The sequence below is a fragment of the Theropithecus gelada genome, chromosome 2 (assembly GCF_003255815.1).
Source record: "Theropithecus gelada isolate Dixy chromosome 2, Tgel_1.0, whole genome shotgun sequence".
NCBI lineage: Eukaryota > Metazoa > Chordata > Mammalia > Primates > Cercopithecidae > Theropithecus > Theropithecus gelada.
Window position 1 is genome coordinate 28,309,210 of NC_037669.1, and position 260,179 is coordinate 28,569,388.

The following is a 260,179-nucleotide window of genomic DNA, read 5'->3' on the forward strand; positions in this document are numbered from 1 at the left end:
AGAATTGTGAGGAAATCAGTTTCCATTGTGTAAGCCACCCGGCTTGTGGTACTTCGTCATGGCAGCGCTAGCAAACTAATACACTAGTTATAATATCGTACTATCGTTTTGCAAGACGTTATCTTCCAGGGAAACTGAGTAAAGCACACACGGTATCTCTTTATATTAGTTCTTAAAACTGAACGTAAATCTACAATTATTTCAAAATAAGAAGTATTTTTGTGAAGTTATTCTGAGGTTCAAATGCAGGCCTGTCTGTTGCTAAAGTTTATGATCAAACTGGCCCAAACTTTTGACTCGGTCCTGTGTCAGAGCATCTAATTGTGAGGCTATCAGTAATCCAAACTATGAATTCAAACTCAGGAGTTTGACATAGAGTCTTAGTAGTGATGGGTCAAAATGTAACATTCTATGGGGTTTTCTGATTTTCTTTCTTGTGGTTGATTACTTCTGGACTGCCTTCTTCCACAGAGAAATGACCCTGTCTCACAGACCCAGAGCTTTGCGTAAGAAGTGACCTCAGTGCTGTTGCTTTCATCTGTAAGTGAAAAGGCCTCAGCAATCTTAAAGGTAATTGATGCCACATGGTGTTCTATGACTTTCCAAAAGTCATACTACATAATTTGGAGCGCAACCATTTTGTAGTCATTAGGAACACATTGCCTTTTTAAAGATGTCATTGGCACCAAATTTCCCTTAAATGTAAGCCACCTACATTGGGTCTGCAATTGAAAAAGTAGTAATCAGAACTAAAGAAATAATAATTGTTTCTATGCTTTAAAAATAAAATAAAAATCTCCTGTCAGACTCAAGAAGCTTCTCTCTGTTCCTTATGTGGTAAGGGATTTTCATAAGGCATTTTCAGGGATAATTTTGACTTTGTGAATGTTTTGTTTCATATGCTGACTTTAGAAATTAACCTCCTCATAAAATTCAATCCCACTTTGCTATTTTGACATTTCCTTTGTTTGAAAGTATTCATTAACATTTCACATAATTGCCCTGTTTCCAGAGCAAGTATGTAATTTCCTACAAAATGAAGACCTCATAATGCATGTCCAATAAAGTCCACCCTGTCTGCCACTAGTTGATACCTTAGCCTTATCATGGGATTGAAAGAATGTTTCTGCTGTTGGTCCTGTTGGATCTTGTTGAATCCTGTTGGTTGTCTCCACCACTAAAATGTGACCACCAGCCACGGCCATTTATAGCACCTACTATTTTCAGTCATTGTTGTTCTCTTTGTTATGAACTCCTGGCTCTTTTCTTTTTCTTTTTCTTTTCCTTTTATTTATTTATTTATTTATTTTTATTTATTTATTTTTTTGAGATGGAGTCTCGCTCTGTCACCCAAGCTGGAGTGCAGTGGCACAATCTTGGCTCACTGCAACCTTCGCCTCCTAGGTTCAAGTGATTATCCTGCCTCAGCCTCCCAAGTAGCTGGGACTACAGGTGCACGCCACCATGCCCAGCTACTTTTTGTATTTTTAGTAGAAATGGCGTTTCACCATGCTGGCCAGGCTGATCTCAAACTCCTGACCTCATGATCCCCCCTCTTTGGCCTTCCAAAGTGCTGGGATTACAGGCGTGAGCCACCATGCCCAGCACTCTTGGCTCTTTTCTGAATATGTATACTGCTAGTGATTATTGCCAAGTCAGCATATAGAATGTCAAGCAAATTGATTAGAGCACTTTCATAACATTAACTTTACTGAGATGGCCATGTAAACAGCAATCAAATTTTCATACAGTTGGATACTAGGAAAAGCCATGATAATATACCTATGAGAACTTACATTCTAGTAAAATGTGAAGTCAGGGGATGGGCTTATAGAAACCAAGGTGTTTCACTTTCTAACCAGAGTAAATTGCACAGAGCTTCAAGAGGAATTTTTAAAAATGAAATGTGTGTGTGCATGTGTGTGTATGATTAAATATATTTAGTCAAGGGATGGGCTTATAGAAACAAACATAAATATATTTAAATATATTTTAAAAAATATTTTAAAAATGTATTTATACATAATTATATATATATTTATTTATATATGCTTATTTAAATAAAAACATATTTTCCTAAAGGATTAAAAGCAATTATGTAAACAGCTTTCACTTTATAATTTTTTCAACTGAAGTAATCTGTTCCAACAAACTATAATTAAAATGTTATTTAATAATTTTATCAAGTTATTAATCATGTGGATAATTCTGGTGTTCAGATTATAGAATAGTAACTGACATAGATATATCTACGCTTTCAGGGAAATGGATTACTTGACTAATTTATGTTAATGTGTTCTTCAGGCAAGTCATGGAATAAACTCAATCAGTTGCTCCAGTGTTAAATATTTTAGTTACTAAATCTAAGATCCAGAAACTGGGTCTTAGTTTCCTTTCTTCATATTTATAACTTAACATATTGCCTTTCAATCTTTAGTGACAAGCAAGCACAGCAATGTTTACCCAGGCTGCTGATTCCTGGTATCTGTCAAATATTATAAAGTGATACTTCTTGGCTCTTGTATTAGAAGCAGTGTTGCCAACTGATCTGATAGTCTGCATACACTGAATAGAATTGCTCCCTTTGGACTACTATTTAGGTCTAGATCTATCCTTTCCAAATCAAGAATTGTTTGATATTCAGCAGTTGATTTTTCTTGATCTCGTGCTCGTATGCTGGTAGCTCCTAGTACTTCATCTAAGAGTCTTCATTTATTTTTTACTCAATATCCTTATTGTACCAGAAATAAATATAAATGGCCATGTTTCATTCTTATAAAATTATTGAAGGACAAACCTCCCTTAATACATATATGCATATACAATTACACCTGACAAACACTGATATTATTGCTATTTTAGAACTCAAAGCTATAAAGACATCATTCTGTTTTTTCTTCCTCAGTGAGGCTGTTCGAAATAAGCCATCAATATATCTAAAATAAGCCATGAGAATAAAATCTTACATCTTATTAGAAAACATAGTATGAAAAGAAGCCAGGCAGAAAGCTTTATAGACCGACCCTAGAAATGTCATTGAGTTAAGATAGTTATTTCCAGCTCTCTCAAACCATCTGTTGAATAGCAACTTACGTGTTTTTCTTTATATGTACACATGCATCCTTCTGCTTAAACAATTGCTACCTTAAAGATCATCACAATTCTTGTAATTAAACACCTAATGTGTGCAAGTGAAACAGAGCATAAAGAGATGATTATACTTGGTTTTCAAATATTAAATCTTATAGCCTTTGTCTGTGATTGGAAATGAAAAAAAAATGAGTATTGAATTTTAGGTCTGGTGATTAACAGAGTAATGAGAAGAAGGAACCAGAAAAATCGAAAGAATGTGTATGCAGCCTGTTTTAACTGAGTTTTCCCAAGCAGAGCCTGAAATAAGTCTTTCATGCAAGTACTTTTTCTTAATTCAGAGAAAATGTCCTTTAATATAACCCTTTCAAATTGTTTCCTTCATTTTTAACTTTTATTTTAGATTCAGGAGTACATGTGCAGGATTGTTTTATTGGTAAACTCGTGTCATGGGGGTTTGTTGTACAGATTATCTCATCACCCAGGTATTAAGCCTAGTACCCCATAGTTGTTTTTTCTGTTCCTCTCCCTCCTCCACCCTCCACTCTCAAGTAGACCCCAGTGTCTGTTGTTCCCTTCTTTGTGTTCATGAGTTCTCATCATTTAGCTCTCACTTGTAAGTGAGAACATGTGGTATTTGGTTTTCTGTTCCTAAGTTAATTTGCTAAGGATAATAGCCTCCAACTCCATCCATGTTCCTATAAAAGACATTATCTCATTCCTTTTCAATAGCTGCATAGTATTCCATGATGTATATGTAGCATGTTTTCTTTATCTAAGCTGTCATTGATAGGCATTTGGGTTGATTCCAAGTCTTTGCTATTATGAATAGTACTGCAATGTATATTTGTGTGCCTGTGTCTTTATGGTAGAATGAGTTATATTCCTCTGTATGTATCCAGTAATGGGATTGCTGGGTCAAATGGTAGTTCTGTTTGTGGCTCTTTGAGGACTCCTCCCCAACTCATTCTATGAGGCCAGCATTATCCTAATACTAAAACCAGGCAGAGACACAACAACAACAAAAAGGAAACTTCAGGCGAATATCCTTGATGAACATTGATGCAAAAATCCTCCACAAAATACTTACAAACCAAATCCAGCAGCACATCAAAAAGTTAATCCACCATGATCAAGGAGGTTTCATCCCCAGGATGCAAGGTTGGCTCAACATACAAAAATCAATTAATGTGATTTATCACATAAACAGAACTAAAGAAAAAAAAACACATGATTATCTCAACAGATGTATAAAAGGCTTTCCTTAAAATTAAACATCCCACATCCCTTCATGTTAAAAACTCACAATAAACTAGGTGTTGAAGGAAAATATCTCAAAATAATAAGAGCCATTTATGACAAACCCACAGCCACATTATACTGCATGGGCAAAGGCTGGAAGCATTCGTCTTAAAAACTGGCCCCAGACAAGTATGCCCTCTCTCACCGCTCCTGTTCAACATAGTATTGGAAGTCCTAGCCAGAGCAATTAGGCAAGAGAGAGAAACAAAGGGCATCCAAATAGGAGAAGAGGAAGTCAAACTATCTGTTTGCAGATGACATTATTCTATATCTAGAAAGCCCCATTGTCTCAGTCCAAAACCTCCTTCAGCTGATAAAAAACTTCAGCAAAGTTTCAAGATACAAAATCAATGTACAAAAGTCACTAGCATTCCTATACACCAACAACAGCCAAGCTGAGAGCCAAATCAGGAAGGCAATCCCATTCGCAATTGCCACAAAAAGAATAAAATATCCAAGAATACAGCCAATCAGGGAAGTGAAAGATCTCTACAATGAGACTTACAAAACACTGCTCAAAGACATCAAAGACACAAACGGAAAAACATCTCATGCTCATGGATAGAAAGAATCAGTATCATTAAAATGGTCATATTCCCAAAACAATTTACAGATTCAGTGCTACTTCTATCAAACTACCAGCGACATTCTTCAGAGAACTAGAAAAAACTATTTTAAAATTCATATGGAACCACAAAAGAGCCTGTATACCCAAGGCAATCCTATGCGTAAAGAACAAAGCTGGAGGCATCACATTAGCTGACTTCAAACTATACTACAAGGCTACAGTAACCAAAACAACATGGTACTGGTACAAAAACATAGACAGGTGGAGCAGAATAGAAAGCCCAGAAATAAGGCCACACATCTATGATCTTCAAAAAGCTGACAAAAAGAAGCAATGGGGAAAACACTCCCCATTCAATAAATTGTGCTAGGATAACTGGCTAGTCATATGCAGAAGCTTGAAACTGGGCCCCTTCCTTACACTATATACAAAAATCAACTCAAGATGGATTAAAGACTTAACTGTAAAACCCAAAACTATAAAAACCTTGGAAGACAACCTAGGCAATGCCATCCTGCCATAGGAGTGGGCAAGGTTTCATGACAAACACACCAGAAACAATTGCAACAAAAGCAAAAATTGACAAGCAGGATCTAATTAAACTTAAGAGCTTCTGTACAGCAAAAGAGATTATCAACAGAGTAAACAACCTGCAGAATAGGAGAAAACATTTTCTAACTATGAACCTCACAAAGGTGTAATATCCACCATCTATAATGAACTTAAATTTGCAAGAGAAAAGCAGGTACTTTTTTTTGGGAAGTGAATCCAGGGAACAGGGGAGGGGCACTTGAGAAGAGTAAAACAGGAAGGAGGGAGAGCTAATACAAGAGTGTGCTGTTCAGTTAGCTATGCCTATGGGTAACTGGAGCTTAGTCTTGGTGGGAATGCTTTAAGGAACCACATAGAAGACCCTTCAGGATTGTCAGCCAGAGAAAAACAGGGGAGCAGCCTGACCTCCACAGGCTAAAATTAACACTGGAGGGTTTGTATTTTCTCTGTTTTAGGAGTCTCACTAGAAAGCAGAGAATCCCTGGGATAACAAGCAAGACAGATGCATAGTACAGCTGGGATGAAGTGCTGGTAAAGGCACCTGTGTAGAGCCTGTTGCCTCAACAATGTCCAGGACAACAAGGTGAGCTGAGGGATGTGAGAGGGGTATGGCAGGTGTTTAATGTAATGCCCAACTTTGACACTTATTCATTAGGTGTATCATTTGTTCACTCTTAGTACCTGTTTCCTCATCCTAAATGAGGCAGGAGGATCACTTACCCTGGCTGTTTCCCAGAATGATCATTAAGAGAGTTGTAAAAGCACTTTGAAGCAATTTAAAAGCTAACTCACTGCAAAACTGAAAGTGGTTGATGCTATTGTAGACCTGGGACATGAAGCAATACCAGGAAAACAGAGAACTAAGAATAGGTCACAGAGAGCATCTAGAAGGCCTCAGGAAGCCCCTGCACTGATACGGCAATTCTGTAGTTATATTAACTAGGAAAAAAAATCAACACAGATGCCAAAGAAAGTAGAGTTTATTTGAGAAAAAAAGAATTGCAATTCAGGTACACTGAATTAGGGCAACACTAAATAGTGTCCTTTAAGGTAAGCTCAGGTTTTTAATAGGAGATTTCTTCAAAAAGTTGTTTTGGGGGGCTATTTATTGGCTAGACAGAAATCCTACATTGCAGAGCTGTTCTGAATTGGTAGTTAATTAGGGTACTCCCAGCTGAGGGATGTTGAAGGCTAGTGGATTCTGACTTAAGGTCAGTTGGTACCTTCTGTGGCTTAACATTTAGCAGGTATGAGTGCAGTCCTCTCTTGATCTTCCAATTCCACTTTAATGCCTAGGCCTAAATTACTTTATTTCCTTTCACAACAACAATGAACCAGGAAGGCATGACATGCACAAATGATGACAGGCACCACACTTAGCATCTTGGAAAATGAATATGTGAGTTTAACGCCTGAAGTTTTTTAACAGCTGAAATATTAGACTTTTTTGCTGGAAATAAATATTGATTGAACTGATTCAGTAAATGCCTAATATATGAGGACCGTAATTCCTAATCTCCCTGTCAGACTAACTTAAGATCTACATTTCAGCCATGTCTGTCCACCTCTCAGCTTTAAAGTTTAAATTCACTTTCTTCCGCAGTATTTAGACAGTTGAAAGACTCCAGTTGGATTACTAATTTCAGCCCTATTTGATCTGAGGATGCAACCGGTAGCTACTCTCACATCCTCAAGTTACAAGACAGTTATACTTTTTATTTCCTCAGAACATTTGCCAATTTAATAAATGTTCAATCCCAATATTAAATTCTCCCCTGAGCCTTAGTGCAGGTACATGTGCATAGATATAATCAGCGTTCACAATATTCCATATGCCATTTCTTCTCCCAGTCACTTGAAGACATCGTGGAAGCACTTTGCAGAGGAGAACCAAAAGTGGTCTTGAAATGGTAACACATCTCAAAGCCTAACAGCTGAGCTGAGAGCCCTGGGGCTTTCAACCCAGTTTCCAGTGGGCAGCAGAAGGCTCACTATGGATGACTCTGAGTAAAGAAGGAAGGCAAGGAAGAGATGGGGAAGAGGAGGGGAAGAGTTCCCCAAATGTACCTTGCCCTCTCCCCTGAGTGTCCATGTGTGGCAGGAGGTTAACGTTGATGTGGTGAGTAATGCAAGCAGTGGCCCTACAGGTTCCCCTAATATAGGGTCCTAATGGTGAATCCTACTTCCTTTCAGGTACTCCTTCCTGAAATGACGAATATGTTGCAAGGGAAAGGCTTTGTAACCTAAAACTGTTGATCTAGTCTTCAACAATGGCATACACATTATAGTCACTTTCTCTGTGACATAAATTGCAGAGAAGTTGTTCTTTCCTTTCTCAGCCATTGATATTATTTAAAACCATGATTCTATTTTTGCCTTCAATTTGAACAATCTCTGCATAACAAGCATCTTTGCAGGCACACGGCATTTCTTCCTAAAACTTCAAAAATCTTCAAAAAATATGTAATTCTTCTATTTTCAAATTCCAGGAGAGTCTGCTCTCCCTATGTGTACGCTTTAGGAGCTCTGCTATTTCCCTAAACTAATATTACAGTGGTGTGATGTACCATTAACTACATGACCGTGGAGATTCAGAGGTGAAAGCAGGGATTGCCTGCATCTTTTAAGTCCCAGTTTGATTTTGATTTCATTTCATAAGAGATCTTATTAATGATAAAAGTTGGCATGGGTGACTTTGGGAATTCTAGGAAGAGCCCTGGGGCTTTCAACCCAGTTTCCAGTGGGCAGCTGAAGGCTCACTATGGATGACTCTGAGTGGAGAAGGAGGAAGTCAAGGAAGAGATGGGGAAGATGAAGGAAACAGGAGGGAAAGAGTTCCCCAAATGTACCTTGCCCTCTCCCCTGAGTGTCCATGTGTGGCAGGAGGTTAACGTTGATGTGGTGAGTAATGCCCAAAGGCTCTAAAGCTAGACAGGGCTCTATGATTATATGATCAGGGGATTTGTGTGCTATGCCAAGGCTTGGATGGCATCCTTTGTTCCAGACAGAAGGGTCCTGTTCATTGTGCTCCTAAGGTACTTTTTTGTTCACTTTGTAACTTTTGCTGCCATGCACTCAACAGATACTGACCAGCTACTATGTGCTAGTAAGTAAGTGGTAGTTGTTTGGGATACAACAGTGAGTAAAACATGACTCCTAGCATCTGTTGTATGTGCATGCATGCCATGTGACATGCATGTGACACTGAGGGAGAGCAAGATTAAGTGATATGACAGCATAGAGGCTGGGCACCGCCTAAGCTTCCATGTGGAATTCAGAGAGGTCTTTATTTCTCTGAAGCTGAGTTTAAGCTTGGGTGTTCCAGCGACCAGAACTGTAATGAGAATTGTAGGTGCAGATGAACTTTGTGTAGGGTTGTGGTTCTTTCTCACAGAACTATCGGCACCCACTGCAACCAGTTACACAACTTTCTTTACAACTCTGCAGCAAGCTAGACAGGTCACAGGCAGTCCCAACTCAGGCGGTTGCCTGCATCATGTTGATGGTGAAGCTGACACCATAGCATGGAAACTGGAGTCCACTGCTCCTACAGCTCAATGCTTAGCTGTTTCAATATAGTATCTGAAACTGCATCTTTTAATTCCTGGACTTTTCACATCTGTACTGACTCAGATCTGGGTGGGGCTTAGTTTGAAGGAGGGAGTCCTTGGTGATGACGTGATTTCCTTGGTCTGTCATAGGTAACTAATCAAACGTACCTTAGACTTTACTCTCTGAGAAATTCATAGCTGAATTCAATGTTTGTTCTTATGGACTACTTAGCATTTGACTAGATGGTGTGAATTTCTAAGTAAGGTAAGGATTTCTTTCTAAGTTGTTTTTACCTAGAACTTAAAAGTGGGCATGAATAAATCAAATATGGGTGGTTTTTATTTTCCTGTTAGGAAAAAATTAGTGACTGATCTTTTAAATTGACTTATTGCATATACTATGTATTGTGCATATGAACAAACAAATACTTAGTAAAAGGTTGTCTTGAAGGGACATATTGATATATTTCAAATAAAAGAACTTAACAAAAATGAGGAAAATGCCTAACATTCTGGTAAGACAGTGAAGGAGGCATGAGCAATGTTTGTTTAGAAAATTATCTGAGAACTTTAAACAAATCTCTGAGGGTATATTCTTACTTGTAATTGTTCATCTAATTACACTACAGAGGCTTATTAGCTGCTCCAAGATGCACTGCTTTCCATTCTGTGGTGGAAACAAAAGGACCGTAGTAGTGGTTATCTAGCAGAAGAATTGTGATCTTTGAATTCTAATACAAGAAACTTAGAAGTCTCTTAGTTATTTCCACTGTCTCAAGGGAGAATCATTAAGTTTATGTCATTTTCAATGCCTAAAGCAAGAGTCAAAAAGTTAAGATTCAATTCTCACTGGGTTGCTATTGTTTGGGACTTTGGACAATAGAAAAAGTATGAACAGGTAATTTAGGGTTTTTTGCGTTACTGGTACCTGACAAAACAAACTTGAACTTCCCTATTTCCTAGAAACTTGGAGGAAATAATTTCTGTCCAGAATGGTAAAGTGGTGTCGTATCCCATTTATAAGCATATTTTAATCAAAAGATGTAATAACGTGTAGTGGTCAAGATCATAGTCTCTAGAGTCAAGTAATCCTTGGTGCGTTTACCTGCTTCATCATTTTAACCAGTTGTATATTTTTCTCAGAGCCAGTTTCCTAATCTGTAAAATGGGGGTAGACTAGGATTGCTGTGAAGATTAAATGAAATTTATCAAAGTCTTTGGCAAAGTGCCTGGTATGTAGAAAGTGTTTAATAAATATTATTTCAGAATATAGATGTAAAAGTCAAATAATTTCCTATATAATCATATTGAGTAGCCTGAAAGTTTGGTGGCTCTTAAATAAATCTGTGAATGAAGGCTTTGCCTACTTTTGGTGTGTGGCCCACCAGCATGTTCTATCAGTTGGCCTGAGCTGAGAAAGAAATCAATTCCTGTGTTGAGTTTTCCTCCAGGTGCTTAAGATAGACCATACCTGAATATTTTGATCATTAACCAGTGATCCTGGGTGGCTCCTTCTTGCTCTGGTCAGTAACCGGTGTAGGTCACGTAGTAAGGCACTAAACAAGGTGTTTTTCCTCCTGAGGTTATCATGTCAACTCTAAATTCCCAGAGGCTTGCCTAGGAGTAGAGAGTTTGTTCTGAGTTACATAACCAGCATCCTCTTTGAGGCTTTGAATGTCTAACTGACTTCTGACTGCAGGCACGCAAACTTTTTCCCTGCCTAGTAGGAATGAATACCCCTTTTCCAAGCGTCTACATAGCAGCCACCCAGGGACTCTCTGAGAGCCAGTTGCTTCCTGACTTAATTTCTGGGAAGAGCAATTGCCTACTCAAGACAAATTCCTTCCTCCTTATTCTTCTGTCAGATGAGACTAGCTACTAGGTATTCCCTCCCTAGGACTCTGACCTGACTCTCATAGAAAAGAAAATGAGGATCCAAGTTCATTCCATTTAATTGGGGCTATAAACATATGCCACCAGAAAAATCCTGCTATTCTGGCTTGCTATAACTTTAGGTTCTCCTTTCTAACACAATACTATCTTTATAAAATGTACACACCTTTCCTTGATATTCAGTTGTGGTGTTTATGTGTTCAAGATCCTTCTAATTTATCCCCAACTAAAGTTCCCAGTATGTATTTGCAGGCCTCTTTTACTGCATCATCTTCAGTAAAATGCATATTTCTCTTTCTTCAGCATAGGCTTCACCCTTAGAAGCTCGCTTTTCTCTGGATATTCATTTCCAGCAGGTCTCGGAGATAATGTACTGTATTGCATCTTTTTCTGTTGGAGACTAAAATGCAGTTAGCAGGTGCAGCTTCTTATAACTGCAGATTCAGAATTTTTTTCTCTCTGTAAAAACTGTTAAATGTCCCCTTAGAGGCTCATTTTAAAATTGAGTAAGGAATGGGGGCTTGTTTTTCCTTAGTCCTTGATCTTGGAATATTACACTCTGACATTGCACATTGCTCCTTACCATTTAGAGTTCAAACCACTAATTCCCAAGTGATAAGAGATTAAGATACAAATCAGAGACAGGCAAATGTACATTTGTAGCTTCCTTGCTTTAATACTTCTGTTTCAGGTGGGATGTCTTCTCCAGGGCTATCCAGGTCTGTCCTAGACACCACCTTTGAAAAATGAGATCCTTTCTATCTAATTTAACCTAGATTAGAGGCATCACCGAGAACACCTTCTGAAGGTAAAAAGCTTTTGCCTTTTCTTTCTGTCCCATACTCTATATTCCTTAACTGCAATCACTAGAATGTCCTGTCAGTTACACAAAATTAATGTTACTATGACTGACTTTGATAATATATCTATTTACAAATTGATAAATTATATTCCTAATCTAATTACATTCATGCAAAGCTAGTAGCTCTGTAGCTATATCAACTTGGCAACGAGGAAAATAAACTTAATTTTTAAAAAAAGGCTCAAAAAGTTAAGTCACTTTTGTAAAAGACCCAGAAAAAAATATATATATATAAAAAATCATATAACTATTATAATGCATAAATATATAAATATACTACATATTTACTATAGATAATAAGTGAAAAGGGTGAAATTGGTGGAGTCAGAGCTTAGAAATCTTGTTAGTGTGGTGGGAGGAGAGAAAGGAGAGGAGTAGTCAGATTATGAAGAATTCCATCGGGATAGTATGTTCTGAGTTTGCAAGTTCAGCGGTGGAACAGAAAGTTCTGGGTAATAAGTGCAGGAATCCATGGAAATGCTAGACTGAGTGGAGTAGAAGTAACTAGTTTTGGAGTTCTTGACTTTTTCTTCCTAGAGTTTTAGATTTGCTGGTAAGAATTTAGTAGATAAGAGAGGAGGAAGGGGCATAGAAAAGCTCAGATGACCCAAGTGATAAGCATTTCTTAAATATTTCAGACCCATAAAGGTACAAATAATACTCTAACCCAACCATATATGCCCCATCCAGCTTAAATACCATTGACACTCCCTAGGTACCCTTTCGTGTAGGAGCAAGGGTCACTTTAGAATAAACTTCGATTCTCACAGTGAGATACAGAATCCCTAAAGATACAGAAGCAATGGCTTGGAAAGAGCACAGTTGGATGAAAAGATTGCCAGCTTTATTTTCAGATTCCAGTGTGGCGAGAAGATGGTAAAATGAGCAACTCTTCTTAAGAAAAAGGAGATGGGGAAATGGTTCTTTGAGGGAATTGAATTCCCACTGCGGCGGGAAAGCAGCAGGAATCTGAGCAGGCTGTGGGTAACGGGCAGTTTATTGGGTAATGACATTTTCAGAGTCCACAGGGAAGAGGTTTGAAAGGACCAATAGAAGGGGAAGGCTGGGTGGGTCGAGGGGAAGCATCACAGAACCTGGGAGAGACAGTGTGTGAGAAGATGAGTAAGCAAGCGTGAGAAGATGTGTAAGCAAGCGTCCTGTTCACAGCATGAAGTACCAGCTTTTGCAGAGACAGGAGGCAGGGTGGGAAGAAACAGCCCAGGGAATTCAAGGACAACCTGCCACGGTGTTTCACTGCATGCCTTTGTTTCATAGAAAGGATTTCACCACAAAGAGTTGATGAGTCAAAGACTCAGGTGTAAGTGATTTATTAAAATAGTGCTCTTAGAAGAAACCAATTAGTGGTAGGGAAAGCCAGAGTGATAGGTAGGTTAGGAATATAAACCAGGTGAGTCAATAATAGGAAAAACATGGTTTGCTGGGGCTTCCAGGAAATAAGCTTCTCTCCTTAACAAGAAGTGCTGGTGAAGCTCCAGTTCTTTTCATCTGAGTTTAGTGGTGTGTGATGTCAGGCCTGAAACATCTACAGCCACTTCGTTACCACGAGGGAAGCGAGGTTGTGTATAAGGTAAACCCGCAGGAGGCAAAGCAGAGACGTGAGGCTTGGTGATGTATGTCCTGGGTAGACCTGGCCAGAGGCTCCCAGAAGCCTCAGTTATGTTTCTCAGAAGATCTCCTTTGTTCCAGGATATTGCTCTTATTGCTTGTAACAGAAATCTAAATTCCCAAACACTTTATTTTAATAATGCTGTCATATTTATCTAAATGTGCTTTAATCTTGGAATTGAGAGTAATCAAAAATGACTAATGACATCAAATATTTACGTTTAGCTTCTAACACAGCTGAAATATTTCATAGCAGTACAATGAAATGAGAGAATTTCCTTTCACACTGGAAAGGAAGGAATTATACATGCACAAATATCTCTTCTAATTTATGTCTTCTGATCTTGGAGTTAGTCTCCTTAAAATTTGAGTGTGAGGAGACCGAGGCCCTCCAAACCAATTTTCCCCATTGAATTTAGCTTTTTATTTTATATGCAAAACAACATTATATCCTAAGTGTGCTTTGTAGATTACATTTCTAATTCTTGTTCATTCTTGTGCTTTTAGTGTTGCATGCTCTGACATAGTTCTGCAAGCTGTCTTTGAAAAGCTTTTTACCTCTTCTTTTTACTGTTCTTTTGTCTTCCCTGTGAATTTCAGAGACATGACTGCAGAAACAGATGACTGAATACTAAGTATGTATAGGTTCTATTTTCCCGCTTTTATTTACTTTTCTGAGGATTCCAAACACATTTGTTGTTTTTGAGGCATTTGCTTTCTTCTAGAATTATCTTCTTGCAGTCTTTTTTGTTAAGGTAACTCCTATTCAATTCTTACCCCTTATTTTTTTCACCGCCACAATTTTCCTCCCCTGCCCCCAATTATTTCAATTGTCCTTGTCTCTTATATTCCTGTTTTCTTCCCTAGGCTAATTTGAGAGACTACCTTGTTTCTCTTTCCCTTTTGGAATTTGAGGGTGGCCCACGGTAGTTTCAATCTGTTTGGCATATTCTTGTAATCTTTTCTCATAAGGATTCTACTCCTTTCTCCCTCAACTCAAGCAGCCTCAAGGTTATCTTGCCTCCTCCTTTCTTCTCGGAACCAAGCAGCACATTTTAGTTTTCACTTCTTCCTGCTCGCTACCTTGACTCTTCTATTGTTTCTCGCCTGCTTCTAAGTTGGTTTCATCTGAGTGACTCGCATTTACCAACTATTGCCTATGAGCTCAGTGGTTTGTGTGCTGCCTGTACAATATAAAAGGTAATCCACATAACTGAGCTGAGGTATTGGGTTGGTATTCTCATTTTATAAGAAAGTTGAGATGTGCTATAGTTTAGGAAATAAGACAAGTAACAATCTAGATTTGGTTTCTGTGTTGCTATTTATATTCACCATCTAATTCATACAAGAAGTTACACTTGTGAGTTACATAGATCTGATTTTTGTAGTAGGGAAATAAATATTAACATGAAGATTAAACAGTCTGACTTTAACATGGTATATAAATGAGTTTGAAAGAGAAAATATCTGATTTCATTTTCTGTTTTGTTGTAGTAGGAGGGTTAGTCATTCGATAACAGGTCTGAAATAGCATAATACCTGGAAACCATAATTACTGGAACCTGTGAATATTTTACCATCCAGGGTTCAACCTCCTACCCCTTATTCTCCTGACAGTATGCTGAGACAGATATTTTATTGACTAACATCTCTCTCAACATTTTCCCCTGCTAATTGCACTTTGATTGGTTCAAATTCCATGTGGGGATTCCTTGATTCTGACAATCCAAGACATTCAGCTGTCTTCAAGTCAAGTAATTGACTTTTTTGAATTAGTTTTCAGTTTCATTTTGTTTTCCCCAATTCAAGTTGGAAACACTTCCTTAGTATTTCCTTGCTACATGGGCTTTAGCAAATGCTACTTTACTCTCCTTCCAGCTACTCAGGAGGCTGAGGCAGGGGAATTGCTTGAACCCGGGAGGTGGAGGTTGCAGTGAGCCTTTTCCTAGTTTTATTGTTGGAGGCCTAACTCACGGGAGAGATTATGCAATACAGTTCTGAAGTCAAGGGGGAAGAGGTAGGAAGGGAGAGGAGAAAAGAAGTCCCTTGAGGGCATTTACTAGAAATGCCTCGTGGTGCTGCCTTTTCTGTTCTGGGCTGGCTCTCTCCTTGAAAACAGCACACACTAACAGCAAATAAAAAAAATCCTGGAATCAGTATGCTCTGTTGTCTTTTGTGGGGAAGTCAAAGCATCTTCTTTTTCTTCTCCACCCATGTCCCACCTCTTTGTTGCTTGTTTAGGCAAAAAAGTAAAATATTTCTTCCCCTTATTTGGCATTCAACTGCTTAATTCAGTTATGTCTTGGTTCTGAGTTTTCTGTATCAACTTTTCCTAGACTATGGAAACTTTAGATCAACAGATTCAATTCTGTCTTCATTTTAGAAAAGTTTTCTTATATTTTATTTGTGTATCAACTCCTTGATTTGATAAGTTCTTGACTTCAGGGACCAATATCAATTATCCTAATACTGTGTCATTGATGTGCTATAATGTAACCTCATCTAATTGCATTCAATTTATGTTCTATAGCTCAACTTCATCTAGTGCATTCATCTCTTTAAGCTGAATTCATCAAGATATCACAAATCTACCTCTACTTTGGCTTTCAGTGATATCACTTCTGTACTTTGCTAGCTCTACGTTCTTATTATCTCTAGAAATTTTAGTACGCATTTTGTTTCCTCATGTCTACAATCCTCTTCTCATCCTATTATTTTGTTTAGCTTGTTTTTGAGTACTTGTTTTGTTGTGTACATATCCTGGGCATTAATTTCTAATATAAAACATATAATTATTGTGGATATGTTTTCTAGAGGGTATAGACCTAATATAAGTGAAGGTTTTCTTTCTGCTCTTTGAACTGTTTTATTCCAGGTTGGGCTTTATTTTATTTTTTGGTCATTTGCATGCCATTCCTGTACCCCACCTCTTTTGGACTATAGTGTATATTATGTAGCACGTCGTTCTTTTATTTTGCTCAGTCAGTAGCTAGGTAATCAAACCAGTTCTGACACAGTAGGTGTGCGATGGGCTCTTGATTTTTTTTTCTCATTTTGTCTGAGACCTATAATCCATTATTGCAACCACCATTGCCACCACCTCACAGCAGGTGACTCTGATGGCTGGGTATGTTTTGTTCTCTCATTTGCTTAGGCTGAGTTATTGGCAGAGGTGGAAATAAACTTTTTGTTAGATAATCGAACTGACTTTCATTTTTGGATCTACTGAATATCACATTCCAGTGTTTACAGCATTTAGTTGGGGGTGTGTATACACGTGCGTAGTGTTCTAAAGGGGAATGCACTGGGGTTTTGAGTGACTTCTCCCTGTTCAATGTATCATTGTATAAGCTATGCCACCATTGTCATGATCAATGCCATTGTCGATGTTCCCATTTGTTTCCTACTACTCCCCAATCAAGAAAGAAAGAAGAAAGATTTCTCTCCAAATTTAGGCATTGTATTAGTTTCCTCAGGCTCCTTTAACAAACTACCACAAATATGGTGGCTTAAATTAAGAAAAACATATCCTCCCATAGTTCTGAAGGCTAGAAGTCCAAAATCAAGGTGTTGGCAGACCCACACTTCTGAAGATTCTAGGGGAGAATCCTTCCTTGCCTCTGCCGGCTTCTGGCGACTCCTGGTGTTCCTTGCCTTGTGTCAATATAATTTCAGTCTCTGCCGCCATCTATGTGTCTTTTCCTACCTCTCATAAGACTTAGAACACAGCCTAACCCAGTATGATTTCATCTCAGTCTTTACCTTAATTACATCTACAAAGAGCCTATTTTCAAATAATCTCCCATTCTGAGGTTCTAGGTGGATATGAAATTTTGAAGAACAACTAGTCAATCTGTTACAAATATATTAGAGCTTTCAGGGCTTCAGCAACACACCACAGATTTACTGTGTCTGAGAGTGGGCCTCACCTCCCTACTAACGGCCTGTTCTGCAGATCCCTAATCTCTCTAGATTTGGTAAATTGTTCCTTCAGCCCAGGATGATAGGGTACTTGTCCATGTTGCTAGTCTTGAGGGTACAGCATCATTCTTGTTAGTTTCACTTAACCCTGCCTACAGCTGTATAAATAGTCACATTAGTAAACTATTCATGATTGCTACAATATGTTGTCATATTTGCTGCCTGAGTAGGATTACTGGTTGATTTTGCATCCTTGCCTTATAATTGATTTTAAAGGGACTATTTCTAATGTTTCCCCAGTGAAGATTCTGTTTTTATAGCGTTTTCAGACATATTCTTTGTCACATTAAAGCCTTTTACTCATCAATGATGATGAGTAAATTTACAAAATGAGGAATTTGCAATAACTTTGTATATTATCTATTTTTTTCTGCATGTATTCAGATGATTGGTTTTTCAACTCTAATCTGCTTTATATGCTTTTAGCGTGGGTTTTCTAGAAAACAGAGCCTGAAGCAAGGATTAAAATGCTTATGCTTTATTTGAGAGGTAAAAACTCAGGGCTGTGAGAGAGAAGGAAAACGGAAGCAAGGCAAGGGAAGATGCGCAGCTTTGTAAAGGGACAGATTACCATGCTGGCTACTGCTTCACGAGTAGTCAGACGGACACCCAGCAATTCTCTTGGTCATAGCTAGCATTCGTCAGTGTGAAGGACTTTTCTGAATGAGAATATAGAAAACTGTGCCTCAAAGTCCTCCACGGGAGGAAAGAAGATGGGGGATTCATCTGCCCAGATCTAGTCCCTCCTGCTGGTTAAAACTTACCTCACAGGAAATAAACAGCTCCATATATCCCAATGTCATCATCTAGTCCCTTTAATAGCAGCTCAGGGTGCCAAGTCCCATGCCCTGCTGTATAGAGTTCCATTCCATTCCAGAAGTATCAGGAGGGACCAGACACTCCAGGTACGTGCCTGGTTGGCTCAGCTCTGGGTGGTGGCCAAGGAGGAAGGCTTGGTACTCTCAGGGCAAATGACCCAAAAGAGCCTCACAGTGACAGTTAAGGTCAGTGACACATTTGAGCCAAGGGAATCTGAGACACACAAGACTTCGGTCTGATACATGTTTGATAAATCACATTTATAAATCTTCTAATGCTAAATATTCTTTGGATTCCTGGAGAAAACCCAACTTGGTCACTGTGGCAGCCATGAAAATGTGGGCTCACATCTCCTGCTTCGGGCAGTGTGGGTCATTGCAGCTCTAGGTATTGCTCTCTGGTCATCGCCACCTTTGTGTCATGGCCATGACTGTCTCAGCCGATGCTCCACCGATTATTCCGTCAGCGGTTGAGCACAGTGGCAAGGCTAACAAGGGACTTCTCTAACGGATGGCTTTGGTGCCAGGGCTCGCCAGTCATCTGACAAAACTTTCTTAGAACTGCGGCAAGCCTGATGTTCCTTTCACTCCATTTCCGCCCTTCCTCTCTCCTTTAACATCTCAGTTGGAAAGTTCTGCTTTCCCCCTTTATCCTTCACAGGAATTTTCCTCACTACTATCCCTTGAACATCGTGTCCCATCTTGGTGTCTGCTTCTTGGAGGACATGATTAGCAGTCATAATACATTATCTGTTTTAATATGGTTAGATGTGGTTTATGACATTTTGTCCAGATTTTCATATCTCTTTTCCTGAGTGAAATAGATTATCTTCTGTCCTCATAGAGTCTTTGTCTGGGTTTAAATAATACTGTCCTTGAAGTTTGGTAGAATGTGTCTGGAAAACCATCTGGACCTGCTCGAGCTCTCTCTCTCTCCCGCTCTGTGTGTGTGTGTGAGGGTTTTAAACCGCTGTCCAATTTCTTTAATAATTATAGGACTCTTTAAGATTTCTATTTTGTGTTTATCTCAGTTAAGGAAAGATTCTTAGAAAACTGTTTTTAAATCCACTGGCAGAATGTTGCTGATAATATTATCTTTTCACATTTCTGCTTTATCTGTAGTTATGCCAACTTTTTTATCATACTACATTTTCTCACTTAATTTTACCAGAAGTTTGTCTATTGTCAATTTGTAGTCTTGTTAATCAATTTTTGACTTTAACGTTTTCCATTGTATATACATATATTTTTTCTATTTTATTTCCACTATTATATTTTCCTGCTACTTTTTTTAATTTTTCTTTTTTTTTTTTTTGACAGAGTCTTGCTCTGTCACCCCGGCGAGAGTGCAATGGCATGATCTCGGCTCACTATAACCTCCACCTCCCAGGTTCAAGCAATTCTCCTGCCTCAGCCTCCCAAGTATCTGGGATTATAGGCACCTACCACCACGCCCTGCTAACTTTTGTGTTTTTAGTAAAGACAGGGTTTCACCACATTGGCCAGGCTGGTCTTGAACTCCTGACCTCGGGTGATCTGCCCGACCCTTTTTAAAAAAATTTTTCTAACTTAGATTTTATACTTATTTAATATATGCTTACCTTTATTCCTTTTTAATACAAATGCTTGACTAAATTCTCCTTAAGACTGCTTTTATTGTATTCTACCTCTTTGCATACATTGTGCTTTTTCATTTGGTTCTGAGTAATAAACCATTTTTATTTTAGAATAATTTTAGAGTTACAGAAAAGTTGTGAAGGTATTATAAGAGTTCTTGTTGGCTGCGCGTGGTGGCTCCCACCTGTAATCCTAGTACTTTGGGAGGCCGAGGCAGGTGGATCATGAGGTCAGGAGTTCAAGACCAGCCTGACCAACATGGTGAAACCCCATCTCTACTAAAAATACAAAAATTAGCCAGGCATGGTGGCAGGCACCTGTAATCCCAGCTACTCAGGAGGCTAAGGCAGGAGAGTGACTTGAAACCAGAAGGCGGAGGTTGCAGTCAGCCAAGATCGTGGCACTGCACTTCAGCCTGGGCAATATGAGCAAAACTGTCTCAAAAACAAAAAAAGAGTTCTTGTTAACTTTTGCCCAGCTTCCCCTATGTTAACATCTTATATATATGGTTCATTTGTCAAAACTTAAGAAATTAGCATGGTACAATACTACTAGCTAAACTACAGATTCTATTTGAAGGTCACCAGTTTTTCCAGTAACTTCCTTTTTCTATTTCAGGATCCAATCCAGAATACCACAATGCATTTAGTAGTTAGGTCTTCTATTTTTTTATTTTCAATTTTAATTTTTGTGGGTGCATAACAGGTATATATATATGTATGAGATACATGAAATGTTTTAATACATGCATGCAGTGTAAAATAAGCACATCACGGAGAATGGGGTATCCATCCTATTAAGCATTTGTCCTTTGAATTACAAATAATTCAATTACACTCTCTAAATAATTTTAAAATTTACAATTATGTTATTGACTATAGTCACTCTGTTGTGCTATCACATAATAGGTCTTATTCATTCTTTCTAACTATTTTTTGTACCCATTAACCATCCCCACCTTCCCCACAACCACCACTACCCTTCCCAGCCTCTGATAACAACTCTTCTACTCTCTAGACCCATGAGTTTAATGGTTTTGATTTTTAGATCCCACAAATGAGTGAGAACATATGATGTTTGTCTTTCTGTGCCTGCCTTATTTCACTTAACATAAGAATCTCCAGCTCCAACCATGTCGTTGCAACTAATTGGATCTCATTCTTTTTTATGGCTGAATAGTACTCCACTGTGTATATGTACCACATTTTCTTTCATCCATTTATCTGTTGATGGACACTTACGTTGCTTCCAAATCTTAGCTATTATAAACAGTACTGTAACAAACATAGGAGTGCAAATATCTCTTTGATATACTGATTTCCTTTCTCTTGGGTATATACCCAGCAGTGGGATTGCTGGGTCATACAGTAGTTCAATTTTTATTTTTTTTAGGAACCTCCAAACTTTTCTTCATAGTGGTATACTAATTTAGATGCCCACCAACAAGGTATGAGAGTTCCCTTTTCTTCACAACCTTGCCAGCATTTGTTATTGCCTGTCTTTTGGATAGAAGCCATTTTAATGGGGGTGAGATGATATCTCATTATAGTTTTGATTTGCATTTCTCTGATCAGTGATGTTGAGCGCCTTTTCATATGCCTGTTTGCCATTTGTACATCTTCTGAGATAGGTCTATTCAAATCTTTTGCCCATTTTTAAAAATTGGATTATTAGATTTTTTTCCTATAGAGTTGTTTGAGCTCCTTATATAGTCTGGTGATGAATCCCTTGTCAGAGTGGTAGTTTGTAAATATTTTCTCCCATTCTGTGGGTTGTCTCTTCACTTTGTTGATTGTTTCCTTTGCTATGCAGAAGCTTTTTAACTTGATGTGATCCCATTTGTCCATTTTTGCTTTGGTTGCCTGTGCTTGTGGGGTATTACTCAAGAAATTTTTCCCCAGACCAATGTCCTGGAGATTTTCCCCAGTGTTTCTTGTAGTCATTTCATGGTTTGAGGTCTTAGATTTAAGTCTTTAATCCACTTTTATTTGATTTTTGTATATGGCAAGAGATAGGGTTCTACTTTCAGTTTTCTGCATATGGATATCCAGTTTTGCAAGCCCCATATATTGAAGAGACTATCTTTTCCCCAGTGACTGTTCTCGGTACCTTTGTTGAAAATGAATTTATTGTACATGTGTAGATTTGTTTCTGGGTTATCTATTGTGTTACACTGGTCTATGTGTCTGTTTTTATGCAAGTACCACACTGTTTTGACTATTATAGCTCTGTAACATAATTTCAAATCAGGTAATGTGATTCCTCCAGTTTTGTTCTTTTTCCTTAGGATAGCTTTGGTACCAGTTGGGTCTTCTTAGTCTTCTCCAAACTGCAAGTTTCTCCTTTTTTGTTTTTTTTTTTGTGACCTTAACAGTTTTGAGGTATAATGGTCAGGTAATTTGCAGACTGTCTTCAGTTTGGCTTTGTCTTATCTTTTTCTCATTATTAGACTGCGGTTGTGGGTTTTGTGGCAGAGTACTACACAGGTGTAGTGCCATTATCATGTGTAGGGATACATAATAACAACATGACTTACTGATAATGTTAATCTCGATCACATGGTTAAAGTAATGTCTGTCAGGGTTTTCCATTATAAAATTACTATTTTTTCCCCCATTCTCTGGTTGTTAGAACTAAATGACTAAATCCAGCCCACACTCAAGGGGAGGGGAATTAAGCTGCCCCACCTCTTGGAGGCAGGTAGTATGTGTATATATATTATTTGAAATTATTTGGTATAGAAAAAAAGGTATGCATTCAACCATTTATGCACATTAGTGGATTATTTATATTACATAGATTTTTTTATTCTTTGGGTTATAATCCAATATTATAATTTATTTTGCTGCTTAAAATTTCTAGCTTTGGTCATTACGGGCTCTTTGAAGTTGATGCCTGTGTCCTTTTGACATATCCCTACTTTTTAAAAATTAGCACTTTCTTTCTTTCTCCTCCTCATGACTCCTTAAATTTGTATTCTTATACTGCTTATATTTATCTAGATCAGAGAAAAAATATTTTTCCAGAGAGAAATTTTAGGCTAAATTAATAAAAGATGTTATGTTAGTCCCAGTTTTGATATTTATAGGAAAAACAAGTCTTATATGAATAAGAAGCAATTATACATTTTACATATTACCTTCAGGGGAAAAATACCCAAAGAATTCAAAATTCATCAAAAATATCTGTTAATATGTTTGTGTTATTTTCATCCATCATATTCTGTAGAGGTTAATGACATATTGTTCCCCTCTTATTGGAAAAAGTCAGCTGGTTTAATTGTTAATTTTTTTGAAATTTCTTGGCAAGTCAGAGTAATTCATTTGGATTATCAAGAGAAATGTTCATAGTATAATGATCTGAATTCTGATTCTCACAAGTCATTAATCACTGAAACTGAACTGCATGCCACATCCACATTGGCAGTGAGAATAAATTTGCTTGTTTGTTGTGATTATGGATTTGATTTCTCATCTCAGCACTTATAGAACTGGATGCCCTTCTGGTGCATCTCAAGGCTGATTTGAAAGCTTGAGAGACCATTGAGAATTGGATTTGGGGAAGATGTGAATACTTGCTATACTATATTTTACTCTATGTGTATAAATTCCTTGAACAGAAAATTTTTAATACAACATTTAAAAGACATATTCAGTCATCATCTTTAGCACAAATGAAGTTTTGGCAAATGTATGCAGATACTAAAATACTATTTTTTGCATAAGCTTTTACCCTTCACCAAAATGCACTATAAATCTAGTAGAGGGTTATAACTTATAGACCCTCCATGTTGTTTTAAAGAAATACAGAATTAAGAACATTTACAGAAATCTGTTGTTTCTCACTTTACCAAGTATAAATAGGGGTATGTGTCTGTATGTAGCATAGGTACTTAGGTATTAGAAATTGTTCTACTCATAACAAACTTATGGTCTTTTTTCAGCAGTGTGATTTGCAAGTTGTAGAGAACAACGCCTGGGAAGCTTGTCTTTCTGTGTTTTCTAATAAGCCTGTAATCATTTTGTTAAGCCCCTTGGGATGGCCTTTGTCTAAGCTGCCTCTTGAGTAATCCCAAGTACTGGCACAACTTGACAAATAATAATTAAAGACACATGTAAATATGCCAACTAAATTTGGACCTATGTTTAATGCTTACTTATTTAGTGCACAGTGAAATATTTAAAGTGATGGCTAACATTTTGAAAACATCGTGTAATATCAAGCATTAGGTATTATATACCCAGATATAAGAAGGAGAACATAGAGATTCAAGTGAGAAGAGCATCCTGGTAAATCAGCCTGTGCCAAAATTACAGATGAAATGAGCTGGATTCTTGATACTACCTTCAAAAATCCTCCAACTTTTCTAGAGCGAAGCTCTAGAAAAAGCTTATCCCTTTTCCTAGATTTAAGGTTGGGTATTGGGCACGAGAAAGAGTGTAGCCTTCAAGATTGGTCTTTTCCATAGTTGAGAACTAGAAACTGAGCTGGAGAAACCACACATGGTATATACACATTTGATTGCAGTAACTAGGGCCTGACATAGATTTGATTACTTCTATTTTAATCTAAAGAGATGTCTATGTCCCCAAACTAGTCTACTCTACATAATAGCAGAGAAAATGGACAAAACGCAGCTGTTTTGGTAAGCATATCACTCACTTGGTATGAACGGAAGTGTGCAGATGTACTGTAGCGGTGTGTTAGTGCCCGCTTAACAGTTCTTGTTCTCTTTTCTGCCACATTGCAAGAAACCACATTTCCCAGACTGCCTTTCTCTCTGGCTTCTGTGTATGTTCAGCCAATGGCAGGCACAGGCAGAAAACGGGAGGGCTGGAGGAGAGGGGAGGGAAGAAGCCACGTTCCCCCTACTCACCATTCTCACTTCCTGAGGTGTCCTGGCAGAGGCTGCCTCTCTTCTGCATCCTCTTAGTAGCTCTAAATCCCCCCAGACAATCCTGACTGCCAACAGTACCTTCTTCTGTTGTCCCTCCAGCCTTGTGGGTTGTAGCAGCTTCTTTGTTACTGCTAATTTCTGGATTGCTTCACTCACCGCTATTGCTTCCCAGCCATCACCCACATGGCCAAGTTTCTGTAAGATAATAAATTTCTTCTTTATCAAAAACCTGTGGTGTTTCTGCTCCCTGGCTGGACCTTATAGACTACTAGCTATGTCAAGGGACGGGGATCAGTATGAACAGTAGGGCCTGTTGATGTCCTGCCCAGATCCCCTTTTCTAGGCAGGTGCACCCAAACTCCAGCTGCTGTGAGTGCTGGCTGCTAATGACTTTTGTATGCACTCTTTTCCAGAGACTTACCTTTGCCCAGAGATGCCTGGGAAGCTATGATGTTTCCCCGGGGGCAGCCCATGCCCAACGACAGACTGATTTGAGGACAAGCTGGCCCCTTGCGGCAAGGGTGAGCAAGTCTGTGAGCAAGCAAGTGGTGTCACTCAGGTTCCAGTGCTCCTCATGCTATGAGATAGAGACCAGATCTCAGCCAAGCTCATTTTTTGCTTGGCATCTTCCCTTTCTCTGTCCTACTTCCTTGATTCCTTACAGTTTTCTCCTGAAAGCTCACCCTCAGTAATTCCACTGCATGATATTCACCATTTCTGGCTCTGCCTCAAGGGAACCTGAACTAAGCGTATATTTTACAGAGGGAAAGGAGAAAATCTGTTTAATCTGGTAAGATGGGGAAATGGAGGTTGTGAACACAGCTTCAATATAGTGATGACGAAACTAAAAAAACGTAACAGCTGAACATTCTTGAGGAACGAACAGTTGTGGGAGGACTCAACGTTTTGAAATTAAGGCGAAAAGTGGTGCCTTACCCAAATTAAGGTCTGGAGAGGCTAGTTTTCATGGCAAAAGGACAATGCTGTACTTCTGACCAGTGTAATGTGGCATTCCGAGAGTTTTCAAGAGTATCAATACCTGTGGGGTAGTTAGAAATGCAAGTCTGTTCTAAGACTAGAAATATACATTCTGTGAGATAATTATATAAAGACAGTTTTTCTCAGGCTTGAGTCATGCACAATTCTTTATTTTGGAAAAAGGCTGGTGTGGGCAGTCTTGTGATACCCATGGGCAGGACTACTGTGATTCAGGGGGAGTGAAACCAGCAATGAGGGAAGGTCAACACAGATGTGTTATTGATTGGATCCTGACCATTGGGAACTATGCTCAATCCTGGGGGGTTTTCTGGAGAACATTAGGAAATATGTTTCAGAACCATTCAACAAGGGCAAGGAGTGGAAGCATTTATTCACCCTCTCCAGGGCCCCCACGGATGTTACCTCCTCTGTTTCTGGGTTGTGTGTGCATGTGTTGTGGGGGTGCTGAGAGGATTCCTGTGGTGCTCTCAATCTCCACTTCAGAGCTCTTTGGGCAGTGGTGCAGCATCAAGGCAAAGTGCCACTGACTGCCCATGTAGCTGCCTGGTTAAAACCTTCACAGAACTGACTGCTACCGTGTGGCTGGAGTAAGAGGTGGACCTAGTAGGTTGAAGTCCTACTTCACAACGGGTGTCCCGTATGGACCCTACCTGTAGTTATACCCATGGGGTAGTGAAAAGTCTGGATCTGGAGTAAGGTCTGACTCTTTGCCACATAGACATTAACCTGTGTGACCTTGGGCAAGTCAGTCCTAACTTCCTAGTGTGGAAATCGAAGCCAAGAGTGTTCAGGAATTGAACTCTGAGCCATATGTCTTTCAGGGTTATGATGACTTCATCAGAGCCCCTCCTTTTTATCTCCAGACCCCAACTAAATCCTTCTTAATTTAAAATGCACAATTTAATTATCTTTGGGGACTACAGTCAATTCAGAGAGGAGGTATGACTTTCTCTTCTGAGTTCCATCATTCCTAGCATTAACTCTAGTACACACCGTGATGCTGCATAATTGTATATACCTTTACTTCTGCTATGTGGAGTTCAGATTGATTTTTTTTTATCTTTGTGCACACGAACACTAGCAAACTGGTAATTTGCTGTACTAAGAGTTGTGCCTATGAATACTTGATACAGAGAAAGAGGTCAAAGGAGAAAGAGATGGAGGAGATTGGGGGAACAACTGTAGCACTGCATTCCATATTCTTGTGAGCACCTACTCTTGTCAGGAGGAGCAAGGCAAATCCATGATCCTATACTGTCTCTTAAAAAAAAAAAAAAAAAAAAAAACTTTTCCTACTCCTACATCTGTAGGCTGACCTTTTTTTTCCATTTTGTGGATTCCTTCCCCTTTTGAATCTGTTCTTGAAGTTATCGAAATTAATTGCTTCCCAATTTTTAAATAGGATAAGAATATTGTTGGGCAGTGAGGAAGGTTGGCAGGGATGGGGAGGGGTTTTCCTGACCCCAGATGCCTCAGGGATGGGCCTGGCCACACCACGGCTCTTCTCTCCATGTCACCTGCAACCTCCCCAGTCAAAAGGACAGCTGAAAAGACAGGGGAGGGTGGTAAGATGTGAACAAATATTTGTGTACCTATTATAGAGCCAGACATTTTACTTCATCGGTTGATGTGAGGATGAAATACATTATTTTTGTCCACTGCCACCTTGAACCTCCATTTCACCAGGGAGGAAACAGTTGAAAGATGATCGTATTATGAGTCATCTCATTTGTAAATTTTGGAGCCGTAAGTCAAAGCCAAGCCTGGCTCCAGAGCCCACGCTCTTGCTGCTTCCTGCTAAAACACCCACTGAGTTGACCCCGAGGCTCAGGTGTCACCACTGTGGAAGAAGCCTGCCACTCTGAATTGGGATTTTTTCCGCTACTTATCTGACTAGAAAGTTTGCTGTGCCTACTAAGCAAGATATCAAGCTCTGGGCCAAAACTTCTTTTCAGCTCTTCGGAAGAACAAACACCCTTATTTTCCCAGATGGGTGGCAAATGGTGCTTTTGTACCCACGTTAAACATTTTATCAGAGGTTCTCACCCTGTGAAATTAAATTCAAGGGGGCTCAGCAAGTGTGTGCCGGGGGTGCATCCTCTTGCCTCTCTGCCCTTAGAAGAGCCTTGAGTTCAGAGCTGAGCCCTGGGTGCTCCATAAAAGTGCTGTACCTGCTGATTGAGCCCTGCAGCTTTGCAGACAAGAACTTCAGCTATTGGAGAATCCTCAGATATGACCAAGATGGTTCCCATTCCATAGAATGGGGAATACAGTCTCTTATAGCCTAATGTGTGTCCAGGGTCCATGTCAGTGTACTTTCTCAGAGCAATTACCCTATCATTGCAGGTGATATATGTCTTAAAGGAGTCATTAAGCCAATTAGGATATATTGCCTTCTGTATATTTTGTGCTAAGTCCTCTTTATTAGAAAATAATCAGAATTTGAAGCTTGATTCATGCTTGGCCCAGTTTTAAGTATTATTTACCAAACTAGAGATAGCTACTCTAATCCATTTAGGATGTTAAGAGCAGACCTATAGGAGCCTCATGGGAGAATAGAGTCATGATGCTTGTTCAAAATCTTTGGAAAGCACCCCAGCTAGCAGCTGGCTTTTCTTGGTATTTTAAAAGGGCATATAATAAGCATAAATAGAAGTATATGTGGTGGTTTTCTTATGGTTGTTTGTTTTTAAGCTAGAATGCTATACCTTGCGTTTTCTTTTATCTTGATTTTTCAAACGTCTACCTCCTTCCCAAGCCTGATCTATTTGTGTGGTTTATATGTGTTGGATGTTTATTTGGGTAATCTAAGGTAGCAGAAGAGGAATATATTTAGTCATCTAACCTTTACAATAAGGAACATTTGAAATGTCAGCATTTTATTTCAGGAACAGGTGAGCTATTGCATTATAAGGCTTTTATTTATTTATTTACACCCTACATCTTTCTGAAATTTGAAACAGCTTATGACAAACAGTAAAAAAAAAAAATGAAAAAAAAAAGATGAAAGAGGAAAGAGTAAATAGTCCAGCCAGAAAAGTCAACATAGTTGCTGTGATGAAGTATAATCCTGTGTCTAAGATTCTTGGAAACAGGGCAAGATGAGAAACAAATTATAAAATCTTTAATATTCAGAAAGAAGGGAAAAAGTTCCTCTGGTTAAAAACAAGTACTAAGGTGGCCAGATACTGGGTCAGGTGCCAGAGGCAAAACTACATAGGCATGAATGCTGTTCCCATGAAGCTCACAGTCTAGTAGGCAAGATAAATATTAAATCTATTGATGTATAACTAATTATGCTTTGCTTTTGTATCATTTATGGAAAAGTAACAGTTCCTAAATTTGCTTAAATGTCTCTGACTTAGAATCATTCCTTGACTCCCCAGTCAGAGACCTGAAAGATTAAAAGGCATCACCCAGGTTCAGAGACTAAGAGAAGTGATGGCGTAGGCTGGAGAACCTGCAGACAACTGGTGTACCTAGGAAGAGTGTGGCCCAGAGGATGCTAGAAAGGCAGAAAGTGACAGCTAGGTCAACCACATCCCAATGCACTGATTAAGCTTTACTTTATGAAAGGAAAAATATGGATTTAGGTAAACAGCTTTTATTTCTCCAGAAATATTGGCTTTTATTTTGATATTACTATGCTTATTAAACTGCACACTTTAGGCCCTATTTTTTTTTTTTTCCAAATAAAACTTGGCAACCCTATGTCAGTTCCCGAAAATCATTTTCTTTAGGAATTTAACTGGTCCATGAAATCCAAAAAGCTGTGAACATTGGTCCACTAAGACCCTCAACAAATATGGCTGGAGAGATAGGAGGACAGAAAAAGTTTAGAGGTGAAGCATGACTTAGTGACAGGATTTCTTCAGGGGACTAAGTTAATGTCTTCTAAGCACAAAAATCATGGCTGTCATGGACAGTTATCAAGATTGAACAGTCTACTAGGCTCATGGGGTAAATAGAAATTGCAATCCAGTCCTGGTTCTTCTCACCAAATCATGTACCATGGTAGGAGGCAGGGTCTACATGGAAGAAGGGGAGCCTTTTGTCTTTATAGGAAGACACTGTGGCCAGTGACAGCACATATTCTTCCTGTGATCCAGCTTAATCCAAGGATAGAGCTTAACGAGTCTGTGGAAGTGGATATACGGTGTGCAACTAGGGTCTCTGTGACATTTCCAACCAGGATTTTTTAAAGTATACACATATTCTTCATCATCCTCTAGCAGTGCGGTCTAAAGTCCCAGCTGTTGCTGATTAATGATGGATATACAGGCTTTATAAATTAGGCAGGCAAATGGAGGAGTGAACAGCAGTGAGGGAAGAAGGGAACATCTAGATGTCCCAGCCCTCGAGGTTGGTGCTTTATTATTTTACATAGGCAGGATGTAAGTTTACTAATAGAATCCTGATTAATCAAATCTGTAAGAGGGTGAGGTGGCCTAGGATAGTAGGGAGATTACTGCTTTTTTTTTTTTTTTTTTTCTTTTTGAAATGAAGTCTCACTATGTCACCCAGGTTGGAGTGCAGTGGTGCAGTCTCAGCTCACCGAAACCTCCGCCTCCTAGGTTCAAGTGATTCTCCTGCCTTAGTCCCCCGAGTAGCTGGGATTACAGGTGCACGCCACCATGGCTGGCTAATTTTTGTATTTTTAGTAGTGACAAGGTTTCACCATGTTGGTCAGGCTGACCTCGAACTCCTGACCTTGTGATCTGCCCACCTCAGCCTCCCAAAGTGCTGGAATTACAGGCGTGAGCCACTGTGCCTGGCCCGGGAGATTACTTATTAAAGAAAATACTGTCGGGCGTGGTGGCTCACACCTGTAATCCCAACACCTTGGGAGACTGAGGCGGGTGGATCACCTGAGGTCGGGAATTCGAGACCAGCCTGACCAACATGGAGAAACCCCATCTGTACTAAAAATACACAGTTAGTCGGGTGTGGTGGCATATGCCTGTAATCCCAGCTACTCGGGAGGCTGAGGCAGAGAATCACTTGAACCAAGGAGGCCGAGTTTGCGGTGAGCTGAGATCATGCCACTGCACTCCAGCCTGGGGGAAAGAGGGAGACTCTGTTTAAAAAAAAAAAAAAAAAAAAAAAGAAAAGAAAAGAAAAAAAAATCAGTATTAGCTTTGACTATAGCCGATTTTGAATTTGGTCCTTATGGAACAATATTTTTCTTCAGACCTCATTACAAAGCAGAGTAGAATGGTTCTAGACGATAGCTTTTCATGGAGGGTATAGCCAGTCATCATCAATGGCCATGGATAAAATCCTAACTAAAAATTCTACTTTGACAAACATGGTCTCCTAAATATGTCTACCAGGACGCGTTAGCTGCAAAGTGCATCCATCCATCCATGGGTTACAGGGTAAACTGACCTTCTCCATGGAGTCCTCTTATAATTCACCAATTATGTTGGAAACTGTGCTGAAAACAATGCCTGCACTTAGCTAATGCTCAGTCTAATTCCTGGAAATACGCAGTCACCCAAATTATTTTCCTTTTCCCCCAACATCTTTTTCTTCATATTATACTAATTCATGTTCATTGAGGAAAAATTAGAAAATAGAGAAGAAAAAAAATCATCCACAACTCTATCGTGTAAAGAAACAACACTAACATCTTATTCATGCTGTCAAATATTTTCCTACCCACATGTATTTTGTCTGTGTCTGTCTTTAACTAAGATATAAGTTGTGTTGATCTTGCTTCTTACAACCTACTTTAGATCAGCTTTACTTCCATCCTACACCATATGGAAGTTCATTCTCCAAGATTCCTGGAATTCCTCAGAGATATATATTTATCTTTGTCTCTTTGTCAGCATTGGTTATGACATCTCATTTCTTTCATTTTGTAGCTATTTCCTTATCTCCACTTTGCAAATAGCTCCATTCTCCCAAACACATACAACATCACTCACAAGGCGGCCCTAAGTTCTTTGACCACTGACTACCTGGTTCCTATGCTCTTTCTCTGTTCCTTCTCTCTTCTCTTCTTACCTTCCCACATCCGAAATTCCTGTTTATTTCTTATTTATGGTACCTCAGGAACATGCCTTGATGAGGTAGTTCAGAATATGAGGGCCTAGATGGGAAAGAGGCAAAGACCCTAAAAGAAATTGTAGTGATAGCTAGTAAAACACTTTTTTTTTCTCACACCACATTATGTACTTGACAAAGACGGATAATAGTCATGCCATATTCACACTGAAACCCTCACCTACCTTAGCTATATTGTTGAAAATAGATTTAAGCTAATTTGGCCATTTTACAGTCATCAGGTTCTTTTTGTTAGTTATGTTGTTTCCATCGATTAGATTATCTGTAAGGGCACTCATAGTCTCTACTAAGTGCTTCGGCTCAGTCTGAGTTCTGCCAGTCACTATAGCAATTGTGAAAATACTCAGCCTCCTGCTCTGGGAGCATAATTGACGGGCAGTGCAAGCTGTTGAACCTCTGAATCTACTGCTTCATTTACACTCAGGTCATGCTTCCCATGGCTGCTCCCAGCTCCCAGCCAATCACTGAGCACACTTGGGGTTATTAATGCAGGTCCCTTATGGTAAGTATTGACTCCTCTCTTTTATGACCTTGGCATACAACTTCTCCACTGGTCAGGCTGAAGCTTTCTTGGAACCCCACTTTAATCTGAGACTCTTCCCACTTGCTGTTCCTTCCTCGACTCTTTTACAAGTGTTAGAACTTTATTATGGTCTTAAGCTTCTTCTTGCCTTCTTCAGCTCCCTCTCCTTGTCCTTCTTGGATATTCTACCAATAAATTTTCTGCAATAATTCTGTCTTGGCATCTGCTTCTCTGAAGAACCCAAAATAATACACACACATTTAGCAAGTGACCATAAAGAGTCATAAAATCCGTTCTTGCAAAACTTGGTGATGTACCAAGCTCGTTTCTTTTAGGTACTTGAAGGTCCTTTCATGACAAGTTTACTAGAGGCAGACACTAAAATATTCTTGCTAACTGCTCTTGTGATTTCTATCATACTCCTATTAATGCAAGAGCAGATGTGTCTGTACATTTTACCAACAATAAAATATTTTGAGTATCTCTTTTGCTAGTTAGCAAACCCGATACTAATGGAATTAGTTCTCATTGAAGTACTTGTAGTAGCTGCTTCTAAAGCACAGATTTGTGGAGTGCTTGCTCTGAACAAGATTCTTCAAATATCAACTAACCATCCCTGGGGAGCAGATTCAACCCGTGCATGCATGTACATATCACATGGCCTATGCATATTTGAAGTAAATTTCAGTATAATGTCGACTTTACCCATGTCAGTAAACAGCAGCATGTCATGACTGCATAATGGTCAATTGCATGAATATCCCACTTATTTTAATAAATTCTGCAAGATAGGGTATTTTGGGCTCCTAAGTTTTCACTGTTTCTGATTTAGCAAATCTGTATACTTTGCACAGTGTCCAACTTTTCACAGACTATTTCCTAGAAGAATTATTGGCTTAAAAAGCATGGCCAATTTTAAGGTTTTTGATATTTGTTGCCAAGAAGTCAGCCAGGAATTTTGTTCCAATTTACACTTCAACCATTTCTATATGAGTAGGCTTATTTCTTTTCCTTTTATTTTCTGCATGTGAAATTATCTGTAAAATGTAGAGTCCAAAGAACAACAGAAAAAAAACCTAACCCTTGAATCCTCCACCAAGGTTATGAAATAGAATTTACTAAGTTGGTGCAAAAGCAATTGCAGTTTTTTTCATGACTTTTAGTGGCAAAGACCATGATTACTTTTGCACCAACCTAATAGAATCCTCCTGCGTTTGCTGATTCTTGTCATACTTCTTCGTGGCTCCCCTCTTCACAGGTAAATCATCTAGAATTTAGGGTTATGCATTCCCTTGGTTTTCTTCAGAGTTTTGATAGTTTAATGATAGAGTGTGTGTGTATATATAACTATATGTAGCCCTAAATATTATATAGATTTTTAAAATGTGGGCGGCAAATACAAAGCTAGTTGTGTGAGGAGAGTGTGATCACCACTGTTAGGTAAAGGTGTCTAGGACAAGATGAATCTGACAGTCTTCTGCATCCTGGGACTTTATAAGGGGGCTTTCTGGTGTATTCAGAAGGAGAGACCATGAGGCTCACCACAGTCCATACATTTGCAAGGACTGTAATGCAAAGCAGGTACTAACCACGTGATCAGTGGGAGTGGCATGAATTACCCTGGGTTTCTTGCTGCTAAGCTTGTTCCAGCTCACAGAAGTTAGTGAAAACAGAACACTTTGGTAGAATGAATAAATGTCCACAGCTGATTTAGGCAGCAGGACCTGGAAGAAAGAATAAGGAATTTATTAGCAAATTGTTAAGATCACTAGATTTGTATCTGGACCAGTCTCTCCAGAACATTTCTCCAGGTGTTTAAAAAAAAAAAAAAAAAAGACTGTGCCAAAGCAGTGAGGATCATGGTCCTAACAGGGAGAGGCATGTCCTTTTAGATTCACTCTTCTCCAGTCTGGTCCAGATTCCAGCTAGCATTTTGGAATGTCTGTTCACCATCCTCCTAGGAATCCCTTTACTCCTCTTCTCTTTTGAACTAATTTCCTGTATCACGTCATCATCTTTCTTGATTTGTACTTTTATTTTGGTGGAGCACATTTTTCCATAGCTTCTTGAAAAGAGAGGATGGGTAATACATTTATTTTGTTTTTGAGATAGTGCATGTCTGAAAATGTCATTCTGTCCTCCCAAGTTTGGGAGTTTGACCATACTTGCAGGTTACAAGTAATTTTTCTTTAGAATTCTGGATGTGGTTGCATTTTCTTTTTGCTTGCAAGTCATGCTGTTGCAAAGTCTGAAGCCAGTATGATTCCTGGCCCTTTCTATTAGCTTTTGTCTCCTGGAAGTTAATGGACTCTTCTTTTTCCCTAGTTTTCTGAAATTTCAAAATGGAGTATCTTTGTGGGAATGCTTTCATCCACCACTTTTATTCAGTAAGCTTTTTTTCAGTAATAGCAATTCATTTATTGTTCTGGAAAATTTTCTTAAATACTTTTGTTTTCTACCCTGTTTCCTGTTTTCTCTTTTTTTAATAGATTTTTTAGAGTTGTCATCTGATTTTAAAAATATTTTCTGTTTATTTTCTGCCTCTGTGTCTATTTACTGCCTAGAAGACATTCTCTACTTTATTTTCTAACCCTGTTAATGACTTCTGCTCTTATGTTCTCAATTCCAAGATGTCTTTTCTGTTAATTTCTTATGCCATTCTGTTGCCTTTTTATGAATGTAACATTTTCTTATCTCTCTGAAGATGTTAGTTATAGTTTTATTTCATTTGGTTTTATTGATTTTCACCCTCGCTTGCTTACATATTTTTATTTACTCCAGGATGTCTTTTTGTAAGGGAGGTTGGTTTTGTTTATTTCTGTCTTCTGTGCAGCTTTCCTCAGGGTACCTGGTAATCCCTCAATGTCTGCTTAACATTAAGAATGAAGGAAGCTTGTTGGAGGCTCTCAGAGCTTGGACTGTGGGCCATGCCTCTCAGGTGGAAGTCACTGTAGGGTGATGTAGGCTGGGGGATGGGCTGGGTCTCTGGATTCAGCATTAGATATCTGTTTGATAAACTAGTCTTAACCTCTACCTTAACTCTAATCTGTGCCTGGACCATCAATTCACACATTATTATGCTTTGTTTCTCCATGGAACAAGCCTCCAGATTTCTCCAAAGAAAGGGACAATGTTCAGTAAAGTGGAGTGCAGGACAGAATCTCGGGGGTTTAACTTCTTAAATAGTTTAATAGAGTCTGACTCCTTTTTTTATCTTTGACTGCTGAGAGCTTTCATGCCCACCTCTTCCTTCCTCTTCTGCCCCATATTTCAGCAAGCTGGTAAGAAAGCTGGTGCTGCACCCTGGACACAGCAGAAAGTACAACCTATGTGGGAGAGTGGATTTTCCCTCATCCCACCCCCTACCTATGATAAAAACCAAGCTGCTTATTCTCATTTTCACTTTCAAGACATTCTCAAGCCCATTCCAGACGAGCCTGGGTGTTGTCCTACTATGTTTAGAAAGTTCCATGATGTAATACAATGTGTTCTCACCTCTTGGTGTGTGCATGGCGTCATCAGCCAGGACATCTCACCTATTAATTGGGAGGGGGCCATCCCACCTGTGTTAGATGGCTATAAGAAATAGCTTTCCTATGAGGTTTTCTTATCTTGGTCTTTTTTTCTTTTTCACTACCAGTTCCAAAGCAGTTCCTATGTCTTTTGAGTACTACCTGGTATGAGTTGGTGGACTTTCACATTTTCCCATGAACTAGAGACTTGTTTTCTTGGGTCTACTAAGTCAGTTACCACTTGCCCATTTTTCTCTAGTTTCGAAAGTTTTGCTGATTTTTTTTTTTTTTTTTTTTTTTGGCCTCTCTTCTTTTTCTGCTTTATCCATTTCTTAAAATTTAAAAAAAAAAAAAATCCTTCCCATAGTGGGGGGTCTGTGGTTGGGGGACAGTGAGGTGGGGATGGTTAATGGAATAGAAAGAATGAATAAGACCCACTATTTGATAACCCAACAGGGTGGCTATAGTCAATAACTTAATTGTACGATTTTAAGTAACTAAAAGAGTATAATTGGATTGTTTGTAACTCAAAGGATAAATGCTCGAGGGGATGGATATACCATTCTTCATGATGTGATTATTTCACATTGCAGCCCTGTATCCAAACATCTTATGTACCCCATAAATATATACACCTACTGTGTACCCACAAAAATTTTTAAAAATTGAAAACAAAAATCCCTTCCCTAAATTTTTATTGAGTTAAGGAGATAAGAAACAAAATTAGAGGCATGTATTTAAGCTGCTGTCTTAACCCAGAAATCCTGAGTGGGCTCATTTCTTCACACCTTGTCAACAATGGGTGCTTTTCCCATTTATTTAGTAAATGGATTTCCCTGAAATCCGTACTATGTTCTAATCGCTTTGACAACTCAGATTATCCATATTATTCGATTCTGGTCTAAACTACTTGTTCATATAACTAAAAGTCTAAAGGACAATTTCATGATTTGTGGCAGATTCTTAAATTTAGCCATTTGGTTTACCCCTAAATTTGCTTCCATTTTTTAGTAGTGCTCTATTGTAATGCAGATGGAAAACATCACAGTGTTCTAAAAGGGAGCTGAAATGAAAATGAATTATCTATACCTATCTCCACTCCACTTATGTGAGGGAAATTGAAAGATAATCACTTCATGGGTATCCATTTAAAATAAAAGCCACTTTTCTTTTCTTATTGGTTGTGAAAATTCAACCCATCTTTGGAACAAATTTAGCAGTGATTTACAATTTTTGGTTAAAAATGCCAGACTTAAGATTTCCAAATGCAATCCTTTGTTAGAAAACAATGATTTCATCAAATGGTGACTCTGCTTTGTCTTACTAGTTAATTCACAGGTTGGTGAATCTTTATATTATTAAATGTAATTCAAAGGTTATTTTCACAGTAAAAGCATACAGAGAAAAATTAGCCCCTGCCTCTCATAAATACCAGAGTCCTAGTCTCCCCTCTCAGAGGCAGTGGGCTAGATTAAATTTATTATTACATATGTTTTGAGAAATGATTTATGTGAGTACAAGCATGTATATGAGTATGTGAGCTTTTTTCATATAACAAGAGCATACCATTTTTTCTGTTCCATGCCTTGTTTTATTAACTATACATTTCTGAAGGTTTTACTATATCAGCACATTTAGATCTTCCTTATACTTTTAATATTTTTGTGAAAATAGAATAAATACAGAGAAGTGCACAAAATATAGCTAAATGAATCAACACAAAACAAAAGCCCATGAGATAACCACCTGGTTTGCCAGGCAATCAAGCACGCCTAGGCTTTCACGAGGCTCCTTCATTTCCCCTCCAAGCCACTACCTTCTCTCTCTCTGTCAAAGGAAAACACTTTCTAGCTTCTATGGTAATCCTGTCCTTGCTTTTTTTTAGTATTATACCTAAGTATGCATCCTTAAACAGTACAGTTAAGTTTTGCCTGTTTTCAGAATGTCAAGTAATTCAAATCATACAGTATGAGTTATTTTGTGTCTGACTTACTCAGTGCTTTCTATTCATCTCATCTATTCTAGGGCTTTTATATGCTCCAAAATTTTCCTTCCTTCTGGGCCTTGCTGCAAATTTGTAATTCTGTTTTTCCCCCTACCTCTTTAGAAATTATACATTCTATAATTCTTTTACTTATGAACCACAAAATTATGATATACCTCATTGGTTCTTAAAATCTTACGTTAATTGGTACTTTATACTTTTCATGGGCAATGAAAAGATTCTATATTCCTTTTAGATAGCTCACTATTTTTTAGCCCCTTCTAAAGCCTTAAGCCATTATTGGGTACTTTACTTCTGTCTTTAAAATATGAATGTCAGTGTGTTTTATTTATGTTTAAAATTCTTATATTTAAAACCTTATTATTGTCATTAATCTCATTTATTTTTTTACAAAGACATTTATTCAGTGTCGTGCTCAGACTATTAGATTTAGAAATATACAGCATGGGTGCAAAAAACAAAAAACTACATAAACCCTATGTTGGAATGCTTTCAACTTTCCACAAACAGAAACTAAAATAACCTCTTATGCAATTAGTCACAAATACAGTTCTTCAGTTTTTTGCTGATACACGTGAGTATTGTCTTAAATGTGTCTTCTTTGCAGCAGCTAGGCCCTGTCACCACTGTGCTTGGCTGAATTCACAAATCTATTGTAACCTGTACCTCACCTGTCACTTCTCTGGCTCTCCTCTCCTGTTAAGCTTTGCTTCCTGGCAATAATTAAAACCTTCTGCTACGATTGCTACTGGGACCATCATAGCCATCTTGGTTTTGTAGTTTGGCAAAGTATTGGCCTCCCCCACCATAGGAACCAGAGTTTCTGCCTGGTTCCCTACCTTCATAGGCCCAAAATTTGAAGATTGATTATTACAATTGCCAAAAACCATTATAGCTTTCTCTACCTTCAAAACTGTTTCTATCTACCGAATCTACAATAGCCATGCCCACAGCCGCCATATCTACCACCACCGTGGCTGCCACCAAAACCACCACAACCACTGAAGTTTCTGCTACTACCAAAGTTGGCATTCCTACCAAAACTACCTCCACGACCACCACTTATATCTCTAGAACTACTTTGACCTCTTTGGCCGGATGAAGCACTAGCCATATCTTGCTTCAATAAGGCTTTCCTTGTTTCACAATTATGGCCATTCACAGGATGGTATTTCTGAATGACAATATTATTCAGGGAGTCACAGTCATCAAAAGTTATGAAAGCAAAGCCTCTCACCGCTGCCTCAGTCAGTCATGAGTTCAATCACTTTAATTTCCCATAGTGCTCAAAATAATTTCTTAGGTGATGGTCTTCAGTGTCTTTTTTTAATGCCACTACAATCTCTTTCACAGTTAAGTGGTTACTGGGTCTCTGAAGATCTTCATTTGAGACAGCCCTGTTTGGTTCCACAACTCTTCCATCCACCTTGTATGGTGTATTCATCCATTTTCATGCTGCTGATAAAGACATACTCAAGACTGGGTAATTTATAAAGAAAAAGAGGTTTAATGAACTTACAGTTCAACATGGCTGGGAAGGCCTCACAATCATGGCAGAAGATGAAAGGCACATCTTACATGGCAGCAAGCAAAGAACAAATGAGAACCAAGCAAAAGGAGTTTCCCTTTACAAACCATGAGATCTCGTGAGACTTACGCACTACCACGAGAACAGTATGGGGAAAACTGCCCCCATGAATCAGTTATCTCCCACTGAGTCCCTTCCATAACATGTGGGAATTATGGGAGCTACAATTCAAGATAAGATTTGGGTGGGGGTACAGCCAAATCATGTAAGATGACTTTGCATTCATGGCTATATCCAACTCCATGGTGACATATGGGACAACCCAAAACCCCTGGAGTGCTTGGTGTTTGAGTCTCTCATTGCTACACAGTCCGTGAGAGTTCCCATTGCTCAGAATGGCTCTAGAAATGCTCATCAGTTATTTCGAAGATCAACCGTGTGAGGAAAAGTTTCTGCAGCTGTTCAGGCTTTTTAGGAGACTCTGACTTAGACATGGCTGCTATGGAAAGAGAGACTTCAGTGACGCTTCTGCAGCAACATCCCTGGGGAGAAAGCTAGTCTACTTATTTAAATTTGCCCTATATTCATAGCTCTTTATCCCTTCCTGAATTTGAGCTTCCCCTGCCCTATATTCATAGCTCTTCATCCCTTCCTGAATTTGAGCTTCCCCCGGTATCATTTTCCTTCTACCTGAAAAACACGCCTGTAGCATTTCACTTAGTGCAGTTCTGCTGGTTTCAAATTATGTTTTGTGTGTCTAAGAATTATTTCACTTTATTCTTGAAATCTTTTTGCTACAATTTTGGGTTGGAAGTTATAATTTGGGGGTTGCAATTTTGGGTTGGAAGTCATTTTCTTTCATCACTTTGAAGAAATTTTTCTCTCATCTTTGGCTTCTATTCCCTCTGTTTAAAAGGCAGGTATTTGCCTAATTGTTGCTCTTTTGAAGGCAACCTGCCTTTTTTGTTGTGCCTTCTGACTGCTTTAAAAGTTTCTTTCTCTTTGGTTTTTAACATTTTCAGTGAGGTACCTGGTTGTTTATCTTGTTTGAGGTTTATAGGGCTTCTTGAATCTGTGAATAAATGTCTTTCAGTTTTGGAAAATTGTCCTTCATTATTTCTTCAAATAATTCCTACACATTCTCTTTTCTTTTTCTTAGGATTTCACTTATGCCTTCTCACTGTGTCCTCTGTTTCTCATCTTTCTTTCTAATGTTTCCATCCTTTTGTTTCTCTTTGCTTCATTCTGAATACTTTCTTACAGATCAATATCCAGGGTACTTGTTCTCTTTAACTGTCTAGTAGGCTGTTAAATCAATCTTCTGTTGCTAATTTCAGTTATTTCCCAGTTCTTGTAGTTTCTGTTTGGTTCTTTATCATGGTTTTCAGCTCTCTGCCAAAATTGTCTATCTTGTCTTGTCTCTTTGAACAAAAAAAGTATGGTTAAAGTCTATATCTAAAAACTAACATCTGAAGTGCATGTGAGTTTTATTTTCAGTTATCTGTTTGATTGTTTTCTTGTCTCCAAGTGCCTGGCTATTTTTTACTGTGTGTCAGACATTGTATTTGCAAAAATGTTGTAGAGGCTGGCACGGTGGCTCATGCTGTAATCTCAGCACTTTGGGAGGCTGAGGTAGGTGGATCACCTGAAGTCAGGGGTTCGAGACCAGCCTGGCCAACATGGTGAAAACCTGTCTCTACTAAAAATACAAAAATTAGCAGGACATGGTGGCAGGTGCCTGTAGTCCCAGCTGCCTGGGAGACTGAGGTGGGAGAATCACTTGAACCCGAGAGGCAGAGGCTGCAGTGAGCTGAGATCATGCCACTACACTCTAGCCTGGGCAACAGAATGAGACCCTGTCTCAAAGAAAAAAAAAAAAAGTTGTAGAAGTAATTTTCAGCTTGGTATAATATTTTCTTCCAAAGGGAATTTGTTTTTATTTTGCTAGTCATCTGGGGCATTGATACTCTGGGATTACCTTAATCTAATTTTATCCACACAGCATGTAGAATACTAACCCTGCACAGATTGTGATGGTGATGTAGAATATACTAAAGCCTAGAAAGCACCTCTTCTGGTAAGTAGGGAGATACACAATGAGGTTTCAGTATTTTCTGTGCAGCTATTTATTTGAAAATTACTACATGACCAGGAAACATTTCAATTGCTTTGCAAATATTATTAACGTAATTCTTATAACAGTGATTTGGAGGTGAATATTATTATCCCTGTTACTAGATGTGAAACTGAGGCAAAAAGGAGTTAGGTAACTTGGACAACAGTACACAGCTTTAAATAGACCTGGGCTTTGAATCCAAGTAGTAAGACATGATGCTGTTGAGGTGAATTTAGACTTTGCACACTATATTATTCTGAGAAATGGTAAATTTTGGAATTATGGGGGAGGGCAGTTAGGAGTGGCATTTTTTATTTTGATAATTATAAATTTCAAACTGCATTATCTATGTGCCACTTTGATAGTGGTACTGGGGTGTTTAGGAGAAAATTGCAATAGTAGTTGTTATATAGGGAAGGGGACACGCCAGGAAAGATCTCAATTTGTGTTCAGTCATTGCTGCAGTTCAGAATTGGGAGGAGGCGGAATTGTGGATTAAGTGTGGGGTCTCTAAAGACTCTTTTGCACTGAGAGCAGCAGTATGAAGAAATTACATCTTAGAATCAGAGTTTGTGCTGGATTCATGCGTGGGATTTGTTGATTGTGTTTCTCTCTACAATGACTGCTCAGGCTGCTTCAGCATGAACAGTTGGCTCAGTACCCAGAGAGTGTTTGATTAGCTAAGTTAGGATGCAAAAAGCCACACACTATAGAGGAAATTTACCCTGGAATAAATGTAGATCATTTAGTCAAATTGCTATATTCTCAGCATGTTAAGACATCCCTGGGAGAAAATGCCACAGGAGCTTTCGTAGAAGTACAAGTAAACAGAACTTACTTTCCAGGAAACCTGAAAAGCATGACCTAACATGTGATTCAGGATCAGCCAACATGACCTTGGAGGAAAAGAGGTCCTAAAAAAGGAAACATCCTGAGTGAGTCCTGAAACTGATCCTATAGAGGGTTTTATGAGTCAAAACCCTTGGTTGCAAGTGAACAGAAATCAGATTCAAGCCTAATCAGGGGCATAAAAGTGGGGGAGGGGTGGCCAGCACAAATTACTGTCTTTGGCTTGACTACGTTGCATGTCGGTATAAATTTGTGCTTGCTGGAGTTGGAAAGAGAGACCCAAAATGTTTTCAGCAGGTCTACATATACTTTAAAGATTCTGAACTTAAAGGGGAGTGGAGGAATGTATTGGCTCATGATACTGGGAACAACAGGCATGGCACTAATTCACACCTGACTGGGTCCGGTCCAGAGGCTGAAAAATTACCACTGCTGCGCTTGCCTCATCACCCACTTTTGGTGTCTGCCCCTCTCTTTGTGGGTGTGTTAACTTCCGCTGCACCTGTGCTTCTCCCATATTGCTATGGAAGAGGGACACAGGCATCTTTCACTCTTCCTAGATTAGTCAGCCTGGATCAGGTGTTGATGAACAATCTACTACTGCGTAACATATTACTCTAAAAATTAGTAGCTTAAGACAAACATTTATCATCTCAGTTTCTGAGGGACAGGAATATGGGAGCAGCTTAGCTGGCTCATTCTGGCTCAGGGTTTTTAATGGGGTTGCAGTTAAGCTATTGGCCAGGGCTTCCATCATCTGAAGGAGCTGGAGAAAATGCTTCCAAACTCATTCATGTGGCTGTTGGTGGGGAGGATTCAGTTCCTTGCCATTGGGGCTCTCTGTGGGGCTATTCATACAGCATAGCAGCTGACCTCTTCAACAGTGAGTGATCAGAGAGTGAAAGAAACCGAAATGGAAGACCAAAAAGTGTCTCTTATAACCTCATATCGGAAGTGACATATCATAAGTTTTGCGGTATTCTATTAGTTATATGGACCAGCCCTGGTACAGGATGGGAAAGGACTGTATAAGAGTCTGGACCAGGAAGTGATCATCAGGGGCTGTGGTAGGACCACTGCAGGTGCTGTGAAGGCAGAACTCTAAGGTGGCCCCCAAGATTCTCGCCCTCGGTGTACACACTGCGTAATTCTCTCCCTTTTAATGTGGGCTGCACCTGTGAATATGATTGAATAGTTACTGCTTTGATACGGTTACCTTTCATAACAAAGGTAAAGGAATTTTGCAGATATAATTAGCAATAGCAATAGATTTTTGAGTTAACCACACAAGAGATTATTTGGGTAGCCCTGACCAATTCCAATGAGTCCTTTCGCAGAGACTCAAAGACTTAAAGCAGTGGCCCCCTGATGGCCTTGAAAAGAAAACTGCGATGCTGTGAAATGGTGGGTATCTCTAGGGTCTGAGGGCCTCAGTGCTACCTCTGCAAGGAACAGAATTCTGCCAACAGCAAGTGAGCTTGGAAGGGGATCCCAAGCCTCAGATGAGATTGGAATCCTGGCTGACAGTTCGACGGCAGCCTGGTAAAAACCCTGAGTGGAGGACCAAGCTGAGCTGTGCCAAGATGCCTGACCCACAGAGATGGTAAGATAATAAGTGTATGTCATTTACCTGCTAAACTTAGGGCATTTTGTTATTCAGCACAGAAACATGTACAATGCCTGCTTGTGAAAGATAAGGGTTTAAGTGAAGGTCTTCTCTGTCCATCTTTCCTCAAATTGTGAATTGAGGTGAGGTCCCTAAGGAAAGAAAGTGCTGTTAGAGGGACAAGGGGGATGCAAAGGCTGCTAGGCAAACAGTCTACAGCTGCCACAGTTTATTAGGGTGTTTCAAACCTGGGCACTTCAGCCGGTTCGAGACTATGTCATCAAGCCAACAGTGCTCTCCACTGCTGTCTAGAATATTGTTCTCAAAATATGGTCTGTGTACAACCGGTGATGGAACTCTCTGGAGTGTTTGTTAAAATGTAGGCTCCTAGGTCTCACTCCAGATGTATTGACTCAGTCTCTATGGGGATTTGTATTTTATTTATCCTTTCATAGTTTTTATATTTTGAAGATTTTTCAAAATCAAAAAAAGTTGAAGGAAACAGAAGTGTGAGCATTTGTTTGCCTTTCACTGAGGTTCATCCATTGCTAATATTTTATCCCATTTTCTCCTCATATACATATTTATGTATATAATTTTGTTGCAGAACCATTTGAAAGTAAGTTACAGTAATCATGACATTTCACCCCTAAACACTTTAGTAATATAGCCTACAAATAAAAACTACCTCATATAATCACATGCCCTTCTCACACTGTAGAAATGAAACATTGATGTATTAGATAAAATACAGTGAAATTTTTCCCATAGGCCTCAAAATGCCCTTTGGAGTATTGTTTCTCAAATTTTGATCCTTGGACTAGTAGCGTTGCACCACCATATTTTAATAAGAACCCAGTGAGTGACAAGCGCACCCATTTGAGAAGCCCCGTAGCAAGTTTTTGATTGAATATCTAATCAAGGATTGTATTACATCTGGCTATCAAAGTTTTCTTTACTCTTTAGCATCTCTGAGCTAGAATCGTCCATTTTTTCCCTATTCTTTCTTCCTCTGCTGCCTGCCTCCCCCTCCCCATTCTACCTTGATGAAAACAATTGTGAAATTTTAAAACACTCCCATGCTTTTGAAACTAACCACATAAAGTTGTGTAAGTGCTTAATGACTGGTACAAGCAAGATGGAGAGGAATCTTGTGGCAAGCGAGATCACTAAAAGTTGACTGAGGTTTCATGAAAAACGTGGCATTTCTGTAGATCTTAAAATTGTAGACCAAGTTAGTTTCTCTTAACTAACTAGGAAACAAAGGACATTCACTTTAAAAGGTAAGCTGGAGTCAACTGAGGAATTTGGTTCAAAAACAATCAAAATTTTAATTTTTAAAAATAATTTCTGGACTCAGAAAAAATGTTAAAAATAATTTCTGGACTCAGAAAAATGGAGGCTACTTAACTGAGCACAGTTACCTCCAGGCGGTGGGACTAGTGATTTCCAATATTTTAGTGTATTTTATGTAACTCTTTTGTAAAAAGACATTTTTGTAAAATTCTGACTTGCATTATAAATTTCATGTGAGACTTTTCCATAACAGTAAAAATCCAGCATTAAAAATCATTTCATTAATGTACATTTGCATATCATAGTTTTCTTTCTCCCCTGTCATTGGACATGTAAGTTGCTTCCAAATCTTCACTGCAATAAGAAGCCTTGTTCATACAATTATTACATCTCTGATTATTATAACAGAGTCCTAACAGTAGAGTTGCTGAGACAAAGCTTACAATAGACTCAAATTGGGATGTGTGCCCAACTCATGCAGATTCACTTGCAGGCTCTGATAGTGCCATCATTCTCAGTCTTAACCCTAACCATTCTGAGCCAGTAATAGAACATCTGGATTGAAGTTGGGTGAAAAGAAACCTGGAAACCTGACATACAAACAGGGTACTCTCAGGTGAGGACCTGGTGCAAAGATGTCAGGCTTCTAAGCTGGGTTTTGATGTTGCTTCTGCTGTTCCTGTCCTTCCTGAAGCTGGTTTCTGCAGCCCTTCCTTAGGTTGTGTGAGCAACCTTAGACTCCTTCCCTTAAAAATCCATGGTTTCCTTGTTATTGTGGGTTCCTTCCTGTTGCCAACAAAAAAAGAAACCCCAAATAATATTGACGGCAGATTTTATATGATAGACACCTATAGAAAAGTAATATTTGGAGTTAGCCATTGGACTTTATTGGGGCAAAAGGCAGTAAGGCTCCATTCTGTGTTCTAGTGCAGAAATTTAAGAGCTCATGGTAAGTGGTGGCCAAATAGCTAGTCCATTTATCACCCTGAGGCAACTGGGCATCTCTTTGGAAGTGAAACTTTGGGTGTCTGGATAGCTGATGCCAAAATGAAGAGAATGGAGGCTGATGAAGCACCCCAACTTCATAAATTATGTGGCTAATTCTGGTCCAGAGTCACATAGTCATTAAGTAGAGGTGACATGATTCAAACCCACACAATCTCATGTCATAACCTTAGTTTTCAACCACTTATTTTTATTCTCTTGCAAAAAGCAGCAAAGTCTCCTTTATATGAAAAGAAGTGAATGCCAATGGCTCCTACCCATAGAATTGTCAGATGTAGCAATTAAAAATACAAGATTCCCAGTTAAATTTGAATTTCAGTATAAGTATGTCTGAGGTATTGCCTGGGATATACTTGTACTAAAAAAATTATTAGTTTATCTGAATTCAAATTCAACTGGACATTCTGGACTTTATCTTGCAATCCTATGTGGTCCAACCCTATATGTCTTTTCAGTGCTGCTCTCTCAGTAACCAAAAAAAAAAAAATTAATTTAAATTCAGCACATACATGCCTCAGAGGATAGAGAGGAAAAAAAATTTTAAGAGGAAATTTCAGAAATTCAGATCTCGCTGAAATCATTGCTATAGTACTCACCAGGTAGTCTGGATTCAATGAGCTAGCCTAGGCAGCCAGCTTTAATTTCAAGTTTGATGGCCTGGTGATAATTTCAAGTTTGATGGCCTGGTGAATGCAAACCATTGTTGAATGCTGTCTTACGCCAGATGACATTGAATTCCTTCCCCTTCATTATGCCAGGGTCTTTTTGACTCAAAAGACTGTAAGAACTAGTATTGGTTTGGATACATGTATGTGTGTGTCTCTGACCCACCTATCTCTCATTCTGTTCTGCTTCAGGGCCCAGAAGAATCTTTTCTTCCCATGGGAAGTAAATTGTGAAGGCAGGCCACAGAATCCTTTAAAATGCACATTACGGTTCTTCATAGGCCAAGACTGCAGCTGGGAGGGTGCAATGAAAATGGGATTTCTAAACGAGCAGAGTTAGGAGGAGTCATGCTGAAAACAGGCAACTGAAGACTCCAAGGGGGTATAGTCACAGATTCAAAGGCAATGCAATAATCAGGGCCCAGGAAATGGTCAGAGAAGCAGAAGTCTCTGGCTTACATTAAACATGAAATCTTTGGGAACCAAACTGATGAGCCAGCCTTTAAGGTCTGTGTTTTATTTTTACTTTTTGATATAAAACAAAACCCAAAACTTTCATCCCCCAAGTGTCATCAGTGTTGTATCAATGCTGAGAAACTAGATGGGAATAAGGTACAAGTATCTGCATATATATCGTTCAGTCTTTTGAAAATAGCCTAGGATGTGGTGTTGCTTCTGATCAACTATTTTAAATGTATGAGGCAAACAAATTACAGCCACTTGGCTCTCCTACTGAAATAGCCTTTTTAAAAAAGGATGGGGAGCTAATTTGTGGATTCAGGAAGTTGCCAAGGATAGACATCCCTATTATGGACTCAGAGACAAACGTTTTAATTATATTCCACAGGGCCTATTATGAGTAACTTTAACTGACCCACAGGTAGAGTCTATCCAGGAAAATAGCATCCACCAAGTATTTACAACAGAGGGGATTTAATTCAGGGAACTGGGAAATGAAATCAAATATGGTGAGGAGTGCAGGTAACAGTAGGGTGTCACTTTCATGCTGGAAGGATGCTATGGGATCCCAGGGGTGAGCTCACTTTATGGAAGCTGGAATGGCAGATCTGCCCATCAGGAGCTTCAGTCATGGAAAAGGTGGCGCTGGTGCCAGAAAAGCTGTCCAGCATGTCATTACTTAATCAGGTGGTGATTCTCACTGCAACTGCTGTTCCACATGTTGTCTCCGCATTGGAGCAAATTAATGCAGTGACTAAGGCAGATCTGAATACTGAATGATTCCTGTGGCAAATCCTAATATAATTGCAATAAAAGTTTCTAGATCTTGGAGAAAGGATTTGTTCCCTTTAGCAAGTAATTATTCTTTTCAGAAAATGTATCTGAGTGAATCAGATAGTACACAGTACATGAAGATGTTTGAGTTTTAGATTCTATGATCGGGGATCCAGGATCCACAACAAAGCCAGGGACAAAGTTGAATGTGCCTGGCCATATTCCATCAAACCCCTAAAGAACAAATGAGTTGCATGAGCGGATTGTTTACATGCCCACTGAGCCCACCATACCACTGTTTCATCTGCAACCTGTGCTTGTGGTCTCATGGGGAGTCCCTTTAACAAGCTATTGAGTACAAAGGATGACTTTTCAGGATAACAACTACCACTGACTATAAGTAGATTTTGCAGCTTTAGAGCCTTTGACAGGGCTAATCCTAAAAGACAATGGAGAAGGGAAAGCCTCCCATTAGGTAGAATATTGGGTAATACATCTCATTGTAACTTTATCTGAATGAAGATGAGGCCTAAAGTCAGGCTCTATAACAAGTTCTTGGGCATGTTGGTCAAGAACATAGAGGAAGACTGACTATAGGATTCAGAAAAAGGATGTGATCATGGAACATTCGAATGGATCCAGAACATGAGACAGTTAAGGAGTACGTTGAGCAAGCATGAAAAGGAGGCTGAACTGACCTGATGGTATGAATGCCTATTCATGCCATTGAGAGCTGCTGCTTCGGTCTTTCTGATGAGCATCCAGATAGAACATGACTGAGGCAGCCACAAAAGTAGCGATAGGGCCTTTGTACAGACTCCACAACACAGCCTTTCCCTCATCAAAGCAGACCATGCTGATACGATAGCTGAGTGATCCATTGTCAACCTTAGAGACCAGCCCACATCTCTGATATGGCATCATAACTAGTAAACACAGTGAACTCCTTGTTGTATTATATCTAGTTGCTCTCATTATGGAAGGGAACAGCATTTCTTTTCCTACTTCCTCCCTGTTGTGCCCTTGCCAGTACTACCAACTGCAAACTTTCCAAATGCTTCATACACTATCTTGTTATCCCATGCAAATTGGCTATGAAAGGAGTTATTTGATCAAAAACAAAGAATGAAGGCAATGGACTAATTAAAATGTAATTCACTGTTTTATGTTCCCTATTTATGAAGTAGTTAGCCTTATGAGATGGTGCAATGGTCACTACAGACAGTGCTGCAATCTCACAGGGGATCTTCTTCCATCTGATGACATAGCTACTTTGTAGAACACTGGTTAGGCTCTGAACTAGTGTTTGAAATAAGAAACACTTTCCCCACAATTAAAAGACATGGATCTAGGAACCAAGGAGAGAGGAGGGACTGATGTATCTAACAATGATAACTAATTAATCTATTCCCAAAATTTTTACTTGCTGTCCCTCTTAGGGTGACCCTTCTCTTGTTAGTACTTAAGGAATGCTTTCATCATGTAATATATACTGTGATTGCTCTAAATTGGAAGCTAAAACTGGTAATTTGGGCTCTTCCTGCTAGGGGACAACAAATGACAGAAAGTGGGATACTGTGTTAGCTAAGGTGACTGACGTTGCCTAGTAAGGGAAGATGAAATACTGCTGTACAAATAGATCTAGGAGGAATGTGAAAGGAACTCTGTGGATCCTTACTTTTCCTCATGTGCTCAGTGGGAAAGATGAATCAAAGATGATTGCCCTTCTATGCACAAGACCACTAGGAACTGGAACAACTCAAGAACCAAGGTTCAGGTTATTCCATTAAAAAAAAAAGCTGAGGGGCTGGCCAAAGGTAAGGAGATTACATTATGGATAATAGCAAAGAGAATACCTAATACTGGTTCTGGCTTGGGGGTAAATGGCAGAAAGAAAGATCTGTTTCCTTGCTTGATGTGTCATGACTTAGTGCAAAATGTTTTCTCTCCATATTTTACAGTGTGCTGGTGACGGTAAAGTATGCCTTTTGGACCAGAGGTTGAAGCAGATTTGAGGGGAAATGGCATTACCAAGAGTAGTACTATTCAAAGTGAGGGGTCTGCAGACTGATGCTGGTGTGTGAACTGTTTATTACTGGTTCATGATAAGAGAAGTGCAGAACTAGAGTATTTAAAATTATGCTGTCAAGGTGGCATTAAAATTTCTATGCCTATTGTATGTAAATTGAGGCTTGCATTTGAAGTTCTTTAATTTCATTTTTCTAGCAATTCATTTTTATTTCATTTTTCCAATGAATTTGTCCATGACAGATTAGAAACAAAAGTTTACTGCTGCTTTGCTACAGATAGTTTGAGAAACACTGATCTTAATGAGCCAGTGGCCTTGTGAAATATATTGTAACTCCCAAGATATAAGCTGCTCAGTTAACTCATTGGTATATTTCTATTCATTCAACTTTGTACAAACATGCAGATTCCACATAGACAAAGATACCTCCACCTAACACCACCTAAATACTCTATGAACAATGGCAAGCTCGCTCGTCTTCACAGTGGCAAGTGACCAAAGTTACCCACAGCTTTCTTGGAATTGTCTGGGCCTTTGCTCTTTTTGGTGCTTGATTGTTCTTCCTTGAGTTCTGGAGTTACCAGTATCCTTCTAATTTCCTTCTTGCTTATGTCCTAAACCTGTTTGTTGCTTGTCACTAAACTCACCTTAAATGATACAAAAGGTGTTGCAATTTTAAAGGCATTTGAAAAATATCACCAAGTTGCTTTCCAGGGACTTAATTATCAGTGTGTGGCCTCACCAATAATATAAGCCACTGTCTCCAGGTATGTTTCTCAGAACTGAATATAAAATGTATATAAGTGTATGTACAAACACACACATACACATATGTATATATGTAGAGATACCTGTCTATATATAGACATATATATCTCTATATCATAGATATCTAGATTTGATATCTATATATCAAATATATATACGTATATGACATTCTGCCAGTTTGGACATTGGGACTTTAAAATATTTCATATATTTGAACATTATTGAAGGTGAAATTTTAGGGATATGAGGTGTCAGTACACTTTTATGTGCAAGTTATAGAAACAAATTTCCAATGCGCTTAAGCAGAGGGATTTTATTAGCATTACATAGAAGGGGAGGTTACTGGGGTAGTTTATAGAATTGAAGTAAGAGGCATGGGAACCAAGTCATGAGGACATGCTTGTTGGGGGCACTCATGTGTGCTCCGGTGCACTTGACTGCTCACCTTCAAGCACTCACCCTCAGCCTTCCTGTTCACTTCTCATCGGTTGGTTTCTTTCTGTTGAAGTTCTCTTTGTGTGGCAGGAATTACTGCTGCCAGTAGTTCCAAATATATGCTTTCTGTCTACAAGCTTAGCAGAAAGAGCTCTTGTTTAATTTGCAGTAGTACTCTGGCCCTTCTTGGATCACATGTCCCCCTCCCACCTTGGACAGGTTGCCATGATTATTCACACCTGGATTATTTAGCCTATCCTTAGATGGAGTGGTAGAGCAGACCATTGTGATCAATGTGGTTAATAGTCCCTCCAGAATGAGATAAAACAGGGAGGGAGAGTTGTCCTGGAGGCAGGATTTCTGGGCATGCCTAAATGTCCTCTACACACTTAGCAAGAGCTCTTGCCTTTTGGGCAGATGGATCACATATTCAAATCAATGTTTTCAGGAGACTAAGATGGCAATGGTACATAAGTAGCTTGATCATATAATTTATCATTCATACGGGGACACTTTTGAAAGTAAAAGAGGCTACTATTAATAATTAATGGAATGCCTGCTTGCCACAGGAAAGCTGAGCAACTGAAAGCAGACAGACGATTTTGGAGTTGTTGCACTAACTTCTGATGTGATACAGATCTAACAGTAGTTATGACTATAAAACTATACATAGTTTTACAATCACTGTCAACCACTGACTGGGAGAAAATAACTTTTTGGAACCAGGGATAAGACTCACAAAAAGGTCAAGATTCACAAAAAGATTAAATCTACACTGAAATAAACTATCGGCTTCTCCATAGTTGGTTCTCAGCGGAATTGCCTTGGGGTGGTGAATCACTGATGTGATCTGTGAGATTTCACAGTAGAGTGGTTAATAGAAGGCCTCAAAGTCATAAGCCCAACTTAATTTAGTCTTGACTTTGCCATTTGTCAATTGTAAGCTTGAGTAAGTTCTTAACCTCTCTGAACCTCAATGTCTTCATCTATAAAATGGAAATTATAATACTTTATGTGATTGTGCCTAGAATTATGGTGTATTACTATATGCTATATTAGTATATAGTACATAATATATATGTAATGCATATATTAGTATATGTTTAGTAATACTGAAAGGTTAGCATTAATACTACCAAAAGGGTTAATAAGATGCAGGAGAAAAAAGAAAATTATTGATTTTCTTTTAGCAGGTAAAATCTCCTATTAAACACTGTTCATTGATTCTTTCTTCCATCTTTTTTTACTTACGTGATCTGCTCCTCTGATCTGACAAACTTACCACAAGTACAAAAGAACACCCCATTTGTTGGCCAGGGAGGAGTGGCCGGACCTCTCTCATTTGGGTTAAGGATGTCTTTGGTTTGTCAGTGGTGTCACTTGGTGCCCTTCAAAAATAGCTTTAGAATTGGTAAGAAAGAAAAATCTGGTTCAAAGGACTTTAAATAGTGAGCATGGAGTGAGCCGTGGCAACAGATGTGGCCCCAAATAAAACTTGGAAGGTAAAGGTAGATGGGAATTAGGATCATAACTAGAGGGGACATCAGGGTCAAGGAGTGTTACTCAGTGTGTGGGAGCCTGGGGAAAGAGCCCCTCTGTGAAGGGCCAGGCAGATTAGGAGGAGGGCTAAGGTTTAGGGAAAGATAGGAAGAGAGAAAATTGAGGCAAGGAGGAATTACCAGAGATGGGTTAAATAGGGAGGAGAGTAGATGACAGAATTTCTGTTTCTCAAAGAAGGTGGTAGCTGATCTTTGGACAGTAAGAGATTGGAAGCCAAAGGAGATTCGTTCTATAGTGACTCATGCTGGGCCTGGATCTCACTGCCTGAGCAGATGGGGGCATGGGTAAAGATGCCCCACTTAAAGAAATCTTCTTACCCTATAAATCGCTCAGCATTGGTTACACATGCCCCTCTCTTGCCTAAATTTGCCAGTCTTTACTAAACTCAGAAAACTTCCTTGGAGAATTTCTAGTTATAGAAACAAATAGAACTGAACAAAGGTTGACCTACATGGTATATCTGGGCAGCTTGATTTATATGAACAGACCAACATACCCATCTGTTCAAATGCATCAAACTCAAGTTCTCTGTATTTGAAAGTCTATATACCAAATTAAAGCTTTTATATTGTCCCTTCTTTAGTCTTACCTTTAGTGTTGAATTTATAAAGTTAAGGCATTGAAATACATATAGTTATGTCATAAGATGTCAAATTCACTTTTCCTACAAATATTGAAGTCCCAGCTATCTACTCTCAAGTTATTTTATTCCCTTATAGCCTTATTTTTAAAGGTCTCTTGAAAACAAGGATTTATTCTTTTTTTTTTTTCTTTGAAGGAAATAAAGAAACAGGGGTCCTGGAAAGTAAAATAGCTAGCCAAACTCTTTTCCAAACTCTTTTCTTTTTCCTTTCTTTCTCTCTTTCCTTCCTTTCTTTTTCTTTTTTCTTCTTTTTTTTTTTTTTTTAGATGGAATCTTGTTCTGTTGCCCAGGCTGGAGTGCAGTGGTGCAATCTTGGCTCACTGCAACCTCCGCCTCCCAGGTTCAAGCAATTCTCATGCCTCAGACTCCTGAGTAGCTGGGATCACAGGTGCTCGCCACCACACCCGGCTAATTTTTGTATTTTCAGTAGAGAAGGGGTTTCACCACATTGGCCAGGCTGGTCTCCAACTGCTGACCTCAGGTGATCCACCCGCCTCAGCCTCCCAAACTGCTGGGATTACAGGGATGAGCCACCATGCCCAGCCTCCAACTCTTTTCTTGTATAAAAGAAAATTCCCACATTTGCAAGATAATGCTTCAGTTAATAGTCAGTGTTTTCTTTTTAATGTTGACACTAAAAATAAATAGGAATTTTTAAGTTAACATGGTTTTTCTGTCAGAAAACTCCTATAAAAACCATAAGGCACATTAAACTTACTACAAACTTCCAATGGCTCACAACTAACGTTTGTTTTAGCTTCAAGATTAAAAGTGTTTTTGCTACCATTACTAAGTAAATGTGTGTCTCTTACATTTTACATTACTCTGTTAAAATATAACACATCTTCTTTCAACGTTTTGTTGTGAAAGGAGACATTTGGTGTTCATTGATGTATTTATTTAAACAAACAAAAAAACAGAGCCCAGTTCTTGTGTCAGTAGCTCTTCATCCCTTAGTTTTCTTAATTAATTATCTTCATTTTGTGTTACTTTGGAATGTCTGGAGACATTTGAAAATCCAACTCACAGTAGTTTAAATGTATTACTTAATTAACAGGAAGACTAGAGGTAGAGGCCTCAGCACAGACAGGAGCAGACTCAACAGTGTCATCACAGACCCAGCTTCTTTCCATCCATCTGCTCTGTCATCCTTATTACTGTGACTTCTTAATCCTCCTACTTGTTTCCTCACAACTGTAAGATGGCAGCTCTAGCTCCAGACATCAAATCAATGCTCTGAAAGTAGAGGGAAGGGGTTTGCCATCATGTTCTGCTCTTGCATCCAATTTAGAGGCTCTCACTTCCATCCCAAGTCAGACATGCTCATCTCATTTACATTTCTGGACACTTTGTCAGTTCTTTTCAATATAGGCAGTCGCGTCCTGAAACACAGCTTGACAGAGGAGTCGTTAGCAAGGAAGCAGAGAAATGGTACTGGTATCTGTCACAGTGTCCTTCCAAATTTAATCATCTTCTACTAAAGTCTTCTTTTAATGGTATTCTATTACATTTAGCTAGTTGATGCTTCTCGGCTGGCTCCCTTTTTTTTTTTTTTTCCATGAGATGGACCTTTACTCTTGTCACCCAGGCTGGAGTGCAATGGCATGCTCTCAGCTTACTGCAACCTCCAACTCCCAGGTTCAAGTGATTCTCCTGCCTCAGCCTCCTGAGTAGCTGGGATTACAGGCACCCACCACAATGTCTGGCTTATTTTTTTTGTATTTTCAGTAGAGACGGGGTTTCACCATGTTTGCCAGGCTGGCCTTGAGCTCCTAACCTGAGATGATCCACCCACCTCTGCCTCCCAAAGTGCTGGGATTACAGGCGTGAGCCACTGCGCCCAGCCTGGCTCCTTTTACTCAACCACTGTAATCCCACTGGTGTGATCTTTCTAAAACACAACCTGACTTCATCATTAGCTTTCTAGTGTGGCTTAAAATAATGGTCACGATCTACTCCTGGTACATCTTTCCAGCATTTTCTCTTCCATGTGGCCTGCTGGGCATTATTATCATCATATAGGATTTAGGTTCTCTCTTGCTGCTGCATCTTTGTTCTATTGTCTGTCCAGAATAACCTTCTAGTCTTCCTTATAGGCCAGTGTCTCTTTGTCCCTCAAACCTAATGCTTTGAGAGGTCTTCCTTAACATCCTGCCCCTTCCAAGCTCAAGCGTCTTTCCTGTGTCCTTCCACAGCACCTGGTGAGAGTCCTTCTTTCTGCCTGCACCTCTGTATTATGATTTGTTTGTTTATGTAATTCACCTGTCTTTTGCTGCCAGATGGAGCTTTCTGAGATAAGGGACTGACTCATCCCTGTACAGTTTGTGACCCATAGGTGATGCTGAAATCATATATTTTTAATGGCAGAAAGGATGTTAAAACTTTCCGGATGACAGTGTGAGGTACCATACAAAGAATGACCTAGCCCTGTTCCCTAGGAGGTCAAGATAAGTTAGAGGGCATTTTATTTTCTCTTGTTTCTCAGAACTTGAACCTTTCCTGGCTCTAACTTAGGTATGGATTGTGAGTAGAAGACAAGGCTGCTGAAGCAATGAAGCTTTGCAAACCAAAGTTATTTGGAAGAATTGACTCTGAGTACCAAAACTCACTGGTACAAAGCCAACATGATAACCACTGTACTTAGGAAATGACTCACTGAATTGCATACACAGAACTAGGCCAGGAGATTTTCTTTTATTGTATACCAGCTAGTCAGGGTAGCAACCACTTTAAATTCTGCAGACTGATAGCCACTAATTCAGATGTACATAGGCAGAAGTACTTGATAGAACGCAGTCTATTATAAAGTATCACTTAATAAAAGCTCTAAGTAGTCTATGCAGGTAGGAGTAAGTCTTATAAAGATTAGGTTTGCCTGTTCTCCACACCAATTCCTTGATTCCGATATTCAGTTACAGGTCGCCCGCCCCAGCACCTTCCTATGTAGATACAAGTAGGTGTTCTTTACTTCTAGATTTGAAACGATGACAAAGGGATTGAGTGGGAATGATTAATCTCATACTGGGGAATGATGATTGCTGGATGTATCACTTACCACACAGTAGATGTATTTAAATGTAACAGCTGTAACCAGCATAGGATGGAATTCTGATATCAGGCATAGGTGATAAACTTAAATCAACATTGGAAAAGTAGTTTCCAGCTTCTAATTCAGTGTAGTCCAGATGTTTTGACCCCACATACTGTTGATCCTCCTCAATGTTACAGAAATTTGGTCTCACATTATCTGTGTTGAGAGTTCACCGTATCATTGTAGAACTTTCATTATTTCACTGGAAGTCCTTACATCTGACATAATCAGATGTGTCTAATTAAAAAACTAGTTAGTCTAGCTAAGAAAAAGTTATTCAGATTATACATTTTGAAATTTTTAAACCTAAACATACAAGTCCACTCATTTTCTAGTCTTTTGGGGAAAACAGAGCCAAAGCCTTCTCCTGAGTATGGTGCCACTGTTTGATTATTTTTTTCTGTATCCATAGAACAAGCTAAATCAATAATGCATTATTCAGTATTTCCAGTTTTTGTTTCTTAAAAATGGCCAGAAACCTTTGCATTCAAATATGTACAAAAAAGTCCAGTTCTTTACTCTTACAATTGACTTTGAATCTTTTGCCATTGTCTCTCCCACACCTAATACAATTTAACTGATTTTTTTTCATCTTTTTTGTGATTTGCTTTTATTTAGCTTTTCCAAAGCATTCATCTTATTCAATTAGTCACTGAAGATATATCACGTTTGGTCTTGTCCTCCCATTTAATCAATGAACATAACATTTTGTTAAATTATTTGATGATAACCCATGGAACTGCAGGGGGTGGAGGTGCACAGAAAGAGCACACTGGCTTTCCAGAAGCACTTGGTGTGCCATGGGCATCTAGCAATATGTTTTACAGAGAAAAAGGTAACTATTTTCAAGAAGTCCTTGGCCTTACATGTGCACATGTTCAGCACCAACTTTATTTAATGGAGTTCTGTTCAATTGCTCACTACCTTGGTGTACTCGACAAAATGCCTGCTGTCTGCCATGTTAACCCTGGCAATTTCTTTTGTCTGTTTTCTTGGCTTTGCAGCATTCTTGCTAAACAACAACAACAACAACAAAACCCCACTCTGTCAAGCTATATTCTGATATAGAGAGCTATTAAGGAGGATTATATTATCTACCCTTTTGACAAGAAGAAACAATTCGTGATTGAAGGCTGAGCTGGAAAATGGTCCCTGGAAGCACGAGTAGTTCCCTGGACCCCCTTGTGTAATGTGGATTCCTGTACAAGTGCATCATCTTGGGCTCTCCTTCCAGGGAACCAACCCCTCCTGAGATGGGGATTTGAGGGCAAGTAAAGAGAGGGAGTGTTCTCATTAACTGTATGAAACCTGTAAGGAAGAGTGGGAAGCAGGATGACACAGAGAAAGACACTAAGAAAGAATGTGGCTTCAGGTGAAGGCTCAGCCTGAATCCAAGGGAGCTCTGGGCTATAGGATGTTTCTTGCCTTGAAGCCACCACTGGGGCAGGGAGTTGCAAAGCAACGTCACCTGAGAACTGCAGCTTCCATCGTCCAAGTACAATCCTCCAAAGAAGGTTGAAGTTATGTGAGCAGGTAGCAGCAGCTAAGCAACACGTGCATGAAAACTAAATTGATAAAAGCAGTAAAAGGGGATCTGTGTAGGTGATTAACTGCAAATTCACAGAATATCAGATAGTAAATGTGTGGTAGTTTTTAAATAGCTACTTTTATTGGACCCAATTTATGAGCCTCCCTAAATTTTCTGGGTTTCTCCTGTCTCTTGGGCCCTCAACTGGTTAGACAGAAAGAGACCAGGCCCAGTTTCCAAATGTCACCAGCTGACCCATCTCCTCTGGGAAAGCCAGCTTCAACATGTCTTCCATCATGCCTTCCACCATGGAAAGTACAGCAGCTGCAGAGTCCAGACATGACCCAAGGAAACACACAGACTGCGGTTTCACCTTTCCTCTGTTTCCAGACTCAAACACAAAGTGTCATACAGTTAAAATGCCATACAGTAAGGCATGGCATTTGGCTTTTGTAGTGGTTGTCCCAGGGGGCCATAGCCACAACCAGGAAGAGGATAGGAGTTAATGCCCATGGGGGAAACTTTAACCAATGCGGGCAACTTATAGATAAATTCCTTTTTGCTCTCTTCCTCTGATGGTTTGTTTTGAGCTGCTGTGCTTCTGTAGAGCATGTCTAGAGATTGTCCCTCGTGACTGAGCAAGTGGCTCTGTTTTCCATTTTGAATCTGTGGCTGGCAAAGCAAGCACCACCTAGTATGTGCTTTTCATTGTTCCTTGTTTCACTTCCCCTTTTCTCTCACTCTTCCTGCCCTGCAATTGTACCTTCTCACCTCCCCCAAAACGTGTTAGCACATAATCTTAGCCTGATTTCCAAAATCAACAACAACAACAACAAAAAGACCCCACTAAAACAGAACCATAGGCAAAGACAGCACCCCTAGAGATCAAAGTTTCAGTACATGTATAAATCCCCTAAATGGTGGGATTTCACTGTAAAACATCAGGAGAGATATTTTGAGTAAAGAGAGGGTAATCCTGAAATTGTTCTTTTGTTCTTTTTCTGTCTAAACAGTCACTCCTATTAAAATCTAAGTGGATGCTAAGGAGCATCCCCAGGATGCTACAAAGGTTTTCCTTTGTTAAGATGTCTTTTACAAACTAGCTCGGTGTCATGAGCACTGTGGTGAAGCACGGAAAGTAAAAACAAGGCAGAGGAGAATGTAGCATCCTAGAAGCTGCTTTTCCTCGAAGGAATGCAGAACATTCATGAACTGGCATAATGATGAGAGTGATGCAAAACATTCTTCTTTTTCAGAAGAGAATTGACTTGTTCTATGGTTCTGGTCAGATTGAGACCAGCAATTATGAGGCCAGGACTAGTCTTTTAAAAAAATATTGGCAGATAACATTATATATTTTTATCGTGTACAACATGATGTTGTGAAGTACATATACATTGTAAAATGGTTTTGAGCGTTACTAATGTGCAGGCTAGAGAATCTGTCCCAACCGCAAGTGATGTTTGCATCATCATTGTCACAATTAGTACTGATGGCTGTGGTCAATTTAGTCTGGAGCTATTAAGATGGGTATGGGGGAGTTGTTCTGTTTTCGCTATTTTATGCTTGTAGAAATGGCCTCAATTTTCTCTTCTGTCTGATTAGTCTTAGCATATGGATTTCTTTTTTGCCATATTCTATTGCAGAGGCTGCCTCTCTCTGCTTTTCTCCCTCACATCTGGAATCAAGCCAAAAGCACCAGAACAAGATGCTTCTCACATTTGAGCCCTTTTGTAAGGGTGCTGATTGCAACTTGGGTAACTTCAGTATAATCTAAGGTGGAAGCTTTCTGCTGCTTTTGGGGAAAAAATAAATGTCTAAAAATAAAACCTAGGCATAAAAATAGGGCCAAATACTCATTAACTGCCTCACTTAGCTGAACGCTGAAATTATTTCAACAGCACTAAATCAAGCCTTTGTGTAGAAGAGGTTGGGTATCTTTTTTATCCATAGTACTTTATCTTAGATGTTAAATGGGTTACTGTAATTTCTAACTTTATTCAAAACATGAGTTAAATAGTCCTCAGAGACTCAATTTTTGGCTTATGTTCATGCTGACCCTTGACTTGGAGCACTTGTGTTCACAGGCCTCCAGGAATGTATTTTGTGGGCTGCTGTGGGAAAGGATGGGGGGACAGACAGGACCAGGAGCAGAGTATTCAAGGCTTGGGATGCTAGGGTTAAGAATTTGGATCTTACTCTCGGTGTGGTGGGAAGCCACTAGAGGGATTTAATTAGAAGAATATTACAGAATGACTTCTTTGTTAAAAATATGACTCCTGACTGCTGTATTGACAGTGGATTGGAAGGAGACAATAGTAGGAAAAGGGTAACCAGCCAAATGCCTGTTTATAGATATCCAGGGATGAAGGGATAGTGGCTTTCGAGCAGGATTGAAATATAGTTGGAGAGAAGTAGACAAATAATGGAGTTTATCTAATTCATTAACAACAAAAAGACTGGTTAATAGACTAGATATGGGGCATGAGAGAATGGAAGAGTCAAGACTGATTTCTAAGTTTCTGGCCCAAACAACTGGAAGAATTTGGTACTAGTTGAGATGAAGACTGGAGAAAGAACAGGATAGTTTTTGATGTTTTGTTGTGTTTGGGGTGGGTCATAGAGCAATGGAAAAGGGAATGAGGTTGAAATGGTTCATGTTAACTTTGGGAATCTAAATGAATAGTTCAGAAGAATAGTTGAACGTATGACCTTGACCCAGTAGATAAGTTTGAGAATCTTTGATGTACAGATTATATTCAGAGTCATGAGACCAACTCACCTAAGGAGAGAGTAGAAAGAAAGGAGAAAACCTGGTAATATTCCATATTTCCACATAAATAGGGCAAGTAGAAGAGAACCAGTAAAGGACTAAGAAGGGACAGCAGTGAGGAAGGAAAAATAGGAGAGTATGATGTTCCAGAAACCAAGAGAAGACTCTTAACAAAGGAAGGTAACAGTCAATTACATTAAATGCTGCTGTGAGGTTGAGTTAGATGAGGACAAATAACATTACTGTTTTTGGTGTTCTTGGTAATATTGACAAGGGCAGTTTATGACATGTCATGCAGAAAAGAGCCGAGAGTTGATAGGAGACTGTAAAGTGGGAAATGAAGACAGCTACTTAGACAATTACTTCAAGAAATTAATGGAGCTGAGAAATAGATAATCAAGAGTAAGGGGAGAATTTTTGTTTTTTTCCTCATGTTTCTAAGATGGGTGATTGGAGCATTTATGCCTATAGAATTGATTCAGGAGAGAGAGAGATCGATCCTGATGATGTGGTAGAAAGGAAATATGATTGCAGGGACAAATTTCGTTTTGTTTTTTTTTTTTTTAATTATACTTTAAGTTCTGGGTTACATGTGCAGAACACACAGTTTTGTTACATAGGTATAAAGGTGCCCTGGTGGTTTGCTGCACCCATCAACCCGTCACCTACATTAGGTATTTATCCTAACATTATCCCTCCCCTAGCCCCCCACCCCCTGACAGGCCGCAGTGTATGATGTTCCCTTCCCTGTGTCCATGTATTCTCATTGTTCCACTCCCACTTATGAGTGAGAACATGCAGTGTTTGGCTTTCTGATCTTGTGATAGTTCGCTGAGAATGATGGTTTCCAGCTTCATCTGTGTCCCTGCAAAGGACATGAACTCATCCTTTTTTATGGCTGCATAGTATTCCATGTGTATATGTGCCACATTTTCTTTATCCAGTCTATGGTGGATAAATGATGGACATTTGGGTTGGTTCCAAGTCAAAATTAAAAAGAACTAGAGAAGCAACAGCAAACAAATTCAAAAGCTAGCAGAAGACATGAAATAACCAAGATCAGAGAAGAACTGAAGCACATAGAGGAACGAAAAACCCTTCAAAAAATCAATGAATCCAGGAGCTGTTTTTTTTTTTTTTTTTTTAATCAACAAAATAGACTACTAGCCAGACTAATAAAGAAGAAAAGAGAGAAGAATCAAATAGATGCAATAAGAAATGATGTAGGGGATATCACCACTGATCCCACAGAAATAAAAACTACCATCAGAGAATACTATACACACCTCTACACAAATAAACTAGAAAATCTAGAAGAAATGGATAGATTCCTGGACACATATACCCTTCCAGGTCTAAGCCAGGAAGAAGTCAAATCCCTGAATAGACCAATAATAAGTTCTGAAATTGAGGCAGTAATTAATAGCCTACCAACCAAAAAAAGTCCAGGACCAGACAGATTCACAGCCAAATTCTACCAGAGGTGGAAAGAGGAGCTGGTACCATTCCTTCTGAAACTATTCCAAACAATAGAAAAAGAGGGAATCCTCCCTAACTCATTTTATGGGACAAATTTCTTGAATGCAGAAAGGCATGAGATGCAGAGTACAGGGAAAGGTTTGGCCTTGGATAAGAGCAGAAGGAGAGACAAAAAGAGTGCACCTAGATGTTAATGGGTTGGTTGAGTTACTGATAGGAGGATGAGGGAGTAGCCATAATCAGTCACAGCAATTAATGAAGTAAGAGCATCAGCTGGAAAGGAGGTGAGAAAGCGGAATATCAGTTTCAAGAGAAGGTAGCAAATATTGGAGTCATTCTAGGCAGTGGGAAGATGAACCTCTAGTAGGACAATGGACATGGAATGTTTCAGGGTTACATTAAACAAGGTGAATTTGAGTTAATTTTTGCTTGGAAAGAGACTGTAATTAAATTTTAAGGTTTTTTTTAATGGCATATAGAGGCAAAAGGTATTATTACATGTTTACATATTTTCATAGTAGAAAAATGAGTTTAACGATTACTTGTAATCTTACTATTCAGAGATAATCATTGTGATATCCTTTTATATATTTACATACAAATACTTCCATAGGAAGAAATATAAAGGTCTTAATCTTGATACCAATACTATTTTAGAACAGTTTTGACTTTACCAACTATCTTAGTTATTGCTCTAAGAGAAATAAAAACAAATGGAGTGATACATTTGTCATATTGCAAAAGTATTTCTATATTTTGTTGCTTTTTCCATTTTTATAGAGATATATCTGTAGTAGAAAATGTGCAGTTAATGTTAAAAGGTCTTCTTCCTAAGGTTGTTTTTTCAATAACTTTCTTATGGTCTTGAAAATGTAAAAATGAAACTCTAAATTATTAACCTACCAGGTTTTATTTTGATAAGATGTGATTAAGGAATCTAATTTTACTTTTTTTTAAGAAAAAATTGTTATTTTAAATTCAGGAGATACATGTGCAGGCTTATTACATGGATATATTGCATGGTTAATTTCACTTCTTAAAATAGTTTTAAGTCATTCTTAAATCACATTATCTCACAACAAATATAGAACATATTCTTGTAATAGTAGAGCTCCTAAATGATATCTTTTTATTTATTTATTTTATTATTATTTTTTTGAGACAGAGTCTCACTGTCTTGCCCAGGCTGGAGTGTGGTGGTGTAGTCTCGGCTCACTGCAACCTGCGCCTCCGTGGTTCAAGCAATTTGCCTGTGTCAGCCTCTTGAGTAGCTGGGACTACAGGCACATGCCACCACACCCGGCTAATTTTTGTATTTTTAGTAGAGACAAGGTTTTGCCATGTTGGCCAGGCTGGTCTTGAACTCCTGACCTCGAGCGATCCTCTTGCCTTGGCCTTCCAAAGTGCTGGGATTACAGGTGTGAACCACCATGCCCAGCCACCAAATGATACCTTTAAAATTTTCTTTTAGAGATTTTTAAAACCAACTGTATGCTATTCTTTAAACAAGCTATGTAAAGTGTAAAAATTATCTTTAATCCTATCCTCTGGGAAAATCAGTTATATTGTACTTGCTTGAAACTGTAATGTGTGTACATGTTTTGCCATCTGTATTTTCTCACTTTTTTGAGTTTTTGAAACATTCTTTGTAAACCATGAATTTAATGACTTGCACTAGTATCGGATATGTAAAAATATATTTTCAGGTTTTCGTTGTTCTTTATTTGTGATTATAAAAAACATCATAGTTAATACCACTGGCACTTAATATTGAATTTAAATTGATTTTAGTATTTTCTATCATAAAAGCAATATGTCCATGTAGAAAGACTTAAAAATAGCAAACTATTATCCAGAGAACCACTGCTGCGTATATACCAAATCTTTATCCATTCAAGAGCCATGTTTCAGCACCTGTTAATAGCAGTCACTGCTTCACATATGAAACCTGCTCTTCATCGTTAATATCCTCATATATTTAGTCATATATCTTGTCAGTATCCTATGAGCAGAAATGTGTATGCTTTTATAAAAGGAACCATGCTATTTAGAAATTGTATTGTAATCTAATTTTTCTCCGATAACCCATTAAGAAATTCCTTCCATGCCATTGAACCATCCTTTATAATATCATGTTTAATGGCTACAAAAGAATTATTCGTGTGAATATACCACTCTTTTCCAATTCCCTTTTGCATTTTAAATCCATAACATGTGCACTTTACTTCTCTTTGATAGCATGACTAATATGTCCTGCACGAGACATGAAGGCACAGACGTCTTTCTTCCTCATTCTCATATCATCTCTGAGTGGATCTCAAGGTAATTTCCTTTGTAATACAAGTGTTAGTTATTTGCATTATCAGATAGAAACATGAGCACACAATGCAAGGTGGCTATTTCTTCCATAGCCATAGCATTGTGAACTTTCCTAAATCATCAGTTAATCAGAAGCAAGGAACAGGCTAGAAGTCTGCATGAAGACTAAAAATTATATATATATTTTCTGTCCACTCTGATTAAGACTCTTTCTAATCTGTTATCTGCTACCAGAAATAAGTTCACTGGAAAAACAAGTTTGATTGATTGATTTTTTTTTTTTAAGTGTAAGCTTGGTACTTACCACTTGACAGAAGGTATTATCAGCTTTGCTAGGTCCTATGACAGGCATTCTTAATTATCCAGTGAAACATTAGAGGGGTTTAGCAGAGCAATTAGGGAGATCGACAATCACTCTTTTCCTTGCCCATCTTTCCGTGTCTTTCTTTCGGCATAATGCCACATCCCCCTAGCTCTCTGAAGAGAAACTAAGTCTCTCTGAGGAAGAGAGGCAGGACATGGTAGGGTAGAAAGAGCCCCAGAGGGAAAGGCGGAGGATAAAGACTGTGACAGAGCCACTTGGGCACCCAGTTCTTCCATCTTGGGTGGCCTGGGCCATGAGCCAAAGGAGTTACTCCATTGTCCAAAAAGTAAGGACCTTTCCAGTGCTAATATCTTAGAATCCACAGACAGGGCACAAGATCTACATAAAATATTTTGTAAATCAAAGCAGTTAGATTACTGCCTTCAATGATAGGAAGTGTCTGCGTATATTTTCTTTGCAAAAATCTCTTATTCTGCTGATTTCATTTTTGAAATCAACTTGTGAAGTTGACAATGAAAAGAAAACAAAACAAAATAAGTAAATCAAGATAATTGGGGATTAGGCTTCCACATTTATCTCCAGATATTCCTTACCTACATTTTGACCAACTCAGGATATCCTGAGAGCAGTCTTAAAGTCAAAGCAAATGAATGACTCCATTTTCCTTTTGGACTTCTCCTGCTCATGTCCTGCCCTATTTAGATCTGGTCTACAGATATTCCTATCAGATTCCTGAACCCAGCATTGTCTTCTACGTGCTCCAAATATTTTCTTACCCAATCAAGCGGAGTTTATTCCATTCTTTTACGGCCCACTGGCTGTTGCTAGCTGGATAAACTAATTTATTATTGCTATAGTAGGAGTTAAATGTGAATATGTTCTGGGAATGAAATCAAAAGGAGTCTTTCAACATACATGATTTCCAGGCCAGGTTTGGGAGATGAGATTATTGATCAAGTGGGCAGCAAACCAGTGTTTCTACGCCTTGGGCTGTTACCAGTTCTCCCAGTTACATTGAATAAAATGGATATTCAATTAAAATTAAAACTCAGACACAGAGCTTCATGGTTTGTTTCTAATAATCAGAAAACAAGTGTTTTTGATGATGTGGTCTATTAATAATCAGGCTGCTAACCTAGGAAGGTTCTTCTGGGTAGTTCTGGTATAATCCTGACTAAGCACACATCATTAATTCTCTTTATAACTTCTCTGCTCTTGACCGTAGGCGTATTCCTTTCGGCTTTCTTCACTTATGTTCCTATGAATGAACAAATCATCATTGGAAGACTTGGTGAAGATGTAATTCTCCCTTCTTCATTTGAGAGGGGATCCGAAGTTGTAATACACTGGAAGTATCAAGATAGCTACAATAGCTACAATGTTCACAGTTACTACAAAGGCAGTGGCCATTTGGAAAGCCAAGATACCAGATATGCAAACAGGACATCCCTTTTCTATAATGAGATTCAAAATGGGAATGCATCTCTATTTTTCAGAAGATTAAGCCTTCTGGATGAAGGAATTTATACCTGCTATGTAGGAACAGCAATTCAAGCGATTACAAACAAAGTGGTGCTAAAGGTGGGAGGTAAGTGTGCATGTAAATTTTCATGAAACATAGCAATGACATCATTCCGTGTTATTAGTAAGCATCTTTGTCCTAATATGCCATGAGCTTCCTTCCAAGTCAATACATGGAAATCTCCTTATTTTTAATGCACAGTATCTTGTAGTATACTAATGTTATAAATGATACAACTGTTCCCCTGTTGGTGGGTATTCAGGCATTTCCAGTGTTCTACATTACCTGGTTGTGATGAACACCCTTATAGCTGTACTTAATACCAGGAAATAATCTGAAAGCAAAGTACCAGAAGTAAGATTTAAAAAGGTTACTGACACTAACAGCATAAGACTATCCACTTTCTCCTTAGTCTTATCAGTACCAAATAACTGCCAATATCATGACTGAAAAAATATTGAATTGTTGATTTAAATTGCATTTTTCTATATTATAAATGAGGTTAATTTTTATATTATATGCTTTCCTTCTCTGTATTAGCTATATATAACACTATACCTATATAAGTCATTAATATAGTTAATATATGCAGTTATGTACAGTTAATATCACTCAAACACAGCTTCATGGTGGTTATATATAACTATATATTAACTGTATTACTATATTAACTGTTGCTAATTCTCATAGTTATATTGAACCAAACAGGTATTAGATTAGATTAGAAGCTCTTTGAAGAAACTCAAAGAGCTTCATGGCTCCTTATTACTAGATTACCAAGAGTTCCTGATGATGTGCTCTGTTAATGATCAGGCTGCTGATCATTTATATGTAATATAGTTAGTATGTAGTATAATATATAGTACAATTTTACATATAGATATATACACATATATATGCAGTATTTTCTTATGGATTGTTTTTCCCAGCACTTGTTTCTTTTTCTTCTGTCCCTTTTAGCTGCTTCAGACCTTGATTCAGAAATCACAAAATTATGTGTAAACAGAGTCAAATAGGTGCTCTGAGTCAGTATTTGAGAAGTGTAGAGTGCCACATGAACTCTATTTTATAGACTTAGACACCCTCATTTTGGTTTCTCAATGAGGCCATTAGATTTCTTTTCCAGCTATGTTTCTAGAGAATTGAGATTGCTAGTTGCCACATACCCATGCCTGCTCTTTTTTTTTTATTTCTTCTAGATAACTACACTATATCTTAAGGTTCTACAGAGGTGGGTTTTTTTCCCCCTTTCAGTAACTGCCAAATTTTTTTCATAAAACTTAGCTTTTCATTTCATGGGTATTAAACAGTATTCTGCACAGATGGCCTATAAAAAAAGCCAATGATGGCAGTTTTTCATGTGCCCTTCTTTCTCCTATGTAGTTTTTCTCACACCCATGATGAAGTATGAAAAGAGGAACACAAACAGCTTCTTAATATGCAACGTGTTAAGTGTTTATCCTCGTCCAATTATCACGTGGAAAATGGACAACACACCTATCTCTGAAAACAATATGCAAGAAACAGGGTCTTTGGGTCCTTTTTCGATTAACAGCACGCTGAATATTACAGGATCAAATTCATCTTATGAATGTACAATTGAAAATTCACTGCTGAAGCAAACATGGACAGGGCGCTGGACAATGAAAGGTAGGCTCCACAGGACTTTCTGTGTATGCTATTTCGAGGTTAGGGGGTAATGGGGACTGATTTTCAAGGAAAGAAAGGAAGATGAAAGAAAAGAAAGCAAATCCATTCGCAGCAGTTAGAAGACCAAGACCGGAGCCCTAGGGCTGGTTCTTCTGACTGTATTACATTAAGCAATCATTCTTACTTTTGAGCATTAGTACCATACCTCATTGATAAAATAGAAGTAATTCTTACCTTGCTAGGTATTTATGAGTTGATTGAAAACATTTATGAAGTGGAAAGAAGCAAATCTATTCTTGAATATTAGTGTATTTCTCAGTGGCTCATCCTTCAAACAGGATTTTCTATCAGCATTGCTCTTTAAAAAATCAAAAGAGAAAGAATACGTGTCTTTCAGCAGATCACAACTTCGTCTTTCAATTAAACAAAATATTAATTAGTATAATTGCTTCTTTTTAGTTTCTTTACATAGTATTAGCCCATCGATCTTTATCCACTACCTCTATCACAACATGGTCAGTTTTTAGTACTCTTTCTTCTCATTTATTTCAACAGATCCAAACTGTGATCAATCTCTATATCCAAAACCTGTTTAATAAAAATTAATTTGCTATCTCCATATTCAATTCCAAGAAAATTTGTTTTCCTTTTGAGATGGAGTCTCGTTTTGTTGCCCAGGCTGGAGTGCAGTGGCGTGATCTCGGTTCACTGCGATCTCGGCTCACTGCCACCTCCGCCCCCCAGGTTCAAGTGATTCTCCTGCCTCAGCCTCCTGAGTAGCTGGGATTACAGGCATGTGCCACCACGTGTGGCTAATTTCTGTGTTTTTTAAGTAGAGATGGTGTTTCACCATGTTGGTCAGGCGAGTCTCGAACTCCTGACATTATGATTTGCCCACATCAGCCTCCCGAAGTGCTGGGATTACAGGCATGAGCCACCGTGCCCAGCCTGTTTTTCATTTTATTCTTAATAAAGCAAAAATTTTCTGTCAATCTCCCTTATATGGGGAAAATGGAGGGTAGCTGTTTTTTTCAGCCTTCTCTTTCCTAGCATCTCATATTCTCAAAATGCTCACCAAAAATATACTGAAATTGTGGGTGATTCACCACATTTACATGAGTCCAGTGTTAAAGGAATGAGTACTCAATGTTCATTCTCCATCAGTCAGGCAGCAATGGAAACATGGGAAAGGGTTGCAAATGTTAATATTATAAACATCGTCTTTGGAAAATCCTAATTTCTCATGTTCATTTAGAATTGAGTGTCTTGAAGCATGAACAGTTCTTTAGGCTCAGTACTGTTTGGTCTCATTGAAAAGCTATTACGTGCCAAGTTTTGTTGCTCACAGACTGTGAACTTAAGAACATGGTCTCTACTGATTTCTGGATCCACAGCATCTAGTACAGACATAAAAATTAAACTAGGAACATAGCTTACAAAGGAAGTGATTAATTCTACTCTCTGTGGTGGGGCACAAATGGGGTTGTTACAGAATATGTGCTTAAGAAAGTTGCATAAGGGCAGAATTTTAGAAGAGTAGTAGGACATTCCAGGAGGACAAGAATATTCCAGAAAAAAGCACAGAAAAGTAAAATTGCCTGGATTTGTGGAATCTACAGATCAAGAGATGAACCTGGAGAGGGAGGCAAAAAAAAAAAAAAAAAAAACAGATGAAAGACCTTTTACACGTTGCTAAGGAGCTTGTTGAGTCTTGGAGATAGGATGGATCAGAAGAGGGATTGGAAACATCAGAGAGCCCCTGGATTTGCCTTTTGGAAGGCTTGCTTTGGCATCACTCTCCTGCAGGTAGACTGGAAGCCAGCTGAGTCTAGAATCAGGGAGAACAGTCCATGGCAGTCCATAGAGGTCAGCCTACGGCACTACAGAACAGGAAGGACAAGACAGAGCTGGGTCTGGAGGGGCAAGGCAAGAAAATTCAGCAGAGTCTCTCCTAAAAGGGCTTAGTCCAGTGGGGGTTGCCTGCACTACAGCTGGAAATATTCTTACATGCAGAAAATGAGATTTTTGTCTAGATAAAGGGATTAAGAAGTAGTGAGGCCATAAAAGTTAGAGACCACTAGGGAGTAGGTAGGGTAACAAAAGGGGTGTTCTGGGGAACACCAGCATTAGAGAGGCCAAACATTGAGTTTAATAGGCTAGCAACTGGTAGCAACGTTCCTGAGTGCTTACTGTCAGGTTCTAAGAGTTAAAACAAGTACATCACCCCTCTAGCTGGCCCTGGCTTTGCCCTCCTTGAAGGTTTAAACTAACCTTGGTGGGAAACTTTAAAATAGTGGTAGTAAAACTTGTCTTGTAAGAAACCACAGCACAAATATAATTACTTTCCAAAAAGTTATTTCTAAATATATCAATATTAGTGCCTTTGTTCTCTGCTTTCTAAGTGTAACTTAGAGAATTCTTTTGAAATGTTTATCTTCATTGAGGTTTTCTTTTCTATTGTGTTGTTAGATGGCCTTCATAAAATGCAAAGTGAACATGTTTCACTCTCATGTGAACTTGTAAATGATTATTTTTCACCAAACCAAGACTTCAAAGTTACTTGGTCCAGAATGGAAAGTGGGATTTCCTCTATCCTGGCTTACTATCTGAGCTCCTCACAAAATACAACTTTCTATGAATCCCGATTCTCATGGAACAAAGAGCTGAAAAACCAGAGTGACTTCTCTATGAATTTGACGGATCTTAGTCTTTCAGACAGTGGGGAATATTTGTGCAATATTTCTTCGGATGAATATACTTTACTCACCATACACACGGTGCACGTAGGTAAGCTGCAAGTAGGTTTGGATAATGGGTTTTGGCTATAGCATTAGAGATTTGTGAATATCAGACAGAAAATTAGGTTGACTTTTCAAGAATACATTGATACCCTCTCAAAATATAATCTACAGGGGTATTTCTGGTCAGGATGTCGATTATCCTCCCTCCTTCAACCACATAAAAGTCCTGTTTTGAAAAAAAAAATTACTCCCACAGATTTCCTTTCAGGATTTTGGGGCTTCAGAAATGAGGAGGAAACATACATTTTGATGACTCCATGGGCTGAGCATCTTCCATTTCTGCTCACTGCTGTGCCTAATATATACCTTAGCCCTAATGTTTGGGGAGTCAAGGCTAGGGACACATTAGGAAGTTACAATTGGGGTCCTGAAGAATGCTGGGAAAACATGGCAGTGTCTATGAACTTGGAAATAATCACCACACAATATTTGAAGCACCAAGTATATATTCCTGGTTCAGTTCATTTTTACCTCTGTTGATAGTTCACTGCCAAAAACCATTATCTAAAATATTTCTAGTCAACTAACCATCGAGTCATGGAATATATACTCATGAAGCTGACCTTCTAGGTGAGCTAGATGGTCCCACCCTTAAACTATCAACTTCACATCATGGCAGACCATGGCAGCTCTTTCTGTCCTTCAATAAAGATATTTGAACCAGTGGAACTTATGTTTTAGAAGTGTTTCTATCATTTCAATTGTGAAAACTAGGAGGAATAACATTTGAAGTTTTGGTGATTCTGTGTGGTGAGATTTGGAGACAAGAGCAGAGGGTTGTCCTTTAGGTTATGTGATCTTCAAATACTTGGAAGCTTCTGGACATTGAGTAATAACACTCCCTTTGTAGAGCTGCCACTTTGAGAGTAGAGAATGAAAAACTGGGGCTACATTTGAAGCTCCTATTTTTCTCCAAAAATAAAAGTGTCAGTTTTATGTAAAATACAGTTAAGCCTGCAATCTATTTTTAAAAATGTTGCCTCATGTTGGATTCATTTTGGAGTGTAAAAAAAAATAGTCAAGAAGAAATGTCCTAAAGACCACATATGGCCTGTCTTCCCACCCAGAGATCTAATTTTCAGTTCACACAAAGTGAAACATCAGGACCATTCCATCTCTGACAAAAGAGTATTTTCGGAACCTCTCATTCTCAAATAAATGTTGGCAGGTGGGGCTGGGGGAGGGTGTGCTCACCCTTCCCTACCAGGAAGAGGACTTGGCAGGAGCCACCCTAGCAGGGCAGGAAACAGGGCAAACAGTCTTGGTACCTTAAATATCATCCTTTCAAGGAACTTGTTTCCTATTCTGAATTGTGACTTTTCCATTTGTTGTCTTTCCCAGGAGGTGCTACAACAAGATAGGGGTCTTATGATTCCTCTAATCTAGATCTGGTCAATTAAGGTTGCACCAAGCTGAATGGAATTAAATAACCCTTGCTAGGTTTTGCTGCTGAATCAATACGTGACCTTGGGCAAATATCTTTAGAGATGGGGGAACCTGAGGGTCACGAGTACAGTGAGAAGTAGACTTGTAGATTTCCTTGTAGGATTTCCTTTAGGAGGAAGAAAAATGCAAATGCAAATGAAAACACTGTAGAAAGTCAACCTAATGTTCCTACTTTATGTAGGTACATTAGTCCCCCCTTTCCATGGGGGATATGTTCCAAGACCCCCAGTGGATGCCTGAAACTATGGACAGTACCAAACCCTATATATGCATTCCCACATGGTACCAGGATTAATCTGTCCTTCCATGTTTATGCCCTGGTGCCTCATTCACACTTCTTACGATTACAGGTTCTACTGGGCATCTTCTTCCAGCAGAGCTTGTTTTCATTGCAATTAAAGACTTGCTTTGGATGGAAATGTGGCTGTAGCTTCATCATCAGCAGACACAGCCTCTCCAGTAATCTTTATATTTTTCAGTCCAAGCTGATTTCTAAATCTGTGTAGCCATCCTCTACTTGCAGTAAATGGCCTGTTTCAAGGGATCTCTTGCTGAAGTCTTCATAAAAGCCCAAAGCCTTCCAGTGTAACATATCATCAAGCAGAACACATTTCTGTTCATGTCTTCCACCCTCAAATTTAATGCCATTTCCATCTTAGCATATACAACACAGTGTGGCCATAACTGTTGTAAGTTGAGACAACACAAATTTTCTTCTTTCTTTTTTCACAATTTTACAGATAGAAGATTCATTTTCACCATAGATCTCAGCAACCTCAATATATGATTTTTCGTATGTCAAGAGCTTTGTTTTAGTTCAAGGAAGCACTTTATGGCTTCTTTTTGCCAGCATCACTACTCTTGTGCTTTGGGACCATTCTTAAAGAAAATAAGGGTTACTTGAACACAAGCATTGTTATACCATGACAGTCAATCTGATAACTGAGATGGCTAGTAAATGATTCATGGTGGTAGTGTGTACAACATGGATATGCTGGACAAAGGGTGCAGTCACATCCCAGGTGGGATGGAGTGGCACAACACGATATTTCATCATGCTACTCAGAATGGCACACAATTTAAAACTTAAGAATTGTTTATTCTTGGAATTTTCCATTTGGTTATGTTTGGACTACAGTTGACCATGGGTAACTAAAACCTCAGAAAGTTAAACCATGGATAAAGGGAACTCCTGTATGGAATTTCAGAATGACACAAATAGGTGAAGAGATTAATATTTTATTAGTTGTAAAACACTATAGTATGTTCATAGAAAATTACATTTGTTATGTAAACAGAGGTATTCATTCTAAAGGATAACCACAAATATTTTCCTCCTGAATTGACCTTTGTGCTCTATCGCTTGCTGCCCATGTTTTACCAGAACATAGACCATAAGGTTAGCAGGGTTCTGACTTTGGTAACCCAGGGTCTCTGGAGTCCTCACTTCCATTAATACTACTTTCAACAATTCTAGTCCTGACCAAGATGTTGGAGAATGGAGAAAGTTTAGGCTCCTCCAGTTATTTCTGAGGAGCTCTAAACACTATCAGCAGGTCCTCCTTTTCTGCAGTTTGTTACCCAAAGTCAACCGCAGTCTGAAATTTTTAAAAGGAAAATTCCAGAAATAATGTTTTAAATTGTGTGCCATTCTGAGCAGCATGATGAAATTGCATGTCATCCCGCTCCATCCTGCCTTGAAGGTGAATCCTCCCTTTGTCCAGCATGTCACACTGTGGATGCTGCCCGCCTGTTAGTCATTTAGCCCTCCGGATAATCAGATCTACTGTCATGATATTGCAGTGCTTGTGATCAAGTAAGCCTTATTTTATTTAAGAAAGGCCTCAAAGCACAAGAATAGTGATGCTGGCAATTCGGATACACCGAAGAGAAGTCGTGAAGTGCTTCCTTTAAGGGAAAGCTCTCAACTTAAGGGAGAAAAAAGCATATGTTGAGATTGCTAAGATCTACAGTAAGAATGAATCTTCTATCTATAAAACTGTGAAGATGGAAAAAGAAATTAGTGCATACTATGCATAAGGTTTGGTACTAAGGTTTCAGGCATCCACTCAGGGGTCTTGGAATGTATCCCCCAGGGATAAGGGGGGACTACTGTGCCTATTATCTCTGTGGTCACCTGCCACCTCTAACTCAAGACCATGGCTTCTACTTAGCTCCTTTTATCACCTCTGAACTTACCACTGTTCCCTTAGGACCCTGTCTTCTCTAGGCCAATGGCGGACTGCACTCTTACTTCATCCTCCAAGGTGAACACTGGGCTGAGGCTAATTTATGGACATAATTATTCCTTTATAAAAATGTGTTATTTCTTATTACAGTATAAAGCAATAGAAACTGAAAAGGCATAATAGACGTATTGCCTCTCCGGTTTTCAGACTCTTCTCCCAGCTCTCCCAACCCCCACCAATCTCTAATAATATTATGGTATCTGTAGGTTTCCCACAATAGATACACTGAGACTAGGAGATATTTATGCTGAAGACAAACTCTCCTGTCCAGTCTGGGTTCTTGGCTTTATCCTAAAGGACCTTTTTATTATGCAAAGTGTTTTCATATTAATTCAGCCTCCTACCTGTAATGCAGAAATAACTAGTTTTAAAAATAGTAAACATACTCCACCCTCACCCACCCACAAATTTCTTATTTGGTACCTTTTCTTCCAGTTCACAGACTTTGTTTCTCTGTTTTATTTAGAACCAAGCCAAGAAACAGCTTCCGATAACAAAGGCTTATGGATTTTGGTGGCCAGTCTGATTTTGGTGCTCTGTCTGATTTTGCTGATTTGGAAAGTAAAATGTTGCACAGGTAATATCTCAGGAAGAATTTGGGCTCTGCCCCACATGTTCCACATCATGTATATTAAAGATAACATGGAAATACATGCCCAAACAGCTACTGGGCATGTAAATTGATCTGAATTTTCTGGAATGTCATTCACAAAATTCACCCAAAATCTTTTAAAATGCTCCTACATTTCCACCTAACTGTTCCACTTCTAGGAATTTATCTCACATTAAATGAGCAGAGGTACACCAAACTATATACAAGCATATTCACTGTAGCACACTGCTATTGCTTTTAGATTTCCTACTATTGTCAATAAATAATTGAGAAATTAATTAAATTAATTGATGATCATACTTTTTAAAATTTTAATCTAGTATTGAAATGATAACCAGGATGACTTAATCATCCTGCATTAAAAGGTAACTGGAAAGAAAAAAGCCAAAGCTTTAAGAAGTTGCCTTTGGAGTGACGGGACCATGAGTTCTTCCTTACCCTCACACCTCAGAAGGAAGCCAGATACCCGCTTAAGTCCCTGGGCTCTGCTTGTTCTCCCTTGCTCTGAGCTTAGTCAAGGTTGGTGCTCTGATTGAAACTGCATTGTTCTTTTCTTATGGGTCATTTCATTTTAATTGTTGTTCAATTAATTTTTTTCTAAATTTTAGGTAAAAAACCTTACTAGTACTTTAAACTATCTTAAGATGCCATGATCATGGGAAGTACTTTTAGGGAGTACTTTCTTAGAGTACTTTGCTTTTAGTAATGGAATTTTGAGCTAGAGAGCATCTGGGCAAAACTTAGATCTGGTTGATCTCCACATTTTACAGATCAGGAAACAGGAATCCGGGCAGTTAGCTCAAGTGCTAAGTGGGCATGTGAAACAGATTTAGGTGGATCATTTAATAGCACCAAGCCAGCTAGTGGCAGAGGCAGGTTCAGGCCCCCAGAAGCCCTCCTTTACTCCACTATCCCCCTGAGGCGGCTCTGGGTGTCCTGGGAACTTGAGCTAGATCCTGTGTCTCTTTTATCCGTCTTTCTGGTTGATATTTGGCTATTGCCCCTCTGAAGTTAGGAGATTTGGGTTATAGCAGAAACTATTATTGAAGATATAGTTTTAGGGGCAATGGAGAGCAAGCATCTCACCAATTCTAGCCCTGTGATCAGTCGTACTAATAGGTAGGTTAGTTCCTGTCCCTTGGCTGGCCAGAAGTAGTAAGAGACCACAGGCAGTCTAGCTTGTCTACCAAGATCAACCATTGACCTAATATACTGATATCTGTGATTGGATTAGGTTCAAATTATGGGAGAGGTGGTGCTACATCCTACTCAAGAATGATAGTTTAGTTTCTTTAGTGGAAGTCTGCATAAGTCAGTTCTCAACTGTAAACACATGGCACACTCAAAACTGGATAAAGAACTTACGAGACAGTATATTCACAGCTGGGAGCACCCGATTCACTAGCAAACTTAAACTTTAAGGGACAAGGACAGAGAGCAGTTCCCAAAACTTGAAAGGAGAGAGTCACATAAGATTAGTTGCCTTGTAAGGACAGTGACTTACTTCTTTTTTTCTTTCTTTCTTTTTATTTAAGTTCTGGGATATATGTGCTGAACATGCAGGTTTGTTACATAGGTATACATGTGCCATGGTGGTTTGCTGCACCTATCAACCTATCATCTAGGTTTTAAGCATCGCATGCATTAGCTATGTGTCCTAATGCCTCCCTCTCCTTTACCCTCATCCTCTGACAGTCCCTGGTGTGTGATGTTCCCCACCCTGTGTCCAAGTGTTTTCATTGTTCAATTCCCACCTATGAGTGAGAACATGCGGCGTTTGCTTTTCTGTCCTTGTGATAGTTTGCTGAGAATGATGGTTTCCAGCTTCATCCATGTCCCTGCAAAGCACATGAACTCATTCTTTTTTATGACTGCATAGTATTCCATGGTGTATCTGTGCCACATTTTCTTTATCCAGTCTATCATGGATGGACATTTGGGTTGATTCCAGGTCTTTGCTATTGTGCATAGTGCTGCAGTAAACATATGTGTGCATGTGTCTTTATAGTAGAATGATTTATAATCCTTTGGGTATATACCCAGTAATGGGATTGCTGGGTCAAATGGCATTTCTGGTTCCAGATCCTTGAGGAATTGCCACACTGTCTTCCACAATGGTTGAACTAATTTACTCTCCCACCAAAAGTGTAAAAGTGTTCCTATTTCTCCACAGCCTCTCCAGCATCTGTTGTTTCCTGACGTTTTAATGATTGCCATTCTTACTGGTGTGAGATGGTATCTCATTGTGGTTTTGATTTGCATTTCTCTAATGACCAGTGATGAGGTGCTCTTTTTCATGTTTGTTGGCTGCATAAATGTCTTCTTTTGAGAAGTGTCTGTTCATACCCTTCACCCACTCTTGATGGGGCTGTTTGTTTTTTTCTTGTAAATTTGTTTAAGTTCCTTGTAGATTCTGGATATTAGACTTTTGTCAGATGGATAGACTGCAAAAATTCTCTCCCATTCTGTAGGTTGCCTGCTCACTCTGATGATCGTTTCTTTGGCTGAGCAGAAGCTCTTTAGTTTAATTAGATCCCAGTTTGTAAGGTGTAAGGAAGGGGCCTAGCTTCTATTTTCTGCATATGGCTAGCCAGTTTGCCCAGTACCATTTATTAAACAGGGAATCCTTTCCTCATTGCTTGTTTTTGTCAGGTTTGTCAAAGATCAAATGGTTGTAGATGTGTGGTGCTATTTCTGAGGCCCCTGTTCTATTCCATGTATCTGTTTTGGTACCAGTGCCATGCTGTTTGGTTACTGTAACCTTGTAGTATAATCTGAAGTCAGGCAGCTTGATGCCTCCAGCTATGCTCTTTTGCTTAGGATTGTCTTGGCTATATGGGCTGTTTTTTGGTTCCATATGAAATTTAAAGTAGTTTTTTCTAGTTCTGTGAAGAAAGTCAATGGTAGCTTGATGAGAAGAGCATTGAATCTATAAATTACTTTGGGCAGTATGGCCATTTTCACACTATTGATTCTTCCTATTCATAAGTATGAATTTTTTTTCCATTTGGTTGTGTTCTCTCTCATTTCCTTGAGCAGTGGTTTGTAGTTCTCCTTGAAGATGTCCTTTACATCCCTTGTAAGTTGTATTCCTAGATACTTTATTTTCTTTGTAGCAATTGTGAATGGGAGTTCATTCATGATTTGGCTCTCTATTTGTCTGTTATTGGTGTATAGGAACGCTTGTGATTTTCGCACATTGATTTTATATCCTGAGACTTTGCTGAAGTTGATTATCAGCTTAAGGAGATTTTGGGCTGAGATGATGGGGTTTTCTAAATATACAATCATGTCATCTGCAAACAGAGACAATTTGACTTCTTCTGTTCCTATTTGAATATTTTCATTTATTTCTCTTGCCTGATTGCCCTAGTCAAAACGTCCAATATGATGTTGAACTATGGTGATAAAGGTCATCCTTGTCTTGTGCTGGTTTTCAAGGGGAATGCTTCCAGCTTTTGCCCATTCAGTACGACATTGGCTAAAGGTTTGCCATAAATCGCTCTTATTATTTTGAGATATGTTCCATCAATGCCCAGTTTGTTGAGAGTTTTTAGCATGAAGGGGTGTTGAAGTTTATCGAAGGCCTTTTCTACATCTATTGAAATAATTACGTGGTTTTTGTCATTGGTTCTGTTTACATGATAGATTACATTTATTGATTTGCATATGTTGAACCAGTCTTGCATCCCAAGGATGAAGCCAACGTGATCATGGTGCATAAGCTTTTTGATGGGCTGTGGAGTCGGTTTGCCAGTATTTTATTGAGGATTTTTGCATTGATGTTCATCAGGGATATTGGCCTGAAATTTTCATTTTTTGTTGTGTCTCTGCCAGGTTTTGGAATCAGGATGATGCTGGTCTTATAAAATGGTTAGGGAGGAGTCCCTCTTTATCTATTGTTTGGAATAGTATCAGAAGGAATGGTACCAGCTCCTCTTTGTACCTCTGGTAGAATTCGGCTGTGAATCTGTCTGGTCCTGGGCTTTTTTTGGCCGGTGGGCTATTAATTACTGCTTCAATTTCAGAACTTGTTATTGGTTTATTCAGGGATTCGACTTCTTCCTGGTTTAGTCTTAGGAGGGTGTCCAGGAATTTATCTATTTCTTCTAGATTTTCTAGTTTATTTGCTTAGAGGCATTTATAGTATTCTCTAATGCTAGCTTGTATTTCTGTGGGATCAGTGGTGATATCCCCTTTATCATTTTTTATTGTATCTATTTAATTCTTCTTTCTTTTCTTCTTTATTAGTCTGGCTAGCAGCCTATCTATGTTGTTAATCTTTTCAAAATACCAGCTCCAGGGTTGACAGACACCTCATACAGGAGATCTCCAGCTGGCATCAGGCTGTTGCCCCTCTGGGACAAAGCTTCCAGAGGAAGGAGCAGTCAGCAATCTTTGCTGTTCTGCAGCCTCTGCTGGTGATACCCAGGCAAATAGGATCTGGAGTGAACCTCCAGAAAACTGCAACAGACCTGCAGAAGAGGGGCCTGACTGTTAGAAGAAAAACTACCAAATAGAAAGCAGTAACATCAACATCAACACAAAGGACCCCCATACAAAACCACATTCAAACATCATCAGACTCAAAGATCAAAGGTAGATAAATACATGAAGATGAGGAAAAAACAGCACAAAAATGCTGAAAATTTAAAAGACCAGAATGCTGCTTCTCCTCCAAATGATTGCAGCTTTTCTCCAGCAAGAGCACAAAACTGGACGGAGAAAGAGTTTGACAAATTAACAGAAGTAGGCTTCAGAAGGTGGGTAATAACAAACTCCTCTGAGCTAACAGGGCATATTCTAACCCAATGTAAGGAAAGTAAGAACCTTGATAAAAGGTTACAGGAACTACTAACTAGAATAACCAGTTCAGAGAGAATATAAATGATATGATGGAGCTGAAAAACACAGCACAAGAACTTCATGAAGCATACACAAGTATCAATAGCCGAATCAATCAAGCAGAAGAAAGGATAGCAGAGACTGAAGATCAACTTACTGAAATAAGGCGTGAAGACAAGATTAGAGAAAAAAGAGTGAAAAGGAATGAACAAAGCATCCAAGAAATATGGGACTATGTGAAAAGACTAAATCCGTGATTGGTTGGGGTCCCTGAAAGTAATGGGGAGAATGGAACCAAGTTGGAAAACACACTTCAGGATATTATCCAGGAGAACTTCTCCAACCTAGCAAGACAAGCCAATATTCAAATTCAGGACATACAGATAACACCACTAAGATACTCCTTACGAAGAGCAACTCCAAAACACATAATCATCAGATTCTCCAAGGTTGAAACAAAGGAAAAAAATGTTAAGGGCAGCCAGAGATAAAGGTCAGGTTACCTACAAAGGGAAGTCCATCAGACTAACAATGGATATCTCTGCAGAAGCCCTACAAGCCAGAAGAGAGTGGGGGCCAATATTTAACATTCTTAAAGAAAATGATTTTCAACCCAGAGTTTCATAACCAGCCAAATTAAGCTTCATAAGTGAAGAAGAAATGAAATCCTTTACAGACAAGCAAATGCTGAGGGATTCTGTCACCACTAGACCTGCCTTACAAGAGATCCTGCAGGAAGCACTAAATACAGAAAGGAAAAATCGGTACCAGCCACTGCAAAAAAACACCATAATATGAAGACCAACGACACTATGAAGAAACTGCATCAACTAATGCGCAAAATAACCAGCCAGCATCATGATGACAGGATCAAATTCACATATAACAATATTAACCTTAAACGTAAATGGGCTAAATGCCCCAGTTAAAAGATACAGACTGGCAAATTGGATAAAGAGTCAAGACCCATCAGTGTGTTGTATTCAGGAGACCCATCTCATGTGCAAAGACACACATAGGCTCAAAATAAAGGTATGGAGGAATATTTACCAAGCAAACGGAAAGCATAAAAGAAGCAGGGGTTGCAATTCTAGTCTCTGATAAAACAGACTAAACCAACGAAGATCAAAAAAGACAAAGAAGGGCATTACATAATGGTAAAGGGATCAATGCAAAGAGAACTAACTATCCTAAATATATATGCACCCAATACAAGAGCACTCAGATTCATAAAGCAAGTTCTTAGAGACCTACAAAGAGACTTAGACTCCCACACAATAATAGTGGGAGACTTTAACACCCCACCATCAATATTAGACAGATCAATGAGACAGAAAATTAACAAGGATATTCAAAACTTGAACTCGGCTCTGGACCAAGCAGACCTAATAGACATCTACAGAACTCTCCACCCCAAATCAACAGAATATACATTCTTCTCAGCACCACATAGCACTTATTCTAAAATCGACCACATAATTGGAAGTAAGACACTCCTTAGCAAATGCAAAAGAATGGAAATCATAACAGTCTCTCAGGCCATAGTGCAATCAAATTAGAACTCAGGATTAAGAAACTCACTCAGAACCACACAACTACAAGGAAACTGAACAACCTGCTCCTGAATGACTACCGGGTAAATAACGAAATTAAGGTAGAAATAAATAAGTTATTTGAAAGCAATGAGAACGAAGACACAACATACCAGAATCTCTGGGACACAGCTAAAGCAGTGTTTAGAGGGAAATTTATAGCACCAAATGCCCACATCAGAAAGCAGGAAAGACCTAAAATCGACACCCTAACATCACAATTAAAAGAACTAGAGAAGCAAGAGTGAACAAATTCAAAAGCTAGCAGAAGACAAAAAATAACTAACAGCAGAACTGAAGGAGATAGAGACACGAAAAACCCTTCAAAAAATCAGAGAGTGACTTTCAGTTGAAGGACAGAGCCAGACCAAGGTGACCATACAGGGAAAAAGCTGGGAGAGTGAATACCTAATTTCACTCTTCCCTGTCTCTGATCTCCAGCCCAAATAGAAGCCAGGAGGAGCAGACACCCTGCTGATGGAGCCCAATGAGGTCAGCCTCCCATGGCTGAGAGAAGAATGGATTCTGGTTCTGGAGGAGCAGTCAAAAGATATGGGCAAAAACTTTGTCACAGTATTGGCCACTTTAAAAAATAGATATATTCCATACTTCTGCAGTGAGATGGGCTGAAAATATATTTGAAGCTGTTATATGAAAAGCCACAAAACCTTTCCTAGCTCCAGCTCCCTGGTTGCAGTTTCATGACTGTGGTTCATATGTTTTATTTTTAAATTCCCTTTTCTATTACTGTTTTAAAATGTACTTTGTCTAAGATATGTATTAAAGGGCCATATTTTATGAAAGTCCATAAGGAGGCCTTCTTTGAGAAATGACATATCCCTTTTTCTTTAACCATCACTCTCATCCCCTCTTTGGCTATGACATTTCCATTGTTAGCAGTTGGTAGGAACCAGGCCAAGGATCACAAGAAGCCAGGAATTGCTAAGCTGACTGAACTGCCTTTACTCCCCTGCTTTGGAGCACCTGGATCAACCATACACATTTACTGCTGCTTCTGATGATGTGTTTTTACATTGAATGCATTTTTCATGTTGTTTGTTAAAGATATGAAGGGAGAGTAACTCAGATGATTCTATTAACATAATTATATTGAGATAGGACTAAGGGAGAATTTTGGTGTTTGCAAAGAAATTATTTTTAAGTTCTCTTTTTTTCCTGTAGAAAGACGTCGTGTCTCTACTGAGAGCACTCACGATGATAATGCCTCTGATAATGCCGAAGAAAACATGGTAAGGCATTATTTCCTTTATCAAACAATATACAGTATAAAAATGCTTCTTTAAAAGGGTAATCGAAGTTCTGACTGATTCACATATCATCACGCAAGACTTTTATATAGAAAAAAAACAGCAAGGAGGGGTTGCAGGATAATATAGCACGAAAAATATAATTAGACTTTTCCCAATGTCTATAATTAAACAGGCTCTACTTGCTTAAATACATGGTTGTTCTTCTTGTCTCCTATTGTTGTTTGTAGAGAAGATCTCCAATGGCATTGTGCATATGAGGGTGAGCCAATGTACTTATGATAGAAGCATGAAACATGGGATTGTATACAAGTGGAAAGAAACACAACTATAATTCACTTGCAAATTATAGTTTGATTGTATACTTCCTTTTTACTGCATTCCTTTTATTATTTACGTGTTCCATTAATCAGAATATAAATAAGGGCTAGGAGTGTGATAAACTTGTTTTTCCCACTGTTAAAAACCCTGAAACAGCTAGTAGGGAGATTAAAATTAACTGATAAGACTCAGACTTATTTTGCAATGGTCTCATGGATTTTTAATTACAGATGCAAGCAACAGACTAAAGCTTCTTACCGCCCACCCCAAAACACTACTATCATTAAATATTTAAGATATAAATGGTTATTCTGACTTGAACAACAGACATTTAGAGTCTATTTTTCTCGGTTCTAGCGTCTTTCAGGAAGAGTACAGGAAATGAGAGAAGACCTTGACAACTCATGACAAGCATCCTTAATATCCAGTGACTTCATATCCCCTTTCTGCACTGCAATTCTAGGCAATGGCCTGTCAGACCAGACAGTTCTACCACTGCAAAGACTTGTAACCATTTTCTAGTATCACATTTACTTTTCAAGACATAAGGATCATTCACTGACCCACTACCTGCATTGAGTATAAACGCCCGGATGTTAAGGATTTCAATTTAACTTTGAAAAGAACTGTCTCATTCATTTACATTCCTGTTCCAGTCAGCCCAGGAGGTTACAGTGAGCTCTCCGCTAAGAATCTGGAAGAAATGCATCACTAGGGGTTGGTTCCCAATCTGATCAACTGATAACGGGTGAGAGAGCAGATAAGAGCAGAAGTCACCTTAGTGGAAAGGTTAAAAACCAGAGCCTGGAAACCAAGATGATTGATTTGACAAGGTATTTTTGTCTAGTTTTATATGAATGGTTATATCAGGGTAACCAACTCAATTTGGGATGAATCTTAGGGAGGCCAAAGAGTAAGACTGTCGGTATCTTTAAGATTGCTAGGAAAAAGGGCCCTATCAACATAAGAATCTCTGAAGTTAGGTTACACCTGACCACACGAGGCTTGCATAGTTGGTTGACTAGCCATGAAGATAATTTGAACTCTTCTGGCTCAATTGGCATATTACTAATCAGTCTTCTAATAAATTTAGATTTTCATATAAATTTTTAAGCAAGAAGAGAAGCGAGAGCTCAGCTAATCTAATCTGTTTCCCTTAATTTTAATCATCAACTTACGTAAAAGAAAGTCTACTCTTAATGCTTGTGAACTTATCACTATAACCAGGCTTGTGTGTGACTTAGTCGATCAAGGTTTTGACTCTATCAGAGAAAGCAAATTCTGAATTGTGGTGTAACTTCCACCTGGTCCAATTTTATCATATGACCTCAGTTTCACAATCCTATACCTTGTATGTAGTTAACTCTGTTTTTGCTACAATGTTGTGATGGGTTATCACAAATAGCAAAGTATTAAGAATTCCAGTCAGAATGATGATTATTAAAAAGTCAAGAAACAACAGATGCTGGCAAGGCTGTGGAGAAATAGGAATGCCTTTACACTGTTGGTGGGAGTATAAATTAGTTCAACCATTGTGGAAGACTGTGTGGGCAATTCCTCAAGCATCTAGAACCAGAAACACCATTTGACCCAGCAATCCCATTATTGGGTATATACCCAAAGGATTATAAATCATTCTACTATAAAGACACATGCACACATATGTTTATTGCAGCACTATGCACAATAGCAAAGATCTGGAACCAACCCAAATGCCCATCAGTGATAGACTGGATAAAGAAAATGTGGTATAAACACCATGGAATATTATGTAGCCATAAAAAGGAATGAGATCGTGTCCTTTGCAAGGACATGGATGAAGCTGGAAGCCATCATCAGCAAACTAACACAGGAACAGAAAACCAAACCATGTGTTCTCATAAGTGGGAGCTGAACAGTGAGAACACATGGACACAGAGAAGGGAACATCACACACCAGGGCCTGTTGGGGTCTGGTGGGTGAGGGGAGGGAACCTAGAGGATGGGTCAATAGGTGCAGCAAACCACCATGGCACATGTATACTTATGTAACAAACCTGCACATTCTGCACATTCTTCCCAAAACTTAAATTGTTTTTTTAAAAAAGTAACTTACGTATCTTAAAAAAATTCCATTGTGAAGAAAAATTCAATTGAGATAATATTTAAGTGTCTTCCATCTCTGCTTCCCCCTAACCTTGGTTCCTTTTAAAAATTATGTCCTAGTGAAAGAATATGATACTTAAAACTGGATGTATCCCCAAACTGAAGTTTGACTTTACTATGTGCCTGGGGTGTGCAGAAACAATAGCATCCTGACTTCAGGATTGGTAATATGACAACAGCAAATTTCTAAGAAAAGGTTTAGGATATAGAGATGTTTCCTGAATATAAACACTGGCTTATTAAAGGATAATTCCAAACTTATTTTTTACTGAAGTTTTTAAAAATTACCATTTCAGGAAAAAAAAACCTAGAAAAGTTCCAAGTTAAATGTTTTGTGTTTTCTCACTGGGTTGAGACCGATGGTAAGAAGGAGCGACTGCTTTGGATACAGCCTGACACACATCCCTGCTAGTCCACTCTGTGGCTGTGCATCCCCCTCCACCAACCACAAAACTCAAATTTGGTTAGCCTTGCTCAAAATGGTACCCTAATGTTTCAAGAGGATTCACTTTGATCTGTCTGAGCCAACCCTGGCAATTGCAGTCCTCTTGCCACTAGACTGGTTCAGCATAAGAAGGTAAAGAAATCTGTTCCGTAGGATATGAGGAAAAGTATTCCAGAGGTCTGTTTCTGGGAAGGTGTTTCTCCATTTTAAAAAGAGGTTATTGTATGGGGAGAAAATGCTCAGGACTGCTGAAGTCCTCTTACAATGACAAGAGATTCAGACAAGAATGAACCTGGATCCTCTGATACCACTGAGTCTCTGAATTAATCTTCAAGCTACCCATATGAGTCAGGGTTGGATCAGGGAGGTAGAACCGGAGAATGACAGAATAAAGATTTATTATAGAGCTTCAACCTTACACAATTGTGGGTGCTGGTGGAGAAGTCTATGCCAGGCTGCTCCCTCTGCATCTGGTCCTGGGCCTGAAGTCACGGTAGGTCGGCTGTGCATGCAGCGAGGATGAAGGGAAGTCCATAAGAACAAACAGAACCCATGTCTGCCTCACGGCCTCCACTGCAATGCTGTGGATGATCTCAGGAAAAGCTGGTGCTGGTTGCCATGGAGCTGCACACACACCTGGCCAGGACTCTGCAAAGCTGGAGGAGGCGGCTGGCAGGAGCTGGAAGAGCTCTGGGTCCAGGGAGCTGTCTCTGGTCCTTTCTAGTGCCCCTTTTTGGCCAGGAGTCATATTTTCAAGCTGTCACAATGCTTGGGTCTGTACACTGACCTTATGAGCGTAAAATAGCTGATTTTTGCTTATCAGATTAATGTAAAATTCTTTATGACCTACTCCAATCCAGAACCACGAGAGACAGGAATTCCGGGACATGTTCCTCCGGCTGAGCTAAATTGGCACTGCAGAAATCCAGCACATCACCTGTCACTGAATGTCTCGTGTGGGGTTACCTCCATGTTTAAAGTGTGTACCAGCATATAGCCTACATGTGCGTTGATTAGGAGAGTTTTGCCTACATGTTCAAATTGCCTAACTATGGCTATATTTATATCACAATGCTGAGGAGATTTTATGACTTTCATTCCACCACTGCCAGCTCACAATATACATTCATAGACGTAGGGGTGAATCAAGCCAAAGTTACCTAACTTCAGTAAAAACCATTCACCAACATGCCCTAGTCCCCATGGAGCGTGATTGGTCTAAGGTCATCTATGAGTCCTACCCATTAAGAGGAAATATGGACAAAGGATTAAGTATTTATTCATTTTTTAAACATCAGAATCGAGAAAGTTCTTCCATTTATTTAATCTGTCATGTGAAACATTACAAGGTAGTTTACTTGCATTTGAGGATCAAAAAATCCCCATTAACTGTGGAAGCAATGATATTCCCTTTAATTATTTTTCTAATTGCCTTGTTTATATGGTGTGAAAAGCAATTTAAACACGTTTTTAAAAAATGTTTCCAACGCAAGCTAAATTTTTGGCCATGAAACAGCACCTTCCTTGTACTTCTCCAGCTGTTGTCCTTTCAAAGCAGGGGATACTATTCTTTTTGAACCTGAAAAACAGAATGTCAGTGTGTTCTGTGAATTTCCTGTGATTTTCACCAGTGGAACACATGCCCAGAACCAAGCTGAGTCCTTTCCAGAGGTAAGCAGGCCTTAGCCAACTCTTCATTAACTTCAAAGGGAGGCAGGGAATTGAGACAATTATCTGCATTATAGAAAGCAGACCCCGGTAATTCACCCCAAGGGCATGCTCGGTCACTCTCAATTTTCTGCCTGCCTTATCTTGCCAGTGAAGGCAGAGCCCTCTTTAGCCAACCCCATGAGGAGAAAGATTCTGCAGCCACATCACCAATTTGCTCCCCAGCCCTGACACAGAATTCTTTCAGCAAACCTTTTCCTTGTGTGTATGACAGTTGAGGGATTTTTTGGCTTTTCTTCTGTGAAGGGGAAACAATTAGTCATTGCACTGCCAAGGAAGGTTTTCCTATTCCTCTCTAGCCTCTCAAAAGCAATTTCTGCTTTACTCACTGTGTTCTTTGTTGAAAAGAACTGTGACAAAGTCGAACGCATGGCATCTGTTTTGGAGGCCCTTCGACCTCCTGCAGCTGAATGCAATTGCAGCACATGGGAAGCACCTCCCTAAACAAGTCATTACATGGGGTTGCTGGTGGGCTCTGCAGAGAAGACCCTAAATCCAGTGCCACAACACTTCTCAAATTGGGGCCAGAGTTCAAACCTCTTAATTGGCCCTCTCACATAGGACTTATCCTTGAGGCAGCTATTCAGACATCAGTAAAAAATTTCTGGAGTCTCTCAATGAGTCATATGTCTTATATTTATATCTAAGTATCTTCAATATAACCAACTCTTAGGCTGTCCTCCAAAAGAGATGCTTTTGACCTCCCTTAAGGTTGTATTTATGCATATTATTGGCAACCGTATCAACTTACCTTGCAGGGTTACTAGTAATTCAGTTTGGGCCTGGAAAAATTTGTATAAAATAATCAGGAGTCCATGGAACAAGATGATTTTAAAAAGCACAGATGGATCAGCTCAAAATTTGGAGTGCACTCTTTCCATAGTAGACACATACATGACTTTGTACCATGTCAATATGGAGTTGAAGAGGGAAGATGTTTAAGATTGAGGTAGTGAAGGAAAACAAATGAAAGAGTCTTGCTTTGTATTTCTCTGCTTTATATTCCTGATTCTGCCCAAAAACAGAGAAATTGGGCTAGTGATGCACCACGTTTAAAAAGAAAATGAAATGATGGTGCCTATGTATGCCAGAAGCTACGCTCAGTGATTTCAGGCAATCTATTAGCTAATATCGCATGATCTAATCTCCTCTGATTCCTTTCTCCTAAAGCCAGACCTCATTTAAAAACTGTGTGTTCCTGGGAAAATTTTAATAAGGAAGCCGAGACTACCTGACCCTACCAAACATTCAGTACATTGTTCTTTGTCACTCTACCAGTAAAATCAGGGCAATGGCCTCTACCATTAGATTAGAAGAATCATTTCATGGACCAAAGAGATATAAAAAGATCCTTTCTCTGTGTTTTCAGGCAGAATCAGGAATATAAAGCAGAGAACTACAAAGCAAGACTCTTGCATTTGTTTTCCTTCACTGCCTCAATCTTAAACATCTTCCCTCTTCGACTCCATGTTGACATTGTACAAAGTCACGTATGTGTCTACTACGGAAAGAGTTCACTCCGAATTTTGAGCCGATCCATCTGTGCTTTTTAAAATCCCCTTCTTTCCATGGACTCCTGACTACTTTACACAAATGAATCCAGGCCCTCAATCTCAGATCCTGCAAGTTAACATGGAAGCATTTGAAAAGTATAAATACAATGTGCATGCCACTCAAATGCTTAGCATTTCATCTACCTGGACAAGTATAATTTAGTAAACATGGGAAGACTTTATTGGAACCCTTTGTTCTTATCTTTTAAAAGCTTTTAAAGAGAAAAACAAATTTCTTGTTATACTGGTCCATGCAATGACATCAGCCCTAAACAAACATGATTGAAGAGTTAGAACAGAGCTGAATACCTGCCGTACCTTTTTCCCAAACTCTCTTGCTTTAATCTTGAGTTTATTGACTTGAGATTCTGCCACCTCTGCCCTTTCCTTCACTTCATTCAACTCATGTTGCTGCTTCTTATACTTGGAAAGGTATTGATTGGCTTGTGCTTCCTATGAAAATAATAAAAAAAGAAATCTCCATGCCTATATAGTCAGGTTTTTTTTTTTCTGCTCTGACATGAAAAAGTTGAATAATGTGAAAAGAATCTAAACTTCTGAGTATTGAATGGGATATCGTATTTTGGTATGATATATTAGGATTCAGACTTTCTAGCAGGTATAAGATCCATTTTTTTATAACTTTTGTTCCCTGGAAATTCAGAACCTAGTTGGCACTTTCATCAACTGGATGCAGTAGAGCTCTCTCAGACTGAAAATGTGCTGGAATAACCACAGTTGTCTGTTTTGTCCTGAGTTTAACATCCTATTCTACCCCTGAGTAGAGGGGGCTTGTCTTTAAAATTATATGGGTCAACAGGTAATTATTAGACCTTGAGCTAGAACAGGTAGTATTTTAGGCCAAATCATTGAAATGATCGAAACCCCTCAAGAGTTAATATTAGGGATAAATCAATATATATGGCACTTACCAATTACATTCCCTGTAGTTATAGATACTGACCCAGGGAAGGCAAGTACATTTCAATTTATGGTGGTTTTGTCCACAACCATATCCAGGATCATCAAGAACAAATACTGTGAACCATGTTTATGTTTACCCTAGGTTTGGGGATGAGGGAGGCCCCAGGGTGACTACCTTGCCCAAAACTGGCCTTCCCTACATGACACTCTGCTTTTACGTAGCTCATTTCTTGTTGTGCACCTGTTTGGGTGAAACCACAAAGGTAAAGGAGAGAGCTCTGGCTTCCTGGAGGGAAAAGCCACACACATTTTTGCCATAGGTGAGAATTCTAACTTGAGAAAAAAACTGAGAATGAGCAGACTCTAAGCTGAGCTGGCCCTCTCTGACAAGCTGCTGGCTGAGCTCAGGGCCACAGATCTCCCTTAATCAAAACAACACTGGGAAATCCAGGAGGCTGCAACTTCCCAAGGCACTCACCGCCACCTCGACTTGCTGCTTGTAATTGTGCACTTTTAGCTGAAGTTTATCCATCTGAGTTTGCATCCTGCTCAGATTCTTCTTGTCTTCCTCTGCCTGCAATACATAGGCACGTATGGGGAAGGTGATTCAGAGGATCCAGCAGTCTACAATGGGGTAGTCTCATGTGGGGAAATAAGGGTTAGGGAACTTTATTAAACATCATCTCAGAGTTGTGATTTTTAACAATGGGTTTAACTCACCCAAGTTCCAAGAAATTGATAAACAGAACTGTCAGCACTAATGGTCATTTGTCCTGATCCACCAACCTTTGCTGAAATGGGAGTTAAACCCATCAGGTTCAGTTTGGGTCTGAATGTCTTTCCAGCTCAACCAAGCTATATCTGCCTGAAGCTATATCTGTATACTTAAAATTAGTAGTGAATTATCTACTGTTATATTTTACTTTAAGGTGGTGGTGGTGGGGGTGCATTCCAGATGACGAGCTAAATAAAAAGCTATATCTTTATTTAGCAGGAATGAAGTGCATTATTATAAAAGCCACATATGCAAAAATGAAAACCAATTGCTCCCCAATCAAAACAACTATTCCTTTGAACTTTCTAATTGACTCTTGGTTTTGAGTAATAGAACTATAGAAAAGATAAATTTTCTGGAATTCTGATGCAGACATCAGCAGAGATAGCAACGAAGATTCTACAAGCTGTGGGAACCATGGTGTGCCTATTCTCATTGCCTCAATTACAATCCAGCCTCGGGCTGGAGAAAGGAAATCTGGTGGGATAATGTTTCTCAACTGTGCTCCACAGAGCCTTTGGTATTCCAGGGAGAGAGGAGGCTAGAGGCAGGCAGGTAGATAAGGCTCTGCCTGCCGCCTCTTTCCTCATGTCCCTTTAACTGAAGTATTTCCACACTGGAGCTATTGAACTTTTCAAAGGCAGAAAATACCTCAATTTGCTCAGGGTGGAGAAGCTGATTTAATCAAGAAAGATCTACTGCTGCTTAAAATTTTTTTCTGGCTCCATTTGACCTATTCCATCAAGTATGAACTTTTTTGGCAGCTTTAAATAAGTTCACCCTACTTACCTTCCATTCCCCCCACCACCACGAACCCACTCCAACCAGGTCACATTCTCCTGTTTCCGCAGAGCTCCCCTGCTTCCTTTGTCCTCCTTAGGTTTAGCCAAGCTGTTCTCATCATCTGGAATACACCCCCCCACACACACACCACCACCTTAAAGTACCATATAAAAGTAGATATTAATTACTAATTTTAAGCATCAGGACACAGGCATGAATACATATATATGAAAGAACCTAGTTGGGGAACTGAGACAAGTCTGGTTCAAATAAAATCCCTTCTTTGTTTTTATCTGCCTATCCCTCGACTTCTCAGGTTTATAAAATTCAAAAAGTTTGTAGCATTATGTGCTTACAGTAAATTATAAAATCAACACAAGTTTAATTGCTAACAATCAGTTTACTGAGAAGAGAGTAAATTGTTGGTAAAGGAGGCCACACAGAAGAAAACTGAAAAAAGCTAGAAGTGGTTGCTGATGTTCCTGATGTCCCTCCCACATGGGAAGGCAAAGCCACTGATGTTAGGCCTAGGTTCCCATCTTAAGCTGTGGGGCATTGAGTAACTGGTGGCCATGGCTATGCACGTCCTAGATTTCCCAACAGGAAAAGAACTTGCCATTCAGCTGTGAGAAGTGCCGTTACCTGATAATCTCCAACTGTAGTGCCTTTGGGACCTGCCACAGCATTAGCATTGAGGCCACACACTTCCTAGGCAGCCCCCAGGCAATGGCTGGGCACAGTGAAGTCACCAGAGTCTGGCCATTTCTGCCCAACATGGGAGTCCTTTCTGGGCTATCTTCGTGCTGGATGCTTGCCCAGAGCTGCACTACCGTCTGACACTCTTCCCATCCCCTCTTCCTCCCTCAGCCTCTCCTTTCACGTCTCTGCCCCATCCTGCTTGCTTGCATCTTCATCTTTCATAGATGTCACTTCTAATAGATCCCTTGTACATCTAACTCTATCCTGGCATTTGGTTCCTAAAGAACCCTCTCAACACAGCAACTTAACCAGATTGTATTTCCTTATCCCTAAAAATGATACTACATTCTTGACTAGATGTGTAAAGATTAAATAATATCTACACAGATTCTTGGATGTAGGAGGCAGTTGATGGTAGAACTGAGTAGGTGGGTGGAGAGTGAGGGGCAGAGGAACTATCTTGACCTTCTATAGCAACTACAAGTACCTAATCTTATGTTCTGCTTTATAGCACATTTTTCTAGGTGCTGGAGAGAGAAAATAGGACAAGTTTCCAAATGCTAGGGGGATATAAAGGAGAGGATAAATGCGGCATGGGGACCAGTCATAGAACTGCCATGGAGCGGGACCACACTTGACTCCTTTCCAGTAGCAGAATCTTCCCAGAGGACTTCTCCTAAGAAAATGATATTTGTGCCCCTTTCAAAATGACACTTTTAATTGCGCCTAGGAATGGGCTATCACCAAACACCCTGCCTCCTTGTCCTGGTGGTTATTTTGATGATCGAAATGACTCAGCATTAACCTTGAACATTTCAAAACCAAGTACCAGGAAATGTGGAGTGTCCTCTAATGTCTTTTTAAACTTACAGGGTCTAGCCTAATAGATATTAGCTGATCTGATGGCAGAAAATAGGCCTATCTAAGCATTCTGCAGACACTTGGAAGAAATTAATAAATGCACCTCATTCTAGCACATGAGAAACACTAGGATTATTACAATGAAGAAACAAGGGTAAGGCACAACAGAACAAGAATGCATTCCTTGGGACAATGAAAACCAAAAAAAAAAAATATGTAACTTTGGTTTTTTGTTTTATAATGAAGTTGTTTACAGAATAAAACAATAAGAATAATCAATAGGAAAATAAAAAGAAAAATCCAGACATTAAAGCAGCATTTCACACCATCAACACAGGTGGCTTCTCCACCCTCCTCAAAAGAAGAGTAGAATAGCAAACTTTTAAGTTCCCAAGGTGTTTACCTACTTAGCCACACACACCATGGGCCCACTTCTCAGTGGCTTTGATATACCTAGCGTGGTCTAAAGAAGTGTCAGACTAACTTATCTTACAAAAGGAACCACTTAATAATAAAAGAGCTGTGCAAGTAGCTCATTTCGTCTTAATTAGCCCAAGATGATGCTTCTGAAGTGCTGTGCTTTCTTATCTATCCTTCCTGCTGCAAGGGAAGAAGACTTTGACATCTTTAACAACTCAGCCTCAGGAACCAGAATCAGTACTAAGCAGATCTTGCATTGGCTTTGTCAAAGAAGCTGTAAAAATGGGTGCCTAAAATGAATTTGTCTTTGTATTGGAATAAGCTATCATGTGCAGTGTGAGAGAGCTGGGATAAGCTATCATGTGCAGTGTGAGAGAGCTGGGATAAGCTATCATGTGCAGTGTGAGAGAGCTAGGATAAACTATCATGTGCAGTGTGAGAGGGCTGGAAAGTGACTTATAGCATCTGTGTTCAACAATGGAAATCACACATCTACTGTGTGACAGGGGGATGCCAGACCCTAGAGGGGAGAACAATACAGTGCCTCTGCCATCAGAGAATCTATGTTGACTGCATTAGAAAGAAGAAGGAAGCAATGATTGAAAGTGAAAATGTAAATGATATTTTTACTTTAGAAATGCATTAGTTACTTGTAAGAAGTCTGCCCACCTCTTTTCAATTATTGCTTGAGACCAATGTTAGTCAACAGGTGAGATTCAGAAAGCTTCAGAGGTCTCTCTTTAGTGTTTTGTTTCCACCTGGCACTAGCAACAGTGTCCTCAGTGGCCTTGAGTGTTTGTGCAACCAGAAAATAGGAGTGGAAATGCACCCCGCTCCAATTGAGTCAGCATCCCATGTAACCTGCCAGCTGGGTAGCCACCCGAGCCTCTGCCATTAACTTCATTTACACATTGTTCTCACTCAGCCACTCACAGGAAGGCATCTTTATGAAAGCACTGCAAACACTATGTGTGAAAAAATCCAGATGGTATAAATAGCTTTTCACTTCTAATTGCAACTTGCCGCTCACATTTTGTTTCCTGAGAGCTCTGAAAAGACTGATCCAAACCACTAATAGCACAGGAGCTCTGGGAGGGTGAGTCAGTGTCTACTGCTGAAGGAGAACAAAGATGAAGAGAGAACTGCAGGAGTCCCAGAAGGCCATTTCAGGCTTGAAGGAGCACTTTTCTGCAGGGTAGCGCCCAACCAGCCAAACAGGGAATGGTTTCCCAGAGTACCTGATAGGTCAGCTCTTTGATGCATCGCTCAAGTCTGCGGGCTCCCCTCTGGGCCTCTGCGCTGCGACGGATTTCACCCTCCAGTTCACCTTCCAGTTCACGAACCTGCAACCAAAACGTGACCTCAGACCACACGCTGCCAGCAAGGCTGGTCTTCTATTTGCCAATTGGCACAATCATTGGAAAGACAGCAAAGTGTCAAGGGAACATGCACACACCATTTCTGGTAGTACTTAGACAGGACAGTGTCTCGGGAAAACTCTCTCGCCAAAAGTAAGATCTTTTATGGATTCATAAAAGAACTGTTTAGACTGAAATATGTGAAAGGCTAATTCACACAGATATGAGAAGCTTTTTTCTTGAATTACAAAATCACACCCAAAGTGTATGCATGAATGTATATGTAAGTATAGAGAGTAAGCAATGTGTAGCCCACTTGAGGATTTTGTCAACATACTACCTAATCTTCAGCTGCTTTCTCTACATCCTGCTCTGACTCTCTAAAGAAATCGGACGCTGAGTTTATGTCACATGTATGTCACGCACAACCCTACAGTCCCGCTTTGTGGGAGAGCTATCACACAGACAAACTGCCTGCAGCCTTATAGAATTACACAAACGAGCTTAACATTCATTCAACGCAGGTGCCTACTACATACCACACCCCAGTGCTAGGATACAGCAGTGAACAAAACAGACAAAAATCTCTCCCCGGAATTAGCATACATTCTAATGAGGGGAAGCAGACAGACAAAACAAAGTAAAATGTAGGCTATGTTTGATGGGGACAAGTGCCACAGAGAGAAATAAGGCAGGAGAGGGAGTAGGGAGTTGATGTTCGCTGCTCCCCCTGGCTGGGGGGCTCTTGCCCAGGTATCCTCTTTTCCTGCTTTCTCCTTGACGCCAATGCCACCTTCTCCAAGAAGCCTTCCTGAGGACGGGAAGGCCAGTGCCCTGTGCCTAGCGCATCTGACCCCACCTCTTACTCCCCACTGGAGCCATTCTTCCCTCCTGTACCTCCTCAGAGAGGTGCAGTGTGAAGGGAGGGGAGCAAATGTGCAACTTCCTTGTAGATGAAGCCCATTTAAAGCAATCTTCCGACACCTGTCATATAGGAACCTGACACACGGTTCTGTCTGTCAGGATGTGAGCTCTCACAGGCCCTTCTACTTTTTTTTAAGCACTTGTTAAGAATTTTGGGGGGAATTAAAGTGATTAAAACACCTTGGGGAAAAACTGCTCTACTAAAGCAAATCCTAGACATCATGTAATTCCACCTGTAAATACTATTGGATATCATTCTAACAGGTAATGATGGCACCATGGTTGTGTCTTTAAGAATATTAACCATCATTCCTTAGTATTATCTGATATTAAGGAGTTCATTGCTGGTCATTACTACTGAGTTATCACTGGTTCTAGGCCATAATAGTGAACAAACAGCAATTGAAAATAAAATCTGGAAATCTTAGAATTGAGTTGGAAAAAACAGTTTCGTGTATTTTTTAGGGGGAAAATGCATACTTTTAAATTTTATACCTATATGCCATTTCTCTTATACCAAAAACCTTGGTTCTTATATATGTCATTGGATAAACAACAGTCTTACTGCTAATAGCAATTAAATGTTTGTATTTTGAAGTTATAAATGCATGGTTTTAGCCATTCTCTTGTTATTTTGTCCTTATATTGAGGGATGTATGGACAAAACACTATGTTTAAAGGTCACTGAGAATAATTCTTACTTGTGTATGTTTAATGCCCCCAATTTAATATGTCATTAACTTCATTTGCTTCCACTGGTGTTAAAATTTTAGGGACTGCTGAGTTTTTTTCTTTGACTTAAACTTGTTTTTTTAATTATAAAGTATGCAAATGATTTATATGATTTTCCAATCAAAACAGTTAAACAAGATACATTATGAAGGACCGACTGTCATCTCTGTGTTATCCTCTTATAGATAGCCATTTTTATTTTTCTGATTTATCCTGTTACCATTTCATTTTGAAAATACAAGCAAATGTGTACACCCTCATCTTCCCCCACTTTCTTGAACAAAAGGATATATGCTTTCCACATTGCCCTCACTGTATGACTGTATGGAGGTCCCCGAAATGTACATTGGTATTCCATGGTATGGATATACCATAGATGTGCAAAGGTGTTACCCTATTTTTCAGAGTCCCTTTTGAACAATCGAATCCTAGTTGAATATTCTTTCCATTCTTGTAGCATTTATCATATGCCTTGTCTGTAGTCATTAAAATGGATTCAATAATTTTACAAATCTTATTTTCAAGATGAGTTACTACTTGTTTTTAAGCTCCCTGAAGGCAGATACTACATCATTTCTGTCAGTCCTTCCTGTATCTTCTCTGAGTCTTTCTTGATCATTGATTTAGTTGTTTTCCCTCTCCTTTCTCTGGCTGTCAGAAAATGGGCATTCTCTGCAGAGGAAATAACAGGAGCAAAGGCACAGAAGCAAGACTGCCAGGGGTGTGTTTGGAAATACCAGGTAGCCCTGGAGTGAGAGCCTGGAGCTGGTGAGGTGAGCAGGAAGGGCTGTGTTGTTAGTTAGCAGGAGGGAAGTCAGATTTCATCCAGGCCAAGGAAAGTCCTATGTGCTCACCCAAAGTCAAGCAAAGAATGAATGCATATATTGAGATCTGACACTCTTAAAGATCTGAAAGTGCTAAAATCAAAAGTGATAAAGGGGGTGTGTGTTGAGGGGCAGATCTGGTGTCACATTCCAGGACAAAGAGGTCTTCAATTGGGGACTGTCAAGCCCTCATGATTACCCAGACTCCTACCCTGGATTCTAGTTTCTGGATTTGTTTTCTACTCCCCATCAGGGCCGTCTGCTCAGCTTCAGCCAGCCTTTTCTGTAAGTCTGTAATTGTCTGCTCCATATTTTCTCTCGTCTTTTCCAAGTGGGCAATGGTATCTTGCTTCTTCTTCAGTTCTTCTGACAAGTTTGCTGCCTGGGGTGGGGAAGAGAGTGAAAAAGGGACTGAGCTAGTGCAGCGGTAAATTGATCTTAACATTTTTACCCATGATCTTCAGTTCCTGGTCTGACTGGCTGCCGCATCTTGCCTCTGTATATGTGATCTCTTCCCATGATAATCTCCCTAACCACTACCACCCTCGAGTTTGTTAACAGTAATGCAATAGAGACAGCAGGAGCTACAGGAGAGAACAGGGTAAGGAGTGGTGGAAACAGACCAAAGATGAAGAACCATATGAACACTAGTATACAACACCTGTATTAAAAGAAAGATGACCAACTGAAGCAATGGCTTCTAATTGAATAAAGTACTGGGATGATTGATTATTGAATAAAGTAACTTGTGTCACATTAATGAACCAGGAAAGATATGGAGAAGTGCCTACAAAAATCTATTCACATCTCACTTCTATAATTCTGTGACTCACTACACAAACAAGTTTGGCTCCAGGAATTTGGCAGTAACAGATGCTCTCACTGCCAATAATCTGGCATGAAAAAGGTTAATTGTGAAGCCTGCTCTTGGCTTTGGCTATGTGTACGAGGGCTTGGTGTCTCGATGCAATCATTAAGAACTGTTTTGAGAATCTCTAGGTGCATTTAATGTAAGAACATGGCCCTCACAGCCAAAGCTGTTCTATCAGGTTACCAACCATCTGCAGAATTTAAGTGTGAGACTTTCATGCAGATGGTGAGGGCAAAGAATGAATTACGTTCCGTGATGTGGGGTTGGGACTCAGAGTTAAACTGTAGGAGGTTTGGAGGGTGGGGTCAGAGATGAGTTCACTTTTCAACACACTGTCAAGAAAATCTTATCAAGGCAAGATTAAGCAGACAGCATCTTCATAATGTACGATTGCATAAATTTATCAAACAGGAGCACCATTTTTATTCCTTTCTACCTATGTGGATTTTCATAAATGTTACACATATTTGTTCCCTTGGCCATCAAACATCTTCAAGGTTTCACACACCTCGTTTTCATCAGAGATCAGAATACCTGCCTTGACACAAAACGGAGGAGTGATAGGCATGGTTGCCCATTCTTAGAGGGGGCTGGGTTCTACAATGATTAGGTGGTTGGGATTTGGTACAATGGTTTTGTTTAGTTCCGCAAGTGTTAAATAACTTGAGCAAATACAGACACAAGCTCTTTACCTCCTTTGAATTTTAAAATGACTAACATAAAATATAATCAAATGTCCTGTCTCCTAGTTTAGCAGGGGGGATCTGCTTCCCTTCATGTGAGAGGATCAGGGCTGTTGCATGTGGTTGTGCATTTGATGGGCTGCACAAAAGCTCTTGATGGAGAAGGGGTGAGCAGAGACAGAAACCAAGCCGGAGCCCCACTCTGCAATGGGACCTTCAAAGCTGAATCTGCCACACACAAACCTCCCCCTCCACTAATATATTTCTCCCAGTGGTACCTTCCGCTAACCATGCCTTCTGAGAGAAGTGCTGCATCTGCCCACAGGAGGTACCCAGAGGGTGGCCTTTTTTCAGTCCCTACAAAGGTTCACCAAGGTTGGCAGCCAACTCTGAGTTCAACATCATTTAGGAAAATCACTGCCATCAACAACTGGAAAATAAAGTATAGCAGCCTTGAAACCCTTTTTTACCAACCTGATTTTGCTCTTCAAGCAGTAGTACAGGTTGTAAAAAAAAAAAAAAAAAAAGTGAATTAAGCATTCTTTCCAAATCATCATCATAAAACTGTTATAGACCCTAGGAAAAATAGCTTTTTGTAAGGAAACACAGAAAGAATTGTTTCTAGACACTAGATATATTGATTCACAAATGAAAAGTGGCTTAACCGAAACAAAAGAAGACTCCTGCTTCTTTTGTTTATATATAAGGTTTTGCTTATAGCAATTCAACTGCTCCTTTTCATCACCAGGGTATGTTAGTGGGAGGAGCTAATTGGCCTAATTTTTCAAGATGAGAACAGGGAGGCAGAGAGGTCAGACTAACCTCCTCTTGGCTGTATGGGAAATCAATGGAATACTTTTTGGCTGCAGATGTGCCCCTGCCCCTTGGCCACTGCGCCACTGAACTCTGGGAGACAGGATTGAGTAGGTGGTCAATGGACCCACCTCAGTGGCTGCCTTCTTGGCCTTCTCTTCTGCATTTTGACACTCCTGCACCACCTCTTCAGCTTCTTTCTGCATCTGGGCAACATCAGCCTCCAGTTTCTTCTTCTGGCTGAGGAGGCTTGTGTTCTAAAGAAAAGCAGCATTCCTATTAGGCAAGTAAAAGCCAGCAATGTAAATGCAAGCTGGTCTGTTCAGGACATGCAATGGGAGTCAGCTCTGGCCAGAAGCAAATTTTATTATAGTGAGCCATATTCCCTTAAGCTATGCTCCCAACCCCAAAAGGCTTTTGCCATCAAACTTGAATGGAAGGGATTTCACCCATTAAAAGTTCAGGACTAAAGAGATTGCAGCCTGAATCAGAAGGGAGGAATGGTATCTAGATAACCTACAAGCCTCAAACATGCGTTTGGTTTTCAATGGGTTGAAGAAATGTTTCTCTGCCATTTGCTTTTGGATGTGGTAGAAACAAGTGTTCTAGAGCAGAAGTTGGGGTCAACTGCAGACATCTGAGGGGCAGAGGTTGGGGAATAAAAATTGTAACTCCCAGTATGCTGCTCCAGAAACAAAAAAATCATTCCTCTTCTTTTTCTACTTCCCTTCCTATCTTACTTTACAGTGAGGAGGTGGGGAAAGTAGTTCAGAATAAGCCTCCTCCTCCAGCCCTTAGGTACCCTCATTACCACGGAGGATTCTTTGTGTTCTATGGTTGGTGCTGCCCTAATTCTTTCCTTCCTGAGTTCTGACACTAGAGGTCAAATATCCTTTTGCTGCTATTTGGTCTGTGTTTGAAGCCCAGCTTTTCTGAGGGTGTGAAAACTCAGTGTATATAAAAGGCATAGGCTTTCTATTTTTTTATTTCTCCTTTCACTTTATCCGTTTCACATTCACTTGCCTCTGGCTGGTGCCTTTCTCAGTAGCACGATGAAGACTTGGAAATAGAAAGATATGCCAGGCCAGGTGTGGTGGCTCAGACCTGTAATCCCAGCACTTTGGGAGGCTGAGGGGGGTGAATCTCCTGAGCTCAGGAGTTTGAGACCAGCCTGCGCAACATGGCGAAATCCCATCTCTACCAAAACTTTTACCAACAATAGCTGGGTGTGGTGGCATACACCTGTGGTCCCAGTTACTCGGGAGGCTGAGGTGAGAGGATTGCTTGAGCCTGGGAAGCAGAGGTTGCAGTGAGCTGAGATTACACCATTGCACTCCAACCTGAGTGACAGAGTGAGACTCCGTCTCAAAAAAGAAAAAAAAAAAATAGAATGATATTCCAGCATCCATCCCACTTTCTCTATGACATGAAGCATCTTTATCGAGACTGCCATCTTTTGTCCTTGTGGAGAGCCAGGCCCTGGATACCTCCAAGATTTCCACCACCATGGCCTGAAAGATGGCCATGGGTGGAAATAAGTTGTATTTTCCTGAAGTGTTTTTTGGATGCTCACAGCACAGACCCCATAGAAACTATTTCTTTGTAGAGGAAGGTACAAGTACAAAACCAATTTGTTTGTACATAGAATCATTTAAAATTTGCTAGGGAGACAAGGGCTTAAATCTTTGCAAACTGAATTACTCTCTAATTTGTTATTTTTATTTTTTTTAGGAGAAAGGGAGTTAGGGGGTGTTTTGCAGAAAGGTAATCTAGATTGTCACAGCTCAGGTTTGAAAAAGGCACTTGTAATCAGTCAAAGATAAGTTTAGCCTCATATGTTAGTCCTAGGCTAGAGATCTGGAAATGCAGCAGGTAGCTAAGAAGGCTCCCTAAAAGGTTCAATATGTTTTGCTCGGTAATGTTCTAGTAACTGCAAGGTGCCCCAGCATGGTTTAGGTTGAGGAGAGGTCCTTGTGAATGACATAATATCACCTAGACCAGTGCTGGTCAAAAGGTACTCTTCCTATGAGCAGTAGCACCTGAGAACGTGTTCACTTTCTAGGTCCCAACGCAGAGCTTCTGATTTAGTGGATCTGGGGTGAGATCTGAGAATTTACATTTTTTTGTGTTAGGGATTCTTATATGTACACATCAAGTTTCAGAAACTCTGCCCTAGAGACCAGGTCTCCCCTGCCTAATTTTCTTCTTCCCCAAATCCTCTCCTCTCTATGCATGCTTTTTCTCTAACTGATCCTCATCTTCCTCTAGGCTAGTGATTTTGCATCATATTGGATCCCACTGGTGCATTATTATGTATGATATGCATGGCAAATGATTTGTTACCAATAGCAATTAAGTACTATAGACCAGTGGTCCCCAACCCTTTTGGTTTCATGGAAAAAAACTTTTCCACAGACCAGGTAGGGGGGTTGGGTTGGAGGATGGTTTGGGGATGAAACTGTTCCACCTCAGATTATGAGGCATTAGATTCTCATAAGGAGCATGCAGCCTACATCTCTCACATGAGCAGTTCACATGAGCGTTTGCGCTCCTATGAGAATCTAGCGCTGCTGCTGACCTGACAGGAGGCAAAGCTCACTCCCCTGCAGCTCACCTCCTGCCATGCAGCCCAGTTCTTAACAGGCCCCAGACCTGTACTGGTCTGTGGCCCAGGGGCTGGGAAGCCTTGCTCTAGACAGTGGATGGGTTACTTTTTTAAAAGTCTATAGTCCATTTCATAAGAATCCAACTCATTGTATTTAAACTTTCTTGAAGAAGGAAAAAAGTTTGAGTTAGCCTGTTGGGAATTATCTATAACCTACAAACTATTTGTTCTATACCACATGGTACCCAGATGGGATTGTGTCATACTCAGGGGAAGAAAAGTCAAACTGTAGGCACAAACTAATTGCAACATCTTTCAACTGGCACATTTCTGGTTTATACTTTCTTTTATCCAGTATTTTTCAGTAGGGGACAACTGGCATTCTGGAAGGCGCAGTTCCTTGGGCTATCACCTTGAAGGAGTTTTGGTGTCTCTGACCCTACTCACTCAATGCCAGTGGTATTGCCCAGTCACTGTGGCAACCAAAATGATCCCACAGATAGTTCTGAATGCCCCAGAGTGTAGCAGTTCTGCCCTTAGGTGCTTTAAACTGTCCTTCACAATAATCACCAGAGTAAAACTTCCTAAAATGCAAATCTGATAAGTTCACTCTTAGCTACTCAAAATTCTTCAGTGGATCTCCATGAGCTGCAAGACAAAATTCAAACTCCATCAGTCTCAGGCTCAGGGTCCCTGGTGACCTGGCCCTGCCTATCTCAGCATGATTTCTGCTCCTTCTGGCTATCCACCCAATACTCTAGCATGTGAATTTCCCTTAGACTCATAAACTCCTTCCCCCCACACCCCATGCCTCTGCCCTTGACTTTTCTCTCTACCTGGCTGGCTTCTTAAATGTCCTTCATGACTCAGACGAAGGATACTGTGCATCTACCTAACTCTCAGATTGTCAAGGCAGGCCTTCTGTAGGGGTGTGCTTGGTCTATCATTATACTCTTAGCAGTGTACTACAATTGCTTAGTTCAATCTTCATTTTTTTAGGACAGTGGAGACATTCTGTGTCTACATCACCCATACCAGTCCAGGTTATGGGGGGGTGCCCTATAAACACTTATCACACAACCCATTTACTGTAGATGCTTGTCCTGGAAACTATGGCTTCTTCTGATTCTAGGAGAAGGAGAAGGATTTAAGAATTCTTGCTTCATGTCACTTACATAACCTTCCATTAGAAGCCAGAGTCTGGACAGCATATCATATCTGTCAGCAGCCACTCAGAACTGTCACAGCTTTCCTGCCTCCAAGGCAGGAGCACTGTTTTTATTCTGGGATGCTGGGGAAGCACATGGCTTAGAGAGAGCAGGAGAACCAGGAGCAGGAGTGGTTCTGGAACATTAGGGGATGCTCATCCCTCCCTCCCCAGCATCCTGGCTGTGGATGCCCTGACAATCCATTCTTCTGGCATAAGGCTTATTGTTATGGGTTGAATTTTGTCTCTCTCTCTCTCTCTCTCACACACACACACACACACACACACACAAAGATATGTTGAAGTCCTAACCCCCCAATTTATCAGAATGTGACCTTATTTGGAAATGCGGTCTTATTTTGTTTAAAAGGAAACTAGAAAAAAGGGAAGCAGCGGGGTAAACGAGTTAAAATGAGGTCATTAGGGTAGAACTTAATCAAATATGACTGGTACCCCTATAAAAAGTAGCAATTTGGACAGCAACAGACCCTCACAGGGGAAAGATGCTGTGAAGACACAGGGAGAACACTATGTGAAGGCAGAAGGTTGGAGTGATGCATCCATAAGCCAAGGAATGGCAAAGATTGCCAGTAAGCCACCAGAAGCTAGGAAGGGGCAAGGAAGCATTTCCCTACAGGTTTCAGAGGGAGCATGGCCCAGCTGACACTTTGATTGCTGGTTTTCAACCTCCAGGAATGCAAGAAAATAAACTTCCATTGCTTTACGCCACCTTGTTTGTGGTACTTTGTTATGGCAGCCTGAAGGAAATAACATACTTGGGAATAAATGAAGAGTATGACTGTGGCTCTGCTGCACAGCCTGTTCCTGTGCTTCACAGGCATATCCAAGACTTAACAGGGCGATTGTGCATGGTCCAAGGCTGCAACTGCATGGTCCAAGTGTGGGAACCACTGCCTTCAACCAACTGGCCCAGCTAATACGGAGAGTATATGGGCCCCACCTGGGTATAGAAAAGATTGATTCTTTCTGTTGCTTCCAGGAGCTCTTCTTCTGACAGCCTGCGGCCACGCTCTGTCTGCTCTTGCAAGGACCTTAGATCCTCTAGTTCAGACTGAAGAAGAGAGTTGCGCCGCTCAGCCACAGCCACCTGCTCCTTCAGATCACTGTTCAGTTGTGTGCTGTCATCCAGCTGCATCTGAAGGTCCTGTGAGAGAAAAGATGGGCCTGGAGTACAGATCCCTCTGAGTTCAACATAGACTATGCACCTATGTATGCATGCTCTGACCATAGGTCTACGTATTTAGACATAAGCATGCTCCTTCACTCTGGAAAGATTGTATTTGTTGTCCTCATCTTTATTGCTGAACACAACAATCTGTTGCTTAGTTTACTTCCATAAGCAGAAACATTTTCCACCCCTCCCTACCCCATCTTACAGTTTTAAAATACCTTGATTTGAATCTGAAGCTGGCCCAGGGATTTGGTTGCCTCTGACACCTGCCGGTTGGCACAGCTAAGCTGGAGTTCCATCTCATTGAGGTCCTCTTCCATCTTCTTCTTCAGCCGGGTAGCCTCAATTCTGCTCTTAGCTTCAGAATCCAGACTAGACTGCATGGAGTCAATGGTACACTGCTGTTTCCTCCTAATTTGAAATAACAGTTGGAGTGGGGGAAATGATACATCTAAATTAATCAAATTCATCTGCTATGTTTAAAACAGTACAAGAAATAGAAAAAATAAACTAAAATCCAAGAAAAATTTTAAGTAACTAACAAAATGAGTCTAAGGGCTTTTATTTTAAAAACAGAGAGAATGAGAAGTTAGGTTAGTGAGTATATATCCACCATAATGGACTAAGTAAGGTTTCCAGACCAACTTCCCTGAAGAATCCAGGAAAATACAAGAAGCTTTTCAAGGTTCCTGTGAGGCAGCTTTAGTCTCATCTGATATCCCATAAAGGATGATCTAGGGCAAGCACCTGGGTTTCCTGTGGTGGCTAAGGATGAAGGAAGGATGCTCTTTCAGACAGCCATAATATTTCAACTACTTTCAATGGTGAAAAATATCTGAACAAGGCAGGAAAAAGCCACTCAGGTTGGAACAATTCCTGAGATGCAGCAATACTGCTACAGTAGCCTGCAGACACAACTCTCCTAGAATAAAATGGTTATCTTTCTCTAGGAGTTTGAGAATACACCCAAGGATTGGCTGACAAAACCAACTGTGTGATACTGAATTACTTTAACACTTTAAATTCCCTCCTAAGAACAAAAACTAGAACTAAAAACGTATTTGCAAAGTGACAGAAAACAATAGCTATGTGTTTAGGAAGGCCATAAAAAAATAAAAAATTGAGAGAATCCATGGGAATTTTTATTTCCCAAATTGTTTGTAGTTAGTTTGGGACCATGTGACTAGATTCTGGTAAATGCACTGTGGGCAGTAATGAAGTTTACCATTCCAGGGCTGGCCCATAGAAATGTTCACTTGTGAGTTCCTGCACTCTCCCTTCCCCCTTTCTGCCAAACTTGATGGCCACATACAGAAGATCATGGAATCACAAGATGGAAAGAACTTGGGTCTTTCAATGACTTTGAATGTTATTGACCCACTCTTCATCCTACCTCACAATGGCCTCAAACATAGGCAAAAATAAACTTCTATTTGTTTTAAGTCACCAAGATTTGGTGATTGTTAGGACAGTTTAACTACTATAATAGACATATGCCCTGTTAAGCTCAATTCAGAAAACAGGGACCTGGTGCTGGACAGATAATAGAGAACAGAGAAGGCAAAAGCCTTTCTATTCTTCTTTCTCATAGAACCTATCTACACAAATTAGATTAGATCAGAATTCGATTCCATGTTGAATTGTCATCAAGTCAGTGTCCTAACCTCTGTGAGGTCGATCAAGAAAGCATACAGGCCGGGCGCAGTGGCTCATACCTGTAATCCCAGCACTTTGCGAGGCTGAGGTGGGCAGATCACCTGAGGTCAGGAATTCGAGACCAGCCTGGCCAACATGGTGAAATCCCGTCTCTACTAAAAATACAAACATTAGCTGGGCGTGGCAGAATGCATCTGTAGTCCCAGATGAGGCAGGAGAATCACTTGAACCCAGAAGACAGAGGTTGCAGTGAGTCAAGTTCACACCGCTGCACTCCAGCCTGGGCAACAAAGCAAGACTCTTGTCTCAAAAAAAGAAAAAACGGCATATGACCTACAGGGGGAAGAGAGGGGTCATAGCTTGAAATTGGTTGACAGGTGGAGGTGCTGCTTTTCATGACCTCCATTCTGCCCATTGGTGAGGGAGGCCTTAGAAGCAATTATGGAAATGTATAGAAAATAACTCTGTCTGACTCCAGAGTCCAATGTGAGCACCTGTCCTCTGCCTGTCCTTAGGCTCTGGGCTTTCGTTCAGCTTCCAGATCAGAATCCTATAGGGATCCCAGTAGGTAAAGTTAATATGGACTTTTAGGGACTGCATTATGTCCCCCACAAAATTCATATGTTCTTGCTTTACCCCCAAGACTTCAGAATATGACTATATTTGGAGATAGGGCCTTTAAAGATGTAATTAAGATTAAATGAGGTTGTTAGGATGGGTCCCTAATCCAATGGGACTAGTTAGTGTCCTTATAAGAAGAAGAAGAAACACAGGGATGCATGTGCACAGAGGAAAGAACAGATGAGGATGCAGTGAAAATGTGACCATCTGCAAGCCAAGGAGGGGCATTGGGAGAAACCAAACCTGCCAACAATTTGATCTTGAACCTTTAGTCTCCAGAGCGGTAAGGAAATACATTTCTGCTGCTGAAGCCACCCATCTGTGCATTTTGTGTTGACACCTGTAGTAAACCAGGACAGGGATGCTCACACTCCACATCACCAAAAGCTGTCAAACACTTATCTGTCCTACACTGGGAAACTCTCATTTTTGCCACAGTTGACACTCCATACACAGGAACACTGAAGCATCCCTAGCCTGGTGTCAAAATCCTCTGTACAGAAATACATTCTACTTAAGCAGGCAAACTGCATGTTTTAAACTGCACTTTTCCCACAGTTGTTTATGAAACTTCATGAGTGCCTGCAGACAAGTAAAAAGTGAGATGCTTTAAGAGGCATGGGTATAATACAGTCCTGGAGAATGGCTGCTAAACAATCAACACATTTCATACAGAGTCAAGAAATCTTTAAAATGAAAACTCCCTCAAGTACATTCTTTAAGAAAAACGATGCATCCAAGACCAAGGGCAATATAGGAAGAAGTACCTTCTTTTTCCTAAAATGTGAAACACAATTTAAAAAACCAAATGCAAAGAAAAATCAAGATGATAGAACTTTGAAGAGCTAATGATTTTAAATCATTAGTTCAGCATTTAAATCATTGACAATACAATAGGTCATTTATTTCCCTTAAGATATTTCTAATCTATGTCAGAGAAATAAGGGATTTTTTTCTTAATCCAAATACATATGAGCCAGCTTTAAAATAATTAACAAGTTATTTTGCTACCATGTCTGAGTTTGAGATTCTAATTTTCAAAGACATTCGAAAATATTTTACTTAGAAGTGGGAAAAGATTTGAGCATATTCTGGCAGAGATTCACTCAGACAATAAAAGAAACCAAGTCAGATGTATATATAAATTAAGACCACGTGGCAAAGTTTGACATGACTGAGATCAGAGGAGTGGACTTTACAGAAGGAACATTACTATGTACCTGGGGCTCTAGACGAGGGGTGGGAAAACTATGGGCTGTGGGCCAAAATCCCACCATGCCCATTTATTTCCTATTGTCTATGGCTGTTTTCAACCTACAACTACAGTGTTAAGTAACTGCCACATCTCTGTGGCAAACGAAACATGTAGCTAGCAAAGCAGAAAATATTTAACATCTGACCCTTTAGAGAAAAAGCTTGCTTAGCCTTTCAATCAGTGATCAACCAAAACAAACAAATGCAGTATGATAGAATAAGGATTTCAGTGCCTCATTCCCAAAAACACCTCTCTGGGTGTGTCTGGGAGAACAGAATACAGTTCAGAAAGACCATGGCTGTGGACCAGTATGATGACTCTCATGTTTCAACATTTCCTCCAGTCAGAGAATTACCTGAAGATGCAGGATGCACCTGACCAACCTGTTGTCAGCTCAGTCTTGGGCCATGCAGTAGGCCTTCAAGCTGGCCTCGTTTCCTCTGTCTAATAAGATGGGAAGATCAAAGCCAGCTACCAGCTCTTCTTCTCCTTCCATCAGTGACTGCACCATCACCTCCCTACCTCAACCTATGCCAACTATAACATTATTTATTTGTTATAGAAATAAATAGAATACCCTATCATCCAAAAGTGTCTATGAAGGCCTGACTAGAATATGAGGCAGTGTCTGGTGAACATTAAGCACTCCAATATCTGTTGAACAAGTGAAACATATCACACACATACCAGCTGTTTGTACTTTTCACCATCAACAGGCATCCAGGCTGGGCTCATTCAGAATCAGGCCTCACCAGAGTGGAAGACATGGCTTGGCAGCACAGCATGAGTTGAATGAGTTACCCAGTTTGCTGCACTATGAAGGTTTTCCTTTGCCTGTGGGTCACTTTCTCTTGCTTTTTGGTCCCTTTAACTTACTCACCAGGTCCTGTCTTCCTGGGAACCTTCTGTTTCTGTGGAGTTAATGATGGGTTATATGGGCATATGACCTTGAACCTGATCTTGCCCTCAGGCAATATTTTCCTTGTTCTATAACTTCCCTGGCTTATCCTTGATTGCTTGGAATCTTGTACTTGGTTTATTTTGTTTTTCCTGGCATTCTATTCAGTTTCCTTAAGATGCCCTGCTAGCCCCAAAGTCAAACTATCGGATTAAACCAAGGCATTTTGGTACAATCTATGTTCCGAGTAGAAAGGGTCTGGGCTGGTATTTGTGATATTTTGTAAAATAAGCTCATCTTTTCTTGCTGGATATACCCATTATAGTTATTATGAATCATTAACTAAAATTTATGAATAGCTCGTCCCCCTGCTTCCAGCCCACCCCTTCTTTTCTCAGCTCCTCATGGCTTATGCCTATTCTTCAGTTCTTTCTTCTTCCAGCCCTAGCTCTTTGGATCTCTGGCTTTTTTTCACACTAAGATTCTTACAATTGGTGAACTGTTCTACGACATTCAGATGTACCTGACGAGACACAGGCTCTCTGAGGATTCATTTCTCTTCAGCTGGGTTTATTTATAGGCACAGGTCTGATACTACTTGAAATCAGTGTTATTTGTTGCTTAAATCAGTGTTATTCGTTGCTTTTTTTAAATCTGCACAAGGAGACATTCATTTTTATTCCTGGTGGAAAGAAGTAGGGCAAATATCAAGGCCCAAGGTTTTTTGCCCTTCATCAAAAAAATTCTTTTAGACACTGACTCAGAACCTCTTAAGTAGATCAGAATTCCTCGCCACAGTCAGTCCTATAGAAGAAAGTGCCAGTGAGTGAGAGCAAAGATAACTCAAAGCACATAGAGGGCCAAATTTGGCTTGACATCCTCATTAAAAAATTGACCCCCTTGAGAGTTTTGTCTAAAAATGGGCTACAGGAAAGAGGTCAGTTCAATTGAACATGTTAATAGGGTTTTTTTTTTTCTTTTTCTTAAAAAAAAAATGGTTTAACAAATACATTGAAAGTAAGTTGCCAATTGAATCTCAGGCTCAAATGATTTTTCTTGCTAACATATGGCATTGACTTAAGGGAACAGATTAGATAATATAATCATCGTTAATTCCATGTGTTTATAATTGTGCCTTTGATCTACAGCGTGTGAAGTGCTTTGCCAACATCAGACTACTGATCTTCCTCACCACCTTCTGTGACATGTAGGGGCTGCTTTTATCCCCTCACTTCACTGAGAAGCTAAGAAGTGGAATATCTAAAGTCATCAGCTTGTTATGACAAAGCTAAGAAAAAATTCTGCAACCCATGAGTCCTGTCTAATTCAGTTTCCTGACTATTAAGACTTAGCTGCTTTAACAAGGATTCAATAAGCAGCTTAGCTCTTGGCTTCTGCTCTTCTTCAAACAAATGGCTACAGGTACAAGCAGGGGGTATGTGAAAACTTCACTCTGGTCTGAAAGTACAGCATTGAATTTTTATTTTTTTTCTCCATGGCTCAGCATTTTCAGTCAATTTCTCAATGCCCAAGAAAGTGGCATTATAGGGACATGCAGACAGTATGCAGAGTCCTTATACATATAATCATTTATTTGGTGTTATCTTGAGTCTCATATGACAGCAGAAGCTCCTCAAATATAAGAAAATTATAAAATCCAGCAATAATTATATATAGATATTCCTTTATATCAATAGTGGTGAGCTCTCACCACTATTGATATAAAGGAATATCTATATACAATTGTGTATAAAGGGATATCTAATTGTGTATAAAGGAATATCTATACATGATTATAAATATTGTATATAAAAGATACTAATATACAGTTACACTAAGTTTCTTTGGTAATACTCCAACAAGGGCCATAAAAGCAGCTGGACATAATGAGCTCTGTTTAGTCAAGGATTCAGAAATACATAATTGTTACATATCAAAATCATCTTAAATACCTAAAATTTTCTAATTCTTCATCTTTCTCTGAAAGCTTTCTTTCAAGTTCTGCTTTAGCTTTCAAGAGTTCAAGCTGGAAACGAAGAATCTTGCTTTCATTACGTTCCAAGGCTCCCTGGAATACATAGATAAAAAGCATTAAATGAAGTCCACTTTTAGACAAAAATTTTATTTTTTTCCCAAAACATATGTCGCTAATGTAGCTCTCTTAGAGTTATTGGGAAAGATATAGGTTCAAGTCAGGTCCCTAGAGACTGCAACACAGTGAGACAAGCAACTGCTTTCATTTGTCATTTCACTTATAGATTTGACATTCTTAGGTCTTTCAGCTGTAGCTCCAGAACTAGAATTTTAAAGCCTATTTTAAAATAGAAAATTTGAGTCTTGTCTGTGGCTATATTTAAGCTTTTTAATGTATTACTCTTGACTTTTTCTAACATATTCCAACTATGGGATAAATTTTAAAAAGTATCAGAGCTAGAACAAGGAAGGTGATAACTCCTACCTGGAATCTTCTATTAAATTCTGGACATCACGAGGGAATAGAGGAAAAGTTGGATGCATTCAGAGAACAAACAACATGGTAGTGTCCAAATATTGTCATATGAAGAGCAAATAAAGGAATTTAGGATGTATCTGACACGTAACACTCAGCGTGAGCCATTAACACCATAATTGGTACCACTACTGCAAATGAATTGCTTTGACAGGCAGGAAGATTCCCTGCCCCTTTGTGCATTCAAATATAGTTAAGGCAATTATTTGCAGGGATGTTATAAAGGCAATTCAATTCTAAAAGCATAGGTTTGGCTAAATCTTTAAAGCCTGTCCTGAAGCTAAAAATGTATATAAAAGAAGAAACCCAAAAAGCACTTGCAGAATACCAATGATATAAGGGCATAAGGGGTGATGCAATTTTGTGGTCAGTTAGCTACAGGCAGTCCTAAAGGCAGAAGTAATTTTTTTATAGCCTCTTTTGAGGAGTGCTTAGTAGATACGACCAAAAGTAAAAAAGTAAAACTGAGTTGCAATTTTAAAATAAAAATAAAAAGATGATGGGAATTTTAATAAGACCTCCCTTGATGTTCTCTTGATACTACCTTCAATATAAAAGAAAATAAAATGCTAACGCACACTTAAAAACAAATGCTTGGATAATAGTTTCCTCAGAGGGAATAGTGTAGTTCCTTCAAGAGGAGACTGTCACCTCTAACCCTCTAAAATGCACTGAGAAAGTGAATCTTTAGGGAAGACGACCTGGGATAATTTGAGTTTCATGGCTTTAAAACAATCTGATACAGTTTCTCATAAAGGCTCACCCAGGAAAATAAATAATGCGATGCTACAAATACATGTCCAAGTTGATGAAGTATTTATGGAGGTGGCTGATGACAGTTGAGAAAATGCGAATAGAACGTATTGCCATCTAGTGGTACTAAATGGTTTGAGCACTCTGGCCTTCCTGTCATTCTCACCCTTGACCCATGTGCTGATCAACTGAATATACAAAGATGCCTCTATGTTATACAGGACAAAAATTGCCAGTGCCAGTTGTATTTTTCATTGACTTGTCATAGTGCTTGAAATTTCTATCATAAAATTTACTTCTTTTAGTTAAGGTGGTGGCTTCAAAAAGTCCCTTGCCAGGATGGCCAGAGAACCAAAGGGAACAAGTAAACAAAACAAAGTTCACCAGCTGTATAAGGACCAGCTGTGCTAGAGGGCACCACACTGCCAACCAAAAGGAGTCTGTATAAAGTTAGATAGCCTCAGGAAACGTTTATGCATAACAGGGCAAGAGCTGCTGCCTGACAACTCTATACGGAGGGTAATATGGAAACATTTGCTTGGCAAGTTTCTTCTGGAATCATAATGGTGAGGTAAATGTAACAGACAATGCTTGGCACAGAGCGGTCCTTTGGGGTCTTGTTTTCCATCACCATACCTTCCAAAAGGCCCCTACCTAACACTGACTGCCACATCTTTCAAAAATCTTTTTTCATTTTCTACTGGTGGGAGGGTAGGGCTGTATTTTAATGTGTCTGAGTACTTGCTCAAAGGTTGAGTCAGGAAGATGAAGTTCAGCTCTGAGAAGAGGCTACGCAGGGCTTCTTAACCACCTAATAATCATGATAGGGTGACTCCTCTTCGTTAGTTTACCTTCTTTGGCAAAACATCTTCTTAGAGGTCCTTTCAATTGCTAATGCACACTCAGAGATAAAGTCAGAGACTTTTCCTGAACTGTGAACCCATAACACTGAAAACCTTCCTGTCAATCTGCACAAAGATGAGCTTTCAGAAACCACTGTTTGACAGCATTGCTTTGAATCTTATTTCCAAAACTACCAAAAGTTTTTGGGGAAAAAAAAATTGAAAAGTTTTTGTGACTGACTCTTTAAAGAGGGGACAGCTATGAGAATATTTATTCATTCAACATTTGACAAATATTTACTGAGCCTCTACTACACGCCAGGCAATGTTCTAGGCCAGTGCTTCTCAAATATTAATGTGCATATGAACCACCAAGGGATCTTGTTAAAATGCAGATCCTGATTCAACAGAGATGGGCAGAGGGCTGAGATTCTGAATTTTTAACAGCCTTCCAAGTGATGTCCATGGGCCACATGTTGAGTAGTGAGGGTCTGGGCACTGGGGATAACTGGTGAACGAGATAGACATAGTTCCTGTTTTTACTAGAATCAGGAGATTTGCATTCACTGTTTGTATCCTGCTCTCTGAGTCTCAATTTCCTCTTTTATAAAATGGGGACAGTAGTTTGCTACGGTGATTATATTAAAATTATGCATTTGGCAGAGTGCCTAGCATATAGTAAATAAACATTTGAATACATGTCCTTTTGTTGGTGCTGTTGTTATTGCTAGAATGCAAATCTTCTGCCTTGTCACAGTGAAAACTTTCTTTTCTCCCTGGTGATAATACCTCTGTTTCTTCCAGAGTCACCTGGACTTCTGTCTTCTCCTGTTCAATTAGTTTCTTGACCTTTTCCATTTCAGTTAAGTTCTTGGTCCCTTCTCTAACCTGGTTTGTCAGATTAGAAATCTCTTCTGGAGAGAGAGGTAAGAAAAACAAAGTTAGTGAAAGGGCTCAGTCTCAAACCAATGATACCAGGCACAACAGACTGTTCCAGCCCACTGGAACAGTGGCCTCATGCCACCCTTGGTAACTTGATGACCTAGCCCATATGGGACCTAGAAATTTTAAAGGCATTCATTTTTTCATATAGTCTTTTGCCATCTGAAAATTGTCTACAACAAATGGTGAGGATGGTGCTTCAGAATATTGTACACTAGACAACCTTTGCAACTTTGCATGGCAGTCCTGCTCATTAGAGCCATTCCAGGTTCTACCTGGAGGAACACAGACCTGGAGTCCCTACCCTTCCAGTGTAAGTGCTTAGCTATCAACACTAGTGGCTGCCATTGTTTCAGTCACCACTCAACACCGAGACAGGAACTTAAAGTAGAAGCTGGATCACTATCTGTCAGCATCCAAGGCATGGCCCCAGATAGGCCAGAGAATCAGAAGGGGCCCAAGTGGCTTTAGCTCAAGCACTTGAGTGTTTTTTCCTAGCCTTTCATGAACATTAGCCTTTGACAAACAGAATAGGACATCCAGAAGTCAAAAACCTCTTCCACCTGATATTGTTATGGTCAGTTCTGCCTTTAGTACCTAAGAGGTGTGGTATAGGGCCAAGTAGCTCAGAGAATTACCCAGTTCAGAGGTGGTGGAAGGAGCTCAATAAGTCACCTGCTCCTCTGGTTCTGAGATCCTGGGCTGTGATGTGATATGATGAGAATTTTTAGAAGTTACAAAGACAAATATGTTAGACGGAAATTTTCATTGCATAATAAATTCTTCTCTGATAAGCTCTCTCTTAAAGATGGGTTATCAAGAAGAAAATTAGGGAAGAGGTTCTCAACTCTGACTGCACCTTAGAATCACCTGGAGAGCTTTGGAAAAAGCTCACTCAATATTCAAACCCCACCCCCCGCCAGTCCAAAGGTGGTGCCCAGATCAGCAGCACCGGCCTCACCTGGAAAACTGTCAGAAATACAAATCCTTCAGACCTACTGAGTCAGAAACTCTGGGGGTGGGCCCCAGCCATCTGTGCTTTAACAAGCCCTCCAGCTGGTTTGGATGTAGCTAAAGTTTTCTAACCACTGTTTTAGCATCCCTCATGTCCCCAGCTAGTGCCTTGATCATAGACTATGTAGGTCAACAGAAAGTAAGCTTCATTTACGCCTCCAACAGTAATGAACTTGCTTCCAGGGCATCTCAGGGTTTTCATGCACATTGCTGTTGGTGCTGGGATAAGTTGGCAGCCTCTTTGAAGGGCTGTTTGGCAGTAAATCAAAATTTAAAAATTCATTTCATTAACCCAGCAATTTCTTTTCCAAGGATCCATTCTACTGAAATATTTTTACATGTGCATAAATACATGTATAGGGATGTATAATGTAGGATTATTCATATTTGTGAATAATTGGATCTAAAATGAATGAAGTATAGTTAAATGATAGCCATCTTTATTACAAAACACTATGTAGCTATTAAAAAGCTTGTGGTAGGTCTCCATGTACAGGCATGCAAAGAGCCACAAGGTACGTGGGAAGGTTGCACAGCTCAGTAGTTAAGTGCATATATGCTGGAGCCATGGCTGGGCTCAAATCCCAGATCTGTGACTTATCAAATGTGAATTTGGACAAGTTACTCAACTTATGACCTATATAACCTTCATTTTACATATGAGAAAACTTAACACTAGACTATTCTGAAAATTTAACAATAAATAGTTAAACAGTGCCTGGTACGTAGTATGGGCTATAGAAATATTCATTAAATCGGGAAATATATTCATATATGAAAAAATAAAACGTGTAGAACAAAATGTAGTTCGGGTAAAAAATACACCCTTGAGTATAGCACGCATGGAAAATCTTGGTAAGGTTGTGGATATCAAGAAATTCTCATCAGTGGCTTCCTTTACAGAGGAGAACTGAAGTGAAAGGCAGGAAACTAGTCTTACTTTTAGAATTAATTTCATACAAATAGCATCTAAAATTTAAAAAAAAAAAAAACGGTCAAACAGAAGTATAAAAATTGAAAAGTTAAAACATGATGGGAACGTGAAAATGCTGAAGACAGCTTTGCCTGTAGCCAGGGCTCTCCCTGAGCTACCCACTCCGGCTTTGGCTCCGAGCCCAGCTTGGTGTACCTTGGAGGTTCTTGTTCTCCCTCCTGAGTGTCTCCTGGCCCACGATGCTCTCCTTGTAGGCGTGCTTGAGCTTGAGGAGCTCTGTACTGAGAGCCTGGATTTCCTTCCGAGAGGCATCCAGCAACGTCTGCGACTCCTCATGCTTCTGCTTCCAGTCCGCAAGGGCCTTGCCAGACTGCAGCTGCTTCTGGTCCAGCCTGGCTGCTGCAGAGCGGACCTTCCCGAGGTCAGACAGGGCGTCCCCGAGCTCCAGCTGCAGCCGGTGTCTGGCTCTCTCCAAGGAGGCATTTCTGGCATTGGCCACCCCCATGGCTTCCGCTGTCTCCTGCAACCTAATTGCCAGTTCCTTCCTGAGAAAGGAGGATACCCAAAGAGTGAGTGAGGCAACAACTCTCAGAGAGCTCATCAAGTCTGCCCTGGATTAAAGATAGAGCTTGGGTGCAAAGTAAGATGGCACCTCTGCAGTGGACTTAGTGGTACAAAGCAACAGCAGCTCCTATCTGAAAGTGACCTCACTGTCTGTGACCACCATCTTCTGCCTCCTGTGTGCATGGGGTCTTTATTTTCCCCCTTTGCCAAGCTGCACTTGGAACTCTGAATCTCTTTGAATTCCTACAAGTATTTGCTTATCCTAAATCTCTAATAAGCAATACTGACTTGATTATTTCCTAAGAAGAGGGAAAAAAGGAAGATTGTACTGAACACCCTACCAACAGTAAGCACCTTACAAATCCGTAGCCATGTGTAGTCACTAAAGAGCTTCTTGGCTGTGTTGCTTCTAAAGAACACTCTCTTGCTTTTTCCTGCTTATTCTCTCACATCATGTGGCTCCTAAACATGACACAATTATTTCTTCTCTCCGAGTGTGTTCTCCACCTCAGCTCCTCTCTCCAGATTTATATTCCCAAACCCATCTCATTATGCTCACTCAACAGGTCCTGCTGTTCTTATGGGGTACTTTAGCCCCCATCTGCTGTTCCTTGGGCATCTCTGAGATGGAGTGGTTTATTACAATGCTTCTTTCTCCACCACCCCCATAATATGCTACTATTAGGAATTCTAACGGATGAAATGTGTTCTGTTGCTTACATCTCCTGCAGAGTTGTTGGCAGTCCCATTCTTACTCACTTATTATACTTCTTAGATGAAAAGTACTATATGTACCAAAGCTCATCTACTGCTATTAAACAGAAAAAAAGTTCTCCAGAATTAACAGGACTGCATAACTAGGCCAACAGAGCAATGTGGTAATAAAGCCCCCTTTGGGTGGAATCCTGCAAAAACCCCTATGTGCTTGGGATCCAGGAAGCATCTAGGCTCTAACAACATCCTGCCCCCGGCTTTCTAACCACAGTCACTTCACTTCTTTGCTTCACGTTCCTTAAGTGTGAAGAGGAGATTCTGATGCTTTACCTGACTTAAGGCAGTAGCAATGAAATAATTACAGGCAGTCGAGTGAAATAATTACATATATTTTAACTACTTTAGAAATGCTTGTTGATCAAAGAAAATAGGAGTTTCACTTTGGGTGACCAATCATACTGGATTGCCTGGGACTGAGGGGTTTCACCAGGTGATATGGTTTGGCTGTGTCCCCATCAAAATCTCATCTTGTAGTTCCCCTAATCCCCACATGTTGTGGGAGGGACTGGTGGGAGGTAATTTAACCATCAAGGTGGTAACCCTCATGCTGTTCTCATGACAGTAAGTTCTCATGAGATCTCATGGTTTTATAAGGGGCTTTCCCCTTCTTACTCACTCACTTCTCTTCCTGCCACCATGTGAAGAAGTACGTGTTTGCTTCCCCTTCCACCAGGATTGTAAGTTTCTTGAGGTCACCCCAGCCATGCTGAATGGTGAGTCAATTAAATCTCTTTCCATTATAAATTACCCAGTCTTGGGTATGCCTTTATTAGCATGTGAGAACGGACTAATACACCAGGACATGAGATTTTCAAAGCTAAAACAGGAAACCTCCAGGGTAAACTGGACAAACTGGTTAACCTCGTTTTACCAATAACTTGGTTCTATGTTTAATATCAACTACTATTTTGCTCTTTAACTTGCCAACCATAAGCACCTACTTAGTTATCTCGAATATGTAAGGAGGATCTCGAATATGTAAGGGGATATTGGAAATTAAGAAACTAAATCCTTGTCCTTGGGAACTTAGAATTCAGAAGCAGTACACTGAGTCTTAGGTGAGCTTGAGTCTGCTAAACTAACTCATCATTTGAACCCCAGCATGGAAATCAAAGCAGGCAAATCTTTAACTTCAATAATAAAAAACCAGGACCCTAAACTGTTTTGTAGCTGCCTGCCTCCCTAAGGTGATTTAGAGGAAAAGATAATAATACAGACAAAGTTTTATTTATTCAATGTCCCACCAATTTGAAAGTAAAAAAGTGTCTTCAGAGAGTACCGTGTTTGCTCACTATTTTCTTTAGTTATTACATACTACAGAACTAGTTCCGACAAACCCATGTGGTCATAAAGTAGTCTATATTCTTTTGCTCTTTCCTATCCAACCCCCAAAGAAACCATCAAACAGAATGATAGATAGGCAATTTCACCTGAATTCTTCAATCATTAGAAGGGGGGAAAATCTTACTTCAGAAGTAAATACCATATTTGGATATAAGAGGGCATCTCAGTTCAAAGCCAAAACTTTCTGTGGTCCAGAGTTTTGATAAAACACCTACTGCATGTATTTTTAGTATCTGTCATTCTAAAGCCCTTTTTAAGTTACTGTGGGTACAGAGATGGATCACTTGCCCCTTCTGGGACAAAACACAGCAGCTGTTCAGCAATTGCACAGCAATGCCTCTCAAAGATTTAGGTGAAGAACTAGAAAACATTATTTCTGGTTGAAGCTAAAGAGAAATGTATTGATCTTCCCTGGATTTTTGCCAAGCTACCAAGCCAAGGACACATTCTTTTGAGTAAACCTTTAATGATTATAAGCTGGGGTTTGACAATTTCTCTTAAAAATAGAGTTTCTTGGTCTCTAAGCAAAATGCTTCAGTTCTATACCCTGGTACTGAGTCACAATTCAGCTGTGCCCCAAACTTCTGTAACTACTAAGAACTTTTAAAACCTTTACATAGAAATGGCTATAAAATTGATATTCTAACCTTAGGGATGGCCTGGGGATGGTTTCTTTTCAAAGCAACCTTTGTCCTAGAAGATATGACGACAGATCCTAACATTTTTTCCAGCTTCCCTGTCCATCTTCACAGACTACTTTGTAGTCTACAAGTTGTAGACCAGGGACACAACGACTTTGATGGAGACACGTACACACGTGGACTCAATTATTTTGGCATTACGAATGAAATATAGGGTTTTAAGCGATAGCCTATTTTCACACCATGGCTCAAAGTCACATCTTTTATGAAAACTTCCCTTGTGTCCCTAGAAAGAGCCTCCTTTCTCTCCCCAGGACCTCTTTATAGTCTCTGTCACTTTGTATTACACTTTTTATATTTTTAGTCCCTCTACAGAGTGTGCTTCTTACCAGCAGTGAATGTTTCAGCTTTGGTTTGGGGCTTGTTCCTGCATGTGGCAAGGATTTGTTAAATGCATACCACGAGGCCTTGGAGACAGAGTCATTATGAGTGACTCCTCCATGTGACTAACTCCAGGTTAAGCATAGCCTTGCCCTACTCACTTGGCATCCTCCAAGTCTTCTGTTTTCTGGATGACATTGTTTTCATACTTCATTCTCCATTGCACCATTTCAGCATTGACTTTGGATAAGGTCCGGTGCAGCTCAGCCTTGACCTCTTGTTCTTCCTCATACTGCTCTCGTAGAAGGTCACAGTCACGCTGGGCCTTCTGCAGGGCATGGGCCAGGGCACTCTGGGACTGTAGGGAACACACATTAACAAAAAAGCCATGACCACCACAAACAACACAAGTCTTGAAAGTAAGATAATATTTTTTTAGGTAAGATTAACCTGCCACAAATTCAAGCTGAACCTGAACCTAGTAAGATAATACTAGGGAGAGAATTTGAGACAAGAGAAAGGATAGACAGAGTATCTAATTGCTGCCATTAAAACAGGGAAGGGAATTCTATTTAGAGAAATGCCAGCTTGACTCTGTGGACTTAGGCCTGGAATTCTAGAAATAGTGGAGAATGCAAGGATAGCAAAGACAACATTCACCATCATTTAGGCAATAAGATTTATATTTAGCAATATATTAGACTCAGAGCTTGTTCAAACCAGAAAGAACCACTGAAATTTAGCCTTTTCATTCCACTGATGAAGAAAATAAAATCTTTTATTTCACACTGAAATCTCTAAAAACCTCAGCTCCTAATACTTCAAAATAGTACTACAGCCCAATAGAACTTCTGTAATGATGAAAATGTTCTCTATGTACACTGTCCAATATGGTAAACACCTAGCCACATGTGGCTACTGAACATTCAAAATATGCCTAGTACAATGTGTGATTAAAACTGAATTCATAATTTTATTTAACTGTAATATAAATTTAAATAGCTACCTGTAGTGTAGTAGAGGCTTCTATATGTATTGGACAGCCCTGCTGGGTTTAATAAACATTTTTGTCATTTAAATGGTGATCTGGCTAACCTAGCAGCATCATTCCCCCGAGACAATCTAGTGTGGAAAGAACCAGGGTCCTGACGGGTCCTCATGGGTCCTTTATGCAAATTAGAAAAAAAAAGCACATTTTCAGGAAGATACAGCTCTGAGGGCACAAGGTTTAGTTAATGGCAGCCTCAGCCAGACCCCTCTGGGTGGTAAATGAGGAGCCACAATACACAATGACACTGATAAGGATGCAGGCCTTGGAATCAGATGAACCTGAGTTCAAACTGTGACCTCTCCTCTTGTTTAATTTTATTTTCCTTTAAAGGAAAAACTTTTAAAACCTTTATGTGGCATTTACATGGCATATATTTAATTATGGAAGTAAATGAGACAGACAAAATCCCTGCCCTAAAGAGCCCAAAAGAAATAAGGGAATACACAAAATACACATGCAAATAAACTAATAAATAAAATTTCTAATAGCAGTAAAACAAATACAGCAGATAAGCACGATCTAGAATGTTTGGCTCCTTCTCATCATCCCCCTAAGACCTTGGGGAAGGGCCTTTAAGCAACAGGAAGGACAGTTATAAAAGTCCTAAGGCAGGAATGATGGTGCCTGGTTTAAGAGGCAGAAGGGAAGCCAGGGCAGCTGGGGGGAGTAAATGAGGGAAGCAGATGTAGGAAGTAGGTCACAGAAGGATGTTGGAGCCAGATCAGGGGGGCTTGTAGGCCAACTGGAAGTCACTGGGAAGGCAGCCAGAGAGATCTTCTAAAATATAACTCATTTCACTAGTGCTTAAGTTCCTTCACAGTATATCACTAGGTGTATGACCTTGGACATGTTATTTTTCTTCTCAGAGCCTTGGTTTTTTCATATATAAGGATGCAATTCTATCTGTTTCATTTGACTGATATGAAGATTGAGATAACATGACAGAAGTGTCTGGTACAATGTCTGATGTACAAACAATGATAAATTTTTAAATTTGTGTATAATATAGAAAATATGGAGAGTCAAGGGAATAAAATGGTACAATATTTTAAAACAGACGCAACTACCTGCGTTTTCAGAGTATATGCCTTCATAGTATGGTCATGTACAAGAAAGATACTTTGGGGTCTTAGTAATAAGATGCCTTGAATATGAACTAAGAATTCATTTAAATATCAGGGCTCAAAGAATTCATATCTCATGTTGGTCACTATGCTTTCATCTTCCAGAATCACTTTCACTGGAGTCACCTTCTAGCAACATTATATACTCATAGGAAGAAATGACTAATTTCTATAATTTATTGACAATTTAAAAGTAATATTGAGCTATCCCAGTCCCACTTATTTTATTCTAGGCTTTTATTTAATTTCACTTTTTCATGAGCAGTTTCAGAATCAAAATCCAGAAAGCGCCTTGCTGCCCTTCTGTTCAAGTACTCACACAAGACAGAAACACACTTTGCTTGCTCTAAATCTGCAAAGAAGCGATTTGAATCACCAAGGAAGATCCTTCAGTCATCAGGTTCTTCCTGGCATGGTTTTCCCCCCATAACGTGTAGGGCATTTTCCCTTCTTCTTTTACAAAACATCTTCAGGCTGATTCATCAAGCACTATTTTTTTTAAAAAACACACAGTCAAGTAACAAGTGAGAAATAATAGATACATTACTTTGGTCTCCTTTTCCAACTGCCCTCTCAGTTCTTCAATTTGCCGAGTGAAGTTGCTCTTTTCCCTGGAAAGTTGGTTTATCAGAGCTTCCTTCTCTTCAAGCCTCCTTAGGAACTCGCCTACAGAAAGATTTCACAAAAGTACATAATTACAGTCTTCCTATCTATTGCCTCCTCCACTTGACTTACTGACTTTAAGGGCAGCCAGAATGACTCCTACCCACATATTTTTGATATTTAGGAAGGGTCTGAGAGTCCTATTATTCAGCAAAACCATGACAATTATCCTTTTCAGGACTCAGAAGAGAGTTCTAAAAATGAACTGATTTTTACTAATAAGTATGAATCAATAACAGATGATATTAGTTACTATTTATTGAGAAACTTCTATGCTCTACTTAACGTATGTTATCTAGTTTAATTTTCATAACTCCTTGATAATGTAGGTATTATACTAACCATTTTGCAGAGGAGGAAACAGAGCAACTTAAATATGACTGAAACAGAAACATACACAGTTCGTAATTGGTGAAGGTAGATTCAAATGAAATTCTTGAAGACCACATTCTTCTATACCATACTCTCTTGTTTATTATATGTGACTTTGTACACTTCTGTCTATATAATTTTTAGATAATTATAACTTTTATTACCTCACTTGTAAAATGAAGATAACAATAAAAGGTTCTTAATGAAAACTAAATTAGTGTGAACTAAATTAGTTCAGTTTTATAGACTGAACTGCTAAATAAATAATAGCAGTAGTCACTAAATGGTAGGAAATGTGACCACGAGAGGGAGAAATTGTATCATACTCTAGTCTATTGTTCCTGCTTAACTTATCCTATTAATTATAGTCGGGCCTTCCATATCTGTAAGTTCTATTTGTGGATTCAACCTACAAAGGTCCTCTACAATTTAACTCAATTCTGACACTATCTTCCTAGAGACAGTGTCAGATACACACACACACACGTACAAGTATATATGTGTATATATATATACACATACATATAAATATGCACATACACACACATATATACACACCTATATGTACATGTATATATCTTATTATAAATCACAATATCACATACAATATTTTTAAAATCATATTTGTTAACATCACTGCTGAGCTCATCAGAAAAGTCCAAGAATTGACAGCCATCAGCCTAATGATGGCATATACGTTTTCTAAAATATAATTTTTACCTAAAAGCTCCTATTTTGTTATTGGCAAGAAACACTGTCAGTTGTTTTCCCTGCAGTGACAGATTTCCTTTGTTCATTTTTGAGAAATCATGTGCTAAACATGTGAGTCTAAATAAGCCTAGTTTGCTTGTCAGTCATTCTTTCAAGTAAAAGTGATACTCCCTGAAAAAACTGCTAGCTCAGCTCAGAGCTTAATCATACATCTTACTCCAGTATGAAACAGGAGTTCTTCATGCATACTTCTTGTTTTGTCACACAGAATAGTAAAAAGATATATACTCAAGAGTTGAGATGTAAAAAATTCATTTCTCCTCCTTCTTTAAGGACGTCCTTAAGTGAAACTGACTTTTAAAAAACCTGTGAGTACATATTAGGGAATACAATTTTTACTAGTATGTTTTAGTGCTACTACCTTAACTTATGATCAGGCTCCAGCAATTTTAATCATTGTTGCTTTTGCACCATCAGTACAAATGGCAAAAGAATTTAAGTCACAAATAGTATCTTAGTATTATACTAAAATAGCTTCAACCTCATAGACCCCCTACAGGCTCTTGAGAATTACTTGGGAGTGAAACAAACTTTAAGAGTATTTGGATGAAAATGTCTGTGGCTTTTTTTTTTTTTTTTTTTTTTTTTTGACAGAGTTTTACTCTTGTTGCCCAGGCTGGAGTGTACTCGTGCAATCTCGGCTCACCTCAACCTCCACTTTCCAGGTTCAAGTGATTCTCCTGCCTCAGCCTCCCGTGTTGTTGTTGTTGTTGCTGTTGGTGTTTTGTTTTTTGAGACAGAGTCTCACTCTGTTGCCCAGGCTGGAGTACAATGGTTACCTACAGCCTCTGCCTCCCGGGTTCAAGTGATTCTCCTGCCTCAGCCTCCCAAATAGCTGGGACTACAGGTGCCCACCAACACGCCTAGCTAATTTTTGTATTTTTTTGGTAGAGACAGAGTTTTGCCATGTTGGCCAAGCTGGTCTCAAACTCTGTGCCTCAAGTGATCCGCCTACCTAGGCCTCCCAAAATTCTGGGATTATAGGTGTGAGCCACTATGCTGGTCCAAAAACATCTTATTTAAAAAGATTCTGGGCCGGGCGCGGTGGCTCAAGCCTGTAATCCCAGCACTCTGGGAGGCCGAGACGGGCGGATCACGAGGTCAGGAGATCGAGACCATCCTGGCTAATATGGTGAAACCCCGTCACTACTAAAAATACAAAAAACTAGCCGGGCGAGGTGGCGGGCGCCTGTAGTCCCAGCTACTCGGGAGGCTGAGGCAGGAGAATGGCGTAAACCCGGGAGGCGGAGCTTGCAGTGAGCTGAGATCCGGCCACTGCATTCCAGCCTGGGTGACAGAGCGAGACTCCGTCTCAAAAAAAAATAAATAAATAAAAAAATAAAAAATAAAAAATAAAAAGATTCTGAAGAAATATAAATGCACTACCTTGTTGAGACTAATATATCATGTATATTACAGAGCCAGTAGCCAGTTACTGTGGCTTAATTGATCACATTTACTATTGGTTTCCTCTGAAAGCAGAGAAAGCTGACAGGACAGGGCATGAGAAAGAAACTTTGGAGGTAACCACCAACAAAAACAACAAAAGAACAAAAAACAAAAACAAACAATCTGGAGCATGGACCCAGTGAGGGGAGGATAAGCTTGGATAAATTTGTACTTTGAATTTAACTTACACAAAAGCCAACCAAAAAGTAAAGTTAAAAAAAGGAAGAAAAAACTCCTGCAGCCTAAGCAGAATTATCATCTCAGACCCACTTTCATTTTACTCACTACCCACTCATTTCCTCGTCAAAAAAGTGAGTAGAAAATTAATGCCAATAACTAGGGGGAGACAGCCAATGTCTATCAAAACAGATTTTACACAGCATTTCCTTTAGGGCCAGACAACCAGGTATTCTCCAGTTTTGTGTCTGGACTGTGGAGTCTGCATACCAACTAAATCCTACATAGCACAGATCAAACTGGGGGCTTGGTAGCAAGGCCAGGTTTCACATACCCTGTGGTCAGTATAAGAAGAGTCCTATTCAGTGTGCTTAATAGAACCAAAAATACTTTCTTCTTCTAGATTTCCAGGTTTTTAGTTTTATCAACTAATTTTAATTTAGCCCTGACCCTAGATTTGGCATCTGGAAATAGAGGTGTCTACTGGAGGAACTGTGTTATATATAGCCCAAATGTGTTCATTCTCTTTTTAAAAGTGTATGCCGCTTGAGCATCAAGAATACATTGTTTATTTTCATTGACCTAGGAATTCTATCTCTCAGAATATATTACTAAAACTGATTTTAGTTATAGATAAACATCTAGCCACATGCTGTTCATAGCAGAGAGGCAAGTCAAGTTGCAGGCAAGGTTAGGTATAGTCAATCTCAATGAACTAGAAGCAGTCATTACAAATGACTGAGTATGCAAAATACAAAAGCTTATGATAAATTGAAAAAGAAAAACCCCCAATAGATTGTTACAATGTAATAGATTGGAAAAACAGAAAAAAAATATCCATAGTGGTTGATAGTAATGAATAAAGTATGGGACTTTTTTTTTACTTTTATTTATTAAATGTTTATGGAGGATCAATAAGTGCCAGGCAGTGTTCTAGATGATTGACATACATCAATGAACAAAGACCCTTGACCTCATGGAGCTTATATTCTGACAGATGGAGACAAAGATATTTATTGTGTCAAATATGTAGTTTGTTTGAACTTAATAAATACTATGAAAAGAGAAGCACTTGAGGAAATGAGTCGACAGTATTCAAATGTCACCTTCTCAACAGAGCCTGTATCCTGACTTGCCCCAGATCTCTACTTGATTAACCCTTATCCCCGAGTCTTTCCAGAATTAATAAGGTGTTCCAGGCAGAGGAAACAGCTAGGGCAAGACTCCAAGGTGGAGTATGCCTGGGGTGTACAAAGCATAGTATAGAGGTGGATGTGGCCAATGCAAAATGAGAGAAGGGGCAAGTAGGAAAAGAGGTCAGAGAGAACGAGGTCCAATCATGCAGGCCCACATGTGTCTTTACACTCAGTAAAAACAGTTATCCAAACATTTAAAATTCATTATCCAAACATTTAAAATTTCATTATCCAAACATTAAATTTTTTTTTAAAATTTAAATATTCAATAAGTTAGAAATTGTAAAAATGTCATGACTAGTAGACTGTGGTTTGCCCCTCCCATCCTTTGATCTGGAGAGTTGCTTCTGCTGATGGCATATTATTATGACTTTCTACTTCTTGGAAGGGAACTAGGCAGGGGTTCCCAAGTGGCACAGAGGTAACACTTCCTAGACAAGAGGGATGTGTGTGGCAAAGCTGTCTCAGAGGCTGCATTCCTCCCCTAGGATCTTCAGATGCCCACCCAACCTCAGTGGGTAGTTCATTATCTCAGTTGCGCCTCCATGAGTCTGCTGGGATTGAGAATTGCCTGTGAGTCAAGCAACATACTTACTTACCACTCTCACTCCACAGCTCTGTCTTTTGTGCTGCCAGGTCATTTGCCAGCTGAGTCACCTTATCTAGCTTTGCATTTGCTTCATTCAAGCGCTCTTCATATAGAGTACAGAGTTTCTCAGCATTTGCCTGTGAGTTGAGAAAGAAGGGCTGGTCAGGGCTCACAGAGGATACTCTGAATCAGCTGCACAGAGGAGGAGGGGAAGAGTGGCTCCGGGGATCTGCACACCCTCTTCTGTAGTAAAAAGCTCAGCCAGCATTGGGAGATCACGTCTTCTGATTTCGGCAAGTACAACCAACTCTAGGGTCTGGACCCCAAGAAGCCTAAACTTTGCAGAGTACAGGTGTCACGGGAGACACTCAACTTCCTGGGTATTAGGATTCTTTCTAGAATTATTTACTTTTCTGGAGAAGGAAACATGTCAAACACTAATGAGGTACATGATCCTTTTCTGACAGTATATATTTAAGTGTCTTTTCCACTAGAATATAACTTTCATGAGGGTAGAGATCCAGTTTAAAGATATACACCCTGTTGTCTAGAATAGTGCCTGGCACATATGAGAGCAATATGCAAGGGCGGAGGGGCAGAGGAAGGGGAAGGAAGAGAGATAAGAGAGGGAAGGAGGAGGAAGAAAATCTAGAAGGCTGCCCAAGCAGGATAGAAGAAAGTGGAGGATCTGAGCCACAACAGCCTAATAACCAAATGTGAGCTGCCAAAGCAACTGTACCCTCCTGATCACTATGGCTACAATCTCAAGATGACCCTAACAGGGTCATCTCCAATCCCCAAACCCTAACAGGGTTAACACTTCAATCCCCAAACCCAACTTCTCAGAATTGGCTTTTCGTGCCTGGAGAAAAAGATAGGATATTGGCCTTTGCACTTTCACCCGATTTAAGTAACCAATCTAATCGCCAGACTCTTGCCACACTCTGAGAACTCATGCTAGCGGTTTTGAGACCCAAGATCCTCAAACAGGACTAAGAGCTGCCAAATGCAAGATGAGGTATCCCCTTTACATACAAATTAACTGTAGTTTGCATTCTTATTATTTATATGGTCAGAAAGACTTCCATGGTTCCACAGATTTTACATAGCTGTTTTAATGAAACTCATGTATAAGTTATCTTTTTATAATTTTTTTTTTTTTTTGAGACAGAGTCTCACTCTGTCACCCACGCTGGAGTGCAATGGCACAATCTCAGCTCACTGTAACCTCCACCTCCTGGGTTCAAGCGATTCTCCTGCCTCAGCCCCCTGAGTAGGTGGGATTACAGGCGCATGCCACCGTGCCTGGCTAATTTTTGTATTTTTAGTAGAGATGGGGTTTCACCATTTTGGCCAGGCTGGTCTGGAACTCCTGACCTTGTTATCCGCCCACCTCAGCTTCCCAAAGTGCTGGGATTATAGGCAATCTTCAAATGCCTTCCATCTGCCCCATTGTTGGCGATGATGATGACACTATTAATGACAATAGCGGGAGCAGTTAACATTTATTGGGTACTTGTTACATACCCAGCTCTCTTCTGAGCTCTATGTTTTAAATCTCAATTAATACAGCAGCCCATGAGGCCTTTGTATGCTATGGAAATGGAAGAATTGGGAGACAAAGAAGAGATTATACCAATGAAATTTTGAGAAAACAGTGGGTCTGGTGAGATGGTGAAAGCTGATGGTGAGCCTAATAGTTTCAATGTTAAACTAATTGTTATGATAGAGCAATGGGCAAAGGACCAGGAATGTTTCAAAGGTGATGCCTGGTTTAGTCCTCAGGAAAACTTTTGTACCAGCCAAAACCTTGGTCATCTCTAGCTGGAGCCTATGCTCCATTGAAGATTGTTTCCGTCATGCTATGTTGCAGGACTTTTCCTTAGTTCAGCTAAAGACGGGGTTCTTTGTCCCCGGCCACAAAAATTCAGATTCATAGACAATTTGAATGGTGAGTAAGACAGGGTTTTTTGGGGTGAAAAGGAAGAAAAGGGGGAAGTAGGGACTTTCCCGAGGCCAGAGTCCCTGCTTGAGCGCTTGCCACTCACAGCTTGAATCCCAGGTTCCACACAGGAAGAGGAGGGGCCAGGCTCCAACCCACAGCAAATGGCGTGAACTTTCCGAGGCTCCACTCCAGTGGGCAGGCTAGTTGGAGTTTCTCCAGGGACTCCCTCCCACCTGGCTGTCTCAATTACTAATGGCTATTCTCTGAAAGACTACTGAATTATGTCTTCTTATATCTCCAATGCGGTGTTATGTAGTTCCAGTTCACAAATGTCCTACAGCACACTCAGGCTTGGTGTAAACAGACTTAACAGAGATTCAATGGCCAGTTTCTCGAACGATGCCATCAGCCTCACATAGGTTAGAGCATTAATGTTAAATGCCAGGCAAGCTCAATTGTCCCCACTCTCCACTCCTAACTAGAAGAAAGCTATAGTAGTGATCAATGTGACAGTTTTTAGGTTGTCTGCACAGTTTCTAATTATATGTTGAATTTGTTTGCTCTCACTTCTGAAAATGACTTTGACAGTCAAAGTTGACATGCTTATTTTTTTCCTCACGATATCTCTCAAAGGTTCACATTGCCTCTTTTTATAAATGAGAAAACTGAGCACCAGAGAGGCTAAATAACTAGCCCAAATTCACACAGCTATTAAATGTCAGAATTGGAATTCGAACTGAAACTGCCTGTGCAGATGCACACACACACACAGAAAATGTCACATATTAGATTTCTAAGCATCTGTTGTATGAAGTAGTGATAAAGGAAATATTAAGGATTAATTGAATTGATGTCCTAGGTGGCCCAATTTGTCATGAATCCTGGGTTCCAGAGGAAAATGGATAAAAATGGGATGATTACGAAAACCATTTTTATCTTATGATGTCTCCAATAGTAAATGACCTGTTAACTGAGCCAGGAGGAACATATCCAGGTGTGAGAAATGGCATCTGTTTATGGCCCTGTATATGCTGTGCTATGCACCTGTTTGCTTAGGGTGAAAACGCACAGATGTCTGCAAGACAACTTAGTCAGTGGTGTGTGGAAATGGTAAGAAAAGGAGCCAAAGACTTCCCAGTTTTTCAAGAGAGGTCTCCATGTGGTGAAGGCCAGCCGGGCTGTGTGTATCTGTAGAGTGGGCAGCCCACTTGGACAGATAGAAAAGGCACTTGCCCTTAGGCATAGCTTCACATGGTAGGTATCCACATAGGCACTGCTAACCAATGGTATAGTGTTTCCATGTATAAAATATTTTCATAAACAGGATCTGCAAAAAGACAATTAGATTGTTTATCTAAAAGTGGCCTATACGGGAATACAGCATGCAAAAGAGTTGTACCCTCAAAAGAATTTTTAATTTAAGCATAAGGATAAGCGGTATGTTTTGATACCAGGGATGAGAAGGTTAATAGAATAAGGCACATTTATCTTATAGCTGATTCTTAAAACGATGCATAAAAATGCTGCCTCCCAGAAATGCAGGGACCAATGGGAATTCAAAATAATCAAGATAATTGTGAGATTTCCTATAACTTCTAAATCGCCCTGAGCCTCTCTGTCAGCATAATATGCTTTTGAAAATGCTTCAGTCCCCACTGTACCACTGAGCATTGACATTCTCGCCATTATAATTCAGAAAATGATAAAGTAAACAATTCAAGGAACAGTTTAGCCTAATGTATATGCCTATGAGTGTTAACAGAAACAATTTATCATGCCAACAAATGTTTAAAGCAGCAATAGGACATGCTCACCAACAGACATACACAGGATTTGGAATTGAAATTCATCTCTTCCATAGAATTGTGTGACCTTGGACAAGTCACTGAATCTGTGAGCTCCAAGAGGCACATGTAAAAGTCGATGCTAGTAATTGAGTGCACAGACTCTACAAAGCACTGTAGTAAACATGGAAGTGAGACCTACTTTCTGCTTTCAGTGTCAGCAAAGTTAAAAGACTAGATAATGCATGAGTATAAAAAGGGACCCCAAAAGTGCTATAGGAACTCAAAAACAGGTAAGTCTGTAATGCAGGAGGTTGAACTTGAGCATTCCAAAGAGAATAATTAGTTTGGAAAAGGCACATCAGTGTAAAGATAAATATTTGGTGAAAGGCAAGCTGAAATGGAAGGTCCATGAAACAAAGCAATGGGATCTATAACTTGCAAGACAAGTTGACTCTGATCACAGGTTACAGTGTACCTTGAAAGCAGAAGTTTGGAGTTCATTTTTAAGCAGGGACATAATTCAACAAATCCATGCTTTATAAATATTCTGAATACTTTATAAATATTAAATTGGGCATATAAATATAGGATGATTTGAAAAAAGAAAGACTAGAAGCAAAAATGATAATTTAGGAAACCACTGCAGTAATATACTTAAAAGGTAGAGAGACCTATATGGGAATGGGAATGGAAAACTATGAGGTGGTAAAGACTGACCTGCTGCAATAATTGACTGAAAAGCAAATAGGGAGGAAAGAAGTGGTTGAGGCTTAGAACCTGAGTTATAAAAAGAAACCAGGTGCCAGTGACAGAGATGTTCAGAGGAAGTGCCAGCTTCAGGAGAAATAAAGACAGATGGCAGGGATTAAAGGAGTAAGGAGGTAGTGAGATACACACCTACTGCTAGAAAAAGCCTATATTCCCATGCATGGAACATTAAGAATCCTTCTGATGAGGGGTCACAAGAAAAGGAGAGCTGTAGAGAGAGAATTAATCTTCTTAGAGATTAGTTGGATGGCTGTGATTACAATGCTGATAGTAATACGGCCAGTAAAGGCAATTCTGCTGAGGTCTTAAATGGAAATGGGGAATATCCTATTGGAAACTGGAAGACAGACCATCCTTATTACAAAGTTCCAAAGAACTTGGCTGAACTATGCCCTAGTCCCTTGTGGAAGGCAGAATTTAAGAGTGATAAACTAGGATATTTGGTGGAAGAAATCCTTAAAGAAAGTGTTCAGGACTTCCTGGCTTCTCTTGATTGCTTAAAACAAAATATGAAGAGAGAGAAATAAAGATGAAATGTATAATCAAAGAGAAGCAGAATTTAAAGATTTAGAAAATTCTCAGCCTGGTCAGATTGTGAAGAATAAAAAAGTATTTTCAGAAACAAAACAAAACAAAACACTAAGGATGTAGACAACCAAACATTTGATATGGAAATTACTGGGGGTTGAAAGAAGATGGGTGCTATTCATCAGGACGATGGAAGAATGATCCTGAAGGCATTTCTGAGACCTTTGTGGCTGTTCCACCCACATAGGCCCAGAAGGCCAGGGCCTTGATGGAAACATGATTTCAAGAGAGGATTCCCGTGAGACCTCAGAGCTTGCTGCCCCGGGCTGCCTCAAGTCTTTGCTCCCCACATGCCAGTGCAGTACGCCTCTGCCACTCAGGCAGGCCCAGGTTCAGCTCAGGTCACCACTCTGGAAGGCACATGCTGTAAACCATAGCAGCATCCATACAGTGCTAACTCTGCAGGAGATATGGAAGCATAGCTCCTCCACTTAGATTTCAAAGGATATTTTGGAGAGGCTTGGGGTTCAGACAGAGAATTGCCATGGAAGCAGGGCCACCACAGAGAGCTCCCACTATGGCAGTGGTAGAACTGTGAGGGCAGAGCTGCCCCAAACACCCCAGATTTATAGAGCCACCAGCATGCAACACTAACCTAGGAGTAGTCACAAGCACCCAACTTCAATTCCTGACAGCTCCTGTCAGGGGGGCACTGCTATGTGGGGCCCTGGGGACCCAAACTCCACCCCAGTATGTCCAGAAGGTCAGACATGGAGTCAAAAAAGATTATTCCCAACTTTCAAGATTTAATGTTGTTTGCTTTGTTTTATGTTGGGCTTTTCCCTTTGTTACCTCTTTTTTCTTTCTGATTTCTCTTTTTTAGGAATGGGAATGTCTATGCTATGCCTGTTCCACTATTTTATTGTGGAAACACATAACTTGTTTGATTTCACAAGCTCACAGCTGGAGGAGGAATTTGCCTCAAGATGAATCATGCCTTGAGTTTCACTCCTATATGATTTAGATGAGACTTTAGACTTTTGAGTTGACGCTGAAATGACTTAACTCTTTGGAACCTACTGAGGTAGAATCAATGTATTTTGCTTATGTGAAGGACATAAATTTGGGGGGCCAGAGGTAGAATGCTATGTACTGAATATGTCCCCTAAAATTCACATGTTGAAGCAATCGCCAGTGTGATAGTGTTAGGTGGGGCCTGTAGGAGGTGATGAAGTTATGAGGATGGGAGCCTTCATCAATGGGACTGGTACAAGGGAGCATTTGTCCCTTTCCCCTTTTTGCTCTTCTGCAATGTGAGGATGTAGCAAGAGGCACCATCTTAGAAGCAGAGAGACCTCACCAGACAATAAACCTGCTGCTACCTTGATCCTGGACTTTCCAGCCTCCAGAACTGTGAAAAATAAATTTCTATTATTTATAAATTACCCAGTCTGTGGTATTTTGTTATAGCAGCAGGAATGGACTAAGACACACACACACATACACACACAGAGAGAGAGAGAGAGGGAGAGAGGAAGAGAGAGAGAGAGACTGTTTCTTTCTACTCAGTATGGTATTTAAAAGGAATTAATATTAAACATTTCAGAAACCACTCCATATCATTGAAGATATTCTACATTTTTCTGGCCATAGTCCATGGAGATCAAGCTTTATTGTCAGGCCATGTCTTTCCCAGACTTTATAAAATCTGTTTACAAGGAGAGAAGGTTGCAGCAACCAGTCATTTGCTCTGCTTAATCTAAGGTAAAGCTCCTCTCAACTACCAGAAGACAGGGTCGCTGATAGCCACGATCTCATAGTAACATTTGACATGACAGCTTGCAGCATATAGGCTAATGGGCTCAGTAAAGAAAGAACATGTGATGAACCTTTCTTATAGTACTGGCTGATTAAAAAGATGCCAGAGGACATGAGGGAGAAAAAGTTCCCTCCTCTCAGCAAAGCTGTTTGTGTACACCATTCATTCAGATAGGCTCTAGGAGTATCCAGGCCATCACTGAGGAGCACTCATAACAAAAGCCATTTTTCAAGAGAGACATAGATAATGGCCTCAGATTTCCAGCTCACTTACTTGTGCCATCACTAAAAAAGTCCATAAGGAACATGATTGGAATTCTGGTAAAACCAGAAGCCACTGTCAGGTCACATTCAGGTGATGGCTGTGTGACCTTAACAATGACCACTAAGGTCAGGCCTGATCTATTCCATCTGAAGAACTATATTCTTCATTAGAAAATACACTGAGCCACTAAGCTGGCTTATTTTTCTTTTCCCTCCCCTCCCATTTCTTCCTCTCCCTACTTCCATGTTCAAAAGCCCACGAGGATGGATGGGAGTATTTACCTTAGCCCTTGTCATCTGCTCAATACGGGTCAGGAGGTCATCTACTTCTAGCTGCAAGTCACTCCTGTCTTTTTCCAGTTTCTGCTTGACCTGCTGTAGATTTTCTACCTGGCCCTCGAGCTCAGCCAGGCTGTCTGCATGTCTCTTCTTCAAAGATGCAGAAGTTGCCTCAAAGTGCAGCGTGGCCTCTTCCATGTCTCGGCGCAGCTTCTGGAATTTGGTTTCCTGTTTCTTAGTTATTTCCAGCTGAGCCAAACTGGCTCCTCCTACCTCCTCCAGCCTCTCATTCAAGTCAGCCAGGTCTTGGGTGAGGTCAGCTCTCTCCTTTTCCATCTTGGCTCGAGTGGTCCTTTCAGCTTCTAGTTTCTCTTTCAAATCCTTTATTTGAGTCTGTAGCAAGAAATAATTTTGATTTTTACTAAGCACTTGTAGCAAGAGCTTTACTCTATTTTTTTTTTTATCACAAAGCTAACATGAACCTTTTGGTTCCCAATTTATAACTAAAGAAAACAGAATACACAGAAGTTAAGTGATTTGCCCCAATTCAATACCAAGACCAGAATTAGAATTTGCAGTTCTGCCAAATTGCTCAGCCCCTGATGATGGGCAAGCTCATTAAATTATATACATGGAGGGGAAACCTTAGTAAAGAGCACTTCCCAAAGAAACAGGAAAATATCTTTCATGTGACAAAAAAGTGTTTAAGAGCATTCATAAAAATTGGAATGGTAAATTTTATACACAAAAATCTTCCTCATCTGAAATTCGTTTATCTGATCTCACCTATCTAGGACTTGGGCAGAAATCTGATCAATAAAATGAACATCTTCAAGTTCAAGCAATTTACTTGTAAGAAACAGCCTCAATTTAATTTTTACACACAATTCTAAAAAACTTGGTTACTTGGTTTTCTAGTCTATGGGAGATTTCAAGGAAGATATTTGAAATAACAAAGGAGAGTTGGTGAAGGAATGTGGACTACTAAAGTGAGTAGAGACACGGTATCATCAGAAGCAGGATTATTGGAAAAAGAAGTGATAACAACTCTCAGAGCCCCAAGCCCTTTTAGTACAGGTCAAATAGGTCTACAAATAATGATAACATAACATCACTGTATTACAGTACAATGAAGCCATTGATGTTACTATCATCACCTTAAGTAATTAAGCATAGATTAGGATGGGGAGAAAACAAGATAGAAACTGTTTTAGAATATGTTTTCCTTTCCATTAAATAAGACTACTGTGGCTTAGAAAAAACTAATTTCTAGATTGTATCAAATAAGTAGTCTATCAGTTCTATAGATGAGGTATGACAGAAAAGGTGCTTAAAAAAAAAAGTATGATTTCCACATTCAAGTAACCATGATCCTCTTCCAACTGGTTATCATGGGATCCAAGAAAATATTTATCCCAAATAATACCACCATTGAACCAAATATTTCTGAAATGTTTTGTCAGAAATAATATTTAGAGAACTTTTTGAGTCATCAAGGTAAAAAAATTTGTCTTTTGGATATATTGAAAAGTTTGTGGGTTTTTAAAATTTTTTTTTTATTTTGGATAAAGTCAAGAGTCATTTGAAGACAAGCCTGATGAATATGATAACCACTTGGAGATTAATAGCATGTCTGAAACTAAAATATGTTTACAAAACATTGAGATTGGTTTTCTTATTTGGCTCAAAATATCTCAGAAGATAAATATCAGAAAGAGGTTCCAAAATTATTTTGAGTCATGGTTATATTACTAAGATATTTATTTAGCTTCAAAGGGAAATTATCCATCTAAATGTATGTGTGTGCATCTGTGTGTAAAATTACTTTATAGCATGGTCATATGCTATAAAACTCACATGGTCTAAAACTTATAAATAGCTATCCATTATCAAATAATGTTTTGAGGCCACAAGTACCTATATAACTTATTGATTTTCAATCGCCTTCTAATCACAAAGAATAATCATCATAAAAATTAAATTGCTAACACTGAATGCATACCATGGGTCAGGCACTGTGCTTACTACTTAAATATATTGTTGCATTTAATAATATGAGCTCAATGGTTGCCAGAAGGATTCATGAGTGAAAAAAAAACAAGTTTTGGATTTTAGCACAATGCCTGGTTCACAGCAAGGATTCAACAAATTAGCTATTCATTTTTATTATTCTTACAAGGAAATTTAAGCTTAAATCCATCTGTGGAATGCCACAATTTCCCTTCTTAACCACTGTTCTTTTCTGCCTCTGCCTGTGATTGGCTAAGGATATGAATACCTTGGCAGAGAATTTGTCATTGACCCACGAGTCATCACCCATGGATCTAAATGTAAGTACACAGGCATATTTGATAATTGATTACCTGAAGCTCTTTAACCATCTTCTGAAGCTGAGCTACCAGGCCTTTCTCATTCTCCACTTTTGAATTCATCTGACTGTTTTCTAATTCTTTTCTGTTTAGAAGAAGATATCAAATACAATTGTTCAGATTAATAACATTTTGTTTAAAGTAGTTAGAATTGTAATATTCCTAACACAAAGAAAAGATAGATGTTTGAGGTGATGGATATCCCAATTACTCTGATTTACTCATTGTACATTGTATACAGGTATCAAAATAGCACATGCACTCCAAAAACATGTACAATTATTATAAATCAATAAAAAACACAGCCAGGCTTTAACCAAAAGTAAAAATACCTTTTTGTTTAAATACTTTTTAAATTATAGATATAATACAATAATTCATTCTCATTTTAAAACTTCAATGATTATGCCTACATCTGAAGTTTTCTTGGCTATACCTGATATGGTTTGTCTATGTCCACACCTGAATCTCACCTTGAATTTCCACATATTGTAGGGGGGATCCAGTGGGAGGTAACTGAATCATGGGGGCAAGTCTTTCCCGTGCTGTTCTTGTGGTAGTGAATAAGTCTCACAAGATCTAATGGTGTTATAAAGAGGAGTTCTCCCGTACAAGTTCTCTCTTTTTGCCTGCACCATCCATTTTAGATGTGCCTTGCTCCTCCTTGCCTTCCACCATGATTGTGAGACCTCCCCAGCCATGTGGAACTGTAAGTCTGTTAAACCCTTTTTCCTGTATAAATCACCCAGTCTCGGGTAACTCTGTATCAGCAGTGTGAAAATGGACTAATACAGTAAATTGGTACCAGTAGGTGGGGCACTGATGAAAAGATACCCGAAAATGTGGAAGTGACTTTGGAACTGGGTAACAGGCAGAGGTTGGAACAGTTTGGAGGGCTCAGAAGAAGAAAGAAAAATGGGGGAAAGTTTGGAACTCCCTAGAGACTTGTTGAATAGCTTCAACCAAAATGCTGATAATGAAATGGACAATGAAATCGTAGCTGAGGCAGTCTCAGATGGAGATGAGGAACTTGCTGAGAACCAGAGCAAAAGTGGTTCTTGTTATGTTTTAGCAAAGAGACTGGTGGCATTTTGCCTCTGCCCTAGAGATTTGTGTAACTTTAAATTTGAGAGAGATGATTTAGGGTATCTGACAGAAGGAATTTCTAAGCAGCAAAGCATTCAAGAGGTGACTTGGGTGCTGTTAAATGCATTCAGTTTTAGTTTTTTTGGTGTTTTGTTTGTTTGTTTGTTTTTGAGACTGAGTCTCGCTCTGTCACCCAGGCTGGATTGCAGTGGCACAATCTTGGCTCACTGCAACCTCCACCTCCCAGGTTTAAGCAATTCTCCTGCCTCAGCCTCCCGAGTAGCTGGGACTACAGGCTCATGCCACCATGCCCAGCTAATTTTTTGTCTTTTAGTAGATGAAGGGTTTCACTGTGTTGCCCAGGCTGTTCTCTAACTCCTGAGCTCAGGCAATCTGCCCGCCTCGGCCTCCCAGAGTGCTAGGATTATAGGCGTGAGCCACCGCACCCCGCCTGCATTCAGTTTTATAAGGAAAGCAGAACATAAAAGTTTGGAAAATGTGAAGCCTGACAATGTGATAGAAAAAAAAAAAAAATCCCATTTTCTGAGAAAAAATTCAAGCCAGCTGCAGAAATTTGCATAAGTAACAAGGAACCAAATGTTAATCCCCAAGACAACTGGGAAAATGTCTCCAGGCCATGTCAGTGGTCTTCGCTACAGACCCTCCCATCACAGGCCTAGAAGCCTAGGAGGAAAAGTTGGTTTCATGGGCTGGGCCCAGGGTCCCCGTGCTGTGTGCCGCCTAGGGACTTGGTGCCCTGCGTCCCAGCTGCTCCAGTCATGGCTGAAAGGGGCCAACATAGAGCTTGAGTCATGGCTTCAGAGGGTGCAAGCCCCAAGCCTTGGCAACTTCCACCTGGTGTGGAGCCTACAAGCACACAGAAGTTATATTGTTATATTTAATATTTTAAATATATTATTAAATTGAGAATGTTATTATTTTTTTTTTGAGTTTCACTCTTGTTGCCCAGGCTGTAGTGCAATGGTACAATCTCGGCTCAGTGCAACCTCTGCCTCTTAGGTTCAAGCAATTCTCCTGCCTCAGCCTTCGAGCAGCTGGGATTACAGGCACGTGCCACCATGTCTGACTAATTTTGTATTTTTAGTAGAGATAGGGTTTCTCCATGTTGGCCAGGCTGGTCTTGAACTCCTGACCTCAGGTGATCTGCCCGCCTCTGCCTTCCAATGTGCTGAGATTACAAGCATGAGCCACCACACCCAGCCTGAGAATTTATTTTTATCAATATATTAAGCTTAAAAATCTTAAGCTATTATATTTTAAGATAATTATTATATTATTATTAATTCAATAATATATTTTTCTACACAAGCCTACACAGAGTACTTCATTTAAAAATTAACTATGACATAGTATTTCACAATTTAGACATTCCTTAGTTTGTGAATTTCACAATAAGCACTTAGGTTTTCCTTAATATTTTGCTTTTACAAATCACACTATTCATAACCATGCCCCTTGTATACATGAGAGTGTTTCTCTAGAGTGGATACTGAGCAGGAAATTGCTGGGTAATGTATAGGTAAGTGCTGAAAAATAAGATAGCCCTGTCCCTTGCTCTCCACTAACAGTGTGAGATCATTGCTTCTCTACATTTATTCTTAATATCATACTTCTGAAATTTTCTTAGAAAATAGATTACTATTTCATTGTTTTATCTGCAATGCCCTCATTTACTAGTAATGACTGCATCTTGTCAACTATTAGTATATTTAAATGGTCAATAAACCAAATGGACCGCCTGTTTGTGTTATTTGCCCATTTTTCTATTAGATGTGTTCATCTAATTATTTAGTTATAGATTTTCCTTGGATTCTTGACATTTTTTATATGTGTTACAAATTTTTCTCTCACTTTATAACCTGTCTCCATTTTATTTGTATTGGCATTTGCCACATGTTTAAAATTTTGATGTCAAATATATCAATGTCTCCCTTTTGCCTTTGGCTTTTTGTGACTTGCTCAAGAAGACATAGCCTGTCAATTTCCTAAGACTTATTGACTATCTTTTATTCTAATTTTTTTTTAAATTGTGGTAAGAACACTTAACATGAGCTCTACTCTTAAATTTTTAAGTACAAAATGTAGTATTGTTAACTACAGGCAAAATGTTGTAAAGCAGATCTCTAGAACTTAATCATCTTATATAACCAACTTTATACTCATTGAACAGCAGCTCTCCATGATTTCTCCCTCCTCCCAGCCCTTGGCAAGCACTTTTCTATGAATTTGTTTCTATGAATTTGATTATTTTAGATACCTCTATCGGTGGAATCATGCAGTCTTTTTCCTTTTTGTGACTGGCTTATTTCCCTTAGTATAATGTCCTCCAAATTCATCCATGTTGTTGCATATGGCAGGGGTTTCTTTTCAAGGCTCAATAATAGTCCATTGTGTATGTATATTTTATATGTGTATATATATGTATACAGATGTATGTATGAATGTGTGTGTGTGTGTTTGGGGGTTTTTTCATTTTTAAAATTTTATTTTTTATTTCAATAGGTTTTTGTGTATATGTATGTATGTATATATATACACATACACACACACACACACACACACACATTTTCTTTATACATTCATACATTGGTGAATATTTAGGTTGTTTCTACATATTGGCTATTGTGAATAATCTGGCATCTTCTAATGGTTTTATGGCTTTGTTTTGATATTGAGTTAATTAGTGCAACTGAAGTTTGTGTGTATAAATTGTATGAGGTAGCAATTTCTCTCACCTCAGGAAATTAATAGCCAATAATTCCAATACCATTTACTACATCTCTTGTCATTGTTAATTTGAAATGCCACCTTTATCACTTATTGTTTCAAATATACATAGGTCTATTTAGGGGAAAAGTTTTTTAATAAAGTTACAACTTTTTAAAAATATGGATTTATAAAATGCTAAAACTCTTGACCTGTGGCCTACATGACATAGAGTATCATTTACACTTTGCTGGTTATCATTTGTACTGAAACACAATCTTCACAACTGAATGCTAAGGGAACTCTATCATCATTTTGTTTTAATTATTCCATTCCATTCATAAGGTCGCTTGTTTCATCATTCTAGACACCTATTAAGCCCAGTAACTTATTAGCAGAATATGAGTCAAGTCTCACCAAGAGCATGTATAATAGCATATATGTATATACCAACAAGAAAGCCAGACGCTCACAGCTGGTCAATGGACTCTCTTTCCTCTTTCACTGTGGGCCTCAACCATTGATATACTACCATCTTTAATGTGGCCTTTTTTGAGACAGAGTCTCGCTCTGTCGCCAGGTTGGAGTGCAGTGCCACGATCTCGGCTCACTGCAACCTCTGCCTCCTGGGTTCAAGCGATTCTCCTGCCTCAGCCTCCCAAGTAGCTGGGACTACAGGCACATGCCACCGCGCCCAGCTAATTTTTGTATTTTTAGTAGAGATGGGGGTTTCACCGTGTTGCCAAGGATGGTCTCAATCTCTTGACCTCATGATCTACCCACCTCAGCAACCTGACCTATCTCACTCTTCATCCTCACTGTTTTCCTCTCTTATTTGGTATAATCTAAATAAATGTAACCCTAATGGTTAAAAGAAAAAAAAAGTCTAGTTAAACAGAGGAAGATGACAAAAGGGAGAAGGTGAGAAAACCCATGTCACTGACTAGTAGAACTAAACTGAGAAAGCCGTCTTGCTCTGAGTTCCTTGGGGTGTAAGGAATCCAAATAAGTTGAAAGTTTCCCTAATTTTGATCATTTTCATGGCTTGTTTTAGATTTTAAGGTTTAATATTTATATAGTAAATTATTTCACCAAAATTCCTATATAAATATTAAGTTATGTCAGACAAACATATATTATTTAGGTAATCAGAGAGTATGTAAGTCTTCACAAGAGGATTTTTTTTTTTTTTTTTTACATTTTATGCCATTGGTCTCATGAGTAAAAAAGAGAGTCATTTTTATTTTTTTGACTTACAGCTGCAAGTTCCCAATAGTCTACATCTCATATATCTTACACCATTCTTTCTCATTTGCTAGTCAGATACTTTCTTCTTTATGTCCTTCCAGATTATGCATTTAGTCTCTTTACAACTATAAAATAAAGTCCAGAAAAGAAAAAAAAAATTATTTCCTAGGTTTGTTATCCTTGCCTTGGGTCTTGAGCTATCTGGCCCTGGAGTCCTAAGGATAAATGAAACAAGAAAGCTGTTCCTTCTAATATAAGGTCTCCAAGAATCTCATGTCAACAGAAAGGTGGCTTACTTCCTCAGCTCTTCTGCCAGGTGTCGCTGGCTGCTTTCCAGGTTCTCCATACTTTCCTGATTCAGCTTTAAATCGCCCTCCAGTTTGTGCAGTTCCCTTTCACAGTTAATTCTCGCTTTTCTCTCCTGCTCAAGGGCACCCTCAAGCTGACAAAAGGAGACATTATTTAGTCAAATAAATAGGTAGAGTTTATACTTCACTAGATGTGTTCATTAACCACTTACCTTCTGGAAAAAGAAAGACACAAGCACAAATTCTATAAATGATGCCCAGTAACATAGATATTTCCAAATAAATATTGCATATGTCAATAGGTTAACAAAAGAATCCAGAAATCACAGGGATGGAAGAAAACTTTAGAAATTACAGAATATGAGTTCTGTCTTAGGGAAGGAACCAACAAGAAATGGCCAGTGAGCCCTTGATTGATCTCTTTCCAATGATAGGAAGCTCACTTCTTCACATGGCAGCTCATTTCACGGGTGGATAAGTCCATTTACTTGGGAGTGCTTCTTCACAAGAAGCCAAAATATTCCCTGTAAATTCTATCCACAAGCACAAGCTCTGCTCCCTGGAGCAACACCAAGCAAATCAGTTTCCGCATGATCATCCTTAATAATTTGGAATAACCCTAGGCATCACTGGCCCATTCAAACACATTCTCACATGGCATGATTTTTAAGCTCCGTCACCACCTTGGTACCCTCTTCTAGTTCATAACATCATGTCATATTCTGGTTCCTCACTAAATGTTCTCCATCAGAACATTCCAGTTTTGTATGGATTAGTATTGCCAGGAATTATATAGAGGTTAATTTTCCAGGAAGCTAGATAACAGTCACAATATGGCTTTTTATTTATTGATACGTTTACTTTAAAACAATGGAAGATATGCTCTGTAACCAGCCAAAGAGATGAAATTCAAATTGGGAGGGAGGGAGAAATTCTGGAAAGGATATATGTAAAAATCAGAAAGTAGATGAACACTGAGTTCTGTGGACTGAAAGTCTGTGTCCCCGCCAAATTCATACGTTGAAATCCTAATCCCCAGTGCAATGGTGTTGGGAGGTGGGCCCTTTAGGAAGTGATGAGGGCATGAAGGTGGAGCCTCCAAGAATGGAATTAGTCCTTATAAAAGAGAACCTGGAGAGCTTCCTTGTTCTTTCTGCCATGTGAGGACACAAGGAGAAGTCACCCTCCATAAACCAGGAAATGTGTTCTCACTAGACACCAAGTCTGCTGGTACTTTGATTGCAGACTTCCCAGTCTCCAGAACTGTAGGAAATAAACTGTTATTTATTTGCCACCCAGTTTATGGTATTTTATTATAGCAGCCTGAATGGACTAAGACACCAGGAGAGAATAAATGTGTGGGTGTGTGGGTGTGGGCAGGTGTGTGTGATGTGCATATACATGCACATATATAAACACCCAAAAATCCTTATGCTGAGGCTTTGTGAGATATGTAATTAGTGGAAATAGGAAGAAATGTAACACAACAAATAAGTAATAGAAGAAACTTACATAGAGGCAGGAAGAAAGAGCAGCAGACAAGGAAAAAAAAAAAAACCTAACCACCCTTGTCAACAATTTTATAAAGGCTACACTTTATAAAAGTGGGGACTACTGTGAGCATAAATGCATAGCATACACTATGTCAGCTGGGGTGGGAAAAAGGAAGAATTATGAACCCACACATTGAAACTGGTGTGAAACAGTTTTATTTCACAGGGCATTTAGAAGCAAAACAAGGGCATCATCTCTAGAATCTTAAAAGTAATTTCCAATAGTGTAGGTAGAACACAGCTTGTGCCTCACGTATCTTTCAACCATAAATAAATCTCAGCACACCACTGGAAACACACACGGCCTTTAAAACGAATCCTTCAACACCAGTGTCAACTAAAGTACCAGCATATCTGTAGCACAAAACACCAGGTTCCGTGGGAGATATGGGGAAAGCCAGTCACCTAGAGTGATAACCCTTTACCATGCATCTTAATGTTCTTTTACTATCGTCCAGGGTTGAATGAAAGTTGCATTTAAAAACTGATAGATTATATGCAGAGACCTCTCTTATACTGTCGTGGTTTTGTGTATAAAAAAATAACCTTTTTATTCTGAATAATCAGGAAAACTCTGCTACTAGGTTTTCCTGAAAGTGTCAAGATAAGTTAATGAATTTAAAACTGGAGTTATGTATATATGTAGACAGATAGCTAACTAACCAGATACACCGTTACTGACCCCAACAACTTGCTGTTCCAGCTTCAGATTTGCTTTGCTCAGGCTGCTCAGCTTCTCCTCCTCCATGTGCAGGTCATCTAGGGTCTGCTGATGGGCCTCCTGCACAACTTTGGCTGCTCTGTTAAGTTTGCTGATATCCTCATTTAGAAACTCTACTTCCTCAGTCAGGTTCTTGACCTGTGGGAAGAAGATGACAGCTTCATTAAAGCCACTGCTGGAAAGTTGGGCATAATACTGAGGGTCATCTCCTTTTGTCGTCCAGAACAAAGCATGAGGTATCCAGTGTCATAAAGAGCTGTATTTAGCCAAGTTCCTGATATACTTTCTAAAGCTAAATTTAGTTTTTCTCCCACAAAAATGATCTGTTATCTGTCATGGTCAGGAAATGGAGTATTCTGTTTAAACATTAATATGAGTAAATAATTAACATTATTCATAATTATTTAACATTATTAATATGAACTAAATTGGATGGCCAATTTAATTCACATTATTATATAACAGTAACAACACTAAAAGCAATTGCGATTTCTTTTGAGGAATCATGGCATGTACCGATCGTGTTGTGCCTCAGTATCCCAAGAAAGTGGCAGTTAAAGAAGGGTTCCAGCTGATAAAACATGCAAACGTGGAAGTTGACTGTATCAGGCCCATGTGCTTTTTATGAAAGGGAATCAATAAAAATAAGAGGGCTATTTAATGGCCTGCCAAAATTACGGTGTCACTTTGGAGACTGTATCAGAGGCTTGATGCAGACTCCTCACTGTCCTCAATCTACACACAGATGCGCAAGTTAAAACCCTCAAACAAACTCTCAGCCAAAACAAACAAAACACGAAAGTCCTTAACTAGAATTAAAGTGACATCTTCAAGGTCAAACTCCAAATCAATGACACAGCTGGGGACTCAGGCACATCCCAAATTATCTTTTAGCAAACCATATCATGCTCATTCTCCTTCCAAAAAAAAAAAAAAAAAAAAAGGGTTCTTACAGGCCCCATGAAACCATTTTACTCTATTATAGAGTTCAGATGCAATAGGATTGGAACAAATGAAAATGTTTCATTTGGGAAGTTAAATAAGGTTCCATAAGTTCAAACTGGAAATCTGAATTGGGAGAGCATAGTTTATCAGACCCTATATTTTGTGCCAGTTCTGACTCTCAATGCTGTAAAGTTGCAGGCCACTGTGTTAATTAACTTAAATAGAGCAAGTCAGATACCAAAACCTGATTGAGAGTGGAATTCTGGCTGCTAGGCCTTCTAAACTAACATTATGGAAAAAGTACCTTGTGCTCTGTAGTACGTTTCTCCTTCTCTGACTTCACCAACATTGTTTCCAAGTCATCGATTTCTTTCTTCAACTCCGAACATTCATCTTCGAGTTTCCGCCCCCTGGCAGTCAGCTCAGAATTTATCTCCTCTTCTTCCTCCACCCTCTCCGACAGCTCTTTCACTCTGGCCTCCAGCTGGATCTTGGATTTAATCAGCCACTCGCACTGCTCTTCAACATTTGCCAGTGTCTCTTGCTCCTGCCATGATGAGGAGAAAATTGTTGCCAACAGCTGGAAGTAATTTATCAGCTAGGCGAAAATGCTGCTTAACACATAGCAAAGAGATAATTGCCTGCCCTCTGCCCAGCACTTTCACCTACCTTTCCTAAACAGCTGCAATAATATTCCCAGGTCCCTGATCCGATCACTGAGAAGTGGAGAAGTTGCTTGTGTTTGGAGGTGCTTTCGATCTCTCAGGCCAATTCAGTAGATTAGATTACCTCTTCTAAAGCACTTAATAGAATCCTGGTGGCCTAAAGGAGCTAGCGTGCCTCCAAAAATCAGTGGTGTGCTGCTTAAACCACAGCTTCTGGAAACATCCATGCGGGCACAGAGTTTGAGGTAGATAACTGCTCAAAAAATCTTTTAAGAAAGCAGAGTTCCCTCAGAATATTGCACTATAACTATTACAAGTGCACGGATGTACATGTTTAATATACATCTCTTCTAATAAATTGAGCTGAGTTATGTTTTTTAAATTCATAGGCTAAATTTAGAATTCATAAGTTTATTTGCAAGTCACTAACTAGATTTCACTGTTATTTCGAACTAAAATTTTTGCCTCAATGATTCTGATAGTACAAAGTTACACAAAGAGCATATAGTACTCTTTCCTTTATCCTTGCACAGGCACTGCCTCCAGCTCTTACTGGGTGACCCATTGTTCCTGTGTTATGGGTCAAGTAAAAAGTGTGTTATGGGTCAAGTAAAAAGTAAAGGGGGTTTTTACTACAGAGCACCTTTCATAACTTTAAACCCCTCTAACTTGTCTTCTTTAGAGGCTGAATAAAACCTCTTCTTCATAAGCAAGCTCTTTATCGTTGTTGGTCTTGCTGTAATATAACTTTACATACATTTTCATCTTCCATCTCTAGACCTCATCCATCCTTCACAACATGCCAGTTTGGGCAATGTATTAATGATCCATTTGCCTCACTTAACTTGTGTCTGCTAATCAGATCAAGAGTGGGAGACTGGGGGGAGGTAAAAATCCAGGCTATTGGCCTCTGAGTAGCTCCTGGCTGGAGAATGGCTGCCTACCCAGCAAACGGGGCTCAAAGAGGCACAGATGGAGAGAGGTATGGAATAATAAATGTACAACTTCACTGAAAATCCCAAAACAGGGGCTAAATAAAAAAGGAGTATCAGGACATTTAGGAATGGTGAATGCAAATCAGAGAAGCTTCCAATGTATGGGAAATAATGGGGACACTTTATCTTAGTTCACCCCAGATTGACAAGCAGAACAGTTTTTGCTGCATTCCATTCAGCCTGTATACAAGACCTGTCACCACCACTGAACAAAGAGGACAGTCCAATCGACCATCATTGATCTCTTCATTAAACGTGACAGCAGGATTTGGGGGCTCACTGAGCAATGGTGTGGCAGTTTAGCAGTAGGAAGATTCCTTCCCCAGTGGCAGCTTTCTGACGTACTCACAATGTTAATTGGAACGAGGTCACTCAGTTCTAGTGGAATTTTGACTAAGCAAAGAAGGATTTCAAAATATTTCTTTTTTTTTTTTTTTTTTGGATTATTTTGTGTTTAGCTTTCTCACTTAAAACAAATAATCATAAAATAGATATTATATATAATAATATATAATGATAGCTCTGTCAACTTCTTTATCACAGTTACAATCTGAACTCATCTCAGCCTTCTTGGGTTTGCTCTGGAGTTTGCTTCCATGTGTTTCCCATGCTCCCCACGATGATCTTTGACATGCACCTTTGTCATGGTAGCTACTTTGCTACTTTGACATGGTAGCTTTTGTCTACCATGCCCTACACAAGCTGGGTCCATTTCTATCTCCTGCATCAACCCAGGTAGCACTGGCTACTTTCCATCAGTAGGAAGAATGATAGAAACTGGGAGGCCCGGTGTCAACCAAAGTTACCTCTTCCCTAAGCCAAAATATTTTACAAATTCTGATTCTTACAGTTCTTACAGTAGCTTTGAAATGGGGCCCAGGAATTTGTATTTTTAACAAGCACACCAGGTAAGACTGGTATACACTGAAGTTGTAGAATCACTGCTATGTTAAATATGTATCAGAAATGCGGGTTTGGGTGTAAAGTCTTACATAAAATACAGCCTCTTGGCATGCTGGTAGATAATACAGCTTCAAAATATTAAAGAGTAATAACAATAAAAGAATAACTTGTGTCAGTCTGAAAGTACTAAATTTTCTCTGTTTTTGGTAAAGTTTAAAAATAAGAAAAACTGTTGTTTCTTATTTAAAAAGCAAGAAAAATTATATTTGAACACAGAATTTTCCAACTTAACACTGTGCTAAGTAGAGAGGAAAGTATTATAAAGGTGGTTAAAATTTCATCCTGGCCCTTTGGGCTGTTTTGGGATCACAGTAGTCCAGGTGGCTAGGGAGGAGTAACACGAAAGACAGTGAGTAATGACACATTAGCATCATACTGTAGACAGAGGCTTGAATACCAAAACCAGGGGTTTGGAGTCTAAAAATGTACATATTATATGATCTGAGGGTTGCTCACCCGGGAAGCGACATGATGCTTTTTTAAAGACAACGGTTCTTAATCTGGACTGGATATCAGTGTCACCCATAGAGATTATTTGGACCTACACAGAGTCTGCTTAATCAAAATATCTGAGAGTGGAGTCTAGGCATCTTTATTTTATTTTTTTAATGTTTCACAAATGACTTTGATACAAAGTCAAGGTTAAGAACTGTTTTAAAAACTCAACTCATTAGTAATGTTGATTTGGACCCAGGAAGGGGAAGTAGGGAGACCAAAATCAGGATATCTGACTAGAAGCACACTGCAACATTCCTGAAGATCTCAGTCAAGCTTTTCTTGGGACCTACTAAAATCCTGTCTGCTGATTTGCTAATGGGTCATGGGCTACATACAAACTTTAAATTAAGAACCAGAGCTTCCCGGCCTCCATGATGTGCTATTATACAGTAAAAATCCATCTGATAATTTGTCCCTTTTTAAAAGACATCTTGCCAATGAAATCACTTCACTATGAAACAGGGTATCTCCTTGTTTTCATTGTCTTTGGTTTTATAAAATCCTTTGGTATCTGAAAAGCACATGCATCTATTTTTTTTTTCTTCCGTGTCAACACTGCCTGATTAACAAGGAAGTCTAATTAAAAACTTGATTTAAAGAACAAATGGTGTGGCTACTCACAGCCTGAAGCTGAAGAATCAGGTCATTTTTTTCCTGAGTGAGGGATACTTGCTTTGCTTTCAGTTCCTCCCTCTGAAACTCTGATTTCTCCAAGGCTTTCTGTAATTGTGCACACTCTTCCTTCAGTCCAGCTATTTCTTCTCCTCTTTCTGAAGATTTAACAAGGGGCTTGATCTTGAAAAAGAGCCTCATCCAGGCCCAGTTCTTCACAGCCATGAAAGCTCTTATGTTCCATTGTATCAAAATGAGTGCATCCCTAAATCAAGAGAGAAAAAAGAAAAGCAAGTTAGCACCGACTATAGGAAAATTAGTTCCCAAATTAAAATCCTCAATAAACACATCTTTTTAGGAGTCATAAAAAATTCTTATTAGTCTTCAAAGCACTTTTATATCTGGACTTTCACTTGATTCTGGCAAAAACTCTCCAAGGGGTATCTGGGGTTAGCAGTATTATGGACTAGATATCCTAAAAATGTTCCCATCACAAACATCCTTTGAATGAGAGCTGAACCTAAAGAGAGTAAGACATATAGAAGGCACCAAAAACTTGAGCAATAAGTGAATGCATGCATAGCTTGGCCATCTTTACGGAAGGAGGAAACAAATCTTGGTATTGTAAGAGTCGGTATTTTCATATTCACATGGATAAAAAGGCAAGGCACAAACCTCCAAAGAATCTTACCCTTAATAAAAAGGAGGACTGAAAAATTCACCTACCAGCAAAGAGAGATATCAAATTAAAGTACATCTGATTTGGTGTGAGTGAAGACAAATTCTACTTCAGATTTTTTTTAATGATCCAGTACCACTGAATTATTTAAGGTTTAAATTATACTACCTGAATGGTACAGAAATATCCAAGAAATTAGCACAATGATTTTTTTACTCTGATAATAAATACCTTTTCAACCCTTGGAGTAGGAAAATACAAAATTACATTGAAAAAAAAACACCTTAAACCCAAACACCAGAAGTTCTCCTACATAAGGCACCCTGAAGGGGTTAAAATCCAAAGTTACAAAATACATATAGGAAAATGAAGTTGAGCACATATAATAAAAAGTTTGATGAAACCCCCAAGATTTTCAGATAATTGTACTATCTGATGGAGACTATCAAATAATTATGTTAAAAATTATTGACCAGGCTCAGTGGCTCACACTTGTAATCGCAGCACTTTGGGAGGCCGAGGCGGGTGGATCACAAGGTCAGGAGAATGAGACCACGGTGAAACCCCATCTCTACTAAAATTACAAAAAATTAGCCAGGCATGGTGACAGGCACCTGTAGTCCCAGCTACTCAGAGAGGCTGAGGCAGGAGAATGGTATGAACCTGGGAGGCAGAGCTTGCAGCGAGCCGAGATCATAGCACTATACTCCAGCCTGTGCATCAGAGCAAGACTCCGTCTCAAAAAAAAAAAAAAAAAAAAAAAATTATTGTCAAAGGTAAAAAGGAAAGAACTTTAGAAACAATGAACCACTCTGATAAAAGGACATACAGATTTGAAATAAGACCAAATAAAATGTCTAAAACTAAAAAATATAGCAGTTGAAATCAAATACTCAGTGGAAAAAATTAAGCAGGTTATTAGAAACACTGGGGGAAAAAAACTAGTGAATTGAGAAAAGAACAAACCCCCACAGCTCCAGACTCCAGGATGGCCCTATAACCTCAGGTTCCAGGCTTGCCCCTGTGCCAGTCCAGACATGCAGCCCCAGACTGCAAGCCTACCCCCAATGACCCAGACTCCAGGACCATCCCGATAATCAGTCTAGTCCCCAAAGACCCAGGCCCCAGAACTATCCCCATGGACCCAGTCAATAAGGGTGTTCCAGTAGATCCTAACCACAGACTGACTTTCATGGCCCCAGGATCCAGACATACCCTCACTAAGTCCACTACCATGGACTTAGACACCAAGGCTTGCCCATGTGGATCCAAGATCTAGTGTATACAGCCTCCAAGCTAATCTTCATGGACCCAGGAATTGGGCCTGAATGTGCACTGAAACTGCCACCAAGCCATCATGCCCCAAGACTCCAGCAGCAATCCTGCCAGTGGACACTGCCAGCTGGGCTGCCCAGAATCTCTGACCAAGCTTACTGCTGAAGAGGTTTTCCTGTTGAAACCAGCCTATAAAGACTAAAAGATGTACTACTTCAAATGCACAAACACTAATGTAAGGCCACAAGGATCATGAATAATCAAAAAAATATGATACCACCAAAGGAACAAAACAAAACACCAATAACCACCCCTAAAGAAATGGAGATCTACAAAGTAACAAAATCAGACACTGGAGAAAGCAAGAAATTACAGGTTTCTGAAACAAATACACAAACAAACTGAACAGCTGGAGCAGTGAGGGACGAAGGCCTAAAATCTCTAGCCAAGATGTCTGGTGAAGATCTTGCCCAGTCAAAGCCAGTACATAAATATGGAGGAGGGGGACTACTGTTTCTTCAAATGTACAGACACTTATGCAAAGCTATAATAATCATGAAGAATCAGGAACACACAACAGAATAAAAAGAATAAAACAAACCGCCTAGAAACCCACCCTAAATGGAGATCTATGAATTGCTGACAAAGAATTCAAAACAATGATCTTAAAAAAAAGTTTAGTGAGCTATGAGAGAACAACTAAACAAAGTGAGAAAAATAATACATGAACAAAAGGAGAAGTTCAACAAGGAAATAAAAACCATAAAAAAGAACCACGTAGAAATTCTGGAATTGAAAAACACAATGACTGGACTGAAAAATTCCATGGAAAGTATAAATGCAATCAAGGGGAAGAATCAGTAAGCTCAAAGACAGGTCGTTTGAAATTACTCATTTAGAGGAACAAAAAGGAAAAACAAATGAAAAGAATGGAGAATGCCTACAGCACTTATAGGATATCGTCTAGCTTACCAATATATACATTATGGGAGTCACAGAAGGAGCACAGAAAGAGAAAGAAACAGAAAGCTTATTTAAAGAAACAATGACAGAAAGCTTTTAAATCTGGAGGGGAAAACGAACAACTAGATTCATTAAGCCCAAAGAACCTCAAGTAGATCAAATACAAAGAGATCTTCACCAATGCACATTATAATGAAATTCTCAAAAGTCAAAGAGTTTCGAATGCAGCAAAACAAAAGTAACTTGTCACATATAATGAAACACTCCTGAGACTATGAGCAGATTTCTCAGCAAAACCTTGCAGACCAGAAGACAGTGGTATGATAGAATCAAAGTGCTGAAAGAAAACAAAAACTAAAAACCACCAACCAGAAATACTGTATCCAGCAAGGCTGCCTTTCAGAAATGGAGAGATAAAGACTGCCACACAAATAAAAACTGTGGGACTTTATCATCACTACTTGCCTTACAAGAAATGCTAAAGGGTGTTCTTCAAGTTGAAACAAAAGGATGCTAACTAACCACACAAATATATATAAAAGTGTGAAACTCACTGAAAAGACAAGAACATAGTCACATTCAGAATAATACTGTAATAATGGTGCATAAATCACCTTTTACTCTAATATTAGTTAATGTACAAAATTATTTAAAATAACTGTAGCTACAATAATGGATTAATAGATATACAATATTAAAAAATATTAAATTGTGACATAAGTAACATAAAAGGTGGGGACAAGATAAGTTAAAATGAAGAGTTTTTATATGTAGTTGAAGTTAAACTATTGCCAGCTTAAAAATAAGAGGTTTGTCAGCTTAAGATAAACATGTAACTACAAGATGTTTTATGTAAGCCCCATGGTAACCACAAAGAAAAAACTTCTAGTAAACATACAGAAGATAAAGAGAAAGGAATAAATACCTAGCATTACAAAATATTATCACATCACAAAGGAAGACAGAAAGAAACAAACAATTTTTTTAAAAGTCATAAAACAATTAAGAAAATGGCAGTAGTAAGTCTGTATCTATTAACAATTACTTTAAATATAAATGAAATAAGTTCACCAATCAAAAGACAGAGTGGCCAAATGAATAGAAAAACCAAACCCAACTATATGCTGCCAACAAGAGACACACTTTAGCTTTGAGAACATACACAGGTTGAAAGTGAGAAATGGAAAAAGATATTCCACTCAAATGGAAATTGAAAAAGAGGAGGAACAGCTATAGTTACATCAGATAAAATATATATAAGTCAAAAACTGTAACAAGAGATAAAGAAAGTTATTACATAATGATAAATGGGTCAATTCATCAAGATGATATAAATATCTTTATATTTGACAAGATTAACATCCATTCATTCATCCATCATAAAAATTCTCAACAATGTAGCTAGAGAAGGAAGGTACCTCAACATAATAAAGGCCATATATGACAAGCCCACAGCTAACATCATACTTAATGGTGAAAAACTGAAAACTGAAAGCTTTTCCTCTAAGGTCAGGAACAGGACAAGAATGCTCACTCTCAATAGTTTTTTTCGATATAGTACTGAAAGTCCTAACCAGAGTAATATAGTACTGAAAGTCCTAACCAGAGTAATCAGCAAAAAGAGGAAACAAAAGCCATTCAAATTAGAAACAAAGAAGTTAAACTATCTCATATAGAAAACACTAAAAACCACCAAAAAATAGAATTAATACATTTGTAAACTTGCAGGATTAAAAAAACACAAAAAATTAGTAACATTTCTACATACTAACAATGGACTATCCAAAAAAGAAGTCAATTCATAATAGCATCAAAAAATAAAATAAAATAAAATAGATAGGAATAAAACTTACCAAGGAGGTAAAAGATCTGCACATTGAAAACTATAAAACATTGAAAAAGAAATTGAAGACACAAACAAATGCAAAAATATCTTGTGTTCATGAATTGGAAGAACACAGGATATTTTTGGTTAAAAGTCCATAGTCCCCAAAGTTATCTACAGATTCAATGTAAACCCTTTCAAAATTCCAATGGTGTTTTTTACAGAACTAGGAAAAAAATCCTAAAATTTATATGGAACCACAAAAGACCTCAAATAGCCAAAACAATAGAAACAAAGCTGGAAGAATCACATTACCTAATTTCAAAATACACTACAAACTATAGCAAAGAAAACAGCAAAGTATTGGCATAAAAACAAACATATAGTCCAATGGAACAGATCGGAGAACCCATAAATCAATCTATGCATTTATGGTTAATTGTTCTTCAATAAAGTTGCCAAAAACACACAGTATGGAAAGGACAGTCTTTTCAATAAATGGTGTTAGTAAATTAGATATCCACATGCAGAAGAATAAGTGGATCCTCATTTCACACCATATACAAATATGAACTCAAAAGGAACTAAAGACTTAAATTTAAGATCTGGAACTGTAAAATTACCAGAAGAACACTTGGAGAAAAAGTTTATTGACATTGGTCAATAAATTGCCAACGATTTTTTTTAATGTGACCCCAAAATCAAAGGCAACACAAGCAAAAATAGACAATGGGATTACATCAAACTAAAAAGCTTTTGCACAGCAAAAGAAACTATCAAAAAGGAGAAGACAACCTATGGAATGGGGGAAAATATCTGCAAACTATACATGCAATAAAGGGGTAATATTCAAAATATATGAGGAATTCAACTGTATAGCATGAAAACAACCCCATTAAAAATTAGCAATGACCTGATAGACATTTCTCAAAAGACTACAAATGGCCAACAGTATATGCAAAAATATTCAACATCACTAATTATCAGGGAAATACAAATCAAAACCACAATGAGATATCACCTCACACCTGTTAGAATGGCTATTAATAAAGACAAAAGATAAGGGTTGGCAAGTATGTGGGGAAAGGGAACCCTTGTACACTGTTGATGGGAATGTAAATTGGTACAGCCATTAAGAAAAACAGTACGAAGGCTCCTCAAAAAATTAAAAATGGAACTACCATAGGATCTATCAATCCTAAAATACTAATGAAATTTGAATTTTGAAGACATATCTGCACTATCATGTTCATTGTACTATTATTCGCAATAGCCAAGATATGGAATCAACCTAAGTGTTCATTGACAAATAAATAAAGTGTGGCATAAATATATAATGAAATATTATTCAACCTTAAAAAGGAAAACATTGTCATTTTTCACAACATGGGTTAATCTAGAGGACATTATGCTAAGTATAATAAGCCAGGCACACAAAGACAAATATGGTATGATCTCACTTATATGTGGGATATTAAAAAAGTCAAACTCACGGAAGTAGAGGGTGGAATGGTGGTTACCAGCAGCCAGGCCATAGGGAAAATGAGGAGATGTTGCTCAAAGGACACAACGTCTCAGTTACGCAGGATGAGTAAGTTCTGAAGATCTAATATACAGTATGGTAACCATAGTTACTAATTCTGTGTTGTATACTGGAAATTTGCTAAGAGAGTAGACCTTAAATGCTCTCACCACACACAAAAGATAACTTCGTAAGGTGAGGATTAATCAGTTTGATTGTGGTAATCATTTCATAATACCTACATATATCAAAACATCAGATTATACACCATATATCCAATTTTTGTCAACGGTAACTGAATAAAGTTGGAAAAAGGAAAAAGAATAAACACAAAGTAGAAGAAAAAAAAGAATAAAGGTAAGATCAGAAATTAATGATCTAGAAAAAAGTTTAAGTGGTTTATTAAATAGACTAAATAAAGATGTGGCATGAATGGTCAAGAAAAAGGAAAGAAGGCACAAGAAAACAATACTAGGAATGATAATACTCTAGAAACATAAATAATTTAGGATTATGCTCTAGGAATATAATATAGATACAGTAGAGATTTAAAAATAATAAGGCCAGGTACAGTGGCTCATGCCTGTAATCCCAACACTTTGGGTGGCCAAGGCAGGCAGTTAACTTGAAGCCAAGAGTTTGAGACCAGCCTGGTCAAAATGGTGAAACCTTATCTCTACTAAAAATACAACATTTAGCCAGGTGTGAAGACACACGCCTTTAATCCCAGCTACTCAAGAGGCTGAGGCACAAGAATCACTTGAACCAGGGAGGTGGAGGTTGCAGTGACCTGATATCATGCCACTGCCCTCCAGCCTGGGTGATAGAGAGAGAGTCTGTCTCAAAAAATAAAATAAATAAAATAAAAAAATAAATAAAATAAAATAAATCGATCAAATTGAAAAATTCAAAAGAAATGTAAAATTTCTTTTTTAATAAAAGAAAGCTTCCCTGCACTAATTCAAGAAGAAAATATCTCATTAGACATGTAACCAATAAATAAATTGAATCAAAATTATAAGACCTATCACAAAAGAACCACCAGATCCAGATTATTTTATTGGCAATGCCTACCAAAGAGTCAAAGACCAGCTATAAACTGGTTCATGTTTTGAAGAGAGAAAACATTCTTCAACTGTTTATGAGGTTAGGATAACCTTGATTCAAATTCAGATAACACAGCAGATGAAAATTATAGGCCAATCTTATTCATGAATATTGATGAAAAATCTCATGATGATATTACAATCAAACCCATCAATGTATGAAAATATTTCTTAACCAAAGTAAGTTTAACTTTTTAAAAAATCTGTTAATATATTTCCACACATTTATAGATTAATTCAGAAAAACCATGTGATTGTTTCAATAGATGCAGATAAATGATTAAATAATTTCCTGATAAGAATGCTTAACAAAATAAAATAGAAGGAATGTCCTTCGTACAATAAGTCATTTCTACAAAAACAAAACAAAAAAAAACTACACTGAACATCATTCTTTAAAGGGAAATGATATCTTTCCCCAAAGTCAGAAATATGAAGACATTTGGCAAAAGTTTCTAAAGGCTGATATACCACAAGTGAGTGAGAACATGGGACAACGGGACTCTCATACACTGCTGGTGGAGAATATGGCATATTAGAAAGCAATTTGGCAACATCTTGCAAAGTTGATGTTGTGTGTGACCTAAAACCTATTATTAATTCATGCCCTAGAGAAGCGACACTCAAAGTGTGTGCCTCAGACCAGCTGCTATCCACAAACTGTTATCAGAAAATGGAGTATTTTGAGTAATGATGCCCTCAAGAAACTCTTATATATATGAATGGGGAGACATTTACAAAAATGTCACTGCAGAAGTTACTGGCAAAAAAAAAAAAAAAGGAAATAACAAATTTATATTAGCTGGAAAATGGATAAATAAATTATGATATATTCATATAACGGAATACTATACAGCAGTTAAAATCAATAAGCTAGCCCTAGATTCATTAACATTGATATATTTCAAAGAATAATACTGAATATAAAAGACAACTTTAGGACAATATATACAAAATATTATTTACATGAAGACTAAGCACATGTAAAATCATGTCACATTTTAAGGATATCTGCATATCGAGTAAGCAAAGGTATGAAAACATACTTTTATATGACATATATAGAACATGGAATGAGAGACAAACTCAGGGTCTGAAAAGGAAAAGGTAAGACTTGGATTACAGCAGAACTATATGGGGGCTTCAACTATGTATGTTAATTTTTTAAAATGTTGTTAGCAATTACAGAAAAAAAATGTTAAGAGTTGGCTGGGTGCCATGGCCCATGCCTGTAATCTCAGCACGTTGGGAGGCTGAGGCAAGAGGATTGTTGAACCCAGGAGTTCGAGACCAGCCTGGGCAACATAGGGAGACCCTGTTTCTACAAAAATAAAAAATTAATAATGTTAAGAATTGAAATGCCTTCATGATGACTCCATGAGTATGTATTATAGTATTTTTTGTATTTTTTATTTGCTTGAGATCTTTCAAAGTAATTTTTAAGTCACAATTTAGAGAGAATGGATCATAGAGGTTTCACTTCAGACATTAAGAAAGTAAACTATAGAGAAATTAAGAATCTTACCCAAGTTTACACAACTGGTCCTAGAAGCCATGTTTCCTGACCCCCAAACTCCCATACCACACTGACCACTATATGAGAGTCACAGAAGACCCTTAAGAGTCATCTCTCTATTATCTTTGACATCACCATGTAATAACCATTTTCTCTTGGGAAAAAACAGAATTAACAAATTGTCAATTAAACAAGTTACACCAAGATCTGTAGACCTCTCTTCAGAAGACAATATATGCTAAGGGAAAAATAAATACAACTTCAGCATCCCTTGCTCACAGTCCCTTTGTTTGGAGATTTTGCTAGCTTGCTTTCCATGATTCTATTAAACAACAGACAAAACCAATGCCTAAGAATGTACAAGCATGGTGATAAATGTCCCTAGTGAACCTGTCTGAAATAAAGTAAGAAAGTTATGATTACATGTCAACAACAGCCACAGTTTCTGACCCACGGGACATAACAAAGGGGTCAGAACACCTCGGTCTTTGAAGCATACTTCCCCACAGAGTTGGCTGTGGGATATATGCAAACCTTTCCAGGTCTGCTTCTGATATAAATTGTGAGTCGCACCACTCTCGGAGATCCAGACTTCTCAGAATATAAAAATCTCTCTCAAAGGGAAGCCTGAAAGCATGGCAAGAAATATCTGAATTATGCCTATACTTGTTTGAATAGAGCAATAAAAGCCCTTTGCACTCTGTCTTTTTGTTATATTATGATTTAAAAATGTTTAAGACCCAGCCTAACCAGAGAAGGCAGCTCTTGACCTACTATAAGACAATGAGATTAGTTGCACTGGTTAAGGCACACTATTACCCTAGCAGTGGGGGTGCAGGGTGGGCATACAATACCTTTCTTCCAGAATCTTCTGGAATTTGATTCGCATCAGTTTGCCCTGTGCTCTGGCTTGGAACAATGTGAAGACTTTAGATAGTCTCTCATCTCTCATTGCTTCCAGTTGACCCAGAAACCCAGCTTTAAAAAACACCTAAAAGAAAAGTCAGATGTTAGCTCCACTCATAATGGGTATTCAGCAAATGTTTATTGAATGATCCTGTGAGCAACTGTTGTGTTCCTAGGGATAAATGTATCAATTCCATTTCTTGTAAGTTTTATTTAATGTGTAAAATCTACACCCTAGAAAGTTTGATTTTATAAATCTAAAATGTGAAAAAAAACCATGTTATTAAATCATGTGGTTCTATTGTTTGCTTAAGAATGTAAACTATTCTTCCCTTTATCTATTAATAATGTCTCAATTGTTCAGGGAGCCTGGTTTAAGTTTTAAGGTGGGTTCAGGCCTGCAGTGCTCCAAAGGACCAGGTAGCGTTCTGCAAACATTTTCTGTATGAATCAGAGAGTAAATATTTTTAGGCTTTATGGACTACATACAATCTCTTTAGGATATTCTTGTCTTTTAAACAATTCATGAACCATCTAAAACCATTTTTAGCTAGTGGACAATATATTAAAAATAGGACCAGGCTCTTGGGCCGTAGTTTGCTGACGTCTGTTCTAGAGTAAGGCACTTTTGTCTAAGGCATCAAATAATCCACAAAAATATTTTTTCAAGAATCATTACTAACAAACAAGGTGAAATGAGTGTGGTGCCTAAGGCACACATTTTATGGAGGCACTAAGTGTGAGAGTGCCCTGAGAGTGTGTGCCTCTCAACCTCACTTGCTCAACCCTGAGAATGAAAGCCTCTTTGAAATTTGTGCCTTAGGAGCTTCACTTGCCTCATGTCAGTCTTGGCCCAGAGGAGTAGTATACAGCAAAAATAACTAAACACACAAGGAAGGAAGGCATCATCAGTGAAAATCGGCAGAAACAATAAACAGCAGAAACTGATTCCCAAGTACTCAAAATGTGGGAGCCAGCGTTTTATAACCATATACTACAGAATTCTAATTCTATGAGGCCTTTATCCTGAATTTTCCAACTCTCCTTCAAACAATTTGTTCCTTATATCGATGTCATTATGAACAAACTGACGTTGACTGCCAGATAAGACCAAATCTATTGATTAGTTAGAAGTTTCCCAAAATATGTGAATCCCAAGCTCATCTAAGATGAAGTAGAATTTAGGGAATCACATTTAAGGCAATTGGTTTTGGATTAATTTTTTTAATAGTGGGTTACCTTTGAAGTTTTAAATTACTCAGAGAAATTAGTCCCTAAAAGAATACTGTCCCTAAAAGAATATTGCGGATGAATCAGTTCACACATAGATAAGCCATTAGCTCTAGGAAATCAATTCACCTTTTTCCAGCTCTGATATATACACATTTTCTCACAACACCAGGTTGATTCAGTATTTTATATCTTGGCACAAATTTGCTTAGATGACTAATTATAAAAATGTAAATGTAGTCAAAACTGAGGTTTAAAAAACATTGAATATTTTTCTCAAACAGCACTGAAGTTTTCACCTTCAACTAAGATCTATTTGTGTTATTTATGGTCATGACAGCTGAAGAATGCCTTATAATTGAGCATTCACAGGTATTTTAAGATACACACTCTTCCCCCCATTCGTCTCCAAATGCATTCTTTGCAGTTTTCTGGTTACCTTAGTGATTCCAAATCGGTACTGGGTATGGTCTATCTTCAAGGAGCCAAGTAATTCTTCAGCTGCTTTTCTGCTGCTCACAAACTTGCTTTTTGGAAAGGTCCTTGGATTCAGAATGCAGTACCTAATTTAAAATAAAGAAAAAATCCTGGGGTTGGGAAATCATATTATTCAAATAAAGACTAATCTAGACAAATGAGGTGAAAGGAGATATAGATTTTTATCTCTGTTATTAATACATTCAATTTTCACAAAATTCTTAGTAACAATAATGAGGGTACAAGCAATAATCCCTTGCATTGGTATAATAGTTTGTACTTTTCATATTGCTTTAGAAGCAACCTCATTTGATTGATTGCTCAATTAGGCAGGGTTGGGATTGGAAGAGGAAAGAGAGGGAGGGAGGAAAGCATAAGTATCTCTACTGTATGGATAAGGAAACTGAAAAGCAGAGACATTAAATGTCTTTTCCAGGATTCCTTCACCCTGTTGGTGAGTTGGTGGAAAACAAGAAATATGCCTCTTAATTCTAAAGCAAGAAATATGCCCCTTTTTACTCTACCAGACTTTGCTCAAATTGACTTGATGACCTATAATTTAAACTTCTAGAATCCAGGAAATAGAAAAGATGCCACTCCTGCCTCCTGCCATATACCCTGCTGGCTTCCTTCCTTTCAGGGGCTTGCTAGTAAAGCCACAGCGTGCTTGGATGGCAGCTACGATTAAGTATACACAACATTTCAGAGACTCAATTCAGCCTCCATATGTTTCTTCTGTATTTATTTCTTCTATATGTGGGTCTATTATCTGTTAATAGAGATTTAAGGATATTACAGTTACATGGATGTTGGATTTAAGGGGAAATAATAATGGAACTCTGTCATCATATATCTTCCCACCACCAAAACACATCGATCTGTAGTCTGGAGGATATCAACCAAACAAACAACGCATGCCTAAACACTCGGAAAGGGAGGAAAACAGAATGAACTGCCTCAGGCTTCTTGGATCCTGGAAGGTATGTTTACCTTTGTTTAAAATCAGCATACTGCAGTCGGTTTGGAAAACCTTCACGGCATATCCTAATCCCTTCCAAGACACCATTACAGCGCAACTGCTGTAGAACCAAGTAAGGGTCCAATATACCTGGAAAAAAAAAAGAGTCATGGTGGATCTGTGCCTGAAAAAAAATTATTGGCCCAGATTTTGTACCAATTGCTGCATCTTGGGTTAAAAGAAAGTCTGAATTGGATAGTTTCCACATGATAGGTCATAGGAGTTCACTCACTTATGGCCTGATAGTACTCACAGTAATCATCCTATTATGTAGGCATCTCCAAATATGATTTCCCTGAAATTCCTTTAAAATGGAACATGCCCCTTAATTCACAGTTAGATGAGATGTTTCTAAGCAAATATTCTTGGAAGGCAAAAAGATTACATTTTTTGCTAGAATGTAAATGGCTGGTCTCACGGTCATTTGCCAACCAAAAACCAGCCAGAAAGGGTGATAAGAACACAAAAGAGAACTGCCTTCTCTGCGCAGGATGGGGAAAGGATAAGAAGAAGGAGGAATAAAAGGAAAGGGGAAGATGGACACAAGCACAACATTCTGTTTACAGTTGTGCTTAGGAAGGACTTGTCCACATGCCAGACTTCATTCTCCCCTTATTTTCATGAGAGTGCCTACGTCCTATTCTGTAGTATAAGCATCCTTCTGCCACCTTCTCGTTCATCAAAAGAAGCTCTACTGTAGCTGTCAGCTGCAATCTCCAATAGAAGCCTTTGAAAAACCATCCAAGAAGCCACTGTCCCTGCCCTCAGAGAGTCTTCTGAAACAAGCCAAGGACCACATCTCCTATCACAAATTTCTACTACGGTATTACATGAAAAATGAAAACAAAAAAGGACTCCATGCCCAAGGTCACAGAAATAAACTTAAATCATATACCCATATTTCTACACTCCAATCCCTTTCACAGACAGAAACAGATAATCTATAAGAAGGCAAAAGTAGGCCGGCACAGCGGCTCATGCCTGTAATCACAGCACTTTCGGAGGCTGAGGCGGGCAGGTCACTTAGGGCCAGAAGTTCAAGACTAGCCTGACCAACTTGGCGAAACCCCGTCTCTACTAAAAATGAAAAAATTAGCCAGGCATGGTAGTACATGCCTGTAGTCCCAGCTACACAGGAAGCTGAGGCACAAGAATTGCTTGAACCCAGGAGGCAGAGGTTGTGGTAAGCCGAGATCGTACAGCTACACTCTAGTCACTACACTCTAGCCTCAGGGACAGAGCAAGATTCTGTCTCAAATTGTTACTTTTTTTAAAAAAGGGGAGATACAGGGAGTAGAATCCTATGACACCTTAACATCAGACTCACTCATTCTCTTTAAGTACATATAAATAACTGTTTTGATTAGATCATGAAGCTTTTCTTACGACTTTGTCTTATGACTTTAAGAAAAAAACCAAACCTGCTGAAATCCAAGTTGACTCCATGGGAAGCAACTCTAATAGGTAACAGAATTGCTTCAAAATAGAACACAGCTAATTAGATTCCTTGCTAGATGGAAGCAGTGTCCCTAGACACATCCAGAAATCCAGCTGATAGGAAACAATGAGGCAAAAACATACAGCCGTGAATGAACATGAAGTGTTTGTATCGCAGAAACTCTAACGGCAACATCATTGTTTTGTATCACACTTTCCCAAAATAGGTCATAGTGTGTCAGGATTGGGGTCTTAATTACAGGTTAGTAAAAATGCAAGATACTAAGGAACCTCAGAAATCAGAACCAGCAACATCTGGCTACATATTATAAAGGTGGTTAGTGCTCTAAAGACTTAGGGCTTGTCATATACACTCCTTGGAGGCCTACAGCCTCCAAACCAAGCTCCAGAGGGGCCTGTAACTCCAAAGAGATGGCTGGGAATCCTCAAGCTCATGAAGTAAGGAAAGCAATCCATGTAGTTATTTTTGGTAAAACCCTTGTTTGGGGAATTGAAAACATTAAAAAAAAAAAAAAAAAAAAAAAATCACCAACATCCACCTATCACATCATCCCCCTACAACTATTCACTGATCAAAATATATCCACTGCCCAGAATTACATAACTATAAAAAAAAAATGCTATTAGAAAGAGGGAAGAAGATGTTGGCATTGGCAAGGAGGACTAGAGGGTGTTCTCAACAATTAGAAATGGATTTAGGAACTGTCTTTCTGGTCAATTTAGATAACTCAGACCAAATAACTTCCTTTATGCTGAAATATCTACCTTAATCCCCTAATTGATTATTCAATTCCCTTTTTATTATAGTTTGCCCTTGTAGACAATGGCATGGGAGCTCATCCATGTTCAGCATAAAATTCAAGGAGGAATTTAAATAGTAATATCAAACATTCTAATGTTGCCCAATTGAGACTGCTCTGTGAAATCCTTCTGTATGTCCATTTCAATGGCAATATTGAGGGGGTTCCAAAGACCTCATTTTTAACATATTTTCATTTTTCTATACAAAATTCTACCCTTATATAAAAGGCACAAATAAATATTTCTTTAAAAGATATTCAATATAGCTAATATCAAATCTATTTCCTAGAGTGAATTACAAAGAAATCTAGTTCTTACCCGGCATTTTATTCACATTGGGATTTATGCATCTCACAAAATGAGGTGCTGTTGATTTCAGATTAGTCATCAATTTATTCAGGTTTTCCTAAAATGGAGACCATAATAAACATAAAATCACTTTGCAAATCACTAAAAACACCAATCCACCTCACAAATGTCTCCAAATCTATCAACTCACTCTCACAGCCAAGATGTATTCTAACAGTAAAATAATGAATTCAACATTCTTTCCTGCTTACCCAATGCACGTTATTTCTTTCCTATGGCAAGTCAATATTTATTTGACAGACATAGTTCAATTGTGAATCATCTCTACCTATTTTGAATTTGATAGCAGTATCAAAGTTATGGCTGGGCAATAAAATGGCTTGAAAAAAGAAATTGTTTCTCAAGTTCTCTCTCTGTGGAAAACCTTTATCTTAGGTTAGATTCTCTAGAAGCCAAACCTGAGATGGGAATTCTGGTTTGAGAGATTTTTAGGGAGTGAAGAAAGCTGGGAACAGTAGGGGAAGAGAAAAGCAGTGACTCAAACTCAGCTTTAGTCTGATCCTTGCAAGCAAGAGCTGTAAACACAAATGCACCAGTTGCACCATAGGTGGTCCCCCTTGAGGCAAGGGAGAGGCTAAAGTCTGGAGAGGAGGGCAGAGAGGCAGCTTAGTTTCCCCTTTCACTAAGTGCAATTCTGACAACTCAGAGTTGTTATGAGCCAATATGCACATCAGCTGGAAGATGGGTGCAGGGATGATAAAGGGGTTGTAGGTGGGAACCAGCAAAAAATAAAGCCCTTAATTATAATAGCATAAACTTCAACTTTTCCAACTTGCTAATTCCTGATACTTTATCCTTATTTGAGGATGTGAAATGTCAAATAAATAATAACACATGCAGATTGTGAGGCAATTAATATATGAATAGATGCAGTTAAAAATTACTTTATGCAGAGATGCAGCTGTTTGGAATGAAGTTCCTTTCTTTCGTTTCTTTTCCCCAAATGGTATAGCTAACAAAAAAAAAAAAAAAAAAAAGATGAAAACATGTAAAAAGCTCATTTTTGTCACATTATCCTACCTCGCTGATGGAAGCATAAATTCATCAGAGTTCTAGAACAATATGGCAATGTCTACCAAAAGCTTCAAAATATGTATGTCTTTTATCACAAAATGTATATTTTTAGTGCTTTTCCTTAAGGATATAATCAGGCAACTGTGCAACAATACTCACTGAAGCATTATTTAGTCACTGCAAAAAAATTAAGCAAAAACAAAGTTAATCCACAAATGCACACCATAGGAGATTAATTTATGAGAGAATATGCATACAGTGAAACACTGTAAGCTTTTAAAATGATGACGTGGATCCATATAACTTATATGGAAAGATTTCTAGGATATTTTTAGAGAAAAAGTTTGTTTACAAAGCCTAAATTTTATATATGATGACCTTCAGTATGTATACATGTTTTTAAGTGCAGCTGTGTTATGGGTGACTATAAACATGAAAAATGTTGGGAGGTGTAAATACCAAAATGTAAATAGTTGGTTAATCTATATGAGGTTACAGGTAATTTTTATGTTCTTTTTTCAGTTTTTCTATATTGTCTGTGTTTTTAGCTACATTCATGTATTTATATTCATGATTTATAAAAAATAATAAGTCTATTTCCATTTTCTTGAAGCAAAAGAACCTGTGCTAGGCCAACCAGCTTTATAAACATTTGAATAATGCTAAGTCACTAAGATGTGCAACCCAGCAACAACAAAATCCATAGGCAAGTTGGACAGAATAGGGTAGCTGTCAATATGGAAAACTAATAAAATATTCTCTGTGCCTGAGTAGCAACTGTGCGGTGGCAGATGTCATGAAGCTTAATCACTAATGTTCTTTTGAAACACCCCAGGTCTCTCAGTGAAACTCTTGACTTCTTTGTACTTCAGTTTTTCCATCCATGAAAAGGGAATATTTCATTAATTTTTAAAAAAGAATTATAACCCTGGTTTAAATTATTTGGATTCCCCAGGAGAAAGTATGGTTATTACTAGCAATTTAAAGTTTGGATCCATCAGAAACTTGGAGGCAAGTATTTTCAGAGGGTGTTTTAGAATTAAAAAAAAAAAAAAAAGGCCATTCTGAACAATTCTTGTCTTTTAGTTCCTAAGAACACAGTACACACCCTGAAGAGTTAGAAGATGATTTCTCCTCTAATTCTCTGCCCAAACCATTCACTGATCTCTTATGATCAGAGAATTACTCAGCTGAGAGTCATAAGCGTATGTGGCTACTATCAAACAGACTTCTCAGAGGTACTTTAGCAGCTATTAGAATCAGGCAAATGTACTGCCTGAACATTAGCCGGGTCCTGACACAATAGCTTCCATCTCTTCTTGAGGCAGGCCCAGAGGATTTCAGGCATGTTCCAGAATTATGTCATCATGTGCTGATAAAGCCAGAAAGTGCTAAATTTTCTCTCCATTCCCTATGTCAGTCAGGAGAACCAATCAGCCTGATAGGGGCTGGGAGTTAACATGCAGCTGGGTGTAAGATAACAGCAGGGTATGTTTGAAAGTGAGAGTACGCACCCCATTTAAAGAACAGTTGGTGTACTGTTGCCATGGGGAAATCAGAACCCAGGCTGGCTAGATTATCTATTTCCCCAGAATTTCCATTTTTCAAAAGAAAACAGAAACTCAAATGTGTATGTGAAATCTGATTTTTTAAATTTGTGTGGACCAAACAAAACGTGTTTGAAGGCCAGTTTCTGCTCAGAGGCTGTCGATCTGTGACTTTTGCTGTAAATTGTGGAGAGCTTCCCTCTGTGTGTAGGTTAGCATTTACTTCAGTGAGGCTGGTGTTAGCAACTTTGGCTCAGTATCTTCAAATCCATCATATGATGGTGCAGAAGTTTTCACTGCATCCTAAATGCAGTGATATGCATTAACTTCTCTTAAGTAGCATCCCTGATTTTACAAATCTACTATATGGCAAAGCCTAGGTAGAAAGATAGGAACACTGTACATATCTTAAAGTGTCATGGTAAGAAATGAGTAAGATAATGTATCTAACAGTACTTTGTAAATTACAAGCTACTAAACAAGATTAGTTGTCAGAATAGAATGCCTGCTAAACAGGTATTTGCTGCATGCTAGAGGCTACAGTTGAGCAAGTCAGACATAATACCTGCCTTCACAAAGCTTTTAATAACCCTAAGTGCACAGAGTGCTGTGAAAGAGAATATTTCAAGATATTTGGGGCAATAACTATATAACTATATATATATATATATATATATGTAACTATATATATGTGTATATATGTATATATATAGTTATATAGTTATTTAGATATTTGGGGCAATAAGTTATTGCCCCAAAATCATTCATCAAAACATGTTTTTTGTTTTCCCTTTGTAGCTAGGTGAAGTGGAAGACAAAAGCAGGCCAGGAACAGACTTCTTGAATCTATCTTAGAGCACTAGTAACATCTCCCTGAAGAATCCCCAGCCTGAAGACAGAAAGACTAATAAGAGAGGACGACTCAGACCACAGGGAGCAGAAACATATCACAGGAAAGAAGCAAGAATTTTTGTAAAAGCTGAGGCAGCCATGGGTTCCATTCTGAGGCTGAAAAATCAAGGAAGATTGTATGACTCACCACTGTCAGTACTCATGTAATTTTCAAAAAGGCTCGCCAGGAGTCTGTTGGAAGACTTCTGAAATACAGCTACCACTGTTTCATTAAGGAGGTCTTTGTTCTTTTCCAGCCAACCACTGATATTATAAGGTACCTTTGGAAAGGCATGCATTTCAGGTAATAAAAAGAAAAAATATTGCATAAGTTAACATAGAAGGCTGTGCATTACCTTTTTTCTCTTCTTCTTTTTTGAGACAGGGTCTCATTCTGTTATCCAGGCTGGAATGCAGTGGTATAGTCACAGTTTGCTGTAGCCTCGACCTCCTGGTCTTAATCAATCCTTCCCCCTCAGCCTCCAGAGTAGCTGGGACTATAGGCACATGCTGCCATGGTTGGCTATTTTTTTTTTTTTTTTTGTATTTTTATTTATTGTGCGTGTGTGGAGATAGTTTCCACATGTTGCTCAGTTTGGTCTCAGACTCCTACGGCCCAAGCAATCCACCCATCTCAGCTTCCCAAAGTGCTGAGATTACAGGGAGCCACCATGCCCAGCCTGTGCATTACTTTTAATAAATCACAAATTATGTGGGTCCTTTACCTTTAAATCAGTTTAAGGTAATAGTACTGAATAACACTCCAAAAGTCCACTGGGCATCCCAAAAAGATTCTCAAGATTCTTATCATTAACATTGTCAAAAGAAAGGAACAGACAGGATGGGAAGAAGGGAGAGAGATAGGGGAAGAAGTAGAAGAGAGGAGAGATAAGAATGGGGAGAGAGAGCAACAGAGAGGAAGGAAGGATTGAATGGTATTTCACCCCATCAGTCCTTTAAAGGCAAGAATGATAAAATAATCCAACTGTCTCTGACACACAGTGAACACTCAAAAAAACCTAGCAATTGCAATGGTATTTTACTGTATATATCATTATAATTAATATGCCAGGATATCAAAGAAGAGAACTATAAACATATCTGTGTACAGCTGGCAGGCCATTTTCAGGTCAAAGTATTATTTTATCCTTTATCAGTTCTCTTTTTGTTCCACCCAGAATCACCATCCAGAAGTAGAAGTGCAGAAAAAGGGGCATATACGCCGGTGAGGAAATGAGGAGAGGTAGCAAGAGTCATCAGAAACCTTTTTTGGCCATAGTTTGGAGACCATTACTTCACGTTGACTATTTCTTTATGGGAGAATAAAAAAATCTTCAATAAAAAGATCAATTGAAATCACTCACTCACACAACGTTAAGTTAAAAGGAAGGACAAATGGGGAGAAACTATGACTTTGATGGTCTCCATGCCTTTCTGAAGCTGCCTTGCTTTGAGTTGAGGTTGACAGAGTCCATTTGGAGATTTTTGACCTCTGTGCACATGGAATGCTATTGTAGTATGGCCATTTCATTTCCTGAGTGCTAAATGGTTACACTACCTTTTTTGTGGAACTGAGATATATTTTGTTCTTCTCTTCATTTAATCTAAACATTACTTAAATATCATCTAAGGGCTTTGGCTGAGCATATTTGAAACAAAATCAAGAAAATTCAAGACCGGGGGTCCGGAGGTAACTCACCACTCCTGCATAATGGACAAGTTCGAAATGAGCTTCAAATTTCTTCTTATCAGGCTTGGGCTTCTGGAGATGAACCGACTTTCCAAAATGGTTGTCAAAGAGTTTGGTCTTGAAAGTCAGGTCTGTAGCCTTAGGAAACATACACTCTTCTTCAAGGATGGAAAAGATGCCCATTGGCTGTTGAAGAGACATAAGAGCAGCAGATTTTTTAAAAAAACACCTGCACTTTCAGTAGGGGGTCAGTATAAATTATTTCGCAGGAACCCAATCAATTGACAAAGGGAAGAATATTCACTGCATAAAACTAGCAATCATCTGTTGGGAACAGGTCCTCCAAAATCTGGCCATAAACTGGCCCCAAAACTGGCCATAAACAAAATCTCTGCAACATTGTGACATGTTCATGATGGCCATAACACCCATGCTGGGAGGTTGTGGGTTTACAAGAATGAGGGCAAGGAACACCTGGCCCACCCAGGGTGGAAAACCGCTTAAAGGCGTTCTTAAACCACAAACAATAGCACAGCGATCTGTGCCTTAAGGACATGCTCCTACTGCAGATAACTAGCTAGACCCACCCCTTTGTTTTGGCCCATACCTTCGTTTCCCATAAAGGATACTTTTAGATAATCTAATATCTACAAAAACAATGCTAATGACTGGCTTGCTGTTAATAAATATGTGGGTAAATCTCTGTTTGGGGCTCTCAGCTCTGAAGGCTGTGAGACCCCTGATTTCCCACTTCAAACTTCTATATTTCTGTGTGTGTGTCTTTAATTCCTCTAGCGCCGCTAGGTTAGGGTCTCCCTGACCAAGCTGGTCTCGGCAATCATCCATTCAACAAATATTAATTAAATATCTGCTACTTAACACGCTTACCAGTACCTGCTGGTGATTGATGCAGCTGTGAGCCACATACACAAAGTGCCTGTCCTCAGGGTGCATATGTTCTAGTAGAGTGGCAGACAATAGGCAAGTAAACAAAGAAATAACTCCAAAAAACAAATGACTTAGTTTCATATAAATGCTCTGAAGAAAACATTCAAAGTAATGAAATAGAGAATGACAGGGGGTAAGGAGGTTTTAGATAGAGTCATTGGGTAAGACACTTCTGAATGAAAACAACAAGCTGAGAAGATCTGTGCACAAGTATTCCAGGCAGAAAAATGAAGAATGCAAAGGCCCCGAGGCCAGAGCCCACTTGGCAAGTCTGAGGTCCTGCCAGAGGCCAGTGTGGGCAGAGAAAAGCTAGCTTGACGGAGTACATGTTAAGAGAGAATATCAAAGAGGTAAGTAAGTAGTAGCTGGATCTCAAAGGCCTTATAGGCCGTAGTAAGACATGTGGCTTTCATTTTAAATGTAATAGGAAGCCTTTGGAGACTCTTTAAATGAAGTGCTGTGATTTGATTTATGCTTAAAGAGGATCATTGATTTAGAAAGTAGGGCTCGTGGGCTCAGTGCTGCCTGCACTCTGTACTGGAAAGCCGGTGAGCTAAGAATGGCTTTTACATTTTTAAAGCGTTTTAAAAAAACAAACAGGTTGAGTGAGGTGGCTCACACCTGTAATCCCAGCACTTTGGGCGGCTGAGGCGGGCAGATCACCTGAGGTCAGGAGTTTGAGACCAGCCTGGCCAATATGGTAAAATCCTGTCTCTATTAAAAATACAAAAATTAGCCCAGAATGGTGGTGTGTGCCTGTAATCCCAGCTACCCAGGAGACTGAGACAGGAAAATCACTTGAACCTGGGAGGCAGAGGTTGCAGAGCCAGATTGGGCCACTGCACTCCAGCCTGGGCAACAGAGAAAGACTCTTGTCTCAAAAAACCAAACAAACAAACAAAAAAAAAATGTTACTGCAAATCTCATGAACTCCATTAGCACACTTTTTCTCTAAAGGACTGTATAGTCTCTCTCAGACCTTTGCTATGCACTTAGTCATTGAAGCACTGAAAGCAGCATGCAACAACCTGTAAACAAAATGAGTGTGGCCATGCTCCCATCAAACTTGATTTACCTAAACAGGCTGCAGGCTAGACTGGGTCCACAAAGTCAGTTTGCTGATCCCTGACCTAGAGTAGTGGTAGTGTTGGAGCTTATGAGAAGTCATTAAAAATAAGATATGCATTGACTTTAGAGCTGAGTGCCAACTTGCTGATGGAGAGAATGTGGTGTGTAGGAAAATGTTATTGCATCATATAGCACATAATTTTTTAAATGCATTTTTTACATTTATTAGACTTACAAATCCTTTACTTGACTGCAAATTTCCTGAAGGCAAAAGCTATTTATAAAAAATGCTTATATTTCTCTACAGCATTCTATACAGAGTCTTATATACAGTAGTGTGGTAAGAGGCCTAAAATTAAGGCCCAACATTATGTGTGCCTTGGCATCTGGGAAAAACCAGGAGGGGCTCAAAAGTTCCCTTTCTGTTGTGCTCCCATGTGTTATGTCCCTTAGCCAAACACTCTCCTTATGGCAGGGACCATGCATAGTGCCTGCTTATCCCTGAGTAATGGGTTTCATTTCTCTATCAGCCCATGAAATTATTCAAACAAGCCTATCGCACCCTCTTGTAGAATTCTACTGTCACGTCACCTATAATTACTACAAAGTCTGCCTCCCACAGCCCCTGCTTTTTCACTTTTTTCTCAGCACAGCCCTCCTGTGGCCCTGCATGGTTCAAGGTGTACCCCCTGCAGGCTGTGAGCATATGTGGCTACTAAAATGCTGGTCTCATCTGTCTAGTGTTGAATGTCACATGTTCAGCCTTTCCCATAAACCTAGGGCAGGATTCCCTCCTTCAGCAAAGGGGTGAAGAGGAAGCAACCAAAACAAATAGTTGCAAAGTAGACTTACTTGTTGGTTTTAAAAAAAGTAAAAGCCTTTGTTTTAAGGCTTATTTCCAATAATACTAGAAGTTCCTGGAATGCCAGGATGATGCCTTCTGGGGTTTGCACATCATAACCCTTATCATAGTAGGCCCTCAGCACAATTCTGCTAAGTAATTAATTGACAGGTGAACCCTGAGACATACAGGTCTAAGTTCTGGGAACTTGACTGCTTTGCTGTGATCAATTATCAAACAAAATGTAAGAGTTGCCAATCAAAAAAAGCATGGAGGTATGTGTTTAAAGAAAATACTCATGTGCATACAAGAAACAACTAGATATTAATATGATTTCATTTTATATTAAAAACACCAAGAATGAACACATCTGAAAAGTTTCCCTTGGGAGGTGATAACACATAATGCCAAGATGCTGCCAGTAGTTAAAATATTTTAGAACTTTCTTTGGGATACCTGATGCTATTAACTACTGACATCAAAAATTCCTATTGTCTGATGGAATATCATTATATATTATTCAGGTCAAGTCAGGCCAATAAAGTAAATAATGTAATCAAACTAGGCAGTGTAGTTTGGACTCAAAAACCAGTGAATGAAAAGCACTGAAGCAAATTTTCTCTTGAGGCTGGTAAAATTCTAAAATCTATCCTAATCCCAATACCGTGAGAAATTTTCCAAAGAGCTAAATTATTGGAAGAAGTATGTTGCCTTCTAGGGTGTTTACACCAAATAGTAAGTTTTTAAATGTATAATTTGGAGAGTATTTATTAAGAAATAATAGGGAAAATCTCTTTACCAATGCCTTATGTATAACCATAAATATGTCATTATATATTAATACTTTAGTATGTAAATTATTAATGCACAAGTTCTAAACAAACTAGAATATTTCAAGTAATAAAATATGAGCAAATCCTATAATAGATTTGTTCACAGCATAAATGTGAAAGGAGGTCACTATAAACTTGAAGACCAAATTAACAATTAAAGTTTGTGTTAGAATACATTTTTTATTTTAGTTTGATATAAACTTTTTTTTTTTTTTTTTGAGACAGAATCTCACTCTGTTGCCCAGGCTGGAGCGCAGCAGTGTGATCTCGGTTTACTACAACCTCCACCTCCCAGGTTCTAGCTATTCTCCTGCCTTAGCCTCCCTAGTAGCTGGGACTACAGGCACCTTTTTGTACAAATATGAAACTTTCATGTAATGAAAATCCTTTTTTCTTATACATATACAGAGATGCATGCTATACAACATTTTATACACATTGATGTGTTTTAGTTCTTTCGAATTTTAAAAACATCCCATGATGCATTTTATTTCAAGGACTGAGTTTGATCATTAATATCTGCTACAAATCTTCTTCAGATAGCCCCAACCAACATAATGGGTCTTTTCAAAATTTAGAATCTTTTCAAGGAAGTCTTTGGTATTTTCATTTGCCTGACCTGGATCCTGTTAAAATTGTTTGTCGAAAACCAAAGACTTATCTTTTCCTTTCATCATCTGGTCAGTAATTTTTTCTCATTTTATTATATCAGTAGAAAATACAACAGGAAATTACATCCATGATGCTAGTGTGTTATTTGGAATAACCAAGACTGGCACAAATGAGGCAACAGACTTCAGATCAACTAAAAATCAGTAACATTCACAGAACTTGTCAGGATCTGAACGTCTATGTCCACGTTCCTGCCTGGAAACAGTATCTTGTGATAATCAAAGTGAGTATATATGATAGGTGACAATTGCCAGGAGCTAAATCTGTCCCTCTGAGGACCTCCAGTTCTTTTGTTTCATTTCTAATCAGACAACTACAGCTTTTATAAGGCCAGAATACATTTACCAGATCATGGTTGGTTCATGCTTATTACTATTTTTAATCAGCTCATGGTTGATTCATTATTATTATTTTTTAATCAGTCTGTCTTTCCCCCAGGAAGTTAACTTGTTATAAAATAAATAAAATCAATGGGATATCTACTCCCGTTGGAAATAATAGTTATTTTCGAAAAGATCTAAAGTCTAATAAATGAAATTGATAGGACACAGATTGATAAAACCTGAGGCTTGCAAAGGACAGGGAAAGGTCAGTTGCCCTAGCTCCTTCCTAGCAGAATTGTTGAGAATCAACTGTGACAGCATAGCTGGAGTTTTCAGGAAATTAAAGGCTTCAGACTGCCCAGATCCATCTTCAAGATTCACCGCAATCCACGATTATGGCGAAGCCCAAGAGGCATGTAACTGCTAACATGCCGCCATGCTTGCTGTCTTGGAGAAAGCCACAGAAAGGACATACATAATTCCCCAGCAAACCCCGCTCATCTTTCCCAGAACATGCAGAAAGATTTCAGAGTATTGGGATATCACCAAATTCAGAAACCGTACACTGCAGCTAATTTACTAATAAACCATGACGTACTGTCATAAATTACTTTAACTGGTACTTGTCCAATTAAATGAACAAACTACATCCTGCAAGGTAGTGGCCTTGAGGATTGATGGCAGTTGTTTGTTTGCATGCTAATTTGCCAAATTTCGTTAAGCTGCTCTGGGTCTACTCATTCACCTTATGTTAATCAGTCAGGCCCTACAGTGCTCATATTTTCAGCTCTGTGTTTTTCCAGTCAAGAGCACGACAATTTTTTAATCTCGACAAGTTTCCTCTCACATTAACAGTGGAGGCCATGCATTAGCAGCAAATGTGCAGTGAAAGCCTGCGTTAGAGATGATGGAGGGGGCCACTGACAAGAGAGTTTCGTTCGGATGCCATGGGTGATGCACACAAACACCATTAAGACAAAATGTGCAGGACTTTCCGCCCCCATTTCCCATCCTCTGATAGAGCCTAAATCCTGACATGGATCAACATAACAGGCAGGGACAATTCTCCCGAAATGAAAATGGACAAGGAGAAAAATATATATTACCTTCTCAATGAGATCTATGCAAGCTTGCAAATCCAGACCAAAGCCAATAGACACCCATTCAATGCTTTCTTTCTTATATTCCTCTTGCTCCAGAACAAACATGTGCCGATTGAAGAATTGTTGTAACTTTTCATTGGTAAAATTAATGCAAAGTTGCTCAAGGCTATTATACTTCAAGGATATGAATAGGTAAGAAGAAGAGATAAAAATAAAATTGAGGTCCACTTTCAAGAACGTCAGGTAAAGAAAAAACCATAACCATTATTATATGATCGGAAATAGACCCAACAAGAAACAAATGCTCAATTAACTCAATTAATTGTAATTTTGAATTGTAATATCATTAAGTGCAATTTTCTAAAGATTATTACAATAACACAGCACTTAATGGTATTAAAATTTAAAATCACAATTAATTCCTTTACCTCTATTTACCTTTATGTAAGACAGAATTAAGAAATCAATAAATACTTAATACCATTAAGTACAACAATAATTACTATTAATTATAGTTCTTCTCCAATCAAGGTAGCCCTTAAGGTATGCACAGAATGATCCTCATGCTTTGACCATATTTTCCCATCTTCAAGTAACATTTTCTAATCTTCTTATAAATGTGCATTGACTTCCTTCTTACCAGATACACTTACCTCAAGGATTTCAAAACCAGTGATGTCAAGAATGCCAGTGAAGAACTGCCTTGACAGCTTGGCATCCAGGGCCCTGTTGATCCGTGCCACCAGCCACTTAAACATCCTTTCATACATTGACTTGGACAGGGCGCCAACAGCACAGGTTACCTAGAAATCACATTGAAAACACTCCTTCATCTGACTGAAGTGTTCGTTTTAATCCTGGGCATTCTCTATCAGCAACCACCTTCTAGTCAAATCAGGAGGTGTTTATTGACCTTCTGTGGTTCCAACATTCTGATGAATACAGTGAGAAAAGGAAGAAAAGAAAGAGAGAGACAGAGAGAGAGAGAGAGAGAGACAGAAAGAAAGAAAGAAAGAAAGAAAGAAAGAAAGAAAGAAAGAAAGAAAGAAAGAAAGAAAGAAAGAAGGAAGGNGAAAGAAAGAAAGAAAGAAAGAAAGAAAGAAAGAAAGAAAGAAAGAAGGAAGGAAGGAAGGAAAGAAAGAGAGAGAGAAAGAGAAAGAAAGAAAGAAGGAAGGAAGGAAAGAAAGAAAGAAAGAAAGAAAGAAAGAAAGAAAGAAAGAAAGAAAGAAAGAAAGAAAGAAAGAAAGAAAAGGAAGGAGAGAGGGAGGGAGGAAGGGAAGGAAGGAAGGAAGGAAGGAAGGAAGGAAGGAAGGAAGGAAGGAAGGAAGGAAGGAAGGAAGGAAGGAAGGAAAAGAGAGAGAAAGAGAGAAAGGGAGAAAGAGGGGAAGGGAGGGAGGAAGAAAGGGAGGGATGGAGGGAGGGAGGGAGGAAGGAAGGGAAGGAAGGAAGGAAAGGAGGGAGGGAGAAGGAAAAGGAGGGAGAGAGGAAGGGAGGAAAAAGGAGGAAAGGAGATGGGTAGGAGAAAGGAGTAAGCTAGCCTGGTGCCTCCTTATGGAAACACAGATGAGAGGAATCACGTTCCTATTATTAAAGGACTAACTATCCCAGGTTATGGTGTGGTAATGTGTCCCAAAGCCTTGCTATTCAAAGTGTGATCCTAAGACAAGCAGCAGCAACACCACCTAAGAGTGTGTTAAAAATGCAGACTCTCAGGCCCAGTCCCAGACCTACTGAATCAGAATCTGTAAGCTAACACAATCCCCAGCTGATTACTATTGACAAAGACTCTCTCCTTGACCGAACTTTAATGAGGATCCTCTGACCCCTCGCCTCCACCTTACCTGTCCTGTCTTCAGCCTCTCTAGCCCAGCTGCAGGAAGAAGTCTGCTAAGTCACTCACCCTTGATCTCTGATTAAGTTCCCCTATCCCCCACCTTTGATGTACATGTTATTGGCCTGCCTTTAGCAAGAATCCTGTTAGGTCAGTTTTAAAAAAATCCTCCTACCCACTGTTAGTAATTTGCCACCCACTGATCCCCTCCCTCTGGTCTTGGGCTATAAATCCCCACTTAACCTTGTACTTGCAGTTGAGCCCAGTATCTCTACCCTGTTGCAATATATCTATTGCAGCAGTCCTGAATGAAGTCTTCCTTACCATTTTAATAAGATTCAGAATATTTGTAATACCATGCGTAATAGTTTGAACATAGTGATATAGTACATTAGAAATTTATAATCCCTAATCCTTGTTCTGCCACTACTGTAGATGCCAATGAATTGTGTAACCTTTGGCAAGTGATCTAACCTTTCTGGAAAGCAGCATCTTCATCTGAAAAACACTCTTAAAGGATCTTCCTAGCCTTAGCTTCCAACTCTTTATTATATTAGTTCCCAGTGTTGCTCTCAACAACCTGGACAGAGAATAGCCATTTGGTGCATCATTCTGACTCAGATTCTCTTGCTGTAAAACTGAGGCTGCCTTTTCCTTCCCTGGAGGGGTGTGGCAAAGGTTCTAAAGTAACCCACTGGGGACAGCGCCAACCTTTGTGCCTGGATGATGTTCTACACATGCAGATCCTGCTTCCATAACTCAATAGCACTGCTGTAGTAGCAGGTTTCTGACATACTCCAAGGAGGAGAGAATTTTAGTTGGCCATTCTCCAAGCCTGGCAACAGAACGTGCTCCAACCACTTAACATTTAAAATAGGCCTATCACATCCATCCTTCTGCCCAGGAGACAGCACGCAGCAGGAGCCAGTTGGTTTCTGGTGGTGATTTAGTTATGAGTCACCCACTCCCTGATCAGTTATCTTGAGTCATTTCCACAGTAATCCATCAGCCGGATGGCATCACAGTTTTTTATTATCAGCATCAAGAGCACACACGTACAAATAAAGCATCAAGAATGATTTTCATCCTCTGTAACACCGAAGAAATCACTCTGTCTATAGCAGTCACTTTGAAACTTTAAAAAGAACATGACTAACTTGCTCACCCCCCTTTAATTCCCTAAATACTTGAGAAGTGGGAGTGGGAGAGATACTGTTAGGTCAGGTGGGGCAAGTGGTAGAGAAACATAGGAAGAAAGCCTGGAGATGTAGGCAGTAGGAGAAATGGATGGTAAACATCTGCTGATGAATTCATGAAACAGATCAATATGTTGCTCACTAATCATTTTCATCATTTTCTGTCCAATGAAGAGGAAATGAGATGGCTAAATCTATACTTCCACTTTTCAGGGGTTAAGTGCACCCATTTCTTAGCTCTTTTTAAAACAACCTCACAGAAGACTTTGGTTACTGGGGGCAATCGTGCATGATAGAAAACAATAGAAAAAAAAATAATGAAGTCAAATAGTTAATTTTTTTTTTTTTTTGAGATACAGTGTTGCTCTGTTGCCCAGGCTGGAGTGCAATGGCACAATCTTGGCTCACTGCAACCTCCACCTCCAAGGTTCAAACGATTCTCTTGCCTCAGCCTCCCAAGTGGCTGGGATTACAGGCACACACCACCACACCTGGCTAATTTTTTTGTATTTTTAGTAGAGACGAGGTTTCACCATGTTGGCCAGGCTGATCTCGAACTCCTGACCTCAGGTGATCCTCCCCTCTCGGCCTCCCAAAGTGCAGGATTACAGGAGTGAGCCACCGAGCCCAGCCAAAAGTTTTAAGTATGTTGATCCCTGCCTTTCTCATCTGTAAAATAATAATAATGAAATATGCGTAGCTCAGGGTTGTTGTGAGATATCCAATGAGACAGGGGATGCAAACTGACAGCACATTTGACACTTAGTTTCCAGTAAATGTTAATCCTCCCTTTTCCACCCCTTTTCTGCTTTTATCACTTCCTCATCCTCACCCCAGTATTTACTTACTAGTTGTGTCGCCTTGAGTGGTTAATCTTTCTAACGGTCACTGTCTGTAGCTGTAAAATGGCAATAATAATATCTACTTTGTAGGCTTTTTATTAGATTAAATGAGATAATCCATGCAAAGCACTTAGCACATCACCTATAGTTAGTACTCAGTGGACATTATTATTATTTTATTATTAATCATAAAGGAACTTATTTCTAGGTGACATAGTTAGAAATATCATGGAATCATGACATACTAGACCTGAAGATCCTTAGTTCTCGATAGGCATATATAGTGGTTTTCACCTTGGGATGGTATCTCCTCAAAGGAGGAATGCATTTGGAAATGCAAGTGGCATTTTCTGGTTGTCACAGTGACTAAGAATGCTACTGGCATTTAGTGACCTGGGGGCCAGGAATCCCAAACATCTACAATGTGCAGGACACTCTCATCCATAAAGAACTGTTCCATCTTAAATGCCAATTACATTGAGAAATACAAAGTTGTTCAGCCACTTCACCGCGGTGCTCAGAGAGATGAAGACAATTAACCAAGGTATCAGAGTTAGTTAGCATTATAGCTAGAACTAAATTTTGTATAGAATGTTAACGCTGCAAAATTTTTTCCCATCTTTTGCAATTGTCATCAACAGAGCATACATGTCTCTATTTTTAGCAGTGACAATTGTCTCTATAAAATCAGTAAAATTCCTAAGGGAAAAAAAAAGCCTTAGAGTGTGCTTTCTTACTATGTCTCCAGGAGAGAGAGAGTGAGAGACAGAGAAAGAAGGAGGTTTTTTTATTTTAATGTTGAATAATAACATATTAGCTTGTTTCACTGGTCCTGTTATAGTAAAGGCTGGAGTCCCTACTATAATATTGTGTTTTTAGTTCCTCAGAACACAATATGAGAGAACTGAAGGCTTGATCTCAGGCCTCCTATGGGCTCATTAGTTTTATTTTTATTTTTTGCTTTTATTATCATTTTAATTGAAAAATAATTGTATATATTTATGAGGTACAGTATGATATTTTCATACATGTATACAATGTGGTAATGATCAAATCAGGGTTATCAGCACATCTATACCTCAAACATCGATCATTTCTTTATGTTAGAAACATTCAAAATCTGCTCGTCTTGCTATTTGGGCTCATTAGTTTTATACAGAGAAAACCCCTGTTCTATAATCATAGCATGTCATGCATGTTGTGGTGAATGTCTAAGAAGGCACGCAACTGCTGAACAACTCTAACCCCACTGCCAAGAAATAGCTCAATTATGTGTCCTGCTGATCGTGATTCAAGTTTAGCTCAATGTAGTCTATTTTAACATGTGTGGAGCACTTACGGCTTACAGGGAATTGTTTCAGATGCTTGGGGCACTAAGATGAATTAGACATAGTCCATGCCTCAAAGAGGTTAGAAGACAAAAATGTAAGCAGATTATTTCAATATAGTAAAGTTAGTATTATAGTAGAGGTAGAATTATCCATTTATAGAGTAAGCTAAATTAATAAATTGATTTTGATTAGTCATTTAAATGTTTTAAATAACACAGACACATCAGTTACCTTAATACACCAAGCGAAACACATCTATTCTAGTCATCATATAGAAGATGACTGTCTTATATTACAAATTTGTACATTTGTCTATTTTTCTTTCAGAGTTAGGGTGTATACTGAGTAAGACTGGGTAAGAATGTTACTTAACATTCCCTTTGACTCAGTTTGCTCAACTAGAAAAATCATAAATTATGCATTTCTGCACTACTTAGCTCTGAGTATTATTGTAAGAATAGAAGGCAATAATACCTGTGAATGCTTTAGCCATACTATGTGTGCACCACTTCCTCTTTCCAGAAAGGCTACATTTCTCAGCCCCTTTCTGTAGCTAAAGGTATTATTTTACTAATTCTTATCAATGAACTGTTAGTGAAAGTGATATTACTTCTAGCCCAAGCAGTTAAAGGTGGTTGTACTTTCTCTACAAATGATCTTTTCTCCTTGTGCAGTCACTTTGGAGGCCATGTGTCCCAGATGACACAGAACTACAAAGAACAACATAGAACTACAAAACAGAGAAGGCTATATACTCTGTATTGGACTTGATGTAAGAAATATTTTGTTGTCACTGAGATTTTAGTGTGTATGCATTACTGCAGCCCAGCTTATCTCATATTTTCCCTTATACATTACAGCTATAAATTATTATTTTTGAAACTTACTAGCATGTTTAGATGGTCTCATTACCCAGTGGCCCTGGGAATATTTACTGCATTAAGGCAAAACCTCAGAGAATTTGTTATTCTCCACTACAACATTCTTATGGATGCTAAACAAAGTCTACATGACGTTCCATCTCTCATTTCTGTTCTCAATACCCACCTCCTTTCAAATATTGGTTTTTAGCATATGTCCTAAAACTGTTTCTCAACTAACATGTCTTCATGTGTCTTTTATGTCAAAGGAGCCAATATGCCAAATATGTGAGGCATGCCAATTTGCCAATTTTATCCATGTTAGGAACGAACAGCTTTGAAAGCTTCCTTGCTGGATGACAAAGATGTTGATCACAACAAGTGGAGGGTTTGTCTGCATCTGCAAAGATACTTGCTACCTAAGGGAAAACTTTCAAAATGTATGTTTCAGACAAGAGCATTTACTGTGGTGTGCATCACAAGTAAAAACATTTGGAATAGTCATCCCAAGAACTCTTTTTTGCTCGTTTATAGAAGCTTTTATTATTGCAAACATCCTTAGTAGTTGAAAAATATACAAGTACAATATATATACAATTATTGGAAGATCATAGAATAATAATGCTCTTGAAATATCACCTTACCTGTTCTATAGTTTGACCTCTGGTAACATACTCATTACCAACTTTGATTCTAGGATGGATCAAGTCCTTTACCAACTCAGAGGAGTTAATGCCCATGAGGAAAGCAGCTTTGTCAGCATCTGGTCATCAGAGATAGAAGAGAAGGAAGGAGAGAGGAAAACACTGTTAAAATTCATTCCATTATAGCCAAACTAACTACCCAAAGGACAGAAATATAGTGTGTTTAGATCAATGTAGCAAGGTAGATTATAGTTTTCAAATAAATGCCTGAATCCTAAAAGTTTAAAGGAACCTATTTCTTGGAAATGCAAGTCAAAGCCACATTGAAATCTCACTTCATCAGTTCGTTGGCATTAATGAAAAAGAAAATATAATGCCACTCACACCCACTAGAATGACTGTAATCAAAAAGGCAGACAATAACAAGTGTTGGCAAGGATGTAGAAAAAATGGAACCCTCATACATTGTGGGCGGGAATGCAAAATGGTGTGCATTTTCTGTAAGAAACAGTTTGACAGTTACTCTGAAGTTAAGCATAGAGTTACTATAGAACCCAGCAATTTCACTTTCAGGTACACACCCAAGAGAAATGAAAACATATGTTCACACAAAAAATTGTACACAAATGTTTCTAGCAGCATTATTCACAATAGTCAAAAGGTAGGGAAAAGTGAAATATCCATCACTGATGAATGGATAAAAATATGTGCTATACTCATATAATAGGATATTGCTAGTCATTTTACAAAAATGAAGCATTGATGTGTGCTACAACATGGCTGAAGCTTGAAAACATTATGCTAAGTGAAAGGAAGTCAGACACAAAAGGCCACATATTGCAGGATTTCATTTCTATGAACTGTTCAGAACAGGCAAATCCATGAGGACAGAAAGTCGATGTTGGTTGCCACAGGCTGAGGAGAAGCAAAAATCAAAGTAACTACTAATAGTTGCTACTAGGAGTTTATTTTTGTGATAATAAAATATTCTGGAATTAGATAGTGGTGGTTGCACAGCCTTGAGAATATACTAAAACCCAATAACCATACAGTTTAAAAGGGTGAATATTATGGCATATGAATCTTCTAAAAGAGGACTAGTATCAAGAAATCGACTCTTAGAAATTGAGATATAATTTGTCTGAAGGACATGGAAAATGCCATCTTTATTATTTGTTTTCTCTTTCTATGCATGTACTTGTGGACTCTTTCAACAAAACACGGACTTGGGCCATGTAATCTGATAATTATAGACAAGCACCAATCAACAGAAGCCAGGACACTTGCCAGTTATCTGTAAAATGCCCATCCTTTCCCTGCAAAGTCTCTGTTTACTCCGTAGTGCCCTCTGCTGTCCAACAATAATACTTACACCCCACAAAATTGTTTTATGAAAGAAAACTTTCATTTCCTAAAGTAGTGGAGAATAAGTATTATCAGAAGGAAAAGTAAATAGGCATGCATCACTTTAGGTATGAAAAAAACGACATAAAATAATGACACAGGCAAAAAGTTATAAACATATTTCAAATTGTGGATTATTTCAGTCACCAAACAAAATAAATATTCCGCTCATCCAAAACCTCTCTCTGCTTTCTATTTTAAATGAATTTGGAGATATGCTAGTATGTCTGGCATAGTCATTCTGTTGAATAATGTCTCATAATAGAAGGTAGTGCAGCGTTTCTTTAATTCACTAAAGAAAAATAAACCTGCAAATTTTCCTGAGCAATAATCACAAACAGAAAATAAAGTAAAAACAAAACGCAATTAGAGAGGTCTATCTCATCTGTATTAGCAATATCAATTTCCTTTTCACAGCCTTTTAAGTGTCTACAAGGCTTAAAATGTTTGAAATGTTTGATTTGCTTATAAACTAAAATCAATATATATTATACATACATTGCTACAATCTACATACCTACTTTATGTTAGTTTATTTGCAGTGATAATAGCCTGGGTACTTGGTTGCTACGAAACCTTTCAAAACACAAAGCTTATCTGGAAAAATAAATGAAAATCAAAAGTAGAGCAGATATGCCCATCCTGTGCTGAGATGAGTCTGCTAACAGTGCCAGGTTTGGAGGCAAAAGCTTGACAATTTCAAGTTAAGAATCCGGTATGTCAGATCATAGACTTTTTGAACTGGGAGAGACTTTATAGAGTATCTAATCCAGTGTGAAAATATGTAAAAGATGGGAAGAAATAAAATGTGTCTGGTCAATCTGAGTGGAGATGAACAGTAACCAACAATGTGAAAAACAATTTTCTGGTATCTGTCTGGGTTTAAAAAAAAGAGGAAACACTTGTTTTTTCTAAGCTTTGGAAGCATGCAGAGGCATGATACAGGTAATAATAGTCTCAAGGAATAGTTTCCCACGCCGAGAGTCTTCATATATCCTTTTTCCAGTGTTAAGCACAGTCCTGTGAGTCTATTTTTATCCATGAACAAAAGAAACTCAAATTCTCTCAGGAGTACCCCACCTTAAGCTTAACAGAAATAGCATGTAACATTACAGGATTATTTCTCACTTACTCCAGAGACAGTTGAGTATCTACAGACAGGACTAGTGTGCCCTGGATTTGCTCCAGAGATTTACATTATGCATCACATATGTTCTCTGTTTTGGGGGGCGGAGGAAGCAATAGAAGTCATCATCTTCCAAAAAGTAAATTACTTCATTTGCACTAAATGTTTACAGTTTACAACCAAGATGAAAATAGCGTAAATCTATGAATAAATGCCCATCTGACATTCAGGAACTACTATTGTAAAGATAGCAATGTGTGTAAACATATTTTAATCGTATTCCCAAATAGGCTTTATGAAATTCCCACCCATAAGCATCAGTGCCTTCAGGACCTTGTGAATGAACCCATGGACTTTAATTAGGCTGCATGATCTTACCTGGGGGAGGTCACATTTAGCTACAGTGGTGGTTCTCAAGCATCAGTGTGCATTGGCATAGCTGGAGAGCTAATCAAATATTAAACAACAGGCTCCCTGAAGCAGGTTAGGGGCTGGGCTGCTCTAGTTTTATCATGTTACCCAGGTGATTCTGATACACATACAAGTTTAAGAACAAAGTTGTTATTGCGGTAGTCCTCAACTTTGATGGCACATTGGGGTCCTTGGCAAGTTGTAAAAGCAAATACTGATGCCTGAAATTCACCCACAGAAATCTGGTTTGTCTGGCTTGGGTAATGCCTGAGCTTCAGGATTTTAAAAGTTCCCCAGTGATTCTAGTGAGCAGCCAAGTTTGCAAACTACTGTCTAGAGAAGAGTAACCAGGTTTGCTAATTTTATTTTGAAATCAGGAAGATGGAAAGAACAAAGTATGACTTCACCTGAAAACAGGTAAAAAGGTAGAGAAATTCAAAAAGCAATCTTTTCCAAATTTACAATTCTATCCCAGTTCAGTCCCATCTGCAAATAACCAGATATAAAAGAATGAAACAAAATCCAGTTTTGTCAGTCTACATGGGTTATGATAACGATATTAATCTCTTTTATGGAAGGTTATAATACAATTTTTGAGTTGTTCATATTTCATTAATTTATTAAACAAAGTTTACTGAGCATTTGCTATATGTAAGCCCTGATGCTAGATAACGTAATAAGAAAATAAATAAAAAAGGCAAAAATCCCTGGCATCAAGAAATTATAATCTATGAGAGTAAGTAAAACACGGAGAAAAAAATAATATGTCAGTAAAACAACTGCATAAGAGACACAGATATCGAGTATCACGAAAGTGTGAAGCAGAGCAAGAGCCCTTCTGGGCTGCATGACTGGGGAAGGATTAAAAAAGAAACAACATTCCATCTGAGCCTTGAAGGATGACAAGAGTTTTTGGAGGCAAATATGGGAGAACAAGAGTTTCTGTAAAAATGAACAGCATGACTTGAAGCCACAGGCATTGAAGAGTACAATATATGGTCCAAGAAGAGGTTATAACCCAGATGGATTGGACTACAGTGCCAGGGAGTGAGTGAGAAACTGAGAAAAGTGGGTGATTTCTGGTTGCAGAAGACATCTAATGCTGCTATAATGTATTAATTAAAGAATGGGGAAATGTTAAAGGAGCTGTAAGCAGAGAAATGACATAATTAGAGTCAGGCTTTAGAATGCTTAATTTTGGAAATGTGCAAGACAGACCAGTGTAGGAAGAGTTTTAAACTACGAAGTGAACCCATTGCAGAATGCCCAAGTGTCAGATGCTGAAGCTCCAAATTAGTAATGAGAAAGGAAGAAAGAGAGAGACTGAGAAATATGACTAGGAGGTTTCCAGTCTGAGAAGCAGAGAGAAGACCAGTACCGTAAATATGAATAGAAATGCCAGTAGGAAGACATCACTTAGGGGAGAAGATGATGGACTTTTAGCCATGCAGAGTTTAGGATACTAGAAAATATGCAGCTGAGAGTTGGAAATATGGAGCTGGAACTCAAGAAAGAGGCAAAGGCTAGGATGCCCCTTTGGATTTGGGTGCCCTTTCCCTTTCCCTCTTCATCTGTCAAGCTCCTTCAATTCCTTCCCAAATAATTAACTGGGAAAAATTTACCAAAGCTTAATACATTAAGAACCCTTAGAATTAAAGAAAAATTCAACACCTCTGTTTTTAAAATGAGCTAAAGGTAGAAGCATACTGAAAAAAACTCAGTATCCAGTAAGATGCTTAAGTTAATTATGGCACATTCACACAATGGAATATTTTGTAGCCATCTAAAAAGATATTGCTGAAAAGACAAAAGATATTCAAATATAATTTAGTAAAAAAGATACTAGCATGCATATGATCACAAATTTTTATTTTAAAAAGTTATATGTGCATATTCAACTAGAAAGCTACATTGAAAAATATGTCCTTTGGCATTCACAGTGATTGTCCCTGAGTAGGTAGGATTCACATAACAAATAATTATCCATTACTATGTGCCAGGCACATTTTAAAACCTGGAAATATAGCAGTGAACACACCAAATGAGGTCCCTGCTCTTACAAAGCTTACATCTGGTAAAGACTGAGGGGTGAAGGCTAGGACAGTCAATAAAAACTAGCTGTATGAATGACATGAAGAAAAATATTTAGATTAGGGGGATAGTGGTGGAGGTAGCTAGAGAAGGCTTTTCTAATAAGGTAAGATCCAAGAAGTTACTTTAATAAGTGAGGGAGTAAGATATGAGGACAGGAGAAAAGTTCCAGGCAGAAAGAGGAGTTAATGAAAATAGTCCTTCAATAGGAGTGCTTACAGGCTCCAAAAACAACCAAGAGGCCAGAACATCTGAGTGGAGGGAAACAAAGGAAGAGAAAATGGTAGATTTTGCTACTAACGGTAGGGATTAGAGAGAGAAGAGAAGTATTGGTTGGTGCAAACATAATTGCGGTTTTTGCTATTAAAAGTAATGACAAAAACCACAACTACATTTGCACCAACCTAATATAGAGGTTAAGGAAGCTGTGACAGGGATGTGGGGTTTCATTTGGAGTAAGGTGGGAGCCATTGTTGAGTTTAGAGCAGAAGCAGGACATGGTGGAACAAGGGCTGACTGACACTATGAAAGGACTGACAGTAGCTTCTCGGTGCAGAGCTGTCCACCTATCCATCATAGGCAAGGGTTCAGGCAGGGAGACAAGGAAGGAGGCTGTGGCAATAATCTGGTAAGAAATGGTGGCTCGGGCTAGGTGGTGGCAGTGAACATGGCCATGGTGATAAGTTGTGAGCTTTTGGATTTCAAAGGTAGAGACAAAGAAAAAGAGAGGAGTCTGGATGATTCTGAGATTTGAGTCAGGGTGACTGGGAGAACCTAGCTGGCATTTTTGAAGAAGACTAGAAATGAAGAGTTGGTAGTAAAGGCAGGGTGGGATGAAGAGTTCAGTTCTATTCATGTTCAGTTTGAGATGGGCACCAAAGAAATGAGTATAGAGAGGGAAGAGGAAAGATTCAAGGGTTGAGCCCTGAGCAGGCCTAGAGCAATTAGCAGTAGGGAAGACAAGGAAGCTCCAGCAAAGAACCTGAGAAGAAGCCAAAAGGGAGAGCAGATGAGATTACACATTTCATTTGCTCATCTGTGTTTTCTGATTTATTAATAAGTATGCCTTGTTTTTTGTAATAAAAACCATTCTTCAAGAAAAACCTTTGTTTTAAAGCATGGAAAAAGCAAACGGGATGGCAAAAATAAAATAAGATGCCATAAAAGCATATGTGAATATGTTAATGTGTAAGATGTTTACAAAATCTTCATATTACATTGCCTCACTTCATTCACATCTGTGCTGAGTCCTCTTCTCTGAGGGACTTCCTGACCACCCTATCTACAACAACCCCTGTATCCTATCATTCTTTATTTTTTAAACTCTGCTTTACTTCCTTTTTGTATGGAACTTGTTACATATTTATGTATTTATTTTCTAACTCCCACACTAGACAGGACAGGGACAATATTTTGTTCACAGATCTATCCCTAGCATCAAGAATAGTCCCTGGCACAGCCTGGCCTCTAAAATTATCTGCTGCACAATAGGCCAGGTGTGGTGTTTCAGGCCTGTAATCCCAGCACTTTGGGAGGCCGAGGTGGGTGAATCACTTAAGGACAGGAGACCAGCCTGGCCAACACGGGGAAACCCCACCTATACTAAAAATATAAAAATTAGCCCAGCATAGTGGTGCACTTGTAATCCCAGCTACTCGGAAGGCTGAGGCACAAGAATTGCTTGAACCTGGGAAGCAGAAGGTGCAGGGAGCGGAGATTGCCCCCCTGTACTCCAGCCTGAGCCACAGAGCAAGACTCTGTCTCAAAAAAAAAAAAAAAAAAAAACCAGAAAACTTATTTGTCAAACAATAAAAAACCCAATAAACCTAATTTTAAAAATAGGCAAAGGACTTAAATAGACATTTCTCAAAAGATATACGAATGGCCAATAAGCACATAAAAAGATGTTCAACATCACCAACCAGGAAGGAAATGCAAATCAAAACCACAATAAGATAGTACTTTATACCCATAAAGATGGCTACTATAAAAAACAAAACCAAAAAACAGAAAACAACAAATGTTGGCATGGATGTGAAGAAACTGGAACCTTCGTGCATTCCTGGTGAAAATGTAAAGAGGTATGGCCACTGTGGAAAACAATATGATGGTTCCTAAAAAAAAACAGATTTACCATTTATTCTAGCAATTCCACTTGTAGGTATATACACAAATGAATTGAAGGCAGAGACTCAAACAGATATTTATATACCAACATTCATAGCAGCATTACTCATAATAGCCAAAAAGTGGAAGCAACCAAGTGTCCATAGACTGATGAAAAGATAAATGTGTTATATGCACACACTGGAATATTATTTAGCCTTAAAAAGGAATGAAATTTTGATACATGCTACGACATGGATGAACCTTGAAGACATTATGCTAAGTGAAATAAGCCAGTTACAAAAGGTCAAATATCATATGATTACGCTTACATAAGGTGCCTAGAGTCAGAAAGTAAAACAGTGGTTACCAGGAGTACCGGAAGGGGATAATAGGGAGTTTGGGTTTAATAAGTACATAGTTTATTGAGGTTGAAATGATGAAAAACTTCTGGCAGTGGATACATTGCTAATTATATAACAATGTGAGTGTTCTTCATGCCACTGAACTGTACACTTAAACGTGGCTAAAATTGTAAATTGTATGTTATGTATATTTCATGCATTAAAAATATAAAATTTAAAAAATTAGTTGTTGAAAGAGTTGAATGAATGGGTTTTCTCTTTTCATTTCAGTTGTAAGGAATTTTAATATTAAATGGAATAACTATGCTTTCTTCTTTTCATAATTGTGGGGATTTATTTTAATGATCATTCTAGACAGATCATTCATTGTAAGGTGCCATAAATCTTTCTGGTAAGCAGAAAAGAGTATAGCTTTTTTAAAATGTGAAAAAAAAACAAGGGGAAATAAAGCCTCCTGGTCTCACCCCTATGAGTTAGTTACATCCCGCGGGAATTCCAAGGGCCTTAGTTCACATCTCCATTATGTCATTTAATACATTTTATCATAATTTGCTCCTTATTATTTTTATTTTATTTTATTTATTTATTTTTTTGAGACTGAGTCTTGTTCTGTCGCCCATGGTGCGATCTTAGCTCACTGCAACCTCTGCCTCCTGGGTTCCAGCAATTCTCATGCCTCAGCCTCCCAAGTAGCTGGGATTATAGGTGTGCGCCACCACTCTCGGCCAATTTTTTGTATTTTCAGTAGAGACATGGTTTCGCTATATTGGCCAGGCTGGTCTTGAACTCCTGGCCTCAAGTGATCCACCTGCCTCAGCCTCCCAAAGTGCTGGGATCACAAGTGTGAGCCATCGTGTCCGGCCATGATTCGTTCCTTTCTCTCATTGTTCTCAATAATCTATGTGCTAAAGGCATTCTCTTTCACCCAAGTTTAGCAAATTGACTGGATCATCAATAATTATTGAGGAGTGCTTCTTATTCTGTGATAGGAGGATTCTACATTAGAATGGTAGTTGACAGAACCATTTTTGAAGAACAGCAACCAAGGGAGACACTATTGATTAATTTTAAGTAAGAGGTGAGGTTAACTGCAAGGAAAAGGGGGCAGGCTTGGGCCCAGGGATTTGAAGTATATACCGTATCTTCAAAGTAATTCTTACTTTCTGTGCCATCTGCTTCCAGTTGCTCTTCTCTAGGTTTCTGTTTAAATTTCATGTTTCCAAAGTGCATGATGGCTCCAGTGAGTTTAAAGCATCCATACTTCTCATCAGGAAGAAAGCCCAAGATGTCCATGGCTTGCTGTAAAAACAGAAACAGATGGCCCTGTCTTCATTTGCCTAATGGCTGCAGTGAGCACCTCACCCCCGCTGTTACACCTCGGGGCTGTGGGCTGAAGGGAATGAGATAGACAGCTCTGTTCAAAGCAATGCAAATCAGCCCTGTTGGCACTTGGTCACCCGCAGTCTGCTCATCCCTTTAAAAGAGAATTAGGAAGGCACAAGACTAGGCTTGTTTATTCCCCAGTAGTTTTAGAACTTTCCTTCAATGCCCTGCCTCTCTCTGGTTCCTTCCAGCAACAGATCACTAACTGGCTGTATCAGGTCAATTATTTTGCCTTTCGTGGTTATGGCAGAAAGCACCATATCTGCTGAGTTGCTTGTTTCTGTGATCCCATGTGTTCTCCTGACTTTATTCTAGAGCAGACATATTTCAAAGACTGGTGAAAAGAAATGTTTAAGAAAAGCCACCTCACCATAAAATTGCATCCTAAGTATCCACTGCACAAGATGTGCATTCTCATACACCCCAAGAGGGAAAAAAGTGGTACAATCTTTCTAGTGGTTAATTTAGAATATGTACCAAGAGACTATAAAAAATTCATAATCCTTCGTATTTTCACTTCTAGGAACCTAGCATAAGGTGAATCTGATATACAGAAAAAGTGTTAAGCTACAGAGATATTCACCTCAGTGGGAGTGAAAAAAAATCTTGAGTCTAACACTAGGAGAATAGCTCAATAAACAACAGCACAAATGCCTGATAAAATCTTAAGTGCCCACTTAAATGTTTATGAAGAGTTCCTAAAGATACTTGAAATGCTTAAACGATTAAACTGAGAAAGCAAATTCTATACGCCAAATGTATATGCAGCATAATTACAGTCTTTTGGTAAAAAAACAAAAAACACTAACATGACCATACAAAAGCAGCTGCAAATAGATAAAAACAGAATAAAGACTGTAAAGATATACACCAAATAAAAGAGATGTTTGCCACTGAGTTGAAATATCTTTCTACTTTTTCATAGCTTCCAAAGTTACTATACTGACAATGTGCAGTTTTCTCATAAGTCAGTAAACTTTGGACAGAAGCAGCCCTACACCCCTATGGAAGCAAGACCACTTCTCCGGGTCCCTGAAGAACAGAACTCTAAGATGCTGTCTTTCATTTCTCATTGCCATTACCAGATTTCGCTTTGACAACTAACAAGCCTTACTTCTGTGGCCAGCAATTCTTCAGCATCATCCAAGCTCTCCACAGTAACTGCTCCACAGGAGCAAAAGTGGAAGTCTGAGGGATTTGCAGATACCAGGAGCATGTCTAGAGTGGGAAAACCATCCGTTAAATAGCTTAAAGAAATCCGCAAGGCCTTAGAAAATAATGGGTCAATATTCACAGTTTACGGTTTAAATCATACTTGTAAACAAGCTAAAATAAAATCCATATTTTAGACCCAAACTTCTACAATCAATGTTTGCCCTCTATTAATTTGTCAGTAATGTGTTAATGCCTCCCAAGAGAAGACAGGCTGGCAAATTCCAAAAGCAGATTCAATTGCAGCAGTTTCAATTGGTGCAAAAAAACAAAAACAAACGAATAACAACAACAACAAAACACAGACAATGTGTGCTGGTAAAACTTTGAAAACAGGAATTTGGCCTAGATTTATGACTGAGGGCTGGAGGACAAAGGTATTTTGTAAAATTATAAGTAGAACAGATCTGAGCTTCAAAAGCTAGGAAGCAGTCAGACCCTGGGGTCAGCGCCCAGGGAACATTAGCAGGGCAACCCTGTCACATCACATCCTTCTTATTAGGGAGCTGAGTCTGTCTTTCAAGGGATCCATAAGTCAGCTGCTGTGTTCAATGCTGCACCCTGATATGTCTAAGAGTCCTGACATGATTCACTTAGTCAGGAAACATAATCCAGGCCGAAGCAGAGGCAGGCTGTCAGCCACGCATCAACTGACTTGGCAGAATCATGTTAACCTCTCACTGCCCAACACTTGATCCCAATGAATTTTTCTTGAGCTGATCTTATTTTTCTATTTATTGCTCAATGAAGTGAAAGTCGGTTATCTTGAACCCCAAATCTCAGAAACAAAGAAATTGGGCTACATAAACGTTCACAGCAGCTTTGTTAGAAAACAAGTCAAATGACCATCTGCAGTTGAATGGGCTAACAAACTGTTGTACATCCATACAGTGGATTATTATTCAGCAAACAAAGGAATGAACTATAAATACGTGCTAGAACATGGAAGAATTTCAAAATAATTATGCTGGGTGAAATAAGCCTGACAAGAAGAATATACACTCTATTTTTTTTGTTTTGTTTTTAAACATTCTAGAAAATACAAACTAATCTATGGTGACAGAAAGCATATTAGTGGTTGCTTAGGGACTGGGGCTGGGAGAGGAGGGCTCCAATGAGTGAGAAGGGACAGGAGGGAGGTCCAAGGACCTTTTGAAGATCCAAGCACACTTTTGAAAGTATACATGCATTATGTTGATTGTGGTGACAGTTTCATACACACACATATATATGTTAACACTTACCTGTTATATACTTAAAACACATGCCGTGTACTTTAGTTGAAAAGTACTTCAATAAATTTGTTTTATAAAACTTTAAAAATAAAACAAAATTGGCCTAGCTTAAATCAAGCAGAAGGTTAATATATGTATTTTAATAAAAATGACCTGTAAAATTTTTTACAGTACTTGTTTTTTAAATGATTTTTATTTTTTAAATTGACAATTTAAAATTGTATATATTTATGGTGTACAACATGATGTTTTGATACATGTATACATTGCGGAATGGCTTATTCCAGCTAAGTAATGTATCATCATTTCACATACTTATTTTTTTGTGTGGTGAGAATATTTAAAATCTACTCTGTTAACCATTTCAAGCATATAATACATGGTTATTAACTATAATCACTGTGTTGTACAATAGATCTTCTGAACTTATTCAACTTTTTTAGATTCTACATGGGTGAGATAATGTGGTATTTGTCTTTCTGTCCCTGCCTTATTTCACTTAGCATAATATCCTTCAGGTTCATCCACGTTGCCACACTTGACAAAAATAACAAGATGTTCTTTTCTTTTCTTTTCTTTTTTTTTTTTTTTTTTTTTTGAGACAGGGTCTCACTCTGTCACCCAGGCTAAGGTGCGGTGGCACGATCACAGCTCACTGAAGCCTCAATCTCCCAGGCTCAAGTGATCCTCCCACTTCAGCCTCCCTAGTAGCTGTGACCACAGGTGCATGCCACCATGATCAACTAATTTTTTAATTTTTTATAGAAACAGGGTCTTGCTATGTTACTCAGGCTGACCTTGAACTCCTGGGCTCAAGCAATCCTCCCTCCTGGGCCTCCCAAAGTGTTGGGATTACAGTCATAAGCTACCATACCCAGCCAAGATTTCCTTCTTTTTCTTTAAGGCATAATAGTATCCTATTGTGTATATAGACCACATTTTCTTATCCATTCATCCTTCATGGACACTTAGGTTGTTTCTCTATCTCAGCAATTGTGAACAATGCTGCAGTGAACATGGAGGTACAGATATTTCTTCAGGATACTGAGTTCATTTCCCTTGGATGTATTCCCAGTAGTGAGATAACTGGATCATAAGGTAGTTCTATTTGTAATTTTTTGATTAACTTTCATACCATTTTTCATAATAACTGTGCTAATTTATAGTTGACTCAACAGTGAACAAGAGTTCCCTTTTCTTCACATCCTTGCCGACATTTATTATCTCTTGTCTTCTGATAGCAAGACAATATCTCATTGTGCTTTTTGCTTTGCATTTCCGTGATGATTATTGATGTTGAGTCTTTTCTCACAGACCTGTTGGTCATTTGCATGTCTTCTTTGGAGAAACGTCTGTCAGATCCTTTATCCATTTTTTAATCTGGTTGTTTTCTTGCTATTGAGTTGAGTTCTTTATATACTTTAGATATTAACCCCTTATTGATATACAGTTTGCAAGTATTTTTTCCCATTCATTCAGTAGATTCTCTCATGATGATGCATGATTGTTGTATAGTTTATGAAGTGAATACTCAGGGTATGAGGCCAAATGTCAAGGATTCCAATATGGAAGGACCTCTTGGTCACTTATCATCACTCCTGGAATCTATATACTAGTTGAATAGCAAGAATAGGTACAATAAATACATAGAAACAAAAAAAGTCAAAAGAAAAAGAAAAGAAAAGGGAAAATATATGTAGGACCAAGCTATGCAGATGGCAGTGAGAACTAAGGATTTTGAATGAGCCCTGTCCAAAAGAACTGAAGAAATGAGTCTTAGCTATGCCTGGAACAAGGGTCAGATATAATTGACAGCAAAGGGGTGAAGGGGTACTCATGGCCATGTAGAGGTCAAATAGGGACTGGCTCTGAGGTAACATGTCACCTCATTTCCTTGACTCCTTCAGTGGTTGGCCAGCCTCTCTGCTGTGATTTCCATACCTAATTCTTTTGTAGTGTGGACAAATCCTCATATTTCAGGATATGTGGACATCATCCTCATATTGTTAAGATATGCCCTCTTGTATTAAGCCTCAGGATACTCTGAAGCTCTTCTTTGGCAAACATGGATGGTAAGAGTTCCAGATCATCTTTTAAAATGTCCCCCAAAAGGACAATGGGTGCTAAAACAGGTAGACTGACAATACCCAGTTTGGACCACCAGATGTCAGGCTTTGCACAGTAATCAATCTCAGCAACCCCCAAAGACTGAAGGAGATAAATGAATTCAAGATAAGCATGAATTTTCCATAGCAGCCCAAAGGCATCAGATGCTTCTATTAGTAAACAGAGATGCTCTGAAAGTAATCTTGCAGTCTCTGCTGGTACCTTCATCAGATCTTATGTGTCAGTCGCCCTATACCATCCAGAAACACATGTCAAGAGTGTTAGATTTGATAGGGTTAATCAATGGAAGACCAAAAAAAAATCCTGTTCCAGGTTGAGGTGAAGAGAAGGTGGGGAAGAGAATGTACTGCTTACATAACACCAATTACATCTATGGCAAAAATAATTGTCTCGTTCGCAGAGCTTTCCCCATTTGGTAAGGGTACTTTAAAGACCAAGTAGTCAAAACACTGCTAGATTTATACCATACTTAATCTAAGCATAATGGACTGGGAAAATTGTTCCCATCAGTTCACTAGCCTGGATCTGTAATCTTATCCTACGTCCACTTCTGTGGGAGCATTGTTGTCCTCAAAAGCTTACCTCAAATACAATACCTTGGAAATGAAATCAGCATGTCATTCTCTCCTTCCAATGAATCCCTATGCCACTTTAAACTCTCTGCCATGGTCTACAATGTGCTGCATGGTCTAACCCCTGCCTACTTTACTCTATGTTACCCTCTCTACCACCCACAGTGGCCATTTTGCTATTCCAATAATAAATCAAATGCATTCCTTCCTCAGGACCTTTGCACTCACTGTTCCCTCCTCCTGGAATTTTATTCCTGGAAATCTTTGCCTACTTGCTCCCTTACTTATTGAGGTGTCTGTAAAAATATTGTCTTTTCAGAGAAATTCCCTGACAATTTCATCTAAAATAGAACTATCCACAACCCTACCAAACCCCATTTCTTTCTGTCCCCTCACTGCACTTTATTTTTCTTTATTCACCTGCCATATAACCTACAAAGAAATTAGAGCATTTGTTTTTTTCTTTTTTGAGACAGAGTCTCACTCTGTCTCCCAGGCTAGAGTGCAGTGGCACATTCTTGGCTCACTGCAACCTCTGCCTCCCAGGTTCAAGTGATTCTCCTGCCTCAGCCTCCCAAGTAGCCACAATTACTAGCACCTGCCACCATGCCTGGCTAAGTTTCATATTTTTACTAGAGACTGGGTTTTATCATGTTGGCCAGGCTGGTCTCAAACTCCTGACCTCAAGCAATCCACCTGCCTCAGTCTCCCAAAGTGTTGGGATTACAGGCATGAGTCACTATGCCCAGCCTAGATCATATATTCTGTTCTTGTTTGTTGCCTGTCTTCCACACTAGACTATAAGCTCAGAAGGGCAGAGGCCTGTCTATCTTGTATCACCACTGTACCCCCCATGATTAAAAAGCAGTGCCTGATGTACACATGGAAGCTCCAGAATAAATATTTGTTGAATAAATACATGAAATTCATTCCCTTATTCCACAGGGATTTTTTCTTATTTTATGTTTATGGCACTATCATTCTCCTAATCAAATCACAAAACTTGGGGATATTTTTGACTCATCACTCTTCCTCACTCCTACATTCAGTCACTATCAAGACCTGTTTATTCTTCCATGCATCTATCTCTTTTCCCCCACCCTTCCATTCCCAGACACTCTTCTAGATCACTATCTTGTCATCTCATACTGGGACATTTGCAATCCCTTCCATCCAAATCTCTGCCTCCACACCATCCTGCCCATTACCAGCTTAATCGTCCCAAATACTGCCCTCAATAAATCATGATCTCCTATTGCCTCACTCCCCACAACACACTCACACACTTGCTCTGCCAACTCCCTGAGTTCAGCAACCATCAGAATAAAATCTCCACTATTCCTCTATGCAAATCTTTTCCTTTAGTCAAACTGGTCTCTCTGTTCCCTGCTCCTGCTTTGCCCTTTCCCAACATTGTGTACACTCTTCCTCCTACCAGAAGTAGCCTCCACTCTTCACTTTGTCGACTGAATCCCCTTCCCATTCTTCGTTTCCCAACCTAAATTCCCCTTCTTTATAAAACTCCTGAGCCAGACACGGTGGTTCACACCTGTAATCCCAGCACTTTGGGAGGCCAAGGTGGGAGGATTTCTTGAGGCCAGGAGTTTGAGACCAGCCTGGCCAACATGGTGAAACCCCATCTCTACTAAAAAAGAAAAAAGAGAGGAAACTCCCATTGACCACCACACACTATGATGCTATCTCCCTCCCCGGGTCTCTTATCTTTACCACTCATGTAGTTCTAATTAAGGCCTTAAATTAATGCTTTTATACACACACACACACACACACACACACACCCACTCACCTCTGCTGGGTATCCTACCCACTTTCAAACACTCTTCTTCCTTTTGCTACCAAATTGAAAAAGAAGTGTTGCCATTTACTGTCTGTCCATATAAAATTATACAACACTAGTTCTATAATTGGTTCAACTCCTTAAGTTTTAAGGATGAATATACTGAAGTCTAAATAGGCTAAGAAACTTACTGAATAACACTTTTTCATCCCCCAAATATGGCTTATTTTTCTTGTTTTGGAATAACCCTAAGCTCCAGAATCCTACACTTACCATGAAGCTCTTTTTGTCCAGATAGAATTTGATAGAATATGTGGTAGTTCCTCTCTCCAGGCTGCTGGAAAATCACCCTGGACTTTTCAAGAAAATCTGGATGATGAGAAATGAATAAAGATTCATACTTAGGCATTCTTGCAAAATGTAGAACAAAAGTAATCAGGCTGAGTGCAGTGGCTCACAATTGTAATCCCAGCATTTTGGGAGGCCGAGGTGGGAGGAGCACTTGAGGCCAGGAGTTTGAAACCAGCCCGTGCAACATAGTGAGACCCCGTTTCCACAAAGAAAAATTTTAAAAATTAGCTGGGCATGGTGGCACATGCCTGTAGCTGCAGCTACTTGAGAGGCTGAGGTAGAGGATTGCTTGATCCCAGGAGTTTGAGGCTGCAGTGAGCCATGATCCTGCCATGGCACTCCAGCCTGAACAACAGAGTGAGACCCTGTCAAGAAAGAAAAGAAAAGAAAGAAAGAAGGAAGGGAGAAAGAGAAAGAGAGAGAGAGAAAAGGAAAGGAAAGGAAAGAAAAGAAAGAAAAGAAAAGAAAAGAAAAGAAGGAAGAAGGAAAAAAAGTAATCAGATAGTGCAATGACTACTTACAGATGTCAATGTCCACAGATGACAGCATGCCTCTGGCACCAAAGTGCATCCTGATGAATTTGCCCTAGTGTGGACACAGAACACACTCAGACACAGAACACAGTTTCCTATTCAAATTTTCCAAACACTTGCAATGGCTTCACTATATGTAACTCTCAAAACGACTACTTCCTCAAAAGTAAGAAACAAACAAACCAAAAAAAAAAAAAAAAAAAAAGAACAGAAAAATGCAATGTGGGTTTGAGATGAGATAGCACCAGCTAATATCTGGAGGAAGCCAGAATGATTGTCAGGACTAGCAGTGGTTCTGGCTTGTAGCCCCAAATCTGCTGATTGCTACCTGTGTATTCTTGCGGGCACTGTGAAATCTCTCTGGGCCTCACTGTTCTTATCTAAAGATAATAAAAATATTTCCTCATCATATTTGTTTGTTCATTCACCAACATTCATTGAGCATCTACTAAGATCCAGGTAACCTTCTAGGCACTAGAGATACCACACAAGAAAAATAGACATGGTCCCTACCCTCACAAACCTTATAGGCTAGTGGGTAAGCAGTTACTGCAACAGCTCTGACATAAAATCACAAGAAAAGCCAGTATCCTAGAACTTAGAAAGTCAGAGAAAGAGGGGGCATAAAATGGAGTTGAAGAGGTAGACAAACTCCATATCATGTAAGCCATGTAGAACATGGGAAAGGGTAGGGTTTTATTTTTTGTGTGCTTGGGAGACATTGTAAGGTTTTAAGCAGAGGAGTGATGTGATCTAATTTGTTTCAAAGCACACCTTGGCCTAAAGAATAGACAGAAACTCTTTCTTCCTTATCAGTGAAAAGCCATAAGGCAGGATCTAGAGGGGCAGAAATGCTGTCCAGAGGTGCCAGCGCCCATGTCAGAATGCCAGATGCAGCTAAGGAGGTGGCACCATCTGGTTGCAGCTAGAGCCTGTGGGATGAGGATGCTGGAACAGGGAGGAAGTCAGCCTGGTGGAGGTTGGCCCATGCCAGGAAGGCACCAGGGCAGGACAGCAGCCTGGCAAGAAGAGGTGAGTAGCTCTGTACAGGGGGATCGAACAGGTACATTAAAATATGTAGGACAGTGGGAGTCACACACACAAACACACATGTATCTATACCCATACATACAAACGCGCAGGTACATATATATGTGTGCACATACACATATACAGAGGTATATGTATACATATCTATTTAGTATTAATTGAAAATTTTAACCCAGATTTCTTGATTATTTTGAACTCCTTTTTTTTTTTCTTCTCTCTTCTTTCTTTCCTTCCATTGATCCATCTTCATGCTTATTTTTCTCCTCTACTTCTTTCCTTCTGTCTTTCCAACTTTTCTCTCCTTTCTGTTCTCTTCTTCATCGTTTTTTAAGGCAAGTTCCTGCTCTGTCACCCAGCCGGAGTGTAGTGGTATCATCATAGCTCATTGCAGCCTCAAACACCTGGGTTCAAGTCATCCTCCTGCCTCAGCCACTTGAGTAACTGGGACTACAGGTGCACACGACCACTCCAGGCTAATATTTGTGTTTTTAGTAGAGACAAAGTCTCACTGTGTTACCCAGGCTGATCTCGAACTCCTGGGCTCAAGTGATCTGCCCACTTCAGCCTCCCAAAATGTTAGGGTTACAGGCATGAGCCACCACACTTGGCTATCTTTCTTTTTACCTGATGTTTTTCCCTTTCTTCCTTTTATTTTTTTCCTTATCTTTCCTCTTTCCTTTTTAAAAATGTTCTTTTTCCATCCCTCTATTCCTTCCTTTTTCTTCCCTTGCTTTTTTTTCCCCAGATTTCTATCTTTCATATTTCAGCAGAAAGTCCTTTAGCATTCTAACAAATCCCAAATCTACCAGTTGTTTTATGAACCAGTATTAGTGCCTGCTATGACCAGCCAGACACTGTAAGCACATCTAAATGTGAACAGAGCAGCTCTAAGGCTTTGGATGGAAACTAGCCAAATCAGCATGTGGTTATTATTTAATTATGCCGGGAGACTCAAACAGGAAGCCTTCTGCAAATTTTCTTGTGAATTATACAGTGGCTCCCTGCCACTCATTCTTGGCATAATATGAATTTGTTAAACTAGGTTTAGAAATCCAAATTCTTCCTCTTCCGTGGGAGTTCTAGTTATCAAAAGCTACTTAAAAATACTTTCTCGTCAGACCCCCAAAAAAGTCTTCAGTGAAAAATATTCAGGGGTAAGGAGGCCATAGGCAAGAGTACAAACAGTAATTATAGTAAGTGAATTAGGAAGTGCCTACTGGTTTAGGAAATTACGAAGGAGAAAATATTTCAAATATGTACAACGTAATAAAATATAAGGCATGATTATAATTTTTTGGGTGAGCTTCTCTACTGGGAGTGGAATTTGAAACTATTAAGATAAATGCTTTTTTCTTGAAATTGACCAAATAGAAACTCTTCAGATGTATATTTATTTATAAAAATTTAATTGTCTTAATGATATAGATGGTAAATGTTTGTGAGAAATCTAACATTACAAACTTTAATCAAAGAGCTTCTTTGGTGTTCTAGAATTTTTTTCATACCTATGTGCTTACATATGAGTTTTACCATTGCATACAAATTAAATACTTTGATATTATGCTAAATCATGTTACTTACAAAACGAGAGGAGTTGTCATTTCTCAGGGTTTTAGCATTTCCAAATGCTTCCAAGATAATATTCGCTTGCATGATTTGCTCTTCTAACGCCCCCTGAGACACATGAAAGAGAAGTACAGTTGATTAAGCTATTAGTAGAATTCTGTAATGTGGCAAGCCCTCCATCTCCAGGTCAAACCCCATTCTTGCTTTGATAACCAATGGCCAAAATCTGCTTCCAAATTTGGTTATATTATCTTGGAATGAGAAATCAGAAAAACAGTTGGATGACAGAGGCTAACAATATACAATACCCCTATGAATACGTGGGAGCTCATTTATTTGCAATGCTTCTTTTTTGGTTGGCATTGGCCTGAGTGGGAAAAAAAAAATCGTCACCAAATAAAAAAGAAAAACATACCAGCTTATTTACAGACAAATATCATATCATGTATTTCCCCCATCATTAATCTTCCTCTTTTCCCATCTGATCTTTGTACCTGGAAATTTATCCTAGCATAATACAACAGACTCTTGGTGTTATTAAACTACACTTTTGCTTGCTTCTTTTCCTAAGTAATCTAGAGGTTCCCACCGAGTAGTGACTTTTAATAGTATTGATCTTGAATTTGAATCACGTGTGCTCAGGCTGATGGGCCAAAACATATCATCGACCTATCTACCATATCTACATGGCTTTGTTGTTTTCCAGTCAGCCTCAAAGACCCATTTTATGGGGGTAACTATATAGTATATGGTATTTAATAATTTATGGATTTGTAAATATTATATCCCTTCTTATATCCCTTCTACTATATAATACTCCCCATTTTATGGGGGAACGTATATAGTACATCGTACTCAATAATTTATGGATTTATAAGTATTATATCCCTCCTCAGTAATATGGGTTTACTGTCCTTCAAATAAGTTAGAGAACATTATATATATATGAGCAAAGATTTCCATAGAAGTGTTATATATTATGTATTGTATTATATCATAAAACTCAATGGCTAAACCAAACCATTTAATGCACACCAAAAAAAAAAAATCTAAAATGCTTGTAAAAACAAAGTTATAGATATAACTATCTATAAATAAAAGAGTTCAATGATATCCAAAGAAATCAGTAATCAAACTCAGGAATGTGGTCGTTAGAAAAGAAACTTCTATAGTTTAAAAATTGAGCCAGATGACTATTTTAATATATTTCTTACTTTGCAAAAACAGCAAACATCCAGTATCTAATTGAAAAAGCAAAATAATCATGCCAGACATAGAAAAATGAGAGGTCTAACAGCTCAATAACTCATTGATTTTGAGTTCCATTCAGCATTACCTAATTTTATTTTGCATACCAACGTGTATGGTCTTAGTTATCCTCTAGTTATTATGATGCCCATTAACATGTTAATGGAGCTGAACTAAAATGAACAAGTTTTTTTTTTTTTTTTGAAATAGGGAAGGCAAAGGTTTTTCTGAACGTGGTATGTGATTAACATTGAGGGGTATGTCCATTAGGCATTTAGAACTTGATCCAGGAGTTAGGTATGAATGAAGAAAACTTTTATTGGTGTATATTTATGGGAATTTGATATCTCACAGTAGCTAAAGGGATTCAGAAATATCCAAGCCACCGATGACCCTAGACTTTAGGTAAGATGGTTTGAATCTTGAAGACTTAACTTACAGATCCAACAAACAAAGACCAGGCCAGAAAATGCCCCTTTAAGCAGATGTGAAATTGATTATGTAATTAATGTTTTCATGTTATTGTTTGTAGCATTTGATGATCCTCTCAAGGAGCAAAGGAAAGATTAAAAAAAAAATACTTTTCTATGATTTGCAAATTGTCCTGTGGCACTTGTTGCCTCCTTACTTCCCAAAAGTGGTCAGGACAGAGCCTCCATGATCCAGTGGATAGGGCCACCTCATCTTTTCTGCCAAGCTATATAAACACTTACCGGCTTTTTCCTGGGTTCACTCATGGCTGCTATGGTGGCAAAATACTGGATAATATGTTTGCTGTTCACAGTCTTTCCAGCACCAGATTCTCCTCTGTGATTTGAAATTCAGTGACACAGTTAACTAGTTCTGATTATCAACGCAATGAAAGAAAGGTAATTTTGATCATATAGGCTATGGCAAGCAGGGAAGCTTTTACATAAAAGTAGAGCTTCTGATGGAACTTGAGGACATATTGACATTTAATTGGTTGGGAGAAAGGCAAGGACATTTCAGGCTGGGAAAACAGCATGGGCAAAAATCTGGAGTTAGAAAGATCACAAATTTTGTAAATATTAGGAAGCCTGTTCCTTATGGTCCTAATAACAAAGAGTAGGAAAGCGCCTCTTCTAACTAGACAAGGCTCCTCATTACCAGCTGTTCAAGAGATTTTCACATATGAAGGCTACCATACAGCCAAGTCCAACCCTCTTCTCAGAAAAAGGCTACCAATTACTTCACCAGGCAGTTGGGCTTTAGGCTTTACCTTACCTTTGACAACTAGCTAACTTTGTAATGTGGGAAGAGCACAGTGGTAAATCTATAGCCTCTTCAACATAAGCATCATTGAATCAAGGCCTGCCTGCCTTTATCTATACAAAACTCCAGAAAATAGTTTATCATCTCTACGAAAGTCTGAACTCCAACTGTTCATCTAGCTCTAAAATTCTGAGACCTTATGATTTCTCCTGGGATAACTGAAACCGATGGAGAGCCCAATGTACAAGATGGTATCATCATCATTGCATGGGAAGGTAAAGGACTTTAGCACTTCACAGCCCCTTGAGTCTCAGTCACCATGCTGACACTTTACCTGGCCGGCCAGTGCTCTTTTCATCAAAACTCACATACAATAAGATACCACTGTGACCCTTCCTTCTATCCTTTTCACTCCCTTTCTTATTTCTCTAAATGTCACCATCTTTTAGTTTTCACTGCTTCATGTACTTTGGCCTGCCCCAATCTGGCTGCCCACAACTGCTTCTTAAATGTTCCATGGGCATACCTACTGGACATTCAGCCCCTCTGCTTAGCCAGTCCAGAGGCTTTTGAAGGTGACCATTTGGGACAGTGTAGCTCTCTTAATCATCAAGAAAGTAATTAAGATCAGCTCATGCACTATTTCTAAAGGATCTCTGAAAATGAGGGAGGCAGACTAGCTGACACCATATTTGGAGTCATCACTGACTAAAGCACAATGACAATTTCCTGAGTATCTTTTTCTTACCTCAAAGGTATTGCACCTAAAGGGCAATTAATTCAAAGATGGTGAATCAAAGTTTTATTCCCAGTGAAATGGAGGTATCTATTTCCACTGAAACTTACTTCAGGCCAAAAAAGAAAAACAAGGCAAACACTTACGTAAAGAGTATAGACTGATTTTCTCGATCTACAAAAGAAAGAAAAATGCCAGAATATTCGAGGATTATGTATTAGTATGAACTTATTCAAAATTTCCCTAGCTACAATTTGAAATCAGACACAAGGGAAAGGATTAGCATCATTTATAGTTAGAAAAACATAGCACTCAAATGGTACAGAGTAAAATCGATTTTCTCTTGCCCCTATGTATGCCAGTCATAAGAACATATAAATTAAAGGCCTATTTCTTTGCTCTACATACAAATGGTAACCAACTAATGATTGAGATTCTTGACACTTTAAGCCTTTTAAGAATCATTGTGTAATAATATCTATAGAATAACTTCTTTGTGCCAGACACTAGAGCAGATGCTTTATATAATAAAGGCTAACATCTACAGGGGGCTTACTCTGGGCCAGCCACTGGGCCGAGCACTTTAAATGCATTATCTCACTTTGATGTACAAACTAATCGGCCCAATAACCCTAGGAGGTAGGTACTATTTCGCCCACATTTTATCTAGAAGGAAACAGAGGCTTCAAGTGATTAGCTAACTGTAAAGGCCATGCTCCACTCACAATGCCTAAGTGCCTCTTAGGCACATAGAAAAAAAGTAGATCAGATATTTTTACTTTTCATTTTGTAGGGCAGCTACTCACTGTGAAGCATGTCCTGAAAGGCATTATTGGCAACAGCAAAGATGTGAGGGGGAGCCTCTGATCGCCTCTTCCCTTTGTAGGCGGCCACGACTTCTTTCTTATACACGGGAAGCCATTTGTAAGGGTTTATGGTCACACAGAAGAGACCTGAATATGTCTGAGGGAAGATCAGAAAAGATTTCAGAAACTAGATTAGAAATACTTCCAGGTTTGTCAGCTCTTCCACTGTCAAGTAACATTTGCTCAAATGTTACTTATAAAGGAACTCAGAGGAGAGTTTTTGGAATCATGTAGAGAAGGGACTTCTAACAAGAAGAGACAGAACCAGGTTAGAGTAACATCAGGACCTGGGATTACCTCTCTCCTGGGAGACCTGCTAATTACTAACAAGTCTGACACATGGAGCTTCTGAAGACAGAGAGGACCCTAATGGTAGGACTGCAGAGATTTCAGTAACCAGCCATCAGGCATTTGAGGCCAGAGGGGATTCTCTGCCTCAGCAAGATTAGGGGCTTGATTTTTAGGGCACTGAGAAGGAATAGCTCATGTGGGTCACTCAGTCACTGAAGGGGTTGAATTATGGCCCCTAAATAGATATGTTTATGTCCTATTCTCCAGAGCCTGTGAATGTGATCTTATTTGGAAAAAATAGAGCCTTTACAAATGTAATTAAGGGTTAAGGGTCTCAAGATGATGACATCCAGGTGGGTCTTAAATACAATAACTTGTGTTTTTATAAAAGACACACACAGGAGAAGGTGATGTGACAATGGAGGCAGAGATGGAGTGATACAACCAAAAGGAATGCTAGAGCCACTAGAAGCTGGAAGAGACAAGGAAAGATTCTCCCCCAAAGGCCTCCAGAGGGAGTGCAGCCTGCTGATTGGATTTGATTTTGGACTTCTGGCCTCCAGCACTGTAAGAGAATAATTTCTGTTGTTTTAAGCCACCCAGCTTGTGGTAATTTTGTTATAGCACCCCAGGGAAACTAACACAGTTACGTGGTAAATCAGAAAGCTGAGGAGCAAGCTGGTTGCATGCCATGGTTCCTATGGCCATGGGTCCCAGATGCTACATCTTAGCTTAATCTACTCAGCACTGCTTCTGCTGCATAGGTTTTGAGAAGTCAAAGAACCTGAGCAACCAACCATCATCAATTTAATGATGATGAAGAAATCATCTCACTCATTAATCACTAACTAGGTGACATGCATTGAACTAGGTGCTTTACCTACATTCTTTTATTTAATCCCCCAGGCTCCCATGGAGAGGCAGACATTGTTATCCCACTTTATAGATAAGGCAACTTCAAGAAGTTAGGAAACTTAACAAGCAAGTGACAGTGCTGATGGCTAGTCTGTCAGGCTCCAAGCCTCATGCTTTTAACTAAGGGTGATCTGTGGGAAGGCACATGAATGTTGACAAAATGAAATTGGGGAAATGCTAAGATAAGGTCCCTTCCCAGTAGACATTCCTCAAGGACTATCCCCATGTGAGCATGCTTAGACTCAATGTGAGAGAGCACCCAGGAGAGACTGGGACGTGCAATCTGAGTGCCAGCATGACAGTTCAGCAGGAAAGCATATTACACACATAGATCATCCACTGGCCATAGCGCCGCTTCAGGGCATGCAGCACGGATGCCTCATTGAGGTGAGTCAGCATTGCCATATCTTCAATCATTTCAAACTCTGGAGGATTCATCTGCTGGATTTTGTCCTCTTTTATGCTCAGACTCTGCAGAGAGAAGAAAAATACACGATATATTCCCCTGTCTCCGATGCTTATTCATTTTCCCATGCATCAGAAAGAATATTCAGACTCAAAAAGAAAAAAATGATGCCTCATTAGGGGATGGGACCAGAAGAAATTAAGCCAAACTTCATGGAAAAAAGCAGGTGCTCCCTGAAAAAGTCCTCTCCTTCCCTAAAGATGAAGTAAACATAGTATTTTTGTTATATCAAGATTTTCTGTCATGCACTACCCTAATCTTGTGGCTTCTGGCTAGCCCTGATTGCCTCTAAGAGTACATAGATCATATTATGCACGATCTAACCCCCAACTTCCAGCCCTTGATGTCCCAACATACCTTGGAAATTTAGAAGCAGCAGCTTGGAGTGGAGGATTAAGGAGGCAGACCTTTTCCTTCCAGACCTAGTTCAAAACCTGTCTCCTCCCTCAAACCTTCCCAACTACTCCAGCTTATTAGTTTGTCCTCTTTTGTTAAGTCTTACCATTTGTACTATCTTTACATTAATACTCTTGTGTATGTTTTAATAATTGACTATGTTAGACTATTTTCTGGCTAGACTATAAATACCTTAAGAAGGATTTTTGATGTTGTCTTCTTTAATGACATTCAAAAACTTGCACATGCATGTTCATTTTTGATGTTGTTGTCTTAATAACTATAATTATTAAATGCTTAGTAACTATAATCACAATGCTTGGGATATGGTAAATAATAAATATTAATATCTTGATGAATATGGATGCATTTCTACTATCAAAGACTTTCTTGAGATTCTTCTCACAGGTTTCCTAACACCCTTTCTATACCCCTTTTCCATGATTAATACATATTTGTGTCAATTGATTGCCCCATTTAATCCTAGTTGGTGATGGCTTCTTCCCAAGGCTCTCACACTCTTTACATTCTTGATTCAATTTCTATCCATCTGTCTTCTTCAACATTGTTCTAATAGTAATCCCTCTTCTTTTGAGTCCCTTCACTTTCTGTATTTCAAGGACTCCTCATCTCCCCTCAAACCCATGCAGAACGTAATCCTATCTCATACATCTTCAAAAACCTCCCCTTTTCCCTAATTCTATTTTTCTATTTTTTTCATTACCAACTTTCATCGATAAGTAGTACTTTACACCCACTGGATTTATTGCCTTTGTTAATGTTACAAAGACCAAAGGTGATTGGAAGTGTAGTCACTTCTAACATGAGGAAGAGGAATCCTGGAGCCAGGGAGACAAAGAGTAAAGCTGGGGGAATGGGACCTTCATAACATGAAGGAAGGACAAGCAGGACAAAATAAACCACCTTCAGACTCTTCTTTCTACCTGCATTAATGGCTTTCATGCTCTTCTTCGTATGGTTGTAACCACATTATAGTCACAAATCACCTTAAGTGCTGTTGAAGGCAAAGTAGTTTGTTTTGGAGAATGTGCTTAGAAGAGCAAGCCTCACATCTGGAGGCCTAATAAAATTTAGTTGGTCATCATTAAGAAAATGAGAAGACAATACATAGACTGAGAGAAAATATGTACAAATAATACATGTGATAAGGGATTTGCATCCAGAAAGTAAAAAGAACTCTTACAACTGAATAATGGAGAGGCAATAGCCCAATTAAAAAAAATGGGCAAAGAGTTTGAATAGACATTTCCCTGAAGGAGATAAACAAATGGCCAATATGTACATGAAAAGATGCTCAACGTCATTAGTCACTGGGGAAATGCAAATAAAAATCACATTCAAATACCACTTTATGCCCAACAGAATGGCTGTAATCAAAAAGAAAATAAAATGTGCTTGTAAGAATATGGAGAAAGTTTCATTCTTATATGTTGCTGATGGAAATGTAAAATGGTAGCCACTTTGGAAAGCAGTTTGGAAATTTCTCAAAATGCTTAATACAGAGTTACCATATGATCCAGCAAATGCACTCCCAAGAGAAATGAAAACATGTGTCCCCACAAAAACTTGCACATGCATGTTCATAGAAACATTATTCATAATAGACAGAACATACAAACAACCCAGTGATAATCAACTGATGAATGGATGAACAACATGGTATATCCGTAAAATGGAATACTATTTATCCATAAAAGGGAATGAAATAAATATTTATTCATGTGACAATGTGAATGAACCTCAAAAACATTATGCTAAGTGAAAGAAGCCAGAAACAAAAGGCCACTGATTCTATGCTCCTGTTTATCTGAAATTGCTAGAATAGGCAAATCTATAGAGATAGAAAGTAGATCAGTGATTGCCTGGGGCTGGTGCAGGAGGAAAGAAGGGGGAATGACTGCTAATAGGCACAAGATTTATTTGGGGGATCTTTTCTAATAAAATATTGTCCCAAGGCTAAATGACCCTGACTGAGTCTCTATTTCTTCGTTTACTGATTTAGGACTAAGGAAAATTTCTTGCTGAATTTTCCCTTGTCCACCTATTTATGTTCCAGTTGAAAACGACCAAGTTCTTTTCTTAATTTCATGAAGAGTCAAATAACATCTACCTAATTTGAGATTTTTTTACATAACAAATATTGACTGTCAGGAAGACATATGAAAGCATTCTGTGTGGTAGTTTATGAGTGGCTTCCAGAATTTTAAAAATCAGATGGCAACACGTTAGATGGTAAATTGCCTAAAAACAAATAGAGCATTAAAAAGACAAACTTTCTTGATATCAACAATATCTGCTTGTTATAGGATGTGGCTTGTTATGGATTTGGGAAGAGACAGAATTTGAAGGAGTTTAGAGAAGTGAATATTGGCAGGGAATCATCTGTAAAATCTATAAGGAAGCGTTCATTGAAGTAGGATAGAAATGGGGCCCAGCTTATACCATGGGGTGGCAGATAATGTGAAGTCAGCAATATAGGCAAAGGTTCTGAGAGTGAGCTGTCTTCTCAATGTTACCCTGCCTCTCTGAATGCCTTGGTGGCAGGGAGAAGGGGCTGGGGGTATTATGGCTTCACTACACATTTCCTCTGTGAAACGGTCCAGCTTGTACCCCAACACTTGGCATAACCTTTTCTTTCAAAAGTCATAGGTGACCTCCTAATTCTGAAATCCAAGACTTTCTCCAACTCTTAATCTCCTTCTGTAGCATTTGTCATTACTGGCCATTCACCCATCACTTGGTCTCTGTGACACTATGCCATTTTTACTCAAATTATACATCTCATTCTTGATCCTACAAACACAACTTTCTTCATGATTCCTTAAGTCATTATTCATCCCACAGGATACCTTTTTAAAAAAATACTAACTTGAAACATTGATGAAAAAGTGGAAATGGCTGTGAGTTCTGGTCAATAATCTTTGTCACTGGCAATTGTGTTACTCTGATTTATTCACTGTTCTTCATTAAATCTTTGATGGTAAGAGGAGTTTTTTTCTGTTTGTTTATTTGTTTTTGGTGACAGGATCTCACTCTGGTTGCTCAGGCTGGGGTGCAACCAGAGTGGGATCCCTGCTCACTGCAACCTCGACCTCCCCAGATTCAGGTGATCCTCCCACCTCAGCCTCCCAAGTAGCTGGGACTACAAGCACATACCACCACACCTGGCTTATTTTTGTATTTTTTGTAGAGACAGGATTTCGCCATGTCACCCAGGCTGGTCTCAAACTCCTGGGCTCAAGCAATCTGCCCGCCTCGGCCTCCCAAAGTGCTGAGATTACAGGCATGAGCCACTGTGCCCATTGACTTAAGGAGGAGCTTCTTAAAATGAATGACTTCACAGTGAGTCAGTGGTATCTCCTACTCCAGGTCTTTAATTAAAATATTATAGAAATAATATATTTAGTTATTTGACAGAGAACATAGTCATCAACACAATGAAATAAAAATTTCTTTACCTTTCCATCTGTTGTCTCAACAATTACTGTTCCATCATCTTCACTCCCTTTTACCTCAGCCTCGATATAAGCATTCTCACCATCAGGAATCCAGCATTTCTTCTTCCCTGTAGAGAAAAAAAAAATGGATTATAGCTATAGTACTTACAGAAATATACACTGGACACTTTCATACTGATAGATCTAATCTCATTTCTGCTAAATCGGCTTGTTGACTACAGGAACTTGCAAAGTTAGATAAAATCATGAAAGCTCATCCTGAAGACACACTCACTCACATAATGGCTCTACAGGAACAAGAAACATCTCAGCAAGCGGCAGCTTGGGGGCGCCATAGATCATTTTGCTACAAGAAAGTTACCTCCCAACACCCCTTCCAACCCCAACACTTTCCTCCACTCACACCCCAGGATTTAGGTAACCACCTAACCGCCCTGGTGCTTGCACCCCTTCCAGATTCCCTCCCCAAAAAAACTCATTCAGAAAGGTCTGGGAACAACTAAGTGAAAATTTAGATTAATGGTTACGTTCTTCAGTGTGTCTTTAGACCTCATGTCTAATCTTGGAGTGAAAGTCAGCTAAGTGAAATTACATGGTTGAATTGGCAGGGGGGCAGGTTGAGAAGAGAGAATATGGGTTGTTTATGTCACACAACATAACCAGCTCATATTATTTGCCCCCCATATGTTCTTTTTCTCTCTTCACCTTTCTCACTCCCATACCCCATCCCTCAGCAAAGTAGCCCTCCATAAACTGATTAACCAACAAGAGGTCTGGGGTGAAATGAGCCAGAACTCTTATGAACACCTGAGGCAGCTTCTCTTTCTCTCCCACTTGAAGCAGATAGTGATGATGAATAAAAACTATGATTTTAAGGGCCTGGGTGCAGTGGCTCATATTCATAATTCTAGCACTTCGGGAGGTCAAGGTGAGAGGATATCCTGACCCCAGGAGTTCAAGAGTAGCCTGGGCAATATAGCAAGACCCTTTACTCCCCCAGTCCTGTCTCTACAAAAAAACAAATAAGGCCAGGTGCGGTGGCTGACGCCTGTAATCCCAGCACTTTGGGAGGCCGTGGCGGGCGGATCACGAGGTCAGGAGATTGAGACCATCCTGGCCAACATGGTGAAATCCCATTTCTACTAAAAATACAAAAATTAGTTGGGCATGGTGACATGTGCCTGTAATCCCAGCTACTCAGGAGGCTGAGGCAAGAGAATCACTTGAACCAGGGAGTCGGAGGTTGCAGTGAGCAGAGATCCCACTACTGCACTCCAGCCTGGGTGACAGAGTGAGACTCTGTCTCAAAAATAAAAAATAAAAAAATAAAAATTAGGCGGGTGTGACGATGCATGACTGTAGTCTTAGCTATTCAGGAGACTGAATGAGAAAGATCACTTGAACCCAGGAGTTGGCTCATTTTCCTTTAAAAGTATATATATGTGTGTATATATATGTATATGTAATATATCACACTTTCCTTTTATATATATATATATGAAAATGAAATTTATATATATATGAATATGAAAATGAGCCTAGTAGAAGCTCACAGAAGTCCCCAGATCACAGCTACTCGGGTAGATGGGGAAAGCCTTTGGCTGAAAAGGGGAAAATGCTAGCCAATGAATGGCTAGGGAAGACACAGGTAAAAACCCCACTATAACCACAGCACTAACAGGTAATGTGAACTCAGTCACCACCATCACCTCTAATATATGAGTCACAAAAGCTAGAGAGGGGTCACTGCCGCAGGACAGATGGTCCTTATTTCCCAGAGGAAGGTAGTAAGACTGGGGAAGGAGTGTGTACAAAAGAGCTGAAGTTGGGCACCATTCGCCCCTTCTTCCACCATGCTTGTTTCTGCAAAGAATTTGGTTGCTCATGACTTTCTTGCTATCAGCGCTGCCTTCTTCGTTTCCCTGATTACAAACAATTCACCACTAAAACTGCTTGGCAAGAGGAGTTTATGTTCCCATCTAGCTGATTGTGCATTTGCTTTCTACTTATCGTTTGTGTTTTAAATACTGGCTTTGCATTGTATTCATTATTTTGGTCCCTTTTTGCAAAAACTGATTTTGCTTTGTGTTATGTCTATGAAAATATGCTTGTTTTTCAAAAGCACCCAGTTAGCATACATTTTTTTGTGTATGTTTAAGGTAAAATGCTCTGCATTTTAAACCAAATGTTATCATTTGAAAGAAACTTGAAGGTCACCTGGCACAGACTCTCTCCCTCTGTATCTCTCTCTCTTTTTAGAAAAAGAACCTTGGGAGAGAGATGAAGAGAGTTGCCCATAGTCACATAGCTAATTAGTGGCAGTCACTGTAATAATGTCTCTAGAAATGAGATCATCCACCTCCTGAATCAGTGCTTCTCCATTACAGCCTGCCTCCTCTAACACATGCTTAGCTTTTTCTCCTCCAATTCTTCTCTTCAGGAGTAGGCTCATCGCCTGCCTCATGATGAAGTCTCTCTTTTACCACCCCTGGAAAAACTTAGTAGGGGATAAAAATTATCAGAAATCCTTTCTCATCTGAGGCCCAAACCCTGACAGGGGCATTTTAAAAAATGAAGTAAATGAACTCCGTCAATTTTAATTCCTGGTGTTCATGAATAATGCAGAGCTGGAAATGCAGATAGCAATGGATTTGAGTGAGACAGCCAGAATTTTAACACTGGCTTTGCTTGTAACAAGATATAAAGCCACATGTCTTCATCTCTTTTGGCCATTCGTATTCTCATCTGTAAAGTAGGCCTTTTCCTATATGGTTTCATAGCTTTAGACAATTAAATATCTTTTCCAATATAAAGCTAATATGTGCTTATTGAAGAAAACTTGAAGAGTAATGTATGAAGAAAAGAATGTTTTTAATCACCCATAATCAAACAACTCAGAGATAGCCACTGTTATGTATTTGAAGTATTTCTTTTGAATTGTTTTTCTAGGATATCGATTAAAATGGGGGTAATACTATATTCAGTTTTAGAGTTATTTTAAATAGATTGCTTATATGTTCTAATATAAGAATTATTTACATTTGGCTTTGGACTGGTGTTCTGTCTTAGCTCTAAAACCACTTGGGCTTCTTCACTGACACCCAGGAATTCTAGTTTTCCTTCTCAGGTATCATAATAATACATTATACTTATTTTTGTCACATTTATAGTCTCATTTGGTCCTCACAGCAATGAAGGAAGGTAGACAGGACAAGTATTATCTCCTTTGACAAATGAGGAAACCAGAGCTCAATAAAGTGAGGTGATTTGCTCTAATTACCCAGCCAGAGATGGTCAAGGACAGGGAATTTGAACCCAAGACTACCTGCTAAATACTTGTCATCACACTGCTTCCATTTGACCCGAGTTCAAAAGAGCAAACTCCATTGTCTACCAGCCTGGGAAGACGAACAACTTTTGCTAACACTTGTCTCTTTGCTGCCAGTGCATTTCTATGAGGAAGGATTGTTTGGTCCAAAAAATTAATAGAAAATTATGTACATTGCTATGTTTTAAGTAATTATTTACAGTGCTGACTTTAATAAATGCATCATCCAATTATCTCCAATGCTTAGGCCCAATTTTTTTTTTTCTTCTTGGCACCACTATTATCTTGTCCTCCATTATCTAACTGCCTGCGATAAGCCTCTGCATGACCAGTTCTGACCTCAGGGATAGTTCGGTTATTGTTTTTGATTTGATGGATTATAATTAGCCTAAAATCTAATCACAGTCATGAATCCAATGACTGGAAACTGGGAACTGATCCAGGACTGGTCTGTGATGGAAATATAATATCCTCCATAACTGGCTTGAATTCTAATTGGTCATATTGAAGTCTAATGTTGACTAATTCTGAATACTAGAACAACATTCAGCAGGTCCTTCTGTTGCAACTACTGAATAATTTTGGATTAAGACATGTAGGTAGCTTGATGCTATATCACACTGTGAATCTGATTTCTACATCTCCAATTAGCTGAAATTCAACACAGACCTGTAAAGGTAGCAGGAAAAAGAATAACATTTTAGAGATTTCAATATAGAACTTAGCCTTTTTTTTTTTTTTTAAGGCTAAATCCTCATTAACCTTTGTCCTTGCCTGTAACTACCAAGGAATTATGAATCAGGGTGAGCAAGTCTCCTAATTATCTTTTGCTTAGTGTTGGCTGAGTGACCCTGCTGACCTAGAAGACAGCCAGAGGCAAAGCTCCAACATCAGAAAATTCTGGAGAGCCAGAGACAGCTTCAAAGTCTGCAGCCTTACCAGAGTCTTTCCCTTTCTTCTTCCCCACAATGTACAAACATCACCTACCAGTCTAAGTCACAGGCCCCTCGCTCTACTGTGGCATTCACTGATAACTAAGAGGTTTCTAGGAAAGGCTTTGTCTGTGGCCATTCCTGCAGGTGTGTGTGTTACAACAGGGGCTCCTTGAAGAGAAAACCTGTCTTAGGACCAAGTGTGTAGGGCCCGGGCCTAGGCTGCCTCCCAGCCACCATTCCTACCCTGAATACTCAGAGGCCTTCAATTGCTCAGTTTCCTAGAGGCTGATCACACCCCAAGCAAATAAGTTAGACTCTAGAACTGATGGCTCCTCTCTATCAATCAAATATCTTAGTCACCACCTTGAAGGAGCAAAATAAATTGAAGCCAGCAGCCACCACATGTCTCACCATCCAAGGCTGTGGCCTGTAGTAGAAGCAGCTCAGCTTCGCTTCTTCTGAGGAAGGCTGCGGCTTCTCCAAGCTCTGACAGATCCATCCTTATTAAAGCAATCCACCAAAACAAGGCTAGGCCTAAACGTGAGTAGAAAAGATTCACTCTGGAAAAAAAAATAAAAATTGGTACAGAGAAGAAAAAAGTGGAAATCAAGCTCTAAATGAGCAATCATTCATATACATAGACCAAAGAGTGTTAAGTTTTCCTATTACTACCTGTGCCTCTTCTTTCTCTTTGCTGTGTCTCAAATTTATACAAAATTGGACTCAAGAATATCTGACTCTAGCAGGGCTGACTTACCCATTAGACATAGAAGGTACAGTGCCTGAGGCCCATGGTGCTTTTAGGGGCCATGAAAATGTTTAATTTATTTTTAAATCAGAAGAAAAATATAAGTGTAATATGAATGATACATATTAATGAACAGGGCCTGGATTATATTCATCTTTAGGCCAACACAGTTATGAAATCTGATTTTTAATATTTTTTGTGGAGAAATGGTCCTTAAAGACAGAAGTGCCTGTAGTCAGTGAAAGTCATAATGCCACCTTGGGCCATGGAGTTCTGACAGGTGGTAGGATGGTCCAGATAGAGAAACATCAAGTTGCGGACACTAGGCCCTTTCATAGCAGTGGAGAGGTGTTTCCAGGTATCTAATTACCCCCAAGTAGACAGACCGTCATAGACAGAGTATGGTTACAAAGAGAAGTGGTTCAGATAAATGTTCAGTAGTAGACAGTAAAGGGATAAAAAGATAAGTATCTTGGCAGAGATAAGTGTCTAGGAGCAGATGATTTACAAAAATACAAGCACAGATGGGCATTTGGGAGACCTGGCCAAGAGCAGTAATGAAGAAGCCCAGGCTGAAGGTGACAAGCAGGTTACAGGGTGATGTGAGTGAGGCTGGAGTAAATAAAGAAGTTCATTGGCTCAAGTCAGGCAAGTATCAGTCTTAGAGGGACTGAGTTGCTGGGCAAATTATCAAAGCTGAAGTCATTGAGCACCCACTGTATACCAAACACTGGACATAGTTTATCTTTAATTTTCTCACTTTACATTTGATAATAGGGAGGAGAAGAAATGGAAACTGGGCCTTCATGATCTTAAATGATAAGCTATTATTCTCTCTCTTTGGACAAAAAAAGTCTTCCTCTTCACTCAAGCGTGCAAGGCAAGTGTTACTTGTCCCATTTATAGGTGAGAAGGTAGAGAAGGACTTGCCAAGTTTGCTTAGCTCAGGTGCTGCCTTTGAGGACAGATCAGCACCCACTTCAGAATGAACTGCAATCACTTACTCTCTTGCAATGAACAAATCCAATAAACTAATGTATTTTACTGCCCTTAATCTGCTTTTCTTCTTTGTGGTGGCTTGGATAGGTATAGTGAGGCCACTTTTAGGATCTAGTTTAAAGGAGTATGGTTTAAAGCAAAGACTAGTGGTCTAGGCTAAGACTTAGTTTTATTTCTGCCAGAAAAGAGGCATGTGACTTGTGGGAAATCACTTAGCCACAGTAGGTGCAGTTTCCTCGCCTGTGTAATGCAAGGACTAGCCTTAATGTACAGGAACATTTCCTGAAGTGGAGAGAAGAAAAGATGCTCAAGAGAAACAACATACATCATGGCCCTCCAGAGTTGGGACTGAAGGTGGCATTTCTCAGGGAAAAAGACAAAACTGATTTTTCTGCGGATGAGCATTCAGATTCAGGTTTTGTAATCATTATAACAGTAATAACATTGTTAGACATTTGAATATAGAAGAACTCAAGATAAAGGAAAGCTCTGAAAGTAAGGCAGAAAAATTTAGAAATAGATGATAGGAAACATCATCAACTCTGTGGGCAGGAGCATGAGGAAAGCAGTATTTTGGGAAAATGGCTCTGGCAGCATATTCTGGGTAGATGGGGATGAGGAAAAGCCGTAGTCAGGGAGAGAAGTTGTGAGTCTGGATTTGTGAAAGAATGCACTACATCCTCCTCCTCTCTGTATGTGTGACTTCCTAGTGGCTTGCACTCAGTAGACAGTAGAGCTCAGGAAGTATATTGGGAATATAAAAGATATCCATTAATACATGTGTGTACAAACTTCCTGAAAAGATACCTAAGAAATGGATATCTGAGTAGTGAGAGCAGGAGATGGGTGGGAGAAGGAGAGAGCTACCTTTCATTTCATTCCATTCTGGTCAGTCAATGTGTGCCATGTGCTTATATTTCATAATTAACAGATTTTTTACAAGTAGTTCTTATTATAACATCAGAGATGAAAAGATTACAGCAAGACATAGAGCACACAGCTGTGTAACTCTCCCTCCAAGTCTGAGCATTTAACATATTTAAAAGTATACAAGGAACAGAATATGCAGGAGCAGGCACTAGAAAGTAGGAAACAGTAGGTGCCAGGAGTGGGGCAGGCCTGGCCATCATTTGGAGACAGGTAACTGAAGCCAAGAGAATGATTCACCTGAGCAAAAAAAGGATCGAAATCCTTCTTTCTCCTTGGCCCCCTCCAGCATCCATTAACCCCTTAATGTCCTACTGACCTCTGGGTCCCTTTAGGTTCCAGTTGCACATATGGCTTTACAATTTTATACAATAACACACTTGTCACAGCCCAGTCCTAGCAACATCTTAAAATAGAAAATGAAAGAGCCCAAATGCCCAAAAGAAGTAAACAAATTAACCTTGCCAGCAAAAGAATCAGGAAGCTCTATTTTGTGAATGACAGAGAAACATAGATGAGTATAGAACTCAAGGTAATTCTCTTAGAAGGAAAAATTCATCTACATGTTGTAAGGAAATTATATTTGAGACTGGTATGCTCGTGCATGTTTATCGGAGGATTCTGACGCCCGTCATAAACACTTGTATCTGATACTGCATATATTTACAAGATAGAAGAGAGCAGGGGGTAGCACTGGAATTCTGGGAGGAGAATAGGAAAGGATAGAGCAGACGGGCTGCATGCACATTGCTGGGAGTACCTCACTCCTAGGACCTAGCTCTGCCTTTGAACATTCAGGAGCTTAATTTATCAATACATACTGGAGCGATTAGGTTCTGGGAATCACATAACTATGCTCAGAAGTGTGCATATAATTCATCACCCAAACCTGGACCTATTTTTTTTACTGGGATTTTTAAGAGGGGATGCCATTAATATTTAAATCAGGACAACAAACTTAATCTAAGACTGACCCAAGCGAATGGGGACATATTGACACTCCACTAATAAGAGAATTGATGACTTGAAATGGTAATTTCTAAACTGACAATGAGTGTACACCTTTTGCATAACTGCAAAGTCCAGGTTACTTGTCTGCACGATCCACAGGGCACATAGACAATATCATCACTATCAGAAGGTTGGATTCACAGAAAGACATTAGATCATCATGTCCATGACATAATTCAGTTTGTAACACAGCAAAATAATGCATCTTGTTCTGTTCTAGAGTTCACCTTTACAGGGACTGAGCACCATATAAGCCATCAGTATCCTGTTTACAATGATAGAGCACAATTTCCAGGTGTATATTAGTTACCAGTTAACAAAGTAAACACAAAGAATGGGAAGCCCTTACAGGGAAGGGAGAGCTGAGATGTAAGCTTTTCCTCTTGGCCAAGAAAGAATCATGTTGGTCTCACCTAGCTGCCTTTCGCAGTAGCTGAGATAAGACACGAGCCTGGATGACCAACCATTCCTGTCCCGGAACTGAGGTATTTCCCAGGGCTTGAGACTTTCAGTGTGAAAACCAGAAAAGTCCCAGGAAAACTAGAACAAGTTGGTCAACCTACTTTTAAGTGTAGTGCCTGTAGTTCTTTTAGAAATTCAATCACTATTTTGGAAGTCAGCTATTTTTATACTGGTTGTATTTCTGCAGCTGTCCCCCTCTCCCTCCTCAGGTATTTTGCAAACCTCTTTTTGAAAATGTCCTTTTCAAATATAAATTTGAATATATTCATGCAATATAAATGTACTGCCCATCTATAATTGCCCATGTTAGGCCCAGGGGTACAATAATGCGCAGAATAAATACTGTGCCCTCTTAGAGTAATAGATTTGAGTAGGGGTAGAAGTTTCTTCTGTCTTGAATTATTATGCATTAGACAAATCTGTAGAGAGAAATTTTCACACTTTGGGGTGGGGGGTGGAGCTGGTTATATGGCAAAGGTCAGAAAAGAAGCCCAGAGGGGGACTGTAGAAGCGAAGGGAAGAGGTGAGCTTGTACAGCTACAACTCCCAACTCACTAGTCTGAGTGGAAACCGTAGGCAGAGTTATGTTTTCTTAAGATGAGAAAACATATTCCTCACATTATTGTTTCACAGGCTCTTCCACTGTCTCATTCTCTGCCCACCATTCCAATGGAAGTGACTCATCCTGGATCCTCCCAATCCCCTATGATAGAACCCTTGGAGTCATCTCAAATTGCTCCTTCTATCTCATGCCACATTCAATTCATTATCAACTTTTATTGAGTTTATAATTACCAGTTCTTACCCACTTCTAGTTGACACAGTTTGGAGTACCTGTTGAGCCCACACTCCTATTAGAAGTGCCTGCTCTCATCCACAGGAATAAGCCAAAAGTAGCCATGTCTGTAAAGTGACACTGGTATCCTGGCCCAGCTTATAAACCAGGCTTCAGTATCTGATCCTGGGACAATCAGAGACAATCAGGGTATCCTGCTGGAATACAGATTTGGGATTTAGATGCCACTCTCCATCTGGGCTCTTTGCTTGAATGGAGTGATGCAAACTTGAGGGCTGAGGTTGGCATTGTGGTGTGGTCATGTGGTGCCACATGCACACTAGTCAGCAAAAGCATCAGCAGAGAGGGAGTCACAAGGATGAGGAGAAGCAGCAATAAGGGACCAAAGGAAGAGAGAGATCACTTTCTTATATCCCAAAGACCTTTCCTGGTAACAGTACCTCCTGAGACCGACATTTAATTTCTGCCTTTGATTTCCATAAGCTCTCTAAATGACCTTCCAGTACATTCTAATTTCTTTCCCAACTTTAAATAATGTCAAGTGAGTTTGTTATATGCCATCAAAATATCCTTAACTAATGCATTATGTCTCAGTCTTTGCCCTAACACGGTTTCTTCGTTTCTCTCCTAAGATGATGTGAAGATTGTGTATAAAACTCAGCACATTGTCTGGTGCATAGTAAAACCTTAATCAACGTTAACTATTCTTTTTACTATTCAACAAGCATTTATGCAGTCTTTGAACACTGTGCTAAATATGTAAGAGAGTAGCTTTGCTTTCCAAATTGCTTAGTGAATTTGAGATGTGCAAAACCATAATGAAGGATGGTACCATAGGGAAGTAAAGAGGTAATTCACACAGTGGCAGCTACTAGCTGAGTAGATGGAGGTGAGACAAGGGAATTGTTTATTTGGATGGTGATCGCTCCTGAAAGGTCACACTTTCTAGTCCTCTTACTGCTGCCCACAGTAAATCTATCACTCAGCACTCATCTCTTTCAAACGGAGCTAGACAATAAATGTGGGGATGAGGGGGTGCAGAAATCCATATCACCTTGGCATTTCAGTGCCTTAACTATAAGCAGAAACTCAAATGATGTCTATGAAGTAAATTGTTAAAAGAGTTAAACTCTTTTCATGTTAGCAGTCCTGACACATTTTTAAGTTGGTTTCATCATAATTGATTAGATTCGCTTGAGTTCTTTATCAACGTACGTTATTATGCATGTTTACTTTCAAAGCCTTCTACTGCTGGGAAGCCATGATGCAAGTAATAAGAACAAATATTAATATTCCTTTGGGTAAACAAATACTAAGCATCTTTTGACATAGCCTCTTCCATTATTAAAATTGGAGACAATGCCTGAAAATGAGAATGGATTTATCCAGATGTCAACAGCTGAAGGGAAGAATTATCAAGCACTTAAATGATCCCAAACAAGCTGAAACATATGTCTTAAGGCAGTAAATGAAACACATTTGAGTTACAAGGCCCAGTGAATGCCACAAATCTGGGGAAATGCTGCAAGATGCTCCTAATTAGGGACACTACTGGGTAGAAAAATGATGCTGATGCTTCCTAGTATTCATGCTGCTGGAATAATCATGTTATGTGCCTTAACTCAGCAAGGTTTCCTCCATAGAAAATCTTATGTGGTTAGTCTTTAGGCACAAATCTACCACCCCTTAACCAGCTATACTACCTGCAATTTATTTATATATATGCAGCTTATTTCTCTACAAAAGCAGGGGCTTTAGGCAGGTTTATCTTCTTCAAAGAGGAATGTTAAAAGGTTGAATTACAAACCAAGAGTATTGCACAAATTATCGATTATTTAAAGCATTTACTTCAAAGGGTAATTATTATTACAGCTACAGGTCTCCAGGCAATGCAGTTTACACTCCTAGATTGTGTTCCCCACTCCCCTCCCACTGGGAAGTGGCTTTTCTTCCCATACCTCCACAGAAACTGTTCCTTCTAATGATCTCCTAAAGACAAATCTTAATTGGGTGCTTTTCAGTCTCTAATCCTACTCACCCTCTCTGCAGCATTTGACATTCCCTGGTTTCTGGGGTCCCTTCTTCTTTTTATTCTCTTTCCCAGTTGTTCATTTACTAATCAAAGGTCCATCCACAATAAAAATTGTGAATATCAATGACATTTCTCTTTTGCTCCCTCGTTTCACTAGTTCCCCTCTCCCAGCTTTTGCTGGCTCTTTAATCCTTTCCAGAACTGCCTTCTCCTACACTTTCCTACCTCCCAATCTCTGATCAAAATGCTGGGTCTTTGCACTGATCTATTCACTATTGATCCAGAGAAGAACTTCTGATTAAATTCTTTTTTTTTTTTTGAGATGGAATTTTGCTCTTGTTGCCCCAGCTGGAGTACAATGGTGCAATCTCAGCTCACTGCAACCTCTGCCTCCCGGGTTCAAGTGATTCTCCTGCCTCAGCCTCTCGAGTAGCTGGGATTATAGATGCCCACCACCATGCATGGCTAATTTTTGTATTTTTAGTAGAGATGAGGTTTCACAATGTTGGCCAGGCTGGTCTCGAACTGACCTCAAGTGATCCACCCACCTCGACCTCCCAAAGTGCTGGGATTACAGGTGTGAGCCACTACGCCCAGCCACCTTCTGATTAAATTCTGTCATGCATTCATTTTAAAGTATGTCCTCTTAGGATCTATGGATTAAAAGAGTAATAAGACCTCAAGAAGTTTCCACTCTAATGGACATGGACAACAGAGATATAAATCAGTGACTATAATTCAATATGATAAATGCTAGGTGCTAGGCTAGAGCAATGTGCAGGGTCATACAGGTCAAGGAGGCATAATGCTATATGTGTATTTTTAAGAATAACATTTTACAACCTAAAGGAAGGAATCTCAAACATCCCTGAAATAATACCTTTGGAGACAGTGCCAATATACTATTTAATAAAAGCAAATCTGAGTTCTGAGTGTGTATCACACACTAAGAACTAGGTTAAGTGTTTTATACATAATAACTCTTTTAACTTTATAGTAGCTCTATGAAGGATATATGTAATAACCTTTATTATATGAAAACACTGAGTCTTAGAGAACCAGCAAGTGTTATTTCTAGTTTTAAATCCAGATACATGAAAGTCATTCTTGTTTCCTAGTTTGTTCACCTTTACACCCAATCAATTGCCAAGCTCTGCTGACTCTTTCTAAATATCACTCAAAACCATCTACATTTTTCCATCACCCCTGCCAACATCTGGATCAAGGCCATCATCTTTTTCTGGGGGTTTATTGCTGTATTCTCTTACTTAGTCTCTTGACAGCAGCCAATCCAGAACGAGGCCCCCAAGTAGAGAAATGCAGTTACCGTACTATCTTATTTAAAATCATACTGCATCCTGTGATAAAAGTCCAACATGTTAACAGATCCTATAGGGCTCTCCATCCTCTTGCTTGGCTGACACCCCCACCTCATCTCTCTTGCTGTCTCATCCTCAGGCCTGACCTGGCTGGGGCACTACTAGTAGATGCCAACAGCACTCTCTGACCTCTGGATGTTCACACGTTATGTGACCCCTGCTGGGAACATTCAGCCCTGTTCCTCCTCCTCTGGCTAATTCTTAATCATCCTTTGAGTCTTCAGTAAGCAACATTTCTACAAGAAGGTATTCTCTAGGTTCGTTCTGTCAGCTAGATGTGTTCTTAGATTTCTTTGCTACTTGCATTATGATAATGTTCATACTATTTTATTATTATTTGTTTAATTGCCCATCTTCTTAATGAAACATAAGTAATCTGAGGGCAGGACTAGGTCTGCAGCACTCAGAGAAGACTCTAGTTCTTTGGGTAGAGCCTTAATAAACACTTAGGGAGTGAACCAACAAATAGAGCAGACCCATCAGTCTGACTCCTGAGTCCTTGCTCTTAAGCATGATGCTATACTTCCTCCTGGCTGAGCTCCAGCCAGCCAGGAGGCTGATGTTCTTGGTTAGAAAAGCATCTAACCAAAATGCAACACGTCCATACAGGCAACATGTCCTTGGTTTAAAAAGCATCACCACTTCATTTCTAAGTTGGATGAGAAAAATTTAGATTTATGGTTCAAAAGAAGTATGCTAAGGATAAAAATCAACTGGTATACCATATAAAGAAAACCGGACTGGTAAGGAAAGATTTAAATAAGTAGTTTATTTTTTAAATAAAGTATTTAAGTCAATACATCTGAATTGTATTGCCCCAAGATTTTTGAAACCATGGGGTCTTAGAACTAAAAGTTCTTTAATATCAGCTGGCTCACTGCTTCATACTTTACAGGTGAGTATGCAGGGACCAGCAAAATACATGATTGGCTCACATTCACCAACAAATAACAACGGAGCAGACTGAAAGTATGGATAGTTTTGAGCAGAGTTGAGAGAAAAATACTGACAATAGATCTATGAAGACGAACTGAAGGAAACTAATATCGAGGGCTATATTTTTGTGCTTCAGAATTGAAGGCAAATATACCCTCCCATAAAATACTAGTTAATACCACAGTCATGGAATAAAGATTAGCTCAAATGGAACACTGTCCTGATAATATTCCTTAGGGTCAGTGACCCATGAACTGCATAATAGAGTAACATTTACTTTAGAATTGTAGGTGCTGTTATTCAGCACAAAAGACATGCATTAAATATATTTAGTGATTCTAAAAGATGATATATACATTCAAGGTATTAATTGCATTATTTTCATTGATTTATTGGTTTCATATTTTCTGAATGTTCTTAACTCAGAATAATTATGAGTTTTAACCTAGTACAATTGTAGTCAACATCTTTGCATAATAGTCAGATACACTTGTCTAAAATAAAACGAGAATATTATGTATTCCAGTTCAATTAAATATAACAATTTTTTGAACATTCAGTAAACGCCAGGAATTGTCAAAATTCTTAGGATACTAGAATAATTAAGATGCGACTTCTGTTTCAAGATTCAAGTCTAGCAGGGACCAAGATTTGTCAATACACTTTTCAGTATGGTAAGTAAAATAATAGACATACATTCTCCAAAAGATTTTACCAAAAGTAAAACAAATTGCTGTTAAAATTCTCACCTCAGAGCAACTATTCTATTCTATGAACACATCATCTTTTTCTTAAAATATTTTGTTTCATATAACAACCCCCATGCGAAAACTATCAGTAAAAATAGCAAATTGTTTTTAATACCCACCATTCAATATATTGGTGGAAAAGCAAGAGATAGAAACCTACCTTGGAAAGATCAAAAGAAATGGCAGAGCAGTGCTGAGTCAAGACTTTATACGCTCTCGTCAAGGTCAAGGGTGACAACTTCAATCAATTTTGCATTGTTTCTAAATTTATCTACTGGTTTTTAAGAAGCTGAACCCTTGGATCTGGATTTGGCACCCCAAATGTCTCTGAGGCAAGGGTATGAGATGCCAGAAAATGATTCCATTTCTATAACCAAAATCTGCAGACTAATTTAACTCATTCCCCAAATGCTTGCTACATAATAGGATTAGACAACATTAATAAGAGAAGCAGCAACACCCTCTCTGGTGGCATCAGTTTTGGAGCCTTGGGCTCAGTGCTCTCTCTCCAGGGATTTGGAGCAATTAAGTGAAGGGTCTCAACATGCTCCATATTGCCAAGAAAATGTTAACCATAGATATCTACTATTTATTTAGGCTATGCTAAGAACACTAGGAAAGAGTATTTATTAAGGGTGTATTATATTCCAAGGGATTGTTCCAATCAATTTGCATACATGAATTCATATAAGCCTCCTAACAACCTCATAAGATAGGTTTTATTATTCCCATTTTACAGATGTGGAAACAAAGGGAGAGGTCATAGCTAGTCATTTTGGGAGACAAGATTTGAGCCTAGATGTTGAGCTTCAAAATCTATTCTTGTAATAATTATAATATACAATTTTTAACTCATGCATCTCATATGGTTCTTTAATTTCTTCCCCTCCCCACCGCCACAAAAATGTAATTTTTAAAAGTGTCTTGTCTATCCAAGGAAATGTGTTTCTATTTGCCTCTTTCAACATTGAGAAAATTTTCTTTTACTGAGTGTCCAGGTGAAGCAAACAGCTAACTGATTGCTACAAAACGGGAGATTAGCCAGTCGGCCCTTGACTTTGCATTACTTTCTTAGGACTTATAAGCTTTTTACAAAACCTGAAAATGTCTCTCTGGAGCAAAGAGTTTCTGAACTATTTTTAAAATGACTTTTGGGAAATTATGTAAAAAAAAAAAAAAAAAGGAAACTCTTTGAGTTATAGGAAACCGTTCATGCAATCAGTTCTCACCACTCATGGGTCAGTTCTGCATAACTCTTTCCCAGAACCAATCTATTAACCATTTCCCACTAAGGAATAAAAGATAATAGAGAGACACCTCTGCTGAAGCCTATTACAACAGCATTGAGGGCAGAGGTAAACTAATAATAAATGCTGAAGCAAGTACTGTATAATTATACCCAATCAATTTTATCAAAATGAATCAATATGGCAGCCTAATTGAGATGATCTTTGTTGCTTCTTACAGGAATGCGATTTAATTAGAATCTCCAGTGATTGTAAATGGGTAAACTGAAGTCACCAGTAACCTCACAGAAATCCCAGGCAATATGAGATGAAGCAATAGATATAGCACCCTGGTTGGCTTTTTGTTCGCAGGAAACGAACATTAAAGCACCCTACTTGGACTTTGGGAGACTGCAAGCCATTTTCAGGTGTGCTTGGGGCCTGAGTAAAAGGGTGTGGTGGTGCGTTCAGACATTTGTAAAAGATTCAGTTCAGATAAAGCAGAAAAAACAGTTTAACTTGCATTTCAAGGAGCTCTGAGGATTCAAGATGTTCAGTTGTGGAAGAAACTAACAAGACTGGTTTTAAGAGGGGTTTAGTTTGAAATAAATGAGAGACAACTGTTAAAAGTAATAAGCCTGTTTCCATTTTTGAAAGGCTGGGAGAGACATGCACCTGTAGACTCTGAGGGCAGGTGGTGGGGAGCAAGAGGAGATGTATGTAGTGAAGATGGTAGAAAGACGGAGGGGAATTGTGGTTCTGTCTACAAAAAAAAAAAAAAAAATCCAAGAAAGGGCATGAGGCATGATCAGGGAGATTCTGATGTGGCTTAGTGGCTATTTGATAGTTGACAAATCTAAAGGGTAGATAGGTGTGGTGACCCTGGAGATTCAAATTTTGCCTAGGGCATCATAAATATAACCCCAGGAATGTGAAACAGTGTTACTTCTTCTCTGGGTTGAACAGAGAATAGGGATCAAAACAAGGGTCTTAATGTAAAGTAAGTGGTGTATTTTAAAACAATCAAGTGAGAATAAGCTCTGTCAATAGTTGCTATATTCAAATGATTGAATCCCATAGAATCTATGGATAATTGACTTGACTACAAAATTAAAGTAACTATTCCCAGCACAGAAGCCCCTTTGAAGATTTCTTGCATATTGATGACCACAAGTTGTTCTGCTTCACATGTAGTTGATCTAGTACTGTAATTCAAAGAACCAAAAGTCAAATCTGAAATCTTACTAATTGATTAATAATTGCTAAAGAGGAAATGTTTTGTAGCATTTACTACACAGATGTTACAGAACTATTTGAGAGCCAAATAATTCATATGATGGTGTTTTGAGACACAATTTAAAACATCCGTTATTCCTTCCTGTTCCTAATCTAAATAGAAGGGTTGATATCATAAAAGATGTTAGAATGTATTAGGTGATGGACGGAGGAAAAGAGGGCATCTTCCACGCATATTTGCTACAGATTTACAAACGAAGGAAAAAATCCCCTCACTTCCAACGCGCCCATCTTCTTCCTTTCCCCATTTTGTTGGTGTGATTTGAGAATGAGAACATTTGCGAAAGCACTTGATATGTGGATATAAAGTGATAGTTTCATATTTGCTAGAATGTAAGATCATATGCTTCTGAGAAGGAGAATTCATTATTAAAGATGTTTGTGATATTTAAATGAGAATGAATTATAAAACAGTATTTACAGTATATTTAAGATTTATGCATAATAAAAATTCCAAATTGGCTCTCTATGGATGGTGGGATTATGGATTCTTTTAAAAATTATTTTGCAACTCTGTATTTTCTACTCCTCTCTTTCTATAATGGAAATATCATTTTATGCAATAAATATTATCTTAAAATAAAATAAAGTGATGGTCAGTATTTCTGCGTATAAATTAAGGTCAGAATTAGGTATATATCATACTGAAACATTACAGTATGCCCTGTAAATGTATACAATTATTATTTGTCAAATAAAAAAATCAAACTTCCAAAAACATCAAATAATTATGTATATGTTTTTGTATACAAACATATATAATAAACTCCTGCACATATATAAATAACATATAATTTTAGATATCAAGAAGTTAAACATGTCATAAAGCTTGGGGTTTTTTTGCTTGCCTTTTGTCCTCTTGCTACAGCCCATATTAGATCTTGGATTCTCTTACCCTTCCACTCACATTATCCTTCTTGCTTTTACTCACCCCACACATAATCCAGATTAACAATTTAGGATGTGCTCTTTAATTCTGATTTAATTCCATGCTTATGTGCTCAGGTAAACAAACATACAGACACATGGCATAGTGTTGTGGGTCATTTAACAAAATAAGATCAATTATATACAGGCCTCCATGTCCTAATTCTTCTCACTCAATAATACCTCATTGAAAATCTGCCAAATCAACTGCTACAACTCAAATGCATTGTTTTAATGATTCTATGATATTTCATATCATGCCAAATGTATCATGATTTATTCAGCAATTCCCCTATTGACATTTCCAGAGGTTTTTTTTGCCATTATAAAAAATGTAATCAGCATCCTTGTATGTGTGTCATTACTCATGATTTTATTTATTTGAGAAAATGTCCTAGGAGTGGGAATGTTAAGTCAAAGAAAATACACATTTAAAATTCTAATAGATATTGCCAGATTGTTTTCCAAAAAGGCAGTAACAATTAACAGTTTCACCAGTCATATATGAAAGCACTTTTTCCTGCATTACTGAGAGTAATAGGCCTTTTCATTCTTTATAACTTTTTGACAATCCAATAGGTATAATGTAATATTTCATTGTTAGTTTAATTTCATTTCTCTGTTAAAGAATTTGAACATCTTTTCAAATACTCATTTGGATTAGTTCTTGTCTGAGTTGTTTGTTCTGTCTACTTTTTATTTTGTTTATTCTGTCTGCTTTTCTATGGGAGTATTTGCTTTTTCTTTTCAATTTGCAATTGTTCTTTGTACATTTTGTGTGCTAATCCTATGTCTTTTATTATTAATTTAATTTACCAAATTTATCATTTTTCTTTTGAATTCACTTATGGTAACTTTTGTCTTATATTTTTATACAGTTAAATATGCCTATCCTTTCTTTTTATAACAACATTTTTTTGGTCCAGCTTTGGAGGATTATAAACAGTTATATTTAGTCAGTATTTCTTGGTAGTCCTGGTATTAGTTGCCAAGGGTAACAAAAACAATAACAAAATTGCCCTTTGCAAGTAGAGTAGTTAGAAACAGAAAAACCTCAAAATAACAATGACTTAAATACAGCAGAAGTTTATTTCTCTCATGAAGTCTGGAAGGAGTTAATCCAGGGCTCCTATGTATATCCCAGTGTAAGGGATCAGGTTTCTTCTGTCTTGATGATCTACTGTTCATGGCTTTCATTCCCCAGGTCAAGGCATGATTCAATATTCTGCTAGAGACTCAGCCATATTGTTCATTTACACTTGGGAAGAAAGAAGAAGAAGAAAAGAAGAGCCATGTCCTTTAAGGATTCTTCCCAGAAATTGTCTGCCCTTCCATTCATATCACACTATCAAGAACTGAATTACATAGTTACACATAGTTGCAAAGGATGCTTATGTTTCCCTGGCCACTACTGTAGAAAGTCTATTAAACTGTGTTAATTTCAGCTAAAGATTGGGGGTTCCAATCTTTAGAAGATGGGGAAAATGGATATTGGTCACTGCAATTACTTCAAAATAGTAATTAGCTGACACATTTTAAAACTAACGATTTGGGGTAAAATGATTTTGTGAAGATGTTATACTACTCTAAATAAAACAGATAGATAAATAGTGATGAATAAATGAATGAACTCACTTTCAATATTTTTCTAGAGCTCATTTATTTACCTTAACTTCTCTTTTCCAACACAATCACTCTCCAGTAATAATCTTCTGTAGCTACATGGGTACAGATGTTTTAGCAGATAATGCCTACTTATTTGGAAAATTTCTGTCAGCCAGAATGACCCAGCACACTGCATTGCTCAGTTTCATTAATTGCTTATCTGACACGTGTGATGGTCTTAGCAATCTAGGAACTTCTCTCGTGAACCTGGTAAAATGATAAATGAAAGAATCAACTGGGCCAAAAACACTTTCCAGCTAGAAGAATTAATGCTACTGGGTGTTTTTTAATGAGTGGCTGTATTCAAAGGAGTAACTTCTGTTTAGATGCTCTCATGCCTCGCCTATTTTTAATAAGATTACACATTGAAAAAAATGTAATACATTTTATCTTTAACAGGTAATGGTGGAGACAAAGCAGATACCATGACTTATAACATGGGTTGTTATCTATCTGCTGTTTGGACCCGAGCAATAAATTTCAAAATATATTTCACTGATGTGTGCTATATTTTAAAAATAATGCAGACTTTTTGAGCAAATCAGATCTCTAATTTTGAAATACATTATCTGTATTATTAAATAAATGGTCTGGAATTAGAATTAAGGGCATACAGTAGGCAAACAAACATCTTTGATTTTATGTTTTGGTCATATCTAGTAGTGATATGGAAAAAAAAGAAAAAGGAAGAAATATCCTGTTCTGAGCTTCTCATTTACAATCCCAATATCTGTGAAAACTCCCGGGTCTGTCATTCAGAAGGATGACTTCTTCCCTCATGATTGAAACTGAACTCAAATGTGCCAAATGGGCCAATAAAGCTAGACTCTTATACAGTGATGCTTCAATAAACAAACTCACCATGCAGCACTTTATTAATCAATTCATGCCACCAACAAGTACATTAAAATGACAACTTATACAAATTAGAGCTACCTAATTTTCCAGCTGTGAGGCATATACTTCCACATAGAGTTTCTATTAGTCTTCACTAAACTGAAGAAGATAAAGTTGTCAACTCTGAAATTTATTTTCCCTGTTCCCAGTTTTCCTGTTTGCTTCCTTTTTCTATTTCTGTTCTCTCACTTGTGAGGGTAATGCTCTCTGATCTATTCATAGGTTTCCAGTCTGTTCAGCTCATGATCTGTTTATTAAGCCTGTCACAGAGTGAGCACTCGTGAATAAGGAAGGTCCCTGCCCTCAGGGAGCTTGTGCTCTAGAGTGGAAGTCAGATCTGTGTTAAGACGCCTGACAGTTACTTGAAACAGGTCAATAATAAATGCATTCTGATGTTTTCCAGTGATTTTCATTTTAAAAAGTATAAATTAGAATAGATTTTAAAATATCTATCCATTAACACTTACTACTTGCCATCATTCACATATTTTCTCCAGTGGAAGGGTCTGGCTGACACTTGGTCATAAACTGCAGGCCATCTGATCGATGTTGCAAGCCTTGTTAAGCCTTGACTTTAATGAACATGAGTCCTGTACGTGGCTGAGGAAAAGGGTGAGGACTGAGGTTTGGGTTGACTTATTTCCATCAAAAAGATTGGAAAACAGATCGAACACAGTGAGTTAAAATTAATTTACATTTATCTGTATCTAATCCACTTTGAAGAGCTCTCAACTACGTTCTTACATTTTAATATTCTTATTTATACTTGTAGAGCTCAAAAAGTTTTCTGCTTGCAGTTGTTCTTAAAATGTAGTATGCATCAGAATTATTTAGAGGGTTTGTTAAAAAGCAGATTGCCATGGGCCACTCTCAGAGTTTCTGATTCAGTAGATCTGGGATGGAGCCTGAGAAGTTGTGTGTGAACAAGCTCCCTGTTGATGCTACTTGTCTGGGGGATCTCACTTTGAGAACTACTGTGCTAGACTGGAGGAATTTTCCACCACAGTAAGCAAGCAGGAGGATTCTGTTTAGCCAGCAGGGATTACTGAATTCTCATGAGATGCCTACCCAGCCAGCCCTACAGAGCAGCCTCAATTAACCTTTCTCTGGTGACCCAGACACTGGCCTTCCCCAGCCCTTCTCCATAGTCCAGGAGAGGCAAATCTTGCTCCTCCCATGCACTTTTCAGGTCTGCCTGAAAACATCCTTCACCACCTCTCATTGTAAAGGACTCTAAGCTGTAGACAGTTATATGTTTTATGAGATAATTTATGTTATTCTAATAGAGTTTAATTATTTTTTTTAAAAAAATCATCTCCTATCTCACCCCTAAGAAGTTATTTGCAATGCATTTCCATGACTCCTATTTTGTGTTGACCATGTCTCTGAATTTCTCAGTATCTACACTAGTCAGATCAATTTTAGGTTTGAAAAATATGTCACCAGAGACAAAATCTTATGGCTTATCAAGGAGCTTAGAGGTTAAGAGTGGGCTCTGAAGTAAGGCTGCCTGAGTGTGAATCATAACTCTGTTCTTGTCTAACTAGGTGATGCTGAGCAATTCTTTATTCTCTCTGGGCTATAGTTTTCTCATCCATACTATGCCTTCATCTTAGTCTGTTTTGTGCTGCTATATCAAAACACCACAGACTGAATAATTTACAAAAAACAGAAATTTATTCCTTATAGTTTTGGAAACTGGGAAGTTCAAGGTTGAGGAGTCTGTATCTGGTGAGGGCCTTCTTGCATAATTATCCATTGTTGGGGGACTGAGAAAAAGGTGGAGGGGGAACTCAACTTTTTATAAGAACCCACTTCCTTATAACAGTATTAATCCATTAACGAGGGTGAAGCCCTCATGACCTAATTACCTCTTAATACTGTAACAATGGCAATTAAATTTCAACATGAGTTTTGAAGGGGACACATATTCAAACCATAGCAGTCTACCTCATAAGGTTTTCATTTTAAATACAATAATATCTGTAAGAAGAGTACCCAGAACAGATAAGCAACCTCTTTGAGTTAAGGAGATGAAGCTAGCAGTGTGTAGTGGCCAAGATGGCTAGAGTACCCAGAACAGATAAAAAAAAATTATTGCAAAATAATTGTAATTATATTGGAGGTATATATAAGTAGAATTTGATTCAGTTTCTTAATAATAAAGAATGGCCATATCATGGGAAACTAATAGGCAGGCATAAGGTATGATGAGTTTCTTTGGATCTTAAACTTCTTGGAATATTCTTCTTGGTAAAACAGTTGAGATTACAGACACACTAAAATCTGGATGATGGTTGGGTTTTTTTGCACTCTGCCATGGGTTTTAAATAGTTTGATAAGGAATTTTGTCTTTAAAAGCAATGACCTCATCTAGGTGTATGAGGATGTATCTCAATTCAATCCAAAAGCAGTAAACTCCCACTGAGTGTGCAGAAAGATGATCTAAGTTCTTGTGTTTACACAGGACTCTATGTGCTGGGTACTATTATTGTCTTCTGTTTGTAGATGAGGAATCAAGGCTTGGAAAAGAGAGATGACTGCACAAGGTCACAGTGCTAATTAATACTCAGCAGAACCAGTACTCAGACTTATACAGTCTGACACTATAGACTGTGCTCTTAACTATTCTGAGTTTTTGCCTCGGAGTTGGTCCCAGAGAAAACTACTCTCAGTAAATAATTAGAATTCAGGCAACTTTGGTATCAGCAAAAATTGAGAAGGTGACATGTCATACTCCATCCCACTAAGTACAGAGAGGAAATTTGGTGGAAAATTTCAGCACCATGACCCTTGGTGTCTGAGAAAAGGGAAGTGAGAAGTTGTATGTTGTGAACTGGACACAAGAGCACACAGAATGAAATCACATGAAGTGTTTCACCATCTGGGTTTTTAAAAAGCAGGCTGGCTACATTTATGTCATTATAATGATCACTCAGAAATTACATCATAGCCTATTTTTATACTACCACATAGTAATTGGTGTGCTGTTGATTAAGACCAGCAAGAATAAAATTCTAGGCTCCTACTGTCAGGCTATTCAGCATTCTGTTAGACAAATTACAAACATATGTTGGGAGTCCACTCACTGCCCAGTATTTGTGCTAAGCCTCTCAGGAAAAAAATAAAGGTATTAGACATAGTTCTTATCCTAAAAGAGCATATGATCTTTTTGGTAAGATGAGGTAAATACAATTAAAATGATCATATGAAGTAAGAATGACCTAAACCGAGGATCAGATGAGAGAACAACAGCCAGGAAGGCAACATTATGTTGACAGCATGGGAAATCTGTGAATTAAGAGGTGGAAACATGCAAGATACATTTAGTCACTGTGCTTGGAACAGGAAAATAATTTCAAAATTCAGACTGAGAGCAGTGGAAGGCTTTGGCTGTCTCACTAAGGAGTTTACATTTTATTCTATATTTCAAAACATTCTTTTAAGGCAAAACACATTTTTCAAACAAACTCCAATATAGGTCTCTTGACGGAGACATTTGCTTCCAACAAGGTGGGAAAACGGAGTAGATTTATCCTCCTACCTAAAACAACTTAAAAAAAAAAAAGGCACAGAACATATGATACAATGGGTTTCAGTAATTGATTAACAAACAAAAAGGACAATGATGCCTGAAAGAGGGGAGCAAACAAGGTGAGCCGGATGACTGCCTCAGCTTGGAGAGTTTCCAGGACATAACACAGGGAGTTTTCAGACCATGACCAGCAACCTCTTTGAGTTAAGGAGATGAAGCTAGCAGTCTGTAGTGGCCAAGATGGCTAGAGTTTATAGAGCAGAGTACTGGAAAGGAGAGAGCTGCTTAGAGAGAGCTCTGGGGAACTGCAGAGGATCCTTATCAAATCATCAGTAGTGATCTGTGCATGTGTATGAGGAAAGGACCACCCAAATAAATTAGAAGAAAAGTCCTCGGAGCCCTTTAGAAATAGTTTTTGTTCCTACAAGCCAGAGTGGAAAACTTCATACTTCACGGGGAATCAGGAAGTGTATTCACAAGGGTTTCATGTCAATAGTGGAGATTAGCCATAGAATAAACACTGCTCTTGTCCTTTCTAGCAAAGCTTAAAAATCCAAATGGAAAGAATCAGTTTCCAAGTAACTTAACTGCAACATAGAACAAAGCTCAAAGATATTTATAGGAATACAAATATATCTATGACCTAGCAAGCTAGAATTCACAATGTCTGGCATCTAATTAAAAATTATCAGGCAGAAAAGGCTATATACTGTTTGACAACTGTATGACATTCTTGAAAAGGCAAAACATGGAGACAGTGAAAATATCAGTGATTTCCAGGCAGTTGTGAAGAGGGAGAGATAAATAGGTGGAGCACAGGGGATTTTTTAGGGCAGTGAAATTTTCTGAGTGACACTATAGTGGTGAATAGATTTGTCTAGACCCAGAGGATGTTCAATACCAAGAGTGAACCCTAATGTGAATTATGGACTTTGAGTAATAATAATATGTCAATGTAGGTTCATCAATTATAACAAGCATAATCTGGTGGGGATGTTGATAATGGGTGAGGCTATGCATGTGTGGGGGCAGGAGGTATATGGAAAATCTCTGTACTTTCCTCTCAATTTTGCTGTGAACCTAAAATTGCTCTAAAAAATACTTTAAAAATTACCACCCATTCAAAGAAGCAGAAAATACAGCTTAAATGAGAAGAAAAATCCAATCAAAATGGACCTAGAAATGATACAGATGATGGAATGAGTAGATAAAAACATTACGATAGTTATTATAACTGTATTTAATGTATTCAAGAAACCATAGGAAAAATTGAATACGGTAAGTAGAGCATGGAACAGCTGTTCTGGTTCAAGAAGTGTTGACCTCAAGATGAGCACTATCATGGGGTTCAGTGAAGCAAAATTTGAGAATTATTGCTGTAAGTTATTGGGAACTATTGAAGGCTTTTCAGCAAAATTTGGCTTAAAACTAGTGGTATTTTACAAAGATTGAATGGGTAGTAGGATGCAGGACAGAACTCATGAATGAGGGAGAATGAGACCAAAAATTTCAGGCAGGTGGTAACCACAATACAACAGAGAAATGAGAAGTTTTGACCTAACATGACGGATACTAGACAAGCCGGTGGGACCCCAGAAAGAGTTCTCTTTCCTTTGTGAAGGATAGGGTGTGCTTGAATGGCTGCGTCCCAAGAGAGTGACCTGTGCATTGGAAAGTGTCATGGTTCCTGTGGCATCTGGTGAGTTCTCACTGGCTCTTGAAACTCTGTGGGAGAGGGTGTAAATCTCATGCTGGGCCATACCCATATTTGCAGCAGGTCTCCAAGGTAAATAACCTCTGATATGCTGGAATAATGTAGGTAAGGGAGACTATTTCTAAAATATTATTAAAATAAAGGTGAATCATGAGGTCAGGAGATTGAGACCATCCTAGCTAACACGGTGAAACCCCGTCTCTACTAAAAAAATACAAAAAAATTAGCCAAGCGTGGGGACTACAGGCTGAGGCAGGGGAATGGTGTGAACCTGGGAGGCGGAGCTTGCAGTGAGCCGAGATCGTGCCACTGCACTCCAGCCTGGGTGACAGAGCAAGACTCCGTCTCAAATAAATAAATAAATAAATAAAATACTTTGTTACTAAGAACACCTATTAGCAACAGGTCTTGCCATTTGAAAAATTAAAACTTGACACTTAGAGGGGTTAAATAATTATCCCAAGGGTACAATATTACAGTAGAAAACGAAAGAGGTAAAAACTGAAAAACAACTGTCAGATTTGTAGGAGAGGTCCACTCTCACCTTAGAATAACTAATTTTTAGGGAAGCACTGGAAGGGAGGAGAGCATGGGGAGAACGCAGTTGAGCTTTTCTCAAGAAAGGTAAAAAAGAAAGGAGATCGAAAGTAAAATAGAACATTTTCCCTATATAAAGATCCTAAATGTTATCATCTGCGATAGTTAAATTTTTGTCTTGACTTGAGTGGGCCACAGAATGCTCAAATATTAGGTCAAACATTATTCTCGGTGTGTGTGTGAGGGTGTTTCTGTACAATATTAACATTCAAATTGGTAAACTGAGTAAAGCAGATTGGTTTCGCTAATATGGGTAGACCTTATCCAATCAAAAAATCTGAATAGGACAAAAAGGCTGACGTCCTGAGAATAAGAAGGAACTCCTCCTGCCTGACTCCTTAGAGCTGGGACATCAGTCTTTTCTGGTCTTTGGACTCTGACTAAAACATTGGCTCTTCTTGAGTCTTTGTTCTTCCAGCTTTCAAACTGGAACTTACACTGTCAGATCTACTGGTTCTCACACTGAAACTATACATTGGCCCTCTTGTATTTCCATCTTACCAACTGAAGATATTGGGACTTCTCAGCCTTCATAATCATGTGAACCAATTTCTTATGAGAAATCTCTGCCTCTTGCTCTCTCTGTACACATATACAACACACCCGATTGGTTCTGTTTCTCTGCAGAACCTTGACAAATATGTCATCTTAGAAGGACTTTCCTACTATTGATTTAGGAAGTACTGTAGTTCTTTAAGATAAGATCTTACAACAAGGGGTTGCATACCCCTTGTTGTTGAAGAGAAGGCACTAAAATTAAAGGTCAGAGGTGTACCAGGCAATAACACCAAGGCCATGCCTATCTGGATGATGAACTCATCAAGAATAAGTATACTGCCAAACCAACGTATTGGCTACTGAGCCTGTAGTTCCACTTTACCAATGTTTCAACAACTGGTAACTAATGTATTCAGGGTTGAAACATAATGACAGTGATTATGATGACAGAATTAAATAAAATAAGGTTTTCCATGGGCCAGGGTCCTTAATTATGAGATAAACTTGTTGTTCCTAGTCTCAAATTATGTATCTTTTGTGACTGTACTTTCATTTGATTCAGATATATTTTTAAAAACAATAAAAGCTTTTTTTTTTCCCCCCAAGAATATTGAGCAGGAGGATAGGCAAAATGGGTGAGATCAAGTTTGCTTTGAAGAGCAGACTGTCCTCAAGAAGGTCCCAACAGAATGCAGTAGAAAGAAGTTCAGGTAGAAGAGCATGCCGGAATTACAGGGAAGTCTGGCACAAAAGCGGGGCAAGAAAAACACCAAATTAATGCTCAGAAGACCTGATCTCCCCTAATTATCAAGTATTTACTAGCTCTAGGATCCTGGGCAGTTTACTTAATCCTTCTCAGTCTTAGATTTTCTGTAATTAAATTATTGAATTAAATTAAAATGTGACCACCATGCTCACCTGATAATTTTTGATGATCAAATAAGAGAATGTATAAAAAGATTAAGGTGGTTTGTTAAAGGTAAAGTCCTATACAAATATTGATTATGATGATCAACCAGGGAGAGATACACTGGAATCTCCAATGGGCAAGAAAAGGTTTCAAAGTACAGGGTAAGATGCCAGACTGTGAGGAAGGAGTTGGGACTATATTTCTTGAAAGACTTGGGGATCACATAAGGCCCTAAACATGGAGGAACTGGGGTTCTGTAAAGGCAACCAGATAACACGTGGTAGGTCAGGAATCCATTTATTAGGACTTGGTTTTAATTTAGGATTTGATTAAAAGACGAAAGCCTAGGTAATGGAATTTGGACATACAACTACAACTAGTTAGTCAGCAAATTCAGCAAGGTGAAACTGCCACCCTGCCTTCTCCTTCAGGGGGTTTAAATACCTCCAGATAAAAGCCAGGACTGAACTCAGAATATTGAGTGAGGCTGAAACTATAGATGAAGGGAAACAATGTATAACCAAGTAGATCTTTACCATAAGGATTTAAAAAAATACTCTAAAAATACTCTAAAAAACATACTCTAAAAAAGATTGGCTTATACATTTGAAGAACTTTTTTGAAAGATTCCTGCTTTCCATTCACTTGTCACTACCAGACATTTCTTGTCATTAATCTAAGGAGTCCTGTGAAATACATGATCCTTCTCCAGCTGCAGAATTCTAATGATCAGAATTCTAATGAGATGCCTAGGTTTTTAAAGAAAGCTGAATGATAGTAATCACTAAGGCTCACATCAGAAAACTCCAATTGTATATTATAATAAAACACAGTGTCAGCCATAATTCATTTATCTTGAAAACAGAAAATTAGACCAGTCTATTTGATAGTATATTTTCTTCTAATATTTTTGTCCCTAGAAGGATGTCTCACGAATACTCTATCAAATCAATGACATTTAAAGCTAAATTAAAACTATTTGGTCTTTCATAAGTTGAAAAAAGTGAAGTATTGAATTATTATTAAACCAGAAACTGGTTTAAATTTGTCTTAATTTTTATCACAAAGTCATATGGTAAAAATAGTCTCATACTTGTCTTCTTTACAAGTTGTTTCTGAAGTTTAAGAAAAATGATGCAAGAAATCATTAGGTCAGATTCAGTGGTTCATGCCTGTAATCTCAGCACTTTGGGAGATCAAGGCAGGAGGAGCACCTGAGGCCAGGAGTTCAAGACCAGTCTGGGTAACATAGCGGGATCACATCTCTACAAAAAAAAAAAAAAAAAATTTACTTTAATTAGCTGGGCATGGTGGGATGCACCTGTAGTCCTAGCTACTTACAAGGTTGAGGCAGGAGGATCAGTTGAGCCCAGGAGGTTGAGGCTGCAGTGAGCCATGATCACACCATTGCACTCTAACTAGGGTGAGAGTGAAATATTGCCTCTTAAAAAAATCATTAAACCAAGATGAAAATAAAACTTCACTGTTGCTTTTTGAGAAGGCAACTTTTGATGATGTGCTTGGTGTTTCAGTTCTTCTGTATTCCCACTTGGTGGAAATTTAACATAACACACAGCTCCTCATAACATCCGACACCAACTGGAGTCTATTATCTCAAAATAGGTGTGGAACAAGACAGTACAGCACTGGTATTGTAGGACAGCAAATTTCAAAACATGGTTCCAAGATCAGTGCCATTAACATTGCCTGGGAACTTGTTAGAAATGCAAATTCTTGAGCTGTCCCAGACCTACTAAATTAGAAACTCTGAGGGTGGGTGTCTTAGTTCCATCTGGGCTGCTATAGCAAAATACTATGGACTGGGTGGCTCACAAACAGCAGAAACTTATTTCTCACAGTTTTGGATGCTGACAAGTCCAAGATCAAGACACCAGCAGATTTGTTGTCTGATGAGGGCCTGCTTTCTGCTCCATAGATGGCATCTTCTGTGTCCTCATGTGGTAGTGGGGGCATAGGTCTCTCTTGAGCCTCTTTTAAAAGGGCACTAATCTCATTTATGAGGGCTCCAATCTCATGACCTAGTTACTTCCCAAAGGCCCCACATCCAAGTATCATCATATTGGGAGTCAGGATTCAGCATATGAATCTTGTGGGAATGCAAACATTCCGTCTATAGCAGTGTGTCTAGTGGGTCCCAGTAATCTGTAGTTTAACAAGACCTCCAAGATTTTAATATACACCCAAATTTGAGAACTGCTAAGGAGATTCTAACAATGTGAGAGCCTAGTAAAAGCTATAGTGTTTTTTGGGGGGTTTGTACACGAAGTGTATTGAGAAATAATATTAACTTTTCAACTTATTTTATCTTCTTATAGTTAATAAAACAGGCCACCCCCAAAAAACAAAACAAACAAAAACCACACACACATCCAACTCTGACGTGAGTATTCACTAACCAAGATATCCCCTAACTTGCAATTCAGAACAGTTGGTAAGGGTTATTTATATGCATATTGACATTCCCTTTGTTGTTTTTGTTGCTGAACAAATTGCATTAGAAAAACAATTGCATGTTTAGGCCAGGCGAGGTGGCTCATGTCTTGTAATCTCAGCACTTTGGGAGGCTGAGGTGGGCAGATCTTCTCAGGTCAGGAGTTCGAGACAAGCCTGGCCAACGTGGCAAAACCCCATTTCTACTAAAAATGCAAAAACTAGCACGGTGTGGTAGCACATACCTGTAATCCCAGCTATTTGTGAGGCTGAGGCAGGAGAATCACTTGAACCTGGGAGGCGGAGGTTGCAGAGAGCCAAGATTGTGCTACTGAACTCCAGCCTAGGTGACACAGTGAGATTCTGTCTCAAAAATAAATAAATAAATAAAAATAAATAAAAACAATTGCATGTTTAAGACAGAGATGAGGAGGAAAAGGGGGTTGATGACATTTGTATCTATTTTATTTTATTTGAAAAACAGTTGTTCAAGAATATCACTCAGCAGATTTCTACAGCTCATTGGCCCAAACCGTGTCTTGGGACAATACCTAGCATCAAGGGATGTTGGAAAAGCAAATGCAGAATATTATTTCTCACACTGTAAAGTTTATAGTTCTTTAAGAAAGAACTCATATAGGTATGCAGGGGAGAAAGGTGCTAACATTGACAATGGGTCAATCTATAGAATTACAAACAGGGGATGCCACTCAGGGTTCTACCGAGGGGGAATGGCCCAGGTGGCCATAATGAAAGTAAGTACACAAGCAGCATCTTTGAGCTTCAGTGACAAAAGTGGGGTGTGTCAAGTAGAATCTAAGCCAAGTTTCCAATAAGGGGCCTTCCCATACACCTTCAAAGAACCGTATTAGAATGTACACTTATGGGATTCCTCAGCATTTATCACTTGCCCCTCCTGGAAGTAATAACTTATTGGCCTGGCAAAACTTGGGAGACCCTCCTATCAAGGAACACAGCAACCTGGTGACAGGGTTACTGTTTGAAAACAGATAGTGCAGATCTCTCTTTCTTTCTTTTGAAGCTATTTCTAAGTGAAACATTCTCCTTCCTCAGCTACTTCTCCCATGTGGTAAATACACTGGATAGTTCTCTTCAGAGCAGGAATGTATTTAGTGCTCTCTCCCTGCAATTGGATGGGGAAATTCAAACTGAGTTAGGAGAGAGGCAGGCTTGCCAATTTGAGAAATCCACCCTTTCTATTATAAAGCTAAATCTATATTTTGACTACTCTTTTGTGTTTTTGTTTTTAATTGATTACAACTTACAGAGATGGGAGCATGTGTGATAATTCCTCTAAATCTCTAACAAAGAAAGAGTAAAGTCATAGGGGGGTCTGTACAACCAAAATAGCCACACACTCTCCAGAGAGGACACACAGTCCCATATGTCATCTCATTCATAGGTGATGTCTATTCCTCTCTAGGCTGAATCATTCTACCCCTCGAAAATCTTGTGCTATGGTCTAAATATGTCCCCCAAAATTCATATGCTGAAATTTAATTGCCAATGTATTAATAATAGCATTAAAGGTAGGGCCTTTAGGGTGATGATTAAGACACGAGAGCAAAGTCCTCACAAACGGGATACATGAAATATTTTATCCATATAAAAGAGGCTACAGGGAACTAGCTAGGTCTTTTGCCCTTCCACTTTCTGCCATGTGAGGACACAGCAACAAGGCAGCATCTTAGAAGAGAACGGCGCTCATCAGACACTGAACCTGTTGGCACTTTGATCATGGACTTCCTAGACTCCAGAATATAGTTTACAAATTACCTAGTCTGTTTTGCTATAGCAGCACACATGGACTAAGATATCCTGTAACCTAAGTATTGGGTTACAAAGTTAACCACTGTTAATATATCTTACCTTAGATAGCAGATAAATGGGAGACGGGAAAAAAACAAAGAAAAATAATTAAAAGGGGAAGAAAATAATACATAGCCCACTTCAAAGTTGGGATAAAATACACATAATTACTACAGTCTTGTTTACGAAAGTGTGCATGTGATCACTGATGATATTTCTGTCTTCTTGGCTTTTCACTCTGTCCCTTTCCCCTTGGCAAAGACTTCAGTTGGTCAGTTTGTTTCTGGGTGGGATGATCCAAACTGTCATTTCTGAAAGGCCTGGGTCCATTAGCAGTTAATGTAGTTTTTCACTGATTTTTATCCCAGACCTAGGAATACTAAGAGGTGCTCCAGAGGTTCTCCTGTGTTTCAGGCATTCTTCTTACTGCTTCCATTGTGTATCGTGTGGGATAATTCATCCTAGCTAGTTGACAAACTCCTCCTTTCCTGATGGTTCAATATCAGAAGCTCCAAGTTGTTAGATGCCAGACTCAGCTTCCAGTTTAAGGAAATCTTTATTGTATCTCACGGCAAAAGAATTTCTTAACTTCGGTAAGCGGAAATTCTAATCCAGCAGAGCCTAATGTCAAGAACAGGAAGCTGAAATTCTGCCTGATCAATGAGACTAGAGGAGCTCATCCTCCTTCCAGATAAAGCATTTGATAAATATTTTAAATTCTTTCAAACTAAGAAGTAAACTTCTTCAATTTCATAAAGCATTTATAAGAAAAACTTACATCAATTATACCTAATCGTGAAATGTTAACATCTACACGTCAAGATTGGGAAGAAGATAAAAAATGTCTATTCAAAGCAAAATTTTATTGCAGGTCCTAGTTGCTGTAATGAAGTGACAAAGAGAAATGAAAATCATAGAAATTTGAAATAAAGAAATAAAACTACCACTGTTTTGTGGACAATGAGATGTGTATATAAAAGTTCCGTTTAATTTCATAATTTATGAGATTGAGTTTATCAAGTTGGCTGGTTGAGGTGTCTTAGTCCATTTTGTGTTGCTATAACAGAATACCAGGGACTGGGTGGGTAATTTATGAAAAGACATTTCTTACAATTCTAGAGACTAGGAAATCCAAGGTCAAGGAAACCACATCTGGGTCTTCTTGGTGCCTATCACCCCATGGAAGAGAGTGGAAGGGCAATGGAAGGTGAGAGAAAGAAGGTAAGAGGGAACTGTTCTCACTTTTGTAACAAGCCCACTCTTGCAATACTTGCAAGCCCATTTTCTTGGTAACACTAATCCATTCATGAAGGCAGAGCCCTTATGTCCTAGTCACCTCTTATTAGGCCCCATCTCCCAACACTGTTGCATTGTGTAGTAAGTTTACTACACATGAACTTTGGGGAAACATTCAAACTATAACACAAAGTTAATATACAAAAGTCAACTGTGTTTCTTTTTCATTATTATTATTATTATTATTTTTTTAATTATACTTTAAGTTCTAGGGTACATGTGCATAACGTGCAGGTTTGTTACATTTGTATAATTGTGCCATGTTGGTGTGCTGCACCCATCAACTCGTCAGCACCCATCAACTCGACATTTACATCAGGTATAACCCCCAGTGCAATCCCTCCCCCCTCCTCCCTCCCCGTGATAGGCCCTGGTGTGTGATGTTCCCCTTTCCGAGTCAAAGTGATCTCATTGTTCAGTTCCCACCTATGAGTGAGAACATGCGGTGTTTGGTTTTCTGTTCTTGCGATAGTTTGCTGAGAATGATGGTTTCCAGCTGCATCCCTGTACCTACAAAGGACACAAACTCATCCTTTTTTTATGGCTGTGTAGTATTCCATGGTGTATATGTGCCACATTTTCTTAATCCAGTCTGTCACTGATGGACATTTGGGTTGACTCCAAGTCTTTGCTATTGTGAATAGTGCCGCAATAAACATACGGGTGCATGTGTCTTTATAGCAGCATGATTTATAATCCTTTGGGTATATAGCCAGCAATGGGACGGCTGGGTCATATGGTACTTCTAGTTCTAGATCCTTGAGGAATTGCCATACTGTTTTCCATAATGGTTGAACTAGTGTACAATCCCACCAGCAGTGTAAAAGTGTTCCTATTTCTCCACATCCTCTCCAGCACCTGTTGTTTCCTGACTTTTTAATGATTGCCATTCTAACTGGTGTGAAATGGTATCTCATTGTGGTTTTGATTTGCATTTCTCTGATGGCCAGTGATGATGAGCATTTTTTCATGTGTCTGTTGGCTATATGAATGTCCTCTTTTGAGAAATGTCTGTTCATATCCTTTGCCCACTTTTTGATGGGGTTGTTTGTTTTTTTCTTGTAAATTTGTTTGAGTTCTTTGTAGGTTCTGGATATTAGCCCTTTGTCAGATGAGTAGATTGCAAAAATTTTCTCCCATTCTGTAGGTTGCCTGTTCACTCTGATGGTAGTTTCTTTTGCTGTGCAGAAGCTCTTTAGTTTAATTAGATCCCATTTGTCAATTTTGGCTTTTGTTGCCATTGCTTTTGGTGTTTTAGACATGAAGTCCTTGCCCATGCCTATGTCCTGAATGGTATTACCTAGATTTTCTTCTAGGGTTTTTATGGTATTAGGTCTAACATTTAAGTCTCTAATCCATCTTGAATTAATTTTCGTATAAGGAGTAAGGAAAGGATCCAGTTTCAGCTTTCTACTTATGGCTAGCCAATTTTCCCAGCACCATTTATTAAATAGGGAATCCTTTTCCCATTTCTTGTTTCTCTCAGGTTTATCAAAGATCAGATGGCTGTAGATGTGTGGTATTATTTCTGAGACTCTGTTCTGTTCCATTTGGTCTATATCTCTGTTTTGGTACCAGTACCATGCTGTTTTGGTTACTGTAGCCTTGTAGTATAGTTTGAAGTCAGGTAGCGTGATGCCTCCAGCTTTGTTCTTTTGACTTAGGATTGTCTTGGAGATGCGGGCTCTTTTTTGGTTCCATATGAACTTTAAAACAGTTTTTTCCAATTCTGTGAAGAAACTCATTGGTAGCTTGATAGGGATGGCATTGAATCTATAAATTACCTTGGGCAGTATGGCCATTTTCACGATAGTGATTCTTCCTATCCATGAGCATAGTATGTTCTTTCATTTGTTTATGTCCTCTTTTATTTCACTGAGTGGTGGTTTGTAGTTCTCCTTGAAGAGGTCCTTTGCATCCCTTGTAAGTTGGATTCCTAGGTATTTTATTCTCTTTGAAGCTATTGTGAATGGGAATTCATTCATGATTTGGCTCTCTGTTTGTCTGTTACTGGTGTATAAGAATGCTTGTGATTTTTGCACATTAGTTTTGTATCCTGAGACTTTGCTGAAGTTGCTTATCAGCTTAAGGAGATTTTGGGCTGAGACAATGGGGTTTTCTAACTATACAATCATGTCATCTGCAAACAGGGACAATTTGACTTCTTCTTTTCCTAACTGAATACCCTTGATTTCTTTCTCTTGCCTGATTGCCCTAGGCAGAACTTCCAACACTATGTTGAACAGGAGTGGTGAGAGAGGGCATCTCTGTCTTGTGCCAGTTTTCAAAGGGAATTTTTCCAGTTTTTGCCCATTCAGTATGATATTGGCTGTGGGTTTGTCATAAATAGCTCCTATGATTTTGAGATATGTTCCATCAATACCGAATTTATTGAGTTTTTAGCATGAAGAGCTGTTGAATTTTGTCAAAGGCCTTTTCTGCATCTATTGAGATAATCATGTGGTTTTTGTCTTTGGTTCTGTTTATATGCTGGATTATGTTTATTGATTTGTGTATGTTGAACCAGCCTTGTATCCCAGGGATGAAGCCCACTTGATCATGGTGGATAAGCTTTTTGATGTGCTGCTGAATCTGGTTTGCCAGTATTTTATTGAGGATTTTTGCATCAATGTTCATCAGGGATATTGGTCTAAAATTCTCTTTTTTTGTGTGTGTCTCTGCCAGGCTTTGGTATCAGGATGATGTTGGCCTCATAAAATGAGTTAGGGAGGATTCCCTCTTTTTCTATTGATTGGAATAGTTTCAGAAGGAATGGTACCAGCTCCTTCTTGTACCTCTGGTAGAATTCAGCTGTGAATCCATCTGGTCCTGGACTTTTTTTGGTTGGTAGGGTATTAATTATTGCCTCAATTTCAGAGCCTGCTATTGGTCTATTCAGGGATTCAAGTTCTTCCTGGTTTAGTCTTGGGAGAGTGTAAGTGTCCAGGAAATTATCCATTTCTTCTAGATTTTCTAGTTTATTTGTGTAGATGTGTTTATAGTATTCTCTGATGGTAGTTTGTATTTCTGTGGGGTCGGTAGTGATATCCCCTTTATCATTTTTTATTGCATCTATTTGATTCTTCTCTCTTTTCTTCTTTATTAGTCTTGGTAGCGGTCTATCAATTTTGTTGATCTTTTCAAAAAACCAACTCCTGGATTCATTGATTTTTTGGAGGGTTTTTTGTGTCTCCATCTCCTTCAGTTCTGCTCTGATCTTAGTTATTTCTTGCCTTCTGCTAGTTTTTGAATGCATTTGCTCTTGCTTCTCTAGTTCTTTTAATTGTGATGTTAGAGTGTCAATTTTAGATCTTTCCAGCTTTCTCTTGTGGGCATTTAGTGCTATAAATTTCCCCCTACACACTGCTTTAAATGTGTCCCAGAGATTCTGGTATGTTGTATCTTTGTTCTCATTGGTTTCAGAGAACATCTTTATTTCTGCCTTCATTTCGTGATGTACCCAGTAGTCATTCAGGAGCAGGTTGTTCAGTTTCCATGTAGTTGAGCGGTTTTGATTGAGTTTCTTAGTCCTGAGTTCTAGTTTGATTGCACTGTGGTCTGAGAGACAGTTTGTTATAATTTCTGTTCTTGTACATTTGCTGAGGAGTGCTTTACTTCCAATTATGTGGTCAATTTTGGAATAAGTGCGATGTGGTGCTGAGAAGAATGTATATTCTGTTGATTTGGGGTGGAGAGTTCTGTAGATGTCTATTAGGTCTGCTTGCTGCAGAGATGAGTTCAATTCCTGGATATCCTTGTTAACTTTCTGTCTCATTGATCTGTCTAATGTTGACAGTGGGGTGTTGAAGTCTCCCATTATTATTGTACGGGAGTCTAAGTCTCTTTGTAAGTCTCTAAGGACTTGCTTTATGAATCTGGGTGCTCCTGTATTGGGTGCATATATATTTAAGATAGTTAGCTCTTCCTGTTGAATTGATCCCTTTACCTTATGTAATGGCCTTCTTTGTCTCTTTTGATCTTTGATGGTTTAAAGTCTGTTTTATCAGAGACTAGTATTGCAACCCCTGCTTTTTTTTGTTCTCCATTTGCTTGGTAGATCTTCCTCCATCCCTTTATTTTGAGCCTATGTATGTCTCTGCATGTGAGATGGGTCTCCTGAATACAGCAGACTGATGGGTCTTGACTCTTTATCCAGTTTGCCAGTCTGTCTTTTAACTGGAGCATTTAGTCCATTTACATTTAAGGTTAATATTGTTATGTGTGAACTTGATCCTGCCGTTATGATATTCAGTGGTTATTTTGCTTGTTAGTTGATGCAGTTTCTTCCTAGCCTTGATGGTCTTTACATTTTGGCATGTTTTTGCAATGGCTGGTACCGGTTGTTCCTTTCCATGTTTAGTGCTTCCTTCAGGGTCTCTTGTAAGGCAGGCCTGGTGGTGACAAAATCTCTAAGCATTTGCTTGTCTGTAAAGGATTTTATTTCTCCTTCACTTATGAAACTTAGTTTGGCTGGATATGAAATTCTGGGTTGAAAATTCTTTTCTTTAAGAATGTTGAATATTGGCCCCCACTCTCTTCTGGCTTGGAGAGTTTCTGCCGAGAGATCTGCTGTGAGTCTGATGGGCTTCCCTTTGTGGGTAACCCGACCTTTCTCTCTGGCTGCCCTTAAGATTTTTTCCTTCATTTCAACTTTGGTGAATCTGGCAATTATGTGTCTTGGAGTTGCTCTTCTCGAGGAGTATCTTTGTGGCGTTCTCTGTATTTCCTGAATTTGAATGTTGGCCTACCCTACTAGGTTGGGGAAGTTCTCCTGGATGATATCCTGAAGAGTGTTTTCCAACTTGGTTCCATTTTCCCCCTCACTTTCAGGCACCCTAATCAGACGTAGATTTGGTCTTTTTACATAATCCCATACTTCTTGCAGGCTTTGTTCATTTCTTTTTCTTCTTTTTTCTTTAGATTTCTCTTCTCGCTTCATTTCATTCATTTGATCCTCAATCACTGATACTCTTTCTTCTAGTTGATTGAGTTGGTTACTGAAGCTTGCGCATTTGTCACGTATTTCTCGTGTCATGGTTTTCATCTCTGTCCATTCGTTTATGGCCTTCTCTGCATTAATTATTCTGGTTATCAATTCTTCCACTTTTTTTTCAAGATTTTTAGTTTCTTTGCACTGGGTATGTAATTCCTCCTTTAGCTCTGAGGAGTTTGATGGACTGAAGCCTTCTTCTCTCATCTCTTCAAAGTCATTCTCTGTCCAGCTTTGATCCATTGCTGGCGATGAGCTGCATTCATTTGGAGGGGGAGATGCGCTCTTATTTTTTGAATTTCCAGCTTTTCTGCCCTGCTTTTTCCCCATCTTTGTGGTTTTATCTGCCTCTGGTCTTTGATGATGGTGACGTACTGATGGGGTTTTGGTGTGGGTGTCCTTCCTGTTCGTTAGTTTTCCTTCTAACAGTCAGGACCCTTAGCTGTAGGTCTGATGGACATTGCTTGAGGTCCACTCCAGACCCTGTTTGCCTGGGTGTCAGCAGCAGAGGCTGCAGAAGAGAGAATACTGCTGAACAGCGAGTGTACCTGTCTGATTCTTGCTTTGGAAGCTTCCTCTCAGGGGTGTACTCCACCGTGTGAGGTGTGGGGTGTCGGTCTGCCCCTAGTGGAGGATGTCTCCCAGTTAGGCTACTCAGGGGTCAGGGACCCACTTGAGCAGGCAGTCTGTCCATTCTCAGATCTCAACCTCCATGTTGGGAGATCCACCGCTCTCTTCAAAGCTGTCAGAGTCGCTTGCGTCTGCAGAGGTTTCTGCTGCTTTTTGTTGTTGTTGTTGTTTAGCTGTGCCCTGTACCCAGAGGTGGAGTCTACAGAGACTGGCAGGCCTCCTTGAACTGCTGTGAGCTCCACCCAGTTCGATCTTCCCAGGGCTTTGTTTACCTACTTAAGCCTCAGCAATGGCGGGCACCCCTCCCCCAGCTTCACTGCTGCCTTGCAGTTAGATCGCAGACTGCTGTGCTAGCAATGAGGAAGGCTCCGTGGGCGTGGGACCCTCCCGGCCAGGTGTGGGATATAATCTCCTGGTGTGCCCGTTTGCTTAAAGTGCAGTATTAGGGTGGGAGTTACCCGATTTTCCCGGTGTTGTGTGTCTCAGTTTCCCTGGCTAGGAAAAGGGATTCCCTTCCCCCTTGCACTTCCCAGGTGAGGTGATGCCTTGCCCTGCTTCAGCTCTCGCTGGTCGGGCTGCAACAGCTGACCAGCACCGATTGTCCAGCACTCCCCAGTGAGATGAACCCAGTACCTCAGTTGATAATGCAGAAATCACCTGTCTTCTGTGTTGCTTGCGCTGGGAGCTGGAGACTGGAGCTGTTCCTATTCAGCCATCTTGCTCCGCCCCTCAACTGTGTTTCAATTTAATAAATTTAGAAAATAAAAATTTAAAACAGCTCTCATACAATTGAGTGAAAGAAGACACAAATACATACTAATGAGTCCATATATATAAAGCTCAAAAGCAGGTGAAACAATACTGTAGTGTTAACACTAGCATACTTAAGTTTGAGGAGGAGGGAATGATAGAGATTGAGTAGGGACATGAGGTGGACTTTTGACTTGGGTAGCTGTTCAATGTTATATATATGGGAAAACGTGTTGTGCACTTTTCTACATGTGTATATTCTTCACAATATTTTAAACAAATAAAGCAAGCAATTATGTATTAGCAGACAGAAAAACAATAAAGTAATAGATCTAATACCTGATTATTTAAAATAAATAAATAGATAAACTTCTGGCTGATTTAAAGCAGAATAAAAATTGAAAAAGTCAATTATATAAAATAGGAAAATATAATTTATGGGTAACTACAGAACCAAGGACAGTAAAAGCTTATCAGTATACTTATTTGTTCAAATATATGCAAAACAAATACCTGGAATTAAATACAATTCTAAAAATATAAATGAATACAATTTAGAGTAGAGATAATATTATCTGAACAAACCAATTAGCACGGAAGAAATATAGACAGTTTCCTGGCTGTACCCTCTTCTAGCCCCAGAAAGCCCATACCTAGGTTGTTTCACAGGTCAGTTCTACTAAACCTTTAAAGAACATAAGCCTCCAACTCTGCCTATATTTTATACAGGAGCATAAAAAGTAAGTTAAATACTCTTAATTCTTTTTATAGCTAGAATAATACCAAGCCCTGACAAAGACTGCTCACATGAGCACACACAAAATAAAATGTATCTCACTTATATCCATGTGAAATTCCTAAATATTACCAAACAGAACCTATAAGCACACTAAAAAAATCCATGATATATTCATTTCAGAAATTTAAGATTCATTCAAATCAAGAAATATATTAATATATTTAATCACGTATTGACCAAACATTTCCACTTTTTTTCCAGGTTACATGTTAGAATTATTTGACCTCTTCTTCAGTTCCACGTGGCCATGTGATTTGCACAGGTGAATAAAATGTTAGCTAAAGTCAAATGTATTATTTCCAAGTGGAAAGTTTAAAAGTCAGTGGCTGACCTACCGGGTTCTCTTTCTCTCCACCACAGACAGCATCTCTCAAAATGCCAGATGATGGCTGCTCTATGAGCCTGGCTCTGGGAAGAAGGAAAGTATGGAATCCCACTGACATGGAGTATGAGCCAGAAATAAACCATGTTGTTTAAAGCCACTGAGATTTTGAGGTTATTAGTTACTGAAGCACAAACTAGCCTATAACAACTGATATGATACTAATAAAAAGAGAAAAAAGTCACATTATTTTTATAGATATCAAAAAGATCTGATAAAATTCCATTTCCATTTTGGTACAATCCCTTCCCAGTCTTAATAAAAATTTTTAGTAAAATAGAAATAGATGAATACTTAACATGTTAAAAACATGTATATCTTAACCCAAAAGTGAGCATCATGCTTCTTAATGGGAAAACACCAAAATCGTTTCCATTAACACCAAGAGCAAATTCCTTTTTCATATTTTAAAAAATGATCTGGATAAGAGAAATAGGTTATTCAAAACTTGGATATGAAAATGTAAATTTTTTTACAGATGACAGAATGGGTTTATTATTTATAGTACTTTAGTGATTCTCTTGGATTCTTCAGGTAAATTCACTATTGGTTTGGGTACAACATATGTATATTCATATATTTTATGAATACAATGAACATATAATGAACAATGACAAAAAGCTAAAACTTAACAAGGTACAAAAACTATATTCAAATAATGTATTATTGAAGGTCATAAAGGAAGCATTACTGAAGATCATGAACACATGAAAAGATATACTATGCTTTAGAAGAGATAATTTAACATCAAAGAGATGTCAATTCCTCCTAATCTAAAAACCTATAAACCTAACATTATTCAAATAAAAGTGTCAACACTTTTAACAAGATGAGTCTAAAATAAATAATATAGAAAAATAAATGCGCAAGTGTACAGGAAAATTCTCAAATAAAAATGAGTGATCGGTCCTATAAAATATTAAAAGATTATCAAGTTGCAATAATAAAAATGAAGAAAAAAATTACAAATAAAAAATTCTTCACAGAAAAGCTAAACCATAAACAAAGTCAAATGAAAGTCAGCTAACTGAAAAAAAAAGTTGCAATTTTTATCATGGACAAATGAAAAATGTACTTACTAAAGATCATCAGGAACCCAGTTAAAAAAAAAAGATGAATAAAAAAAGATGAATAACCCATAGAAGAAATTGGAAAGGGATTAAACACTTTACAGAAAAGGAAACAAATAGTTTTTACATATATGGTAGCCACGAAAAAGTCTGTTAACACCATAATGGTTGAAAAACTTGGATTACAATGGAATGAGGATGTGGGGAAACAAACATTGCTAGTGGGTTATTTGTAAATGTACATACACTTCAACCAAGTAATATTTTGAATGACATCTGTATAAGGATAATTGCAATGTCTTCATTATAGCCAAAGATGAAAAACAATTTGTGTTCATTAATATGACTTAAACTATATTGATTTTAATGAAATATGAAACTGTCAAAAATGATCAAGAAGCCCAACATGTACTGATATCATGAAACGATTTCCTAAATACCACGTAGTCAAAAAGGTACAAAACAATATGTATAACATACTTGCATTTCTGTAACCCACCTATATATATATAGGTATACACATGTTTATGTATTGTGTTATCTCTTTAATATATAAAAAATCTGGTCAAAAAAATCAATGATTCTGTGGAGGGTAACTAGATTGCTGAGAGAGGGATGAAAGGGAAATAACTGTCATGTATCATCCTTTTTCTGTAGTAAAAATTAAGACTTACACATTTTAGTAAAGTTTTAGATTTTGAGAATTGGGCAGATAGTTCCGTATGTCCATTGAGTCCCCTGGCACTCCAATTATTTACATCTTGGATTACTGATACATTTATTATAATCAATGAACCAGTATTAATACATTAACCATAGTCTACAGTGTAAAGTTCATTTTGTATTACAGTTCTATATGAATTTTGACAAAAGAAATGTCATGTACCCACCATTATAGTATTATACAGAATAGTTTCACTGCCCTAAAAATCCCCTATGCTCCATTTACTTATTGCTCCAAGCTATTTGTTTATTCTTTCAAGTGTTGCTAGAGTTTTGACTTTTCCAGAATGTCATATAGTTGTAATAATGTGTGCAGCCTTTTCAGACTGGCTTTTCATTTAGCAATATGCATTTAAGTTTCCTCCATGTCTTCATAGCTCATTTGTTTTTAGCACTGAATATTTTTTTCTCCAACTTTTAAGTCCGGGATACATGTGTAGAATGTGCAGGTTTCTTACAAAGGTAAATGCGTCCCATGGTGGTGTGCTGCACAGATGAACCCATCACATTGGTATTAGGCTCAGCAACTATTAGCTATTCTTCTTGATGCTTTCTTGTCCCCCCACTCCTCCCCACAACAGGCTCCAGTGTGTGTTGCTCCCCACATGTCCATGTGTTATCATTGAGCTCCCACTTATAACTGAGAACATGTGGTGTTTGGTTTTCTAGTCCTGTTAGTTTGCTGAGAATAATGGCTTCTAACTCTATCCATGTCCCTGCAAATGACATGATCTTGGTCCTTTTTTTTTTTTTTTTTTTTTTTTTGAGATGGAGTCTTGCTCTGTCACCCAGGCTGGAGTGCAGTGGCATGACCTCAGCTCACTGTAACCTCTGCCTTCCGGATTCAAGCGATTCTTCTGCCTCAGCCTCCTGAGTAGCTGGGACTACAGGCAAACGCCATCATGCCCAGCTAATTTTTGTATTTTTAGTAGAGACGAGGTTTCACCATGTTAGCCAGGATGGTCTCGATATCCTGACCTTGTGATCCGCCCGCCTTGGCCTCCCAAAGTGCTGGGATTACAGGAGTTAGCCACCGCACTGGGTCGATCTCATTCCTTTTTATGGTTGAATAGTATTCCATGGTGTCTATGTACCACATTTTGTTTATCCAGTCTGTTATTGATGAACATTTGAGTTGATTCCATGTCTTTGCTACCGTGAATAGTACTGCAATGAACATACATGTGCATGTATTTTTTATAATAGAATGATTTATATTCCTTTGGTATACACTAAAGAGTTTCTGCACAGCAAAATAAACTATCATCAGAGTGAACAGACAACCTACAGAATGGGAGGACATTTTTGCAATCTGTCCATCTGACAAAGGTCTAATATCCAGAGTCTACAAGCAACTTAAATTTACAAGAAAAAACAACCCCAATAAAAAGTAGGCAAACGACATGAACAAACAGTTCTCAAAAGAAAACATTCATGAGGTCAACAAACATATGAAAACAAGCTTAACATCATTAATCAGAGAAAAGCAAATCAAAACCACAATGAGATACTGTCTCACACCAGTCAAAATGGTGATAATTTAAAAGTCCAGAAACAACAGATGCTGGCAAGGTTGCACAAAAAAAAGGGAATGCTTTTACACTGTTGCTGGGAGTGTGAATTAGTTCACCATTGTGGAAGAGTGTGGTGATTCCTCAAAGACCTAGAGGCAGAAATACCAATTTGACTCAGCAATCCCAGCACTGAATAATATTCTATTGTATGGATGTAAGTTTATCCATTAAATCACAATTGGTTGTGGTGTACAATTTCTTATACCCTTTTGCAATTAATCTGCTAATATTTTGTTTAGGTGTTCTGCATCTATACAAAACCAGTTTTTACTATCTAGACAAGATTGTAGAATTTGCATCATTTCTCTTTAAAAAGTGTGTCGCAGAACCCACCGGTGAAATTACCTGAGCCTGGTGCTGTTTTGAAAGGTGATTACTGAATCAGGCTGGGAGCCATGCCTCACACCTGTAATCCCAGCACTTTGGGAGGTTGAGGCAGGTGAATCACGAGGTCAGAAGATCGAGACCATTCTGGCTAACACGGTGAAACCCCGTCTCTACTAAAAATACAAAAAATTAGCAGGGCGTGGTGGTGCGCGCCTGTAGTCCCAGCTACTCGGGAGGCTGAGGCAGGAGAATGACGTGAACCCGGGAGGCGGAGCTTGCAGTGAGCCAAGATGGCGCCACTGCACTCCAGCCTGGGCAACAGAGTGAGGCTCCATCTCAAAAAAATAAATAAATGAATAAATAAAAATAAAAATAAAAGTAAGGTTATTGCTGAATCAATTTCTCTAACAGATACGGGCCTATTCAGCTTATCTATTTCTCCTTGTATGAACTTTTGTGGTCTTTCAAGAAATTGGTCTATTACGCTTACATTATCAAATATGTGGGCACAGAGTTGTTCAGAATATTCCTTTTTTGTCCTTTTAATATTCCCAGGATAAGTACTGATGGTCAATCTCATTTAGCAGGCCTATGCTCCACCCCTGAGTTCTAACCTTTACAAGTGCTTCTCAGCATTTTTTTTTTTTTTTATTCCTTAGATGAGCCTTAAAGACTAGAATGGATTGGTTCAGAACATTTCCTTCCCCCACAATACTGATAACAGTAAAGTTTCTCCCCTTGTTGGGTAGGAGAATGCTGTGGGTTATTTTCAAAATTTCCTCCTCCCCTTGGTCAAACATGAGGGGAGATTTCTCTGATCTTCAACTGTGAGAATCTAGTGGGGCTCCCAGCAGTAAAGCCTGAGAAAGCATGAAAATGTGTGTGTGGTAGGAGGGGCCACGAATCTTATTTGTACTGCTGATTTATTACAAGTCCCCAAAAGTGTTTTATTATTATTTTTCTTTTCAACACCCTGTTCTGAAGCGTCCTTGGCCCTTTTTGCTTGGATGCCCAGAAGCTGGGCACTGGCACAGGCCGTGCAAGACTAACAAACGCCTTTAAGTTCTTCTCCTTGGTGATGACTTTTTCTCCTTGAAGACGCTGACATGCACATTACTGGTCCTGTTAGCTGGGTGGCCAATTTGAGTTCAGCAGAGCTGTCTTCCTTCATGGGGTCCAAGGGCTTCCTTGGGAAGAGGATGAGCTTGTAGTAGCACTCCTTCAACTGGAGCTGCTGGCTTTTGGGGACTCACTGGACTTGTTCTAATGTCTCCTTGGATCCACAGATACCAAAGGTCTGGGTCACCATGTGGATGCTGGCCACCCTAACTCTTCTAAGCTGAAGCTTCTGCTAGCTCATACTTTGGTGTGATACCTCCCTGTGGGACATCTTACTATGGGTTAGATGGGTCCAGATGCAGGGTGATAGGCAATGGTGGTGTGCTTTTGCTTGTCGGGCCTTGCATCTGTGGATCTTTTGGGTCAGCTGGTTGAACTGAACAGCTACTGCTACTCCTTGTGGAAGTGAGGCATCAGGATCATGCCATTCTGGCAGGGTGCCATAGCTGCATATCCAAAGGAGAACGGTTGGCTGGAAAGGCTCTCAAGAGTTTTAAATTCCCAAGCTAGTTCACATGGCCTCTAGTAATTCAACACAATTACAGTTTAATGTTCCTAGCAGGGCTTCAGATAAGTTGATCCATACTCAACTGTATTCTCTACTGTTTCCAGAATGATGACTTGTCCTGTGACCTCAATTCTCTGGTGGATCTAAAAGAAGCCACTGATTTTTCAGTTTGTGTAGTTTTTTTCTTGAGAGAGTGGGAGACAAGTTCTTTGCATGTTAAACAAAGTCCATGGATCTTTTAATTTTTGAATTTTGTACCACGTGCTCATATTCTATCTCTTACTCTCCTCTGGCCCCCCACTTTCCTAAATAGAGAATCACACTTACAGTTGGTAAAATTAAGGTGATACTATTGTTTGTAGAATGGGAAAGATTTAAAAGAGGCATAAAGAAATAAATTTGATTAGTATGTAATGACCACAGAACTAACCTTACAAAGAAACATAGCCTCTGAAAATATTAGCAGTATGATCATAAGTTGGGTGGATCATATCCACCCAGGGAACATGGCAAACAAAACATGCTCCTTGGATCAACCTACAACATCAATAATCCAAGTCTCTTATTCAGTAGCTCAAGGATAGCAGCAATTCAAGTCATGGCTTCAGTCAGTCTAATCTGAACGGTATTTGCATGAAATGTCATTCAGACTAAATGGTTCAGGGTGACCTTGCTTATTTTTCTCTCGAAGTGTTTTTACACAGTCAGCCTCAAACATTTATTATCGAGTTCTCTCTCCTCTGGATTCAGTACAAATTCCCAACATCCTTTTAACCCTTCCTTGATATTACAATTAAAGGTTTGTATTTTCATTATCTCTGTAAACACAACCTATACATCTTCACTTTGAGGTAGATAACACTAAATGTCTTTGGACTTTAAAAAAAAGAGGCTACTACAAAAATGGTATTTCTAAATAGAAATACTAACATAGATTAGGAAAACTTTTAAATCTGTCAAAAGAGCTGGGAACATAATGGGCTCCAAGTCCTAGACATACTGTTTTACTACTAAAATTTGGCAAACTTTTCTCAACTACATCTTTTCCTCATAATCTCCCTCCAGGAAATTAAAGAAGTAACAATGTACAACCTCACAATGAATTTTGTAGGTACAGTCATTAATTAGAAAATACTACGATATCCCAGAGAAGGCTAAGTATGAAAAATGCTTCTTTCAAAAAGAGATGTTAATTTAACACTGCTTATAATTGATACTTATAATATAAATAAATTAGTCTGAGCAACCCCGACTAGTCTACTCAATAAAACTGTTACTCTTGGTGTAGACAATAATTTAAAGATTTAACTCCTAATCTCTCCATCCTCTACTACTCTTGAAAATAACAGAGAATCTTTACCATTCATTTTACTTTCTCAATTGGCCAAATGTCTGATGAAGAGAAAGAGGAAACCAAGGACAAAGAACATAACAGTTTTTACTTCATTCCTTCTCTAAAAGGGAGATAAACCATTATTGAAAATCTACTAAAAGCCATGAGCTTTATTTGTATTTTTTTAACATATTTTTTCTAGTAAGTATGTATTATTCTCATTTTACAGAAGAATAAAGCATTAAATAAAAACTTTCCTTAGGTAGAGCCAGAAGTCAAATCTAGATGTGGTTACCAAACCAATGTTTTAAAATATGGTTTTAAAAAGTTAAAGTAACATTGTACTTTTAGAAACCAAAAAAGTCAATTATAATTTCATTATGCAGAGGTTACCACTGTTCACTGTTTCTAATACACATATACATATATATATACACACACATAAATCTTAAAAATACTCAGGTATCTGAATCACTGTTTACAAATAGTTTGGCTTACTTTTTTTCACTTAACACACCAAAAATCTCTTCCCAATACTTATTATATATTTCAGTAACTTTTTAAAAAGGATGCTTATTATTTTACTACATGACTGTACCTTATACTGATTAACCAATCTATTATGGTATAAATTGTTTCCAATTTTGTGCCATATATGTGTACATAAATCTTAGTGCATAACCTTATTTTTTTTCAGATAAATTGCTAGAAGTGAAGCTTCTGTGTGTTCCATAACAACATATACTAATTTAAAAGTCATATCAGTTTGTGTTTGAATCATGGGACCTCTTTTCTGAGAATGCATCTTTTTCACATCTTTTTTACACACAAGGGCTTGGGCTCACTGTTCTTTCAGAATTCTCTCAGCTCTAAAATGCTGATTATTAACTGTGGGTATTACACAAATTAGTATGTAGTAGTTGATAGCCTTTACTTTCAGTTACAATGAAAACCCCGCCTAATCGAAGATGAACAGTTGTGTTGTCTTTTGCTAGGGTTAATCATAAGCCTTTTTATTTGAGGTTTGAGAAAAGCATATGGCTACTCTAATACATTATATCTTTTGGCTCTTTGAGATAAGTGAGATGAAATATAATACTTAGAATAACAGTGAAGATAATGTAATGGAGAGGCAAAATCATGTTCATTACTAAATCCCTGCCAAATGCTCAGCTACTTACTGGAAAATTAGTTTTTAATAACATAATGAAAGTGAAAGCCAATCCACTCTGTTGACTTTGAAAATGCTCTCTAATGTAGTAGTGGACAGCATGTAAAAAGTCCTTTGCATGTATCCTGGGATTATCCATCATATTTTGAGATATCGAGAGAATATAGATACTGGGTCCTTAGGAAGTAGACAACTAAAATGTTATATTTAGTTGGAAGGAGAAGACTTACTCCTTCTTGCATTTATGAAGGGATACTTGTAGCTCAATGTGCAAAAAAACCTGGGTTTTAAGAGTTATACCTCTTATTCCTGGTTATGTGATAATTAAGTTTTTTCTGGGGTAGTTCTGAAATGTT

The 260,179-nt window shown here is 38.8% G+C and overlaps 2 protein-coding genes across 2 annotated transcripts; one reads left to right on the plus strand and one right to left on the minus strand.

The window, feature by feature from the left end:
- Nucleotides 1–9,219: 9,219 nt before the first annotated feature.
- Nucleotides 9,220–84,382, plus strand: HHLA2 (HERV-H LTR-associating 2). The gene is made up of 10 exons (XM_025376806.1): nucleotides 9,220–9,328; nucleotides 23,340–23,426; nucleotides 41,399–41,473; nucleotides 64,711–64,794; nucleotides 66,342–66,704; nucleotides 68,022–68,288; nucleotides 70,758–71,075; nucleotides 75,251–75,361; nucleotides 82,276–82,326; nucleotides 83,017–84,382. Exons 4-9 carry the CDS (start codon nucleotides 64,737–64,739, stop codon nucleotides 82,323–82,325), a joined length of 1,167 nt encoding a protein of 388 aa, XP_025232591.1. The 5' UTR covers nucleotides 9,220–9,328; nucleotides 23,340–23,426; nucleotides 41,399–41,473; nucleotides 64,711–64,736; the 3' UTR covers nucleotide 82,326; nucleotides 83,017–84,382.
- A 3,124-nt stretch (nucleotides 84,383–87,506) lies between these two features.
- MYH15 (myosin heavy chain 15) lies at nucleotides 87,507–219,456 on the minus strand. The gene is made up of 43 exons (XM_025375445.1): nucleotides 219,332–219,456; nucleotides 215,978–216,126; nucleotides 211,304–211,410; nucleotides 207,290–207,433; nucleotides 205,697–205,853; nucleotides 205,037–205,064; nucleotides 203,635–203,728; nucleotides 201,689–201,781; nucleotides 199,046–199,109; nucleotides 198,447–198,542; nucleotides 192,344–192,447; nucleotides 191,007–191,145; nucleotides 182,344–182,462; nucleotides 176,293–176,442; nucleotides 175,643–175,813; nucleotides 169,861–170,037; nucleotides 168,310–168,442; nucleotides 165,594–165,661; nucleotides 164,659–164,746; nucleotides 162,054–162,171; nucleotides 161,026–161,149; nucleotides 159,305–159,441; nucleotides 149,574–149,829; nucleotides 146,136–146,378; nucleotides 144,848–145,024; nucleotides 142,601–142,746; nucleotides 137,238–137,328; nucleotides 134,878–135,267; nucleotides 127,496–127,622; nucleotides 122,816–122,934; nucleotides 120,255–120,451; nucleotides 116,585–116,934; nucleotides 114,289–114,413; nucleotides 111,348–111,463; nucleotides 105,184–105,376; nucleotides 104,735–104,938; nucleotides 100,093–100,218; nucleotides 97,806–97,976; nucleotides 94,995–95,099; nucleotides 90,697–90,792; nucleotides 89,604–89,747; nucleotides 88,493–88,523; nucleotides 87,507–87,592 (listed from the first exon to the last, which is right to left on the minus strand). Exons 1-43 carry the CDS (start codon nucleotides 219,454–219,456, stop codon nucleotides 87,507–87,509), a joined length of 6,078 nt encoding a protein of 2,025 aa, XP_025231230.1.
- Between the last annotated feature and the right edge of the window lie 40,723 nt (nucleotides 219,457–260,179).

What these genes read in the sequence shown, in the direction of transcription:
- HHLA2 (XM_025376806.1), top strand. Translation starts at nt 64,737, where the DNA reads ATGAAGGCACAGACGTCTTTCTTCCTCATTCTCATATCATCTCTGAGT. An exon ending in ATCTCTGAGTGGATCTCAAG is followed by an intron (nt 64,795 to 66,341) that starts GTAATTTCCTTT and finishes TCTTGACCGTAG; the next exon opens with GCGTATTCCTTTCGGCTTTC. An exon ending in AGTGGTGCTAAAGGTGGGAG is followed by an intron (nt 66,705 to 68,021) that starts GTAAGTGTGCAT and finishes TCTCCTATGTAG; the next exon opens with TTTTTCTCACACCCATGATG.
- MYH15 (XM_025375445.1), bottom strand. Translation starts at nt 219,456, where the DNA reads ATGCATTATTTTGCTGTGTTACAAACTGAATTATGTCATGGACATGAT. An exon ending in AGAGCTGTGGAGTGAGAGTG is followed by an intron (nt 122,935 to 127,495) that starts GTAAGTAAGTAT and finishes ATCTTTCTGTAG; the next exon opens with GCGAGTTCCTAAGGAGGCTT. An exon ending in CCAAGAAGGCAGCCACTGAG is followed by an intron (nt 97,977 to 100,092) that starts GTGGGTCCATTG and finishes TCCCCACCCCAG; the next exon opens with GCAGCAAACTTGTCAGAAGA.